At 42.3% G+C, this 288358-nt stretch overlaps 4 protein-coding genes across 9 annotated transcripts in view; 1 reads left to right on the plus strand and 3 right to left on the minus strand.

Moving 5' to 3' along the window:
* Positions 1–4286: 4286 nt before the first annotated feature.
* On the minus strand, positions 4287–239247 carry Eif4e3 (eukaryotic translation initiation factor 4E family member 3). Of its 5 annotated transcripts, none has more exons than XM_074044243.1 (8): positions 239072–239247; positions 226818–226890; positions 218133–218227; positions 216815–216875; positions 214038–214104; positions 209980–210135; positions 33319–33448; positions 4287–4415 (listed from the first exon to the last, which is right to left on the minus strand). In XM_074044243.1, exons 1-7 carry the CDS (start codon positions 239245–239247, stop codon positions 33351–33353), a joined length of 726 nt encoding a protein of 241 aa, XP_073900344.1. In that variant the 3' UTR covers positions 4287–4415; positions 33319–33350. The 5 variants fall into 5 exon arrangements, with proteins under 5 accessions (XP_073900344.1, XP_073900342.1, XP_073900343.1 ...); XM_074044241.1 differs by lacking the exon at positions 4287–4415 and adding an exon at positions 116976–117113 and having other exon boundaries at positions 33316–33448; XM_074044242.1 differs by lacking the exons at positions 4287–4415; positions 33319–33448 and adding exons at positions 109000–115634; positions 116976–117113.
* Positions 117120–119339, minus strand: LOC141411563 (uncharacterized). The gene is made up of 2 exons (XM_074044605.1): positions 118996–119339; positions 117120–117915 (listed from the first exon to the last, which is right to left on the minus strand). Exons 1-2 carry the CDS (start codon positions 119337–119339, stop codon positions 117597–117599), a joined length of 663 nt encoding a protein of 220 aa, XP_073900706.1. The 3' UTR covers positions 117120–117596.
* Positions 239248–265163: 25916 nt separating the features above from the next.
* Gpr27 (G protein-coupled receptor 27) lies at positions 265164–267693 on the plus strand. The gene has a single exon (XM_020168318.2). The coding sequence runs from the start codon at positions 265280–265282 to the stop codon at positions 266417–266419; it is 1140 nt and encodes a 379-aa protein (XP_020023907.1). The 5' UTR covers positions 265164–265279; the 3' UTR covers positions 266420–267693.
* A 13115-nt stretch (positions 267694–280808) lies between these two features.
* The window catches only part of Prok2 (prokineticin 2), a 13980-nt gene continuing 6430 nt past the window's right edge, over positions 280809–288358 (minus strand). The window contains exons 3-4 of one of the 2 annotated variants that reach the window (XM_020168316.2): positions 284030–284092; positions 280809–282625 (exon numbers count right to left, since the gene is read on the minus strand). In XM_020168316.2, the coding sequence (XP_020023905.1) occupies positions 282521–282625; positions 284030–284092 (168 nt within the window). In that variant the 3' untranslated portion in view covers positions 280809–282520. The remainder of the gene's footprint in view (positions 282626–284029; positions 284093–288358) is intronic. The other variant, XM_020168317.2, reaches the window with a different exon arrangement.

Below are 288358 nucleotides of genomic sequence, written 5' to 3' on the forward strand. Positions count from 1 at the left end.
CCTTCAATCTAATACTCACTTTGTCTGAGACCAACCCAACTAATTTAACAAGCAGCAATAAATAATCCATTCCGTGTTGGCTTTTAGTCATTAAATACCCTTCCCTTTTAATTAATGAAAACTAGCTCCCAAAAGGGTCCTAAGTAACTCACTTAAATGTTTAAGAAAACACTGCTTTTGATACAATCTAGACAAAATGAATGATGGAAATTCTTCAGTGGTGGATGGGATTGTATTTCAGAGAATTAACTAGCTGCAACGTGGAAGAGAGGCGATGCATTTGCTTCCAGGTACCTCTCATTTGTGATGCACTTGCTTCCAGGTACCGCTGCCATTTTGTACTTTTAAAGGTCCAGGTTTCAATTGTGGAGTAGAAGCCCGAACACTTTCTGTTAATAGGAAGAGTCAAAATATTTTAAAGGATTGCACTTCCAACATTTTCAATGTCCCTGATGCAAGTTACCTAGAAAAGGAGCTATCGGTGACAGTCACAGGTAGGGATGAGGCAGGACCCACATGCAAACTTGGGCTTTCTTTATCTCCCACTGCAGACCTGCAGGAATGTTCAAGAATGGTTTAATAAACACCTCCATTTTACCTTTCAGTTCAAAGTGTTCTTTTTTCATTCAATTAAGTTATTAAAACATGACTATAATTTGACTACATTAATAACACAATGAAGCAAGCCTTCAGGTAAAGTTAACTTGGACAGACAAAGGGTTTCCAAAAAGCAGAGCCAAAAAGCCATGCCAAATTGTGGGAGAGGCATCCATATCTGTGGGAAGAACAGTTGCCCTTGCTTTGATTATTACAGGATTTTAGGGAGGGGAGCAATGGCCCTTCCCTAGCAAAGATATATGGTGCATACTGCAATACCAAATCTACAAATGAGCCAGGTTTGCAATACAGCAGAGCATGTGAGCAGCAGGCACAACAGAGAAAGAGAAAGAAAGGGGGACACGCAAGAGTCTGGCAAAACAGGAAATTTGAGGAAACTATTTCTGAAATGTAAATAAGGTTTTCTGTTACTTTCATTATTGCAGATGCAAAGATGCTGAGCTTGATGGAAGCTGCTGGGGTTTCTGCTAAATCTCTAATTTTTCAGCACGTGAGAGTGAGTTCACAATGCACTGAGCTGATATTTTATGCACAAATTGTTAACATGAAAATATCAGCCAGAATAAATTTTAAATGTTCTCCTTAGCCTTTAGGTTCCCCCCACCCTCCCCGCCAACACTGGAGATTATAGAAAGTGCTGTTCAATTCCCAGCTCCTCCAGTGCACCAGTTTTGGAACTCAGCTCAATGTATTTGTCCTTCCTAGTAGCCATTTCTTCCCTGGAAGATGGGGAAAGATGTGGTTCCTAGTTCACAGAGATATTGTGAGATGCCTAAACTACACACTGATGAAAGGACAGAAAGTGCTAAATACACTAGAGATTTTTATTATGAAAAAAAGTTGCTTGGGCATGGTGGTGCATGCCTATAATCTGCTTGGGAGGATGAGGCAGGAAGATCATGAGTTCAAAGCTAGCCTGGGCTACACAGCAAGACCCTGTCTCCCTTCAAAAACAAAACAAAAAACAGAGAAATCATACTCTCAAAATCAGCCCATGGATTATCACAGTCTTTTATTTTTTCTGTAATAAATCTATATCAACTATTATCAGTGGCTTTATTGTTAAAGAAAGTGTGTTTACAGGTTATTGCTCAAAAAAAAAAATGTCCCTATGAAAAAGACTGGCCTGGTAACTTATCTCAGAGATGTGTCCTCTACCCTCAGAGAAAGCCAAATACACAAGCTCAGGACCTCACACTGGAATAGAAAGATAGTGGGAGAGGCTGACAGGCTCTCGCCTCTGAAGGCCGAGGTCCTTCAATAGCACACTTCTGCCACTTTCTTAAGTATCTCTGCTACTCCTCACCATGGAACTTTAAAAAGAAAAAAGCATCCAGACGTCAGGGTGAGAGTTGTATTACCACCTATGTTATTATATTATATAACGTAATACATGTATAAGGCAGTACAATTTTCAAATGTTTGAATCCAATAAAATAAAAGCCCCAAATGCCAACCTAGTATGTTGTTTATATAATCTGGGTTCAAACAAATCAAACCAGAACTGCACATGCATATCTGTGTATATGCAATTATGGTGTTATAATGCAATTTTATTATCAATGAAGGTGGCCCATTTTTTCACCCCCCCCCAAAAAAATCAAGCCTGTTTCCTTTTCTGCCAGGAACATACATGAAATATCTCCAGTAATCCAAGTCCTGCTGGGGAAGGGGGTGCGATCCTCATCTCCATCTCCATCTCCACCCTCCCAAAAATGAAAGCCACAACTTTATCCAAGTGGAGACCACTGTCCTGCGTGTTAAGCAGCCAGAGAGCACTAACTGAGAATTACAGTGCTTCTGCAGGTTCCTATGCGGTGCACACCCCGATGGAGCAGATTTCAATGTCCTCTGTCTCCCATTTCAGCAATTGAGCTCTCCCATGCACACAAATAGTAGGGGAAATGGCTCAACCACTGAGTAAAAATATGCAGTTTGTCTGACATGCTCAGCCAAGGCAATCAAAAGATACGCCTGTGAAATATGTTTTTATTGGTATTTATTGGTAGGTTTGTTTGCCACAAGTCTTATCCATTCCTTCTCCCTACTTTCTTCTTTTCAGCAAAGCACACCCTGCTTCCCAGCCCCCACCTTGGGCACAGGATGGGGACAATTGTGCTTCGGGCTCCCTCACAGCACATCCCAACCAGTATTGGCTAGGACTCCAGCATCCTGCGCCAATTTCCAGAAAATGAGTTCAGTTCTTTCTTTTCTCTCCATTTTTGTAATCTTGGAGAGCCACAACTGTTCCAGAAACCAGCTCCCCTACCAGTCAGATACTTACACTAAACCCTTACTAAAGGGCCTGCTATTACAACGCTATTTCATTGATACCAGATCACTTCACTTCCAAGCTGCATCACGCTATGGAACACTCCCACACTCAACAACATTGCCCCTCCAGAAAGATGGAGCCCACATTCTTTTCATGGGCGTTATCTGAGCAGAATGCCAACATTTTTTGTTTAATACAATGCAAATCCCCACCCCACCCCCCAAAAAAAAGACAGAGAAAGAGAGTAACCATGAAGGAAGCATGCAAACAAATAATTCTTCCGAGGCACATGTGTCCATATACACAAGTGCTCACACACATGACACAAGCTGTAAAGAATCATTCCAGGTCAGAACTTGAAGCATTTTCAATCTCTCAGGCGGCCATCCCATTTTCAAAAGCCCACACCAAACATCAGAGAAGATGGAATATTCTTTAAAATATTTGAAAAATATAATATCCCAGTTCACAGCAAGGTAGACTAGTCTGCCTTTTTTACTCTGATTTATAAAATAAGTATATGGAGAAAGTAACAGAATATAGCATTTATCTACCCATTTAGCAAATAATATGGAAGACTCTACATCTTTATTCAAATGAAAATACTTTCCCAGCATTTATTTCTTCAGCTGGTAGAAACCCCACCCTGTAAGGAACACAAACGGAAAGCAATCTCTTGCAATGGACCATTTTACTTATTCTGCAATTTCTTACCCAAATTACACAGGTATAATTATTTTGACACTATAATGAAAAGAAAATGGGATTTGGGCACCGTAGGTTTATCTAATAACACTATTTCTTGCCAGACTTCACAGCACTGACAGTCACAAAGAACCTTGTCCATTCCAATAGGAAATATTTGATTTTACTGTAGGAACATTATTTATTTTCACCAAGTTGCTATTATCAGAAAGGATATGATAGCTGAATAATAAAAATGAAATCAAGAAATTCTGGTGTTTCAAGGCTTTATTTTTTCTCTGCTCTCACTTTTGACATTTTCTTCCCCTGGAGAGACAAGATAAAGTGCTGTCATAAATGGGTGACTTTTCTTGTCAAATGACAGATTTGATTCTCCATGGCAACCACAAATCAAGGTGCTAGTAGGAATTAAAGCTTCTCTTAAAAGGCGTCTTTATGTTTATAAAATGAATTTAAATTAAATGGGTATTTGGTACAGTCTTTACCTCAATTTATTTATTGAGCTCTGTATTGCAAGGGGTGCATTTGCATTTTTAAGGAAAGATAACATATTGTCCTGACAGATGTATAAACAAAGCAAGTCACAAGGTCATGCTTCATACACTAGTTTAGAGACCCAAGGAGGGTATACAGATGGACATTTAGCAATTAAGAACTATTTAAATAAGGAACAAGGTATAAAAATTACCTTCAGAGAGAAGCTGAGGGGATCTCTCTAGCTCTCCTCCCTATTTCTATTTCTTGTTAATAAAGATTTGTGTCATTGTCTCAAACAAAAATGCCAAAAGGCAATCTCCTTCCTCATCTTGTGTTCCTCCTGTAATAGATATAGGTTTAAAAAAAATCCCATCAATGCAAATAAATATTCCACTCAAAATAAAATTATTTTACTCCCCCCCATTCAAATGCTGGCTAAAATGAAACCTTCACTTTCCATTATTTTTAAGAAAGGCAAAATACATAAACTCAGAGGAGTGAAATAATCATTACGATGATTTCAATTTTTGTAAGAAACAAAAGCTGTTTACTTTCATTTGTGACAGCATTCTTGGACATGAGAACTTAAGTAGCAAAGTAACACTGTTGGATCCTAAAATAATAAACCAGGTCCAATCTTCTGGATACAAGCAAGCCATTTAGCTAGTCTGGGGAACTGCAGGTTTTAAGGTCACAAATAATATAAAGTTGAAACCCAGCTCATTTTTGGAAGTCTCCAGCACAGCGGAGGGCAATGCGAGCCTGTCTGAAACACATACTGTCAACAAAACAGTCAATCCAACACGCATGTTTAACCTAAAATAAAGACAGGGAAAAATAAAAGTTTTACACTGTGCCCTGGTAGTTGAAGAATCCATTGTTGTAAATGACACCGGTGTAAGCTGAGCCAAATTAATGATATTCAGAGTTAAATCCAATTCCCCTCATACAATCACCTGATGATGGTGCCTTTGACAGTTGGGAGTGGTTCTGACAGGGTGCGGACATGGGCACACTTGGTACAACAAAGAAACTAAATGCCTTCATCTAGACGTTCATGACGTTAAACCTAAGTACCTGAAGTTATTAATCTGGGGGGGGGGATACTTTTATCTTATAGGGATTAAAGACTATACATTCTTGAATTTAATCAGAACTAACTACACTAAAATGGTGCCTAAAAGTTATAAATCTCTTTGGAACTCTGTGTACAAAGCATATTTTATAGCAGCGTGAGTCACACAGAGCTCTCTATTTCAGTCACAATGGCTTTTGTTTCATATTAGAATAAAGTGGGCTGACGATCTTATTCGCATTCAGTGTAAGAAGTCAGACTAACATCATGTCTAAAGAGACAGGTTGGTGAATTACACAGAACCCAGGGCTCTCAGAGGCTGCACACCACACAGCAGATGCAGGGCAGGTGCTGAACAATATTGGCTACAAGGCTTTGGTATCACCACGTCACAGTAACAGGGACATCAAGGAGAACGTGGCACAGGCTGGCACTTTTATAAGAGACTAAACAGAGATCTTGCCCATCCTCAACATAACGGATGCTCCCTTTAGGCAGAAGGACAAGACCACAGGCATCCTAACAGGGCCATCCCTGACTCCTGGACTACCTGTACCTGAACTTGACAGTATTTGCCTTCAACAATTCACCAGGACAGAAAGTAAACCGAGGCGGAGGCCCCACAGAATTATACGTCAACACTTGCCACATAAAATCAGGGAACACTTTGCTAATGCACTACTGGATAAAGCAACTTGCTCATGAATCAGACTCATGGGGGCAAAAAATAGGAATGTTATTTGCTTGGCAACAAAACGATTTACCATTTTGTTTGAAAGAGGGGGAAAGGCGAAGAATGTGTAAACCTATTTCAGTCAAGCAGTTGGAATCTGGTTACTCTGTTTAGATGTTCATGTCACAGAATCAGCTCAAGAATTTCTCAAGAAAAATAAAATCTGGTTCACTTCAAACAACACCTTCCACCTGCCTTCCAGAGTACTCTGGGCTTTCCTGAGGTACACATGGTCTCACAGAATCACACATCTTTGAGACAGACAGGCCAATCACACTGGAAAGTGCTTCTTCTAGTAAGTTACAGGCACTGCTTAACTTTCTAAAACAGAATACGTGAGAACCCGTTTGTGTAAGGTTGAAATTTCACCAGGTGTCTTCACACCAAATCTGCCATGGGATTTTCAAATCAGTTAAGATGTAAATACGGGAAATCATTTCAGCTTACTTAGAAATCTGGCCTTAGAATTCCATTTAGTTCCCAGGTATTCCAATAATCCAATGAAGGAAAATTCAAATCAATGACCACCATGTTTTGTTTGTGATGTAGCTTTCTCTGGTCCAAATTAGGGACCCCATCAAGTGCCAGCTTGAGTAAACAGCTCAGCCTGGCCCCTCAAGATGCTCAGCGAAGTCTCCTCTCTAACACCAATGCTCTGCCCACCTCCTATTTTCCAAATTAATCCAAATAAATCAACTAACCATGTGTTTTCATCTAAAAGGTTCTTGCCTCCAAATTCAGCCTGGTTTGACCCCAAGCTGCCTCTTCTTGCTCAGTTACTCACCACTCTCAGCCCCTACAACTCAACAGAGAGACAACATCCACCACCAGGCTGCCTTTAAAAATACACAGCACACACCAAACACTTGACAGCGAAGAAGGGGGTGGGGGGGGCTTAGTCAGGACATTTTGGGACCCTGCTCAGGAGCCCTGAGGATGAGAACACATCCACCAGTAGGAGTCACATGTGATGGATTTTCCCAATGCATGACAGGGAAGGTGACACCGAGCTACTCTGAGCTCATAAGAAATGGGCCTAATAACTCTGGAGGAGCTGTCCTTTCAATTAGTGTCTATAAAACGCTTTGTGATCCCTGGATGAAAGGCACTGCTGCATGAAAGCTTGGTAGCAGTCACAAGGTGACTGTCATTATCGTGTTTCATTCCTCTGAACACAACTCAGATCCAGGCAGCCTCTTTTTGAGGCTTGGTCTGGCCACCCCTGTTACACATGGGAAATGCCTAGAGCCAAAAACAGTTCCCATGGTGGCACATACTAGGTAAAAATGAAAGTGCTCTTGGCAATGGCAGGCAAGAGGGTGCCAACTGGCCAAGGGGACCCAGCCCAAGTGGTTCTTAGAAGTGGCATCAGGCATACACACCTCTGCAAAGCCAACCTGTCCATTTCAGCAATCTGTGAATGGAGCACATTGTTTAAGTACACAAGATCATTGCCACAGGTCTACAAGCTGGGAGCAGGTGAGCCATCTCCCCAGGGAATGCCCCAACACACCCCGGTATGGGACTCACTCATGGCTGACTGCCAAAGTCAGCAACCTCCAAAGAGGGGGCTCTTGGGATCCCTGCTGAAACACCCCTGGCAAGTGGGGATGTTCTCCGGGGAAGGGTGAAAGTAAAGCAGAGGCCAGGTTACTATGTTTTATGCCTGGCGTCTTTGGGGGATTGACTGGAGCCAGGATGTCTTTGGCTTCTGGGATCTGAGAAATCAACAATGCTATGCCCTCTGCACCTGGATCTTCTTACGTGGCCTTTCTCCATATGCAGCCCAGGAATCACTCTGTTTCTGAATGAAGGCGCAGCCTGTCTGACTTCAGTTTAGCACACTCACTTTCATGGCGAGTGCATGACCCCTCAACTGTTGGTTATAATGATGGCGTGTGCAGAGGGGTGACTCTGTGCCAAGAAGGGGTCTCCTAAGCAGGGACTGCAAAGGCTACACTTTCTGAAGCCCGATCTGGTCCTTACAAAACATCCTAGGACTCTTTCACATCTACACTTTGGCTTCATCATCTGTACGATGGGATAAGAGCCTCACAGGGGGCTATGTCATGGGGGTTCAGTAAGTCATTCCAGGGACTTGGAAGAGGGCTGGGCTAGATTTACCCTCCTCCTAACAATGCCACAAAGTGGATGCTAACACTCCATCTCCCCTTGGCAGATGAGAACATGGCGCGTGGTGCTGAAGGAATTTTCTAAGATAGGGCAGCTGGTAAGCAGTGCCATTATGTAGTTCTGCTCTCTGAAAAGCAAGTTATACTCCCTCGATGCCTGTCTCAAGAACTTTTCTCACATTATTTCAGATGGCCTTAAATTCTTACATGTAGCTGGGCATTGGTGGCTCATGTCTATAATCCTAGCTACTCAGGAGGCAGAGATCAGGAAGATCATGGTTCAAGGCCACCCAGGCAAATAGTTTTCAAGACCCTATCTCAAAAATACCCAACACATAAAAGGGCTGGCAGAGTAGCTCAAGTGGTAGAGTGCCTGCCTAGCAAGGATGAGGCCCTGACTTCAAACCCTAGCACAACCATAAAAAGAAAAATTCTTACATGTAGTCAGGTCTGTGAGTACAGGGGCTACAGCTTGACCACTACAGGACTCAGAGTGAATGAACTCATTCACCTAAGCATAACGCTCAGCAGTAAAACCAGACAACTCTGGACAAGTATGCACAGTCACCTGTTGAAAACAAATGCCACTGCATTCTAAGCCTGTCTCAGACCTTTCAAGAGTTGTGACTGTACATCCTTCTGCTCCTGATACCCTCCCCTCCACTACAGTGCTCCCCTCAACCTCTCCTACTTTTCTGGCCTGTTATTTTTGTCCTGGGGTTGGGAAAAGCTGAACCAGGGAGAGCTGCTAACCTTCCTCTAAAATCAACTTTCCCCAGCTATTTGTCAACTTCTGTCATTCAAAGGGATACAACACAAATGTATATCTTTAATGAAATTCACAGTCAAGAAAAGTTGTCATCATGTAGTTATATCTGTTATGACATACATTTCATTTTGTTCAATACATAACAGAGAAGCTATTTAATCAAACAGAAGATTCTTGCTAAAATGACAGTCCAAGCAATGTCCAAACAAGCGTTTATTATGCAATGAGAATCTGATCGAGATTGGATTGTTTTCAGCAGAATTTTTTTTCCTTCCTCTTCCATTGAGAAAATAGCTTGGGGAATGGAGGCAAAGACAGGAGACAAAGAAGGTGTGGGGTGATACTGAGTTAGCCCTGAGTGTGGGTGCAAGTTGCCCCACCCTGAATTCTCCTGGGAGAAGGTAAAAAGATACAATTATATGGAAGGCCACAAAGGCCACGGCTGAGGCAAGGAGTTGTGTCTACCTTTCCCCTCCTAACAATGCTACACAAGAGACAGGTACAAACTCTAATATATATATACAATGCAAGGAATGATGACATCTGTGTTTTTCAAGTGACACTTATCCTTGGACGCATTTTGTTTGTCTTCCCAATTTAATGAACACTTAGCTTCAAGGATAAAACCTATGTTACTGTGAATGTTACCAGAAATTAGTGAGTTGGAGAGCAAGAAAATCCAAGGCCAAAAATACAAAAGAAAAAATGTTAAGAAGACTACTGGGTACTTGGTTTTTGGACACCACCGATGATGTGAGTTTGAGGAAAAGAAGGAAAAAAAAGATACAGTAATGTTTAGAGGATAATGACTCTCTTCCTTTGTTCTATCCTCTACATGGTCCCCCCCTGAACAAAGTAGGACATCAACAAAGAACTGATGGGAGGGTGGGTGGGTGGATGTGTGGATGGATGGGTGGGTGGATGCATAGATGGACTGAGAGAAAGTGAGTGGATGGATGGACAGCCAGGATCACCTCTCCCCCAAAAAAGAAATGACTGGTAAAAAATATTTGGCTACATTATCTGGAGAGATGATGGCCCATGATTATAGGGACTCCTCCTCCTTACTCTTGCTCATGGTAGGTTCTAAACCAGGTTATGGCAGCTATCCCAATAAAAGAAGAAAATATGTTTATAAGACATTCAGGGGTGGCCTATGGCTACAAAACTTTCCTTTTCCTGTGCCAGGTTAATTGGTCATCATGGCAACAATGACATGGCACGCCAATTGGTCCAAGACTTCATTACTATGCTAATGTTCTAAGTCAGTGCAGGTAGTGGAGGCCAGTGACTCTCCTACTGACAGTGTTGAAACAGAGATGGCTGGACCTCTCCCCCAGCATTCGATTCAGTAGGTCTCGTATAGACCTAGGAATTTTACCAAGTTTCCAGGCAATTCTGACAGGGACCACTCCTTGAGAGCCACTGCTCTTGACCATCTCTAAGGTTCTTTGGACTCTGGTATGTTCCAAGTCTTCAAGAGTGACCCAAACTGTTCTGAATTGAATGGACTTTGAAAAGCAGATCCAACACTACTGGAGTGACCGAAAAGGAATGCAACATTGCTGGATTTAAGATTAGGATACCTGACCAATTCCAACATGAGATGGGGCTTTTGATCCTAAGAGGGGCAATTTTTATATATTTTTCCTATTTATTTTTGGAGAGTTAAAAATATCTGTCTAAACACTTGGAATTGAATTTCTAAAGCTCAATCCCAATAATATAATGTAAGTAGGAACCCAGGGGCCTGTAACAAATTGCTGTGGTATCATCTAAGTCATTGTCTGGCTTCAAACAGTGTCTGTAAACCAGCCACCAAGGACATGTGCCCAGAATTCCCACTGATACAATGAGGGAGCACAGTCCCACACTTCTCTTCGGTCATGAATATCCTCCTCCAGACACTGAATTGTTTTGTTTTGTATTCTGTTGAGATAGGGTCTCAAAATGTAGCCCAGGGAGGCCTGGAACTCCAGAGTGCTGGGATTACAGCCCATCATGTCAGGACAACACTGCCTACTTTACAAACACTCTTGCCATGTTCTCACATGACACAGTGATCTCAAACGCTCCTCCATAGTTCCAACCTTCATAATGACAGGTCTTTAGAGCACAACCGGGAATAGTCCCCTCCTTACAATAGCCTCCCATGTGTACAAAAACTTCTTACAACAACTGCCACAAGCACACACCCTGGACCTCACCTCTGTATGTTACAGTTACCATTCCTTTAACATTTCTGAAAAGATCCCTGTCATCATTTCCATGGATCACCTCTGGAATCTTTCCCGAATTCCCACCCTTTCCTTGTCCTCCATCTGGGACCTGGACAAGTCACTGGCCCTTCATCTTTCACCATACTCTCATTAATCGGTCCTGAATCATGCGAGGCTGTAATGACAGCACTTCTCTGCTGACACAAGCATAAATGAGAAGGGGACATACCACACAGGTTCACAGTACTGAAGAGAAAGGGCAGAACGACCAGGGCCAAGCTGGCAAGGGGGTACTGAAGCAGGGTGCTGAAAGGCATCCCAGGAACCCCTCTCCAGAATGACAAGGAGCCTCCAAGGATGGTGGTGGCCTGTGGAGCCTTTAACAACTCTGAGCAATTCCACTTTGCTCCGCTGGCACTGGGTGTTGGCTTTCAATGGCAATATCCAAATCAGAGAGGAAATGACAGTGCATTCCAAGCAAAACGGCACACATTTAGACAGACTAAGAAAACAACAATAAAAGTGCAAATTTATTCTGCATGTGTGACCACGATTATCATTACATCAAGTCCCATATACGCCCAGCCAGAACAAATATTAACCCATTTTATAAATTACTTTATACCGCATTTGTGGATACAGCTCCACCCAAACCCAAAACAACACCGTTTCCATAGTAACCAACAGATTTCAAAGAAGGAAAAAGGAGAAGACTTCAGAACAGAGAGCAATCAAATAAAATAGCCAGCATCAACAAAATATGTCAGCATTATTTAAAACACAGGGTTATTCTATAGTTTAATCTCTTTCCCAGAAAACCACCCCCTTCTAAGTCACCTTCTCGTAAAGCGGGTTCTCCCTCAAAGAAACAATTGCAAAACTGTTTCCATCTTAATTGAGGAGAGAAGCAAATTTGAGTCATTCCTGAGGTTCAAATGGGAGTATGAGGAAGAAAATCACATCCACTAACTGATTGAGCACACACTGAAATTTAGATTAATAGCTGAACTTTGATTATCATAGTAGAATATATATTCTCTTGCTGAATTTAATGGGGGGGGGGGGGAAGAAGCAAAAGCCAAAATTGAAAGCTAGAGAGATACCAACCATGAAAGCTGCAGACCAACTGAAAGCCAGATTTTTCACTGGAACCTTCTCAAGGATCAGTTCCATCATATGAATTTTACACACAGGTGACATGTAGTAGGTTGTCCACATCCCTGCAAGTTCTAGGTCTTGTAATGGAGATAAAATTCAAAACAACACCCACAGGCAGCACTGTGTTTGCAGGGTAGAACTGGCCTTGTGTGGAGTCAACAGAGTTCTATAAACTAACAGGCCTGGCAATCAATCAATCTCGCCCCACCACCCCACTGTCTCCTCCTGACTTCAAAATATTACAGATTTTTGAACCGAAATATTCAAAGATGTGAAGAAGAAAATTTTGAGCCCCTACTTCCTACTACCCTTCGAAAGAAGTTCTAAAGTAATTTAGTAACTTGCTGTCTCCCTTATTCTAGCTGTGTGACCTTGGGTAAGTTATTCAGCCTCTCTTTCACCTTCCTGAGCCTTGGGTTTCCTCACCTGGAAAACAGGATTATTAAAAGCATTTATATTACAGAGTCGTAATAAATATAAAATGAGCTAACACACGTATAAGCTTAGAGTATCAAACATACAGCAAAGATAGGAGGTATTCCTAGTATTATTACTATTTACAAGTAATTCTTCTTTCTTAATGATTAGTCACATCTCGATAGATGTACTTTGAAAACACTTTCCAATATTGCAGAGAAAAAGCCTGCTGAAAAAAGTAGCTTAGGAAAAATATGACTGGGTTAAACAGCAACGACTCAGTAGAGCAGCTAGGCTTGAATGGCAATTAGCTCCCGCAGCAGGCAGACCTGGGAGTGAAAAGCACTTATAACCACATGACCATGATTTTGTCTCTTATCAGCATTCTCCCTTTACAATGAGAACAGTTAAGACTGACCACCCATAGAAGGGTGCAAAGATTAAGTGAGAGAATCCATGTACAGTATTTCATATACACACAAAGTCTGTTACATTCAAACATTAAATATATGCTAGGCACTATTACTGCCATCGTTACCATTATTGTAATGTTTGTTTGCTCAGACACAACACTGATTAAACAACTGTTCACTGAAAGCTACTGTGCACAAGGCAGTGTGTGGTTAAAAAACTAAATGTCTGTGCTTTCATGGCAGTCACAGCCCAAAGAGGAACACTTACAATGAATGAACACACACAAAAATATATAGATATAGTTACAAATCTTGACATTATGAAGAAAAAGATCAGGAACAAATGACTTAGGTTTACCAATGACACAATGTTATACTACATTTTAAAGATCTTTCTTCCTTATATATAATACAAAAATGTTATACCCCACCTATAATAATTACCTACACCAAAGTATTTTTTGAGTATAGACCTATGACCTTTTCCATATAGGATTCAAAACCATTTCGGGGCCTTACTTTTAGCCAAAGAAATTTGCTATGATTTTTTCTTTCTTTTTTTTTTTTTTCTTTTCCCAACCCAAATGGAAAAGTGGCTTTTTATTTACCCAATACATACAAGTCGAAAAACTCAGCAGGCAGAAATGAAAAAAGGTTAAAATGAGACAGCTCATCCTTAAAGCAACACTTGCAAGGACCCAACATGTTCTGTCCCCATGCTACCGTGTGAATCATTAATAACATAAGAACCATAAGCAAAGAAGATGCAGCCCTGTGGGGCTCCCAGTGAAAGAATGAAAGAGCCACACTTTGATGACTCAAAATGGTTCCATCTGACCAGGCCACTGCAAACACCAGGTGACTCCCAAATTTAAAGATTTATCTGTATTTGTTCCACAACCCAATTAGTAAGTAGGGTTTACATTTACCTCTCCCTGTAGTTTGCATAATGGTAGAAGACGAACAAAAGTAATTACATTTACATTTTATTATGAAGTCAGTGAGTCACCAAAAGTACAAGCTAGAATGTACATTTTATTGTTTTTCATTATGTAGTGGGTGCTTCATTGCACTGAGGATCATATTTTTTGTCGGGGGAGGAGTTATAGGTATGGAATACTTATTTTGTGGAGGACATACCTTTTTGTCAGAGTTTTGTATTTACCACATCAGGATCACTCTACTGTGGTTATTTCAAATTCTCCATTTAAGTGTGGTGCATAACTCTTTACAGGGAATAAAGACTTGAACATTCGAGATAGAAGATACAGAACTGTTCATTCCCAATGAATACCTAATACAAGTCACTCAAACATAGTTGACAAAGGAAATGGAAAACCTACTTGGTCCAAGAAGATTCAATAGAACTTTGAAAAGCACATGAAATTATATGCCTCCCCATTTTTCTCTCTAGTTCATTTTAAATTATATTCTCCATGTAATATTTTGGGTATTGTTTCTACTTGCTTTAATACAAGCTATTTCAATCTAGTGAAGTAAAAGAAGCAAGACTTCTTCCTATTTTACCCCAAATTCATGACTCTGAAACCAACCCAGAACTCCAACAGGAAGCCCAAGTTCAATGAACAAGCATGTAAGTTCACTGTTTCACTCATAATGAGGTACTTTGCTAATTTTAAAATTTTTATCCCATAAGATAAATATGGCAGAAAAATGTGTAGATGGAAATGCTAGGGTTTTTTTCCTGCAAAGAGAGAGGAGCAGTCTATATAATCCCCTTAATCCAATGAGGTGTGGCTCTGCCCGACACCCTCAATTATTCTTCATGGCCACAAAAGAAGGTAAATATTGGGGGCTGAGTAAAAAATTGAGACTCTATCTGAAAGAGAAACCAAAGTAAAAAAGAGCTGGGGCATGAGAGAGCTTGCCTGAGTTCAAACCCTACTACTGAGTTGAGAAAAAGACAAAGATAGGTTTTTTTTTTTAATTCAGTTTCTCTGATGGGGAAATCGAGGCTTACAATGGCAAAATTACTTATGAAAGAGTTAGACATCTAATAAAGAGGCAACATTTGGACACAGAGTCTGTGCTTATTTCCACTACAGTACACTAGACAAATGCTGGTCTCCCGTGAAGGCAACAGAGTAACTTCACATGCAAAGCTCCCTTAATCTCACCAGATTTTTCTGAGGCATGAGCTGTCACATAATAGAGGGAAATAAAGAAAGAAAGCTAGGTTAAATCACTTAGCCAAGAACACACAAGTTAGTTAAGTGGCAGAAGAAGGCTTTGAAGTCAAAGTCTGAATCTCAGGCCCTCAAATACAATAGCCAGTACCATGTTGCTAGTACACTGCCCTGAAGTACACAACTCTTTTGGGGCTAGAGGACAAAAGAGATGTGGAAAGAATGAACCAACTAAGGATAAAAAAAAAGATTTTCCAGTGAAATTTATTCACATACAGCTCCCTTTATATCATACAGCCTTCCTCCAGACACTGTCAAGTATTGTCCCAAAAATGTGACTAGAACGCTTAAAAGTAACAAAGTGATACGAGTATCACCCATGTTCTGCAATGGCCTGGTGGTCAACACAAGTGACATATAACTGCCCACCACTTCCCCACCACCACACAAAAGAAAAAACCAAAAGAACCGACCTACCTTTTCCAACAGAAAAAAAAAAAAAAGTCAACAAAATGATGGTTGAAACCAGTAGGCCTGAAATAGAAAGTTAGAAACTGTACTGAGGCATTTTGGGTTGTCACAATAACTAGGCACAACTAGGAATGTTGACTACCCGAGGGATAGGACACACACAAAAAGCACTGTTATGTCTCAAACAGTGTTGTTGCTCTCGTGGAGAAAAACAGTCATCAATTAGCAAGCTCTACATGACTGGGAAATGTCATCTCAAAGACACAGACCAGGCCCTGGCACAGAGCAGGCACCTAATAAATACCCAGGCAATGACTGGATGATTCCACAGGCAGCATGGCAATATCAAATAGGTTTTGTCAGGGAAAGAAAGGAGGGTACAAAGTTACAAGCACTAGATGATTGCAACTGCATATTTAAATTTACACCCAGAAAGAAATACACTAATATGTTCATTTTGTTGTTCTGTAACAGTGAATTAGTGATTCTTCCCTTTATTACTTTAGTACCATTTATGATAAAAATCCTTCATCATACTTAATTAGGCAAAAAAGGGCTAGAACAGAAGATTGCTGTATTACAGCATCTCCTAAATCAAAGTCATCAAGAAAACAGAATGAGAAGGTTTTTGAAGAATGATAAATTATGACAGTCAACTGGGTATTTCTAAACAGGTTTCTCTTGCCTCTTCATTCAGAGTACTCCAAAGGAAAGTGAGCAGCTTACAGTTCTGGACCTTCTCTCTCCCTCATGGAATCTCCCATCTCTTCTTTTAAGCACAACGCCATCAACTCAGGCAAGCTCAAGTGTGAAGTCATTACATTCTTCATTCCATACCTCCCATCTACAGTCATCCCCCTGACATCCTCCAGCCTCCACTGCAACTCCTACGACACTCAATGTCCGTTCCCAGCATCCTCACCCTCTGCTGCAAGCTGCCTACCCTGGCCAAGTGCACCCACTTTCTTATCACCTATAAGAAACACCCAGGAGTTTTACGGTGCTGGCTATGACAATCAAACTCCATGGGTAAAATTCTCAGTGGAAGAAGGAGCTAGAAGTTTTTTAATGGAATGATTGAACATTTCTACCAAAACACATCTTTAATGGCAATGTGGGAAATGGGAAAAGGAGAAGACAGGACATGCTAACACATAAATCGCGTCATTGCAAACATGAAAAATCTTACATTGTGGAACTGGGATGTAGCTCAGTGGTAGAGTACTTGCCTACCATGCACGAAGCTCTGGGTTCAGTCCCCAGCACTGCATAAATAAACAAACAAATGTCTTAAATGGTACAGCAGCATAAATTTAGCCATACAAAATGTCATTTTCTATCCAAGTCCTTAAAGAAAAAAGTACTTTTTCATGGAGAAATACTAGAATAAATTATTCTCTCACTTAGGGAAGATTTTACTATTTCAATGTAGTCCTAATAACATGTACACCCAAGCTTGAGATGCACAGGTCTACATAACAAGACAGAAGTTTTAAAAGTGTATTATGTAATAGCCTTTATGTCAGATACCACTATGGTGTAAACTATTTGACTCTTCAAGTAGATATGTCAAGAACAAAGTATGTAAGATGTAAATGCCTGAAAGTGGTTTGCTCACAATCAGATGATAATCCATGAGAGAATATTTATTGTGCTGCATTTATAGCAGATACAATGAGTTAATTTGAAAAACACTGATTGAACCCCTTTTTAAAAAAGAATCCTGATTTTAGAAACAGGAAACTGATTGGCTCAGTAACAATACCACCCAATAGAAATATACAGTAAACCACATACATAATTTAAAATTTTCTACCATCCATATTAAAAAGCTTTTTAAAAAGCAATTTATTTATTTTTCTATATTTTCCCTCCTTTTTATTTATTTTTTTTCCTTTTTCTTTTATTATTCATATGTGCATACAAGGCTTGGTTCATTTCTCCCCCCTGCCCCTACCCCCTCCCTTACCACCCAGTCCTCTTCCCCCCTCCAATACCCAGCAGAAACTATTTTGCCCTTATCTCTAATTTTGTTGTAGAGAGAGTATAAGCCATAATAGGAAGGAACAAGGGTTTTTGCTGGTTGAGATAAGGATAGCTATACAGGAAGTTGACTCACATTAATTTCCTGTGCGTGTGTGTTACCTTCTAGGTTAATTCTTTTTGATCTAACCTTTTCTCTAGTACCTGCTCCCCTTTTCCTATTGGCCTCAGTTGCTTTTAAGGTATCTGCTTTAGTTTCTCTGCGTTGAGGGCAACAAATGCTAGCTAATTTTTTAGGTGTCTTACCTATCCTCACCCCTCCCTTGTGTGCTCTCGCTTTTATCATGTGCTCATAGTCCAATCCCCTTGTTGTGTTTACCCTTGATCTAATGTCCACATATGAGGGAGAACATATGATTTTTGGTCTTTTGGGCCAGGCTAACCTCACTCAGAATGATGTTCTCCAATTCCATCCATTTACCAGCAAATGATAACATTTCGTTCTTCTTCATGGCTGCATAGAATTCCATTTTGTATAGATACCACATTTTCTTAATCCATTCATCAGTGGTGGGGCATCTTGGCTGTTTCCATAACTTGGCTATTGTGAATAGTGCCACAATAAACATGGGTGTGCAGGTGCCTCTGGAGTAACAGTCTTTTGGGTATATCCCCAAGAGTGGTATTACTGGATCAAATGGTAGATCGATGTCTAGCTTAAAAAGCAATTTAAAACAAATTTTAACAATATATTTCACTTAATTCAATATATCCAAAATCTTGACAGTTTAACATGTGATTAATTTCTTGGCAGTCCAGCGTGTAGCTTACCACTCAACACATGTCATGTAACTAGCCTTACCCACACTCATGCTTGGTGGCCACAGGGAGCTAGCACTAGGTATTAGAAGTGCAGTTTTAAAGAATCGTATTGCCATGTCCTGTAGAAAAGAAATTTCCTAAAGAAACTCCTCTGATTCTGTTGTACAGAACTATCAACACTGCCACAGTTGGCTGTATTCATTTCTATATGCACAGTTTTTAGCAGATAGATTATAATGTACCTGGCTTTCACCTCCAAAACTATAATTGCCTCCTTAAATTCTAGACAGAATTAACACTCATTTGTGAATCAGGCTTTTCTATGCATCTGCTTTTAAATTAAGGTTCCTGTCCTTTGGTCTTATTCATAGTTCCATAATAAGTGATTAGATCTATAACACTTCCTGGGAACCCTAAGCCCTAAGAAACTGTTTCATTAAGAAATTGCTCTGTCTGAAGGAGATTTATTGCCACTTACCTCATTTTCCCTCTTGTGCTTGGTAAGAGACACCTTTGGTTTTCAAAGCCAAATGTCTAGAGATGAGTATTTTGGTCTATAGCCTTGAGTTAGTGTTGTGGATACAGCTTCCTTTTGCTGGGTTCTACCATCTTCCTTAGACAGCAATGGTGCAATGTGAGGGTATGATACAGCACCCTCGAGAGGAGCCAAGAGGAACAGCACAAAATACACCCCTCCTAACCACCTAGCAAGTATAAAGTCCCAAGGAACTGGAAGAGTCCCAATTTAGGCAGATCCTCAAATTCTGAAACTTAAATCCCCTCTCATTTTCATAGAATTGCTTCGTTTCCAAGTACGAATCTAATGAATGCCCAGAAAATGTAAAACTCTCTTAACCAAATGCAACTCAACACAGTAACATGAAAAATCTGGGAATTGTGTATAGGTTGTGATGACTTGACTCATTATTCTCATTTCCTTAATAAAACATAAAGTAACTATCCATTCATACATACATATGTAAAAATGTAACATTTTGATTCAAACAACTGCACAGGTAACAGCAACTAAAGCAATTCTGAACCATACAACATAAAGTCAAGGAAACATTTGTAACCCTCTAGCACTATCTCTCTTGTGATAGTTACTGTTGCAAGGCAGGACTGAGTATGCTACATCCAACTAAGGGAACCATAAAACCTCTAAAATAGATAAGGGCAATGCACACAACTCAGAAGCTACTTATTCAAATGATACTGGAAAAGAATATTACAAGGTAATTTCTAATATTGAGAACTTGGATCCATACATAAAGCATGAACTGAAATAGATCTTCAGAATGAAATTTCCTAAAATGATTAAAGTAAAATGTGAAACATCACAGTTTATACAAGACAAGAAACATTTGGCTGCAAATGGTTTTATAATTTTGCTAATTAAAAATTATCCCATTTTCACTTTGGATTCATCATAGAACAGAAACACGAATAACCTTACCATGCCAGAAACACAAGCAAATGATTAAAGTTCTACTCTCAAAAATCTTTAAAAGTTGGCAAAACATTTCATTAGGCTACAAATCAAAATCTGTCTGTCCTTGACATCTCTTTAGTGTCTTCCAGATTCCATGTCTACTTTTTTAATCACTCACAGAATCACTCAGAAATTAAAATATGCTAAAATACTACCCATCTTGGACCGCTAAAATAGTCCTCTGATATACTATATATAACCTTCGGGTCCCTACAAGAGCCATGGACCCATACTACCATGGTCTGATTTATGTATTCTATATATTTCACAATGAGAAAAATATATTCCCAGAATCATGCCTTCATCAGTAAATCTGCTACATGTGAGGAATATAAATAAATACTAAAAGGGGGCCACCGTGAACTCTCTCTTGTGAAGTTTGCCAAGTGGAAATGGGTACAACCATGATTAAAAATAAAAAATCATTTGCAAGCTTCTAAGGTGTTACCAACAAAATATGCTTTTTAAAAAAGAGAGAGAATGTGAGTGGTAAGGAGGTTGACTGATGAACAAGTAATTCTCTGCAAAGCTAATGAAGGCAATGTTTACAGCACAAACTTAGTTATTTACTCTTCCCTTCCCTGATCCCCCCCATGCGCCATGGGCGTCAGTATGCATTTATGGCACTGAAAACCAGAGAACCTTCCAACTGCAAGTTACAGTAGTCACTGTGTCAGTGGAAACAATGAGTCACAGACGTTCAACCTGGGATGAGCTGTGGCAGCACCTTACATGTGTCACCAACGTGTCATGTGACATGGCTGTTGCCATAGTGAGGCTCCATGCTCAGGAAATGTGTTAAGACTGGTAGAAGGCACCCAGCCATCCGTCAAGATATCCATACCCGCGGATGTATTTTCAAATCTTTTTACTGCAGATAACATTGTGATTGGCTTCCTCTCTGGGAATCTTATTGGAAGGAGGGGGAAGGAAAGTCACTTGGGGGAAAGCTGAAAGAAAATGAGGTGTACCATCACAGTGTCGGGGGAGGTGGGCCTCAGCACATGGAGAAGAGCAGTATCTTCAAAAATAATTAATTTCAGCTGTTTCAATGAAATAAAAGTAGACTTCCAAAAGGTGGGGAGGTAATTTTTATGGCACTTGTACAAGTTCCATGAATTAAAAGAAAGGAAAAAGCAAAAAAGACTGCAATTTCTTGGGCAGAAATTATATGGGTTAAGGATATATGGAGGCTGGGGGTGTGGTTCAAATGGTAGAGTGCTTGCCTAGCAAGTGAAAGGCCCTAGATTCAATCTCTACTACCAACAAAAAAATGTAGTGGTCATGTTTACCAAAAATCCTCCCCTTAAGCTTTTCTAGCCCAAGTCTTCAATTTTACTCTAGCACTGCTTTTGTCATCTAAAAAGAGGGAGAAAAACAGTAGCAGGCTCACAGCCATGAGGATGAAATGACCGGATGCCACTGAAGTGTTGAGCAGAGTGTCTGGCACACACTAAATGGCCACAGCAGGTACTGGACCCATGGTCACTTCTACACAGTCACCTGGCTTGAAACAAAAGGAAATCTATTCCAGCAAACTGAGTTTCAAGGGAGGATTTATGATTCTTTAGAAGCAGTCTCTCTATGTGCCAGCTTCCCAGATTTGAAATTTAGGAAGTGGGTTAAGGAAAGTCAAAACATTTCACTTCTAAATGATAAAGACAGTTTTGTCAGAAAAAGGCACCTTCAAGTGAATTACATAGATATGTGGATGCATACACACAATATGCCTCCAAGGTGACTGTGCTGTGGGAAACAGCCATGATGGTCACAGGACATTGAAAACCAAAGCAAGAGAGGAACAGCTGCCAAAGCAAGGATCGTTAGCCTGGAGAAGACTCAAGAAAGGCCTGGTAGGGTGTCCTCCAAGCTTTGAGAGGCTGTCATGGAGAAGAGATGGTCTTTGTAGAATCTCTAGGTACCAAAGCAAATTATTAATTAGGAAGTCCATGTGTAGCAGCTGGAGTCCAATGTAAGAAGGAACTTGGAAGAAAGTCTGAGGGTTGGTCAAAGATAAAAATGGGCTTCCTCAAAAATTCAAGTTCATTATCACCAGGGTATTCAAATCCAGTCTGAGTTATTTAAACACACTGAGTACCAAACAAAATTAAGGAACACAATACAGAGGTTTAGGGGGAGAAATAAGCTTTCTCTTCCTGAATACAAAATGTCTAGGAATCTCTGAATGTGTACCGTGCATATCATGACAATACACAGACACATAAATACACAAAAATGCCCATCCTGGGCACCCAGTGAGAGCGGCAAACTCTCTGTAATGATCACAAACCACATTTATTTAGGGCAAGCTTTAGGACTAATACCTAGTTGTTATTTACTGAAAACTTATGCATGTCAACTCTTTTCTTCATGCTTCATGTACATCTACTCTTTTAATTCACCAATAGGTTAGGTGCCATTATTACTGACATTTCGAAACCAAGGCAACTAAAGTACAGAGAGATACGGCTTGCCCAAGAGTATACTGTTAACGACTGACAGACCAGGATCACAGACTTAGCCGCTTACAGCTAAGTAAATTAGCTTATTAAAGGTTCTAGTCTTAGTCCTGGATCCTGGAAGACATTTGTTTTTCATATAACAACAACAAAAAAAAAAGATAAGCAATTTGCAAAGCTTCCAACAAACAGCTACCTTTGTGTTTTCTCTTTCCCACTTCCTACCTTTTTTATTACAATGGACGTTTATGTGAAAACACAATATTTGCTCCAGAGAGGCTCATCTTATCTGGATGTTTGTTCCCTGGCTGCAATAACAATACCTTGGTTCATAAACTCTGGCTTGCTGACAATCAGAAAATCTTTCCCCTGCATGTCCAAGTCAGTTTTATCATGATACCAGAAAAAGAAATGTTCCTGGGGCCAGGCACAGTGGCTCTTGACTGTAATCCCAGCTACTTAGGAAGGGAAGGTAGGAAGATCATGGTCCAAGGCTACCTCCAGCAGAAAAATAAATTATAGTAAAAAAGGGCTTGGGGATGGCTCAAGTGGTAAAGTACACAGAGAAAAAGAAACGGGGTATAGGGAAGGAGGGAGGAAGAAAAAGAGAGAGAGAGAAAAAAAATAAAAAGAGAGGTAGGAAGGAAGGAGAGAAAGAAAGAAAAGAGAAGAAGAAAGAAAAGAGAGGAAGGAAAAAAGGAAGATGCTTCTTGATTATTCATCTATACTTTCCTTAAAAACCTTCCTTCTCACTTCTTTTTCTTGATCAGGCTTGCAAGCATTCCTTAACAATCAGGACGTCTGGAGCATGCAGCCCACATGGCACTATCTTCACACACCTATTCTCACTGAATGCGGCTCTCTGCTCAGGCCTCTGCATTATGAAAATACCCACATCACAAACTTACTTCCATTTTCTCCTGCCTGCACTTCCCCACCTATTTACAACATAAAAGATTAAAATGTCCAGCAGGGACAGAGGTAGCACTCTGACTTCAGGCGTCCTCTATTCAGAATGTTCACACTCATTTCTGATCATTCTCGTCCTCCAGAAATTTCTTTGGAGAAAATCAATGGGCACGCAGAATATGTCTCTTGTCTCTGTGCTTTCCTTGTGGTAAGTTAAGGGATATGTAGTAGAAAAATTTTGACTTCTATTGATTCAACACCACTTCTAAAACGTCAGCTGTGCCCAAGTACCAATTGGACAATAATTGTATTTTTCTTTTTATCTCTGAAATTTTTATTAAATGCTGCACTTAAGCAACATTAATATGTGAGAAATCAAGACATGATGTACCAATTCTATTTTTGCTATATTTTTAATATATAACCAATGTACTAAAATATAAAGCCTTCATTGTTAAAAATATTCATTTGCATCTCCTAGGAAATACATCTTAAATTCCACTGGTAACATATACAATGCATTTAGAGAGCACTGGTTTTGAAGAGAATATAGACCTATGTCACCAGTGCAAAGTCCACTTTTTTCCTGTGACTTGTTTCTCTTCATGTCATCTTTCACGCCAACCTCACTTCTAGTTTCCTATTTCTCTTGTATACATAAAAGGGAGGCTCACTACATTTCACTCTAAATCAACAAGTAATTATACAGGACAGCCTATCTCCAGATGAGAAAAAAAAAAGCTGGTGATATTATTATTTCATCAGAAACTGAGGAGCAAGTGATCAAGCTGAAATGTCAGGGAGATAGCACAAATAGTCAAATCCTCACCACTGCTTCATATACTGTTTTCTCCTAGACCAGGGCTTTGGCAAGCTGAGCACCCAGGGGTCAAGTCCAACTTGCCACTAGTGAACTAAGAATAGCTTTGACTCTTAAAAGGGATGGGGAAATGCAAATACTACTACTCCTTAGTGACACGTGAAAATTATGTGAAATTCAAATTTCAATGTCTGTAAATAAATTTTACTGGAACACAGCCACACCCATCCATTTACATATGTTCCTTGGCTGCTATGCACCAGGGTGACAGAGGGGAACAACTGTAACAGACCAGGTGGCTTACAAGCCTAAAATATTTTCTATCTGGCTGTTTCAAGAAAAGGTTTGCCCATCCCTCATGTAGACAGACAACTCAGATAAGCCACCCAATAACATAGATAATACATAAACTCTTTTTTAGTGAGAAAAGTTATTTAAAAACAACTGGAGTAGAAAAAAAATCAAAAGAAATCCCTGACCCCAGCAGCAAAAGCAGATTAAAAAGCCCCTCCTTTGGAAATGGGGGCAGTGACTGGGGGCACAGACGCCCACCTATCAGTATCATTCAGGCTTTATTTTCCACTGGGCTGAGTTTTGGTTCCCCTAATTTCTCATGCAATTCTGCAGACTATTTATTAACCATCCTAAGAGTAAACTAGCCTGAAAGCTTTTTAAAGCAACAATATTATTAATTAAAAAGCTGCCACCACACATGCACAATAACTTTCTTATACTTTAATATGCATATCCATAGACTGATTATAACAGCACAGAGAGATTGACAGGAAATGACTGAGTGAAATGGCTCTACAGGAGGCACTGCATTGATCAGTAAATAATACACGTTTCTTGAAACTGTCTAACTGCATATTTACACTTGTCAACTCTCATACACTGTGATGACAGAATTCTTTTTCAAACATCTATGTAAAAACTCTAATACTGATTTTAAAAATGTTTTTATTACAAAAAGCACACTTCTGAGGCTACACAAGGTTTAAACTTTATTCACCAAATAGTGCCACCTGGAGCATTTATTGCTACATCCTGGATGTTCCTGGTTACAAGAGGGTGTTTGCAAGTGAATCAGAGAGGTTAAAATACAGTTAGAAGTAACATCTAGTATTTGTAAGATTTCAAACACTATATTATGGACTTCTTATGAAAAGTCCATAGCATGAGATGGATACTATCATTGGCAGATAAAGAAACTGAGTCTAGAAGGAAAGGTGAGGTGGCCAGAGTTACAGTATTGGTGAGACCTGAAGCTATCCACTTTAACTCAGGGACCAAGTTCTTCCTAAGCAGACTGTGGACATGTACATCTGTACTTAACACCCTTCCCGACAGTCCACAGATTGCATGTTGAAAAATATTATCCCAAGGACTTGCAGGAAAAGAAGAAAATCTGATGGGCACTGGGTTCTGTCCTCTTCAGGTGCCCTGGAAACCTGCCCACAGAAGTATTAAAGAGAAATCCCTAACATATATATTATAGCCCCTGGTGTGTTAGATATTCTGTACTATGTTGGCTACGCTTGCTTACAGGTTAGTCAGGGGTTGTATGGATGTCAGGTTAAGCCATTGTGTCTGTATTGCCTAGAAAATTACCACAAGCCTGGGCTGACCAAGTGAGCCACTGTGCCCCAGGACCCCAATCAGTGCAAATTACACTAATAGCTATTGGAAGCAGGGGTGGGGTAGAAGTCAGGTTATAGGGACCTGGCTGTGGCCTATGATTTGCTTATCACTAGAATAGATATTGAGCTAGGTAAGTCCTTACTCCACCACACACATATCTTCTTAGAGGACAAAAGTAGTCAAAGTACTAAACAATAGAAAAATTAGTGTAATGAACTCCTTTAGAGCAATCAACCAGACTCTGGAACCATCATGATTCTACACCCAATTTTTCTTTTCTTCTTGTACATAAAACAAACCAAAAATAACATGTCATTTTGCCCCTATATAATTTAATATGCAATTTTCAAAAATACGGGGAGAAAAGTTCTCTAATTTAAATACCTGAATAACATTCTGTCGAAAACAATAAGAACAATAATAATACCACAGAGTATACTTGACAGCTTAGCTTCCTGGATTTCTGGTCTGAAAGTCTATTGAAAAGGGGCAGAAGTCCTTGTAATTCATGGACAAGGGGCCTAAATGACCCAAACCGACCCTTTGGTCAGGACTGGGCCTTCAAGCTGCCTTACACTCACCCTGACCACAAAGTCACTGGACTTTGTGTCAATGTCTTCACTTCCTGCACCTGCTATCTTGCACACCTGGCTTGCTATTCCTATAAAGCTCTGTTCCTACATGGCTCTATTGTTGGTCGAGGGGGAAAAATCAGTGGCTAGATGTAAGACTCTGGGAGCATCTTTACCTTAGAGGAGGATGGAAGGAAGCACGCCAGGCTCATACCAATGGCAGGATCCTGGGAGGTTTATACAGCGAAGGAAAGACCAGAAAGTAGGGAATATTACGGGTGCAGAATCTCACATCTATAATCTTAGCTATTTGGGAGGTGGAGGTAGGAAGACTGTAGTTCAAGGCCAGCCAGGATAAAAGCACAAGACCCTATATGAAAAACAAACTAAAGAAGGGCTGTGGCTCAAGTGGTAGAGTGCCTGCCTAGTAAGCATGAGCCATGAGTTCAAATCCCAGTTTCCCAAAAAGGAAGAACTTATGAACCCATTCTCCTTTTTACCACTGCTGTATAAAATTCCTGTCCATAGATTAAGCTTCAATTTTAAATAAGTTAGATTCTAGTTATTTTATAAAGGCAAGTATAAACTATAAAATCTTCCCCATTGGGATCAAATTAAAGGACCTGAAGATGGAGAAGCAGAAGGTCCTTGTGGTTTTGAGGCCAGCCCTATGCAGGATAAAACCATTTCTGATGCTTTGTGCTCCTGAACAGGGGACTGAACCCTCGGTTCTCTCTCTTCAACAGTAATTCTAGAACACTGAGGTGTTGTTAGGATGAACTGAGATAACCAATATGAGGCTTAAATCAGTGCAAGGAAAAATCAGTGCCTTATACATGGCTGTGATGATAATTTCTTACAAACATTACTAAAATCTCATTGAATACAGGAGGGATAAAAAAGATTTCATCTCAAGCCTGTTTCAATCAACTAGATGGAGCTACACAGCATAATGTGCACAGAAATGCTAAGTGTCATCGTGAGAACAGGACATGGCCATGTCCTGTTAATTTCATCACTGTTGACCAAGGTCAACTGTATCACCTATGAACAAGTACCAAGAATTAATGACTCACATCTTCACCTGCAATCGCTTTCCAGAACTCTGGTTACCAAGACCAACACAAGTAATAACACGCAGCATACTGAAATGAAATAAAATGTGTGTTAACTAAATGATAGCTTCAATGTGCTAATTGCTCATTTTTCTTTAAGAAGGAATTAACATGATGGTGTTTCTCAACAGGCAGCTCAGCAGCCTTTGTAGAAACTAAGAGGAAATTTCCTTCTCAGCCTCTCTGTATGAACTCAAAGCAAGTTAAGAGAAAGCAGAATATTTTGCAAAACAACATGCAATGTAGTCTAAGTTCCTAGAATTTTGCATCATGGAAGATATCATGTCAAATACAGTAGTTGAATGTCTTTCTCTCTGGTACAAGTTGCTTCAGGGTATTGATTAAAAAGCAAGATTAATATGCAAAAGGAAATTGTATGAAACTAGCCCTGCACGGGTCAGCACCTGGCACATGTGGGTGCTGGGTGCCCCTCCCTTGGAGAAAGACACTGCTCTGGCAGAGTGAGAGTCTGGGTTTGGTTCTCACACCACCACTTCCTTGCTACGTTACAGCCTGAGTTGATGCTCAGGTAAAAGGAGGGTGAGAACAGTCTCTTGTCTTTTCCAAAGTTATAGAAATTGAAAAACAAAATAAAATGAAAACATTGTAATGTTTCACACATATAACACCAAAACCAGAAAAGAGTAAAGTAGAAGACTATGACATATGTGTTGTCAAAACTCTTGCTGAGCATGGTGGTGCATACATGTAATCTCAGCACTTGGGAGGCAGAGACAGTTTGAGGCCTGGTTAAGACTCTGTCTCAAAAAAACCCCAAGGGCTAGGGATGTAACTCAAAGTGGTAGAGTACTAGCCTAGCATGTGCCAGGGCTGACTGGAATTGATCCCCATACACTCCGCCCCCCAAAATATAATACAATAACCATATAAACCCTTCATTGTCAAAATTTTTCATTTAAGACCCTTTCATTAATATAACTAACATGGATACTGCCAGATACTGGGGTAAGTACTGGGTATACGAAGATTAACTGGAAAGATTACTCAAAGTCAAGAACTTTCTTTTACATTGTGCTGCCCCTACTTACATAAATGGTGACTCTACAAACTTGCCTACAATAATTTACATGGACTGATTCTAAGACCACATCCCCACTCAGTGGACTGCAAGCCAAGACTGGGATCAACTGATAATATTGGCTGGGGTACCAAAATGGGCAGGGCAATGGGAAATGATAAAATCATAAGTACTTGCCACACTTTGGTGGCTTGTTGTTTCGTGTAAGTGACATATGAACAAAAGTCCACCCAATGCATTAGAAGTTTACTCTACAGTCAATCGGTACATCCAGAAACTGTGAGTATAATCCCAGAAGGGGCTCAGAGAGGAATGGAAAATACCTGCAATATAAATGCAGATTACCTTTATTACAAAGTTGGATCATATTCTCATTCCTAGACTAATTTCCTATATCATAAAACCAGTATTCAATTTTATAAATAGCATACACCAAGAATCATAAATTCAGTTAATGCAGAAATTTAACAGATTTTTTAAAAAATGAAAGTCAGAAAAGGCTGTTTGAGAGCAAGTATCAGAAAAGACAGAAAGGGTTCTTTCTTTGAAGATATGTTTTTCCCTCTGACTCCACCTCCTTGGGGACATAACTACAGCAGAAATAAATTTCACAGCTAATATATATGAAGTAACATGTTTAACACTACCCAATGAATTTATTTCTACCTAAGCCATATAAATTTATCTCACATAAACGGTCACCTCCAACAGAATTCATTAAAACAATGTTATAGCTTCTGAATTAAATGCAATCTTCTAATTGGAATTTAATCTTACACTAGTAGTGGGTGGATTTTCTTTGTTTAATTGACAAATGGAATAACTCCTTCATTTGTCTTACAGTTCTGTCTGGAAAATGTAACAGTACACTTTGACACGGGGATTGGCTGGCCATTGCTGTTGAGGGACCAGGGGTTGGGGGGAAGGGCAAGAGGTTCCTTCATCATCTTCACATCTCTTCCATCTGCTTACAGGCAGGAAAGGATAGACACTCTCTCACCATCTTGAAGGACTACTTTACTAACATATTCCATTACCTCCACATAAATGTCATGTTAATTTCTGATCTTCATCAAGCCAGACAATGGTGTCCACCATTGGCCCCTAGCCAATTAGCTATGTGGAAAATATTCAGCCAATTACATTAGTTGTATTAGGTTAGGGACTGAAAAGAAAGGCAAAATAAACGCCTTGAAAATACTTGGGAGAGAAAATGTAAGTTGACACTGTCTCTGCATGCTGGAGTCCAAGTTATACAATCTGATAGGCAGCTGCCAGCACTCATAACTGCTTATTAAATCTAGCCTTTCTTTATGGCGTGAGTGAAGATCTGTATTTTTACCAATATTAGGTTCATTGTGTTATGAAAGAGACCAAAATACTTAAGATCATTCGCTCCAGCTTATAAAACATATTATGTAGTTTATTAAATTGTTAAAATTACTTTTCAAAGTCAAAATTTCAGGGCCTGGAAGTTAAGCACAACAAAGTAGCTTGGCCCAATGACAGGCTGCAGCTCAAGGTGGCCTAGAATGGAAGACTGTCAGCCAGCATTCCTTTCTCAGAGTACCTGCCAGGTGTAAACTACCTCCCAGACTCTCCATGGCTGTGACCCTGCCCCCAAAACATTGACAATTAAAAAAAAAAAAGTCTACATTCTCAGTTTCATATTAAAAAGCAAGGAACTCCCAGCCAAAAAGTAGCCCCTTACCAAGTCTGAAGTGAGAAGAGGGTATTTTCCCCATGTTTGTAGTAAGTGAAAAGCTAGGATTGTGACTACAAGAATAAGCAACAGAGACTGTGGGCAAATAAGAGAAAACAACATGGGCAAGTCAGACACAACAATGTCATGTGATGTTAACACGCTCACACCAGATCCACCAGCAGGAGACAATTTATTGGTGAGGACAATACAACACCAAAGCAGAGGCTGACAAACAAGCCAGTGTCTTTGCCATCCCCAGTCAATCTTCTCAGGAACACTATGCAAATACAGACTGCTATTACCACATTTATTAATAACACTGGGGCTAACTGCCTATTAAATATGCAGAAGACCTAGACACTCTTCACTCTTGTAGCCTCGTGATGTGCATCAGTTAGGTACCACTATCAACTAAAGCTTTGCAGCAGGGAAACGAGGCAACTCTGACGCCTGCCTGGTGAACACTGGCACAGAAACCTGATGTGCTCAGCTCTCCTTCTTGCCCTCATGTTAATTCACTCTGCAGACATGGCTATCACCAACATAAGCCAAGCTACAGTACCCATTACCCATTTACTAACGTTAAAATTTCTGCATAATGATGTACTTGTGCAAACCTTTTATCTCGCAGTTTCATTCTCCTGCATCCGAGGGAGGTGACGTGCTGCTCTGGCTGCCGCCACTGCGACTCTAACCTGCTCTACCATGAGGACACTCTCCACAAAATGCTTCACTCAGCATCAGTTTATTTCAAGTCCAAAGACCCCAAACTATCAGTGATTACAACTGCTACTTCTCATGTTTACTCAATAAATTAGGAAGTTCTAAAAGGCACCCAGCTGTGAGTAAGTTTAGGACAATGAAAAGACTATCAGATGCACAGGACATGGAAGGCTAGGTTACTGGCATCCCACAGGTTAGTCCTCTGGAAACATTTTTAAAGGAATGCCTGGAGGAAAAGTCAGGGAAGATGAAAATTCAGAATACCTGCCCCAGCTCATAAAATTTGGGCTATCTCTACTTCCTACTAAAAATATAGCGAAGGGAAGTTTACTAAGCATCTCCTTCTTTATGAAAAAAACTGGCATTCACAAAACTGGGCTAATGTTTTTTCAAGAGATATTTTCAATATGGTTCTTCAGACTGATTTTTCAGATAGTGGGCCTTACCCACCTGAAATCAATGAGTAAAATGACTCTACGAGTCAATAAATCCATTCATGTGGTTTTGTTCAATTTCATACATCAATTTTATGACAGTGAGATTGAGTCAGACTCTCAATAGTGGAGACAGAGATGACAGGTAACCCAGAGCCTGAGTTTGGTGCTATTTCAATACCTTCAGGATTCCAATCACTTCTATGAATTCTCATGTATATTTGAGACTGATAAAGACTCAACTCTCCCTGGATCCCTAAAGGTGAAAATTTCCTTAACATGTGCCATCTGCTCAATAGTCTTCAGACCATTCACGAAAGTCTACAGGGGCGTAGTATTAGAAACCCTTAGAAGAACTTCACAGGTGTGGGAAATGCAGGACTTGCCCAAGACCACCCAGCAAAGTGATCCAAGATGTCTTAAACCTCTAACATTCCCTTAGTCACTTCTTTCCATATGGGCATCCTTGCCTCAGGTGTTGCTCTTTGTCATTTGCTCTCTTTCTTGCCAATGAAAGAAAGAGTATGTGAGGAAGATAAAAGACTCCTGGTTTTTTTTTCTCCATGGCTAACTCCAGCAGAATGGAAAGTGCAACTAGTCAGAAAACAAACCAGCCTAAGTGGCATTTAATTTGAAAGCCAACAGGTTCTTTGAGGGACCATCTGGTGTCTAATATTGGAGTTAATTATTTCCCTAATGCTCTTCTGTAAATCTATGAGGAAGGATTTGTCAACATGACCTCCAGCTACAAAATCTTGAAAACTCTGGTCCAAATACCTGAATGCTTAAGTGTCTTCAAGAGATACTTACCATCATAAGAGGCTTGCAATGGACTCCATGTTTTAATCTCTATAAAAGGGACAAACTGGATTGAGAACCAAATAATAGGGTCCATTCCTGATTAAGCCCAGGGATTTGGTCATCTCAGTTGGATGCTATGATCTTTGGCAGTCCCATATGTAAACCAAGGGGATTTAAAGAGACAACTTTTAGAGTCTATTAGTACTGATACAATAGGATTCTCTAACATTTGTTTTAAAGATAGGAAATTGAAGAAGACTGATTTTTGGCATGTCAGGTAACTTAAATTCTCTCAAATTCCAATATGTGTTCTTTTTGCTTCAGCAAGCTTCCTTCCATTAAACAAAATGTGTTTTGAATACAACTCCACAAATACAAATAAGATGAGTTTGTGCCAATGGCTCTTACCACTTTTTACCATTCAATATAAAACCGAAAATTAAATGGTCCCCCATAAAATTGACCTCATTCTACGAAAAAGCTGCTACTGAATGATGTCAGAATTTCCACCACTAATGTCTGGTCCCAGTCAATTATTATCTCTGATAAGGGCAAGACATAAATGTTCATTACTACAGTGAAGGCCTCGATTTCTGGAGAACTTGATAGATGTTATTGAATGTGGAAAACACACATACCAGAAAGATATCATGTCCCTTCTAACTTGCTCCTAAAAAATTCAATGAATAGCCTTGATTAGGTAACTGTGACAGAAAAAATGTCCAGAAGTCTTTCATAAAATCTATGAGGTCCAAAGTTTCCAACGCTTTGACTTTCTCAAAAGCCCCATCATGTGAAAGTCTTCGGATAGGACCCTCTCAATGAACAGGTCACACTTGAGTTTCCCTCAAATTGAAGATGAGGCAATTCCGGTCCTACTTGAAGGTGGCTCATGTTCTCATCAAGCAGTGACAGGATCAAAAAAGTAATTATTCATTCAATTATGTATGCAGTCCATAATTTACATAGTCCACCCTTTAGAGTCTGACCAAACCAACCAAATAAAGCAATTTCTCCCGTGTCCTGTTCTAAATCCACAGATCATTGTAGGATTAAGTGGAAAGGTTACACAATGAAAACAGTGGCAGAGTATGTCCTTTCAAAATAACAATCTCTCCTTCTCAGTGGGCAACTGTCCTGATGGACTTTTTGTCTTGTGACTTTTCAGATGAATAATCACCAACTTTCACTCACCCCTTCTGCTAGCCGACATCACATCCATCCACTCATGGCTGACAGCAAGTCAGAGAAGGGATCAAAGCCCTCACCATTGCCAAAACGTCTCGTTCGGAAACTGGAATTGTCAGCAGAAGCTCCTGGGACACTACAACACAAAAATATTTTTTACACATAACTAAGATGTGACTTCGAAAACCACCACTTCCTCAAACTTGAAAACAGCAAGACAGACATAGACTCTAGAGGTGGGGAAACACCGTTCAACAAGGGCTTGCCGATACATCAGGTGTGTAAGGCTGCCAAGTAGGCACCGGAAATTGTGTTTATGAAAGATACACTTACCAATGACTTCTACACACACACTGAGAGGTCACTATTGACTTGGACTTTGTATTAAATTTTTTTTAAAAGTTTAGCATTTCAAATGTATCATGTCCTATTACGAAGGGCTCAGGCAAGAATAACCTATGTTAGCTCAAATCTTACACAGATAAACGTACCATTTTTTATTAAGTAACAATCTTTTCCAAAGGATGAAAACACATACAAAAATGTTCAAAGTTAATGATTTTAAATCATTTAAAAATAATAATAATAATAATAATAATGAATACAATTAGTAAGGGAGGCAGCCATCATGATTTTCTACCTGCTTCCATCGAGAAAGAACACACTGTGGAATAGTCAGGACTCACAGGTAAAGAAGCCAGAATTTTGGACTCGATTTTGTCAACATTCAATTGTGTGACCCAGAAAAGCCACTTAAATCACAGGGTTTACCCTCTCCAACTGTAAGAGAGTAATGCCATCTATCTCTATGCTCCTCAGCCTTTTTTGGTAAAGTACACTTATTCTATATAACCTCAACTATTAGCTTTTTTTTATTTATATGTGCTTACATTGTTTGGTCTATTTCTCCCCTATGTTCCCCGCCTCCTCCCCCACCCCTCCCTATCCCCGCCATTCTTAATTAAAAAGAGGCTTATACTATGAATTACTCTTATGCCAAACTGCCACTCACCAACACCAAAGATGGGCTGTGGGCAGAGTTCTATAAGTGCTTAAAAGGATTCTCACCCTGGCACTAATACCCAATGCTAGTAAGCTGGCCCTCAGTGGCTGGCAGCATCCCCTGGATACTTACAGAAGGGCGACCATGGATCATACTGAGTCCAAATGACAAGCTCCATTCTCCAGTCCTCAAATAGCCCTGAGGCACAAGAAGCATTTCCAAGTCTCAGAGAGACTCCCCAAAGCTGTGGAGTCCATGTCACACAGCAAAAGGAAGTGAGCTGGGATGGTATACCATCCTTGGGATAAAATTCAAACTTCTTTCCATAGCCTAGAAGGCACTATATAATCTGACCACTCTACTTTCTTGATGTGACCTCCCACCACCAATCCAATCCCTCATTATAACCAATGCAGAACCAGTGGGTTTCCTATTTTAAGCAAGCCAAGTGTTTTTCTGTCCCAGAGTGGGTATCCTTGCTACTCCAGCTCCCCTAATGCCAGAGCCTATCCCTTACACTACAGGATCCTCCTCACCATTGGATATTAGGGGTATAAACCACTTGGTGAGCCCTATCCTGCCCACCTACTTAACTCAGTCTTCACCTACTCTTAACTGTATCATCCTATTTGCTTCCTCCAGAGCTCTTGGCATAATTTGTGAACTCTCCTGTCTTTTATTTGCCTGACTTCCCCACTAGCTCCATGAGATAAAAGTATTTGTGTTGTTTTTAACTGTACTCCAAAACTTCAGGGAAAGACCTGGTTCATCGCAGGCCCTCAATACAAATTTTTTTGAGTCAACAAATGAATGAAAAATTAAAATAACTAAATCATCAGCACCTGCTAAAAATACAATTGCCATTTATTGAAAACTATGTGCAAGATAACGTGTGAAGGATTTCATAAGTTATTTCATTTCATCCTACTCACCCAAGTTCCTAGTAGGTACTATTATAATAAAGATCAACTTGCAGATATAAGAACGTTGAGGCAGAGTTTTAGTAGCTTGACTCTATAAATAAAGCTTGCTCTCATCACAAATCCCTACTTTTTTCCAGCCACTACACTAATACAAACATTCTAAGTGCCCATCTTGTGCTAGACACCCTTCTGACTCAGCTTTGCTCAAGTGAGTTTTGGCTGTGAGGCCTCTGAGAAGTCATTAACTTTGTGAATGCAAGCCTCCTTTCTCATACAGGGAAAGCTGGGACACTGCACAGTGATCTGATCAGGCAGGTAACAGGTGGGAAGCAGGCGAGGTGTAAGGTGTAATTTGGTAGGGCATGAGATGAGCTGGTAGATCCCCACTTTGTCAAAGACTTGCCACTGAATTTCAATGGCCAGGTGTGGCCACATGGTAACATCACCCCCCACCCACAACCACACACACACACACACACACCCCTCAGATTCTGGAGTTTTCTAATTCAACAAACAAGGACAATAAGCCAGGTTTCTATTTACTAAAATTCCAGAATTTGTCAAAGATAGCAGCTAATTTTTTTTAACGTTTACATTCAAAAAACTAAAAAACTTGGAACCCCTAAAACAAATGGTTGCTGAGGGCACTCCTTGTCTCCAGTTCTGGGATTCTAGAACAATTCAGAAGCACTTAGAAGAGATGAAAGTGAATACAAGAAAAAAACAAAACAAAAACAAAAAATAACACAGCAGGTATCTGGGCAGAGAAGGGCTTTCTATAGGTTTGGAAGGAACTGGAAGATTGGGTAGAGAAAGCATTCCACAAAACCTAAGTAGCAAGCAAACCACAGCAGAACAGCCAGTGAGGAGAGAGCAGTTTCATTTTCCTAAGGAATTGGAGCAGGGGCAGGTTTCCAGCTGAGACCTAAACTGGTCAAGCAATGCCGAGAGTGTGCTCAGCAGTATTGTCTTGCTTGATTTCAATACAGTAAAGTGACCACACAATGTCCAAAAACAAAGGACCAATCCCCAGTGTGGTTTGTAGAACATTTTTGTTTTGTTTTCATGTGTGTTTTGTTAAGAACCCAGCACACAAGGACTGGATTCCATCTTCACACAGCTCTCTGACTAAAATACTTAACTGCTCTGAGCTCCAGAAATAAAAAATATAGCAACCCAAGTAAAGAAAGACAGATATCCAAATAAATTATCCAGAACACAGCCCAGAGGCAAAAGTTGTCTACCTAGAACTGCATACCCAGACAAACTATCTTTCAAATACCTATGTGAAATAGGAGTTCTTCAGACAAAAGGAAGTTTATCACCTTTCTGTAAGGAGGACATTTGAAAGGATTTATTTCAGGCCAAAAGAAAATGATTTCAGAAGAAAGTTCTCTTATTTTAAAAAGAAGGGGAGGGTCAAAATAACGTGTGAGTAAATAACAAGTAAATACATTAACAAAACAACGTGTAAGACTCAAAATTTAAAATACATATGAACTCTGACAGCACTAGATTTGCTTCCTGGTCAAGATCACTTTATTTCACACTGTAGCTTCATCAATTACCCCGGTCAGATCTGAAATGCAGATTGCTGTCCCCCACAGCCCAGAGAATCTCAACAGGCTCCAGAAAAGTGCATTTCTACTGGACACCCCAAGGCTTCTGCATTGCTCTCTGAACACTTTCGGACAAGGAACTCAGTGAGCCACGGAGGCTCTGTCTTGAAAAGTTCTGGCTGTAAACCCCAGACAGTCTTTGTTCTTGGGCACTTTCCAACAGCCCCAGGAGCGGCCTGGCCCAGGGGGTCAGCAGTAACCCTGCTTGGAACCTGCTAATCAAGAGTGGCAATAAATTAAAAGCCCATTAAAATTTTTTAGAGAAAAGCCTAGAAGTGCTGAAACATTAATTGTGCCATATTCAATCTGTTTTCCCAGAGACTTGAAAAGCCAGATTACCATCCTGGGGGTCATTAGAAAGAATGAAGCTTTCTCCCTTTTCAATTTACATATTTAAAAATGCATGCATTCTGGCAGTGGTCACTAAGTCCTTTCCAGGGCTTTCCAAGTCCTGTGGCTACTCCAAATGCCACCGTCTAGCCACAGAAAAAGACCAAGAATACAACAGGAGCCTGCCTTGTTTTTTTAAACCAAAGAACCAAAAGCCCAAGGCCTGTGGTTGCAAAACAGCTAAGGGAGTTGGGGGTGGGGGTGGGAGGAACAGGTAGAGGCAGAAACAAAACAACAGTGATGTTTTCTTGTTTTGTTCTCCCCTGTTTATTTTTCCCTGAAGCAATCCCTGCTCGGTACAAAAGTCTGCAGGGAGCTGGAAAGAGCAGCTGTGGTTCCCTGAGGCCAGGACCTAGCAATCAAGTTGTTTACCAAACACTGCCAGGCACTGGGAAACAACAACAGCACAGGCAGAGTTTGCATCTAGTTTTCAAAAACAGCCTCCCAAAGCCTGCCACTGCTCTGAAACTTCCCTGCATGGCTGAACTGCATTGTGTCCTGACCCCCACAGCCTACAGAAAACCCATGATTCCATTCATTTCTACTAAAGAAAGCCTAGCCTAAGAAGAGGGCAATGGGGGAGGAGGGGAGAAGACTGCAGAATTTCAAGCAGCAGATTGATAGGCAAGAACATTTCCAGAGATGCTACCAGAAGAAACATCATTGCTTAGGGTACAGCAACTCAAAGGCATCCAGCTTTGGTCTTCCATGTGATGGAGCACCAGCCTCTAGGAAGGTTTACACAATACACATGGCTGGATCCCTCCCCCAATTTTCTCATTCAGTAGGTCCAAGATGGGGACTGGGGATTCTAACAGGTTTCCAGGTAATGCTAGCGCTGCTGGTCCAGGTATACCACTGTGAGAATCCCTGCTCTGAAGCTATATGCTTTTAAGCCTTACCATGCTGAAGATCTCAGAATTTGTGTTCCACCTTGACCTCTGCCATGAATCACCTCCATGAAAATGTGCAAAGGCATTCCCAGAACAAGCATGGAATGGTTTTCTATTTGCTTCTCCAGATATTCTGCCCACCATTCCCCAGCCAGTCCTGGGTCCTGGGAGGCTGCCTGCCCTTTGGCTACTAGTTGGGTCCAACCAATGACAAGATTCACCTCAGGAGACCAAGATACGAGTATTCATTCCCCTGGCTCTACATCTCTTCTAGCATTGCAGATTGACAAGTCACTCTTTGACAACTCCTGCCTGGCAGCCCTCTCTGTACAAAATACGCTCCTGATTTCACTTGCCAGGACCTACCCTCCAGCTTTAGGGATCCTTAAGGAACCCTAATACAAAAGTCCAATTCAATATGTTGCCCATTAAATTCCCCATGGCTCGAGAATCTAAAACACGCATAATAGAAATATGTTACAGCTATGTATATACAGACATGCAAATGTATATGTTCATATGAATACACAGACATATGCATATATTTATCGCTTAATAGATCTTTTTAATACCGCTAAATCAGACTGCTCAGAAAACCAGGAGCCCTGTGGCCAAGGCCATCTCCTGGTGTTCACAAACTTCAGGTCCCATGTACCAAAGGAGGAGGCAGCCCACTGCCTCTAATCGGTTACACAACCTGATAAGAACGAGCATGTCTGTGAGTTTCAATCTTGCTCTAATTTACTCACTTAATTTCCTTTGTTGCGAGTGGCACCAAAATAGAAAGGGAACAGCAGTGGGTGGAGCAGGCTCCATCACCAACTCCTGTGAATAACTTTCTGACAATGCTGATCCCAGTGCAAAATGCACCTCCTCTGTAAGAAAAGGTATGTGTTGTCAGCTTACAAATAAAATGCCAAACAGCCTTGATTAGTAAAGCTCCGAGAAGAAGAACAAATAATGCCACTCTGTTTAAGATAATAATAACTCAAGTGTGCCCCCTAAATGAGCATCTGTCTGAAGAATCCAACTTTCACAGTCCTAGTGAAAACACTCACCAAATTTACCCACGTGAGTCCCTGCTTAGGACTGGCCTCTATTCAGTTAAGGTGTCTAGAACTAAACACTATTACTAAACCTTCTCTACAAAGATTTTTTTACTCACCAGAGAACTTACTGGTATGCACACTCAAAAAACAAGTTTCTAAGTAAACCTACTAGATTAATTAGAATACATGAGGAATATGGTTTCTGCCTAATTACTCTTCTAGTTCACTGAGGCTCAACCAGAAACCTATTTGGATTGTTTATTGCTCACTTTTTCACAAAAAATATTCAGAATATTCCCTTGAAAACGTGAAGGTTGGTGGGTTCTTCCCATGGCCTCCATCTGCCCCAAGCCTCAACCACGCCTGAACCCTGCTACAGAAAACTGTAAATTCAGTCCTTTGTTACCACGTCCTTTCATCAAGGATGAGTAGATGACCACAGCCCCTTCCGAACATCCCAGGTCTTACTTCTGGGTGGAGGAAGCTGCATTCATCCTTCACCTTGGCTCCAAAATTCACTGCTCCCCTCTGCCCTTAAGCACCAGAATCGCAATGAATCCAGAGCCTCGCCTTTTTCCTCACACATGCCCCTTTTCAGAAGTCATGCTGTTCCACACCCCTGACTTCAGGCAAATAAAGAGGAAAGAGCTTCAATTCCTCTACTGGAGTCAACTTACTACTCAGCTCATAATCTCCCTCGCCTGGCATCTACCAGCAAGGAAGATACCAGTGCGCTTCTGCACTGTGATTCTTAGATCCTTCAAAGATCTTATTCCTATGACCCCAAGGGAGGGAAACCCTGCTCCCAGCTCAGTCCCATGATGCTTACCTGTAAATGTCAAGGGCACTCTACTACACATTTCTTGGGGGGATTTTAGTATCTGGACCGTAATTTCTACCTAGATCTCTCTAGGGTGGCCATTTCAATGAGGACCGGAAGATGGTCCTTCTAACAGTCTGGCCAAGGCTCACAACAGGTCTGACAGGGACAAGGATCTCCAAAATCTATTCGTACGATTTCTTGAATGAGTGGATACATAACTTGCTGATCTAAGATTCTTATGCCCTTAAGAAGAGGTAGGTGTAGTAGTTAAGAGTATAAGCTGCAGAACTGATTGCCTGGGTCCTCCTGTAGCTCTGCCACTCACTTGCTGTGACCTTGACCAAGTTCCTCTGTACTTGAAAACTGGAATATAGTTTTCCCAAACACAATAAAGGCTTATTTAGATGTTATGGTTTGAATCCGAAATGTCTTCCACAGGCTCATGCACTGGGAGCTTGGTTTTGAGCTGATGGGAGTTTTTGGAAGTGATTGGATCCTGAGGGTTCTGACCTAATCAATGAATTAATCCCTTAATGGATTCCTAATATAAAGGCATTGTTGGGAGGTGGTAAAAGCAGGAGGTAAGCCTAGAGGAACTGGTTCACTGGAAGCATGTCCTAGAAAGATGCATCTTCTTTCTGTTGCTGTTTTTCTTGCTCTCTGCTTCCTGTCCACCATGAGCTCTTGCTTCCTGCAATGACAGCAGCCTTGTCTCAGGCCAACAGGAATGCAACCAGCTGACCCTTGTCAGCAACCATGAGCCAAAATAAATATTTTACCCTTTCATCTGTTTTTCTCAGGTACAGTGACAAAAAAATACCACAAACACATTAGCACAACTCTTGTTACTCCCTCTACTTCAGAGACCTACAAAAGGTAGGCCTTACCATCCCACAGAACTCCACCTCTAAGACCATGAGTCCTGAAGCTCTCTCCTGACAAGCAGCCACCCACAGAGCCACTTTCTTATAGGTCACTTTCCCTGAACTTGCTTCTGGACTATACTGAGACATGCTACTACCACCTGGAGTGATATCATCTAAGATCCCTCTATGGAATCTGGTCCCTGAAATCCCCTGCATCACTGAGAATATCCTTGCCTTTCCTCCAGACTTTCTGTTTGAGCCATTCAGTTCCCTCATAAGAGTGACGTGAGGCAGGGGCTGGGTATGACTCATATTTTACATCCTAGACACCAAAATAGTGCTGGGACACAGAGGTCATATGCAATGCTAATCTGGGGCACTGTCAGAAGCCAGGAAGAGTCCTCATAGATTGGCACCCAATCTATGACAAGTGGCTATTTAAGACTCATGAGAGGAGGCAGATATGGTGGCACACACCTGTGATTCCAGCACTAGACAGGCTGAGATGGGAGGATCTCAAGTTTGAGAACAACCTGTGCTACACAGTGATATCCTGCCTCAAAAGAAAAAGCAAAAGGATCACAAAGGGACTAAGGGAGTATGTCTCAGTAATAGAGCACTTGCTTAGTATGTGAGAGGCCCTGGGTTCGATTCCCAGCAACATACACACACACACACAAAAGGAATCACGGGACTCCAGACTCAAGTTCACAAATGCCATCCACTCCTGGTTCAATTCAATGGCACAAGACACAAACCCGCTTTCCCACTGCTGAACTAGGTTTAGCTGAGCGAGAGTAGGGCTTATGCAAGTCAGGCCGCTTGCTGGCACGGAGAGTGGCGTCCCTGAGGCCCAAAGGAGCCCCAGCAGCTCCCTTGAAGGACAGGCAAGTGAACAGAGAACCAGCTGCCATCTGGGTTCTTTATAAGGTTTTGTGGTAAACATGTTTACTTTCTTCTGATTGGCCAAGCTTATCAAGACCAAGTATTTTGTTTTGAGCCATGCTCTATAAACATGTTTATTTGAGGGGAGAGCTTTTTTGATAGCTCACACACTTAGTTTTCACACTTTTAAATTCAAAACATATTTTCCACAGCCTGTGGTAAACAACTCAAGGTGGTAAACAATTCTATTATTTCATCTTCACACAAGGGAGGTGGTCCTGTCTTTATTCAAAGGCCCGAACTGGTTTGCACATAACCAAGGCTCTATTGAATGGGAACAAAAATCACGTTCATATGATGTTTCTAGAAGGAAAAAAATTACACTGGTGTGTCCTTCAGAAGGTGGGGGTACCAAACATAAGCTTCTCAGTTTCCAGAGTGGGAACATTCTACATGAAGTCAGTCACAATATCAGAGGTAGTCCTGTTAACTCATAAGATCTATACTTTCAGTGAAAAAGTTACATAACCAGCATACGTAATAGCTGATATGGGAGGAAAAATAAAACAATGTTTCAGAGAATGAAGAGACCAACTAGGATACAGTATTAATTATAATTCTTTTGAGGTCTATTTTGTATGATGCTCTCTACCTGGGTGGCAATTAGGAAAAAGTCAGGAGGGTCTTCAAATGTAAAACTGAAAATCCCTCCACTACTGGAAAGGGAGAGAAATCAGAAAAGTTAAGAGAAGGCAGAAAAAAGGAAATGTCTTTAAGAAAACCAATGATCTTGAAGTAGGATTTTAAAGTGCTGATTCCAAAGACTCATCAGAAGAATCATTCTGTGAAGTCAAGTGTGAAGTTCTGCTGCAGTTGGGGCCAAATCTCTCTTCTAGAATGTTGTCTGTATTCTAATATTCCAGCCAGAAACAAAAGATATATTACCACATGGCTTTAAGGTTAATTATAAATTACTTGACTGAACAAAAACAGAGGACAAATACTTTGTTAAATAATTTCCCTGATCCCAAATCATCTTCAAGATAAGGTAAACAAACAAACAAAACTGGGGTTGTTCTACCATTATATGGTCCTCAATTTTTATTATTTGAGCATGTATGCTCCTGCAGGCCAGGATGACAGTTGAAGGCACAGCCACCACTCCAGATGGGTAATGTATAGAGCACACAGACACGAGAGTACAGGCAGACAAAACAGACTTGTTTTTAAAGTTTTAACGTGCTTCAGGGACGTGCTTCTGGGGATCAGAAGGAGCCAAGGGCATCTGTAAGCAGCCATCATTGCACTCAGATTGTCTCACCTATCAAGGAAGAGGACCAAAATAAATCGTTTCCCAGGTAGTTTTAGCAGAAGTGCAGTCAGACCCAGGGATGCTGATACATGTGACAAATTAGTTTGAAGATCCATTTTATCCCAGTTTTGCCAACAACTGTTGGAGACCTGTTAAAATCAGTGAACTTCTCAAAGCCTGGATTTCCTTCCCTATAAACTGGCAACACTGCACCCCATCTTTTTGAACAGCATTTTATGGCTCAAATGGAAAACACCACTTCGGGGGTTAGCCAAGAATTCCAGACTACAAGTATCAATATATCTTGGAGTGGTATGGAATAGCCTCCAACATAATCCAAGCTCCCACCAACTTAAAAGGGGCAGAAATGAAATTTCAAATTGGTGTCATGTTGGTCAGTGACAAGTCATCAAACATGCTTCAGCTTTTAATTATCTGAGCAGACAGGTAACTCAACAGGAAAGGGCTTCCCAGCCAGCTACTCTTTGACCACTTGCCTCAAAGCAGGAAACTCAGTCTTTAAAACCAAAAAGGTGCTTGACTAATGAAATGATCGAAGAACTTCCAGATGATTCTTACAAACTTAAAAATAAATAAATAAAGGAAGCCAAACAGTAAGAAAACGACTAGGCCAGAATTGTCCAAGGTCAGGTGGCTATGTGTGCCTTTGAGAAATTCATTCTTAGTGGGGGGATGGTGTAGTTTGGAGATGTCTCAGGGGGCCAGAAGAGCTCATGCATGGGACAGTATCACCAGGGAAAAGTGTCACAAACTCAAAGTGGTGAAATGATTGTGACTGCTGGAAATAGAGAAGGAATATACTAGCTTTCACCAGGATGTCCAACAGAGAAAGTAGAATTTGGGGTACTTTCTGGAGAACATCCAATTCTAAGTCTGCCTAACATATACAAACACCCTGTTGCATACACACTGGGTACTCTGCATGCAACACTGTCATCCAACCTCTCATTACACCTTACAACAATGGCACAAGTAAACCCCACTGTCTTACAGACAGGCAAACTGAGGCTGGACAAGTGAGCGAGAGGCAAAGCCACATCTGTCTGACACCCAAGTCTCTTCCCTTAATACTGAATACTACTGGGTGCCATTCTTCCGACAGGTCAGCAGGAAGTGTAAGGACATTCGGAAAGGCTCCCAAGACAAAAGTGAACTGGAAAATCCTGGGAACTAGGGAAGCAGGGAGCCAAGTTACTCCTGCGGTGTTGTTTGGAGGTGCCAGGGGACACACCCACAGAGAGTGGGGACAGGAGAGGGATTGAGGAGGCCTCTTCTCTGTTCTCCCATCAGGCTGTACAAGACAGATGCTTTTTAACTCTCTCAGATGCCTTCAGATTCTCTTATTTCCGTGTGATTCGGAACTGTGAGCACTGATCCCTCTCATCTACTCCTTTCCCTCCAGGAAGCCACCTGTCTAAAGGACGAGACAATCAGACTCGGGACGCAGCTCAGTGCCAGGGCACATGTCCAGCAGCCCTGGGTTGCATCCCCACCACCACCACACAGGAAAAAAAAAAACGATGAAGGATGAAATTATATCTTCCATCTGGAGGTCTTTCAAATGAGGTGAGATCAAACCCTGAGGAGTCAATCTCCTAGTCACTGTGGCACACATTGGGTGCAGAGCGGGGGACCCAGGCACAGTTACTTCTCAGCACAAGAAGTTAAATAACAATGCTTAATGTATATGACTTTTCAGGACTACAATGAGAGTCAGGTCATGGGGAGCACATGACTGAGTGCCAGGTGAATTCTACAGACAAAAATTGCTACAAGTTCAGAAGGAGGGAAGAACCACTTCCACCAAAATGTCCACTGAGCTCGACCTCCAGGGTCAGCTTCCACACAGAGAAGGGGATTAACTCTGATGTGCCACTCAGGGCCAGGACAGCCCAGTTCCTTGGAGGTTAGCGTGGCTCCTACATCACAGAGGGAAGACTAGGTGGAATCAGGCAGGTAGTAGATGGTATTATTATCACCTATTGCCATGAATGCAAAGGCACCACATCTTCAACCCTCCCTACACAGGCTGCCCCTTCTCACCGTCCCACGTCAGTCAAAGCCCAGGGCTCCTGTGCCACCAGACTGGAAACCCTGTGCTCTCCTCCAATACCACACAGCCACCATGTTCACCTTTGACTTAGTCTCTAGCTGGTTCTCATACGCAGGTTCCTTCTTCATTTCTGATTTATAGTCAGGACACCTCGATTCAACTCCTAAGCCTGCCTTAGAGTCGCTTTACGATTCTGGACAAATTATTGATGCATGTCTATTGATGCATCGGGAAAATGGGGCGAGTGCGAGCCCCTCCCCCACAGCACTGCTGACAGTAAATCCCTCAGGCAAGAACACTGTGTACCAGGCCTGGCCATAGTTCTTGGGCTCCACACCCAAGAACTGCTCTTCTGTCCTTCCTGGACCACACAATGAACTGAACACCAGTGTCCCGGACTCTCCCCTCCTCTCTCAGATCTGAGAGACACCAGATTTGGGTCAGTGGCCCACAGAGCGTAATTATGCATCAATTTTCTTTGGGGCCATCAATGTAAAATCAGAACAGTTTCCCAAACAGAGATGGACACTTTTCTGGAAGGTAATTTAGCACTGTTGCAGTGGACAGAAAACCATGCATTCCTGTTCACCCCTTTGGAAAGAATCCTAATGAAACAGTGATCACTAAGGAAAATTTAGCTGTGAGGTTGCAAAGAAATACACCACAGAATTATCTATTGTATAAAACCTGAGACAAATAAATGTCCACTAAAAACTAACTGCATTATATTCATACTGCTAATGAAATACTATGCAGCCATTAAAAATTACAAAAATCAATGAGGACAAAGAAGGACACATGACCTCAAGTCTTACTTTCTCGCCAAATGTTTGCTGAATGAGATGTTGCTAAGTAACAAAAACATGTTACAAAAATTGATTCTTTTTAAAGCTATGGTTTGAGTATTTACTGTGTGCCAGCTCCAACAATTGAGCTCTTCACATACACTGGACTATTGTAAAACCCAGTGGAGAGGGTTCATCCCAAAGACAGAAAATGGTAACAGAGAAATAACTTGTTCAAAGTCACATAGTTGCTATGTGGGATTTTAGGATTTTAAGCCTAAATCTTATTCCGAAGCCCTTCCTCTCTTCTAACATTAGTATACTTATAGTCATATTAAGTATATTCTCCTATGGGAAGAAAAAAAAAGACTAAAAAGGCAGACAGAAAAACACTAGCAATAACTCTTTCTAGAGGGTAAGACTATAGATAGTTCTTATTTTTGCTTTGCTTTCATTTTTAAACTCTTCACATTTATAATAAATCACTTCTGTAAAAAATGGGGAAGGGGAGACAAGGTTTTTTTTCCTAAGGCCAAGTAGCAGCCATCCTCTCTCCCTTCCCTGTGACACATGCAGACTTGGGCAGGCTTTGGGGAAAGGCAGTGCTGCCTTGTGGTTAGGGGTCCAGAGTAGAGGCAGATGGCCTAGGTAGCCACTCTAGGGTAGGAAACCCTAGAGCGCCTGCTCAGGGCCACTGTGAGGATGGAACGGGCAGAATGGACAGGGCTTCTTTCCTCAGGGCTCGCTGCTGAGCGTGCTGAAGCACTAGTGATTATTATTACTAATGACGCCTTCGCCACACCGAACACACCCGTACAGCCTCTCTTTGGAGATGGGACCAAAATGTGATCCTAAGATAATGTGTCCCAATCTATTACCCAGTACTCACGATGGAGCCTACATTCCAGCTCTCCTTTCCCCCAGCTCCCAGGGTTGCCACGGCAACAACCTGGGCAGGTACAGAATAGGATGCCTGGCTATGAATCCCAGCTCCTGAGTTGGCTCTCAGCTGTCATGGATGCCACTGACCTGCCTTGCCTCAGTTTCCCCACTCACATGAAGGAGAGAACAGTAGCTCCTACCCTGCAGGACTGTGATGAGGACAGAGATAATGCATGCAGATGGATGGCGCCACGTGCAACCCACATGACTTCCCAATCAACGTCACCATGATTGTTACTGCACCGCCCGCTATCCTGGCTTTGCTCTCCATATGGATTTTGTCAGTCTTTATAGGCTTTCTCACCATCATTTTCCATATTTAGGCATTTTTCCAAATGACACATATCCTTGTGTACATTCTGATTTGTTCTTGCCATAGGCTGTTAGGGCTGCCTAACCAAGTATCAAAGATCATGTGACTGAAACAACAGAAATGTTATTTTCTCGCAGTTCTGGAGGCTAGAAGTCCAAGACCAGGGTTGGCTTGGTCTGAGGATTACTTTCTTGGCTCATAGAAATCAGCCTTTCCCCAATATTGTCACACGGTCTTCTCTGTGTGTGTGCGCGCCTGTCTGTGTCCTAGTCCCCTCTTCTCACCAATCATAATGGATTAAAGACCACCCTAATGAGCTCATTTTGTCTTAATTACCACTTTAAAGACTTTATCTCTAAATACTGTCATGCAGCGATAGTCAGGGTGGTGCATCAACATCATTTTAGGGGAGGGGACCATGATACAACTCATAAAAGGAAGAGCGGATGCCAATGTGGCACCAGCAGACCTGAGCTCTGGCCATGTGAGCCTGTGGAAGGTGGAAGCAAATAGATGCAATGAGATGGAAGGGCTTCCCCCTAGACCTCCGGGTGTAGCCTACCTGATCAGTGTTCGGATGGCAAGCCCATTCCCTAGCCCCAAACCTACAGAGGGGACCAATGCTTTCCAAATGAAATGTAGCCAAATCAGGTCAGCAGACACATATTTATGTTTGTAAAAAGACAGGATGAAAAGTGTTCATTCCTGGCATGGACTCCCCAATCTGAGCTCATGAAATAAACATAAATCAAACTGGAAGGTCATTTTTTTAAAAAAATCACTACATACCTCATTAAAACAATTTCTAAAATAAAATTCTTTGAACCACAGCACACAATTTAAATGTCTGAGATACATGTGCTAAATTTAAAGAAACAACTATTATTAAACACCCCATTATGTAAGGTGGTGAAATAGACTTGCACTCTGTACATCCGTTGCACTATTTCAGCTGAGGCTCAGCGTTTGGCAGTTCTTTCCTTTGGTGATAATAAAAGGCTTTTCTTTCCATTAAATATCTAAATTAAGTCAAATAGTGGATGTGAAATAAGCCCATGGGTCCTTTTGTATGATGCAATGACGTCTTGAAATGCTTATCTACTGAGCACTCTAACTTAAAGGCAGGCGGTTTATGTCCCCTGCAGAGCCCCGGGACCCTGCTGGCTCGGCCAGACTGTGAAAATAAGCTTCAAATGACCAAAGGCAACTGCAACTTTCAAAGTAGGAACCAGACCAGACACAACAAACCACAGTGTAGTCAGCTTCACTTGTCATAATTCATGTGTGTGGAATTCGACTGTAAAAGCATTCAGAGTTCTCTGCTTCCTCCACTGGGGCATTCCATGTGGAATGTCAGATTTTGAAAAGGTGCTGATAAGCCACTCCTGATTACAAGTCTACAAGTTGTAGCATTCATCAAAAAAATATTTATTCCAACCCCAACATGGGGTCTGTGCCACCCAACCCTAAACAATGCAGCCAAATGCCAATGTGTACACAAACACTGATTGTAAAACTCACGTACTCCACTGGTAGCCCCGTGTTAATACCGGGCTCCTTTCTTGGGTTTCTCTTACCTTACATTTCTCCATTATTCTCCATTTTGCTAGCCTATAACGAGCACTTACAGCAATCTTTTTTTTGAAAAACAAATGCATCATGGTTCAATGACTCGAAAATGTGTCTCTTACAGATTTTTAAGAGAGAAACTTAAATGGATAAATATATACATGTATGGATTTCAAAGCCATGCATGTATATATAGATGCAAACACATAAAAATGTAATATTCCAATTAGTACATCTTTTTTGGAAACCAAATTAAGTTTAACAAAATTGGCCAAAGCTTCAGGTAGAAGCAGTGGGGACGCCACCAACGAACAATAATGACAGTAATATCTGCCATTTCTGGAACATTTCCTTTGTGCCAACGCAGTGTTCAGTCCTTAACATACCGTTTCTCATTTGGCTCCTTACCACAATGACTGATGTAGGCACATGCCTTTTACAAATGAGGAGGCTGTGGCTCAGGGATGTGAAGCCACCTGCTCTGGGTCACATAGCAATCAACCAGGAATTGAACCTGGTTCAAATTGTGCTATATTGCCTCCCAGTGGTGCCTCTGAGACAAGATATGGGGCCTTGCAAAGGCCCCATGTCTTGGGCCCATATCTGGCCCTAAAATGTCTTACTAGGGATAGACAGCACAGTTTCAGCCCCGATGTCAGGAGAGGATCCAAGAGCAAAAACACCCTGCAAGCAAGATGAAAACCAAGGAGCTACAACCCACCCCTTCTAGAGGCACAGACAGGAAGAAACTCCCACCTAAAAATCAATTGCTCATCTTCCCCAGCTAGTACCTGACGGCAGTGTTCCCAAAATTGTCATGGAATGTTCCTGAAAAGCCTAATTGACCCTGTAACGACACAGTCAAATAGCACATATTTAAGACAGAAAAGCAACAGTAGTCCTCTCATTTCTGGAAGGCACTCAACTGTCCCTGTGTGTTAAAAGATGGATAAAAGGATAAAAAAGCAAAAATGCTGAATTATCCATTTTCAAATGCTTCTTCAAACAGTAGCTGTTCACTGCCCAGTAGAGCAGAAAGAAAACCTATAAGGAGTCACCTAACTCAGGCGCCAGTTTCCAGCTTTCTATGACTGAGAGCTGCTTGTAGGTGCATGGAGCCTGCTCAGGCTTGTCAAAGCTCAGAAGCTAATGCCCTGCACCAGGGAATCATCACCTTCCAGAGAGAAACTGGGCAACTCCTTAGGAGGGACCACTGGTATTAACAGCACACTGGAAGGCCCCTGAATAAACAGTAGGTCAGATTTATGGAACCTAAAACCAATCTGCTTAGGCAATAGTTAACCAGGCAAGGCACTCTCAACTCCTCAGAGCCCCAGTCCACACCTGCAGACCTGGATATCATATCTACCTGCCTCCACAGCCTCTGGGGTGTCCACACATCTCAGTCTCAACCCATTCAGAACCCAATCTCTCCCCTCAGACTCCATCCACATTTTTACCAATCTCGGTCTGTGGCCACTCTATCCTTTTAGCCAGGCTCAGATCAATAATCTTTGAGTCAATATTGACTCCTATCTTGCTCTCAAATCCTACATCTATTTCATTAGGAAATCCCACGGAATATGCCTACAAAACAGATCTAAAATGCCATCACTACTTCCTGCTATACTCCCCAATCCTGGTCACGCCACCATCATCCCTCCCCCAGCAGTACACAAGCACCCTCCCTGCTTCTTCCCTCAACTACCCAAGGTCTGTTCCCAACAAAGCAGCATAAGGGATGCTATTAAAATTTAAGTCAGCTAACTGCCTCCAGTGGCACTAGGATACTTCAGTGCAAGTCCTTTGACAAAGCGGTCATCAGCACTCAAGGCCCATCTCCACCACACTGCCCATGTGTCACTTCTGGCAGCCACAGTCACCTCTGACTACCCCCTCAGTCATGCAGGGAATGTCTCCCACAAAAAGGTCTTTGTATTCACTGTTCCCTGTGTCTGGAACTTTCCACAGGGCTAACTCTTTTACCTTGTTCAAGTCTGCTCAAAAGCATCTTACTGAGAGACCTGGGGACCACAGTACCTACTGCACAACTCTCTCATTTCCCAACACAGGCACCCCCATTTCCCTGATTTTTCTTCTCTTGTGCACTCCATCTAAAATACTAAGTAATTTCCTACTTACGTCTGTCACCATCCTGTCTCTTCCCTTCCCCCCTAGGTGAGCAACCATGGCACCAGGACGTTGTCTTCACTGATTTATCCTTCACGACTAGAACAGCATCAGGCACAAAATGAGCACTTGGTAAACATCTGGTGAATGAACAAGTGAATGGACCCTTCATTCCAGTTCAGAGAAGAGAACTGGGAGAGAATCAAGGAAGAAAAGTAGGTGTGTCTCCTCTTAGCAAGCACCCGGCATATACGCCACAGCTGTGAGACCTGCACATAGAATGGACCCAAGTGAACAACTCCACTCTCCTGGCCACTGGGCCCATCACAACCTCAGAATTCATCTCACCTGATGACTCCAGGAAGGGACTAAAACAGCTCTCCAAAACTCAGATGTTGCAATGTGATAGTATTAAGACATGGGTCACTTAAGAGGGGATTAGGCCAAGAGGGTCCATCCTCCTTAATGAGATTAGGGCCTCATAAAAGGGTTTACAGGAGATAATTCTCCTTTTTGCCTGTCCACCTTCTGCCATGTGAGGACCCTGAGTTCCTCCCATCAGGAGGAGGCTTCATTCAATGTGCCACCTTAAAAGCAGACCAGACCCTTAACAACCAACCTTCTGGAACCTTGATCTTGCACTCCCCAGCCTTCAGAACTATGAGAAATACATTCTTGTGGTTTATAAATTACACAGTCTGGGGTATTTTGTCCTAGCAGCACAAACGGGCTAACACACTCACCTCCCAACATTCCTTTCCACTCACTAACAAGATAACCAGCCCAAAGATGAGAAAAACCACAGTTCAAATGTGTAAAACTGCTGTTGAATTGAAATTAATTAGACTCGCAGCAGGCAACTTCAAAAGAAATATACAAAAATTACTATTTTTTTCTAGAAGTCAAACTTCTCATTCAACAGTATAAAGATAGCAATGCTATCTGCTTTCAAGTTTTAATTCAAAAACTTTAGTTCATATATTTCAGGACAGCGCCATTCTCCTCAATACAAGCTGGCATTTCTAGACCCTATTATAATCGTATCAGGCTGGTGATCCTGCCTTTTGGGGTGAATATACAGCCATGGCTACAGTGTTCATGACGTCTTTCCCACACCTGCATCCAACCAAAGCTCTCCGCAGAATGTCCTGTGGAAGGTTTCTATTCTTTGTGAAATCTTCAGCTCACATTTCCATTGCCATTTTATTTCTACTTGTTGTTTTACATTCAGATATGATTAAATTTAAAAGAAACATTCAACTAAATGGTATACGCATTTCCCTTTGATCAAAATTTACACAGCTAAAAAAAATTAAAAAAAAAAAAAACCTGAGTATTTATACAGCTGAGTTCCCTGCAAGTCACTGGAAGCGTGCTTGCAGGGTAACAGTCATTTTCAAGCTTTTATTAGTTACTATAATGATCGGAGACAGAGGTCATCAAAATGACTTTGCCAGAGCCAATCTAACGTTACTGCAAAGTCCCACTGTGAAATGAAAGAGGTCTAGATAGAGAGGAGGAAAGAAAGAGAAAGGAGAGTTTTGTGCTATGCAGCTACAGAAGAGAAAAAAAGTAACACAAGAACAGAACTCTGGGAAGAGAGCAGCACTTACCGTAAGTAATTTGGAGCTCACCTCTCCCAGCTCAACACAAGGAAAAATATTTCTGTTCCTAACAGAGTGAGTCTCAGGGACGGACTGCTAAGGAAAATTATAAAAATAAAACAAAACAGCCAGGCACCAGTGGTTCGCACCTGCTACTTGGGAGGCAAAAAGCAAAACCCTATCTCAAAAAAAAACAGAGCAAAAGGGGCTGGAGGCATGGCTGAGTGGTAGAGCACCTGCCTGGCAAATGGGAAGCCGAGTTTGTGTGTTATTTTGCACACTTGTTTATCAAAGTACATGAGAAAGAGTGTGGAGAAGAAAGACAGAATGATGTACAAATTAAGTCAAGTGGAAACAACTGGTGAGTCTGGCTACAAAGGATATGAAATTCTTTGTATCATTCTTGCAAATTTTATATAACTTTGAAATTTTACCAAAAGAAAAATGACAGCTTGGGGGTGCTGCTCAGTGGTAGAGCTCTTGTTTAGCATGTATGAGGCCCTGAATTCCATCCCAAGAAATAAAGAAAGAAAAGAAGGAGAAAGGAAGGAAAGAAGGAAAATGAGCTCAAACTTTGTCTCCTTATCTCACTTTTTAAACATATTACCTTAGTTATTTTCTAAAATATAAAATTAATCAAAATGAGACATATTCTTCTGTTCACTCATTCATGTAGTCACTCAACAAATACATATGAAGCACCTACCCAGCACTAAGTGTTTCATGCTTGTCAGAGTTGACTGTGTGCATTTTCTGTTTCACTCTCCTGTGAATTTTAAACATTATTGTTTGTAGAAGAAACATGGCTTCCCAATTTGGAACTCATCCAGAGAAAACCACCCATTCTTTAATACAGAATTTTAAGGAGTTAGAAAGGAGAAGCAAAATATAATGTCACATTTGCAAAAAGTATCAAGTTACATAAAAGATGATCTACCAAAAGAAAAGAAAGAAAGAAAAAACAACACAGCCATGGCTATGCAAAACACAGACAACTATCACAACACATCTGCAAGTCCAAGTTCATATAGATGTATTTCATCGAAGAGAAGGCAATAACCAAAGGCTTTCAAATGATGGAAATGCTGTCTAGTCATGTGTGACATGAGTTAAATAAGTAACAATGCAAGAATGTATTTGTCTATCATTGCCCTGGGGTTTCTTGGGTTTAGCAGCCAAACTGGCAACAGGGATTATATTATCAAGTAGCATTTTACACCACTTTAGTAACTGTCAGGGAAATGTCTATTATAATAATTGTCGGTAGAACGGTGCTTATTTTACTACCACCAGGACAACTTGGCCTATCAAATCAAGAATGGCCAGCATTCCATGCACACTGTGCTATGATATCACTTCGCCTTCCTTCACCATAGGTTCATATCCTATCAGGTGCCTGGTTCACAATCCAGCAGCTCCACTAGCTACAAGGTTACAGACAAGCCACAAACCCTCTCGCAGCCTCGGTTTCCTCAACTGTAAGGAGGGAAAACAAATTCATGGGTTATTGCAAAGGTAAAAGCAATTAGGTGAAGTGACTCAATCTACCACCTCCTGTCCTGAAGAACTGTTTTCAGCTTACCTAAGTCGCCCTGTGGGGAGGTCCCTGAAACCTACACCGGTCAGTCCACTCCAAAGCCGAGTCTGGGTGGAAGGGAAGGATGGCACAGAGAGAGATGAACCCTACCCAATAAAAACTCTCAGCTTATCTCCTTCGCAAACAACTGCCTGGGGAAACCACAGAGAATCTTGCTGGATATTTCACAGTGTTACTTTGAATTATACTGGAGCACATACATCTCTCAAAGAAGTCTAAGAAACTTAATTAATAGAAACAGCCAGCTGGGTGAGATGATCTAACCAGATCACCAGCAGCAATGAGCTCCCCTTGTTAGGCAAACAGAATTCTTCTACAGATGGGAAAATTCAAGCTCCAGGTCAATGAGAAACCTTCCTTCCCACTCATGTTATTTGCTCAGGAATGTGAGAAATCCTACAGATGATAAGAATATATAGGAGACACCATCCCTGCCCTCTGGCTAGGTATAATCTACTTCCATAGAGGAGTGTAAATACACAAATGATTTGTAGGCCCTTCTCACCCTTTTCTGAATAGCTTTCACCTATTTAAAGGGACTATACTTCTAAGGCTGGTCCACAAAATGTCACCAGAGTGATCCTCCTTGGGTCTTTTCCCAAGCCTGGAGACTTGGAAAGCACATATAGAAAGAAGATGGCAGAACTGTAACATGCAAGGCAAGGGAGGCTGAGCCAATGCTTGCAAGGCAGGCTTTGCAAATTAGGAGAGAAACACCTACTGGATTTGCATCATTTAATGTTTGTGGGTTTATCTGGTACAGCAGCTAACATTACCTTAGCTCCATTCCTCTGTGAAGTTAGAGTCAATTCTACAAACACTTAAATTAGCTTCTACTAAATGCTAGTTTCTATGTATAACATCAGAGAACACAATGACAAAAAAGGTGGCCATGTGATATGGGATAAAAAATGAGTATGGAGGTATAGAAGCTGCCTAGAAGCCTGGAGAAACCATGAGAGGCAAAGCTGTTCATGAAGAGACTTCATGTACACCATCACAGAAGAGTCCTGAAGACTGGTAGTCATGGTCAAGGCCTTATTCCATGCCCTAGAGATCAACTGCCTCTTACCTCATTAAATCTATCTTGAATGCCAAAGAACACAGCCTCCTAACTTTCTAATAACCACATCAGAATTCTCCTGGGAAATCTCTGCTCATTCATTCATCCATCCTTCCCAAGGTATCCACAATTGTTTTCCCATAGTTTCTCTAGTTCCAGGCAACAGATCTTGATATTGTTTGTACCTACACTGAAGCAACTTTGGCTCTAAGAAAAAAAATCAGAATCAGGCTGGGTATAGGGGTTCACACCTATCATCCCACCTAGGTAAGAAACAGAGGTAGGGGGATTGTGGTTTGACACTGGCTCCAAACAAAAATGTCTAAGACCCTACCTGAAAAATAAACTAATGTAAAAAAGGCTACGTGTATAGCTCAAGTGGCAGAGTACCTACCTAGCAAGCATCAAGCCCTGAGTTCAAAACCCAGCACTGTATAAACAAAACAAATTGAAAACCTCAAGAACACAGCCTTTGGGATGACTCAATGATAGAAGCCAAAGCCAAATGAGATGGTGGAATAAATGCTTTGAACTACAAGATGTCCAGCTCTAAAAAGAGCTGACCAGCTCTACTGGGGCGTAAGGAATGACTTGTTCTCTCCAGACTCTGTAATGCCTTCCCATAAATGTTACGGCCAGGCCCCACTGAAGGCAGTGCCTTCCACAAAGGCACTGTGTTGAGTGAGACAAACACATGCCAAAACGTTCTCAGGACACAGTTTTCTAACCAAGAGGTAAGTAGGTGATAAGACAATCTTTCAATTTAGCTCTAAAAATTCAATAAACTTCTACAGAAAAAAGCAAAAAGCACAAGGAAAAAGCAGACAGACAGCAAAGAAGAAAAGGCACCAGTACACACACACACACCGCCAACTAATTCCACCCATCTCCCTAATCACCCTGGGACATTTCTCATCTTATTACGAGTGTCTGAAACACACAACATGTTCTCTCCCAACCTATAAATGAACCACTCATAGACTTCTGTTTGCCTCATCAATTTCTACACCTTTTTGAAAAATAGATCATTTTACATTCCTTTCCAGTGATGGAAAAGAGCTCACATTTTTTAAAAACATATATCCATTTCTTAGCATATGTGCACAAAGACTTCCCAGCATGAAACTGGCTGACCCCTTTAAGTGTTCTCACTCCAACAGTGAGGAAAAGCCCATCTTGGGTAACGCCACAGGAATCCTTACAGAGCTCGATCAGATGAGAACCACTCGGCGGCTATTAGACATAGTCTCCGTCACTGAAGTTAGACTGGAGGACATCTTTACAAGGAAAGAAGGGGACCTTCCCCCCACATTTCCCAGAATGGCAACAAAATGCTATTCCCGTTGCCCTAAAAATGTCAGCATGAGACTGCCCTGGACAAAATGGCTTCAGATCTAAAAGGCTCTAGTAAAGGATGAGTGAGTCAGGCTCACTCACCCCAAATGCTAAGAACAGAGTGTAGCAGAACCTGTCGGTCTTCTGTCTCCACTCAGTCTCTAGGAGCCAAAACAGGGTGACAGTGACAAGTCACTTGAAATTTCTATGACATTTTTTTTTTCTGTAAAGCAACTCAGGTAAAGTCACAAGGCATAATCAACAATGACAATTGCCATCTGAGAACAAAAGGATGACCTGACTCCCTGCCACCCACGCCAAGCAACATGAATGCAAATGAGAGATGGAAGAGAAACACGCCAGGTGAGAGGCCAGGACCATTTCTCCCCAACTTTCACCTGCTATCCACTGGGCATTCGCTCACCATGCACCTACTGTGTGCCAACACCACAGGCATGATGTGGGAGGAACGACAGCCTGGGGAACAACCAAAAGTACTAAGCCTATTGAAATAGAGAGAGATGACTGCTAGCCCAGGGTTGGCGGGGGGGGGGGGGGGGGGGGACATGACAGCAGCAGATGAAGGCTCCTGAGGGGATGGACAGAGCATCAGGAAAGGCTCCTCGAGTGTGTAATAGTTAAACTATAATCTAAAATGAAAAAAGAAGATGGTGGAAGGCAGGGGCCCTGTTTTAGACAAAGACTGAGAGTCAAATGTGGTCCAAAGACGTGTTTTGCTTGGGCCACACTAGATAGACCTTGTTTTTATTCCATTTCCAACACGTAATAATCAAGATTAAACACTTTTTTTTTAATTTTAGTTTTCTGATTTCTTTGGAAGAGACGAGAGATCTGGCCACATCAAACTAACATTTCTCTCATAACAACAGGGCGAGGCTGTCTTCTTACCCCTGCTGGCTTCAGAGTTTGTATCCCCTACTCCCCCCTCCCACTTCTAGACAGGGAGAACTGACTGTGCAAAGGCCCTGAGGACATTTTAACACATCACCAATGGCCTCAAAAAGCTTCAGCCTTGGCTCCAAGACCCAAAAGTTTTTATGAAGTCCTCTGACTTGGTGCATTTTCAAATCTCTGCTTAAAAGCCTCAGAACATCTGAGCAGCAAGAAATGGTGCCAGAGTTACTACTACAAAGGGCAGATAACAAAACCAAAATAAAAAACAGCCACCCACAAACATCCCAAACACCACACACCAGCAATTGCAAGCAAACCCTCAGACCTGGCAAGAGCTCCTGGAGAGACACTGGCACCAGCGTCCCTGAGCGCCAGCAGGCAGCGGCCCAACCACAGAGGCAAGGGTCCCTGGGCTCGTCTGTCCATGTTGGCACATCCAATCTAGAGAAACTTATTGTTTTGTAATATTCACATTTCTCAGGGTAAACTCTGCTTAAAAACAGAAACAGACAGACCCAAAGACAGGAAATACGACCAGCCTCCTTTGTCCGTGGTTCTTTTTGCTATAAGAATCTAGGAGGTTGGGTTCCTAGTAAATCTGTAGATTGAGAAAGGCTCGAGTTTCCATCTGGAATGAGCTATGTGGCCTGAAGCAAGGGAATTAACTTTCCTGATTCAGCCTCCTCTTCCCTAAAATAGAAAGCACCACTACCTTCCAGATTGGTTTTGACATCTGCATACAATTGGCAAAAAATGATTCAAATGGAGCAGGTCAGAGAGAGCTTTGACTGCAAGCAGAACCCAGAATCTCTCTGGGCCCATGCCAGCCTCTGTCAATCATATGCTGATGTCATATTGAAAGAAAGAAATATGACGCATGTCTTGGGTCCATCTACTGACCACCAGGGTCTGGCATTTGTGCAGAGGGAGGATATGAAGGTTCTGAGCCAGGATGTGCTCACTATAGCCAAGAGACAAAAGCATGTCTCTCTCCCCTGGATTTCCCTTTCAAGTCGCTGTGGAGTTGCATCCTGCTCCAGGATACTCTGAGAAGCAGCCGTGCTTACACCTTTAATTTTCCTGACTTTAACTGTATGAACTGAGCAAGAAGAGAGAGTTCAGAATGTGACACTACTTGGAATATAATCACTGTAGATGTTATTACTTGAGATGAGGTCATACTGAAGTAGGGTAGACCCCTCATCTAATATAGCTGAGGTCCTTATGAAAAGAGGAGATTTGGACACAGACATGCCCGTGGAGGAACGCAACACAAGACATGGGCAGAGATCGGAGTGATGCTCCTAGAAGCCAAGGAACACCACAGATTGTCAGAGAGTCATCAGAAGGGCAGAGCACAGTCTCCTCACAGCCTCAGAAGGAACCTATTCTACAAGCACCTTGATCATGGATTTCCAGCCTTCAGAAAACTGAGACAATAAACTTCTGTTTCTCTCAGCTGGAAAGGGAGAGGACAATAGTTTCGGTAGTTGACTGCTTTTCCTCTACCAGATAAACCCTCCACCAGCCACATGCCTTACTTGTCCCTATAGTTGCCAGCGAGAAAAGAGGTGTGACAAGGACAATGATGGCCATCCTTCATCCTTTGCCATCCCTCTAGGGCACAAGACCAGACCAGCTGCCAGTGAGGGGAGGCAGAGGACAACCACTCAGCAGAAACCTACTAAGGCAATGCATGACATGGGGGGTGGGGAAGAGAGACCAAGAAATACTAAAATCATAGTATTGCAACTAAGGTGATGAGAGAGATGATGTCCCCAAGTGGATCCCATTTTCTACCAGACCTAATTTTTGTTTAAATATATGAAAATGTGGATGGCAGTACACACCTATAATTCCAGCTAGCTGGGAGGTTGACATAGTAACATCACGAGTTCAAAGCCAGCCTAGATGAGACTCCAGCTCAAAACTAAAGGTAAAACATTAAATAATAATTTTTGAAGAAGAAAAAAGACTAGAGGAAGTGTAATGGACAATGTATTCTAGGCATTGGGTCTTATTCTTTTCTATATAAGGGACCTATTCAATAACCTTTGTTCTCAAAATAAATGTTTTTGTTTTTTGTCCAACAGCACTGGGGTTTGAACTCAGGGCCTCACACTTGCTAGGCAGGTGCTCTACCACTTGAGCCACTCCCCCAAACCTTTTTGCTTTGGTTATTTTTCAAATAGGGTCTTGCTTTTATATCCAAGCCGGCCTGGACTGTTATCATACTATTTACACTCTCCACATAGCTGAGATGGCAGAAATGCACCACCACACCCAGCAAATCAGTTGAGATGGGATAGCACCAATTTTCTGCCCAGGCTGGCCTTAAGCCTCCATCCTCATTGTCTCTGCCTCCTGAGTAGCTAGGGGTAGAGGCGTAAGCCACCCTCATGGCGGGGCTGGAGCTACAGTTCAGAGCTGCTACCTTGCATTGACAGACTGCGCTGAACCTTGGATTGCTAGCCTAAGAAAAGATTAAAATTCAAACTGAAGTACTACCGAATGCCTATCACTTTCACACCATCATAAAGAGGGAAAGGCGTATGTCAGACTACAAAAGTCAGGGACTATCTGACTTCTTTACATATTTTTTTGTATGCACAGCAGAAATACTAAGAGTGAGTATTTCAGGATGGCAATATCAGGAAGAGTTTCTATTTTCTCCTTCAGTTTATTACATTTTCCACATCCAGTACAATGGCTATATTTTCTTTTTTAATGCAGAAAAATTTCTTGAGTCTGTGCCAAAAGTTCCCAAACTTTCTCGACACAACACTTATGGTGTTACAGCAACTTTTCTTATGGTGCCCTTCTCTACCTAGTCAAAGAAGTACCTACCAATTCCACTTATTAAGTCACTACCTTCCAGCAAATTCATATTTAGTCCTAACAATTTAACAGCTATTTAGGGAAAAAACAAATTGAAAGAAAAAATATTTTCTTTTATTCTTTTCTTAATGCTTTTATTAGTATATATTGTTGTACAGGGGGTTTCATTGTGACATTTCCACTGTACCCCAGGTTGGTTCATCCTTCCATTATTCTCCCTCTTCCCTCTGCCCCTTCTTAAAATGACTTCACAGGTTTCAATGTTCCATATTCATACATGTGTAGAAAATAGACTGACCACATTCACCATCCTTTACCCTCTTCATTCCCTCTCCCCCTCCCCCTCCCCCCTCATACCCTCCCCTTACCATGACCTGTTTCAAATTCCTGTCCTTTACCGTTTCAGTGTCTGTTCGTTGTGCAGTGTGCTTTTGCCTTGGTATTTTACCTGTGAGTATATTGTACTGTAATCGGTCTAACCCCCTCTACTACTCTTCCTTAGCCTTTCCCCCTACTCCATATTGTCAGCAGCTTTCCATGAGTTTCGCTGTGTCTTGTTCCTACACAGATGAGATGTTTTTCATTATTATTCACTCTCTATCATTCTCTTCTTCTTAAACGATAACACAATACCTACTACTGGGACATACGTGCCTGCTGCAGATTGTGCAAGTTCTGAAACCTTGAAATCAGATTGGGTGCTACCCTTGTTTGCTTTATGTCACAACAATTGCCAAGACCCAGCTTTGCAAACCTATGACACCTGCAACAGGAACACAACGGCCCTAATGAATAATCACCAGCACGGTGCCCATCACCTGCTGCTAGTCAACCCCATGGGTCTGCAGCCCCAGAGCCCTGTGGGCAATGGCCTCTCTGCACATTTACAGGGGTGTCATTCATGTACACGTATCTTCAGGATTTTACTGATGCTTCCCACCCCAGCAGGGTGAAAAATTCACACACAGGCAAGGAAAACACTCATTCTTTGACATATTACCTACGCTGTCGATCTGGTATTAGACATGAGATTAATTGAGAAACCAACTGGGTTCCCAAAACCTGAATACAATAGCAATAGTTACAATTATCTAAGAGACAAGCACTCAACCAACCTTAACATAAATAACCCTGAACTTCTTACAAATTAAGACTTTCTTAAGACAAATCGTACACACATATTATAACCTTGAGTCATCCAAGAGGCCCAATGTGTTGTTTTGAGTAATACATTAAGGAAATCACTTATTTTTTTCTCTTCATGAGTATTTTAGAAGAGTACTAGATGTGATGGCACATACCTGTAATCCCAGCACTCAGGAGGTTGAGAGAATTGTGAGTTCAAGGACTACACAGGGAGACCCTGTCTCAAAAATGAAAAGATAAGTATTGCCAGGTGCCGATGGCTCACGCCTGTAATCCTAGCTACCCGGGAGGCAGAGATCAGGAGGACCAAGGTTTGAAGCCAGCCAGGGCCAATAGTTCACGAGACCTTATCTCAAAAACACCCAACATAAAACAGGGCTGGCGGAATGGTTCAAGTTGTAGATCACCTGTCTAGAAAGTGTGAGGTCCTGAGTTCAAACCCCAGTACTACACACACTCCAAATAAAAATGAATATTTTATTTTGGGGTGACATTCACAGTCACTTTAGGTGAGTCTAAATTCACTATTTGTCAACTTCCCTCTCCTTCCCCGAGGTACTGGAGATTGAACCCATGGCCCTGAACAATCTAGGCAAACGCTCTGCCATTGGAGCTACGCCCCCAGTGCTTTTGTTTGTATTTTATTTTTGAGTCAGGAGTCTCACTAACTTTGCCTAGGCTAGCCTAAAACTCAAGATCTTCCTACCTCCACCTCCTGAGTAGCTGGGATTACAGGCATGAGCCACCAGGCCCAATTGCCAGCTCTTCTAATTGTCTTATTTCCCCATATCCTTGTGAACTTTCTAGCTGTAGTGATGTCCTAGAAAGAACATAGGCATTTGTAGAAAAGTCATTGGGCAACTGGTTCAAGAGCGAGATACAGGTCCAAGGCATAGATGCAGTGATGGAAAGCCCTAACATCCCTCAGCTGTGACTGAACAGTGACTTCAAACTGGACTAGATCACTTGTCAACCCTAACTCCTTCCCACACCCCTATTTTATGATTTGGCTGAGTCTGGGGGAAAATGGGGAAGCAAAGATGACTCACAGAGCTGCCTGGGACTACTTAATTCATCACAGATAGAGAGGAATGGAGCCGGCAGCAAGCAGTAAGAAAAAAAAACGCAGGGACATGGAAAAAAAGAAGGGGGGGGGGAAGCCAAACAACAGGAAGCAACTCTCAACTCAGAGTCACTGGTCAGAGACACCATTTTTTCTAAAAGGTGCAGCAGACACCGGTCCTGCTATCCAGCCAGAAACTCACGCTCAGAGGAACGAATGAATGTATCACATATCTTCCAAAAACTCAACTTGTATTAAGGCCCCACAGGAAGGAAGCGGGCTAACTTTGCTGGTTTCTACAGGAGTTAATTTTAACTTGCTAGCAAATGCAAATATGTTTTTTTTTTTTAAAAAAGCAGACCAATTAAGACACAAGTGTTTAAAGACACAAGGAGTAATTACAAATGTATTATTCATACCTAATTTACAAGATGAATTTCTTTCTGTAAAATATTAAACTGTTTACATGCAGGCTAGGAAGACAATTTTCAAACTGTTCATGTCCCACGACAAAGCAACGTGCATTAGCGAAGCAATGGCTCCTGAAAGACGTACAGTGTGGACTCCGCTGCGATCAGAAAATGTTTGACCTCAAGATATCTACTTGACCCCAGAGAAATGCAGACTCGCCTGCTATAAAATCCCTAAACAATGGGGCAGACAAGGTCACAGGGTCAACGTGAGTATTAACAGGTCACCGTGCGGCCCACTTGGGAGCAATTACTTCCAGTCATGGCTAAGTGGACATTTGATTGAACACCACTAACACAGCTCACATCCCACGGATAACAATCCTCACAGCGACTAAGAATTAAAGCCCCCATGATTCAGTCTTTATTACTCAAATGAACCTAACTCTTCCATAAAAAACTCTTGGTATATGCCTGATGCAAGGTCTAAATTGAAATGCCACCTCATTAAACAATAATATCTAATTTTATCTAAATGAATTTTCATGAAAGTGCGCCACACAGCTCAGGAATTTTTAAAATGAATTATCACTAGTGATACATAATTTCACCAAAACTGGGGCGGGAAAAAAAATTAGCTTTAGGAATAAAAGGAAATATCAGTGTTGAATGAGATTCCTATTCCTCCTCAGCTACAGAGAGCAACGGAGCCCATGGGACACAAAAGCAACCTCTTTAAGAAACAGGAAGGAAGGGACGGAGGGAGGGAGGGAAGGAGGGAAGGGAGGGATAAGGGAAGGAAAGAAGGAAAGGCAGTCAGGCACTGTTTCTATCAACTGGCCAATCACTGAGGGAAATTAAAAAAAAAAAAAGACACAGATTTCAGGCCCTCCTAAATCCAGTGGATTTGTGCCCAGGAAGGGACACTGTTGTATCCTTCTGAAGGCCCTAGGACACACCAGGGATAAAGGCCTGTGTAAGTTGTGGGATGGCAGAGGAATGAGGAAGACCTACCATCTTCCTTCTTCTTTGGTCTTTCCTCATTTCATAACTGCCCTGAGGCCCTTGTGTGTATTTTTATCATCACCTTCTATGTAAGGCAAGTGACTCATTTTCTAATCACAATAACCAATGTAAAGTTTCTTTCTGGTGTAAAATGATTCACATTTTTAAAAAATCAAGTAAATCACAGAAATTATTAATTAAAACACTAAGAGTACTGGTGGTTCTGACTGATGGCCAACACAATGACCAAACTTAACAGTGACACTGACACAGGATGATCTGAAGACTCCAGGGCCTGTGCCTTCCTTCTGGGTCACTCACAGATGCCAGGAATCCACACATGAAGTAAGAATGCAGAGTTCAGGCCCAAAGCGGCCCCTCAGCTGATATGTGGACCTTCTCTGAGGGAAATTCTGACCACTATGTTAACAGACACAGCAATCCCTGCAGCTAGTAGCAGCCCAAACACAAACTTCTAGAAACCTGGAAGGAATAAACAGGGGAGGGGGGAATTAATACAGTAAGGGGATTCCACCCAAAGCAGAAATGGGGCTGTAAGAAGAAAATGAATCATTTCGAGGTCTTACATCACAATCGCCATTCAGTGGGCGAGTACTGCATCACCTGGAAGCCTCAGACACCTGGAGGAGAACCTGTGTGAACTAGAGCAAAGGTGCCTCTGGGAGGAGTCAGCCCTGCATGGCCTGGTGGTCAGAGTTCCCTATGCAGTTATTCAGAAACTCCCCTTCTTCTAGGATGTCCCAGGCAAGGTCTGGGGCCAGACAAAAGCAATCTAAGGCAGGACTTCAGCCCCTACTCACCCCTCAGACAGGCATACTGTGCAGAGAGCAGTGGTAACTTCACACCAGGGCAGTCCATCAAGCCACAACAGGTCATTTATGACTGTCACACAACTCCAGGGCAAGAGCAGCAATGATTATTAAATTTGACATAGCTAATGGTTCTCAAGCATCAAAAGCAAGAGCAACGAGTCTGAGGGAAAAAAAAAAAAAGACACAGCCCTGCCTTCCAGCCACTCCCTCTCACCCAGTAAGCTGGAAGAAGCACTGTGACAAAAACCTGCTCCCCAACTGTGCAACTCATTAAGTCCTTAATCAAGATTTTAATGTCCACGTCCGAGCTCTCTCCAAACCACAGAGTATGTAAAAAGTTAGAAAGAGAGCACGAGAGCTCAAGGTTGATGTAGAACTGGGTTCAAGTCCAACTCCATCAACTTGTCACCCATGACCAATCAAAGTGGGAGAGGGTAGCAGGATCTGGGTCATTGTGCACCTCTTCGAGGTTAAGGAAAAACAGAACAATGCCATATGGTATAACTAGCTATGAGTTTTGTTTTGTTTTGTTTTGTTCATGGAGAAAACAATCTGTGCTGTGGGGGAGGGGAATACACAGAAAAGAAAAAAAATGCTCGTGTTAAGGTTAGGTCATTCTTTGCCAAAGGATCCAAAATGCCATGCCAAGGAGAAACCTGTTGTTTAAGACTCAACAATTATCCTGACTTTGAAACAGTGATTCCTGTAATGCCTACACTTTGATTTCAAATAAAATAGTTTCCTTCTAAATTATAGCTTGCTCTATTTATTTTCTAGCTTGCTCACTGTCCTCTGTTTTAATTCACAGATGATCATTTTGCAATGATGACACAAATGTTGGTTATTTGGAGAAAAGGACTTTGATGTCTTCAGGATATGGCCAAGTCAGGAAAAAAGCAAAGGGACTTTGTAGATATAGATGGTTCATTGTTGTTGCTGTTTCATATGCACAAAAAATTCAGACCCCCAACAATGCAGTCACTATGGGGATTTCTTTTTTTGTTCCCTTTATGGAACTCTGGGCACTTGTTCTATGTTAAATAAAAACAACTCCAGTAAACTGCTGACAAACAGGTAATGCAAGTAAACTCTCAGCTCAGTGAAAGGGAAGAAACTGACGTTAAAGATGTGCCCCAAGTCATCTGGTAAACACGCTTCCCTGAAAAGAATGTGAAATGCATACAAAACAGACACTTAACTAATTTTAAACACCAATTATGTACTGCCTAAACAGAAATATCAAGAGGCTTGATTGACTTCTACAGAGCTGTGATTGCCATCAAGCCAACACAGAGAAACAATAAATCATGTTTGAACTTCTAGTGTCCTCAGAGATTATTCACAATTCCAAAGTATGTGGGCCCCTGGCATTCCACTCCAATCCTGCCAGGGGACACAAAGGTCACAGATGAATTTGAAGTTAGTGATTCAGCCTCACATCCCCTAATTTCTGTGTGTGGGGAGGGGAGGACAATCTGAAGAAACATTTCAACTGGACAATCAAAATTAATAAGAGGGCTGGGTTACCTAAGAAAAAGAGGAATATGGTAATTATTTTAAGAGCATTTACCCAAGAGGAATGGGAATAGATAATTTCCCAGAATGTGACCAGAAGGTGGGTTCAGTGTGGAAGTCAAAGGGGTGTTGGTGCTACCTGGGTTTTTTTTTTTGTTTTTTTTTTTTTGTGAAAGTCCTCCAGATCTTAAACATCTTCAACAAATAGTGATTGTGAAATGTTTGACTACCTTAACACTAAGCCAAGAAACATTTCTGGTTTTGGAAGAGAACGCCATATAAGGCAAACCTTTGCCCCAAGTGGTACACTATGTCTGTGAGACCCAATTTGGATTTCAACGCAGGAGGCTTTTCCGTGATGGATAAAAAGAAAACGAAAAGGCAAGCTACACAACAACAGATTCTAAAGTCAGCCACAGTGGAAAATCACATTCCTCCCTGTCCACCTCATGACTTAGGTTGTATGATGACCTAACTTTCCAAAAAGTCTCCTGTTTGCAAATCAAAGGAAGGCCCTCCCCTTGAATTTATTTGGGCTTGCTGTATGTGTCCATACCTAATGTGCACATTAGCTAAAACAACACTCTGCTAGCATTTATATTTAAGAGGGCTGGAGGTATGGCTCAAGTGCAATGCCCTGAGTTCAAACCCCAGTACTACCAAAAAAACAAAAAAACAAAAAACAAAAAAAAAATCAAAGTGTAGGTTGAGCATCCTTAATCCAAAAATCTAAAATCCAAAACACTGTGAGCATGATGTCAACACTCAAAATGTTTCAGATTTCAGATTTTAAGATTAAGGATCCTTAACCAGTAAAGTCTATGCAAATATTCAAAAAACAAAACAAAAAAAACCCTTCAAAATCTGGAACATTTCTGGTCCTAAGCACTGCAGATAAAAGATATTCAACCTATGCTAAACGGGATGTGTCTTACCAAACTTTCTTCGTCTCTGTTTTGGCAAATTGCTCCAAATTCTGTAACACAGTAAGAAATTTGTATTTGGCCTTGTGCTGTGTCTGGCACACAGCCCCTAGCATCCCCAGAATCTCCAAAGTTATAAGTGTCTTTATGTGCTGATGGGTGAGGGGCTCCCACAGCCTGAGGATGGCCATATGCTAGTTAGAGGAACCAATAAAAAAGCGGGAACCTTTGGCTCCACCCCCTGACCTTTGTCCTCTGGAGAGGAGAGAGAGATTGAAAGTTGGGTTGATCATTAATGGTCAATGATATGATCAATTATGGTTACTTAATGAAACTTACATAAACACCAAAAAGGACAGGGTTTAGGGCTTCCAGGTAGCTGAACGGGTGGGGGAGCCTCCAGAAGGGGGAGGCATCCAGAGAGAGCAATGAAGCTCCGTGCCCTTACCCCATTCCTCGTCCAGTGCATCTCTTCCATTTGTCTGCTCATCTGGATCTTCTGTAACATCCTTTATAATAAACCACTCCATGTTAAGTGTTTCCCTGAGTTCTGTGAGTTACTCTAGCAAATGACTGAACCCAAGGCAGGAGGTGAAGAGGGGTGTCATGGGAACCTCTATTTATTGATCAATTGGTCAAAAGCTCAGGTGTCAACCTGGGCTTTGAACTGGTCTTTTAAATGGGAACCATCTTGTGGGACTGCACCCCCAAATTACAGGATACCCAACTGGGGCTGGGAGAACTAACTGGTACAGGAAAGACCCCTGACACACCCTGGACATCAGGTAGATCGGTGTTTTCCTTTTATACACTCCCTAGCTAAAGGGAAACTGGCAGAACAAAGGCACTGTTTGAAAAGCAATTCCTCACAGTCAGTCCAGTACTTCACGTGGTATGCACTGCATAGACACTATCTCATTTAAGTATCTCACTTAAGTATGATAACCATGCAAGGTAACCATGCTTTGTATCTACTAACCTAAGATTAAGCAATTTAGCTAAAATGTGCTCTATACTAGCAGAATTCAGATTTGAACCCAGGGCCACATGACTCCCATGCAGTATGCAACAGTGGGTCAACCCTCAACAAAGTCCCATTATCCAGGAAGAGGGTTCAATGACATACTAATTTTTCTGTTCTCCCCCCAAATCGACCCACTATGGATACGGAAAGACTTTTTACTTGGAATCAAGTAAAAGCACCACTGAAACAGCTCAGCTGAAACATGCTCCTCACTTCCTTATGTTCAAATCTGAGCACGGGTGTGAATAAGACTTTTGCTCCTGCTTGCCACAGTCTCCACTCCCAAGGAGGTACACACATAAATAAACATAATTTCTTCTGGGCCCAGGGCTCACAGCAATGCTCAGGCAAAGTAGGAGGTATCAGTTCAAATCGAGGCTTAGGATTCAATTCCTGGCGATGATGAGATGGGATTTACAAAAGGGTCACCTTCCAAGGTCACCTGCGAGGGCCTGCCACTTCCACCAGCCCAGGCTCTTAGCAAGAAGCCCTCAGCGTCTGCTGGGCTCTAGTTAAGGCTGTCAACCACTACTGTGTTCAGGGAAAGAGCTAAAGGCCACCATAGCAAAAGACATCAGAGCAATACGAAGGATGAGGAAAAGAAAGAAGAAAGGAATATGGAAAGAGAGCACTCCACCTTGGTAGGTCAGAGAGAAGGATAAAAAATAGATGTTCTCTGAGGATCTTTTTTCTACTGCTTCCCTACCTAATAGCAGGGTTATCTCCAGTGCAATCGTGTAGGAGGGAATGATTTATCAGTTCTGAGTAGGTAAAAGTCATCTTCAAGCCAAAAGGCTTTGGGATGGGCCAACAAGTTGGAACCCACACAGGAAGGTCTGGCTGGGACCCTATGTGTGTGGCAGAAAGACCCATCAATTTCAGTGTCCTTTAGCCCTGGTATTTTATATGGCTCCACCTGACTATGTAGGTAAATGAAAGATACGTGAAATTTACAGCCCAAGTACAAGCTTTGTGTATTCTAGTATTTCAGAAAACGCTAAAGAAATTGTCATTTACGTGACTTCCTCATGCTCAAGTCCACCTTCCCTTTTATTTGTTTATTTTCTATGAAGTCTCAAGTTCTCCAGAACATCACAGAATTTATAGGTAGCCACCTTCTTTTCCACTCTTTTACAGGTTCTGCCTTCTCCTGGCACAATAAAGAAACTACTGATGCAGCTACTCCTATATGGGAAGTGGCTATCACGCCAATCTGCACTTCTTTTTTATTTTTAATCCAAAATGCTTGGCAAGACAGATCCTAGCTGGTTGTTTTTTGTTTTGTTTTGTTTTGTTTTTAATTCACTTGGTGTCAGTATAGGTTTCCATAAGGTAGGGTATTATAAAAATAACTTGCTTACTAAAACTCTGGGTATTGCTAAAAATCTTCCAACTTGTGCCCCACTGTGCAAAGAGCAGGTGAGGGGAAGGTGGGATACTTTTTTCTACATTTGGCAGGAAAAGCAAAGGGAAGCTGCCTGTCCAAGCTCCAAGCTGCCCCACCCTTGTCTTTCAAACAGAACAGAAAGTGCCTTAAGCAACAACTGCATTTGCAGGGCCACTCCAACCCACTGCACACAGCTACAGTAACTCCAAGACTTGTTTTCAGCATAAATTTTCAGGGGCAGGGGCAGGATCTACCAAGGTATACATGCCCCATCCTTGAAAGAAACGAAATGACTCACTTTTAAACAATTCAAAGCACAGGACCCTGGTGATATAGCTTGCTCCAGTAACTAGAAATAAGGGCTTTAATATCTGCTGGAAGTTAGGATTATCCTTCCAGTTCTAACAAATACTTTGCAGCAATCAGTGAGCTCTCAGTAGCTACAAAAATGTTAACTTTCATAAAATGAAATAAAATTACAGCATAACTTCAATATCTCACATGTGTTAATCAGGCAAGATGCCTTTTAAAGGTACATATATTGTAGGAGTGATTTTTAACACCCGTCTTTAATTCTGCAGAATGATTTTTTGGATGTCTTTAAAAGGATCAATAGCTTAGACTGGGAAAAAATGCAAAGCCAATTCCAAACAAATTTAAGTTTCCTTCTATTCTTCTGAAATAAATAAGAAAAATGAAGTCATAGGCTACTAGGAAGGGATTTGCCAGAGATTCTAGAAATTTAAAAAGAAATAACAGGACCCCAAATTTCTTTTTGTTCTTTGGAACCCACCTTCCTAAAGTGGAATTTAAGGTGATTGTATCTTATAATAAATACAGAAAAGGCCTTACTTCTTGGTGCCATGGGAACGTCAACTGCTCATTGGGTGCAGCGATTCACATCTGTAATCCCAGATACTTGGAAGGCAGAGATAAGGAGGATCAAGTTTTAATGTCAGCCCAGGCAAAAAGTTTGAGAGACTCTGTCTTAACAGAAAAAGTTGGGTATGATAGTGCATGCCTGTCATCGAAGCTACTCGGAAAGCCTAACAAGGATCACAACCCAAGCAGGCCCAAACACAAAATCAAGACCCTATATGGAAACTAACTCAAGTGGTGAAGCACCTGCTTGTCAGGCACAAGGCCCTGAGTTCAAAGCCCAGTACTGCAAGGAAAAAAAATAAAATAAGTTCAACTGTTCAAAAAGAAAGGAACATGATTTTTACCTCCAGGATTAAAATGTTTATTCCTGTAGTAGCTGACAGCCTAACAGCTTTCTCTTAATAGCAGTAATTCTCAAAATTTAGCATGGATATGTTGATTTGGTTTGCCAACTCAAAAGTGCAGGTCCTCAGGAGGGCAGGGAGGAGAGGATCGGTGCACACTGAGTTATAGTCAGACAGGAACAAGAAGTTCTGGTAGCATGACTGCAGGTAACAATAATGTCCTGTACATTTTAAAAAGTTAAAAGAAAGGACGTGGGAAGTTTTTACTACACGGAAACAATAAATGGAAGCCAGGTGAGGTAGGAGGATAGTGGTCTGAATTTTGCTGCCTGGGCAAAATTACAAGACTTTACCTGAAAAACAAACTAAAGCAAAAACAGGCATGGCTCAAGTGGTAAAGCATTTGCTTAACAATCGCAAAGTCCTGAGTTCAATTCCCAGTAATGCTAGAAAAAAAAGAAAAACAACAAATACTTGAGAAGATAGGTATGTTTAGCCTGATTTAAACATGATACAATGTATACACGCACAAAAACATCACATAGTATCCCATTAATATTTTATGTAACAATTAAAGATAAATTCAACTTATATTTGAAAACAATGCAGGTCCTCAGTTCTTTCTCTAGAATCAGGCAGGGCAGGTGAAGAAAGGTGGTAAGTGCTCTTTTAAACTCTAGTCAAGAGATTCTGATGGAGGGAGAAGACTCCAACTGTCACTTTTCTCAGACGGGGCTTTATTTGCCCCATTCTCACTCTCTTTCCCTCCCTCCCTATCCCTCTCTTACCCTACATTAAAATTATGAAGATTTCCTGGATGTTGCCAGCTTTAAGCAGAGCTGCCTGGGCTCAGGACGTCTGTGGCCTGAGCTGGGCCAATCAGATCCTTTATATTCTTCCCCATGAACAGGGAACAGAGAATGAGTTCTAACGAAATCACAATGGACTCAAGCCTAACTCGTGCAAAGACATCTACAATACCTGCAAGTGGGAAGGGGAAGGTGTATTTATTAATAGTGCAAACTGAGCAAGAGCCCTGGAGCGAAAGCAGCAGGATAGAAGCCGGTGTCTTCTCAGTGGGTCCCAGTTCCCACATGCCCCCCACACTCAGCATCTCATGTCACCCACTGGTGATCTCCAAGACTTTCAAACAAAATTTTAACTCTAAGCAATTTTCACCTGCCATTCTGACTTCAGAAACTAACCTCCAGGTAAGAAGTAATTTCCCTTCATGAGGACAAAACGGGTTCACTCATAATCCCAGGTTAGCAGGTTGTGGCCTAATAAACAGAGCAAGTCTGCAGACAGTGGAAAGTGGGTGCACAGCAGGAACAGAAATGAGACAAGAAGACTACGAAATCCCAGGGAATTCCACTCTCTGTGCCGCTCCCTTCTGAGACACAGCCGTACCCCAGGGTTCCTCAGATCTCCTAACATCCTTCTCACCACCACCATGCCCCCTGCCCTCTCCTCCTTCACTGCTCTCTCAGCTCCCTGCCACACCAACAGGAGACACATGAAGAAGGATGCCGAGAGGACGCCTTCTTTTTGGAAGGATCCCAGTTCCCCAGTTCCCCATTTCCCCGTAGATCCCATACACGACTAAGTCATTCCAACAAATTCCCTTCTGTTCCTTATAACCAAAGAACCCATCCAAGAAGGATTTTTAAAATAGTTGAGGCCCAAGAAGCTAAGTTTGTGGACACTCAATAATTCACATGTGACCCAGGACCTGCAGGAGAAGACCAACTGCCTATCCTCCCCTCCTTCACCCCAGAGATACGCAGTCCCTCACGTCCACTCCCTGCTAGCCCAGGACAAGACCCACGGTGTCTTTGGATAGATTCTGGATAGCACTGGACACAGTCTAAGAAAGAGAATCAAATGGACTCCTTTCTCAAATCACACTATGAGTCATAAAGAGCTTATATTAATCACTTAATGTAATTATCTGCTTTCTTATTCCCTTTATGGGTGAGGGGAGTTGTTGCTCTGTTCTGGAAGAACACAGATAATATAGCTTGCAGAGGATGGGCCTCACGGGTAAAGGCCAGAACTGCATAGGTGTTTGAGAAATGAATGAAATCCTAGCAGAGGCATCCTACAGCCATCTGCCATTCTGTGGAGAAGGAGAGGGCCACTAAATGCATTCTCAATGAGCCACCATGCAAACTGTTTATGCAGATGCTCCATCCATGGCACTAACAGACCGGGGTGGGAAGAGATGGGTGTGATGTCTCTCTCTCCCTCACAGCCGCACACATAGGGATCAAAACCTGTCATGGTCATGCAGATATAGGAAAGAGACTTACCTCCCCTGTTGCCCCTGCCTCCTGCCCAGCTGAGCCATGGAGGGAAGCCCTGCTGTGCATCCACGGATGTGAGACAGGCAAGGGGGATGTGAGACAGGCAAGTGTTAGAGGATGAAGGATGTGAGGCAGGCGGAGCACTGCAAGTGAGCCACAGAGAGATCTCTACACAGAAGGTGCCTTGGGGCCTTTACGTCCCTGAAGGTCCTAAACAAGTTCTGAAACAAAGAGGCTCTAAAAAGCAGTCTAAAGAGGGTTTAAAATATGCCCAGGCAACCCGCCTCCAAAAGACAGATGATCCCTGGAGAGCACAGCAGCCAGCAAGGCGGCCTGGCTTCCAGTGGGATGACTGGTCAAGAGGTGGCCGAGGCAGCGCCTTCCCAGAAGGAGTGAGTCATGGGGAAAGTCTGAGAGGGAGGCGAGGTGCTGGCTTTGCGTTTCCCCAGGTCTGGTGGCTTAGCATTGGCTTAGCAATACAGAAAGGGCAGTGTTAGAGGATGAAGGAAGTGGCCATTGGGAAAAGACTGGCACCCTCCCGCAGGGTAACTGACCACCAGGGACAGAAGCTATGTCAGGAAGCACCAAGTGGCCAGCACAGCTCGGAAGCTCTGGTTGCCTTGCCCAGTGCAGGCAGGTGAGACAAGAAGATGTGGTTCCAGGTTCTGGAACCAAAAAGGAGGTCAATGCCCAGTCCTGAAAGCCCTATATGGGTGACCTGCTTCAGTGTTCAGAATTGTCAATGGCCTCATCTGTGAAATGGGGACAAGAAAAATAACCCCCTCCTGAGGTTGTTAAAATGTATTTAAAGTCCTAGTAGTAAAAATATAGAGGGGGTGGCAAAGTACATTTCCAAATTCCTCTGACCACAGACCTCTTACAGCCCATGAGCTAAGAAAGACTTGTATGTTCTCTTAAGGTTGTGGGGGGGATGGAAAATAACACTCCTTCTTAATGACACAAGAAAATTACGTGAAAGACACAATCTCACTGTGCACAAATAAAGTTTTATTGGAACACAGGCGTGCCCACTGAGTCACAGATTATCTGTGGCTATTCTTAGACTACAAGGCATACATGGCCGAGCCTAAAATATTGACTCTGTGGCCCACTACAGAAGTATTTGCTGCACCCTGCACCTGACAGCATTACTAGGTGTGCTCATTTTACAAGTGAAGAAGTTTGGAGCATACTGACGTCTTGTTATCGAGATGTAACTTGCATAACATAAAAATCAACCTCTAAACAATACAGATGAGTGGAGTTCACTATACTGAAGACTTATAAAACCATCACCACAGTCCAGGTGCAGACCAGTTTTACCACCCCCAAAAGAAAGCCAGTATCCATTAGCAATCACTCTGACCCCTACCCCCCCCAGCTCTCCACAACCACTAACTGATTTTCTGTCCCAATGGATTTGCCAATTCTGGATATTTTGTGTAAAGGGAATTACATAATGTGTGGTCTTTTAGTAACTGGCTTCTTCAAGTTAGCATTATGTTTTCAAGGTTCATTATATTGTAGAATGAATCAGTATTTTCATTCCTTCTTGTGGCTGAATAATACTTCGTTGTATGCAAAAGTCGTATTTTGTGTACTCAGCAGTTGATGGGTATTTGGGCTGTCTCCATTTTGACTGTTAGGAATAATTCTCCTATGAACATTTATGTACAAGATTTTATGTGATGTGATTTCATTTCTCTTGAGTACATACAAAAAGAGTGGAATTGCTGGGTCCATGGTAGTTCTTCTTTTTTTTTTAAATCTTTCAAGAAACTGCCAAACTGCCTTGCAAATCAACAGGAACATTTTATTTTCCACTAGTAATGGATAAGAGCTCCAATTTCTTAAGCTGGGTGTGGTGGTGCATGTCTATAATCCCAGTGCTTGGGAGGCTGAGGATCATGAGTGTGAGACCAGTCTGCACTGTACAGAAAAACTCACCCGGCTCAAAAAAAGAGAGTTACAGTTTTCCCTACAGTATCCTGGTGGGTACAAAGTGGCTTCGCTCTGGCTTTGATTTACACCTGTGGAGGAAAGTCTTTTGGATAGCCGTCCCATCTATTAATTGGGCTGATTTTTTTTTAATTAAGTTGCAAAAGTTCTTTGTTTATGTTGGATACTACACCCACACCAGATATGTAATTTTTGCATATTATTTTATCCCCTTCTGTGTTTTCACTTTTTCAGAGTGTCATTTGAAGCACAAATCCTTTTAATTATGATACCGTCCAATTTATCAGCTTTTTCAAAACTAAGGTACTTGTGGTTTTGATGCCATAGCTGAAGAACCACTGCCTCATCCAGGGTCATTAATGCCTCTGATTTCTTCTAAGAGTTTTACATGTTTACTGTTCACATTTTCCTCCCTTTGGCAGCATTGCGATTTGAACTCAGTGCCTCACAAATGCTAGGTAGGACTTTACCAATTGAGCCACACCTCCTGCCATTATTTGGCTTTTTGTTTTTGTTTTTTTCCTTCGATAGGGTCTTGGGTGTTTTTGCCTGGGGCCAGCCTCAGACTACCATCTGCCTGCTTCTCCCCCACCCACAAAGCTGTACCAACATGTCTAGCTTGTTCGCTAACTTTCTGCCTGGTCTGGCCTTGAACTGCAATCCTCCTGATCTCTACCTCCTAAGTAGCTGGGATTACATGCTTGAGCCACTGCTCCCAGTCCAACATTTAGGCTTTTGACATATGTTATGAGGCAAGGATCACACACATACATCCTGTTTCCTCAGAATCATGTGCTGAAAAGACTAAGTCCATCTCCATTGAACTGGCCTGGCACTCCCAGTGAAAATTAACTGATTGTAAAGGTACAGTTTTGTTTCTGGACTTCCCACTCTATTCCATTGATCTGTATCTCTAGCCTAATGGTAGTATCACACCTTCTTTAGAGTAACTTTTTAAATCAAGATGTGTGGGTCCTCCAACTTTACCATCCCCAAATGTGTTTGGCTTCTCTGGGTTCCCTGCATTTCCATATGACTTTTAGGATCAACTTGTCAATTTCTGAAAGAAAAAGAGACACATGAGGTTTTGAGAGAACCAATTTGGTGTGCATGTAGAATATCTTCCTCGTTACTTGGACTTTCTGTAACATCTTTCCATGCTTTCTCGTTTTCAATATATACATGTTGTATTTCTTTCATTAAAATGGATTCCCAAGTATTTCCAATGCTGCTATAAACGAAACTGCTTGAGACCTTTGTGGATGGTATATTAAAGTAGAACTGTGGAAAGACAATGGATGGACATACAAGAAACAAGGATCAAAACCTGATAGAAACCACAGGTAAAACTAAAGTTGGATTTGAAGGAGACAGAATTTATAATAGAGATTCATGGCAGACTTTACGCTTCCTGGGGCAGGGGCAGTGCCTGTCCTGCTCATCCTGTATCCCTAGCACACAGCAACAGACACGAACCACCTGTTGAGAAAATAGTTTATCTATATTTTCTACTTAAAGCAATCACTATGCCCTTAAATGTTCTTTTCTCCAAGCTGTAGATTGGTTCTCATGGTGTAGGTTGCAGCTATTTGTCACTGTAACAAGACAAAGTGTCCTCATGCAAGAAAAGACGTTGATGAGAACCCCCTCCAAATGGCAAGCTCCCTTTTAGTTTTTCCAGTTAAAAAGTTTAAGAAACTATCATCAGACAAGGAAGAGCGTGCTGGCAAACAGCAGGGAATGCACCTGAGCACTCTGCAAACAGCACTGGTCCTCTTGACAATGATGGTAACAAAAGAATAAAGACACCCACAGGTGCAACAAGGAAGGCTGGAACAGGTACCAGAAGGCAAAAGAAGGAGGTATCATGACCACAGCTTTCCTGTGGCAAGGAGAATGGAGAACCAACTACAATAATAAATGTTTATAAAAGTGTCTCGTGTGCCTATCTTCACGAGACAACACCAAGGCCAAGTGCAAAGGGTCCTAGTCCCCGTGCAGTGTTCAACTTACAATTTTTTTACTTTGCAATGGTGCGAAGGCAATACACACTGAGTAGACAGCACACATGGAATTTTGAGCTGTGATCTTTTCCCAGGCTAGTGGGATGGTCCAGACAGCAATATGTCGAGCAGACACAGTGAGCCACAGCTCCCAGTCAGCCATGTGATCCCAAGGACAAACCAGCCAGATTGCAGTCTAGGGAACTGCTGAGCTAGGATGCTCGGTAGGTTAGGTGGACTAAATGCATTTTCCACTTAGAGTATTTTCAACTTAGGATGGCTTGCCGGGAGGTGACCCCACTGTAAATCTAGGAGCATCTGGACAGTTACAGTAACCAATACAGAGCAGAGAAAGCATCCCCAAATTGCCACCCAAGTCACCCGCCTCCAACTGGACATACTATGCTGTGCACAGATATAAGCACATGGTAAGTACACTCATCATAAGTGTAGCAAAGATTCACTACCCTGTACACTGAAATAACACATGTTACCTTGTTTCTAATTTGATTCCAATCACAGATCAAAGTTTGGAAGGAAGCAACTCTTCCTTATACTTTATTACGCCAAGAAGTTAAAGGGGTATGAAATCCATTCTCAAAAAAGGTTGCAATTATCTTGCCATTAAAACTTCATTGTTTGCTGTAGTCAGTGGGGCAGTGCTGGCTTTGAGCACTGAATATGTCTCAAATCTGACACGTACCTTTGTACAAGTCCCTTTAACAGCAACCTGTACTCCCTCCATTTACAGAGTCTTTGCAGTTCTGATTCTGCTGATTTGCTCTTCTAAGCTTTCAATTAGTAGGTAATCAACTTTCATGACATGCATATTTACACCTTTATCAAAACCACAGGTCAGTGCCGTTCCCAGCCTAGGTTAGCTGAGAAGAATATGTGGGCATAGTTGAAAGTGTCCTTAATCAGAAAACCATTTCTTCTGAAAGGAAAAAAGCAAGGTAAGAGAGTCGGGTGGAGAGATTTGCTTTGATACAGTGCATCTTGAGCCCTTTCTCCCAGGCTGGTCCATATTCTAAATCATTTCCTTGCTTTCACATAGTAAATTTTCTGCTCCATGTCTAGATATGCTGGAGATCAGGTTACAGTGTGAAGGACAAAAGATAAAAACAATCTGCATACTTCCATCTGGCTCTTCAGAACAAAGTCTAGAGATTTGAAATGTGAGCAGAGAAGCATGCTACTCCCGCTGCACAACAGACACAGCAAAATGTCACAGAAACAAATCTTTCAAGAGAATCCGAGAAGCTGGAATGCATCATTCACCAAAATTTGCTCTGAGAGCGTTAAAAAAAAAAAAAGTTAAGACCAGGACACTGAACTCAATATGGTTGTCTCTTTTATAAATGGATAAAAAGTTGAAAACAGACCAATCTAGTACGTCAATTCTAGAGAAATCCTGTCCTTACTATTGTGAAACAACTCACATTTTAAAAAGGAGAGAGAGAGAGAGAGAGAAGAAACCACTACCTCCTAGATATTTATTAACACAGTCTTGTCTAATTTTGGGGACTAAAAAAATCAACACTCAAGGTTTAACTGTGGTCAAACTATTCCTGTGCCACCTGGCACTGTGCCACCCAAGACAGATTTTTCACTATGAAAGAAACCAGCAGGTCCAATACAAACAAGAGGCTTTCAAATATATAAAATGTAAGAAAAAGCAGGGTCTGTGCAGAAAACATTAAACTGGTTTATATATCAAAATCATGAGGTTTAAGCAGAAATGCAGCATTAGAATAATTTACAAAATGGCTCGACAATGAACATTTTCTTCCATGAAAAAACAACACCCTTAATGTTTTTCATATGGCACATAAATTTTACAATACCTGCAGGAATATTTTCATTGGTTAAGCCAACACCATTGGTCCTTTTAGCTCTTAAGCGTATTACGAGTCTTGCTTTTTTATGGCATTGTTGTTGTTGTTTGCACCCAATGTAATAAGCTTTTGAGAACAAGAAACAAACCACAATAAAAAGAAGAAAGGACTACCCTAGCAGACTTTCACAGAGGGGTGGAGGGCAGGGGTTAGAGCGATTTCAATCTCATTTTTATGGCTGCTATCTTGATGCAATTAGTGTAAAATAATTGTCTGCCCAGGCCGGAGTAGAGGCTAAGTTGAGGCACTGGAACACTTTCCCGAAAACCATCTCCCTGCCTGCCTCTCCCTGCAGCCGGCTGCAGCAGATGTTGGCTGTTCAGGCGCGCAGACGACACAGTTCATGACTTTTGTAAGACGGCTGTGTGCCACATCTGCAGCTGATGAAATGGAGAGCAGAAGTGTGGCAGACACACAGAGGAGAGTGTGAGCGAGGCAGGCAGGCGCGGACTGGGCCAAAGGAACTGTCTTGAAGGCTGGCCTAAAAATAGACACAAGCTCAACACTCCTCCTCCTTCCAGCAGCCAGCTCATAAAACCGGGCCTGCCTGTCCTATTATGGAGCTGGCCTATGGCAGGCACTTCCTGAGTCCGGCTCAGCTGCGGGGACCGCAGGGCAGGAGGCAGCAGTGGAGGGAGGCAGGCTGTGCTGCATCCCCCAAGTGCAGCTTCGCGCTCCCAGCCTCGGTTCAACTGGGCGGTGGTCCAAGTTCAGCTGGGCCCCCGGAGAAAGGCAATGCTTGTGTTTAGCCCGCACAATACTGACATAACATTAACAGATTTACATATGCAAAACTGTGAAGCAACAGGCATTCCCCCTCCATTGACCCACAGCTTGTAGTGTCTGCCGAGTTGTTCCCCGCTTCGGCTCTGTAACCAAGTGGGCGGCATGCGAATACCATCTGGGTACCACTTATTGAAAACTGGCAGTCGCTCTGTAATAGGCAAGCTGGCAATAAGAGGGAAGGGAATAAATTGCATCATTTAGTTAACATCCACTTGCTTTGCGGCTGTTAAAAACCCATGACTGAATAATAATTTGGTTATTTCTTTTGCCAGAAACTGCTGTCAGCCAAATTGTACTATGCATGCTGAAGTCGACTTGCAAAATTGCCACTTGAAAAGGGATGGAGGAGGACCGAGTATAATGGGCACCGATCTCTGGTCGGGGCCACTGGCAATTCCTGCAGATTCCCAGTGTTTGGTCACCCCAAATGTGGTTGACACCAAGCCCTGGTGCGTGAGCTACTACCCAGGCATGCTGGGCCATGAGGCCAAGGTGGGATGTGTAGTAAAGCCCTAAAGTAGCTCAGATTCAAGAGAGGGGAGGGGGTGACAAATGGCAGCAATGTGGGCAAACAAGGTGTGTCCTGGAGTTAACATCCTCCAGTTTCTGCCTCAAAACAAAGTGGGTATGTAGGTCTATAGGAAACCTGTATGCTGTCGACCAGTGTACCCCTAATTCTGTGTCTGTAGCAGGATGTTCCATTCCTTTCTGGCTTACTCAACTGCTTTCAAATACAACTAACAAAGAAAGTGACAAAAACCCAGAGGCTACCACATAAAGGTAGATGTGATCTTCAGTAGAATCACCAATGTTTGAAGTGGTTCTCTTTTGCATAAATTTATAAAGATGTGAAATTCTCTTATTTACTGTATACTACTGTGTGTGTCTATACATGCAGGCATGTATATTCCTTTCTACTTCTGAATCTTTTGGAAAAACCAGGGCTGAAATATGTAGACATGACCAATGTTAGAACAGTTTTAAAAAATAAAGGTATAAACCTATATAAATCCCTTTATAAAATCACTTTTATAGAATATAAATATTATTTTACAGAAGATATCAATCTTTTTACATTTTATTATCTGCTTTAATAATTTACATCATTTCAAATGCTATGGTACATCAATTCTTCCTATTTCAGTCTTGATTTTCCTAAAAGACCTATCAAAGGAAAGTAATCACAAAAAAAGAGAAAATTGTGGATCAAATTTTTTAAAAACAGGTTGATGAGAGCATTTGAAGTCTTTTTTTTTTTTTTTTTTCAGTACTGGGGCTTGAACTCAGGGCCTACACCATGAGCTATTCCACCAGCCCTTTTTGTGTTAGGTATTTTCAAGATAGGGTCTTGTGAACTATTTGCTCGGGCTGGCTTCTCTTAACCTCTGCTAATCAATCTTTCAAAACCCTCAAAGAGATTAAAGATCACCTCAGACTGATGCTGGTGGCTCACACTTGTAATTCTAGCTACTCAGGAGGCAGAGATCAGGAAGATCACTGTTCAAAGCCAGACTGAGCAAACAGCAAGACCCTATCTCGAAAAGCCCTTCACAAAAATAGGGGCAGTGGAGTGGCTAAAGGTGAAGGCCCTGAGTTCAAGCCCCAGCACTGCAAAAAAAAAAAAAAAAAATCACCCAATTTTATAAATGGGGTGGTCTTTGTGAAAATAACACTACTGGCCATTCATATATTAAAGTAAACAGAATATGATGGCTAAGAGGAGGGAAGGTAAAGAAGTTGATAAATTGTTACATATGTTACAAGCCACCACTGGGATAAGTTACTACATGTTTACGGGAAACTTGGGTAATGGTTATTTTCAAGGGAAGGACAGTCATCAAGAAGATAATAGGGTTTTTTTTTTCCCCCAAGATTCAGTTTATGATTGTAATCTTGCCTTGCTCAAACCAGCTTACAAAGCAAAGAAAAGACAAAGTTAATTCTGTATCTAAAGATATCAAAAGATAGTTGGGACTGTAAAGCAATAAACTGAATTTGTTCCTTAAAAGATTGAGAAAGAAAACGATACCTCTTAGTCACTGAGCTCATAATCAGTTCGTGAAAAGGAAGCAAAATAGCTATCTAACTCACACACAAATAGCATCAGCATGTTCCCGCCTGGGGAGGGGGGAAATAAGGAACCTCAGATGCAACACACAACTGGTTTTCACCAAAGTTCTGCCACTTTCTAGCCAAGTGTCCTTGGGCAAGTCACAAATTATCTGGGTCTAATTTTCTTTCCTCTGGGAAACAGTGATGTGTAACAAGACAGGGTGAGGATTCCTTTGAATCTCAGCTAACTGAGGGTTTTATCCAACTCTTTGCTGCACATTGGTCATTACAAAACATGAATGGAACCTATGAAAATAAACAAATCAGAGTTATACAGGATTCCAAAATTACGCTCATTTTATTTTGCAAATTACACTTAAGGTAAATATTGCTGGGGTGTTTTGTTTGTTTTTAAAAATACACATATTGAAGGACTAAACGCCTTATGCAAATATTTATCGTCAGAACATTGTATGTTCTTCAGCATTTGTTTAAAATCCAAAAAAGTACCCAGTAACTGCAAGTTTTCTATTCAATATGCAATCCTTAATAAATGGCTATAATACAAAATTAACCTACAGAGCCCATTTTGGCAATAGGTAGGAACCAAGAGTTGCAAGTCTAAAGAGCCTACAACCCAAAGATGGTTGGTCTATTCTAAGATTTTGGAAAATACTGCATTCCTAGAAAACATATTTTTAAGCTATTGCCTCAGCCCTTTTCTTTGCTGCATATTTAAAGCACTGGCACTCTCCTCATCGGTTTTCACTGTTTTATTCATCCTAAATTCTTCTACCAGTGAACCATGGCATGGTTTCCCCCTACATCACTTTAAACAGTGCATATGTCCTGGCAAAGGTCCAAAATTCTAGCCAGCATCAGCATTTTCCAGTTAACCCTAATCAACCCTATTGTCTTTCCAAAGTGGAGAGAATGCACTTGACCCCTGCTAGGTGGAGGAGTGTATGAGGGTTTTCCCCAGGAGGGGTTATGGATTTGTGCTAAACCACCCTGCACCTTGCATAACACCTCTCAGACACTCCACATTCACAAGCCAGCTGGCCAGGGTGAGTGGTCTTTCTTGGCCAGGAAAGAAAGTGAAGGTAACTGGTCCACGAGATGCAGGAATTTCCCACTTTGGCCTCATTAGCAACAGGGCCAGGCAGCCAAGACTGAAAAACCTACGTTAGCCAAATACGCCTAGCTAATCTTGTAAAGAATAAAGATCTGCTCATTAACTGGGCTTAAAAGGTGTGACCTACAAACCTGAAGGGCTATTTCCAGGTTCTTAGTGGCACCACTGTTGTGAACATGTTTCAAAGTCCATGTGTCTCCTCATGAAGTCCCTTTAAGAAAAACACACACACACACTCCAGTTCTAGGACCTAGGGTAAAGAAAGCATAATGAAAGGGAACACTGCAGTCCTCATCCCCACCTGCAGCTGATCAGACACCTCGATGCACCAAGATCACAGTCAATGCCTCAGTGAATGGCACTCCCTACTCTCCTCTAAAAGGTTCCTGGATACCAAAGCCAGGGAGCTGCTGGACTCCTGCAGCCTGCTCTCCAGGGACAGTGAGACAAACAATGACAGTCATTTCTCTTGTGCTGACTACCCAGAGTGGCCACTGAACCAAATACTGGCTGTTCCTTCAGCAGTTGTGGGATGATAAAGTCTACAGATCCATTTTCATTATGAGCTCAGGAAAACAGAAAGAAAGAAAGAAGGGAGAGAGAGGAAGAAAGGGGAGAGAGGGGGCGAGGGCAAGGAGGAAGAAGAGAGAGGGGAGAGGGGGCAAAAGAGGAAGAGAGGGAGGGAAAGAGGGAGAGAGGGAGAAAGGAAATTGCTTGTTATGAAGACAAAACAATTGTGAAACCTAGAAATGAATACTCAGGGCTGAATTCCAACACAGGTGTCAGTGCTGTCAGTTTTAAGAAATAAAACTCTTATCAAACACAAAAAGGTTTAAGGGGAATTCAATATATCTGGGCTTTACATAAACTAAAAATTACAGGATTCTGAAACAACTAGGATAGGTGACATTCTTCTTCCAGCTAGTCTGAGTGTTTGCCTCCCCCCCACAACTCCCACCCCACCACCTGACCCTGCCAGGAGGCTGGCTCCACCCTCAAATGTGACCACAAGCAGTCCCCAACTATCAGATCAAGGAGCAAATGGCAGGGTCAGGGAGCACACTTGTGGAAATGCAAAGAAACAGCTCTCTTATTTGAGGAAAGGTGAGCTTGGCAGGTAGACAAACACTCAGGCCTTCTCCAGGTGTAGGGTGGGGTGAGGTGGGGCCCTTGAAGGTGGCGCCCAGATGTCTCAGGGGCTCTGTGTTCCTGTGTACCCAGTTCAGCGACTTTATTTAGAGGTCTGGGAAAAGCCACACTGAAGGGGCAATAGGTAGGGGGTTTTTCTGCAGTGACATCAAAAGGCAAAGTGCTGTTCTTGGGCCTTAGGGGAAGCAAGGATGAATGTGGACGAAAGACCAAGAAGTTGTTGGGGAGAATGAACTCTTTCTGACACAATTACCCAACAGCCTCTTCAACCAAACACCTGGTTGGCTGTTTATCAGTAGCAACTCTTTAAGCATATTCCAGTAGGAGGGTGGGAGGAGGGAGAAAGAAAGGGAGAGAGAGAAAATATGGCTGCTGCAGGACTAGTCAATCCTTCTGTGGTCATCACCACCTCCCACACATAAGAGGTCTTTGGCAGCCTGGGATTGAGCTCTGAGCTCTGACTGTGAACAGCTATGCTGGATGGAAGAAAAGGGCTCTGGCTTCTTCCTCAAGTCAGAAAGGGCTCCTTAAACCAAACTGAATTCCCAGGGCCCATGGGAGGGGCTAGGACAAACAGTCAATTTCACAAGCGGGCAAAGGGCACCAGGAAAGGAGGGAACAGGGAGAAAGGATGAGGCAATTTGCAGTCCCCTTCCTCTAGGCCTCTCCACACACTTTACCCTTGTGTGGAAGAGAGCCACATGAATTCCAGCATGGGGACGTGGAGGCACACCCATATTTAAACACACATTTGAAAATGTGATTTGCAGATTATTTTAAACTGCTGATCATCGCTCTTAGTGTGGATGTGTTAAAAAACAGCTGGCCCTATGAAAAGTCAAATAACAGCAAATGCAAGGTTCCACTTATACTTTAAATACAGAGGCATGCCAGGTGCAGGTGGCTCATGCCTATAATCCTAGCTATTCAGGAGGCAGAGATCAGGAGGATGGTGGGTCAAAACAAGCCCCAGGAAAATAGCTCCTGAGACCTATCTTGAAAATACCCAACATGAAACAGGGCTGGCAGAGTGGCTCAAGTAGTAGAGCACCTGCCTAGCAAGCATGAGGCCCTGAGTTCAATACCCAGTACTGCCAAAAAAAATAAAAAGAGGCACATGCCTGTCACCTCAGCTACATGGGGAGGCATAAATAGCCCCGGCATAAACTTATAAGCCTACTGAAAAATAGCTAAAAAAAAAAAAGGACTGGAGGTGTGGCTCCTAGTAAAGCCTCTGCCTAGCAAGTGTGAGGCCCTGAGTTCAAACCCCAGCACCACCTAAATAAATAAATAAACAAGCAAACAAAAGGCACATATATGCACAGATAGTTTACCAATAGCATCACAAGTAACAGGCTACGATACTGGACCTATAAACTCCCCAATTTTCTCCTTTGTTTATTCCTTCCTCTCTAGTTCCCATGCCCTGGAACAAGACTTGGTCTTTACTTACCTGGAAGAAATGAAACAAAGTCACAATATAGGCAGAGTAAGTGACTAATAATAATCACTTAATTTAATTAGTTAACATTTGCCATGCAAAAAGTGCTAAGTGTTATTATTATATTATACTCACTCATTTAACCATATTAAGGACCTGATAAGGTACACATTGCCATTTTACAGGTGTGGGAGTTAAAATGGAGTAAGTAAACTCTCCAAGATCACACAGTTTGTAAGATGCAGAGACAGAATTCAAACCCAGGCGAAATAAACCATTATCTATACAGTCCGCCTTCTGGCTCTTCAGGTTTCACATAGGTGAACTGAACCAACCTGAGATAGTAAATACGCCCCAAAACATTCTATCTCTACTGAACATGTACGGACTTTTTTCCTTGTCATTAGTCCCGAAACAATGCAGTACAAAAACCATTTGCATAGCACTCACACTGTACACGTATTTTAAATGATCTAGAGATGATTTCAAGGATGGGGGAAGATGTTCACAGGGTCTGCGTAAATACTAAACTATTTTATGGAAGAAACTGGAAATCAGTGGATTTCAGAACCCAACAGGGGTAGTGGAGCCAATCCCCCAAGGATACCAGGAGACCAGCATACTGCCTCAAAGACGCATTAACCAAAGAAGTTAATTTTTGACTTTTGAGTCACTAAGGGTCCACAGTTGGTTATATATTGAATTGTCAAGGTTAATTTTAACTCATGAGATTTATGTACCAAGTTTATATATGATGCAGCACAGCTCTTGAGAATACACTGAGCTTGTACCACTCAGAAAGCCTGGCAAGTTACACTCCTTCTTCTATCCACTGTCTCTTCCATGGCAACAACACACTCACTGGTATTTTCCTTCACCTTCTAAGTTCTGTACTAAGTGAACACGTTTTAGATTTCAAAACCAGTACATTTCAAAAATATGTATCTCAAATATTTTATTTCACAAGTTAGCCATAATAATGGGAGTGAAATTATTTTTCAATTTTGATCCTAACGTGTAATCTTCAGACGAACTGAAACTCATTGAAAGTCCCCAAAGAGGGAAGAAACGGTAAATTAAAAAAGAATACTCCAATGCTGGAAGTAGCTCAAAAAAAAGCTCCCTGGTAAACTTCTAGTTTTTATGCCTCTTTATATTTAGAACATGCCTCTCTAAAATTTGAAGCTAAACATATATCCAAAGATTTTTTTTCCCAAAGACAACTTTTATCTTTAAAACTGTAACGACCAAAGTAAACCAAGTTCATTGTATAAAACTATTGCAAACACAACAGCAGAAATAAACCAAACCCAGAGTGCACCCCGCCCCGCCTGCCTCCACCCCAAACCTGCTTACTTCTTCAGGAGCAGCAACATCCCTGGGGCTAGTGATGTACAAAGTGGGGGTGTGGAGCCTTGGCTCTCTCTAGGCTGCCCCAGCGAAGTGACTGTAAGTCACGTAGCAAAGCAGCTTTACAGCACAGACCCTTGAACAAGACAGCCTGAGTTTGAATTCTGCCTATTCCACTTCCCAGCTGTGTGACCTGGAACTAATAAATTACTGATATGTTGTGCCTCCGTGTCCACATCTGCCAAGTGGAGATGACAGTGCTACTTACCTCACTGCACCACGAGGTAAGAGTTAAATAAATTACCAAGCTCACACTTACAAAACTATAGTTCAGGTTAGATGACTATCAAATGTATTTTTTACACAAATTAACATCCAGTAGGAAAGAAAGAAAACCATGCAAGTATGTGCCTAAAAGTGCTTGGGTAAGTTATTTGTGGAAAAATCCACCAAGAAGACAAGAAAATAGATTCTGTCATTGTGAACCCATAAATGACAAAGCCTGAGTTTGTAGCAAGCCATTTGCATTTATGGTTCAGATCTTAATGGCCAGACTCCAGCACCATCTCTTACACTCAGGTATCGGGTAAAGAAGTAACCTTTTCTAGCTATCTGCATTTTCCCTATTTTTCCTCTATCATATAACTGAGGTTTAAGGGGAAAAAGGCAGCAGGTGTGCTATACAGTTGCAGCTCTGCAACTCCCCCCTGAACTCCTGGCCAGACCTAGTGAAGTCCCCACGATGGTGAGGGGCCTCCCAGATTTCAGAGAGTTCAGTTTTTCTCAAGGAAAAAAATATGTAACTGGAGACACAAAAATCTCAGGCCTATTCAAAAATATTACCAACAAATGTTGAGAAAACTGTTTTCTCTAATATTAACGCACTTCAGAATGAGATTCTGAAAATAATGCCTGAAATGGATAGCTTGAGTGTTGCATTTGGCGTGTGTGTTCTAGCTTCAATTCTCAAAGGAGTAAACATAAATTTCTCCAAAGGAAACAAGTCCTAAAGCATAAAACTATCAAGGCTCCATCCACAAAAACACTGTATAAAATGTCAAGACATTTATAAGAGTAAAGTGTGCTATAAAACAAAATGACATAAATTACAGGATATTTCTATTTGCTGATTCCATACACAACATATAATTCTCTTCCTCCCCCTCACCCAATACTCCTGGGATTACTCAAATACAAGGGAAGGGCACAGAGAATCATTTTGCTCCTTGGTGAGTGGCATGTCCCTCGTCAAACGATGCATATCAAAACCAAAGTGCTACATGTAGCAGTGACCGGGACAGACGATGACAATGGCGAGAGTCACAGCTTGCAAGCATGTCTCCAGGTCCCTGAAAGTACACACCATGTTGGGTGTATAAATTCCTGGGATACCAGATAGACATCCTACCTTTAGTGATTTAATGGAATTTGACGGTTCCCTTCAAAAACTAATTGTAATTGTTTCAGAGGCAAATATACAAAAATCAAAAAGGAAATCATTACTGACTACCTGGTGCTCACTAGTCATTGTGTTGCAATGAAACTGCCCAGGAATTAAACTTTCAATATATATATATTTTTTTTTTGGTGGTACTAGGGTTATGCAAGTAGTTAAGACTCTACCACTGAGTCACACTCCCAGCCCTTTTCTTGACTTTAGTTATTTTTCAGTTGAGGTCTCATATTTTTGCCTAAAAGGTGGCCTGGTACAGTTAGTCCTCCTGTCTATACCTATGGCTCCCGTGTAATAATACTACAAGCATATACCACCGTGCCCTGGTTACTGGCTTAGATGTAGTCTCAGTATCTTTTTGCCTGGGCTGGCCTCCAAACATGATCCTCCTGATCTCTGCCTCCTGAGTGGCTGCAATTATAGGCATGTATCACCACACCTAGCCTAAACCTTTTAATCTTTTGATCTCTATCTATGACTGTGCTTCTCGAACAAGTCACACAGAAAGAATTCAAAGGATGAAGTATAAAATTAAAGCAAATCCCCTGTGCTTTTTCCACATTATTTAACTTCATCAAATGCATCAATCACCTCTAAACCATTCTCTACATAAACTTTTTAAATATTTAGCATTTTGTACCTTTATTCCAGCATTCTGCAACAAATATTCTACTATACAGGCAATTCATCTCTTCCAGATCCCTATCTAGTACCCATGGACATACAGAAATAATCTTCTAGGCTGAGGGCATGCCTCAAGTGGCAGAGCACCTGCCTAGCAAGAGCAAGGACCTGAGTTCAAAACTCAGTACTGCCAAAAAAAAATCAGAGATAACGTTCTGCCCTCAACAAAATTAAGTCTGCTCAAAAGAGTACTGTATAAAAAACTAATTACTAATTACTATTCTGCATGACAGAGCAATGCAACAAGGAAAGAAAAAGAAATATGAAAAGAGATGATATTCCTACCAATGAGATGTCAATCTTCTTGATTAAAAAAAAAAACAGTAAAAACATAAGCGCTGTTGAGAGCTCAACAAGAGATCAAATATGAAATTTACAAAAATACAGTGCTTTTTACATACCTAAAATAATCAGAAGGAAAATATAAATGGGATAGTCTTTTCTGCAGATAGATACATAGCTCCAAAATTTTCATGTGGAACAAAATGGAATATATGAAGAAAAGGATAGTTAATAATTAATGTTTTTCTGGATAGGGAGATGTAACAGTAAAGATCAATTCTTCTGATGCAATTAGGTATTTTAAATTTCAGTTTCAATGAAAATGGAAATTATCTTTTAACAAAAAATTCTAAAAGTAGTTCAGAAAAAATGTTAAAACAATGAAAGCAAACAAACTTATTTAAGTGTACTAAGGATCATGAAGGATATGATATTAAACATGTTATAAGCCACAATAAATAAAACAGTGTAGAACTGGAAAAGGACAAGGTAATCAAATCAATGAAAATATTAAAATAGTATTGAATTTTTTATACTATCACCAAATATTTCAATGCTTCTGATATGCCAGGAACTTTTTATTTGCATTTATCAAATAATTTATCATCCTAATTTAGGTTCTTTTGAAGTTGATTATTTTAACATTAACAATAATACAAGCAGAATAATCTTCCCAGTTCTTACTCCAATATTTTAGTCAGCCTCTTGGCTATAACTATCTCTTTTACCAGGTTTTTGGAAGAATATTAAGAAAAATGTTAGTCATATTAGTTTTATTATTTTCATAAAAATTGGCTGTAGTATTCTTGAAAGTTGTATTTTATGGTTAACAAATATGAATTTTTCACACCTTCGTAAGTCAATATCTCTGCCCCATAATACTAATAGAGAAAACAGTCTCTGCACAGGTGCTAAAGTATCTACTAGTTTCAGCAAATTTCCCTAAACTTCAGGAGTCAATTTTACTATTTTGCACTGAAATCTATAAATACCTAAGCTCAATGCTTGTCCTGATCATATTTTTAACTCCATCCTGAGCACTTTCATTGGACAAATCTTTTTATAAGACAAAATTCATTAAGTAAATTAACTTTCTTTATAGGTTCTAGAAATGCTGGCTAAACTCAGATGCTGCAAACTGAAGGCCTTCTTAACTTACTTTCACTTCTGTACAGAGCTCACATTGGGGGATTTAAAATAAGAGTGCCATAAGAGTCTTCTCCTGGGCGTCAAAGTCCCAAGTCCAGTCACTCAGTTTCAGAAATAGAACTTTTTCATTTTTTGAGCTTTCATTAACTTTTTCAGTTTTTCCCTGTCTTTGGGGAGGAAAATTATAATATTGTCCTGTTTGCTCTCTCTCTCTCTCTCTCTCTCTCTCTCTCAACCAATCACTGTAACTTCCTGACCATTTCAAAGGAAGTTGTATATGTTTGCACACACTCTATTCTTTGAGTTATTAAAATTCCCATCGGATTTTGAGTAAAATGCACCCAAACTTTAAAGTACTCATTTTTAAAAGTTTAATACATCACAGAATGCTTACACTGATTTATTAAACAGGTTCTCATACTCTCAAACATTTCTATAATCTAACGAATAAGAAAGTATTTATGGGCGTTCAACATTAGTCTCCAACAGTTTGTAGTTTCACTGTCTGTGAACATACAAAAATATTTGCAAAGTTGGTAGTTAGTTACTGTAGTTTTGATGAAGTTATGAAATATGTGGTCACTATAAGCCCTTCCAACAGCATTTCCTCTATGAGTTTCTTAATCTAGTAAAAATGGGCTTTCCACAATACGTTCTCAAGAGAAATTCAAATTTATTTCAACACCACAGAAGCAAGTAAGTTTATCTTCCTGTTAAACTTCTACACAGAATTTACAATCATCCTAACAACCTTACACATTTTAGCTTTGGCAGAATGAAATTTCAAGCGCTTAGACCATTCTAGGCCAATTAAAGCCCACTTTACCAAACTCAAGGAGGCCTTACTGAGGGGTCCAGGAACTGCTGGAGACCCCCTCCATAGTGGCTTCCCTCAAATAAACCTGTGCTAACATTGAGCTGCCTTCTGCCTATTCTCCCATGCCTTTTTTTTTTTTTTTGGTCTAATAGTACCTAGTGATATCAATGTGGACCTGGCATCATTCAGTGTTTATTTAAAAAAAGAAAGAAAAAAAAAAAACTTCTGTAATCAGTGCAACAAATTAAAAGCCATCAATTCTTTTCTGCATGTATTTCAGAAACCTTGAAATCCAACATGAGTGAAATTAATTTGGAAAAGGTCACTTGACCTAAATAAAAAGTCATGCCCCAAGAGTAAAATATAACCTTTCTTTCTGCACTGCACGTGGGCACCGTCTTCTTAAAACATTACTTTTAAGAAAGAGAAATGATACTTCTTTAGCAAATGGGTCTCTAGTGAATTTCACTACCACCCCACAGTGAAGAGTAAAACTCAAAAACATTTTATGGAAGTTAATGTCATAATAATGCTCCTAGAAAAACAGGGAGAAATTATGTAATATTTCACTAAACAACCTCTAGGTGTCTTAAAGGTCATCACTGCCAAGAGTTTTTTGAAAGTATCTTTTTAAAACTTGCATCAACACTAAAAATAGATATTAGTTAAGTTTACACTGTTCAAAAATGAGAAAACCCTAAAACCAACTGTAGCAAGTACACTCACAGTGCTTCTCACAGCATGGAGGCCTAGCCTCTGCTTCCATGGTTCTTAGCCGTTCACACCAAACACATGTCCGTGATAGTGTGCCCAGAAAGGGTCAGAGACAAAGGGAAGATCACTGGCCGTCTATCAGGGTCCTTACTCTACAAAGTGAGACCATGCAGAAGAGAACTAGCACATAAAATAAGAATCTGTTTCTAATCTTACTTCCGTATAAAATGAAAAATCTGAAACAAATGCTAAACCAGTCTGGGTGCTTGGGCAACAGGTCTAAAACCAGGATTGTTCCAGACAAACTGCCATGGATAGTCACTCCTTTATGTCATCACCTCAGTTGCTCCACCCAGGACCCTCATTTTCATAGAACATTCAGGCTCAGAACTGCACAGTAATTTGTTCAAGAAACGAAGCTTGTGCTGGCGAATTCTGACCCCAGAACCCATACAATACTGCTTCTCTGTTACACAGAATGGAAAGTGTGGAAAAGAGTCCAATTCGACATTAAAATTTACTGTGTACTACAGCAGTTTTATAGCAGTAAGGGAAGAGCATGATTCAAAAAGTTAATTCTGCAGCCATAAGTTACTTATACTAACAATTAAGTCAAGCCCTTGCCTCACAGCACACACTGAAACAAAATTAAGATAATTGAGTGTTAAATACTTTTAGAGAAAGAAAGAGAAGGAAGAAGATAAGAAAAAGAAAAAACATAAAACAAATATTAAAAAATTAATAGGTTGGGTAGGAAAATCTTAGAGAATGTTACATGGTCTAAATGAAAAGGGAAGCAAACATGGGGGTATTTACCACAAAATCCACTTTATATGCACTTAAAGAGAACAGAAAATCTAGAAAAATGCTGAATTCTATAATGGAAAAAGATCTAGTAAATCTGTAATAATAACACACACTACTTTTAAATTCTGTGTACAATACAGATAAATGACAAAAGTACCACCATTGGCCACAAACCGAAGTGTATGATAACTACAAACACACTACTTATGAAAGAAAAGCATGTGCCAGTTTTCCATACCATCCTTCACCCAGAAAACTGTCAGAAATAAAAGAGGGGAAGAGTTCGTTTACTCAGCGTTGACCACATGACAATGAAGTAGAAACTGGAAGACAAACTGGTGAGTAGGTCAAGACAAGGTCCATGTCTACCATCTTTTGACCTATCAAGTCCACTGGAATTTACCCTCAAGGAGTAAATATATGTGTTGAAGGGTCATCTCAGCATTATACATGTTAGCAGAAGACTGCAAACAAAGTAAACAGCCAAAAGAAAAAAATGGTTAAGTGAACTGCGGTATACTGTAAGCTGAGTAGAACTGTAGCATTTTTTATGCTTACATGGAATATTTAATGATATAAATGTTCACAATATAAAATGAATATAAGTAGGAAACAGAACAATCTCATTTACGTGTGTTGGTTCAGAAGAATAGACTCCAAAAAAGCAGATTTCAATACATAAAAATGGTAGTAACTGTTTTCCTATGAATGAAGGATCCATAAGAAATGTTTGCAGATTCTAAAATGTGGGCACATCACAAAGGTATCTTCCTGAACTAAGAGATTACTAGCTTACTATGTGGAAGAGAAGAAAAATACTGGAATTAGTGAGATGTCTGTTTGAAGGAAATAGTTAGATTTGTGTGTCTCCAGATTCTCTTCCACATTTCCATTTGGTCAACTTGTAACTTTCCCTGAAAAAAATAATGGCTCATTAAAAAAAAAAACTATTTAAGTCCATTGTCTCCCCAAACTATTACACATGACATAAAATATTAACCACGCTGAGAAAGGATCCTTAAAAACTCACTGCCTTATACACGTTAACTTGAACTAAGACCTGTGAGGAACAAAAAGAATCCTTTGGCATGGTGTCCTCTGCAATGGGAGGCAGCAAGGCTGATGGGCCACATTCAACCCTCCATCCCATCCTCAGAGAAGAGCAACAAGGAAAGGAAGCTGGAAACTTTTAGCGCTGCTCCTGCATCTCACTGTCTGCAATTCAAGTTCTCTATTCATAGACAGGAATAACAGATGGCAAAGACACTTTCCATTTTATATCCAATGCTGGGCGCCAAAGGTTTTTTGCTGGTCCTAGTCCCTCACCCAAGAGGACTGTACCTATACCCACCACGTGGCCCTGGAAACGTTGGTTTCTCTCAGGCCACAAGGGCTTGGCCTCCCCATAGAAGATTCCTCAACATAGTAAAATGTCTATACTCCCAAAAGTAATCTACATGTTTAATGCAATTCCCATCAAAATTCCAATGACACTCATTAAAGAGATTGAAAAATCTACCGTGAAATTTATATGGAAACACAAGAGGCCACGAATAACCAAGGCAATACTCAGTCAAAAGAACAATGCAGGAGGTATCACAATACCTGACTTCAAACTATATTACAAAGCAATAACGATAAAAACAGCATGGTACTGGCACAAAAACAGACATGAAGACCAGTGGAACAGAATAGAGGATCCAGATATGAAGCCACACAACTATAACCAACTTGTCTTTGACAAAGGAGCTAAAAATATACGATGGAGAAATAGCAGCCTCTTCAACAAAAACTGCTGGGAAAACTGGTTAGCAGTCTGCAAAAAACTGAAACTAGATCCATGTACATCACCCTATACCAATATTAAATCAAAATGGATCAAAAAGATCTTAATATCAGACCCCAAACTCTAAAGATGATGATACAGGAAAGAGTACGAAATACTCTGGAATTAGGTATAGGTAAGAACTTTCTCAATGGAACCCCAGCAGCACAGCAACTAAGAGATAGCACAGATAAATGGCACCTCATAAAACTAAAAAGCTTCTGCTCATCAAAAGAAATTGTCTCTAAACTGAAGAGAACACCCACAGAGTGGGAGAAAATATTTGCCAGCTACACATCAGACAAAGGACTGATAACCAGAATATATAGGGAACTTAAAAAACTAAATTCTCCCAAAACTAATGAACCAATAAAGAAATGGGCAAGTGAACTAAACAGAACTTTCTCAAAAGAAGAAATTCAAATGGCCAAAAAACACATGAAAAAATGCTCACCATCTCTAGCAATAAAGGAAATGCAAATTAAAATCACACTAAGATTCCACCTCACCCCGGTTAGAATAGCCATCATTAGCAACACCACGAACAACAGGTGTTGGCGAGGATGCGGGGAAAAAGGAACCCTCTTACACTGTTGGTGGGAATGTAAGCTAGTACAACCACTCTGGAAAAAAATTTGGAGGCTACTTAAAAAGCTAAACATTGATCTACCATTTGATCCAGCAATACCACTCTTGGGGATATACCCAAAAGACTGTGACACAGGTTACCCCAGAGGCACCTGCACACCCATGTTTATTGCGGCACTATTCACAAAAGCCAAGTTATGGAAACAGCCAAGATGCCCCACCACTGACGAATGGATTAAGGAAATGTGGTATCTATACACAATGGAATTTTATGCAGCCATGAAGAAGAATGAAATGTTATCATTCGCTGGTAAATGGATGGAATTGGAGAACATCATTCTGAGTGAGGTTAGCCTGGCCCAAAAGACCAAAAATCGTATGTTCTCCCTCATATGTGGACATTAGATCAAGGGCAAACACAACAAGGGGAGTGGACTTTGAGCACATGATAAAAGCGAGAGCACACAAGGCAGGGGTGAGGATAGGTAAAACACCTAAAAAATTAGCTAGCATTTGTTGCCCTCAATGCAGAGAAACTAAAGCAGATACCTTAAAAGCAACTGAGGCCAATAGGAGAAGGGGACCAGGAACTAGAGAAAAGGTTAGATCAAAAAGAATTAACCTAGAAGGTAACACACACGCACAGGAAATCAATGTGAGTCAACTCCCTGTATAGCTATCCTTATCTCAACCAGTAAAAACCCTTGTTCCTTCCTATTATTGCTTATACTCTCTCTACAACAAAATTAGAAATAAGGGCAAAATAGTTTCTGCTGGGTATCAAGGGGGGTGAGGGGGGAGAAATGACCCAAACATTGTATGCACATGCAAATAAATAAATAAATAAATAAATAAGAAGATTCCTTTTTCCCATAATTGGCCTTTGCTGCCTAATATCCTTCTCCCCATGTGTGGGCATTGCCAACTGGATCCCCAAACCTCATTTACATCTGCATCCTGAAGAGAACTTCCATCTGATTTGGATATACCTCTCTTCCCAGAGGGCACAGGAACTTCAGGCAGGCTGGCCTTGACCCCACCCCTGATGGGAACCTGACTGGCTAAGATGATGAATTCATACACCCAGGCTAAGCTTATCAGAAAAGACTTCTAGCTAGTCATAAATGAGCAATCCCCTAAAGAAGGCAAAGAAGTTTCCTGTGAAGTTGTTCAAGAAAGCAGCTATATCAAACAGTCTCTCTCCCTCTGGATACTGTGGCTATCAGGAATCACCACACCCATTCTGCATCCAAGGCAATATGAGGGAGTCACCAAGACTAAATCACTTAATTCAGCTGTGCTTAAAGGCACTGTACCTCTGAACTTCCAGGGAAATGAGCTAAGGAATTCTCTTAAGCTGTCCCAGCCAGTTTGAGTCAGGACTTCTGTAACATGAATGAAACATCTTGTAACAGGTGGGATGGACAAGGGCTATTTTAAGCAGGCAAATACCACTTCTTATTCTTGATTTTCTTTTCACTTGTTCTCAGTTCCTGGGGCCTGGGTGGGGCTGACTTCCCCCCATGGTCTCAGCTCCATGGTAAGCAATGAAGCAAGGACGGCCAATACAACACTGGCTCTAACTGATGGGAAGACTGTGACCTTAACACACTGAGCCAATAGGGCCCTTTGGCAGCTGCTGCCAGATCTATGGGGAAGGAAAGAAAACCCCCAATTCTGCTAGAGATGTTTGTGTGGTACAACATAAAAGTGTATCTCCTGGTAGACCTTCTCACCCGAACAACAAAGTTAGCTAAGAATGGAAATCCTAAGAAGGCAAGAGATGGAAGGAGACAGCCATCTCTGGCAAAATTGGTTTAGCACCTAGATCCATACATACCTGAAGCTAATAATCATAAAAACATTTCAGTTATGTAAGTCATGAAATAATCTTCAGTTTCCTAAAGCTTAAGATGAATTTCCACGGCAAGGGCTCCCATGACATCTTGTCATTGTGGCAGTCATAATCACCATGTACTGTGACAGTAAGCTCCTACAATACAGACTACGGTTTTCATCCATGTATCTTCCATGCCTAGAAAAGAACCTGGCACACAGAACCAGTACAGTCATTAAAATCCTCCCAGGCTCAGGCACCTAATTTCAAAAACAAGATGGTGAATCACAAAGACAGATAATAACAAGAGTAGTGAGGATGTGGAGGAATTGGAACCCTTGTGCATTGCTGGTGGGAATGTAAAATAGTTCAGCTGCTTTGGAAGACAGTTTGGCAGTTCCTCAAAAGGTTAAACATAGAAGGTACCATATGGCCCAGCATTTCCACTTCTAGGTATACACCCAAGAGAACTGAAAACATATGTCAACACAAAAACTTGTACATGAATGTTCACAGTAGCCTTAATTATTAAAACCAAAAGTGGAAACAAGCCAAATGTCTATCAAGTGATGACTGGGGAAACAAACTGGTCTAGCTACACCGTAGAATATTATTTGGCCATCAAAAAGCAATGGGGTACTAATTCATGCTACAATATAGATGAATCTTACAAACGCTATGCTGTGTGAAAGAAGCCAGATGCAAAAGGCAACACACTGTGTGACTTCACTCATATGTAACATCCACACCAGACAATCCTACAGAGGCAAGAAATATAGTAAATGGTTGCCCTAGGGATAAGGGGATTGGGAAGAGAGAGGGGTGACCCACAAATGGAATTTCTTTTGTGAGAGATAAACATATTCTAATCTTGACTGTAGAGATAATTACACACCTGTGTGAGTTTACTAAGAACTACTGCAGAATTGCACCCTTCAAATTAGTGCATTCACACATGAGAACTGGGTCTCAATAGTAAATTGTATTTCAATAAATCATATCTCAATCAGCTAACAAAAAAAGTAAGCCAGTTCAACCAGGTGGCAGCCAAGGTTCCTTGCCGCCATCATCTGCTGTGACTCTGTATGATGTTTTAGGAAAAATTTAGCCACATGACCCTGGAACCAAGTCTTAGCCTCTCTGGAACTGTTTGCAGTTACGAAGACAGATGACTGATCCACATGAAAAGGCACAACAGCCGCACTGTGAACACCACAGCTGCTGCTGTGTGGACAGGTACTGCCTAGTCGCTTACATAAAGCCCCCCTCATCCACTGGTTCCATAACCTGTGATCAACTGTGTGCCAAAAATACTACAAGAAACACACAAACAAACTACAAAGAAACATATCATTTTATTACAGTATATTTTCATGACTGTTGGACTCTTAGTTATTTAACCTCTTACTGTAGTTAATTTATAAATTAAACTTTATTATAGGTACATAGGAAAAAACAGTATATATGTGGTTTGGTACATCCATGGGTTCAGCGTCTTAGAAGGTTATGTCCCATGGCTAAGGAGGAAAATAACACACGTCATCCCAGACAGATTCACTGCCTGTCAAACTCCATTCCAGCTACTCAGGAGGCAGAGTTCAGGAGGATCCCAGTTCCAGGCTAGCCCAAGCAAAAAGTTCACAAGACCTCATCTCAACCAATGGCTGGATGCAGTGTTGTGTACCTAGCATCCCAGCTAACCTGAGAAGCATAAATAGGAGGCCTGCATTCCAGTTAAGGCATGGGCGTAAAGCAAGACCCTATCTCAAAAGTAATCAATGCAAAAATGGCTGGTGAGTGGCTCAAGTGGTAGACTGCTTGCCTAGCAAGCATGAGGCCCTGAGTTCAAACCCCAGTACTCCCAAAAAAAATAAAATCAACAACATGAACAAAGGGGAAAAAAAACTCCATTCCATACCCATCATCCCCACTGAGCACCCGTCTGTCCACTGTGTAGTATTTTCACTCACTATCCCACTAACTTAGGAAATCAGAATGCATTTCCACTCCAGTTTCTTTTTTCGGAAAGGATAAGGAAGAAAGAAAATGCAAATAAGTTATGGCAAGTAGCAAGTAAACGTTTTTCATCTTCTACTTGCAAAGCCAAGACCTGATACCCGACTGCTACAAACTACTTCCGTGTGTCTCCATCCTAGGCGAAGAGGAAAAAGGGCCAAGTGTTCAGGCCTGATGATAGAAGTTTGGGTTTAACGCTAAGACGCTCCCCACAAGTCTCAGTCTTGGGCTTCTGCATCCTAAGCTGTCAAGACATGGAAGGATTTGGAAGAGTTCAACTAGAGTCCTCTCAATGGCTGTTCCTGCCTGGCTAGGGAGGGGTAGTGGTGACCACTGTGGGCACAGGCAGAACAACCACAGTGGCCCCTGTGATTTACCCAGGCTCACTATGTTCTAAGCCCTCTGCCTGTGCTAACTGCATTACAGTCATTAGCCTTGCTAATCCTCACCACCGGCCTGACGTGATCAGTACTACCATAGCACTTTGTGGGTAAGAAAAACGAAGACAGAAGTGTTTAAGAACTCGTGCATGGTCATGCAGCCCCTAAGTGGTCAGGCTGGGGATCTGAACCACATCCCTGGCTCAGAACCCACTGCACTGTGCCGCTGCACTGGACTCTTGACTGTGCACAAGGACATTGCTGACTCCAAGCACTAGAATCACCAGGGCCACCCCATCTCCCTGTTATGGAAGGCTTAGGATGTGCCAGATTGGGCATCTTGTGAATTGTCCCCCATGGCATTGCTAACAGGCTCGCATTACTGTTGCCAAACCATTTTACAGAAGAGAAACCCAAGGCTAAAGGAACCTACCCAAGGTTATGCCGATACGACGTGACCACAGCAGGACTTGGTCCCTGCTGTCTGGCTCACAGACCAGACATATCAGTAATGCAGTAATTTGGTTTTTCTACTGATGAAATTGGATCTTCCAAATAGGAAGCTAAGCAATGACTTATGGGCCCCCAGTCATGTGATCAGGACTTCCTGGAGCCTTTCCTTTGTCTTTATTTGAAACACTCTCCCGTCACCCTCCCCACCTCCCTCACCCCCCCACCCCCACCCCACTTCAGCGTTAATGGGAAGAGAAGAAGTGCTTTTTCAGGAAAATACAGAATGTGACCCTGGTAACATGGGGAGATGAATGAAGGAGCCCAGGCTGGCCATACAAAGCAAGATGGGACCAAACTGCAGTAGGGGTGTGTGAGAGTGTGGCCAGAACATGGCTGGAAAGGAACACATTAAAGGACAAAAGCAAAGTCCTGGCTACATGGAGCACTGCATGAGTGATGCAAAGGTTCTGGCTGTCTTATAGGGTCAGGCAAGTGATCTGAGATGGTCTATTACCAAAAGCAGAAAACAAATGAGCCAGAAGTGCAGACAGGCCATGTTGCACAAATTTTACTCAACTCAATGCTTGTCTAAGGGCTCACTGCACAGAAAGACCAGCACCTGGCCAAGAACAAACTGAGAGACCTCACCTGCCACATGGGCAAGGCAGCACTGGTCTCTCCCTAAAGCTTTACGACAAAGATTCATGGTAAGCCTCAAGCACAACACTCTACTTACACTTAGCCATTGGCCTAGGCAAATACTGGAACCTTTAGGAAATCTGGTATTCTAGCTAGAGGTTTGCAATCTTCAATTATTTTTTGTATTAAAGAATGCAGAACTATATTAAAAAAAAAAAAAAACCTAGAGAACACGGTGTGAATTCATCTTCTAGACACCTTTCCCTTCACCCAAGCCAGTGTGAAATGCCAGTGAGCCAAAGGAATGCTGGGCCTCCTGACAGGTACAACTGTGCTTCCATCCCTGCTCCCAGAGTGAGGGCTGGCCTCCCGCACCCTTCCAAGGAGCTGGGCAGGTTGGTGCCAGACTGCTGTATGACTTCACCTCTGTAATCCTCCCGACACGTGTGAACACCCCAGTATGCCGGATTATCAGTAAGGTGATAACACTTGTACAGCATACCTGTTTGGCACCATTTGAATGAGGCTCCCTTGGGCCACCTAAGCTTTCACTTCCTGTTATCTGCACCTGCACCGATCTCAGAAGCAAATAAAAACACCCAGCAAGACCATATTTTAGGAGTTTAAAAGCCAAGAGACAACCAAAGCAAGTTAACCCAAAGTCTAAAAACACAACAAGGTAATGAGCCTGAAGTTCCAATTCTCACACCACAGATACGAGCTAGGATGCTCCTTCCATGATTTTAGCTAGTTTCACAAAGTTCCTTGTCCTTTGTGCATCTTGGCTACTTCGTGGAACTTTTAACCAGGACGAATAATAACAATACAAAGAGCTCACACGTGTAAAGCTCTGATCGTGCATCAGGAACTATGTGTCACGACCCACATGGATTACCTAGTTCAATACACAGAACAAAGTTCTATTATTATGGCTTTTTAAACAAACTCATTTATGGAAGATGGAGCTAAGTCAGAAAGGTTAGCAGGCTTTAAGTCATCCAACAAGTCACAAATGCTTCTTTACCCCAAAGCTGCTGGACTCACACCCATCCCCTTCACCATCACCCGACAGTGTGATTGACACATGGAGCATACTAGACCAGGGCCACAGACTCAGTGTCCTGAGCTTAACAGAACATTTTATCATGAGCGTGAAATAGCTGTTGCAGCGTTTGAGGGGCTTAATCACTTATAGGTCAGGATTTATCTTTCAATGAAAAGGCAAACAGTCTTCCTGGGACGTTATTTTCATGTCAGTTTTGGAGAAAGGAAACTAAGAAGAGGAAAAGAAAGAAAATTATCCACCAAAAAGTGAGGGGCTGCAGACACCACAGTCTCCTGTCACTGTCCCTGATGAGTGTTAGGGGTTAGAAAATGATAGTTTCATGCACTTGAGACTTCAAGTCACTGTTACTCCACAGAGGGCTTTCCACAGAGATGCCAGGCACACAGCAGGCACTGAGACCATTCCCTATCAGTACCTTCTTAATAGGAACTTATTTTAAGGACATTGTGTTTTGGTTTTTACTAATTCATTGTGTAAAATTCATTGTGTTAAAAAAAAAAAGTCTTTGCTAAATACATATATTTGATGGGGCGGGGGGAGCTAAACACTCTTAATAAGAAATTCAAATCAAGAATGACTCAAGACAACACCTGCCTTCTGGCCTAATGGAAAAATCAATCTGTCAGGTCTTAATTAAGTGCTCAGGCTAGAAAGAAAAAGCACCCGCTTCTACTTGGTACAGTACCTGGTATATTTTAGATAGTCAGAATGTAACTGAAAGCTGTATTTGTTGCAGAAATTGGAACTATGCATAAGGTGACTCATTTGATTCTGGGCGGCCATATATTTAGTAAATAAAAGGTGGAGGAGATGAATTGCATAAGCTTGTTGAAGAAGAGCCCTGGGAATAATGATATGGGTTTTGGATGTCTAAATGGTATTTGTATTAAAACATCTAACTGAGGATGTCCAAAAGCAAGTTAGGTGAACAGGAAGCAATGCTTCCTGGCCCAATTATTAATTTGGGGTTAAGAGGTGAACAAATGAGGAATTAGTAAGTTAATGAATGAATAAATATATGTGTGTATATTCCATGAGGACAAATACTCAAAGACAAACATTCAAGTCTTCTTTCTATTTTATATGACACCTAGGAAATGTTCAGACACGACCACGATGAAAACAGTTAAAATTTCAGCTAAGCCCCTCCACACACACTCAGCACAAATGTGGGCTACATGCTTGCCTAAGATGGGTCACGGTCACTTTATAGAGTGACAATATGAGGCAGATATGAGGTCCCTCTTTCCAACTTGCTAAGCAGCACAGCCGGCTTGTTCTGCCGTGCCAGAGGTGGGGAATAGAGACACTGAAGCCTGCAAATGGATTACAAATTAATAACAGGTTTGCAAATGGTGAGCCATCCTGAGCAGCTCTCGTCCCCCTAGGAACTAAACACCAGACACCTTGGCAGGAAGAAATAACGCAGGCCGCCAATGTGCACACATTCAAATCCCAAACCTGACTCTAGGACCCTAGTGAGCTAACAATGGACCCACCATAGTATCTTTCCAGTCCCTATAGCGTGGCTGTTAAAAGGCACTCCAAGGGGCTTTCTGGAAAGAGGTAGACAGGAAGGCACTGACGGTCACAACCAGTTACTGTCAGAAAGAGCATGCTGACAAGGGGGCCACTCGCCGAGAATAGCCATGCTTCCTTTTCTCATTATTACCACCCCCAGGGGTAAGGAAGTCAGCCCCATTCTCTATGGAGAAAGCCTATCCCCCCATGGATTCTGAAGGTGCATCCACCTGAAGGTGGTGACACCCTGGTGTTAATCTCCCTGGCCATCTTCAGCTTCTTCCAAATGCCAGGACATGAGCCATGTACCCCTCAGCCCAGCCCGATGTTCCTCATCACACACACACACACACACACACACACACACACACACACACACACGCACACACACCCCTGCCCCCTGGGCTCTCAGAAATCCCCTCAGAAAACATCCTGCCACCCCCACTCAGTTCCCTCAAAACAGTCACATGGCTGTCACCACATCATGTCAAGAAGAGCTACATGCTGCACAGAAGCACAAAGAAGAAGAAAGACCTTGGAGAGAAACGGTAGAGAAAACTGGAACGAATAATTAAGAAAGCTTGGGAGCTTCGCTTTTTTCACTTTCTCAACTCTTGTCATCAAATGTTCCAAATAAAACAGAGGACGTGTGACCTGCCAATACCTTCTTTTCATGACACAAACTCAGGCAATTGGAAGAATTCTTATTAAGTGTTAGGATGAACCAACACCTCTGTTGGGGGTTTTGTGTAACTGCTCATGTGCACCTCCTGTTGGCCACTGTCACAGTCACTAGGAAAAACTGAAAGATGCAGCCACTTGCTCAGAATGCCAAGGTTACTAAGTGACAGACCATCAGTGCATGACACAGGAGAGAACAAACACTACCTGCTTTCAGTGAAACATTCCACGATGATCTAAAATTTGGTAATGCAAAAAAATCCATTCTTAGCTTCTAACTCAGTTGGACTTGAACCACATTAGGGAAGCTCTTTTATCTTTATCAGTGAGGGTGTCACTACTGCCCAACGTAGCACCACGATATCTCCATAAAATGACTCTGGTATTTCGTATGGCTTAGGTCAACCTCTCTGAGACACAGCCAATTCCTAGAAGCAAGGAAACAAACAGTACCATTCCAGAAAGAACCTGCTCGCTTAATAATTAACATGGGGATAACAGGAAGAAAGGCAGGGAAGCTCTCTTCTGAGGCTACCTTCTGATTTGAGGCCCAGTGGGCCACTTCCAGAGTGAAGCCAAGGACAGGTGACAATGAATATCAATAAAGGGGACAGGAGACAGAAGGTACAATGTGGTGAGATCCTAGGAGAGGGCTGTAGAAAAGGACAAAAGGAAGTGGGGGTGGGTGGGGGGGATGAGCATGAGGAGGACTCACCTCCCTCATAGGACCTTGCAAAAGGCTGCAAGAAGACCAAGACCCTCCAGGAGAGGGAAAGGGAGGGGAGGGAAGAGGAGGAGAGGGAAGATCCCTGAGTAAGACTGGCATGGGAAACCTTAGCCTCCTCTGCCTGCTGCAACCCAGGCCTCGTGTAATACAGGGAAGGAAACCTTGATACAGAAGAGCAAAGCCTGAAGACAGCATACAAATCCCAGGAAGGACTGGTTTCATGGGCATGTAACCAGTGCAGTCACGTGAGGCTCTGTCCTCAGATAAGCCCCACATTCAAAAACCTCTGCCCTTGGTTTAATGCTCTGCTGCTATCATCTTGAAATTCTCAATCATTTTAATAAGGGATCCTATATTTTAACTTTGTACTGGTCTGGCAAATATACAGTTGGTCTTCTTCTACTTTTTTGTTCGTTAAATTTCAAAAAGCCTCCTAAGATTTAGATTTGTCTACACTTTTATAGACAATTTGTTTCACAAACTCTTTACACTCTGGCACCTGGCTTGGTTGTCCAAGATTCTCCAATATTGATACTTACTATTGAGCAAGTATTGATTTCATGTCACCCCAAACACGTGCTCAGTATGACTGTCACAGCCCAAGGAAAAGCAAAACACAAACGTCACTTGGGGGGTGAGGAGAACAAAGGTAAAATAAGTATAGCATCCATTTTTAACCTCAAGGGACTGTAATAAGAGTTTCAGCTACTCACCAAAAATCACTTGTAAAAGATCCTCAAACTTATACTATTTTATCCACAATCAGATATACAAGCCCCCCTTTATACAGGTGTACATGTGACACACACATAATACATACATACAGAGAACATCTGTAGCTCTACAGGCTTGCTCCATCCTTAGTCCCAAATACACTTCAAACATCAGCGACCAGGCTGAGAATGTAGCTTAGTGGTACAGCACTTGCCTAGCATGCTCCAGGCCTTAGGTTCAATCCCCAGCATTACAAAAAAAAAAAAAAATGCTCTTGATAAGTGTGCGAAATAAAAGTATGCACCAAAAAGTATTAGAACATGATCTGTATATGTTATTTTCAAAAAGTGTATTCACATATACATAGTCTACAGTCATATATACCAGCAAACACTCAAATTTTTATGCCAACATAGACATCTATAGCCACATGTGGCTATAAATATAAATAAAGGCTAAGGTTACTGTCGTGATACCAATGGCTAGGTGACACAGGGAAAGTCATGTCCTCCCTGAACCAGCATCTCCTGTAGACAATGTGTGGTTTGGCTCAGACCATCAGTGAGGTCCTTTGGAGTTCTGACAGGTCCCCATTCTGGGCATCAGGGCAGCCTAGGAAGTTCCTCCATTAATGCTCCCTGTCTCAAAAGCAAATTGGTCCCCGCTTGCCTCCTGATTACCAATAGGAAGCTTTAATGCTCGCTTGATAGAGGTAAAGAGAAAGAAATTATTTTTTTAAGATATGGAATATCTAAAATACATTAATTCTGAATTATTCACTGTAATACTCTCCCTAACCCAAGGGCTAAGGATACTTTTTCATGGAACAAAAATGCAAGCTCAAGTTCAAGGGGAATGGTCCACCCTTTCTCAGTCTATGCTCAGCTCCTTCACACGGGTGCACAGTCAGGCTCTCTGGGATTTTCCCATTCTGAAAAGGAAGCTGTTCCATGAGCCAGGCTCTGTGACCACCCATGATCTGAATTACGCACAGGTGTTCAAAAATACAGAGGGATCCAGCATAATTAAGAGTATTAAGCAATCATCTCAGTGCAAGGAGGCAGCTGAAGAAAAGAAGAACAGAGTTTGGGCAACACTTTGGGAAATAAATTCCACAGCCTTTCACCAAGTTGAAATCTTGGCTTTGGACACACATAAAAATGAGCCTGGCCTGATCTTAGCTCCCAGTGGACATCTGCCAGATCACAAAATTTGACCCAATTGGCCTGCCTTACCACAGAGAAGGCCACTGCTGGAATAGCAGATGGTATGCCTGGTCAGAGGCAATCTGGACACATGCATGGGACAGTGGCAGGAAAATGTCAGAAAGAGGCTGGTCCACGCTCTTCAAGAGAATCTTTTTTTTTTTACAATGCCTTTAAAAAAAAAATCAGAGCAGACTTCCATCTGATTTCTTCTCTTATAGACTTCACTCATTCTTTCTCACATCCTATAAAACATCTTTAATTGTTCTTTTTTTTTTCTCGTCACTTGGTGCTGCAGATCAGTAACTCTATCCATGGAGAAATGTCTGCAAGAGAGAATTACATGAGAAATCCTGTGTAATAAAGAAAGTAGGGTCACTGTTTTCCCACAAGGTTTTAAGAACCTAGAAAAAGATGCTGAGTTACAAGTATTACTTCTCTTTAAATAAACCATTACCAAGCATAACCTTATTTGATATGAGAAACTCTGTTTCTGTTTAAATTAAAACTGTTGTTTAATGGGTAACACCACTCTAATAGTCCCTGTTTAACACACACCAGTCATTTCAAAAAGAACACTGTCTAAACATTCCTCTTTGTTATATTTTTCTCCATCCTTCAGAGAAACAGTATCTACCTTTGGACTATTTTGTTTAACATCTGCAGTCCTTTATGCTGTTTACCAAGTATCTTATATTCCTAATAAAACGCCAGTACAAATAACCAAGTTGTCTAGGGGGAAAAAATATAAAGTTTTTCCAACCAGCCCTGTCTGGTCAAGGTAAACATTTCTAGATGGCCTGGGTTGGCCAGACTGACACAAATGCCTTTTCTCTTTCCTCTGAAATTACAAAAGATTATCATTTTACTCAGCAATGAGCCTGACTAAATTGAAACTCTGTACATCAGAATTAAATATGTTCCATCCACTCAAGATGAACACAGTGTGTTATTTATCACTAATACTTAATGACAAAAAAAAAAAAAACTGATAACTCTCTCCGATTATACCACCGACGCATCCAGGCTCGCATCAGTGGTTCGTTTGGCCATTAGTATAATCACAGGAGCGTCGACTCCGGCTTATGCAGCAAGTGTGGTAACAGAGCTGAAAGTAGACACACACGATTTTAAAAACATGTTCCGATTTCCAAGTATATCTTTATTTATATGGCTTTCTTACCACAAAGATGTCAGTCCTTGAAATTATGCACAAATCCCTTTCTACACTGAAGAACAAGGTGCTATATCATAACAAGGATACACAAGTATAAGGCGCCTGTTAATTAAACATCGCTTTGTAACTTGCTGCCCTGCATATGCAACTGCTAAATTCTAAGCCAAGTCTTTAAATAAGGATGAGAAAATGGCTAGGCTCCTTCAAATGAATGCTTTGCCTATTTTTATCCCTTAATGTAAGGGATCAGCCACTTGGTAGCTTATCTTCTAATCAAATTTCCTGATAAATGGTTAAGATTATTTAACCCCCCCCCCAATAATACGCAAATGATTGAAGTATGAAGTTTGAATCAGGATTGATGGGTTCATAGTCTTCCTAAATGTTCCATGTATAGTACTAGAAAATGTGGCTGGGTTTTAGGTTCAGATGTACAGAAATTGTCTTGAATTAATATTCAGCATCTCAAAAGGTTCTCCTGGAAGAATGGGTGAACTTCAGCTACCTATAGCCACATGGATGAATTTTGCTACTGCTATTGAATTAAAATAGGCAAGTTACAAAAGAGTGTATTCAGTAGAAAACTATCAATATAAACCTTGAACATGAAAAACAAGACCTTATATTTTGAGGAAGATATGCATACATATTAAAGTGTGAAGAACAGCTCAGGGTGAAAAACAGCCAGCCGAGAAGGAAGGGTGGTCACATCCCTTCTAGGGGGAAGGCTGGGGTCACAGGAGGAAGGAACCGGCCACATGTTCTTGCCTCAGCTGGACCACAAGTACACAGGTGCTCAGGGAATGATACTTTGTTCCTTTTTAGTGTCTTACACCGTTCATCGTAAAAATGGAAAAATACAAGCATGCATGTTTGGAAAAATCCAATTTTTTCCCTCCAAAGTTCTTCTCAACTCTGATGGATTAAAATGTCTGAGGCCTAAACATCACCCATTTTACTCACTGACTGGGGTGCCGGTTAAGACTGACACCCTGTATCAACTCCATTTCCGCTGTTTTCAAAATTGCCTAATATTACCTCATACTTAAAGAATTCTTTAAGCTCAGTCCTGTGCTATGGGAAAATCCTCTCTAACACAGAGATACTCTATATTTAGTCAAAGTGACTGCCCTGCTTCCTAAGCAAAACAAAACAAAAACAGATAGTCAAGTGAGATTTCTCTTTGGAGATCTTTTAGATTTGCAGTCTATAAGAATATGCCGGCAAGAAGAACAGATGACATATAGACCTGTGTGTGACTTCAGGACAAAGAGGTAGGAGAGAAAGGTGAAGCTCTGCCAGGTAGGGAGGACTCCCGCCCCCATCCCAGAATATTTAAGCTTTGTGCTGTGGTTGCTATAAGGACAGTGTGACATAAACAGAAGTCCCCTCCCCACCCCACCCCCAGTCGGTGGCTAGGAAGACAACTTGCTTCTACAAGTATAAGAATTTGTTGTAAGCTTACCAAAGTTATGGCTGCACGTTTACTGTCAACATGCACCACACTGCAACAAAAGCCATTATTTAGGAAATAGATGAACACATTTAAGCGGTTGAACCCTTCTTAAACCCAGAGAGGCAGGCAAAACAGCAAGTCTGCAACAACACGCCTGCCGGAGCCCACAAAAGACAACCCAGACTGAACAACTTTCTATTGTAATAGATGATGTTCTCTCAATGTATTTGTCATCACACGTGGACATGGACAGTTTCTAAAAGTGCTCTGTCCCCTGCTCCTCAAGGCTCAGCTACCTTCTTTCCAAATAATTACATGTAGCAAATGCTCTTTTCTTGCAAAAATTTCTGTAATACATCGCTTTTGGGTCTGTCATTGATTCTCTAATGAAATATCAGTTAATTACTTAACCTTTCTTAATGAAATGATTAACGTTCTCTCAACAAACAAGGTGATATGATTTAACATCAAACTAGGATTTCATCAACCAGTGACAATAAGTAGTATTACTGCACAATTCCTATCACTGCACCCTGTATTTTTTTTTCCAGTTCATTCCATTTCTCATCTTTTACAGAAACACTTCACTCAGTAGCCGTGATGTTCTAGTTTTAAAACTTGGACCACTGGGGATATTTTTTTTTAAAGTGCTCCAGGTTCTGAACAGAAAAGAAAGAACTTTGTATGACAGGACTACTCCAAATGGCACCTGAACCCATAGCTAAAACAACTGTTCTAAACATAAAGAAAAATAACAATTGACAACTTTTTTGGCAGCCATTAAAATAAAGCCACACCCAAAGTCAAATGGAAATTTAAAAAAAAATTAGATGAGGGCATTTTGGATAAATACTTTATTACTAGGTAACTTCAAAAGGCACATTACAAATATACAGATAAAAAAAAGTCTGGACAACTTTTATTTAAATGACGCTTTTGATCTTAGTGGTTAGAGCTTCAGCTGAAGCCTGAATATTTAAAGAACGCTCTTTAGCATCTTATCTTCCTTTATCTCATAATCTTGGAGGATGCGTTCTTCCTAGGATCCTGTTTCTTTATTTGGGTGGCATCGTCGACTACACTATTTCCATCAATATTGCTACATGCCTCATCACATACACCAACAGAGAATTTCCCAAGATGCTTATGGAAACTGAACACTTGTGCCAGCAGGGTTAATCTAATGAGTAAACAACTCAGATTTTCAAATTAAGATGAAATTCTAAGAGAGAGAGGAAAAAAACCCAAAAACCTCCAGAAAGCCATTTGACACTAATTGGTACCTACAGTGTGACAACACCCACTGGGAAACATGGACACACAAGTCAGACATAACTTGAGAGGAAATATCTGATACTTGGGTGAAAACCAGGGATGTTCCAGGTTATTCTTGCCACTTTGTTGAACTGTGAGGCCCTTGTAGAGCCTCTTTTTTCTAAGTATCTAATGTTTCTTTTGGTGCTTGACTCTGAAAAGGGATCCTGTATGCATCTCTTAAGGTTTCATAATGGCCAAGAAACTCAATTAAACCCCTACAACTGATTATAGGCTTTTGTCCAACTCTGACCATCCACTTTGCTGGGCATAAGGATCGTGGGAGTACTTTCCTAAACCTCTGGCCCCACAGAAGAGGTGGCACATCTGTCAAACAGCAGTGTAGTTCCACTCTGTGTTTGGAACTACAGCTGTGTTGGGATTTCGGCACTCACTCTTGGTTAAAAACTACTGGGTTTCATTCTTAATAGAAATTCAAATATATTCAAAATAACATAGGATAGGCCTCAAAGTAAAACAAACAAATAATCAGTAATGTCCAACAGAAGAAAGAGATTTCAGTTCCAGAATCTCTACGGCATAAATTGCTTGGTGCATAGGATTACAAGGAAAAGTCTGTTACAGATGTATATCCCTGTCAGCAAAAAATTCTGATTCAAGAATCTGTATTTTTAATAACCAATGTGCACGTGCACACACACACACATGTGAATACAGGTAAGCAAAGACATAATTAGGACCACCTGCAACCTGTTTCCACCTCAGACATGCACAGCTACCTCCATGCTTGTGCTCACCTGGTCCCAGGAGGAGACATCACCAGCACCTCTAGCCAGGCATCACTAACTCAGAGGACAGTCACTAGGGCTGGAGAAACTCCAGCAAAATTCACATCCACTTCCCCTCTAAAGATTATAGTCACTGTCCTAAGAGCACCAAGAATACCTTAAGAAAATGATCACAAGCCCTGTGTCGCTGGATCACTAAGCCTAAAGAACACACCTTAAAATATTACACTTATTCACAGGCAGAAAAAGTCCTATTGTGATTGAAATGTACAGCTGAGAGAGGGAGAAAGACATGTTGGGAATTCAGAATTTGAATTTGATGCTAGAAATATTATTCAGTGTCCTAGTAAATAAAGCAGATCACAAAATTAGCTAAAATCAGAGAATGTGGCAAGATGTCAACACCTACCTGACATACTAGTAATAAAGAAATGTAATGCAAATATAAAATGCAGGAGAAAAGCTTTGTCCCACACTAAGACAATCTAGTCTATTCAATATAAACAGGAACCCAAAAGTGGCTAGTCCTGATCCACTGACTGTTCCTGTGTAGACTGTGTCATCACACAGGAGCCCTCCCATAACTTCAAGCTGTGGAAATCCAACAAAATGACATGAGGTTTTCTTTCAAGGGTCTCTCCATCTCAGCTGTATGAATTAGTAGCAATTTGAGAAAATAAACTCATTACAGAATGATCTTGAATATAAAGAACAAAATAGTAAACCCCAGAATACTGGAACACAATTTTGTAAGTATTCATATTTCTTTAAAAAAAACCTTTTATTAAAAATGTAGTTTGAAAAGAAAGTGCAATTAGCTTTGCACAAGCTCTGCTAAGATACTCCCAAACACACCAGACATATGTAAATATTTCGTGGTATCAGTTCCATTTCAGTAGACCTGTCAAGATATTTACAGGGCTTGACAGTACTTCTGTCTTTAATTAAATTTTTGCCCAGATACTTTAATGTAATTTAAATAGATTATTAGTTGTCAGGATCTAATATAAATTTTGTTTACGATTTAGTTACTTTAAGTACCTGGATTGAAGAAACTAATTTAACCTCACAAGCGAGCAGCATTGAGCATCAAGATCAAACCACCAAAAAGCTCCCACTGCCCTCTTCATTTTCCAGTAATCTTAAATTATCACAACTGAACTATAAATTTCATGGCAGTAAATCAAACAAGCCTCCCACACCCTTTTTAAGACAAAACAGCCCAGGGAGGGTCCTAAGGACAAGCCCATTTACACCTGTTCAAGAACTAGGTTCTCCTTCTCCCAGTGGCTGCCTAGGTAGGAAACATTTTTCTCACTCTCAGATCCATAAAATAACGACCAAACAAACACCTGTTGTACACAAGAGGCAGGGAACACATTAAAAACTGGCATCAGGGGACTGCAAAAAGGAAAATAAGCCACTGTGGTCAATAGATTTCAGGACTGGGCCAAACAACTGGGAGAGGAAAAGGATACAGATTTCAGTAAAATCGGAACTGCCTTCTAAACAAGGCTTGAAAAATGCCTTCACCCAACCTGACTGTAATTAATATGAGTAATTTATTAAAGAAACAAGAAGGCTGTCTAACTGTCTTTCCCAAAGCCACCCACTTTACCCTCTGTACTTCCTCTTTACAGAACTCCAGCATATAGCCCTCAGAGCAAGAGCATTTAATCTATGGGATGAAAAAAACCAAAGCACGTCTTGAAATCAAACGTTCCTTATGACGTTTATTTTTAGGCTGGAGACACAGCCAAATCTGCTTAATTTCCATTAACCACATGGTCACATGTACAGTGAGATAAACTATAAATGTTGGGGGGATGAATTGGAGAAGAAAAAAAAAAACAACTGTCATGCATAAGATACCCCAAATTCAGCTGCATTTGCTCCCATTTCAGGAACTTGTCTCATTTCAGAGGCTGCAGCCACTCCAGCTTTTGGCATCTCTAACTTTAATTCATCCAAATACCAGACAAGAGAAATAATTTTCAAAATCATGGCTCCTTGGATAGCACACGTATAGCTAAGTGACCTGCAGACTTGGGTAACAAGTCACAGAAAGACCATTCAGAAAATACCAGGGCCCAACTGCAAACTTAGAGCTTGCTGGCTTGTCTCACAAACTCAGTGTTTGATCACCTGGTGTGATTTACTACATGAGGGGAAAAAATCCCCTGCAAATAATAAAAGTATACACAAAGTCTTGTATATCAAGTTCACCTGTCTATTCACCAGATGCCTTTCTTGGGGTTATTGTCTTTAGAAAACAAACCCCTACCTGCTTGGGGCTTTGATATATATTCTAGATTCAAAAACACACTTTAAAAAGAAGGGAGGGTGGCAATATTGCTGGCTTAGCAAAAATGGCATTTACTCTGACTTAAATTTATAAAGAGAATATGACATCTAATAGGATAAGAAAGGAAAGGAAAAAGCCTTTAACAAAATTGTTTTTAAAAAAAAAACAAAAATACCACCTGTACAAATCAAGCTATGCTCTGACAATCCTTTTTCAGTCATAGAGAAATAGCTCATAGCCAGTGCCTTGAAGTTGCAATTAAATTGGAGTAATTTAAGATTATCGGAGAGCAAAGGGCCGAGGGAGCTCTTTGGAGGGCTTCCCTCCCCACTTAATGCTCTTCAGTCAGGGGTTAAATGAGTTTCTTTAATGTAAGTACCTTAAAGTAACTGAGTCATAAACACAATTTATACTATTTTCTGACAGCCTGCAATCTATTTAAATTTTATTAACGTGTGCCTAAAATTGTTTTTAAAAGACAAAACTCTTGCTGTATCTTGTAAAAATTTTTGGTTCACCCAAGGAAATGGGGTCCATCCTATAACACCTACCCTTGGTTAAATACACATACTTTTTCATGATGTGCAATCTTATAAGACACTACTTCAAAACTGAGTCTTGAGGCTTAGGTAAAACATGAAAACCAAAAAATATGCACAAAAGACTGGCTGCAAAGAGGAAGTTAGGTTCAAAAGTTAGGTTCACATCTGTTACGTTCTCCCTTCTCTTTCTTAATTTTGGCACTGGATGTGTTGTGGTATAAATATATTTGTTTGGGAAATATCCCAATTCTCCTCCTGTTAATTTAAACAACTGCTGAAAATACAATACCTTCCAACAGCGCCTAAGAATGCAAATTTATAAAGTCATGGGTATCGTGTTAAGAAAAGCAAGGAAAAACTTAGTCACAAAAAACCTCACCACTAGGCTCAGTATTAACTCAGTTAACTTTTGCTATTGTTGGTACAAATGATTTAACTAGAAAATATTTATAGCTTTTTAAAAACATTACATATTGCAGAGAATTGCCTAATAGCGTCCATGTGTATGTTTAACTCACATTGCTTAATTATACAATAAAGGTATATCCAATAAAAGCTCATGACTTTGAAACATGTTGTGTGCCACGGTTATGAAACTCTAGCTTATGAAAAAAAAAGTGCTTACTATGTGATCGACACTTGTTAATTAAAAATACAAGCCTTAAATGACAATTATTTTTATTCTTCTATATGTGTTTGCTTGTCCTATTTCCTACTTTGTTCTACTTAATTAAAAATGACATTTAATTTGGGGATAGTTTATAGCTGAGGGGAAAAAAAAGTGTTACACAGTTTATACTCCAGGATTTAAATATAAACACAAAATCTTACAGACATCTCCAAGAATATAAACTCCTTAATTTGAGCCAGTTAATTTGAATAGTTGATGTTTCTTTCATTATACTTTGATAAACCTGTAAAAACAAAATGCTACAGTAATTACGTTGCTACTTTCCTTAAAAATGTAAAGCAGTGAAATATTCCTAGACAACATGCAAGGGCAAGTTACAAAGAACTTGAATAAAAGTAGCAACGTGGTCATGTTAACCTCAATCTAAGAAAGGAGGTTACATATAATCTGGAGAAGGCTCTTTGCTTTTTTAAATTCCAAGAATGGGCTGACACAAAACTTCATCGCTGGGGTCTTTTTTTTGTTCTGTTTTATTTTTTCCTCCAAGCTTCACATCAGATTTAAACCCTCTCATGCAAAGCCCTGGCTTCCCTGACAAGGCAGATCTTCCAAGCTCCATGTAAGAAAATGTTATCTAACTCTAGTGTAGGAGTCTAAGGTTCATAAAAAAGAATTCCACTGTACAGTTTTGGGTAGCAAGACAGTTTCGAGACGACTTAATATTCTTTGGATACCTTTTGGAGTACACTCCTAAAGGATGCCATTTTTAAAACTAATAACTTGTAACTCAGCATCCATAAGGAATTCAAAATGCAGCCCAAAAGGGGGCTGGATATTTCCGTCCACATGTGACTGCGACTGCACAACAAAGCTCTGCTTTTGTAGTGGTCCATTTCTGCATAAGTGAACATATAGCTAGCCTTGCTACTTGATCGGAGAGTCCAGGCTTCTCCATGTAGCAGCTCCTGACAACAACCCAGCAGCAGTTCTGTTTGATCTCTTCTGCTTCCTTAATTTGGGTTGTCAAGGTTCAGCAGTTGGAGGCTGTTTACTTTTCCAAAAAAAAAAAAAAGAAAGAAAGAAAGAAAAAAAAAGTGATTTTTTTTTTCTTTCTCTCTCATACAATGACTAATCCAAAGTCTGGGGTGGGGGGGGGGGCAATGCAGCCAGTGGCAAGATTTTAAACCTTTTTTCCCTGTGCAGGGAGATTTTCGCTGACACCTTGTGAATGTGTCTAGTTGAGTTCCTTTTTATATTTTTAATTATGAGACATTTCAAATACAAAGACGGGGGAAAAAATTCCAATTTTGTGAGCCCAGCTTTTTTTTTTCCTTGACTCAAAGGAACAACTATTTCTACTTTAAGAATCAAAACTCCAGAAAAATTCTATCAAAAATTTGATACAGTTCTCTCAGAAACAGAAATGAGCTACCCATGGATAGAAAACACCTGAAGTCTTACAATTTCTCTTCAAATTCTAGTTAAGTCATCTCCCCCTCCATTGATTCTCACTGAGGAAAAGCATGAGTGGAAGGTAAAAATTCTGCATCTTCAATACATTTTCAGAAGTAGAAAAATCCTTTAAATATCCTTGAGGTTTTCTCAATTCAGTTAATTTGCAAGAACTATATCCTCAAGTCTCCCACAAAAGATGAGGTGGAGCCGGTTTCAATGTCCATACTCCTTTCAATGGCTGTCCAGAATGCTTCTCCAGCATTCTCGTTTAAAACCCAGTTAACAAAATAAGAAATGGTAACTTAGAAATGACCTGTGTTGTGAGTGGACACGAGAACCGCCCTAGCCCCTCAGAAGAGGACTAGATAAGCTCAAATGCAACCAAATGAAATGTTTATATTAATTTCATTATTCTACTTAAGCCTCTCAGATGAGTTGGGGGTAGGGAGCAATGAAAGAGGAAGAAATAAGTTTCATTTTGAGTCTTCTGGTCGAGCAACAAGAAAATGAATTAGGACGTATGAGCCCAGACTAAATCAATACACTTTGTAATCAGCCAGCTAGGGTATTTGGACACAATGACTTGGAAATAATTAATAGTTGTAAGGAGGGAGTGGGGTGAGAAGGACAGTGAGGGATGTCACCATATTTTATCGAAACACTTTACACTCAACGCTAAACTTTGATCTCCAGATTTTCGGATTTAGAAAAGAAACGGGGAAAGAGGAGAAAGAAAAAGTCCTGTATTTCCAAGCACCTACAGGCTTGAGGATGGGCACATTCCTTGCTCCGGGAGTCTCATCGCAGCGCTCCCGCCGCCAAGACTGGCTCCTTGGGCATGGAAAATCCCGGGTTCAGCCCCGGGCTGTCGGGTGTTCCTTTCCCCGGCTCCCCCGCCCATATCCTTGCCCCGGCAGCTACGGCCGCCTCGACTTACCCACGAGTCCGGGGAGGGAGAGGGAGCGCCGCCTTCACGCCCGCGGAGTAGGCGCCGGCAGCACCATGGTCCCCGGCGCCGCTGCCGCTGCCCCTTGCCCACTCGCTCTCCGCGCGCTGTCTTCCAAACTTTCGGGTTCTGCGGTCGACAAGAAACCGGGGCGACCCTGAGCAAATCTTCCCCGTGCAGGCTGGGGGCAATCGAAGGGGCTGGGATAGATGAGCAGGCTGAGGGGTCAAAGACAAGAGAGGGCAGCGGGCTCGGAGGACCCCGAGAGCGCGAGGAGGAAAGCAAGGATGCAGCTTAGGGAATCCCTGCAAGGAACCCGAGACCGGGAAATCGGCCCGAGCCAAAGTCTCAGCACCTTCCCTGGGATCTTACAAAGTTGCAACAACAAAAAAGGAGGGGGAGGGACGCGGTGGGGTGGGGAAGGGGGTGGGATAGGGACACGATCACAGGCGCAAGGTTTGGAGTTACAACTGTTTATTTAGTCCTTATTCTCACAGGGGGCGGGAGGTGCACGGGAATGGGGGGGCTGCAGGCAACGATTTCGAAGCAAACACTTGAGAGGGGGTAGGAGACTTTGTTTCTGGGCGCGGAGCTCCTCGGCGCCCGTGTGTGTCACCGCCAGTCTCCGGGGACCGAGGCGGAGCTCACAACAGGTGGGGAGGGGGGCTCGCCGAAGGCTAAAAAGGAGAAGGAATCAAAGTTTCCCAGCGCGGCAGTGTCTGGAGAGGAGGGAGGGCGGGGGGCGGGGGCGAGGGGAGGCGGAGGCAGCAAATGACCGCGACCCCGCGGCAGCTGGCAAACTCCTCGGCTCCCGGCGCCGCCGCCGCCACCGCTTCGGTCCCCACCCGAAGCGCACGCCGTCTCGGCTCGTCGGCTCCGGGGAGACGTCTCTGCGGGACAGGAATGGAGCACCGAGAGCTCAGGAGGAAGGCTGCGCGCAGGCGAGAAACGGAGAGCCATCAGTTGTCGGGACAGGGCCGGAGGGACGCGGCGACACGCGCGCGTCGCAGGACAGATCAGAGCTTTGGAAATCCCCTGTTCCCTAATCTTTAAAGGGGGATAAAACCAGAAAGTGCGTGCGGTGAGGGGAGGAGGATCCCGGCGCGGCGATTCCTCCAGTGCACCCTGTTCCCATGCCCACCCGCGATCTGCTGGCCACGGCTGTCGCGGGCGCGTCTCAGGAAAGCTCGGGCCGCGGGGGCCGAACGCGCGTGGGGGTGCGTGTCTGGCAGAGGGTGCGCGGGTGTGTTTCTGAGTTTTCCAAGCTCCGAGGGGGAGTGAGACAGCGTCCCCACCCCTGGGTTCAGGGCAAGACGCGCGTGGCTCAGGGGATATCCCCAAGCTGCGGGCCCAGGGCGCAGGCGTCCCTACTCAGTCCTCCGCGGCCCGCGGGGCAGCCCAGGGGCATACTCCCGAGAAGAAAGGGAAAAAGTTTGTTCCAAGTCCAAACTTTGAGCTTAGGGGGGCGCCCGACGCACGCCCCCTCCCTCAAAGGCCCCGACACCGGGCCTCGCACCCGCCCGCGCCCGGGCTGCCACTGGACGCCGACGCTGGGCACTGAAAGTTGCGACAGGCGGCCTGGGCTTTTTGATTTCTCTACCGGGAGCGACCGTAGAGAGCGCAGCGAGAGGCGTGAAGGGGCCGAGGGGGAGGCGATCTCGCCTCCTCACAGCCACCAACCCCCCCACACTTGACTTATGCAAATAGACCCAAGGGTGCGGGCGCCGCCGGAGCTCCCTCCACCCTCGCGCCTGCTCGCAGCCCCTGCCCACCCCAGAGCCTGGGCCCGGACCCGGGGGAGAGAGGAAGAGAAGGGAAGGCTGGGGGAGATGCACGTGGAGCCTGGAGGTGAAAAGTAGTTGGGTTTTTTTTCTTTCTTTCTTTCTTTCTTTCTTTTCTTTTTCTTTTTTTTTTTTTTTGTGCTGGTTGTTGTTGTTGTTTAAAGTGGCGGAAACAAGGCAGGAGGCGGCTTGGGAAAAAGTGGAGCAGAAATGGAAAAATACAAACTCACCCGCTGCAAATGGTCTCTCGGTGCAAACTAAGGTGTTTTCGGGCCTTTCCCCGCGCGCGCCCACTCCCGCCCGCGCGCGCACCCCGCGCACACACACTCACTCGCGCACACACACTCGCGCACACACGCGCGCACACACGCACTCCCGGGCGAGGGCCGGGCCGCCGCGAGTACAGCATGCAACTGCCACACAATAAATAACAATAGATTCCTCCGCTCGGGACTAGCTTCCCGGAGCCCCGCCAGCGCCAGTGGCGGCGGCAGAGGCGCAGACCACGCCGGGCCAGGGCGCCCCGCAGCCCGCCCCCGGCCTCCTGCCAGGGTCCCCTCTCCGCCTCACGCATTCCTCAACGCCCCCCAGCGCCCCCAGATTGAGAGCCGCACCCGATTGCCCGGCCCCCGGGGCGCTGGCGCCCACACCCCCCCCCCGCCCGACATCCCGGAACAAATAAATAAATAAGGCGCGCGAGAGAGGCCAACACGTCGCGGAGGGAGATGTTGTTATTTTTTGCTGTTGTGCGTCCCTGACGTCACATCCACCTGCTGGGTAAACAACAAGGCTCGCAGCAAAGAAAAAAAAAATCGCAATGGCCAAGGGGGGTGGGGGCGCGTGGGTTGGGGGGAGGGGGCTGACGGATCGAGAGAGGGGCGTCCAGGCTGGATAGGGAAGAGGAGAGAGAGGCAGAGTCCCGAAGACCAGAGAGAGGAAGGGAACGCCAGGAACAGTTCCTGGCAAAAAAAGGAATCTGGCAGGAAAGACCTGGAAAATAAGGGGCATAGGGGCGGGAGGGGGTATTCCTCAGAAGATGGGGAAAGGGGGGCCCTTCAGACACCGGAAAAATCGAGACGGAGAGTGCTAACAAGTAGGGACGAAGATGGGAATACGATGGCTATTTGCTTGGTTTCTGAGCTAAAAATACAGAAGGAAGGGGAGAGGATAGGCGAGGATGTGAGTTTCCTCCTGTTAAAAGTGAAAGTGTTCTGCCATCAGTGACAGTTAAAGCGAAGGGAGGTAGGGATGGGGTTTTCAACCCCCTCTCCTGCTCTCCCGTCCTCCCTCGGTCTCTCCCCTTTCTTTCTGCACTTTGTCCAATGAAAGAAGGCGAGTTCGGGAGGTGAAAGTTCAGCAGAAGGACAAACCCGGGTTTGCAAGGAAGCAGAAACCCTGCCAGTGAGGGGGTTTTTCCCCTGCACTGTGGAGTCAGGAGAGAGTGTAATGCGGGATCAGCTTTTGCCCCCTTCCTTGTCAGAGTCACTGCAGGAATGTGTGGCTAGATCCACTTTGGGGGAAAGTGACTGCACGGAACTCTGTTCTTGCCATGGTTCCTCTTAGGAAAACACCCAGGGGCTAGCATGTCAATCAGTTGTTTAACACAAATTACCTGCTCTCCCACACATCAGTCACGTGCAAAAAAGAGCTTTGTCCAATTCTTTGAAAAGGTGAGACCTTTTCTTTTTGCTGTTTTGAAGTTTGATTTAATTTAGAAATTTGAATGAGTAAATGAGGAGCCCGAATGAAATGTTTTGAAATATAGATATACATATGTAAAACAAAAGACACTACTATTTCTGTGACTTTTATCAATACAGAAAAGGAAATGGATTTTGTGTTTTCAAAATGTGACATAGAAAGGTATAGGACCTCCATAGCTTGTTTTGTTAACAGAAATAATTTTTTTCCAGATCCATCACCCCCATGCCAGCATTTCCAACTATTGGCTGGCTGGTGTACTAACACAATTCTTTATGAAAATACATTAATCCACCCCTATGGATTGCTACTAAGTACTCCCCTGGGGAGGGGGGAGGCCTACTGTCCCCTTGGTCTTGAGACTGGCACAGCTGTAGATAATATTCCGAAAAGGTTATATAAATTCTTTTGAATATTGTCTTTTTACAAATATTGTTAAACATCCACTTACAGAAGAATTTAAATCTCGATTGCTTCCATAGAGTAAGATTACCACTTTAAATTTGTATCTGTTTGGAAAGTTAAACAATAACAATAGCAAAGTCATTCAGTGTGCATCAGAATACAGCCAGAAAAAGGGAGGTGATTTCAGCCTGGCAAAATTCATGTTGAATGCATGCTGTAGGAAGCTCCGTTATCCAGACAAGATATCCACCCAGGCTTTTCCATTAGAAACTACATTCAGAAAATGCATGTTAGTGAATATAGAAGTTCTTAGCTTCCTAGAGGCTAGGGCTCACGTTGTCTTTGTGAAGATATTACACACTAGTCTTCTAGTTCTAGACTGTACAGTAGGCACTTAAAGATGCACAAATAAATAAAATTCCTGCCCTCGGGCACTCACAGTCTACATGTAGCTGTCAGTAATAATGTCTGTTTACTGAATGCTTACTAGGACCTCGGCACTGATCTGAAACCTTTATGTTGGGTCAGTTCATAGTCTCGACAACCCTTTGACACCCTGGAAATTCCATATTCTGAATTCAGGTGAAAATCTACAAAGTAGCCAGTCTATTTGGGGAGAAAATCCTGGTTTTTAATTTCAATAATATTTCTACCAAAAATAATTAGTTTGTGATATCTGCCTGGTTGTAGAATTAGAACCCAGAGAAACAGCAGTTTATTTAAATGTGACAAGTCTATACACAGTCTGTAAAGAACAATTCATACTCTGATCTTGTTTTTCAGACCGTGTGTGTGTGTGTGTGTGTGTGTGTGTTTTAAAAATTACTGTTACTGTCATGCTAAAAGTATCTTTAGATTGCTGCTGATCTTAAGTGTGCATTTTAACTGCCTTAAATCCTATGTTCACTTGCAAGTGGAGGTTAACGTCAGGTTGGCAACAAGTTTTGCAGACAAAAGGAAATCCTGGTTGTAAATCCCATGATATATGGTGCTTAGTTTTGTATATGATCCTGTCTAATGTACTGCCTTATTAGAGAGTGCTGTGTCCATTTGGTTTACATTAGAGGGAAACTTAACTACAGCTTAAACATATTGTTCATTTTCAACACTGTCACGTTACATTCGTATGGAGCAGATTTTAATTTCTTTATCAGTAATCAAATGGAAGTTTCTTTTTGTTAAATTAAAGCAAGGATTTTTTTTTTTTAAATAAAGGGCATGGGGGTAGGACGCCACCTTTTGGTGATAAAACAAATAGAAACTCCATTTTCAAACAGATGTTCCTGAAATAATTTCATTTTTAATTACACCAAGGCAAAGGTGCTTGTCCCCGTTTCCTCATATATTAAGTGACAGAAAATAAAACCAATGACAATGCACAATTAGCAAATTGTAGGGAGCGGCAGTCAGTATTTCCCTAAAGGTATCAGAATAGGTTTGCGATCTGTCACCTACCATTTACATCAAGCAGTGCGGATGAACACAGCGCATCTTGGGGAAAGGAAGTAGACGGACGCTACCACTGCACCATGTGTCTGAATGCTCTTGTAAGTTTAGAGTTGAACATAAACTAAAAATCACAAAATTCCATGTTTCTTAAACTACAGTGTCTGCATTCCTGACATCCCTGGATTATGAATATATTGTGTTCATTAGAGTGCAGTTATTATGATAATTGTGCTAAATACTTTCATTTGCGTCAACCTACTTTTTATTTGTTTTTCGTTACTACTTTCAATAGGAAATCTGTGTATCACCCTCCATAAATCAAAAATGAGCCCAGCGAAAACAAAGTCATGGATTTCTCTTTCTGAGAGGAGCAAAAGAAAATTTTAAATGACTTAAAAATGAGAAAGAGTGAGAGAGACAGTGAGGAAATTTCCAGTTGATTACCGATGAAGAAATTAAAACCTGGGCTGGAGGAGTGGCTCAAGCAGTAGATTGCCTGCCTCCACGTGCAAAGCCCTGAGTTCAAACCCCAGTAGGGCAAAAGAAAACAAGTTAAAATCTGCTTCTCACCATTGTAATGTGACAGTATTGAAAAAGAACAGTGTTGAAAACATGAGCATCACTGGAAAATTTTGTTTCTCTCCCTCTCTGTCTCCCTCCCCCTCTCCCTCCTCCCTTTACCTCTTCTTCTCCCACTGCCTTTCCTTCTTTCCTTCTCCTTCTCCCTCAACAATCTGAAGGATTGACCAGTGATTGAGAAGGAATACAGTTCTTCATATGTGAGTCAATGTAACCTAATACCATCCCAGTGCCAAGACTCCTGCACTTGGAGAAGCATGGGCACAACTAAGCCTAGTTAACTACAGATAGGGAGGGTGAGGCCCGGAGAGGTAAGCCATTCTCCAAGGCCAAATAATTGGTCAGTGGTTGAATAGGGGTTGTAATCCAGGTGGACTTACTTGGTGTATTTCCACCTCACAAAACTGACCAGTCCTTAGGTAACAGGCAACTCCCTGGAAACAGCCATCCTACTTATCCCTTTACAGATAGTGGGGAAACTACAGCCACAGTGAGTCAAGATCAAGTTCAATCCCCTTCTCAGCCTGTCCTCTCTCACACATGTGGCAGACATCCAAGTGGGGGCTAACAAGGAAGGGCAGAGAGGAGGGGGGAGGGAGATTAGTAGGGAGTAGACCATTCTCTAAATGAGAGTTAAAACTCCTCATTTTCCTTCCAAGATGAAAATGGCTAATGAAAATCATGTGTTTCAGTGAAGGTGACAGGAGGAGCCCTCTCTCTGTATTCTGATGTCCCTGTCCTGTCTGTCCACACTGGAACTCAGCAGGGGACCTCTTGCTTTACATTATACTCTACTAAGAGACACTGAGACACAGCCACCTTGAATAAATGTGGCTGGAAGTTAGTTAGCCAGGGACAGGGCCCATCCAGCTTCCCAGTCGTTTTCCCTGACAAACTTTCAGAGTGAGCTCAGCTTTAACTCTGCACACAGTAGAGCTTTTTCTGATGTTCTAGCCATACAGTAGGGCCTTAGCAACCAAGATTGCACTTCCTGCTTTATTTCCAAGGACACAGCTCTAGACACATAAATAAACATGGCCTGCAAAAATTTCTGGGTTTTTTTCAAAATCCATCCTTGTGAAAGGAGGTTGTCCCTAACTGTACGGTATAGCACTCTACCCTAGAGGAGAGTGGAATCTCTGTGAACTGCAGTGTACAATAAAGTATTTGACCAAGTACCGTCACTCCAAAAAAATCCCAGCCCCCTGTACTCTGAGCACTCACTGTGCGACACGTGGACACCTTAGACCCTTGTAAAGGGAGTATAGGGGGCTGAACCCCAACTACAGGTGCTAGAAGGATCTATAGCCTTGCTTTGCAAAATGAGATCAGCTCACCTACAGCATGGGCTCCACCTGAAGGTGTAGTAAAAATACACGGTGGCTGTAATCTCAAGAGGCTAAGGCAGGAGTTTGGGGAGTTCAAGGCCAGCCTAGGCTACATAGTGAGACCCTGTCCCAAACAAAACAAAACAAAACAGATAAAAGCAGAATGTCAGGAGCCACCAGGACCTACTGAATCAAGCCGCATTTTAACAAGAGCACCCAGCTGAGTCTCACACACACTCAAATGTGAGAAACTCAGTACAGTACACACAGCCCCTTCTGTAACAGCCATATCTCAGTCATCTTTACAGCCCCAAACTACTTGAGGGATAGTCCTGTAAGCTGTCTACCATACCGGATTCTCCAAACTGACTTCTTTTGTAAACTTTGTTGGTTCTTTGTTTTTCAGCTGCTTGCAAAGTTAAGCCACTAAATCACCTATGTAAACCATGATTAATTTCTTTGACATTAATAACAGGGTGACTTCTCTCTCCTGTTACCCCAAAGAGACTGCTAATTGTGCTCCAATTGTTTACCTTTGTATTGTTTTATGAGAGCTCAGAGAAAGATGGGAAGATATTCCCCACCAGGACAGAGACAAATGCCAGGCAGGTTTTGGAAAGGCTGAACACATGCTATGACTACACCTTGTTAGTCGAAGAGCTTTGCTTTCTTTGTTTTGTTTTCTTTTTTATGGAAGGGATGACGCCTCCATAATTATAGGTGTTGCTGTTTAAAACTCAGAATGTTTTCCAAACCACTGAGGGGCCACACCTCCAGCAGCCCAGGAGCCATCCTGGTTGGGTTCTCTTTCCAGTTCTCTAAACAGTTTATAAAGACACATCCAAGTACTACTAGGTGTACATTAAATACATCTAAGTATGTTTGCTTCCTGAATAAACATGAAAGAACCAAAACTCATCGTTAATTTGTATCTGTGAAGTTCTCAAAAAGAGGCAGTTAGTTCACCCTCCCAATAAGACAACAGGTTACTTTTGTACCTCCCCCCAAAATAATTAAAACCATTGTTTTAATACTATCCTAAGGCAGTATAATTAAGTCTCTGAGTGAGTAATTGTGTATCTGAATTCAAAATAAGATTTCACATGTAAAGCAAAGTTCTGATGGTAATCTCAGAGAAGTGTCTTCACTTATATTTAGGAAGCACCAGCGCCAGCTCAGCACTACAATAGGCATTGTTAGGAAGGGCTGGAGACAAAACGTGTTTGTAGTAGAAGGGAACAGGCAAACCTACCCACCTTCAGGATCAGGGAGGCCCTATGTTCCAAATTGTAGAAGAGTTTAAGAGGAACGAAGGAGAGTGAGATGCCAACATTTTTATTATGAGAATATTGTAAGGCTGGGATTTTTTTAAAAAGTAATTTCTACAAACTAGCTATCAAGAGAATCTTTCTTATTTGCCCCTCCTTAGGTATTCTTGAACCAATGTTAAAACAAAAAACTGTATAAAAACTGAAAATCTGATTTTGCCAAGGCTGTTGTGACTCCTGAGGTGTTGAAATGGAAGTTGAAGATGGTCATTGGACAGTTTTCTTAAAGTGTATATAGTTACAAGATAGATAGAAACAGAAGTAAATCTGGATGTGTATATATGCATGAGTTAATATATAAACACACTTCCTAGCTGTCCACTGACAAACGTTAGATGCAATGACACCCCAACAGCAACAAGCACAACTAGCACCCAGATATTGACTTCTAAGTACCTTTCTCCAATGAAAGAAATCAGGGCTTCCTAGAAAACTAGTTAGTTCCAGGGTTGGAATATACTGTAGTAGCAAAAAGTGCTAAGGGACATGTGGGGGAAGGGGAGGTGGGCGCTGATTGAAAAAGCACAGGAGCCAACCTGAAAGAACACTCCAATCTAAAGTGGAGGCTGCTTGAGCAAGAAAGCAAATCACACATATATGGAAAAGTGACACCTCTTCCTTCAGAAGATCGGAAGAGGGGGGAGGCAGCAATCTGTGTTTCAGCAAGTTTTAGCAGGTGACACTGATGCCCACAGAACTCAATCAGGTAGCTGATGTGACTAAAGTGGATGTGTGTAATACATTTGGGAGGAAGGGGGCTGTAGTAAACTTCAGCACACAAGCTCTAGCTACAAGGTGCTGTCACCTTGAAAGCAAGCCCAGGGCAGAAAGAACTCTCAAATTTTCAAGAAAGGCAAGGAATCCAGAGTTCCATCCAAATTTTCCTTAGTTACAAAATTCTGTATGGGCCAATCAAAAGATGTAAGGAGTCTCTCAAGACCACAGGCTGCCCATTTGTGGCTTCTATTTTGGGGAAAACTGAAACACCATGTTACCTTAAGAGGACAGGATTTGTTTCTTGAGTGAGCACAGTGAAAATGATCAAAAAAGAAGAAGGGAAACATGGAGAATAGTCTTAAATTCCTCCCCCCACCCCCCCTCCCCGCCCCAAATGTCCTGGTTAGGAATGCTGGTCTACATTTTGTTTTCGTTTGTTTGGTTTTGTTTTTTTGAGATAGGGCCTTGAACATGAGATCATCTTGCCTCAGGATTCCTACTGCTGGGATTAGAGGTGCTATTATTTAGGGTTCTTTGCTTCTTCCCAGAAGAATGAGCTCAATAGTTTTACTAGGATACTTTATCAAAGATTCCAGTACCAGTGAGACCCCTCTGTAGCCCAGTTATTATTATCACTCTCCCTCTGAGCTGTAATGAAGAAAGCCATGAAAGAGAGTGGCATTGATCTTGTTTTGAGGGTTCTGTATTGTTTCTTTTGTTTTGTGGTACAGATGTTTGAACTCAGGGCTTTCCACTTGCTAGGCAAGTGCTCTACCACTAAAACCAGGCCCTAGTCTTTTTTTGCTTTTGTTTTTGCTTTTTTTTTAATTTGTTTTTCAGATAAGATCTTGCTTTTGCCTAGCCAGGCTCAAGCTGCAATCCTCCTACCACCGCCTCTCCAGTAGCAGGAATTATAGCCATACATCACCACACCCAGCTGGTCTTTGTCTTATTTTTTCTGCATCCATCCTCACCTACTCTTTTTGCTTAAATCAGTTCAGAGCCATAGATGTTAGAGTTCCTGCTTTCTACAACTTGCAGTCTAGCTTGCTGAGAGTATATAGTAAGTATAAACAACGTCAATGATGAACACATTTAAAGAAGCATCAAGAGTAGAGGAATGAGTGACCAGATGGGAAAGGAGGCATCTGGAAAGACAACAGATTGGAGAGTCCCTGTAGATGGGTCCCCCCAGGTAAGTAAGATTACCGCACAGGGGGCTGGCATGATAGAGTGTGAGACTCCCAGGACCGTGGTTCACAAACTCCCACGCATCAGAATTGTCTGGAGATCTTTCAAAGGTCTACTGTCAGTCACAGACATGGGGCCTTAATTGACCCAGAGTGTGAGCTGAGTGAGCATCAGAACTTCTAACAGCTTTCCAGATAATTGTCCCGTGCCACAGAGTTGGGGTACCCCTGACCTGGGTGAGTCAGGGTACAGCAGTGAACAGTCATCATGAGGGATCCAGAAGTCCCAACTCATCCCAAACACTCTGTCCTTCCATGGTGGCCAGTGTCCTTTCCTTGAAAGAACAGATAAATTAAACCAATGCCTCAATTCTCCCAAAGGGGTTACAGTAGCAATCTCCATTGTAATTCTTAGACCCTGTACAGGAGAATCACCTGGATGAAGGGGGCGTTTCAAACCTGCAAAGTCAGTGTGTTGAGGAGGGGTTCTGGAAATAGACATTTTTAGAAGCTTACCAGCTGGTAATGATATACATCAAAATTTGGAATCTTTCCATGGAGATTTCCAATTGCTACCTATCCTGGGACTGTCACCATTTTAGAAAGGAAGCTTTAAAAAGAGCAAGACATAAAATAAAAGAACAAATCAGGATATCACAGCATTGTAAAAGTTTCCTGTAAATCACAAAGTTTAATTTCCTCAAATGCCACAGACGGAAACAGAATCACCAAAAGGCTAGCTGAAATGACCCAGAGCCAGATATGGTAAGGTCTGAGTTGCTGGCAGTCTTGTGGCCCTAGACCTACCTGTGCAAAACCCCAGCACCCCTACTTACCCAGCATATCACCTTGAGCCTGTTTTGAACCTTTCCAAGCCTTGGTAACTACACACCTCTTACAGGGCTGTGGAGGGGTGGGATGGGAGGGTGCGTGTGCAGACCTTAACCCAGGACTAGACTCAGAACACACACTACAAATCGGTGTGTTCAGCCACAGCCAAGCTACATTCAAAACCCAGGAATCCTGACTCCCCACGAAGGGCTTCTCCAAGTTTCCCTGAAGGAATTCTAGGCCTTGGAACTTGGGTGTAGAGGAATGTTTTTATGTCACGATTGTCTGAGTGTCTTCCAATCATTCTAGTCAAGCTACCTGTTCACCTACTTCAGAAATCAACTTCACTTCCTTTTTTTTTTTTTGGTGGTGGTGGAGGGGGTGGTTTCAAGTTTTATTGTTAATTGATTAATAATAATTTTATATGTATTTATGAGGTACAGTGTTTCAACACAGGTAGACATTGAAGAATAAAAAATGAGATAATGTCTACTCTTCAACAAAATTGGAGAAAAGGGCAGAACAGGTTCTGCCTGGAAGCAAGGGAGGTGGGGGAGAGAGGGCAGGGGACAGGGGGGAGAAATGGCCCAAACAATGTATGCATATATGAATAAATGAATAAAGAAAAAAATGAGATAATTAGCCTATTACCACCTCAAATATTTTCATCTCTGTGATGTTTTAGCTATTTTGAGGTAAGTACTATTATTAATTGAACAATGGAAAACCAGAACTTCTCCCTCTTGTCCCACTCTTATTTCATATCTGTTGTACAACATCTCCCCTTTCCCCACCCCATCCATCTTCCCACCCCAACCTGGGGTAGCCATCACTCTACTCTCCCCTTCAACGAGGCTATTTTTTTTTAGATTCCAAAACATACAGGTTTCTCAAAAATTAAAAATAGAACTAACTGCCGTATGATCAGCAACCCCACTACTACTTATTATATAGCCAAAGAAACTGAAATCAGTAAGTTAAAAGGACATCTGCCCTCCCATGTTCACTGCAGCACTATTCACAATGGCCAAGGAAGGGATCAATGCATGAATGGACTTTAAAAAAATGTGATACATACATACACAATGGAATATCATTAGGCCTTAAAAAAAGCACTTGTGACAACAGGGATGAACCTAAAAAGACATCATGTTAAGGGAAAGAAGTTAAGCACAGAGGGGCAAATACCATTCACCAATTTTCAACACAAGAATAAGATGGAGATACTTGTTTTCAAGTCATATCTGGAAAATAGCAACAGAAGAACAGACCTCCCAGGCAGGGACATTTTCATGACACTGAGAGGGTTCCTCCAGATCTGGTCTCAACTGTGGTACCATTGTCTTGGACAGCCTGATAAGTCTTTTGGGAGGCCGCCCCATGCTTTTTTTAAGGCCTAATGATATTCCACTGTGTATGCACTGTCAAGTGTAAAGCATTGGAGGTATGGCACCTGTCCCCCCAGGTGGGACAACCAAAAGTGACTCCAGGCCTTGCCAAATATCCCCTTAAGGATTAAAATTGCCCTCAGGCAAGAACCACTTCTTTAGATGCCTCACCCACCCACCCCCTCCCCCGGGGCAAGCAGGCAGGCAGGCAGGCAGGCAACTTTTGGCTATCAACATTCCTGTCTTTGCTGCAGGTATTTTATCTGATAACCATCCCCCACCAGGAAGAGCAGCAATCAACCTTATTTCTATCTGTAATTGAGGGACCAAACCATTTCCTTTGCACACAGAAGACATTAAGATAAGGCTGTTTGTAACCTGCATGGAACCTTTAGGTGGGTTCCGGGGTCTGTGCCTATCCACCCACTTCCAGTCTGTCAGAGCTGCTGCCAGAAGAGCTTGTTCAGTCCTGATGAAGCAGACTTTATGAGAGTCCACCACTCCATAAACAATGTCAGATGTGTCGTCAGCTTCAAACAAAACACGATACAGGAAGTGGCAACCAATAGAATCATAGCTGTAGAATCTTACCTCTCGTGATGATGCATGGGATTTAAATTAGGCAAGAATGTCATCGGGATGTTCTAATTAAAATTCCCCTTCTTCTGGGAAGCCTGAGGCATTTGCAGCTCAGGGGCAGGAGGCCCTGGAACTGACTGGACAGATTACAAAGCCTCTCACTGCCTCTGCCTTCTCTAACCCGCTGATTCTCTTTAGTGCTTCTGAATAGTATATATCATGTAGCTTTTTGCTGATTTTGGGGTTTTTTGTTGTTGTTGTTTTGGCGGCACTGGGGTTTGAACTTAGGACCCCATACTTGTTAGGCAGGTGCTCTTACCACTTGAGCCACTCCGCCAACCCTTTTGTGTGATGGGTTTTTCAAGATAGGGCCTCTGGAACTATTTGCCTGGGGCTGGCTTTGAACTGTGATCCTCCTGATCTCTGCCTCCTCAGTAGCTAGGATAACTCAGCACTTGTTGCTGTTTTAATGACCGACTATGGAAATGTCAGAATGAATGCAGGATTGATAGAACAATTTGGAAAAGAAGTGTTTGCTTTCAAAACTTTGACTCACCTTGCCATTTTTTTTAGGATTACAGCTAGCATGATTACAAGGATTCAGCTGGACACTGGAGCTTCTCTTAAGCTGAAGTGCAGCTGCTAGGCTCCTCCCCAAAGCAAGACTGATGTTGATTTCATTCGATCACGCATGTGACAAGTACACACTGCACGGAGCTGGTTCCCAGGCCCTGTTCTCAACACTAGGGAACTGGAGTAAATACAATATACAAATCCTTGTCCCCATAGCACCTCCATTCTAGAGGATTTATTGAATTATGTGTAATTTTTCAATGCAGCATTTTCTTGTGGTTTTTTTTTTTTTTTTAAGAAGAAACTAGAACTGATAGCTTTCTATACAAACTGACCAGGTCAGCAAAAAGGATGGACTTTGCTAATTATCACTTAAACTGTAAGAAAATACCAAGTAAGACTCCATAGATTCTGAGGTAGTAGATAAGACTGGAGAAATAAATAGATAATGGGGCAATGGTAGCTCAGAACTTACAAAGAAGTCTGAAGCTTCCTTCATTTATCAACAGTGGAAAAAAAACAGGCCACCCATGTCTGTGCCCTCAGTTTACCTATAGGACATAGGTCCTAAAAAGATTCAGAAAATGAAATGATGCCAAAAAAACATTGGTGGGGGGGGGGAGTGAGAGAGAGAGAATGAGATCTTAGGGGTGCATTAGTTTGACTGTGGCATTCTTTGAAGAGTAGTTCTGGGCCCAAAGAGAAATGGAGGAAAGAAGATTATGGTGCTGGCATCCCTACAGCACTCCAATTGGCACAGAAAAACCAGCTTTTCCTGTAGGCCACAGAAAATAGCCTCTTCTGGAAGCTTGTCATAGGCCACAGAACAGCATAAGGTCAAAGAGGCCAATCAAATGTTCTTTGGTGGCTCCAGCGGGTGCCAAGGCAGCATGTATCTTATGCTCAAGGGGTTCGAATTCTGTATTTTCTGGGTCAGAATTTAGAATTCAGAATTCTGGGGAGGAGACAATAATGGTTTGTATAATTTATATTCACATCCCCAAGGAAGCCTCGGCATCAGGGCTCCAAATGCATGGAGCAGGGCTGGCCTGCTGTTTGCCTGGTGGATCTCTGCACTAGCTGAAAGGTCCCATGTCTCCAAATGCTTGCAAGGGTATTACCCAGTTGTTTGTTTGTTTCTGTCTTCCCTGTAAACAGTTTGGTCTCCTTCTGGGGGAAAGAAAGAATGTGAGCAGAGCAAATGTACACACATTCTCAACGGTGCTCTGCTCAGATATCTAATCAAGCCAAGTTTTTCTAGGACAAGGAGACTTTTAAACAGGAAGACCCTAGCTTTTCTTGCCGTTTCATGTCATGCTGAGTACTGGATGATATGTTTTTTTAAAAAAAGAAAAAATTAGGAGCTCTTTGGTTATGGAACAATGCTAAATTGGCTTTTCTGGTTTATAATAAAAAAAGACATGGTTTAGAATTCTATCTTGTCTAGCATCCTTACAAATTCTTCTTAAATTCACTCATTTAGGATAATGCTATTATATGCCACATTTCAGCATTAATGACACAATCCTTCTATAGTTTTGGGGCTGTGCTGGGGGCATCAGACAGCCTCTACCTGGCATCTTCTTCTCCCGGTTCTTTGCATGGCTACATATTCATCACCCTTCAGGTCTCAGCTTAAATGTCACATCATTGGAGAAACATTTCCTGATATACTTTCTTCCTCCTTCAAATTTATTACCTAAAATTCTCACTTGTTTCCCGATTTATTCATGTGCTGTCTGTCTCCCTCCTAAGAAATACATTTCATGAGACCTTTCTGTTGTGTTCACTACAGATTCCTCAGAGGCAGATGGTAAGCCCTTAATTATTTGGGCAAATGATGAATGAATGATTGAGTGACAAAATCATTCTGCCATTGTGAGACCCTAGTTTCTTTTGACCTGTCCTTCCATGTGAAATACTGATAATGACACTCAACTTGGAATGAGAAATTCAAATGGAAATGCAAGTTCACTTTATAGGGACCCTAATTACAACAGTGTGGGTGTGCTACACAGGAGCTCAGGAAGGCCACCAAAAGACATGAGAGAAGTCCCAAGGAAGAGTTCACATGAGGAGGAACTCTGGAGCCCTGCACCTGGACTTCACCAGCACCCGGTTTTATATGACAGGTCAAATGACAAAACTCAAAGAATGCACAGGAGAGGCTTGGGCCTTTGGTCTCCTAGTTCAACATAAGCTTTTACATGTGTTAGTTCAGACTTAAAGGATTACCTGGACCCCCAGAATCATCAAGACCTTTTAGTTTTGTGAGTAAATGGATGGGAGATGGTTCAAAGTTATTTAAAATTGGAAACATATGTCATAGGGATAAAGCCAAAGCAACATCATATTCAGGGTTGAGACACAGGCATAATTATAAAGTAATGCAAACATACACACACCTGAATTTCTGCTTCCAAATGAATGTGGTACATTTGAAAGTCATCACCTTGAGGGTTTCTGCACTTATACCAACAATAATTCCATTCATCAAACCACATTTGAACCTCCCTTTTTGGAATTTCTATGAGAAAATTAAAACACTGGTTAAAACATTGCCTCTTATTGTAAATTTTATCCATATGGCACTGTTTGATTTTTGAAAATGACCAAAGAGAAATTCAGAGCATGTCTTCAGGGGGCAACCAAGTGGATAATTCCCGGTGTTTTTCTGAAATAATGAAGCCTGGTTTTCTTGTCTGGCTCAGAAAGTAGCTTTCAAGGCAATAATCACTCAGGAATAAAATTCAAAAGAAGGTGTCTCACTGGTAGCATCACTGAAACAAGCATATAATTTCCCAAGGTAGGAAATCTTGAAGGACAGCATTCTTTGGAATCTATAGCACGTACTATGTTTATTTAAACATTCTATATGATCACTCACAGAACAACCTTATATGGAAAACACAGACTACAAATGTGCACAACTCCCACTGCTAAACCACTGTGCTACCTGAAGGAGCTATATGTTTCCACCCTGGTGTCTAACAAGAGAAATTAAAATATACTTCCTGTTGCTTTTCAATCAAACCCAAGCAAGATCAAGAGGTAGAGGGCTGAAAATACCACTCTTGTTTTATAAAAGTCACAGGACTGCATAATTATAACTTTGTTTTCTTCATACTTTTAAAATAATGAATGCTCAAAGCAGAAAAATTGGAAGACTGTAAGTATAACTAAAGAGCAGCCATCATCCCATGATCAGGAAATAAGCAAAGTAAACATCTGGGCACATGTCACCCCCACCATTCTCTGGTACAGGTGTGTGTGTGCACACTCCAGACAGACAGCCTGTTCTGTGGCTTGCTAGCTGTGGGATCTTGAACGGGAACTCTGTTCTGTCATCTGTAAAAGGGGAATGATGTTTTCTTGAGCTTTGTTGGAATCATTACATGACCAGAAAACATGAAGCTTAGAGCCCAGTGTCTGACATACAATAAGTATTCAAATTCATTATGTAAGTCCTCTTATCATACAGTATCAGGGCAGCTGCTATCACCAAAAATTATATCGTAAACATTTTCCCTGACATTATTTTAAATTCTGTTACGAGAGCATAATTAAAACTTGGAGCTAAACTGGGCCTGGGCTGCTTATCCTATAATCCTAGCTGCTTGGGTAGCTGAAATCAGGAGAATCATGGCTCCAGGCCAGCCTGGAGAAAAAGTTCATAAGACCCCCAACTCAACCCAAAATTGGGTGTAGTGGCACTCAGCCTGTTATCCCAAGCTACACAGGAGACAGAGATCAGGAGAATCAAAGTTCTAGGCCAGCTGGGGCAAAGAAGTTTCCGGGACTATAATCCCAGCTACAGAAAAAAATGTTAAATAGGAGGTCAGCCTGGGCAAAATGTGAAACCTCATCTCCAAAATAACCAGAGTAAAAAGGCTGGAGTCATGGCTTAAGCACTAGAGTGCCGGCCTAGCAAGCTTAAAGCCCTGAGTTCAATACCTGCCCTTCCCCCAAACTCCAAAAAAAAAACAAAGAAAGAAACAAAATTCCAAAGCAGTCTTGGAGCTATTAATGTATTACTCAGAACTAGCCACAAGTTGGTAAACAGAAAAAGTTGTAACCCAAGATTATGGCAGTGACATCAAAACTATTGGAGAATTTCTTAAAAAGAAAAAAAAAATAAAGTCCTGGAAATCCACGACCAAACCATCAGAAGTAGCATCCTTGACCATGAGTTCAGGCACAAATATGTTAACTTTTTTTTTTAATCTATCAATTTTGTCCCCAAGGGGACATCTGACAATGTCTGCAAACATCTGTCATGGCTGGGAGGAGGTGAGGGGTGTTGCTGATGTCTGGTGGTTAGAGGCTGAGGGTCCTACAGTGCACAGGACAGCCATTGCCACAAAGAATTATCTGGCCATTTAAAATATCAGCAGTGTGAGAGTGAGAAACCTTGTCTAATCCTAACCAGCTTTGTGACCACACAGATCACTTTCCTCTATGGTGACGGAGATCATCAAGCCAGCTCATACTTATTGAGCACCAATGCCAGGTACTGTGCTAAAAGCTTCAGGTGGATTACCTTGGCTTCACCTTACTGACAGGCCTATGATATAGGTCCAATTACCATCCACACTTTATTGGTAAAGAAACAGGCCAATGAGGATTAAGAACTTCACCCCATGTCCCTAGGACATGGCATTCGTGTGTGAGATGGAATCTCTACCACTGTGAATCATAACGTATCTCCATAAATACCTGGGGACATAGACGAGCTCAGAGAAGGCAAAAAAATGGTAGTGTTGAGAATGTAGGCTCAAGAATGGATGAAGTGACACAAGCTCAAAGTAGAGTGAAGCCTCTTGTTCACTATGATTTGGGGTGAAGCTGTTAAGCCTCATAGGTCTGTCTCTTCACCAATAAGGGGTAGTACTCAGGCCATCCTTAGACTGGATGAGCTTTATTTAAGGCCTGCCCAAGAGCCAAGCATCCATGATCCTATTTTTCCTCCATGAACAGCCTCAAAGTTTGGGCAATAGCCTCTTGCAGAGCTGTGCACATCAAAGAGAATCGAGGACTGAGGAGCCTACTAAAGGGTTTTATTCCATCCACGGTTTTCCCTGGTTGCAAAGAAACTGCTGAAAACTCTCAGGTCCTCGCCTACATAAGACAGAAAACATCAAAGTTCGTGAAAATCTCAGCACACCTCCACCCAGAGTTAAAGCCAAGAACAAACAACTTTGGGGGTTGGACTGATTTCATAAAATCATCTGAGTGACTGAAGTGGAAAGCAGCAATGACTATGAACTTTAAGGAGGCCAAAAAAATAATCAACTACATTTTTAAAAAAATTATGCAATGTTTAGCCAAATGAGATCACTGGGGAGTGGAGAGGAAAAGAAAGAAAAGGAAACACGAAAACTTTACTAAACAAAGACACACACCAACAAACATTTAAACCACTATGACCAAGATGGGGAACCCATGCTCTTTTTTAGTTACAAAGATCTGAGGGATGGGGGTGAGAAATAAAAGTCCAAGGGGAAAAAAATCATTAATAAGATACTCTAAACTATTTTCCCACAAGTAATTTCTTGAAAAAAAGCAAGCTATACTCTATGTTAAAAAAAAAAAAAAAAAGCCAATCTCCTGCATTCCTGTCCAAATAAAACCTCTTAGCAAGCAGTCAACCAAAAAACTGAAATTCCATTGTCATAGCATTACATCTGTGGGGTACCACTTCAGAAAATCTTCAAAAAAGTAAAAAAAAAAAAAAAAAGCACTGGGAAATTAATATAAGGCCCTGTAATGAAGGAGGAAGGAAAATTAAAAGTAATTTTGAGGGTGAATAAAACTCACCCCCAAAAGAAACTTCAAGAAAACCTGGATGTCTGTCCTCACAGTGTATAATTTCAAGAGCTTCCTGTTTACCACCAACAACAAACATACACACACACAACCTCCCACATCAAGTTTTCCAGGAAGTTAGATATGTAAATAAAACATTTGAACTTATTTACTAAGACGAATGTATTTTCTTCCTAAACCACCTCTAATGTTGATGAGTGAACTGGTACAGCTTTTATTAAAGAAATAGAAAACAGATTTCAAAGGTCATATTTTTATCTTCCTGAAAACTCCAAGACATAGGGAGATAAAACAACATATCATATTCGTTTTTTCCTTATGCAATGTTTTTTTTTTAATCAAATCGTCTGAAAGCAAAATAATACATCTCTGTAACAAAAAGCAAGTAAGTATTGAAAACTCTTTTTAAGTAAGATGGATTTTGTGAATGTCAAGCTTAAGGCAACTCAGCAAGAAATGACAACAGTAGTAAATTATTTGTATTCACAACAACTTAGCTGTGTCTACAAAGGCACCAAAACATTGTGATGAAAAATAAAAGCCAGTAATTGCCCAGATGTTATGTACAGCCACCAACAGCTGGAATTTCCCCAGTATTTCCTCTAAGGGTCTTTGGGAGTTTGCTCAGAAGGCTTTTCCCACCACTTCTCTGACAGTTCACACTCACTAGGCCTTTGTGAATTCCACGGAAGCATCCACACAGTCACATTTGGTAACTTGCTCCAGGTATGCTGTTCCGGACCTTTAACGTGCACAGTTAATGGTGTACTTGGGGAGAACCAAATTCTTGTCTCTGGGAGTTTTCTTAGTTGAGCGATATCTTTTTCTATTTTGTCAAAGCCTGTAACTGTGCGGTGATAACTCTACGGGTTGGAGGAAGAAAAATCACCTGTATATCCACATCCTTTTGTTCTCTTTCAAAAGTTCTTGCCATCTCAGCCTATAGGAATGGCTTCTTTTCTAAGTAAAGGCTGCTTCTTTCTCAAATCCCATTTCTTTAATGGCTGGGGGGGGCAAAAATGGGAGTGCTGCAAATTGACTTCCACCTCTCCCAAGCCTTCTCTGACAAATTTATCTTCATCTGGAGTGCCAACTTTTACTGAGGCCACCATGTTCCCATTCTCTGTGGCCCAGAGAGTGGCAGGACAGCATATTTATGAAAAGCTATGAAGTCACACAGCCCTGGGATCTAACCCGGGTTAGAGACTTGAGTGACCTCTGGTAAGGTTCTTCCCCCTGGCCAGTCTCCACTCTCCCAGGACCACATCTGTGAAGTGGATGAGATGAGAGTCTTCTTGCTTTCTAGAGTTATGTGAGAATCGTGCTGGCTCAAGTCACCTGAGAGCATACACCAAGAAGGGAGTACATGTGCTAGAGGCCTACGAGAAAAAAGCCCATATGTGAAAATGGGGAGCTGAAGGAGGCTAAAAGAGCTTCCAGAACATGAAGCTGGTCTACAGTGGGGAAGAGAGGGAAAGAAAGGAATCTGGGTAGTGGACATCTTAGGTCTTGCTGTAGTTCTAAGATTTTAAGAAACAGCAATGAGTTCTGGAGCCAAGTAACTTGTGTCTCAGGTTAATGGCCCTCTGTTACACTCACTCACTGGTGGGAGAAAGTTGTGGAAAGCTTGGCTGTGGAGGCGGTATGACGGTGAATTCAAATCACAACAGGCAGGGTCATTAGCCAACTGTGCTCCCCTCCGGAAGAAATCTGGGAGAACTTCTTTAAGGCTACGTAAGAATTAAATGCAATAATGCATGTGAAACTCCTATCACCCACACTGGAGTAAGAGCTCTGTAAAATGACGACAATGCAGTGACATTGATGTCACTTTCCACGTTACTGAATTTCTTGGAATCTGACGTGTTTTCATCCACACGTGTTCTGCTATCATGCTCTGAGGCTGCAAAATCCTTATTCATGAACTAATCTGGTGTATCCTTGTGATCCCGTACTCAAGTGACTTTCCCTTTCAAACACGTCAGCCAACAGCTCCTGGACAATAAGCTGTATCACCCGAACAACCAAATCAAGTCTTATGATCATCCCAGCTGGATGAAATCATCCAGTCTGGAGAAATATTCCAGGCCACTGATAGAGGAAGAGAGCACTGAGACAAAGCCTGCAGACTCTCCGTGTAGAGGGCACAGAGGAAAGAGTCCAGGAAAACAAAGTGGCTAAAGACTACAGGGCAGAGTACAAAGGAGAGAGATCTGCAGACTCCCCTTGATTATTCAACTGAGAACTGGTCAGTCATGCTCCAAAAGGAGATATCCAAAGTCTGGGGAAAACATCTACCAAGATTAGAAGGCACAATTGCAAGAGCTCACACCCAAACAGAATAGTGATGATCCCTACAGCCAGAGTGAGAAATTCCATAATTTACAGGGCATCTGGTGAAGAAGTCTGAAGTCCTGCTTTGAGAGTACGAAATAGTCAGTCTTAGAGCAAATGCTGATCTGGTCCCACTCAACAAACCTTAAAAACAAAATACTCACAGGAACAAATTGTTTCCAAGTAACCTTATCCTGAAACAAAACACAAGAACGTTTTCTGTTTTGTTTTTGTTATTTTTCTGAGATAGGGTATCTCTTTGTAGCCAAGGGTGACCTCAAACTTGTGATTCTCTTGCCTCAGTCTCCCAATTGCTGGGATTATAGCTGTATACCACCATATGTAGCTAAATTTTTTTTACCTTGGAAATAATTTTATTTTTATTTATTAATTGTCAAAATCAATTTTTTTCAATTAGCATATATTGTGCAAAATAATGGGTTTCATTATTTTCATACATGTAAATAACGTACTTTGATCACATTCACCCCCCTTTCCCTCTCTTGTTCCCCATTCCCCCTCCCATTAGTCTTCTTCCTCTTCCCAAATAGTCTCCCTTCTACTTTCAGGTTCTTTTTTTTTTTAAATCTAGATTCTGCATATGAGAGAAAACATGCAATACCTATCTTTCTGAGTCTGGCTTATTTCACTTAACATGATGATCTTCAGTTCTCTACAAACTGCAGAATTTCATTTTTCTTAAAATTCCATTGTGTATACAGACCCCATTTTCTTTATCCATTCGTCTGTCGATGGGCACCTAGGTTGATTCCATAACCTGGCTGCTGTGAACAGTGCAGCAATAATCATGGGTGTGCAGGTCTCTCTATTGTATGTTGACTTAGATTCCCTTGGGTATACACCCAGGGGTGGTATAGCTGGATCATATGGCAGGTCAACTTTTAGTTTCTTGAGGAACTTCCATACTGATTTCCCACCAACAGTATATAGGGTTCCTTTCACCCACCTGCATTTGCTGTGGTTGTTTTCTTGATGATAACTTTTCTAACTAGGGTGAGACATACTCTCAATGTAGTTTTGATTTGCATTTCCCTGATGGCTAAAGATGTTAAACATTTTTTTTCATGTGTTTATTGGCCATTTGTACTTTAAGAATGTTGTTAAGAATATAAAAATACCCAGGACTCAAAGGGTAAAATTCACAATGTCTGGCATCCTATCAAAAATTACCATGTGAAGAAACAGGAAAATAAGGACTCACAATGAGTCAAGAAATCAGTCAAAACCAACTCAGAACTGACACAGATGACAGAATTATCAGACAAAAACACTAAAAGTTATTACAGCTGTGTCTCAGAGGATAAAAATAAAATATAGCAAATCAAAACATGTAGGATATCACTATAGCAGGGCTTAGGTGAAATTTTATAGCATGAAATGCTTATTAGAGAGAAAAGCCTCAAATCAATAAGTTACCCTCAACTGAAGAAACAACAATAATAAGAACAAATGAAGCAGTAATTTATAACATTGAAAACAGAAAAGAAACAGAAAAAGGTAGTTCTTTGAGAAGATCAATAAATTGATAAGCCACAAGCCAGACAATAGAACAGAGAGAAGACACAGATCACCAATGTCGCAAATGAGAGACGGGACATCACTACAGATCCCAGAACAGATAGTTAAATGATAATAAGGAATAGGAAGAACAATTCTATGCACATAAATTCAAAACCTTAGAATTAACACATGAGTTTCTTAAAAGCAGCAAGCTATCAAAATTTACTCAAGAAGAAATAAGAGAATTGAATAATCTTACATTTATTTTTTGAAACAGAATTCATAGTCAAAAATCTTCCCTAACAAAACAAAACAAATAAATAGGGGGAGAAAAGAAAAGAAAAAAACATCTCTCAGTCTCACATGATTTCCCTGGCGAATTCTACCAAACATTTAAAGATGAAACAAAACCAATTCGAAACAATCCTTCCCAGAAAAGAGAAGAGGCAAGAATATTTCCCAGCTCATTTTATGAGCCCATAATTAGCCTTATGCCAAAACCAGACAAAGACAATACCAAAAAATTCATAACAGTATCCCCCATGATTATAGCTGCAAAAATTCTCAACAAAATACTATCAAGTCAAATCCAACAATATATAAAAAGAATAACAGATCACAACCAAGTACAGTTTATCCCAGGAACAAGGCCATTGTTTACTTAACAATCAGTGTGATCACAAAGTCAAAGGTCTAGAAGGAAATATCACGGGATCACACCCTTGCTGTAAAACACCTCTGATAAACTTTAATGTCCATTTGTGAGTTTTTTAAAAAGACAGATGACTAGAAATAGAAGGAAACTTCATCAACCTGATAAAGAGAATAATGCTTATTGGTCTAACACTGAATGTTTTCCCCCTGAGCTTGGGAAGGAAATGTCTACTTTGACCACTCCCACTAAACATTTTACTGTTAACCCAACACAGTGAAATAAAGCAAGAAGTAGAAATAAAAGACATTCAGATCAAAATGGAAGAAACAAAACTGTTCCTATACACAGACAACTTGAGCGTCTATGTAGAAAAAGCTCAAGAAAAAAGCTCAGGGAGAAAGAAAGCTCTTAGGACTAATGAGTAAGGTTTATTGATCATAAGATTAAAGCTCAGCATAAAAAAATCTTATTCTTATATTTTTGTAAACTAGTAATAAATAATTGGAACACAGATTTTAAAATCTAATTTTATACTAGCTCCCTCCAAAAGTGGAGGAAGTAATTCTTAGACATAAATCTAATAAAACAAGTACCAAGACACAAAATAAATAAGAGATATGCTATGTTTTGGGATGGGAACATTCAATGTAGTCAAGATGTCAATTCTTCAAAAGTAGATTCGAAAATTTAGCAGGATTTCAATCAAATCCCAGCAGGATTTTTTTTTTTTTTGTAGATAAAGGCAAGATTATTCTAAAATTTACTTGGAAAGGCAAAACCTCAAGCAGCAAAAGTAATTTTGAAAAAGAATAATAAAGTTAGAGGACTCACATTACTTATTTTAAAACTTATTACAAGCTGGGTGCCAGTGGCTCATGCCTATAATCCTAGCTATTCAGGAGGCAGAAATCAGGAGGATCACAGTTCACAAGACCCTATCTCGAAAAAACTCATCACAAAAAAGGAAGAGGGAGGTTCAAAGTGTAGGCCCTGAGTTCAAACCCCAGCACCACAAAAAGAAAAACTTATTACAATGCCACAGTTTATGACAGTGTTGTAATGTCTGAGAGACAGATACAGAAACAGTATTACCGAAAAGAGACCAGAAATAAGCCTGGTCAATTGATTTTTGACAAAGGTAGCAAGGAAATTTAATGGAGAAAGGATAGTCTATCAGTAATTGATGTTGGAACAAATGGACACTGAAACATGTTTAGGAGTACCACCTAAACTCCACACCTTCCAGAAATAAATTAAAAATGGATCCTGAAGATGCAATGAAAGATAACATTATAAAGCTTTCAGAAAAGTAGAAAATGTTGCGATCTTTTGTTATGCAGAGTTCTTAGCGAACAAGAGCTCAGTCCATATAAGAAAAATCAATAAATTGGATTTCACCAAAACCTAAAAGTTTTGATATGCAAAATGCATAAAAAAGACAAACTACCAACTGGGAGAAAATATTTAGAGATCACATATCCAATGATGGGCATGTATCCGAAACACGTAAATAAGTCTGAAAACTCAAGTGAAAGGAAGCAACTCGATTTTGAGATGAACAAAAGGCTTAAAGAGATACTTCGTAAATAAGGTACATGGATGGCCAAAATAAACATCAAGTGATGCTCAACATGACTGGTAGTTAGACATATGCAAATCAAGAGCACAAAGAGACGCCACTCCACATCTATGAGAATCGGGGTGGGGGGGAGTGCTGTTGATACCAAAAGGCAGCAAGCACATGGAACAGCAGGAGCACACACACACTGATGGCAGAATGCAAAATGACACAGCCACTCTGGAAAACAGCTGAACAATTTCTTGTAAGTTTAAAGACATACTTGCCCAAATGACCCAGGAGTCTCAGTCTTCTGCACTTATACTAGATAAAGGAAAACAGAAACTAGTGCAGGCGTGTTTATCCTCTCATGTCATTGACTTTATGTTGAAAAAGTTTAAGTTTTATGTATGTATATTTCTTCCTAAATAGTTTCCCTGTTCCTGGTTTCCGTTTGTTTTTTGAATTTGCACTAGCTCTATCCAGGTCAGTCTCTTGCTTAAAATAGTAACAAATATCCTCCAATGGTTTGCCACCACCTCCAAGGTGAAGGGCAAGCTCTGCTTCTATTCCCCTCCTCTGCTGACCTCCCATACTCCTGTGAGTTAGCCCTGCGCTTCTGACTTCTCTACCTTCACTTAGGCTATCTTCCCTTCTTAGATTTCCTTTTCAATTTGAGCACATCCTTTAGATCTTCTAAGACATCGTTCAAACATCCCCAAGCAGAATTTTTTACTCCCCAACTCCTACAGACCCCTGCCCAAACAAATGGTCAGCTGCTTGAGGACAGATACCGGGTTACCTCTGTTTCCAATGCCAAGTGGTACTCATCACATTTGCTGAAATGAGATTCGAATAATTGGTAGCCACTTGTGAACAGATCAGCTAAGTGTTCACTTTTCAGTTCACTGGTCTACTGTCCTGTAGACACAGCTTTAGTCAAGAGTTTATTTTTTTCCCCAGTTTTGTTGAGACATCTTTATTGGGCTTTAGTCTGTGCAGAGTACTGGTGAGAGGAGGATATGACAGTTTGTGGGAGAAGGACAGAGGCAGACATGGAAAGAAGCTAATAATATTCAGGCAAGATTAATGCCACCAGATCTGGAGTCTCTTTAATATTTATTCTAATACCATTTTTCCTCTTTCACAGAAGATGAGAGTCATTCGGATTTCAATAATTCAGAATATATTCCTGACTTGAATATGGGTTAGTCCTCTAGCCACATTTGTTGTCCTAGAATAATTTCTTGCTTTCTGCTTTGGGCCTTCATTAGGGTTTTTTTGTTATTGTTGTTTTTCTTTTCTCCTATTTCATCAGTTTTCATCCTTAATTTGTCTCTCACTATATTATTCTATGTGTCTTCTTCAAAAAACATTTGGGGATTTCAAGTGTGACATATACTTGAAATGTATATACTTGAATTTGTTATGAGACAAATTTTCAAAAAATAAAGAAAGGAGGAATGTGAGCCCTGAAAGCTTAAATGGCTGAATCAAACCAGCTCCCCACACCCACTGTCAGGGGCTTGGGCAACACATGGCTCCAGTGGTTGACAACATTCAAAAAACATTTGGAGATAAAATTGAAGGTGGAGCTCTTTGTTTATAAAACCAGCAAAAAAAAAAAAAAGTCATTTTAAAGAAAGAGACTTTGATCTTAGTCTTCATTTTAAAAAAAAAAGTATCATATTGAACAGTGACCTAAGCTTTTCTAACACTAAAATATTTGAGGCGGGCACAAACATATATGTATTGTCTCTTTTTTTATAAATTATAGATGTATATACAAACTATTAGTATGGATATGTACAACTATGCTGATGTGAGCATTATAAACTACTCATTTAAAATTAAAAGTTAAAGCATGAGATTAAATATAAATGATTTTAAAAGTTCTAATATTTTTCTCTTTGCACCCCAGCACATTGTACTGTATGTCATGTGGGTATGGATGCAATGTACATGTGGACACCACACATACAGAGAAGGTACCTTGCAGCCCATTTCTGAAAGGCTATGTGGGTTTGTTTCAGGAGAGAGGTAGACAAGTTAGAACAGGTGTGACGAGGGTGCCTGTAGAAGAGAACAGGTGGGTGCTGGCTCACAGTCTCCCAGTGGCCAGATCTGACCCTTTCCATGCACCTCTGTTAACCAGCCCTGACTTCCAGATGAGCTCATCACCATCCTCCATCCTGCCATAGCCACTGGGATTGGTTGAAGGCCAATCCATGTGATCCTGGTTGAGCCAAAGTGTGGAAGGTCCATAACAATAGATTTCAACCAGAAGGAAATTATTCCCTGACTAAAACTACCAGGGTGTAACTTCAGAGCTGCTACAAACATGTCCCATGCTCCATAGCACATCCATCCACAGTAGGAGAAAAACCAAGGCCACAGGCCCTTATCATGGCTTGCTCATAGGAGCTGAAGAATTGCTACTTTTGCTTAAAAGTAAAAAACAATATATCACAAATATCAGTGAGAAAGATCCTGAAGGATTACAAATCATTCATTCATCCTGACAATAATTTTGTGAATGAATTGAAACAGGCACTGTTTCAATTGCCAAAAAGAGTGGTGAACCAACAAAGAAAAAAATCCCTGCACTAATGAATTTATATTGTAGTGGAACAGAGAAAGAGAGAGAGAGAGAGAGAGAGTGAATAAAATAAATAAATAAAATGTGTAGTATGATACAAAGAGGAGAAAAATATAGCTGGGAAGGAGGAGAGCATGCATTTGGCTGGGGTGGCCAAGGAAGGCTTCAATGAAGTAGTCAAGGGAATAAGCCATGAAAGCAGCTGAGGGGAGAATGTTCTAGACAGAATAGTGAGTAAAAAAGCCCTGAAGCAGGCCTGCTGTGTTGGAGGTAGACCCACGAGGGCTGTATGGCCAGAGCAGAGGAAGAAGATAGCAAGTGAGAGAAAAGCAACAGAGCTAGATGATATCACAAGGTCCACTGGAGGCCTTTGGCTTTCCTCTGACTGAGGACATTGTCAGGCTGACAATGTCTACCATTACTCTGTATGAGAAACCTGGACACGGCTGGGACTGTATCTCTCCTCAGCCACTCCCAGTACAGCTCCAGTTATGTGAAAGTTCCTGTGTGAAAAGCCATGCCATGATGGGGGGGAGAAAAGTTTGGACCAGTAATGGGGTACAGGGATGCAGGCTGCAAGTGTCAGGAACTCTGCAGCATCTGCTCTGTCAAAGGCTCGCCCTGCTCCCATCTCTCATCTGAAGCCTTCGGGTGCACACATGACAACAGTGGGGGCTCTAAGTGACCAGCCACACCTAAAGAGTTTGACTCTGTGTGTTCCTTAGGCCAACTGCTATCCCAAACAACTCATTAGTTTAAAAAGAACCCTGCTATGGTTGGCTAGTTGGTCTTCCCCAAGAGCTGTGTGTTGTGATAATTGCTCTCTAGTGTGGAAAGGTGAGAGGTGATGGAGCCCTTAACAAGTAGAGTCTGTTGATATGTGATTAGATTTGGTATGTGACCCCCAGAAGAGATTGAGGTAGTTCTCATGGGACCCTGCTTAGTTCTCACAGAGGGCTATTATAGTAGAGCAAGACTGGCCCCTCTCCACTCTGGCTTCCTGTCTCACCATAGGTTCTCTCCTTCTACATGTACTCCTACCACTGTGATGTCATTCACCATGAGGCCTCACCAAAGCCAAGCCAATATTTGTGCTACCCTTGACCCTCCTGAACTATGAGCTAAATAAACCTCCTTTCTCTATAAAGTCCCCAGCCTTGGGTATTTCACTACAGTAATGGAAAGGAGACCATACAAACTCCAAATATTAACTAGCTCTTTGGAGCTGATACTGCTCAATTTTCAAGATTATTGGATTGTGACATCACAAAGACATGGTATTAAGGGTACACGCCCTGTAGGTATAACGGTATCCAAGGGACATGGCCACTTCATTCAAGCATAAGCCTCCCTGAGACAAAGATCCCTCTTCTTTGTTCAGGGAAAAGCACTTCTCAGGTTTCTCTAGTATTCAAAACAAGCTCCAGGTCCACTGAATATGGTTTATCTTTTCCTATTGAATATGTAATGTGACCCACCCATGTCCTTGAACTCATGGAAGGGTAAGAGCAGACAGGGAGTGTTCTATTTTTTATGTCATGGGAAGAGAATATTGGCTTCATCACAAGTGCTAACTCTGGGAGCATATTCATGTGCATTTTCTCACTTAACCACATGACGCCTGGAGGTGCAGTGTCTAATTCCCATTCAGCAGATGAGGTCACTGCAGCTCTGACTTTTGATATTTGCCACCATGGAACTTGGATCGAGGCCAATATGATCCTAAAGGTGGCAAGATGACACTGACAGATACCAACTGCTGTCCCTCCTCTCACTTCCTAAGCCCTGCCCAGGCCTAGAACAGACTTCCCACTTTAGTTGACCTATACTGCTCAAATTCCAATGATTCTTCCTCTTTCACTTCTTTTAAAAAGAGTTAGTTCTCAGTTAAAATAAAAAAAAAGTCACTTTCTATTCAAAATTTTCTGGAGAAAGCCCTCCCAAATGCATGAGCAAATAACTGTCACTTGCCTAAGGCATGTCATCTGCTTGTACAAACTGATCAAGACAGATGTCACTAAGAAAACATTTGACTTGAAACTCATGTGGTTTTGGCCCAGACACTTTCAAAATTGGGGTTTCATCAGGAAATGCTGGTTACGAGAACTCACAGAAAGAACCCATCAATAAGGACCTCAGGCCTCCTGACGGGAGCTGGGTTTGGTGCCTCTATGGTTTGTCAAACACAGGTCTTTGGTGGTGGCTGTTCCATGTAAATGATTGAGTGAACAACTCAGCATGGAGCGGCTCGGTGGTTTTGGCCATACTCCCTCTTTCCCTCCTCTGTGAGAGTGAAGTAGAGTTCCACAGACATCTTCTGAGGCATCTCAGAGTTTGTCTCTGCCCTACAGTCCACAAAACCAATTTCTACTTGTATGTCTTGCTTTCAAAATGGCTCATAGCCATTACATTCCTCCCAGACTTCTTCGAAATTTTACAACTATTTTATCTAACAAGTGCTCCATTGAGAATTTGATTTAGCATACGACTTCTTGTAGAAAAGATATAACATTTTTTTTTGACTAGTCAGAAGCTGAAATTACGGTGTGCGTCTGTTGGTTCATTTGAGAACATTTCTTTAGTTCCTTTTCCTTTTCCTTGCCTTTCCTTTGTGCTGGGGATTGAACCTAGGGCCCTGCTCGTGCTCAGGATCTGCTCAGTCAATCAAGCCATATCCCCAGCCCTTTCTTTGTATTTTGTTTTGGAGCCATACTCTTAAGTTTGTGTGGGCTGGCCTTGAACTCTTGATTCTCCTACCTCTGCCTCTGAGTAGCTAGTATTACACACATGCATCACCATGCTCACTTATATTTCTTTACTTCTTATACTCTCTCCAAAGCACACTGAAACCAAAGTTGCACTCCCTCTGTTCCTTTTCCAGATGCAGTCCTCTAAGATCACAGTGGCATTTGCAGCCCCAGTCCTTAGCATCGCCCTAGGATCGCTCTTCTCCTTCCTTTCCTTTCCAGTTACACACAGGGAACTCCAGATAAATGATGCACACACATTTCATCATGGGAGGGAATGAGGAAATTTCCAGTCAAATAAATTGGTCAGTAATTCAAGCACCCTTATTTCACATGGACGTCGTATTTGTCCCATAAATGGTACAACCCTCCAATTGGCGAATGACTCTGAAAAGTTACATAGAAATCACTAACTCCCCATTGTGGCTAAGCACCCCTTAATTTAATTTTTCTCCCTTGGTGAAATAGGAATAAACACGAGATGGAAACTTAATGCTCCTTTTAGCGTCATCTTTCTGGAGCACAGAGGGCTGCCCAGGGCCTTCACACATAGCCGCCTCTTTGGTCTCCAACTCGGTTCCTCCGGAGACAATTTTAGGGCCTCCCCCAGAGGCTCAAGCCCAACAGATGTCCCTCTTGCACCCACTTCAAAGTGGTGTGGCGTGAAGGAATACAAGCGAGAAGAAAGAAGAAGAAGAAAAAAGCTTCGGTAACTAACCATGTGTCATGGTATATACAAAGAGGTTCATACATTAAGGGAAAATCAAAATAAAAAACCAGAAAATAGGCAGATAGTTCACGGGTATCAGGGAAAACACTAGCAATTTCCTGCTGAACCAAGCAGAGGTGAGCTTTAGACTGTTAGAGTGAAGGTGACAGGTCAAAGTGGGTGAGGTCCTGACAGGGGAGGTCAAGTCTGACACCCAAAGGCAGTTTCTCATCCTTGGCACTAGGTGACATTTCCAGCTGAATAGTCATTGCTCAGGGCTTCACCATGCACTAGAGAATGCTCAAACAGTGTCCCTGGCCTCTTTCTACTAGACCAATGCAAGAGCATCTGTGACCAACAAAATATCTCCAGATATCGTTAACGTCACCTGGGAACAAAACCACTTCCAGGTGGGAACCACAGACCTGAGGCAGGATTTTGGATTGTTTGTGACACTCAAGCTCCATGAGTTTCTCCAACACACTTCTTAGGATCCCACAGAAATTCAACTCTCAGGAACCTTACACCACAGAAGGCTCAGAGGAGTTATACAGCCCAGTCATCCATTTTATAGATGAGGAAATTGAGGTCCAAGACAGGAGGACAGTCCAACCAAAGGACTCAACATTAACACCAGCCAAAGAAAGGATGCCGTGTGAGGGGAGGGGACCATGAAAACAGAGATATACAGAAAGATGGAACAAAGGACTGAATGAAAGCACAGTTGTGTCAAGATTTGGTTTGACTTAGAGACTCTGGGTTCCAGTGAGAACGGTCGTAATTCTCAGGCCTGCGTGAACTTTAGAATCACTTGAGATTTAAGAAAGAAAAAAACACTCAAGGAAGGGCTCCACCTATGATACCTGAATCAGTCTCTGTTGGGGAGGTCTGGGCCCTGGCATTAAAACAACCAACCTCTCCAGCTACATATACAAACAGACTTGGGCTAAAGAAGGATCCAGAGTGAGACATGCTCCAGACCAGGGTGCTCTGAAGACCTGCCTGTGTGAGTCAGCCTTCAGGGACAATGCTTACTATGCTGACTTATACAAAGAAGGGCCAATTCCTTTCCCTCGATAGGACATCATTGTCACAAAGCAAGTCACTGGCTCGCAAAAAGCCCCATCCTCTCCTCAACATATCCTCTAGAAGGGTGGGGTGACCCTAAGCACCTCCCAGCCATACATGGGTTGAGCTACAGGATTTATTCCCAAGCTGGGCAGATGTGTGTTTGCAACTACTCTATTTGCATGAGAACAACATTCTGCATGGAAAACTGAACATGCAAATTCAATCCTGATTTGGCAACTGCAAGCCTGATGCTGCAGAAATGAATATGCTGGCTGTGTCCTCTGGCTTTTCAGTTCTAAATCCTGAGACAAACCAGAACTGCTGCTTCCTGAAATCCACTGTGTGCTTCCTCAGCCCACTTGGTGACCTGCATTCCCTCTTTCTGAGGAGATCTCTTAGCAGCCTCAAAAGTCACCATGGGCACTGCCACCTGGGTATGGAAAGTAGACATGAAAGGCCACAGAGGATACCCCGGATCCTTGGGCCTCAGAGAACCTCTCTCTGCCACCATGCAATCCCAGCTGGCCTCCTGTGGCTCTCAGAGGTGTTGGAGTGGACATCTGCTGTTTTTGTCTGCCAGGCCTACACTCCTCCTCCTTTGATAGCAACACCCTAGTTTTGGGTTTTTTTTTTTTCCCTAAGGAACAGGGTTTCTAATTCTCATTCCCCAAGGCTAGGTGGCACTCCTTCTGCAATCGCAGGAGTGGAATCGCAGCCTGAGCCTGGCTCAGCAGAGAGAGCCCTGCACCCTTCCAGCCACAGCAACTGACTCTGAGAAGGGCATATGAGCCAATCAGTGCTGAAGAAGCTGGACTCTGGGAGGGATGGCGTGTTGTTGAAAAAGACCGACTCTTACTATGGATGTATTGAGAGGACAGGGCTGAGACTGGGGCAGGGGGCCACTGAGAAAGAAGCCTGGAGAAGGAAGCGTAGGGTGGGGGAGCTGAGAGATGAAAAGAGACTGACCTAGACCCCTCTGCTTTGCTTGACTGTCAAAATCCAGCCCTAATTCAACCCCATCAACCCTGCTCCAGACCCTGACTTCCTGTCACAGTTAATCCCTTCCTGCTTGAGCCAACTCAGAGTCAACTCCTGTTCTCACTTTGATCACATGATAAAGTGAGAGCACACAAGGGAGGTGTGAGGATAGGTAAGACACCTAAAAAACTAGATGGCATTTGTTGCCCTCAACGCAGAGAAACTAATGCAGATACTTTAAAGTGACAGAGGCCAATAGGAGAAGGGGACCAGGAACTAGAGAGAAGGTTAGATCAAGAAGAATTAACCTAGAAGGTAACACACACACACAGGAAATTAATGTGAGTCAACTCCCTGTATAGCTATCCTTATCTCAACTAGCAAAAACCCTTGTTCCTTCCTATTATTGCTTATACTCTCTCTTCAACAAAATTAAACATAGGGCAAAATAGTTTCTACCGGGTATCGAGGGAGTGGGGGGGAGAGAGAGGGGGTGGAAGGGTAAGGGAGGGGGTGGGGGAAGGGGGGAGAAATGACCCAAACATTGTATGCACATATGAGTAAAATAAAAATTAGAAAAAAAATTTAAAAACCTGTTCTCAGCCATTGAAGCAGGCCCCACCCTCATAGGAGATGCAGAACTCCCTCTCATAATCAACATATCACTCTGCCGAACTCACCACACATCTCCAAAAGTGCTTTCCTTTGGATTCCTAGTAGATAACCAAAGCTGCCATCACCAACTCCAATCTCCTTAACTTGGTGTTTTAGGCTGCCACCTGACTTGAGTCACCTTGGCCAAACTTTCCCCAAATTCCTCCCTCTGGCATCTGGTCTGCACACTCCTCAGCACCCCCAACCTTCCCCTCATGGCCTTGTCGACCCTATACCCTCTCTGAGCCCTCACCAACCTTCTAGTCCTGGCTCACACATTCTCCCTTCCTTCCACCCAATCTTCTGCAATGCACTGGCTAAAAGTCATGGCTTGCTCCCCTGGACCCTGAATTTTGTAGACTGGGAAAGCAGGGGACATCCAGCTTTGAAAGTATATGCAGCATGCTTGGGCACATACCTCCTGTGGCAGAAGCAGTCACCCATGACTTTGTGCTGCCCGTACATCCTTAGCCTGTAGCCCAAGTCTCACTGTGCTTCTCTCCCCTTGTACTAAAAAGATACATTGTTGACTGAATGAGCACACCTGCAGCTCCTTTGATATTGTCTCACTGAAAACAAGATCACTGTTTATGTTGCCAACAGGGAAATCATGAGATGAAGGCAGAATCCCAGCTAGAAGGAACCACTTTGCTTATGTATCTGAGAAGCAGTGGGATATCAGTAAAGGGTGGAGATCAGGCCTACAGCCTTCCACCGTGACCTGTCTGGGTTCAGATCCTGGCTTAGCCACTGCTGTGTTCCGGTGGGACCAGTTTTTTCCTGGCCTCCCAGATCTCTGTTTACTTATCATTGACACCAGGTTGAGAGCGCATCTCACTGGTTCTCAGGAGGTTTAAGTACTATGACAATGTTAGTGTCCTAACTCGTCATTCCCTGACATACAGTGTGTGTCCAGGAAGCCATAGCCAAAGGGAAACACCTGAGACCCCACAGCCCACGTAAGGTGTCCGTCCTTACCCCTCACCCTCTCCCAAGCAGCCTAGACTTGGAGCTGTGATAACAGATGTTTATTTGCTTTTCGTCTCTTCCTACAGCCTGACATTGCAGTTTCTCTGGCAGGCAAGCCAACATGCTCCTTTGTTTCTCTCTTAGTATTGATATCTAAACACCTCCCTATCACACTTCATTCCTTTACCCCAGAAGGCTCGCCTCAGCAAGCTGTCCTGGGGTCTCAACTCTCCTTATATTATTTCCCACTTACTAACCCTGGTCGTTTAAAAAATGCATCTACCTTGCCAGGTGTTGGTGGCTCAAGCCTGCCATTCTAACTACTAGGGAGGCTGAGATCGGGAGGATCTCGGTTTGAGGCCAGCCTAGATAAATAGTTTGTTGGACCCTTTCTCCAAATAACCAAAGGAAAATGGACTAGAGGTGTGCCTCAAGTGATGAGTACCTGTTTTGTAAGCATGAAGCACTGAGTTCAAACTCCAATCCCACCACCCCCAAAAATGCATCTACCGTTCCAGGATGTTGGAGAAAACTAAACAGAACAATGTGATAAGCCCTCCCAGGGTGCCTAGTGCCATACTAAAAACCCAAGATGTCTGCCCTTTCTCCTCTTGCCATCAGTCTGTCCACCCACAAATATTATCAAATATCCTCTAAACACAGAAGCCTGGGGGTACATGGTGAGCCACAGAGACAAGTGCTTCCGTCCTCACGCTTTCGAAGTTCACAACACTTCGTTTTATTAAAGGGAAGGAGAGATGGAGAGGAACTTAGCTCTCTTCTTGCCTGGCTGCTTCCTCCTTTATTAAAATTGCAACATTAAAAGAAAGAAAGAAAGAAACAAGAAAAACAACTCTTCCTCCAAAAAGGAGCTCTTAATTACCTGCCCCATTCTCAGGGAGGTGAGAACGTTCACTGCTTTTTAATTATATTGGCCTTATTGTTTCATAAGAAAATAAAAAACAGACTCAACAGGGAGAGATGGCATGGAGCGGAGGAAGCCAAACATAACTTCTGCACCTTATTAAAAACAATTAGGGATTGTTTGGTAAGGCGGCCTCGGCTCCAGATGGCCGGCCTCCATACAGCCCAGCTCAGGCTGCTCCTCATCTTCCCCCAGTCTCTTCCCAAGTTTTGCATCATCGCTTTTCTTAAAATACAAGGATGGGACTGTAAAGGGTGCTGTTCCCACGTTGGTTACTTCTCTTCTGTCAGTGGCAACAGTCATTTCTACACTAACGTTCATCGGGGTTGGGTCCTTGGGGTTCTCCTCTGTCACCACCTTGATCTCAGTACTCAGGCTGCCAAGACCAAGGGCGTCTCACCCTTCATCTTCAGTCCTTGAGGTTTGCTTTGCTGAGTGAGCAAGCTGACCTTAGGGACAAAGCATTGATCCAGTTGCTATTTAACTGCAGGTATGAGAGGACGGGGACACACAAAAGACCACTGTGATGTCACTCTGGCAGCCTCCCCAGACTCCCTTCCTCCCGTCCCACCTCCTCCCTTGTGTTCCAACAGCATCCGTAGCTGAAAGTTCTCCCACACACATCACACATGTCCAGGGCTTCTGCCTGGATTGTCCCCTCCTACCTGCCAGCTCAGCTGACGGCCACACACTATATAACCACAACAGTGGTGTTTCCTCCCTCCTTGCCCCCATCCAGGGCTGTGTCACACCTGGCTGTGTTGACAACACCTTGTGTTGATTTATATTGCAATGATCTATTCAAGGGTCCGCTGTCCTTCAAGGGACCAGAGCTCCTGAAGGGCGTGGGTGGCATTGTGTGTCCCCATCTTCCCCATACTCAACTGCTAAGGCACACAACATAGCAGCACTTCATCCTGGCTATCAGAATGACTGGGAAGTTTCTTACAAATATGCCTCTGAGGCCCAAACCCCCAGAGAGACAGCTTGCGGTGAAACCCCACCATTTGGGTTTTAAACAGCTCACCAAGTGAGGGTGATATTTAGATAGGGCCATGGTCCTTATCACATGTTGTCATGCTGGACCAATTCCCACTGAGAAACAACAGAGCAATCTGGATTGTCTAGAAAAGGTGCTCACAGGTCAGTCCTGATTCTGAAGAAGCTAGTTATATGCATTGTGGGAGTCATTTATTTTCCTGTGTTTCTTAGTTGTTCTCTAAAAATGAAGAGAGGAAAACAAATTGAAATGAGTATGGCACAGCAGGTTACTGAAACCTGAGTACCACCAAGAGAGCAGCTTGGGGATAGTTATGGTACGTCCATACACTGGAGTTTTACACAGCAAGGAAGGGCACGGATCTATGAAGAGCTTGGGACCAAGACCCACGACACATGGCTAGGTGACAAAAGGATGATATGAAGCAGTGCTTGCTGGCAGTTGTGGGTTAAGCTGTGAGGCCCTCACCCTTGCTCAGTACCTTTGAATGGTACCTTCTTTGGTCACAGGGCTGTGGGAACACTCCTGTTCAGTGGAGTTCCCACTGGGCCAGGGTGGGCCTCATCCACTCACTGACTAACATCCTTATATGACAAGAGTAGGCTGTACATGGACATAGATGAGGACACACTTGGAGGAAGAGGCGGAGATTGGAGCGATGTGTTTACCAACCCAAGAGCCCCAAGGACTGCCAGCAACACACTGCCAGGACAGCGGCAGGGAACAGAGGCTCCCTTTGGAACTTCTAGAAGTTCCAGCCCTGCTATCAACTGGAGTTCTGGAGTTCTGGGAGAACATTTCTGTGTGTTAGGCCACCCAGTTTGGGGTAATTCATTTTGGCAGTCCTGGAAAACGAACACAGTAATCCATCATTTCTAGAAATTATCTTTTAATACAGAGATCCTTTCAGAAAGGAGACCCAAAAACCAAGAAAGCAGGGCCTCTGGGAAAGGGAAGGGATTGCAGGAAGCAAGCGAAGGAACAAAAATTCATTTTTCACTGCACACTATTTTGTATTTTTTTAATGGACTGGGGTGTGAACTCAGGGCTTCACACTTGCAAAGCAGGCACTCCACTGCTTGAGCTACACCTCCAATCCATTTTGCTCTGGTTATTTTGGATATGGGGCAGGGAAGCGGGTGCGTCTTATGAACTATTTGTCCAGGCTGGCCTTGAACCTAGATCCTCCTGATTCCATCCTCCCAGGTAGCTACGATTACAAGTGTGAGGCACTGGCACCTTGGCTTGTTTTGTACTTTTTGACTTTTATATATTTGCATGCTATGTACTAAAAAATAAACCATTTTATAATTATTATGATTTTTTTTTTACAGTTGCAGAAATGACCCAAGAGAGATGCTTCACTTCTCAGAGCCTGACTTCACATCCAGAAAGCAGGGATAACGACAGCGAGCACCTCACATGTGTGGCATCCCAGGTTCAGAATCTTACCTTCTGCACAAGACATCTCCCCACGTGAGCTGGTGGGGGGAACGGGGGAATGCTGACTACTGTCTTTATGGGTAGTACGCAATTAAAGTGCTTCAACAGCAGCCACGATCCATGCTGGGAGACATGAACGGAACCTTGGGAGTCTAGAGTGGACTGCTTGCTACTCCTCAGGTGAGCTGCACACTGCCCAGCAGGACCTCCTCAGCCAGTGTGCTCACAGCGACAGTGTGGCCACTGGGCTGGCGTGTGGGGCTGTTCTGTGCACAGTAGCATGTTTAGTAGCACTCCTGACCGCTGCATTATGAGAAGTGTCTCTTTCCCAGCTGTGATTATCAGAGCATGAGTATCCCCCAAAGGGCCACCTGGGCTCTAGCTGCAAATCCGTGGTCTGCAGATCTGGGATTCCTCAGGGTCCCCCCAGATCAGCACACATGCATCACCTAGAAACTTATGAGCAATACAGAACCTGGGGACCACCTCAGCCTGCCAGTCAGAGCCTGCATGTTAGCAAGAACCCCAAGAGGTTCACACGCACCCTGAAACCTGAGCGGTACTGGTCTGTGTCACTGGCCTGCCCCTCTCCTCACCTAGAAATAGGAACACCAGGAAATTTGGTTAAAACCACAGAGTGCTGGGACCCACCGGACTGCTACATGGATTCTCCAGGGTAAGGGACTGCAAATGAGATTTTTAAGATTAGGATGGTTTAATAATCTCTACAGTGTTTTTTTCAAGAGACAAAATTTCAGTTACTTCTGGTTCTTCCTAAAGAAAAAGTGTCTTGGCTCGAGAACTTGTTTTCTGAATATTCAACAAATCCTCAAGGAGTCCTGTCTTAGGGACATGTGGCTATGAGAGGACTGCTCCTTACCAGTAGAGAGCTTCTACCCTTACAGTGGACTGACTGATTGAGGAATAGAATCTAGGTGACACTGTTTGAACTCCTGGATCCAACTGTGCCTGAGCTCCTTGACTTTCAAACCAGTGCCTTCAGGGAAGTGAAGTCACACCCTCCACTCCACTGCTTTAAATCCTGAAGTTGTGACACCCAGCTGCACCATAGCTCTCCTCCAGCATATGCAATAGAAAGTTGGACCTTGCTTTTCCTTCTCTATTTAAAACTTCATTTGTTTACATCAATTGCGACATAATTTCTCTTCTCTCTTTGTTCCTTTTCTTCCATCTCCCATGACTTATAAAGTCGGTGTTCTTTCTTCATGCTCTCTTCCTTAAACCCATGTTTCTCTGTGAGCTTTTGCTTCTGGTATCTCCTACTATCCCTCATGCTTACACGGAATGGTGCATTGAGCCCTTCAGTGGCCGCTTCCTTGTATTTCTCTCTGCATACGACTGGCTGAGTGGATACCAATTCTTTCCACAGTTGTCTGTTTTGCCAGATTAATCACTACCATTGACAGCTCATGGTCTGAACATGGTTTGGTGCTTATTCCTGGGTTCATCTCCTCGGTGCACTGCCTGCCTCCCTCCATCTTTGCATTTATTATGTGGAATGACCATAATTAATGTTCAAACAGGTTCAAGCTTTCTGAACAGGAGACGACCGTATATGACCCATCCAGAGACTTGTCTGACAGAGCAGGAAGGTAGGCAGGCAAAGCTGTCCGTCGCAACTTTGTGATTACAAAGTTGGCAAAAGTTGTAAATAATTTAAGTAAAAGCTAGTGATAGAAGATCAATAAAATCATTGCAGTAAATATCTGTAAGAATGCAAATTTCTATACAATGCAACTGGTTATCAAACTCCTGACCCCAATCTGGCTGCCAAACAAAGGTGTACTGGAGGTTGGGGTTGGTGGGAGCAGGATCAAGAAAGTTGACAGCAAAGAGCCCCAAAGTCTCATACGGGGCAAAAGGGAGGTGGGCGGTGTGTCTGCTTACCATCAGAACTCTACTGGTCTAATCTTCCTAGATGAGCTCTGAACTGGATGCTGACAAATTGGAGAATTTCCTGAAATTGCCATCCCTGGAATTCCCAGCAAGACACAGGACCCAGAAATGTCCCCACTGATATTTCAGCAAGAGTGGACAATCACCATCAAACAGAGCTGTGCAGCAGCTGGACCTGGCAAAGAATCAGGCCTTTCAGCTGACCCCAGAAATCCTTTCCTACACATTGCCTGTTCCCTCCAGCGTGCATGACCCCTGCTGGGCTCTTTAAGTGAGCCGAGTAAAGCTAGGGTGGGTGCAGAAGCCACCTTAGTGGGTAACAGATAACATGCTAAGAAGAGCGGTTGGCACGTGGTCAGCCTCTGTAAGCATTTTCTGTTATTATTAATACCATTGTTATTATTAACATTTTCGGCACTAAAAGTGATCTATAAGCTTTTGCTCCTTCTTCTTACTATGCAAAGTTGGGATTCCAAAGTGAACAGCTGCCTGGTGTTATCATCTTTCTACACACTCACACATGGCAACCTTAGCAACACATCACAATGAATGACGTTATTTAACTCTCCTCACTCTGAGCCATGGACGGCATCAAGCATGAGTCAAACAAGACATCTTACTCTTCAAACTTCTGCAGTGAAGTCATTCATAAATAAAAAACGGCTCCTTGTTTTGTATGAATCAATTCACAAGATAAATATTTAAATAAAATGTGGCTTCAATTGTACTCTCTGAGGATAATTGCTGGCTCACACTCTGTTTCTATATCAATGTGTTTTCTTTTATTTTTTTTTCCCCAAGCTGACTAATGAACAGAGCTGTCAGAAGCCCATTGCTCATTAACCATTTTGCATAAATATAAAAACCATATTCACTGCGGTTAGAGAAATACAGGCATTGCACACAAAAACTCCAAAATACTCCCTTGCTATCAACAAAGAATCCTGGGTGATAAACACAATTAGCTAAGTAACTGATACTCTCTTAACAGAGGAGTCAGCCCTGCCTTGCCCCAGCTATCAATAAATAAAAGCTAATCCAAAGAACAAATCCCTTTGTGCACAGAGCATCTTCTGTTTTGAAGAGTTCACAAAATCCTGCATCTGAGGTTGTAAGAAAATAAAAGCAGATTTATGTAATTTGGGGGGCCTCTACAATCCCTGCGCTGCACAAAATCTCATATTCTTGAATTTATGCTCCATCCAAAGTGAAGAGGATCCAGGATTTTCTACCTTAAGACTCAAGATTCTTTTCAATGTCATTTCATTCATATTCTTCCTATCTCCACGGGCTGTTCTGTTCCAATTTTACAGTTTATTCATTTCATGAAAACGTGTCGAGTTATTACCATGCACCTGGCAGTGCTGGCAGAGATGCAGGCCAGGAAGAAAACTTCCAGGCTCCAACAGTCATTGAAAGAGCCAGAGCTGAGAGGTCACTGGCTCCCACACCGCTGCACCCGCCAGAAGCACTGTAAACTCTCCAACTGCAGTGCTCTAAGACAAATATTTAAATAAACGTGCTTCCAATCATCCTCTTCCATGCTAATTACTGCCTCACCCCCTGTAACGGCAGCAATGTGTTTTCATCAACTTGTCTCGTGCTGATTAATAAACTTCAGACTCAGAGTTATGAAACTATGATGCTTCATGGTAAAAGAGGACACAAAACTGTGTCAAGTCATCTGTTCCCTGCATTTCTCTATCTTCTGGTAACTTCTGTCTCTACTACACTATGATGCTGAGGGTAGGCCAAAGTCACAAGGCCTCCTCAAATGACACCTGTGACGTGGCCATGTGAAGGTTCAGTAGTCAAAGCAAATGTCCCTTGGGAGGTGGGTTCCTTAGCAATTCTGGAAGTCCCTGTCTGGATTCTTCAGAAAAGGACACGGCTAGACTCTGGTACCAGTTTTGCCTAATCCACACACAGTGACCCCAAGAACTTCATCAGCACTCTTTCTAGGGCTTGGTAGCTTCTAGAATAAGAAAACAGCCATGCTGTGTATTCCAGGAAGGAGGTTAGATGAAGACTCACTCAACTTCAATTCTCTCTTCCCTCTGATTCATAGGTGATAGGTCAGATTTTTGGTCAGGAATATTTACTTCCTACTCCCATTATGTCCGTGGATGGAGTGCATGTCTACCTCCTGACTTTGGGTGTGGTCATATGAATTGCTTTGGCCAATAGGATGTTAGCAGATATGACATCACCAACAGTTCAAAGGGATTTGTTGAGATTGGGCATGCCCTCTGTGCTTTTGGCACTGCCCTGAGAAAACAGGTGCTCAGGCTAGCCCACTAGTCCCAAGGGGAGGATGAGATACAGGTAGAACAGAGCCACCCAAATGAACCGCCACAGCTGGTCCAATCCCGAGTCATCTGACCCCCTCATTATCCTACATGTGTAGAACTAAAGAGATTCTTTTGCAAAAAAAGGTCAACTGGCAGTCTGCCAGTTGTCATGTGCCAATAGCTAATGACATAACTTATCTTAGACTCTATCTATTCTGCTTTTTTTCTCCCATATAGAAATAAGACATATTCCTTATACTTTTCAAAGCTTTTCAAGTATTTTGAAGCACAAAAGAATATATTTGTTTACTGGCTATGAAGAAACCTGGGAGCCCAAATTCTTGGTTTCCCCCAGGACTTTGGGTCATCATTTCTTTCCTGGCTTCCTTCACTCTCATCTGTATCCCACATCACCCCTTTTTGGCCTCTGGCTTGGATTCCTCCACCTGCCTCTCCTCATCCTTCCTCCCATTCGTTTCACAAATCTGGTGGTGGTGTTATGCTTTGGATCTTAACTGTTGCCCAAAGCTTATGTATTGAAGGCCTGGTTCCCAATGCAGCAGTGTTTGGGTGTTTGAAACTGGGCCGTTGGGGAGTGATGGGATCATGAGGGCTCTGACCTTGTCAATGGATTAGTCCATTGATGGATTCATAGCTTAATGGGCTCCTGAGATGTGGTGGGAACTTTAGAAAGTGGTGTGTAGTTGGAGGAAGTAGGTCACAGTGGGCCCTTAAAGGGTCTATTTTCTCTTCAGTCCCTCCCTCTCTCTTTGCTCCCTGGCCTCCCTGAGGTGAGCAGCTTTGCTCAATCACATGCTCCCACCATGATGTTCTATCTCACCAGAGGTCCACAAACAATTAAACCAAGTGACTATGAACCACAATAAACCTTTCCTCCTGTAAGTTGTTTATCTTAGGAATTTTGTCACATGTCACAGAGTGGATTAGCACAGCCAGAAAGGCAGATGGAAAAGTAGGATGTGGCAGGGTCTTGAAGAACACCTGAGAGACTGTTTTGAGAAGCATGACATGAACAGCCATGGCGAACACTGCCATGTGGCTCAGTAAACAAAGGCCACCTCATCCAACTCCACAGTCACAGTTTGCCCTCATCTACCAGTGAGTATTAAGTACACCTGTGTAGAACCACGTCTCGTCCGAGCACTTGCTACTAGACCCCTCCACCTGAATTCCCTGCTGGGGATGTCTCCTCAAACTCCCAGGCTTGATCCACTCCCAGATACCTGGGCTTCCCTTTCTGTGGGCCTGTGTGGCTATCACATGTACAATAGATCTGGTATTAATCTTGTTCATGTTTCGAGAGCCTTATTACTATGGCCCCTGGTAGACTTCCAGCAGCCCAAGGCTTACTGTGGGAACTGAAGCCAACCTGGCCACATGGGCTACAAGTACAAGACAATGAACTCCTCCCCCACCTCTGAAAGGTACAGTCCTCAACCAATGTCTACAGAGGTTGGATGGACACATCCACCAGTTCCCTCAGCCCTCTGGGGTCAGAGGAAAGAGGAGGGGGAGGGTTACTCCTGAGCCCCAGTGGTCTCTCTAATCAGTCACACCACATCAAACTTGATACAACGCTGGCTTCCCTAGCCTGACTCACCTTTCCATAACCTTCCCAGTGTTTTCTGGAATCACCTTCTTAATAAGCTACTTGCACAAGAATCCTTACATCAGGACCTGCTGTGTGGGAACCTAAACTGAGACAAAATGATGAGTTAGCCCAAGCTAGAAACTACCTATGATTATTTCTCTCTGCCCACCAGTCTAATTGATCACATACAAAAAATTGTACTTGATTTGTGCATTCAAAACTATCATCAAAACCCACATCTGCTAGACACTGGGGATGCGGTCATGAACGAGACAGGCAAGGGCTCAAGCCTCAAGATGGAAGGAGATGCAGAAAGGTAGACACAGACATCATTACCAGCAGAGATGAGTTTTACGTTGGGGGAATAAAATAGGGTGATGAGACAGAGAAAATGGGGAAAGCCATTTTATTAAGATGGCCAGGATCACCTCTCTGAGGAGGTGACCTGAAGAATGAGCCCAGCATCTAAAGATCTGGGGGGTGGAGAAAGAATATTCCAGGCAGACAGAATAGCACGGCAAGAGAAAGAGCACGTATGGCCATAGACAGGAAAGGCACTCAGAGTCTGTGAAGCATGGAGGACAATAAGGAGACTGGGGTGTAGTAAAGGTGGGAGATGGGTGGGGGACAGAGCCATGAGAAACCACTGAAGTGTTTAAATTAAGCTGTGATGCCACTCCGACTGTGGATGAAGGTGTCAGGAGTAGAAGCACAGAGGTTCTGGTAATCTGACGCATTAAACCCTCCACATTGTTCTGACGCCCGTCATGTCTTGTTCATACCATTTTGAGAGCATCAGCTTTCCCTTTGATGGTGCAAGCTGCAGGCAAAACACAAGAGAGGACCTGTGCCCTCAATAGAGCAGTTACACTAATGCCAGGTGCACAGAAGAGGTAACAAGAACTGTGTTGATAGGTGAGAGTGACATGACACAGAGTGGACAGAGAAAGCCTTCAACCTAGTGGAACCAGGGAAAACTCTCAGAGAGAGGTGTCGAAGCTGAGGCCTGAGGTGGGAGTAGGGATTGGGCAGATACCCAAACTCATGTGCACAGGTGGAAGAGAAACAACGTGGCGTGTTTGGGCAATGGAAGTGGATCTGACCAAGGCATAGAGGGTGAGAAGGGAGGTGTGAGCAATTACTGCTCAGTGAATAAATGAGTGAATGAACAAATAAACAAACAGGGAGATACACCAGATAAAAGGAAGAAGCCCTATTCTCACTTTTCTAGTCCTTTAATACTGCCATTCAAGAGCTTAAACTGTGGCCGGTGCAGTGGTTCATGCCTGTACTCCCAGCTACTTAGGAGGGGGAGATCAAGAGAATCTCCAAATCCGGCTGGCTCTGGGCAAAGTTAGCAGAGACTCTATGTGAAAAATAACTAAAGCTAAAAGGGCTGGCTCAAGTGGTAGAGTGCCTTCCTGGCAAGGATGAGGCCCTGAGTCCAAATCCCAGTACTATCAGGAAAAAAAAATTAAATTTAAATGTTGTAGCAAATGACAACCAAACAAGTGGGCTCAAGTTAGCATAGGAAACAGTTATGGCAGCTACTTGAGGCCACGACCATACTAACTAAGCACTTCAGATGAAGAGAAATCCACAAAGAAGGGTGACATATGTCATATGTATGACTTCAAAGGCTGTGATTTGACATCTAAATGACTATTTTGTTTTGTTTTTGAGACAGGGACTCACTGTGTATCTCAGGCTGGCCTTGAACTCTCCATCTTCCTGCTTCTGCCTTCTGACTGCTAGGATTACAGTGTTATATGCTACTATGCCCAGCCTGATGCCTAAATGACTAGTATCTCAGGCGAAGTATAAATAAAGTGAATTTTCTCTTATTTTTATTTATTTATTTTTTGGACAGTACTGGAGATTGAACTCAGGACCCTGGGCTTAGTAGGCAGGCACTCTACCACTTGAGCCATGCCACCAGCCCTTTTGGCATTGGTTATTTTTGAAACACAGTCTCACTTCATGCCCAGGTAGGCCTGGACTGTGATCTTATATTTGTGTTTCCCCATGTAGCTGGGATGATGGGTATCTCCATGCCCAGCCATTGGTTGAGATGGGGTTCCTAAAACTTTGCCTGGGCTGCCTTCAAATTGAGATCCTCTCAATCTCCACCTCCCAAGTAGTTAGGATTACAGGCTTGAGCCACTGAACCCAGATATAAGGTAGATTTTCAATATGGATTAAGCATGGGAGCCCACTTTCTGAACAGATTCTCTTTCTGTCTCTTTCACATGTATATATACACATAAATGCAAATATAAATTCATACTCACAAAAATAAAAGATATGGCCAGTGCAGGTGACTCATGAATGTAATTTGAGCTACTCAGGAGGCAGAGATCAGGAGGATGGAGGTTTGAAACCAGCCAGGGCAAATAGTTCATGAGATCCTATCTCAAAAAAAACCCATCACAAAATAGGACTGGTGGAGTGGCTCAAGTGGTAGAGGGCCTGCCTAGCAAGCAAGAGACCCTGAGTTCAAACCCAGTACTGCCAAAAAAAAAAAAAATTATATATATATATATATATACACATATATATATGAACTCCTGTCCCCATTTGTGACTACCATGATACATTCAGTTCCACTGAGATGCTCATTTTGAAAGGTTCTGCACCCAGCAGAACTGAGCTATGTGGGCACCCACACAAGGCTCACTGCACACTCACCTAAACACACACTGTACCTCAGTTTCCCATGCATGTTACACACCACATCTGGGCCTTTTCCACTTCATACTCACATCTGACCAGCAACCTTTCCAAGGTCACTTCCACAAGTGAACGTGGTCTTTTCCAGGCAACAGTGCTACATTTAGTCTACTGTCTTGTATTTCTCAACCATTGAACCTATCTAAAACAGAGCTACTGTTTTTACTAGGTTCCTATTTTTTGTTTGATTGATTTTTTTTTTTTGAGACAGGGTGTTGTTATGTATCTCAAGCTATTTTGGACCTTGTAGCCCAGGCTGGCCTTGAACTTGTAATCATTCTGCCTCTGCCTTCTGAGTGCTGGGATTACAGGTGTGTGCCATCAAACCCAGGTCGTATTCATTTTTAAATCATGAGCAGCTGACAAAGTTTTCAAAGGCTCTGGTGCTGACCCACTTCCCCACAAGTTTTCTGGTTTTCACTGCAAGGTTTTGAATATATTATGATGTTTTTGAGAAACACCCACAGCTGTATTCCTACCTCACTGTGACGCACTACAGAGCATCAGTCCTAGAAGCAATCTCAGGCATCTCCATCCTATCCTTCACCCATCTGCTTCACAGAATGTTAGATCTGCCTTTAAAATGATCTTCAAAAAGAAGAAGAAAGCTGTATTTCCAAGCTACTGTGGGGCACACGCCATATAATCTGTGTGTGTGTGGCTAATGGTTATTTTGACTTAATGTTACTGGTAACATGCCTATAAACCCGAGGACAACTGTTGTTATGTGTTTATGAGCAATACTAGGGGGAGTGAAGTACATAAATCTTGTTGCTTTGAGGAAAATGTGTTTGGTTTGCAGATAAGACAGACAGCATGACTACTTAGGAGGGCTCTTCCTTCAACTCCCAGGGGCCACAATTACAGTGCCACCCCCAGGGTGGGGTTGAGCTGGGGATTCCTGCTTCGGGGATGATGATGCTTTATTTCTTCTAGATCCCAGTGCTGCTGTCAGAGTGCACCCTGGGGGCCTGCTTGGAAAACCAGTGTAGAATATGGACTCACTTAGACATAGACACTTCCTTAAAAGCTTTCGGTTCGATGTGAATGTAAGTCATTTTGATTACTCAATTTCTATATTTATTAGGAATGATAAACCAAAGTACTTGAAAATAATTTCAGTGGCGATGAACTGTGGCACACGATCGATGGGGGACACGGCAGTCAATTACCCTTTCACTTTATTTTGGTCCTCAGTAATCAGTCAGGATCAATACTCTCCATCTCGATTGATAGCAGAGCACAAATCACAAATAATGTTTGTAAGTAGACTGTCACCGTGTGGGTGGCAGCTCCGACTTGGGCAATGGGGACCTGGTCTGTGAGGCCCCCTTTAGCTGGAGTGGACATTTAAATCACAACGGGGTCTCACAGTCTCTGCTGTCCTCTTCAGATTTTAGCCACCAGAAATCATCTCAAGCTGGAAACGTGGTGAAATCAGTTGAGCGAAAGGAAGGAACTAGAAGGCAAATAATGAAAAACTCAACAAAGATGAAGAAATGGGGAAGAACTCTAAGAAGGATGATACCCACAGATTCTAATAAGCTTTAAAAGGGGCAAACACTGGAGGAGTTACTTAACTCATTCTCATGCCTTCTTTGGGGTAGCAGGAAGACCCCTGAACTGTAAGTGAGATTCCCCCAGGCCCAAGATAAAACACATCAACTCCCTCCAACCCCAGCAAGGTGAGGTGAGATGAGCAGGTTAAAGTGTTGGATGGGAAACTGGGTTCCCTAGGGTGCTCTGCTCTTAGAGCAAGTGGGTGGGGCTGAGGAAGGAAGGGAGAAAGGAAAGGGCTGAGGGAGGCCACCGCGCTCCTCATTGCACATAAACAGGAGCTGCTCTGTTTGTTTATTTGGTTTGGTATATTCGGCTTCTTGTAAGATTTTGTTCAATGGGCAGCCTAAGTTTTGTGTAGGAACCTGGGTATACATCCCAGCCTTTAATTTCTAGCTACCTAAATTCTCAAGTGCCTCAGTTTCCACAAATGAGATACTGACAGAAATGACCCTAATGGGGTGGTTGTGAAAACTAAATACATGAATATTTGCAGTGCACTTGGACCAGTGCCTGGCATGGGACAAGCCTTATAAAAGGTTTCTTAGGTGAATAAAGTGTATGTAACCTTTTTAAAAGTTTTAAAACTCCGAGTCTTAAATAGGGTTCTCCAAACTTTTTTGACACCGTATCCTTACTAGAAAAGAAATTTTGGGGTCAGGTGTGGTGGTACATTCGTATAATCCCAGCTCCTAGAGAGGTGGAGACACAAGGATTGTGTTTGAAGCCAACCAATACAAAAGTTGGTGAGACCCTATCCCCAAAACAAGGTGGCATGATGGTGCATGCGTGTGATCCCACCTACTGAGGAGGTGGAGGTAGGAGGATCGTGTTGTTTCAAGGCCAATCAGGGCAGGGTTAACTCAAGACCTTATCTAAAAAAGTAGACGAAAAATGAAAAAGGACTGAGGGTATGGCTCAAGTGGTAGAGCACTGGCCTAGCAGGCTCAAGGGTCTGAGTTCAAGCCCCAGTACTGCAAAAAAAGTAAAGAAGGAAATTCTGAATATGCAATTGCCATGTATGCACATCTGTGTACATCTGTGTACTGCTGCTCTGCACGTTCTGTTTTTAAGGCACACAAACAATACTGTGACGGACACAAGGGGAAGACATGCACTGAGAGTGGTGTTGGACTATGGCTTGGTTCTTCTCTGGGACCTGGGCCCAGGGTTCTTAGCCCTGCAGCTTAGCTTGGACCCCCAGAGAAAGTAGCTGGGTAAGCCTGAGTTGAGCATAAGTAAAAGACAGCAACTCCATGGTAAGCAGAGCCTTTCCCACTTCTGTTCAATTCAAGATGTGATTCTCAGAGCATCCCCAAGCATGAAGTAAACACCTAATGTATGTCCTAGGGGCAGAAGAAAATAGATGACATCTTTGGCGCTAAACAACAGCTAAGCACTGACACGAACCAGAAACACTAAAAGCCTGGCCACAAGCCTTACAACACTCAAGGATCCATGACAGAGGGTCTATTCTAGAGCGTCTGTGTCACAAGGCAACAAAAACATTTGCACGATGACGGCAACGGTCTTTTAGGTTAAGACTTTAAGTTTCAAAGCAATCTGAGAAAATCCAGGGCCTCATGGACTTGGTCCAAGGGCCTATTAGTAAAGACCAGTAGTAATTCCATGGCCAAGGGCTAGACCATGGGATCTTCACATCTGGACTTTCTTGTCATGGGTAGGCTCATTAATCCACCCTGCAGTCAGCTTGCAGGGATGAACCCTGTGAGGTTAGAAAAGTCCTGTTAGAAGGCTGTCACATGCCACATAGAAGGAAAGAGAGACTCTGCCATCCTGTACACATTAAATATTTCATTTATATCATGACAAATCCCTAAGTCACTCTCCTCCACAGATGCTCTTAAGAGCTAGTGTGTCCCTCAGGAAATGGCAGAGCCGAGCATAAGGATGCTCTATTGGAGTAGAGATGTTCTGGACCACCTGCTCTGCACACACTCCCTCATCCACAGCCATGCTTGGCTACAGCCTCACTGGGCACACCAGTGACATGTGGATCCTGTGAAAATAATGGCTCTGATCCAGTTCATCTTGAGTGGCCTGACAAGTGTATTTCTAACTAGCTTGTGGGTTAGGTAGCTGCCACTCCAGGAACCAGTTTGAAGTGACAAGGTTGTGCCTAATTCCACTCCCTGACCAGAGATGACAGAACTTTAGAGGAAACACCTGACAGCAGGGACAGTTGCACTCCCTACCGGAAGTTAGAATTGGGTCGCAGGATGAGCTACTTTTCCTGCATACACGTTGTCATAATGGTACACCCATCCTTCCAGCACCATCTCTCAGATGTGAAGAGGTCAAAAGACTCAGGTGCCATTGGATGGCCATTTTCTGCTCTGAACTGACAAAAAGGGAAAGTAAGGAAGCAAAACACAGAGAAAGCATGTAAGGTGAGATATTGCCTGGGTCTTGCACTGTCATTCATTCATTTTTGAGTCTTATTATGTAGCCCAGGCTGACCTCGAACTCATGATCCTTCTGCCAGTCTTCCAAGTACTGAGGTTATAGGCATGACTCCCACACCTGGCATCCTACAGCTTTTAATCTTGGTCCACACCCAGATTTCCATCACTTGGGGTCCATAAGACACCACTTCACCATGATAATAATTTCCTCTTTTTTACTTAAACTTGTAAGTCACTTTCTGTTCCTTGCGACCATAGAGTCCTAACTCTACAGAATGTGAACAGTTACTGGGAAAAGCACTGGTCCTTTCCATGTCACACAGTAAGAAGATACCATCAAAGCTGCTCCTTAGATAACTGATAAACCGAATGAATGAACAGAATGCCCCAGGCGTGGTGTTCCCTACAACTTCTCTGTGCCCAGATTTAGAGAGACCCCTTTACTTCCTGTCTGTCAATCATAGAAATTCAATTGTGAACGCAACACACCGACTGCCGATTTTTCTATTTATACCATCTATTCCCTTTCCACTCTTATTTCATTCTTTGTATCTGGCAAGGGAAAAAGGAACTCAGGGAAGGTGCATTTCCCCTTTAAATACCATGAAAGTTATGAATATATCTTTCCCAAACTGCCAAAATAATTGTTTCATTTACAGAACTGAAATTCTCTAGGGAGCGTCCCAGTGATGTTCTAAATTGCTAACATCAGATATGCAGAAAACAAATATGGAATGATCCATATGCTCCCAATCCTGAATTTAGCATCTCAGCTCAACAAAAACTTACATTTCAATCACTTTCAGTCAGTTTTGTGTTGTGAGTATGTGCAGGGTTAAGGCTGGATGGAAGCCACAGGCCCAGAACCTCCTGCAGAGAAGGGCTCTGTCTGGACAGCCTGAGCCTCCCGGCACAAGCTGCCATTTAGAAAGCTCACTTTAAATTAACACTTACAGGCTGCAGATCCCCAGGCCAAGGGGAAACCTGAGAAGGCTCACTCTGTGATTGCGGAAGGGGAAGTTGCCAAATTCTTCCCTCTTCTTTTTTACAACCACCCAAAAAGTCCCCTTGCTTGGGGAGTTATGGCATGGCCAAGAGTTTACCACTTGCCTGGGTCCATTATGAAAACAATATGGGAACAGGAAGAGTAGATCAGGAGCATGGGATGATGATGAGGCTGAGAGCCGACATTTGCACAGCACATGTTATGTTCTAGGTGCTCTCAGCACCTTACATGTGTCAACTCGTTTAATCTTCAAAGCAATCCTATGATGTGCGTGTCATTATCATTCCCATTTTACAGATGGGAAACTAAAGCTTGGGAAGACAGACAAGCATACTAAGTTGATGCAGAGAAACTGATCTTCTTCTTCCTGACATGTCCCCTTTTCTAACTGTGGCTCCATTTTCCTTTGGAAAACCACCCTTTCCCTCTACACACTGTTTTGGTGAGAGAAAGACTTATTCTCTAGCACTAAAAGGTCCTATCTCATACAGTTGGTTTGGGGCTATGAGTTACATGAGGGCACTGGTCTTTTTGCCCCTATACTCTAGTCACGGGGATGATTTGGGTGCCTGATAAATATTTGAAGGACAAACAAATGGACATAACATACCAGGTGTAATCTATTTTCTATAAGGAGTATGTGCTCAGGAGATGTCCTGATTGGCTGAGTGTGGATCATGTGTTTACCTTAAGCCAATCAGGAGCTGTCCTGGGAATGTGAATGGAATGACACAGGGATAGAAGCATCACTGTGCCCTAGAGGGGCTGCTATCTCTATCCTTGACCCTGGTTCCTGTACATCCCAGGACCAGATTTTCAGTTTTTCCTTTTTGCTTTATTCCACACATAAATTCTCTTTTTTGCTTAACTGAGCCAAAATTGGCTTTTTGTGCTTGGAAGCACTTTGCCCTTCATTCTAACTATAGTATGTGTACCATTCATGATATGGTCACACCCAGAAAATTTAACTACATGGGCACAGAGCAGCACTAAAGCCCAAGCCCAAAATCAGGCAGAGCCCCTGGCATGGAGCATTCATTTATTCAACATACATCATTCACTCAATGCTTCCATGATCCTGGAACTGCTAGGTCCTTTCCCTAGATTTTTCTTTTCAACCATCACGATAGAATGATGTACACATTATTGTGCCCACTTTACAGATGAGGAAACTAAGGCTCAAGGAGATTAAGTGAATTATTCAAGAATGCAGACATAGAGAGTGGCATAGTCAGGACTGAAAATCCTGTCTTCCTAAGGTCAAAGCAAGTGCTTTTCTACTGTACAGTCTTGGAGGGACTGGGTGGAGTGTGGCTCAATGGCAGGATGGAGAAATCCAGTCATGAGGTCTTGGGCAAAAGGACAAAGAAAAGCTGAATGGAGGCTGAATTCAGTGTGGGCTTAACTACTTTGAAGCACACAAGGAGAGCTGACCAAGGAACCCATTGTGCACGGCACAATTCAATGACTTTGTCAATGAAACAGAGTATTGCGTTGTGTAAGGGGCATCTGTCTGAGTCAGAAAAGGCTCTAGAAGTGGTTGAATCTTCCGAATCTTCATCGCTTCCATGTTCTAAGCATCCCAAATTTCCAAACACATAATCTATCATGCACATGGTTTAATATACACACGCCACCTCTTCTGTCCCAAGAACAACTCTCTCATGTTATGCCCCCAATCAGAATCCATCTGCAACCAACTCAAAGCCTGAATTCATGAAGCCCTGTAGAAAGTACATAAGTCAAAGAGCAGTGTGTAATATCACACAGCCAAAGAGAATCCTTCTTTTTCCCCTGGCACAATGACTAGTAGACAATTTTACCCCTATAACACCCACTTCACCTTCTTTTGCCTTTCCTTTGAATAATCTCCTCCTGGTGCTTGGTCCTGGTGACTGACCAGGGCTGATTTACTTCCTTCAGTGCAGGAGGGGCATATGACCCGAGTCTGGCAAATGAATGTCTTCTATCCCTCTAGCTACAACATTTGGTTCATATTCAGCCCCCAAATGATCTCATGTGATTAAGTCCAGGAATTTTGATGGAGCAATGATAAAAAGAAGCTCTCCTTTTCCTGGGAGAGTGTACCATTTGAGTACTTGAGTATGGCCATAGCCGAGGCTATGTAAGCCTTGAACTTTGTACAAGAGACTCTTACAGAGTCAGAAGTTCCCTTCTATCCTTAAGCAAGTTGAGTTAGGTCTCTAAAGCTCCCAATCGAGAGGACCATGGTAATACCATTAACTCTACCATGTGTTTTGGAATTACATTTACCTACTTACCTACCTGAAATTGTTCTTAGATTTTCCTGAATCTTAATCAATTCCCCTAAGATTTTACAATTTGTTAATTTCTCTCTCTCTCTCTCTCTTTTAACTTCATGCCCTAATGGTTCATTTGCCTGGAAGTTAAATGTTTTAACATAAGAAAGGGGGAACCCAATTTATTCCCAGATGTGAATTTATTAGATAATTCAGTTCTCTGTAATAAGCCCAAATAATGTACTAAGATACTTAGAAAAAATAGTTGTTATGTGCTTTGTACATTATGTATTTTTTACTAAAAATCAACTCATTTCCAGGCTGCTGGGGTATGGCAGTGAACAAAGCTAGAAAAATAATTCCTGGCTCATGGATTTTAGCCTAGTACTGGAGAAACAGCCAACAAACAAACACATAAATAAGCAAAGCAGAGCAGAGTAAGAGAGAATGGTATAGAAGGTAATGCTAGTTTAGACAGATGAGCAGAGCTCTCTGATGAGGTATCATTTGGGCAGATATCAACACTAGGTGGGGAAGAGTAACCCAGGCAAAGAGAAAAGCTAACTGAAAGGCCATGAGGCAGGCATACACTTGACATGTTCCTCAAACACCTAGGAGGTTCAAGTGCCTGGAACACAGTAAGTGAGGGGAATAGTGTAAGGAGATAGCAAGGTAGCCAGAGGCCAGATCATCTGGGGCTTTCTGGGCCCAGAAGGACTGTGGTTTTGATACTGTTGGGACAGGAAAGCAGCAGTAGGCATGGGGCCGAAGAGCATTATGGGCAAGTTTGTATGTCTGAATGATCTAATACCCTGTGAAAAGCTGACTAAGGAGAGGCAAGAGTAAAAGAGAGAGAACTGCCAGGAGGCTACTGTGATCCAGGCAAGAGAGGACCTGCTCTCAAGAGCATGAGGTGAAGGTGAGGAGACGAAGTTGAATTTGGGGTGTATTTTGAAGATAGAACCACTTAGGATTAAAGATAGATGCTGGATGTGGGAAAAACAGAGCAGACTGAAGGATGATGACTCCAAGTTTTTATCAGGAGCCTAAACATGAATGAAGATGCCATTTACTGAAATGAGGAGAGCAGTAGGAGGAACAGGTTTGGGGGTGGAAGTCAGGAGTTTGGTTTTAGACAAGTACTGTTTGATCATGGTAAAGCTTATAAAATGAATTTTGCCACATTAATGCACACCATTCAGGGGCATTAAAGACATTCAAGATGTTGTGACCTGCAGATATCACAGGTCACCTCTCCATTTCCAGAACTTTTCAAACAGAAACTCTGCCTTAAACACAAACTCCCCATTCTCTCTCCTCCAATCACTGATAACCTGTATTCTACCTTCTGTCTCTCCTGGACGTGTACGCTTAAGAAGCCTACGAGCATGTAAGTGCAGACACTGAAAGGTAGTTGGATCTGCTGACTCTGGGCACAGGGAGAGCCAGACTGGAGATACAAGTGTGGAAGCCATCCCACACAGGGCGGAACACACACACTGACCATTGATTGAACGGAACATTTGACTCAGCTCCTCTTGTTCCCATGTACCCCAGAAAACGTACATCGTGCCAGGCCCAGCACCTGGCACATTACAGTACCTCAATAAATATTTATCCAATTGAGCAACCAAACTCTTTGCCCTCTGGTTTGTGGTAACATCCATTCATCAAACACAAGAATTTTAAAAAGTACAAACCTTTTACCTAAATAGTTCTGTTTCTTGAAAATAAGAAGGGCACATCTTTTACAGTTTTCAGAAAGAATGCTTGATTTGTATGACCTCTTTGGATAGCGAATCTGCCAAAATCCAGCACTACTTGATGTCATGCTATGTTACATTAACAGAACAGGAGTGGCACAACCAGACGTGGCATGTCACTGCAAGGATCAATCAGTCTGAGAAACGGGAGAAGAGGTTCCATCGAGACCCAGGCTTTCAGAGCGTGCTTTGGAATTGCTAACCTCTACTCAAATTTCTCTGGCAGCGTGAGAAGAAAAATGTGGTTGTGCAAAGAGGTAGAATTATGGCTACCAAGAGCAGATTCAGACAGCAATTTATCCTCACCTACAAATGTTTTCCACCCAGTGTAGTCTTCAAGTGCCAGCTCTTGGTAATATCACTTATACAGGTTTTAGGACCTGCTGTCACAGTAGGCAGCAATCCTTTGGTGTATGCATCCACAATTAGGGTGTGGAAGATGTGAGGATTTAGCTCTTGGTAACATTAGAATTGGCCTCTCCAGCCACACAGCCACAAAAATTTGGGGACGTGGACTTGGTAAGAGAAGACTTCAAAAATTTTGGCTGTGTGACATTTTCTTGATGTCTATCTCCCATCACCTCTGTAATTAACCATAGATTGTGAATCCACTAGTATCCTGGCTGTAGCTTTGAGGTTGAATTGAAATGGCCTCTTCAGCATGAGCAGAGGCTGGGATGTTTATAATTGAGATGGGCATGTCTTCATACACCCCGGTTTCCACATTTCATGGGAAGTACAACCTATCCACGCTACTAGGAATGTTTTCTCTCTCATTTTACCATCTCAATCCTTGCTGGCTGTATTGGTAAACACTATGTGGCATTAATAATACGTCAAGGAAGCAAACAGTTTCTGAAAGGCACATACGAATTTCCAATTACTTGAGCTGGAAATTGAACTTTGAAAGCTAGGACATATTTGCCTACTTTCAAAAAAAAATAAGCTATTCAGCTCAAAAGGCTGGTGATCCAAGTCAAATTGTGCAGGAAAAAGATTAATTTACCTTCTCCCTGAATTTCATCATTGGGTTAGAAAATTCCTTATGAAGTCAGAGGAGAGATGGACCATTGTGTCTTCATATTCTTTTTTTTTTTTAAGTAGTGAAAAAAAAACATAGTCAAATTGTATTCCACAAAATACTTTCTTAACCTGATGCTATGTTGAATTACCACCCACCTCTAGATATGAATTTCTTGGAGTAGGTGGGCCTCTACCTGTCTCCAATGATGATAGAAAAATCATTTTTATTGCTATTATATTGTGAAAAGACTTAAAAGACAAAAATAAATGCTAAAATTCCTGCTTCTGAGTGTTGGCAAAATACATGAGATCTTATTTCTAATGACAGTCAATGAACAAAACTGCTATGTCCCCAGTGACACACCAATGGCATTTTCTAACAAATTCCACTGCAACACTGAATGCCAGAATCTTTTCCAGCAGAGAATAATTCCACTTGCTTTGAGGTTTTTGAATGGATCATATATTTGATGTAAAACCATATTTCAGTAATATGTTGAATTTTTTAAAACTATTCTTAAGTTCTCATGGCCCTATTAAATACCTCTGATAGCCCCAATTAGTGGCAAATTTAACCTTGATGCTTCCTGCTACCATGGCAATTCTCAGCCATACAAGTTATTGTTTACTTAGCCAAATCACACGGCATTGTAATGTTTGTTTAGAAAATAATCAATGCAATTAGAAGGTTTTAAACATATTTATGATCACGAATTTCCCTTCCTCCATCTTATTATTGGGAGTACATGGAACCATAACGTGTTATAGGAAGTCCAAACAGAAATGACTTAGAATATCTATACTGCATGTCACTATCCATGAGTTGGTCAAACTTTAGCAACTGCTTCTTAAGCTTCAGGCAGTTAGATCAAAAGGAAGCACATAGTTTCTTCCAGAAGATATGAGATAGTTGCAACAAGTAGTCCTGTTTATCAAAACAATAGCATGTACAGATGGAAATTACAGTCGATAACACTGAAAATATTGCAGGTCAGACTTAAAAACTTGGTAAGAAGTATCAATTTCATCTGGAAGGCAATGTGGAACCACTGACCAAGCAGCATGGCTGGTTGTTGAGTTTGGGGAACTCTAATCCCTTATTGCGTGGGATAGACCAGAGGGATGAGAGCCTGGTGCGGGTATGGTAGTGGTAAGAGCAGCAAAAATAAAAGAACCATGAGTAGCCTCGTGAGGATGGGGATGGGAGGGGTGCTGGGTCACAGGAGACTGGTTCCAATCCACTGACATCCGGCATCAATGAGAGAGGAATGTGTGGGTTCTAATTTGGGGATGGTGAGTTTGAGGAGCCTGTGGGATATCCACCTGGAAGCCTAGGACTCTGAGGAGAAAAGATACCCATGAAAGTTGTGGAATGGCTGAGATGGAGATACTGTTTAGGCTGAGAGGAATCACAGAAGTAAAGGGTAGAAAAGAAGTAAAAGGAGGCCAGAACCTAGCAGGGAGAAAATGGAGAGTGGTCCATGAAATGATGGGGATAAAGGAGGAAGCCCAGAGCTTCCTCCATATGCCAGGAAGGGGTATGTTTCAAAAGCTGTAAATAGGGCAAATTAGTTCAAGAAGATCCCAGAAAAAAAATCCGTAGGATGTGCTAACAAGGGGCCAGTTCATGTCTGTGGGGTCAGACTAACAGGATGTAAGGAGAGAGGAAGGTATTCAGAGGCATCGTCAGTCAGTCATGACTCTTAGGAGAGAGAGGCAGGTGCAAGAGAGGTGAAGACAGGAAGGAAGCATCAGGGTATCCTGGGACAGGAGCAAAATAACAGTGATGAGTCTAAGTGGAGAGGCTGAGTTTACTGTATCCAAATGCACGGCTGAAACACAGGGTCAAGGGTATCAGGGTTGAGTAGGGATGCCATCAAAGCCAGAATGGAAATGACAGAAACTACTAGAAACGAGAGGAAATCTGGTATGGGGGTGGTTGAGGTAAGGTACACATATGTAATTTTAGGGTTGTTTTTTATTTTTTTTAACTGTATATCAATACCGTATTAGCATATGGTTTAGAGTGACTAGTGAAAAGGTCATAGTGATATGTATTACAGGAATTTTTTTAAACACTGAATTTGGAAACATTTCACATAAAATTTTTTTTTTCTGATTTGTCTTGATAAATGGCAATCACCAGGGCACTCTCCCTCTTGGCAACAATCAGTAAGGGCTGCCTGGAGGTGGCCACCTCCTTTAGATGGCAGATGCTCTTCTATGCCCCGATCCAAACCATCCCATTCATCCCCTCCTTGGTCACTTTAAACACATGCATTTGCAACCCCAGCTTAGGGGCTGGGTTGGTGTTCTTGTTACTGAGAAAGAAAAAGTAGAAAGCAATGAATGTGGAAGGGATTATCATTACGAGCATTTTCAGAGCCAGATCTCAAAGACCCTTTTTGTGTATAATCTGCAGACTTTGCACGTAATTCTCCATCACTTTCTTCTAAAATATAAACATGCATGTACGATATAAATACAGATCCACATTTCCTTATTCATAATTCTGAAATTCACAGGCTCTATGCCACAAAGTCTTATTAAATCTTAACTCAGTACCTAGCACGTGCAAGGCTCTGGGTTTGATCCTTAACACCACACACCCACACAAATATATTAACCTTGGCAAGACCCAAATTGCTATGGTGCTCTTTCTAGAGTTTAAGGATGGAACTTTGTGATTATTCACATACTTCACTGTAGAAATATTAATTCATCAGGTATAGAGTTCACAAAATGCAGTGTACACAATATGGTATCTTTATAAAGTCCCTCAAATTCTAAAATCTGGCAGCAAAGGTTTGGATAAGAAATTAATACCCTCAGGTATCAACTTTCACATACTTAGGAATTCAGACCTAACTGTCTCCATTTGAGAACTAAAAAGTACCCCATTGGGAAATAAGGGGGGAAGGGGTAAGACATTATTTCAAAATGGCACGTATGATGACAACAGGCAACAGAGGACAGCGGGGTGATTCAGTATTCTCAAATAAGCAAGTTGTTGGAGAACAAAGCAAGTGTGTGATTTCACAACAGATTTTTGCCAACAGAAAGCAGAAGATACAAGTTGATTAAGAAGCAAGTCCTTCCTCTAGGCAAACCTCCCCTCCATGGTCCTCACATGCTGGGAAGTAGATACCTTTATACCATGGTGACATGAGAGGAGATGAGGATCTGCCATTACTGTCGCACCCACTCGCTGGAAACGGATTAGTGATCACTGTGTGTCTGTTCTGCACACCCTTGGGCCTGTGGCTTGCCCGAGAAACTCACTAAGCCTGCCTTCTCCGAAATTGAAGCTTATCTCACCGGAGAGCTGACCCAATGGTTTTCACGTCAGCTGGAAGTAAGTCTCTGTAGGCTTTTGAGACCACATAGCCATGCGTGGGCTTTCTAGGCCACCACACCCCTGACACATTACTGATTGTATTTTGACCAGTATTTGCAGTTACATAATGTCCCCTCTATTTTTTCTACTAGGAAGGTGGAGAGGAAAATCACTACAATAAGAGCCTGATGTTACCATATAAAGCCAGATGACCTCCTCTCAGCCAAGTGCAGTCATCTGCAGGATGCAGAGCATTTCAGAAAGCTGGGCATCTCGTGGGTGTGCCAGCAGTATCCCGCACCTCTCCCCTGAGTGCGTGGCATTGAACAGGGCTTGGATACCTGCTTGCTAAGCAGAGAAAAGCACGTATCTGGTCCTAAGCCAAGCCAAAGAGAATACCCGCTTGGTATCACAATGGCCAAAGATCTCCAAGAAACTGATTTTTTTTTTTAAAGCTTTTCTATGAAGCCAAAGAACACGCTGGTGAGGTTGCTGTATTCAGCTGTGCCTAAAGCTATGGAGCCCTGACAAAGGAATTAGAAAAAGGTTTTCTTCCCTTCCCTCTTCATCTCTCAGGAATTGTCACCAAGCTAGGGCCACACAGGCAGAGGCAGCACTGACTGAGCCCTTCACAGAGTATGGGCGGGTGGGAAAAGATGTCCTGCCACATCCATATCCCAGAATTCTTTTTATTCCTCGATGCCCATCTGTAAAAGGCAATGTTCCCTTTGTGACAACAACAGAATATGCTGGCACCAATGTTCAGACTCCGCAGCCAGGCCCTGCGGGGCTGGTGACTTTACTAAGAATATTTTACCTCTCCCCCCACCTAGAACGATGGGAAAGCAAGGAAGAATGGGAAAATGGTTAAACAGGTTTTCACTTTGACCTTGGTTATCATATTTCCCAAGGTAGAACCCAGGGTAGAAAACACCTGTCTATTTTTGGACTTGTATTCTGATTTCTCTTCTTCTTATTTAAAAAAAAAAAATCTTTTCTTCTTGGTTATATTTGAGTGAATTCTCTTAGAAAAGGGGAAAGGGCCTGTCATGTTGAATTCCTGGCTAGCTTCTCACTGATTCAAGTTCAACAGGAATATGACGTGCTCTTCACATGTTCTAGTTCATGTGCCTCCGTGGGAACAAGTCCGGCCTGCTTACCAGGTTGAAGGTATTGTTCCCCAGAGAGCTGTCCCTTCCTATAATTCATGTCACAGTGCCACCTGTTGGAAGTTTATGACACCATTTATGGAAGAAAAACTGTGGGCTGCCTCTCCCATGTCTGAAAGAAATACATGGGCTTAAAAATCATCTTTAATTAATCCCACCAGATGAACGTGTCCAAATGGTGACGTGTAAATACGAAAGCTGTTTCAGCATGGTCTGCTGAAGACCAAACACTACACCGAGCCTTGGAGCAGCCACACAAGACCTTAAAGACAACTGAATTGTTTTAAAAGGCATTTTTGTCCCCGTTCAGAGACTTTTCAGAAGCAGCGCTCTTTATGAATGCTGTGACATATTTGGAGAGAATATCAGAGGGAAAGTCTGATCAAGTCAGTGATTTGTGGGCCGGAATTTTCAGCGCTGGGTTCAGCTCTCTCTCCTCTTCTCCAAAGAACCTCCCTGAACTCGCTGGTCCTTTACCCGCATGACACAAGGAAAGCCAGCCCCGTCATCTGCACATGTATTTCAGTCCCAGCTTAATTCTAGGAGAGGAGTCCTTGGAGGAGCCTCCTTCCGGAAGCCTGCCTGCCAATTCTTGGAGGCTTTAAGGCTTATTTCCTCTCTCTCCTCCAGGTTTCTTTCCACCCACAAAGTCAACGTGCAGCGCAAAGGGGCCTGAATTTAATTCCTTCACCCAAACTTGCCAGTTCTGTGGCTGCACCGCCAGTCACTCTTAGGAACGCGCAGGGGAAGAGATAACTTCAATTCCAGCTCAGCCTGGGGGACTCGGAGTAAATGAGTTCATGAGACAGATCTGGAAGTCTGGGATGTTAGCAAGGGTTCTACGAAAGTGCATGCCCCATACTCGTAGTGACAAAGCAGCGTAAGAGCTAGCAGAGTGATGGACTTCCAACTCCCACATTGAAGAAGTGGTTGTTGCTCACCCCATCCCTTTCCAGATGGCCCCATTTACTGGCTCATCACGCCTGCAAGATCAGAATGAAAAGTCCGGGTTACTGGGAGGCAAGGAGGACATCCTGCAGTCTTCGGTCGACGGACAGCCCCTCTTCTCTCCGAAAAGAAGATACAGAACACACGGTGATCCATTATGAAGGCAGAAAAATTAATATGCATTTAACCAGATGCAAAAGAAGAACTTTGGAACAAAGGCAGTTTTAAAAAAGGCATTTGAATGTCAAATATTTCTCGGGTTCTTCCTGCCCTGTCACAATGGAAACACTTTCCTTTTTAACTGCTCCACTTTCAATAATTGTAGGGATCACAGTTTCAAATTAAACATCCCTAATACATCACGGTGGCTTTTGTTTGCTTGCTTCTGTTTCTTTGCTTCTCTCATCTAGTCCTCTCTCCTGCCCCACCCCTCACTCTGTTTTGCTTAGAAACTTATCTTTGCTGACCTTTCCCCTCTCCCGTTTTGTTTTGTGTGTGCATGTGGCGGAGTGATCGTGATGCCGTCCCTACCCTCAGAATGTTCTTCTCTCTTCTACTGTCACCCCACATCAGCAAGGGCATGCCTGGCACCCACATTCCCCCATCTTTGGTTGAGTGTCTGTGACTGTTTTCCCCACACCCCTTGCTGTTAGTCAGAGTATCAGAGACCCCAACAGCTCAGCTCAGCAGCTGAACTGGCTGTACCCATTAGGGACTCTTAAAGTACAGAGAGACTTTTCAGAATGACTCTTTAGAGATGCAAAAGTGACATCATGGTTGCCTCACCCCCACCCCACCTCCCAACATGGATGTGATTTTCACTGCTGTTCCAATTTAAAATATCTCAATTTGCCACCCAAAAGAAAGGATTTTTCTAATATCCATCCTGCAAACTCCATCTGGGATCCCCCAAACAAGCTGTGTTCTGCCTGTCTCAAAGGGAGAAATTATAAAAATGTTGCAACAGGAGTGGGAAAGAGTTCAGGCCTTCTCATCCTGAACCAAGAGACTTTGAATGCCTGGAAACATGTGTGCCAGGAAACTAAACAGGGAAATTGAGTTAAATACCCACCTAGGGCTGATTTTTCTTTCCCCCATCCAGCCTGTTGCTTGCGCAAGTCACCCTGGGGAAAGCCAAGTTACAGTCCTCAAAAACCCAGAAGTGAGGAGCATCTACTATGAAGACAATTATCCTAGATATTCACGCATCGCAGGAATTACTATCCTTCCAAGCTTTCGGCCTAGTGTCTTGTGTGAACAGAGAACCAGATGGGAGTTTTGGGGGCTAAAATGGATACACCAATTATTTATAGATTCGGACTAAAAATCATGTGAACCGCCTTCTGTGGAGATCCATCTTCTGAGAACAGACTTGAAATAGACATAGTTGTGGAAAGTCTCAGAATCATTTAGAATAATTCTCAACATGATATTGCAAGTATGGAATGGTGAAGTTAAGCCTAAAGAATTTCAGAAGCTCCCTCAAAAAGAAGGGTAGAGTTTAAGAACTCTCTTTTGGAAATCTCTAAAATTGAGACCCTGGGGTTCAATTTTATATCCTTTTGGATTTTTTAGTAGCATTGACCCTAGACATTTTTTCTCCTGCTGGAAAGACCTTTAAAATTCAGCATGACTGTTTGCATAGTGAGGTCTCACCAGGTTTGGAGTAAGAAGGAAATTGTTGCTGGTGCCTTAGATATGACAGACACTCAGCACTTCTGAAAAACATGAAAGGACAAAAACGTTCTGTCTGATATTAGGACTCAATATCTGGCTTTGTGTTGTTAGAGGAAGTTGGCTTAAATTTTCCATTTTATTTATTTTTTTAAACTTTGATATATATATTTAGGTTGTTTGTTACTTTGGGGGGATGAGGTGAGGAGCACAACATTTTTTTTGGCAGGATCCTTTATGCAAGCTACAATATTGAATACTTTATCCATATGGCCTCATTTCAAAGCATTTTACTAAGGAATAACCTGTTTGAGAGTGGTTAACCAACTTGTCCCAGGTCAGCTAGACAACCCACACCATAGCCTAAGCCCCAGTGCCTCTCAAACACTGCCTGTCTGTCTTGCTGTGACTCAGAACTGAGAAACGTCACCTTCTTCTGTCATTATCCATAAATCAAAAATCAAGATGGAGGAAATATCTGGAGAATTGCTCAGGCCATTAAAATTTTTTAGGGATGTTTACATTTTCATAGCCAAAAAAACCACTTAGGAGAATCAGAGAAAGTTTTTGCTTTTAATTAAAAAAAATTCTCCTTCAATACACAGAACCTCCTAGAAAACATAGACAAGGGTCAGATGGCAAGCTCCAACTTCCTCTCTATACAGACTTGCTAAGTACAGACCCATTGGGTCCACAAATTGCTGAAAAAAGCTTAGAAGAAAAGGAAAATTAAGAAATGAATATGGATGTGATAACGTCAACACCTGAGTTAGGATGCCGATTCTAAAGTGAGCTGTTTGTACTGATTCTGTTTATTGGTATCCATTTGAATATATGCACCATCACTAAACTTTTGGGAAATTAGTGACTTCAGCCGGCATTTGTACTCTACTTAGAAATCAGAAAGTGAATGGTGTTGCCACACTATCAGACTTGCCTGCAACCAAAACAAACTTGTTTGTCTATTTTCCTGGTTGATTGTAATGCTCAGAGGGGAAAAAAAAAGTCAATGGGACTATGTCTCAGATGGAAAGAAAACACTGGTACTCCAGAGGACACTCCCATCTCAGACACACTGGGCCACATATGAACATCTTGAGGACCGATACAGTTCTAAGCCTTTTGCCTCACACACTGAATAATGTCAATCAGAAGGAATATACTTTCTAAAAATTACAACAAACCAATCCCAGCTACTCAAGAGGTGGAGATCTGGAGGATTTTGGTTTGAGGCCAGCCTGGGCAAAAAGTTACCAAGACCCTTTGTCAACCAATCAGGTGAGTGTGGTGATGTGCACCTGTCATCCCAGGTACACAGGAGACGTAAATAAGGAGAATCATGGTCCAGGTTGGTGGGGCAAAAATGCAAGACCCTGTTCAAAAGAGAATCAAAGCAAAAGGGCTTGAGGTGTGACTCAAGAGGCAGAACACCTGCCTAGCAAGTATGAGGCCCTGAGTTCAAACCCGAGTGCTGCCAAAAAGAGAAAAGATAATTACATGAGCTATGTATTCTCTCGCTATGAGGTTCATTTTCTAGTCAACCACGTAAAATTAAAGAATGTGGACAAAAGTCTTTCCTCTGTGTTTTAAATCCCCTTGTTCCACCAGTCACTTTCCCACTGTCATGGCACGTGGTGTGGTGGGAACGTGAGTGTGTGTGCTCTCTGTCTGTGCTCAGTCCTTCCACCCACCACCTGCTCAACAGAATAAAGGTGCTCATTAGCATGCTGAATAATGGATGGGGTCCACTGTGTTTTCTTGTTTAGGAAAACAAATTACCCTGAAAACTTTTATCATGTCCTACGGAAAATGGAAGCACATCCACCCTCGTTATGTTTCCCCCTCCTGTGTAGGCTTGGCAGGACACCTCGGGCTGCAGAGAACAGTCAGGGGTTGCCAAGCAGGGCTGCTTGATTCTGTGCCCATTCCTCTAGGGGACGTAAACATCCTGCCCTGGAATCCTTCACCAACCTGTAGCTAGAAAATTCCCGTGTGCAATGGTGTGGTGGGAGAACTGGAAACCATGAGTCACAGCCTCAACCAGGCTTGCTGGGTCCCAAGGAGGTCAGACGTTCAAAGCCACCCACCCCGCTCCACTGTGAGGCCAGCACTGACTTCATGGAGGATTAAGTGCAGAGGAAGGGCAGAGAAGTCTGAAATGTACTGAGTACCCATCAACCCCATCCCTGACACTGTCAGGCACTTCATCATGCATTCTGCAGTCACCCTGAGTAAGGATGCTCAGAGATGCAGGTCACGGACTCCAACATGAGACACACCTGGGTCCCCCCACTATCTTGGGCAGTTTGCTTAATCCTTAGTATTTTCATTGGCTGACTGGGAATAGACCAGTTAAAATACTGAAGTCCTACAAGCCAGGCTAGGTAATGCATGCCTGAAATTTAGCATTCAGGAGGAGAAGGCAGGAGGACTGTGAGTTTAAGACTAGCCCAGGTACTAAGAGTGAGACCCTGTCTCAAAAAATTAAACCAAAATGAAACAAAAACCAAAACCTGAAATCCTCTCATGAGTAGAAGCAGATGCACTGAATCGTGGCTGAATGTGCCTCTCCTCGAATCACTCCATAATGCAGGAACATGAAGGAGACTGTCACAGAAGAGCCACAAGACCTGTCCAGAGCAAGAGCTAGCTTGCTCTCCTTTACCCAAACTCAGGGTATACCAGGTGCCTGCAAGCTTCACAGGGTTCAAGTGCACAGAAGTGGATGCTAGGTCCCAAATAAAAGAGAACTGTATTTATGCCCATTATACAGATAGGGAAAACTAGGTTAAAGAATTTTAAACAACAGGGATGAGGCCATATTAAGGAACCAGGATGTAAATCCAAATGCCTTCAGCTCATGAGGTCTCATCCATTAATCTGGATGTATCAATGGAAGGATCATTAAGAGCGTTGTTTGATGACAACACAAAAGACCTTCCCTCTTAGAGCGAGCCACTGCACCACGTTTCAGATAACTGAGCTCAGTTCAAATGCCACCCTTGAGATTTGTTAAAAGGCAAGCATGGATCCAGTGATGGAGGGGAATGCTTTAATTATGTCATCAGAGTTATTACATGGAAATTACTTTGCTCCACTCTGAGTAGAACAGATTGGTCTCAGCTGCAGGACTGAGTATGACAGGAGTACAGCTCATCTGCTTGAGCCTAAGTTGACAGGGTGCTATTCTGAGGCTTAGGTACCCTCTATAAGCAGTGTGAGGTCTGAGGGCTGGGGAAGGAAAGGTGTGAAAAGATTCAACACTATATCTAATTTCATATTGTCAATGGTATTTCTTTAAAACTCTTATCAAGGTAGAATACTGCCAGAGTATATTAAAACCAATAAGGGCTCAACCATTAGACATATGATTCTTATGTAGCAGTCACAGCACAGACCCCACACCCTGCTCTGTAAAATTGCCTTCTGATTCCAGATCCTACTTCTCTATCAGCCAGGAGCACTTGAGTATGAAATAGTCGCCTGGGGTAGGAGATGGCTTCAATGGGAGTAGAATATAAGACAGTTACGGTTGGTTAAGGGAAATAGGAAGAGATAGAGACCTTACTGGGGGAGGCCAGAGTGAATTATCCCAAAAGTGACCTGGGACTTTGCTATTCCATGTGTGGCTCATACTTCAGCAACATCAGCATCACTTGAAGCCTGTAAGAGATCAACATCTGAGGCCCATTCGGTCATAAGGACCAGACTCTGCTTTTAATCAGAAGTCCAGGCAGTTTGTATGTGCACTGCTGTTGGAGAAGCGATGCTGTAGGAGCCTGGACTCTGTTCACACCTGGCAGGAAGGAGCTGGTGTGTGCAGGGGTGCAGAAAATGAAGTTGAAAGAGAGGGGAAGGTACCCAGGCGTTTGCCTAAGAGGTTACCTGTCTGAATCAGCTAGCGGGGGGAAACCTGCTCTTGGAAGATGAGCAGATTGTGCGTGCAGTTGCACACAGCAGGACAGCCATCTGTGGATGGAACGTCAAGTTGGAAAAAGAGGAAGACAGAAAGTAAAACAACATTGTGCAGACACACAGCCTGGTATGGGGGTCCAGTGCAGCCAGGTGTGCAGGTAGGAAAACCAGGCTGCCAGATCAAAGGAAGTGGATTGCAAGAGAGACCATCTTGCCCACCAAGCCCAGGCCTCTGAATGGGGAGAGGGCGCCATGAGGAGAGACCAGATGTTAGCAACTGAGGGATCTCAGAGGCTGGCAGAGCATGGCTTAAATAGCTCCATGGGAGCCAAACCTCATCACCTACGAGACCCACTGCTCAACATGATGCCCTGTCTAGAAACAGATGTGAAAGAAGTCCTTCGGGGCTCCCAGCTGAAGTGGTAGGAACCATCTGTCCCTGGGGTGAATGGGTAAACTGAGTCTAAGACCCATACTGAAGCCCCCAAAGTAAGGTCTCCTTGATGGATGCCAGGGAATGCAGGCTTTGGAAAGGGTGAGTGAGCTCTTGGTGTTAGGCAGTCCAGAACAGCGACAGGTTTATCCCTGCAGTGCTGACCCTGGCCAATGGGTTATTTTTGTCCAGACCAAGGGTGGCTCCAGCTTTGAAACCTCCCATGCCCCACACCTGCACTGCCTTCCGGCACTCCAACACTGTCACCCCACCAACCACCCAGCAGGGTCGGATACAGGTGTCTCTTCAACTTGTGAATTTCCCACAAGTACAAGCTGGTCTCCTCTTAATTACCCTCACGGAGATTCTCACAAATACTTTTAAATATAATAATTATTATTGTTATTTTCCTTTGTTCTTCTAGATGGCACATTTCCTTCAAGCAGCTCAGCAAAGTATTCTGAAATTATCCAATTAATCTTGACAAAATTCCCGCGAAGAAGGTGGGTGGTAATTTCTCTAAGTTTCTGAAGGTGAGGGAAGAAAACGAGTGAAATAAAGCGACCATGGTAACATAGGGATGGCCCCAAATGGAAACTGGGAGCCCTATTCTCCCAGATGGTTCTCAATGACCAAGTGCATCACCATCCAACGTGTGTCGGCACCTAGGCATGCCCCCTTAAGTACAAGCACTCAACACATGACTTTGTGCAAGTCATTTAGCCTCCCTGGGCCTCAGTTTTCCCACATGCCTAAAGCTGAAGATACCAAACAGATGTGGTATAGAAAGGGCTGCTTGGCTACTCAGGACAGATCTCGGCAGTAGTGTGATCTTCTCTCACAAGCCCTCCCCTGCTGAATTGCACCACCTCTGGAATCAAGTCTCCAGTGGTCTCTTTTGCAGTTTTACGCACTATAAAATAAACGACAGGGAGAAAAGCAATCCAAGAACAGGCTTGGGTGACAGGCAACTTGGTTCAGGTCTTGACTCTACACTTTTTAAACCTGTGGCTTTGGGCAGGTCATTTAAACACCCTGAAGCTCTGTCTTCTCACCTGTAAAAGTGGAGATACTTATGATTCAAAGAGATAGTGCATAAAAACGACCCTGTGCTCAGTAAGTAAACAAAGAGTGGTTAAAGGAGGAGCCTGGGGTCAGGATACCTGTATGTGAATCCAGGCTCACTGTTTCCTAGCTAAATCTCCTTGGATAAGTCATTTCACCGTGCTGGATAAAGAGAGTTCCTACACGGATTAAGCAATTCATGATGTAATTTACAACAGAATCTGGCACAGCACCCCTGCCTGATAAGTGTTATTATTAACTGCATTTTAATCAGTGCTTAATTTCTTGCTTCTATTTTGTCCTGTGGAACTATGAACACCAGTCGGCAACACCCAAGTTCCTAGAGCTGGTGGTGTGGCTCCAGTGATGGAGCACCTGCCAAGCAAGCATGAGTCCCTGAGTTCAAGTCCCAGTACTGCCAAAAATAAATAAATAAAAGTCGATTACTACACAATGCATAGGCAATGGCTCAGTTCATTGTGTGGGAGGGAGCCCCTCCTCTCTCCCCACCCCCGAAACAGGAAGATGTGCCCCCCTAGCTGGAGTGGGCTCCCTTTGGAGGCAGAGAGGCCTGTGGTCTTCCACTCATGCATGAGCAGTGAAGCAGGACTGGCTCCTCCCCTTTTCCCTCCTCCAGTTCACCTGCAAAACTGGGAGCCAGCTACCTGCCCTGGTGTGTTAGAAGAAGCAGGGGAGCGAACACACTCAAATGCACTTGTGAACTCGTCCATGCAGAAAGCACTAGTTCAGAATCATACCTGTCTACTTTTAAAGCACCTGGATTTTCATTTAACAAGGGAGCACGACACTTTTTCTATGTGTGCTTTTATTTTTCATTCCTCTGAATCACTGGGTGGGGGATGGAAGAGCTCTTGTCTCAGAAGGAGAAAAATGAAGGCATTCCCATTTCTGGCAGGGCAGCACAAGGGGTCTGGGCTTCAGCACCAGCTGCTGTAAAACCAAAGCACACAAATGCATCTGCCCACCCAGTGACTCAAAGCAGCTCTGCCTTTCTCCTGTGGACACGTCAAAGCTTGGAGACTCTGCAGATGTCTTGGTGGTGATCTCCCTTTAGCAAACACGTGAGGAGTCTTCTAAGTGGAGAGAGACCACCTCCATGACAGAAGAGTTGGGAGCAGAAGGAGAGGGAAGAGGGCTTGCAAGCTGAGCCCAGTGGTGCTTCAGGTCCTGATGTGCCACGCTGTCCCTGGGGTCTAATCCTTGGCTCCCTCCTGCATTCACAGGTGGCCTTGTGCTTACTAGGCAGGTTTTTTACTGCTTGAGCCACACCTCCAGCCCTTTCTGCTTTAGTTTCTTTTTTCAGATACAGTCTCGTGTTTTTCCCAGGCCAACCTGGATCTTAATCCTCCTACCTGTACCTTCCACACAGCTGGGATTACAAGCAAGTATCACCACACCCAACTTATTGGTTAAGACAGCATCTAACTTTTTGCTTGGGCTGGCTTCAAACTACAGTCCTTCTGATCTCTGTCTCCTGAGTAGTTGAGATTACAGGCATGAGCCACCATGCTCAGCCTCTTACAACTTTAATCCTCCTCCCAAAGCAAATTTCCCTAAAGACATAATCAGGAAAGTTTTTTGCCTTGAGATCTTGAAAGCACTAACAAAGAAAGTATATCTTTGCTTTCAGGAATGTTCACTTGTGGATTAAAATCTGCTTCTCTGAATCAAGAACTGGCTCATCCCTCCAAAACCAGAATTGATTACAAAGCTACAATGCTGTTAACAAAGCTGCAGAAGGAGGGTTAGGAGTTCGGCCTGGGCAAAACAGACCCAAAAGCAGAGCCTTCAGGTTTTTGCCAGAGGTAAGGGTGGTTCCTGGGGGTGCCCTTCCCAGCATGCTCTCCCTGGGTGTAGGAGGGTGCTCTGCAAGGCAGAGGGCCTCCATCTGGGGGTGACAACCCCAGCTACAGCCCAGAGCTTCATCCACTGGGTCACAGCACACTTGGGCCTTTCCTGGGGGATGCCTGCTTGTCTATGGGGTGTCCTTTCTTGTTTAAGCAACAAAGATCCTTTGAACACCTGTGGTGAGCCAGGCACGGTGGACTCCTAGTGAGTGTCCTGGTTTCTACCCTTATCAAGTCTAGTGGGAGAGACAAACGGACAGAGAAACTGTCTGTTCCATGTTGTAGTTGGAGAGGTGCAGGACCCTAAGAAAGACCACAAGGGCACTCCTGAGGAAGGGGAAACATCACATAGTTCTTGTGACCTAATGAGGAGTGTCTTCATTACACCCCAGGCATAAAGACATGTGTCTGACTTATAGGCATGGCATTCCCCTCCTCTGGCCACAGTGACTGGCTCAGGAATAGGTAGGACCAGCCACTTAGAGACACTGGTACCCAACCTTGGAACATACTGGGACTGTTGAGAGAAACTGGGAGGACACTAGTCCAGAGCTGGAGAAAAATGTGAAGTCAACACAAAGAGGTCAGATCTCCTGGATCAAACTGTACCTGAAGACACATCTTCACAACTTTCAGTTAAGTCACACATAGTCTGGTTTTCCTATGAGTCTTAGTTGTTTTTTTCAGTCATTTGCAATGAAGCAGTCCTTACAATAGTGCTCACAGTGACCCTCCCTTCTTGACCCCTAATGTCAGAAGCTACTAAATTGCTTAGATGTTCTGTTAAATTCTTATATTAAAAAAATCATGCTAGTGAAAATTTCAAGCATGGAATAAACTGAGCTCTGAAAACGAAAGCAGAATAAGGAATAGAAGCATGGTAAAATTATACTTGTGTGGAGAGAAGGGAAATGGCTGAGGAGTGAGAGGTGAGCACCCGCTGCTGCTCCCAGACTCATCTAGCTTTCTGACCTTACACAAAGAATCTTTCCTCTCTAGGCCTTGGTATGCACCCCACTTCCTCCACTACAAAAGAAGGGGTGCTGACTAGAGTCCATGACCCCTTTCCAGGTTACTTCTGCATAGTCCAAAGGCAGACAACACAGAGTGAGGAAGCCCCAGTACAGACAATGGTGAGTGAAGGTTTAGTTTCCTTTCTGGGAGGTCCACACCTGGTTAGAGCTGCAGGTGCTGCTGGGAGAGGCTGTCACTGGACCCATGCTAAGGGCAGTGCAATTACTTAAGGGAGAAGCTCCAGAGGATCGGTGTACACTGGGCCTTGGAAATCTCACATGGCAGCCCTGGGAGAAAGTGGCAGAGAGGGAACCAAGGGACTCCAGCCTGGTTTGTGTCCTACTATGCTTAAGAGACAACACTCTAGTCTGCTCAGAGAGGATGCTCCACTTAGCCATCATGGAACTGCTCTAAGGCAAACCCTCAGCAGAAGCCCAGCAGCTCAGTGGTGTTGGTTCTTCCTTGATGATGCCAGCAGTGGATCTCAGGATAGCCACACCTTGCAAGCCCGTTCAGTTCTCTGGTGCTCATACTCACAGGCTGCATGGGGCTGATGACTTGCAAATAACCCTCTGGACTGCATGCTTTATTTACCTCTCCTGCTAAAAGTTAATCTGAGCATTTCTATAGCTTCTAAAAGTCCACACTTTTCACCTATCATGAACTTCTTACAATGGACAAAGTACCTAGAAGAAACCAGGACATGAAATCTACCACCGTCACACACTTTTAACAGGATCTGCTTTAAAACCTTGTATTGTTACAGGTAAAGGCATTCTGCTTTTGTCCAATCTTTGAACTAGCTAGGTGTGTTTGTTGACTACATATGAGATTTTAAATTTGTGTTGAAAATGAAATACACAAAGGCTACATGAAATGCTAACATGTCATGCTTGTTCGAATGAGGATAGGTTATAATGGGAAATCAGGGATGCCTTCTCCCCACCCTGGCTCACATCAGGGAACACTCCCGCCAATTCAGAGTCCTGGGGAGACCCTGACACACTTCAACCTTTGTTCTTTCACTTTGATCGATGTTCTGGGGCTTCTCTTTCTGTCTGGGGGTACATATGGGCAAAGAGACTCAATAGACTATTTAGCAGATCAAAAAAAAAAAAAGGAAAGATCAAGGTAACTCCCATTTTTATACTCTGAATTTGACACACAACTCAAAATCTAGCAAAACTTCTCATGTAAACTATTAAGGTAGCTACCATTCAGCTTCATCAACACAAGACACAGAAACCATTCTTGAGCATAAGACATCACACTGACAGGACGAATTAACTGGATATAAAGTCACCAATCTCCAGTGAAGTTTCTTCAAACCAATTATTGTGGCCACTGGTGGGAAGATAAGTAATATTCGTTGATCAAAATGAGTGTGATTACTTCCTGACCCACAGAATGGTGTCTAAGCCCTAAAAATCAGGAGACCTTGGATTCTATGTCCCTGCAAGCTCCACTCCACCTGCAGAGCTCAGGAAGCCCTACAGGTAGGAGAGAGTCCTCAATGGGAAGAAGATGGCGGCCTTTCTGGGAAAGAATTTCTTAAGCACAGGAGAAGGAGATAGGTATTGCTAATAAATGTCTGAAGTATCACCTGAGATGAGGCAAATGCCTCTTTGCAGTCTCACCCTATTTTCTCTGTCTCTCCATTTTTATTTTTAGCATTTCTTCCTTCCTAAATCTCCTTTACCTCACCCCCCTTGGCCGCCGGTAGCTTGGTTTTTGTTCATGTCTTTCTATATCCACAAACATTTTCATTAAGAAAAATTTTTGTTTTTGTTTTAGGAGACAGGGTCTTAAACTTAGATCTTCCTGCCTTATTCTCCCAAGTGCTGGGATTACAGGTATGTACCACCATGCCTGCCTAGGAATATTTTTCTTTTTTGACAGTACTGGAGTTTGAACTCAAGGCCTCTCACTTGCTAGGCAGATGTTCTACCATTTGAGCCACTCCATCAGCCCTTTTTTGTGTTGGGTATTTTTGAGATAGGGTCTCTCGAGCTATTTGCTGGGGGCTGGCTTCAAACTGTCAGCCTCCTGATCTCTGCCTCCTGGGTAGGTAGTGTGTGACTAGGAATATATTTTTAAAAGGTTTTTTGGGGTCCAGGGGTAGAAGCTAGCTACTATTATTGTTTGTATTTGCTAAAATGAACATATATAACTTCTGCCCTAAAGAAAAGTGTTTTTTATGAAAATAAAGATTTCTGGATTCCACTTTAGAATATGATTTTAAAACAACTTTAAAGCCAAGCCTCTTAAACCCAGGCTGACCCTGGCCAGACCACTATGGAGCCATGAAGAATTCATACCAAGACCTACCCGCGAGCAGCACTGAGTGGGTGGTTAGGGGCCTGTCCAAGCATTTTCTCATTTCATGGACACCATCAGTCATGACAGCACTCTTTATTCCTGTTACCCAGATGGCAAGCTGAGACTCAGAAGTCAGGCAGTGCACTCAAGGTCACAAAACTAGCCAATGAGGGAATGAAGGGCAGGAGGCTAGTCTCCTGATCAAATTGCGAAAATGCAATGCCTCTTCCACCCTCGGGAGTGGGGAGTGGGTTTCTGACAGCCTGTGTTCACCCACCAGCTGAGCCTCTGTGAAGCCGGGTGGGAAAAGGCACACAACTGTTTATGAAACACTGGCAAATGGCCCACGTGCTATGAGGAGTAAGTCAAGAGCCACTGGGGAGGCTACAGGAAAACCCAAGTGCCCCCTCCCTACACTGCAAGAAAAGAGGGCTGCTCAGTGCAGAACTGGCTTCCTGCAGGAGGGGCCTTGACTGACCCTCAGAGCCTCCCTAAGGAGTGCAGAGAGACAAGGGTCTCGCTGGCCATGGTGTGCACGAGTCAGAGAACGAGGTGAAGGTACACAGCGGGAAGCAGCACTCACACTGTATATTGCTCATGGCTGGAATCTAAAATACAGCTTGAAATTATTAAGCGTCCTGGAATGCTGCAAACATTTTGAAAACTGCCTGTCAGGATCAGAAAGATGTGTGGAAGAATGATCTTCAAACCAAGTGTCAGAAATGAGTGCTGGCCCTGTGACTCCACTGCACCCTGCAGGATTATCATCTGTCCCTTGCATATCACTGTGCCCTGCCATCTGAATGCACAGAAGTCAATCCTACAGACGTGGAAAAGAGGCACCCACAGCATAGAGATTCGAGTGTCCTACCTATGTATTAAAGGAAACACCTACAAGGACTTCCTCTTTGAATTGTGATATAAAAGTGTGAAACCCCCAGTTTTTGAAGTCTTTTGGGGGAGGGTATAAAGCACCCCCCAGAACAGTCAGGGGACCATATTTTGTACCAACAGCAATCCTTCTAAATATAGCACAGAGCAATGAGAAGAAGGATGCAAACGATGTCCTTGGATGCTCCACAGAACAGGCGGATGGCAAAGCTGCTAAGAGGGTTTGCGCTGAAATCCTGCGCTCCCCAATTTAGCAGAAGGCTCTTTCAGCTCACTCATGAGAGTGGGCTGTGCAGCAGCCCTGCAGTCATCACTTTTTTTTTTTTGGCGGTACTAGAGTTTGAACTCAGTGCCTTGTGCTTGCTAGGCAGGTGCTCTACCACTTGAGCCAGCCCAGCAGTCACATTTTGAAGCATGCTACTTCACCTTGTCCTTGGCCTGCCTTCCCAGGTAATATAAATTCCCCAGACTCAGGGAAATTCTTTTTTTAACCCCATGGAAGTAAATTTACTTATCCGAACTCAGGCTATCTCTAACATTTGCCAGATCTCAAAGGTCCATTTCTTTGCTTTTTTTTTAAACTCATCTTCACAGCAGAAACATAAAAGGGGACCTCTATAAACATTTCAGATTCATAATATACTACTTCCTCTTGGTTCCTCTAAGCGGAAACTTTGCTCTTGAGAAAAGGTGGGCATCTCTCAAAGTCATTTTCTCTGTCAGAAGGGCTCGCTGTGCACTTGGTCGCAGCTGAAATGTGTTTTAATAAGGCCTTTCTCCTTTACAAGCCCGGCTTGCTTTCAGCTGCAGCCCACAGCCGGAGCAGGGAGGAAGATGGCTCTCAGATATCCTTTTGTTACCCTAATCAGAGCCAGAAGGTTGTATTGACTCTCAGGCCTTTGGGGAGTTGTAGCTCTTTTGTATCCATCTCATCCAAGAAATCAAGTTTGATTAATTTGTCATCAAGGAAAATGTGTGATCCGCTCAGAGCCAGCCTTTGAAGTGAAAGGAGGCACTTGGGCGGTGGAGCCAGGTCAGCAGGCACAACAGTGGTGGTGCTCAATTCAACATGCTCTCTGCCGAGCTGCCTGCTCTCACTTAACACACTTGTGTTTTTCTTTCTTTCTTTTTCTTTTTTTTTTAAACCCATTTCTCCACAAGTGTTTTGAGTTGTCTCATAGGGTCTCGGGCCCCCTTTTGTTTGCTTTAATTGTCCAAATAGAGTTATCAGGGTAGAGAGCAAGGAAGACCCAGCAAACACGGAGCCACTCCACCAAGCGTAGGGGTACGAGGAGGTTACCTCCTGCCAATCTTAAAGGACAAGTGTGAGTGGAAGAGCCAAGAGGGCTGAACCCCGTGTCAGCGCATGCTTCTGGAATGAATAATCGGAAGGGGTCTTGTGCTGGGTCATGGGACAGATGCTCATTTACGATGCTCTGGTCTTGTTAACGTGCACTTAGTGGAGTTCCCAAACTGCTGAAAACGCATAAGGTAGTGGTCCCAAGATATTATTTAATCCTAGACTTAGCGTCATATTTCTTGTTCAGCTGCTATATGTGCTTTATAAGGAGTTACAGGCTTTTAAAAATTACAGAGTAAGCAATCTTTGTACATTCCACAGGGTAAGAAGCCCCACAGTTAACATGCTGGTGCACAGGCGTTTTATGATTGGTGCCCTTCAGGTATATACATAAAGACAGTGAATTACCAAGCAAAAGTCAGGGGCTTGCTTGGCTTTTAAAAATGCTTGAAAAGTGCCAACAAATTATAAACAGCCTTTATGGTTACTGAACTCAGTGTCTAAACTATTATTAGAGAATTTTAAGAATAACAATGAGATTAGTGAAAACACTCAGGTTCAGAAATCAAAGGTATTTTGATTAAAAAAAACAAACCCTGCTTATGACAACATTCAAACAGTGGTTCATTCTGATGAGTTGAGTTTGTACTATGTGCCAGGTGTGGTGCACGAAGATGTTTAAGACATACTTCTTACCCCTCTTAGGGTCTAGTAATTCAGTTTGCCCAATCTCCTTAAATTGTAACCTCTGTGAGGCAGAGACTAGGTCTTGTCTTGTTTATTTTTATCTCCAGGGCCTCATACACCATAATTGTTCAATAAATACTTGTTGAATAAATGGGTCAATATTGCATATGACCTGCACCTCACCTATACTAATATCTATCAACTTTCCTTCAAGGCACCCACAATTAGAATAACATAAGAGGGGACATCTGGAAATGTCCCACAATTATACTGCAATGATATGTTTGTCTGCAACCCACTGGACAATATAAAACTTGGGCTTCAACAAGAATTTGCTCAGCCTGGAAAACAAGTCCATCCTCCGAACTTCTTTCTTACATTCCTGAGTAATGATGACAATAACGTCCTTGCAAATAATTAATTAGTAAGTTCATTCAGGTTTAAATTGGTTCATGCAAACTGACCTAGAAGCCAGGTACACAGAACTCAGTAAGGGGGACAATTTGTTTCTCCCAATGTGTCATGATGAGGCAGAAAGATCAGTAAACAGGCAGTAAGGAGACCAGTAGATTTGGCCAGAGAATTGTAACCAAAGATTTATGGGGCCTCAAAGGGTCAGATGAGCAAATTTCCCTCAATCAGTTTACTGATGGAGGAGTGGACACAGCCAACCTGTAGACGTGCTATGTGCAAAGTACTGACCTGGATACTTCCTACATTTTTTGCTTCTCCTTTCTAACGATGAGGAAACCATGACTCAAAGAAGGTGAGTAACTTGCTCGAGGCATGAGCTAAAAGAATTTCAACCCTATCATTAAGCTCCTGTAATACACCAGTTTGCTTTCTTTCTGATTGTTCATAAACAAGACAAAGTTGGGCATAGTTCAGAGAGGATCCCAGTCTTAGTTCAGAGAAGATCCCAGTCTTTCTGTAGCCTTAAATGGCAAAACCACCAAAACTTTTACCAGGACACCCAATACTCTGGTCAAGAAACCAGATTTGATCTCCTCCTTTCCAGTCTCTTATAGAAGCATGTGCAAACACAAACAGTTAAAGGTCACCAGTCAAGAAGTAGAAGAGAGATTTTTGCATGATCCATCTGTGCTGGGATAATCCAGAGTTGGCCGTGAATATGTTTAAGGGCCTACACACTACACCAGTAATTCTTTTTCACCTGCCATCCACACCAGTCAAATGTGTTATTCTTGTACATTCTTCAGAGAAGAGTGTTAGGCATGTGTGCCTGCAGATTGGGCACTCAATAAGTGAGAGAGAAAAGCAAACTTCAAATATAAATTTTTTAATTCCCAGTTAAAACCTTGAGAAAATAAGCAAGTAGATGCTGCGTTCTAGCTGGAACCTAATTTCGAGACAGATCTGCTCACGTGCAGGTTAGAAAATGTGTACTTTTCCCACATATGGCATGGGACAAAGGAACCATCAATGATTTTAACAGCCAGAAACTTGGGGATCTGATTGCAAATTTGCCACAAACTGCTGGTGTGATCTTAAACAAATTCTTTATAATTTCTGGGTCACTGCTTCATCTATAAAATAAAGATGCTGACCAGGCCAGTAACTCTCCCATCTTTTTCTTAAAGCGCTAGATTTTTTTCTCGAAAAACAAACCCTTGTAAGGAATCGCAACATTCTTGTCTATCAGAAAATTCAATTTCCATCAAGGCAGCCTAACGGAACAGGATGGTGCCACAGTATCTTAGCTGGATCTGGGTTCTGCAAATAACTAATTACATAACCTTGGCAAGTTAGTTCATCTCTTTGAGCCTCACCTTCCACATATAGAAATCTGGAGCAATAATAGCCTCTCCTAGGCTTTGGGGGAGAAGTAATCAATCTATATATAGAAGTATCATCTATATATAGTTAGATGACACGGAACTCAACCCATGTTACTATTATTATTGTTGCTTTTATCACTGTAGACATGCCACACACTACAGCAAAAGCATGTTGAACTCCACCCAGTGTCTGATTTAGGAGAGTCTCAAGTGCTCATAGTGACCATTTTTGTAGTAGTCACTTAAAGAATGTATAAGTAACTTTTGAGCCCAACGTTCATAAGTAGATGGGCTTCTATAAGTAAAACGATATAACTGACGCTTCTCACTTGTGTTAAGACCAGAGAGAAGGGCAGAGATGGATAGTGGTTATTTTGGTATGAAAGGAGGGGACAATGAAGCATGCTCCTGGGATAGCTGGCACTGCTGTTTTGGGGGAGGGGGATCAGTACTGGTGTTCAAACTCAGGGCCTCACACTTACTAGGCAGCCTCTCTTAGCACTTGGACCACTCCACCAGCCCACAATTCTGTTTCTTGATCTGCTGTCCATCTTAAACCAATTCACCAAGTTGCATATTTGTTTTACATGGTTTTTTGCAGTGTTATTTCATAATAAAAAGGACTTTAAAAATGATTTTTCACATAAACCAGTGTGCACATAAATGATGCTTACTGGCTTCCACCATGTTAAAATTTGGCCATTCAGTGCACATATGTGGGTATATTGTCTATTGTACTTTTTAACATAGTTTTTAAAAACATATCTTAAAATAAAGACTTGTTTTTGCAGTAACTGAAAGTATTTCTGTAGACCCAATCAATCTTCTAGGGAACACTCTTTAAGATGACGGACCTCAGTTAAGTTTTTATTTGATTCTGTAATGTTCAGTTTTTGTTTTTTTTTTTTAAACCACATTCATGGAGGGAGATAAGAAAAAGTAACAGAGGAGATGAATCTGATCAAAGTACATGAGATGTACTTTGTACATGTATGGAAATATCACAATGGACCCCTATGTACAGTTCACATAAGCTAATTAAAACATAAAAAAGATACATTCAGAAAAAAAGTGTCTTGTCCTTTGCCACTTGCCTTAACTTCATGAAACACCACTTACTTTTGCCTGAGCAAGGGAGGGAGTACTGCCAAGTGTTTCACCTTCATTTCCATCATTCTCTCCAGGAAGAGAGAATCACAGGGCCGAAGTGTTTCCTAAGACCTGAAACACCCTTCTAGTCTGTACTTTACAGAATACGCTATGTGAAGAAAAAAAACAAAAACAACCCAAATGATTTAAGTGTCCTGGGTTGAAGAGGAAATTGGGGAGTAGGAGTTACCCACACCGTTACTGCTGGGAGGAGCACACACGCAGCCATGCCATCTGTACAAACGGTGCAGAGTTCAGCACACTTATGATTAGGAAGGCTTGTGATTTACGCCAGTTAGTTAAATATGCTTATGATTTAAACTTATTTTCTCTGGCAAGAAATAGGCTAGTCAGCACCATATCCTAGCCAGACGATGGGACACAGAAATATATATATCAAATCAAATATATGATATATATTTGAACTTGCTGAGCCTTGTAAATGCTACTGTTTTCTTTTCCTCCTATAACAAAAGACCTGTCACCTGAAGGATTCCAGACATTTTAAAATACATTCATTAATAGAAAGCAGTTATAAAGTTTTTTTTTTTTTCAAACAACAATTATTGCACTGAAAGAATTACTGGGAAAGAAAAGGCATGTATGGTTTTGGCCTAGGTGAGAAGGCACAGCCTGTGGTAATAAACAACCAAGAACATGCTACCCAAAGTGCATCAGTACCACTAGGTGCTAACATACTCAGAGAATGCAGGGTGGCAGCAAGTAGACTCAAATATGAGAAAGAGGTATTAGGAAATGTCAGTCTTCAGTGTGTTGTGCCCTGCTCCTCACAGATTTCACTGAATTTGCTGTGTTAAAATTAATTGGGCCCTACACACATAGTCCTGAATTGCTTCTACAGTGAGAGACAGGAAAATCTGCAGATAAATGAATGAAATAAGGTTTGCTGGTATTTGTGTTTGCTTGAAAGGAAGAATAAAGTCACTGGCTGGCTAAATAGGTGACAAGTGAATCACATGAGCAAGTTGCAGCAATGAAGAGAAACAAGGTAACTGACTGATTCTAAAGTGAAACCATTCTGAGTCAAGGGTAAAGAAAGTGAATTTTAAAAAGATGTTTTCTGAGAGACCAAGTCTAGCCTAGAACAACTGTGCTCCATGGGGGAGAGTAAAATAAAATCGAGAGCACCCCCTCACTGTTCCACAGAGAAACGTCCTGCTGGGGGCCTCACGCATTAGAGTTGTTGAGTAGAAAGTTTCCAAAGTGCGCTGGAATAAATAGGGTTAGGATAATCACTACACACATACTTGGGATCTAATTAAGATTACGCAGTACAGTTGATTCAATTGCATGAGACTCTATATCTATACAACAAGAACCCAAATACAGAGTGAGAAATTAGTGGCAACAGACTAGAAAAGATCTCAAAGTAAAGTCCTTCAAATTAATAACATTTAAGTGTCCTCCATAAAAGTCTAACTTGAAAAAGAAAGCAGCACAAATTCATAGCAATAGCGTCCCAAGTTAGAAAATGATAAAAACTTCTGCATGAATATACATTTGCATTCAACACATAAGTAAGTTTTCAAGTAAGAAGAGTCTTACCTTATTGCTGTGAGAGGGTGGAATAAAAATTACTGACTTATAGAAGCAACTTTCACATGTATCTGAACATCAAACACAACACACAATATAAAATAAAAAATAACTAGAACAGAAAAGTTTTCAGTCTGACCTTAAAAATACTGAGCAAATCACTGGATGAAACCAGATCAAAAGAAAGGGCATTACACCAGCTTGTAGCCAGATGTGAAAGGGTCCCGGGCTGCACAGGGCACAGATGGTATAATAGGGGGCGGGTGGGGGGTAAAGCAGATCCAAAACACAAGGCAAATAAACCTGGTTCAACTTACACAGGTAAGGCTGTTCCAAAGACTGAGTAACTTTTAAGATGACTGATAAGATTTTAAACTTAAGACAAGTGTGGCTAGCTGTCTCAAACTGAAGTTTTAGTTTGAAATTCTTTTATATGTAATAATTCAAATGAAATTCAATGCTCAACAAGGATCCGTGCAAAGTTATGCTGACTTGTTATGAACACCAAGAAGATGACATTAACGCTTTTAAAAAACGCACACAATGGCAAAAGCCATGTGGCTTGATTAAAGGCTGAGAAATCTGTGAATTTTGTGTATGCTAACAAAATCAATAGCTCCATTTGGAAAACAGAAACTTGGTTTATTAAAATGTTCAAGATTCTTAAGTATGCCCCACTCAATATATGATGTGAAAAGCTGAAACTAAAATTTTCACCTTCTTATGCTTTTATTAAGATTGCTTCTTGTATGTAAAAAGACAATAGGTACCATTAATTTTCTATAAAAGCCTCAAAACATTTATACTTAATTCATGCTCATTTCTATATAATGCAAAGTTGCCAGTTTAATTAAATCTCTCCAAAATAAAAGTTTATGAAAATTCTCTGACTTCGATATTAGGAGCTGAAATTGGAAATTTTGCATTTCATTAAACGAGTTCTTTTTTTTTTTTTCAGGTGGCAAGAAAACATTTAACACAGATTCTTTTAGCCTCATGATTTCTGAAGGACACAAGAGCATAGAATATCCAAAGGCTTATTTACTGGATATTCCAACAAGGCACATTCGACACACACATATACAATGGAATTCTGTATTTCGGCAGTAATGATGAACAAAAAAAAATTATTGACTTCACAATGACTTTTGCTTATCATTCTTATGGTTAGGAAAAACTGATTTGATTTTTTGACACTTCTATGTATTAAAGAATCCCTTCAGTTTAGTAACAGCTATGCTAAGCTACATTTAGAAAGTGACAATTAATTTTAGTGGAAATTCATTCCCAGGCTACTTTGATAGTCATCTGAACAGTTTTGCGTTATTTTACATGCAATTTTATAGCTCTATAACATTCATTTAATCTTGTTCAATGATGCTGAACTCCAGATGCCATAAGACATTATAGGAAAGTAGTTACTGCACATATGGGGTAACTACTTTTCTGAACATTAATTTCTTTTCTCTTAACAGGCTGAAATGGTATTTATGAAAGAGAAAAGCAACTGCTCAGTATTAAAGTTTTTATATTATGGACTTCCAGACATGGGCTACTTAGGATTGCTGTGGTCCTAGCCATAAAGTGCTTAAGCCTTAGTAATAATATTTTTCTCCAGCTTTTCTAAGAAAAGTTGGGGTTACACTTTGGAATCAGGGTATCTGAAAGAGCTTAGGGGTAGGAGGGCTTTCCTTATCTGTTATATGCAGAGGTTGGATAAAATTGGAGGTTCTCAAAGTGAAGTCTGAGGTCCACTAGCATTAGAGTCAGATGTCGAGGCCTCTTCATCCTCCCAGACCTCCGGGGTGGAGGTGGGGAAATGAGTGTGATGAGTAAGAACTGCAGAGATTCCTGTGCATACTAAGGGGTGAGAAGCACTGGTAGATGATCTCAAAGGTCTCTTCCATTCTCAAATTCTAAATTTCTGAGTTTTCTTTCAAAACTCGAGCCATGTCAGCCCCATGAAAGATGGTGACTTTTGGTTTCAATGAGATAATTAAGAAGATTTCTTGAATTTTGATGTGTATATAAAAATAGTAGAAAATAAATGCAGAAGCATCCAATCAGAGGGTAAGGAATCTAGTTGTGATTTTTTTCTTCTTGAGAACAACAGACTAACTTCTACACAGGTTCCAAAGGACTTTTCTCTGTACTCAGTTCTTGGCTTTTTCCTCGCCACCCTCTGACTCTTCCTGGCTATTGAGACAACTGTGCAAGGCTTTTCACAGTCCTGAGCCACTAAGCTCTAATTTCAATTGATCTCAATATATTAAGAAATAAATAATATACAGGCAGTCCTCTACTTGAATGTGTAATGAGTGAAATCATACAGAAACATATAATATAGCAAAGTTGCAGGGTCAGTTTACATTTTTAAAGGGAAATTCTCTATCCAGAAATCTAAAAAAGAAAAACCCAAATCCCGATATTTTTGTCTTCAGCCACACTATTGACTAAGTATTTCCCATATGTTTTCTATATAACTTTATTCTTCCTTTTCATAACTGCTTTTAGGGCCAATGAGCCTAGGATTTGAGATTTTTTAAAGCATGCCTGGAGAGTTCTATCTTTGACACATTTTTATTAGGTGTATGAGAACTCAATGTCTATCACTAAGTATGATTTTTACACTTTCTAATCAAATTTTTGTAAATGCCTATGGATCAAAATATAGCAGGATCCTAAAATAATCCCACAAACGTAGCTGGGTCCCTGGTGCTGCTGGTCTAAACTGTTGGCTGAAAGGCAGCACACCATGTGGTCGTTGCAAATGTTGTCAGTTTTGTGTCAGTGGAAAAGTAGGGATCCTCCAGGATAGCAGAAGACCTCTCTGGTCCTAAGATGGCTCTTCCCAGACTCCAAACACAAAGCCAATTGGTCACTGAGAGTGAGAGGGAGAAAACAAGCAGCCGATTATAAAAAGGATGTCTGATTATAGGACCACATCGGTGGCCAGTGTGGGACAGATGTTTAGTGCTGAGGAAGGTGGCTTATTGAGGAGGTTAGGTTGACAGACAAAATGGCCTTCCATATATGGAAGCCTGTGCCAAGATACAGCTCTCAGACTTCAATGTCCAGCTCTGTCCCTTGCTCGATTTATGTCCTTCAGTGAGGGACACGTTCAGTCCAGGTTCAGCTGGAAGATTATATATTGTGTCTACTGGACTCAAATGTATCTAAAGTTCCTTTCAACTGCCGTCTTATGACTGCATACGGTATAGACATGAGGTAAAGTCAAGCAGAGGCTGAAAAGGGTAGAAAGAACTTCACATTCCAGTTCACTGAGTTGTGTTTTCCTTTTCCTATTGTCCCTTCATTAAGTGTACCACGAATTTAATAGCAATGTTACTTAAATGTGCGTATTTGCTGTAAACTGTAATGTCATTTCAGAAATACAGGAAAGGTGGGGCAAAGGAATACTGAGTAGGCCAGCACCTCAGAAAGTGCTTACAGAAAGTCAATGGAAATACTGCATGGATAAGTCTTTAAAGGGCATCACTCAGTATTATTTAATAGGCACAACTTTCCCAGTGGAAGCAAGTGCCTATGATATGACAATCTAGGAAGTAGTGGGGGAGGGGAGGAGAGAGAACACAAATACTGGTGTCAATCAGCTGTCCAGGCTCTGCCTCACAGACTTAGGGGAAATTACGAGAGAAAAGAGTGAGCCCCTGAGGTTCCGTGTGGCTCACACTTAGCCAAGACGGTGACCTGCTCTAACACAAAAGTCACATGCCCCCAAATATTTCCTTCTATCTCAACAGCACATCAGCGCCTTCAATCTACAGAGGTAATAAGAGGTTTTTAAACCGATTAAATCAGCTTAGTTCATACAAAGTCTATTATGACTAAATATTCAATTAAAACAATTCCCAAAGCAAAATCTGACAAAATCCACTCTTAAAGTAATTTAGATGATAGGTTCTTAACATCAGGCAAATTAAATCCTTCTCATGGTTGGCATTTTCCAAAAGGTCAGAAATAGTTGCAGAAGTTCATTGGGACAAAAATCTAGGTGTGCTTGTCACGTTCCATTCTCATAAACAACAGAAACCCGAAAGCATAACATGAGCCTAACGTTCCTATTACTTTATTTTATTTTTACTTCAAAGGCTACATACATGCAAAAGTTGAACATGTCATCACAAATGCTTTAAATAAAGTTCAAAAATAAAAATTCCTTAAAATTCGTTTACTTATGGAAATATATATGACAATTATCATGAGGTCAATTATATCCTTTTTTCTAATCTTCAGAAAAATACTTATATCATAAAAAGTAATTTCAATTAATGTCCAAAATAATTTTTTAAATCCTTGAGGAATAATTTTAAAACAAGTTAAGTGTTTAGAGAAATACACATCGTTTAGAGAAACAGGCTTTTGCTAGAGGGATCCAATATCCTTATATGAGAAATTGCTGAAGAAACTCAAGTTTAGACAAAAGCATTTTAAAAATGATCATTGATTACTATGGCTGATGTAGTTAGTAATACAAGAGGAGGGCACAACTTTTATAACAGACACTACTGAAAGTCATTTAAAATATTTGAATGGGGAACTTTATTTACGAACAGATGTGAGAGGCTTAAGAGCAGACCCACCTCTCTGTGCTGGTGAACATCGCAAAAGGGATCCAAAATCCTGGGTGCCAGGAAGTTCTGGATGCACTGCCCTTTTAGAGAGATGGGTAAGCGCACACTAGTTCCCATGACTCCAACAACAAATCAACGGGAAGGGCTTATTCAAACGGACTTGCCCTTTCTCAGGAAAAAAGCACCCAGAGACTGGGCAAAAAACCAAAAAAGCCAAGAGAGGGAACTCAGTGCATTCAGAGTGAGGCTCAATACTTCCGAGATTTCCTTCTACTGAAACCAGTACGTCTTTGGTAGTATAGTACCGACAGTTCCTGTAATGGACATGTACAGGATGCACTTAAAGTTCAGCTTTGTGAGTGTTCTGCAGCCTGGAAATGAGACTCAACTTCCTGCTCCTACATGAAACTGGAGGAGAAGGCTACCCAGGTTGGAGGGCCATTGATTATCAGAAATGACACATCACATGGGTATGAAAGGGGACCACTTAACAAAGTGTGTTAGAATTGATTTGGAATGTCCTCAGTGGGTAAACACACTCACACTTTGGAAGAAGCTCAATTGGAACAATTAAAAAAGATCACCTCCTGTTTAAATCAGAAATATCATGTTTCCTACTGGGAGAAACTGCCTGCCACTACCCCATGCCTTCCATTGAAAAGGCCAAACTAACAGTCTGGTTAGAAATATTTGCACAGAGAGTCCCCAGATCTAGAGTTTAATTTCTATCCCGATACTGAACTGAGACTAAAATTTTCAGGTTCAGCAAACCAACTGTTATATTCCCTTTTTGTTAAAAAAAAAAAAGTCTTAAAAAGGAAAAATAAAAAGATGTATGCTAGCAGTGCAAAATTAGGTTAAGTATGGTTTTCCTTTTCTCTGGGACAGAAAAACAAAACAAAACAAAAAAACCAGTGCCCAGCTCTCAGTATGAAGAAATGTGTCACAACAAATACTCAGAAGACAGGTTTCACCACGCTAGTGTTCCTCTTCACACAGTGTGGTTTCAAAGCAGTATTGTCATGATTCTGCATATTCTCATTAACTAGGTACAGCAGAGCTACTCAAAGAGAAACTGAGTTCTTGTGCCTCAATAAAAAGGGAGTGTAGGAAACAATAATTAGCCTGTATAAGGAATTTTAAAGGGCAAAAAAGAAAAAAAAAAAGAGTTGGAGTGAAAAGAACAAAGAATTTCGAAAGCTACAAAAAATTAAAAAAAAAATAAGCGAATGATATGATGATGGTAGAAACCCCCCCACCCCCCCACACCTGCCACTTTGATCCTAAGCGCCCAGCCCGCAGGGACAGAACCCACTCTAAATTGAGCAGCATCGGGCTTCCGCATGTCTTCTCTTCACTCTCCCTGCTGTTAAGACCGGTTCCAAAACCAATCAGCAAAGGACAAAGAATTCTTTACAGAGTGCAATTACTGTTTTCCACGTCCACCTTCAAAAGCATGATGCTCTTCATGGGCTAAAGGACAGAAAAAAACAAAAAAGAAAAAAAGGAAAGAAAACTTTAAGCAAAGGATGGGCCAACCCTCCTCTAGGCATCTCATTCAGCTTCCCCAAATGTTGGCAATGGCAAGAACTCAAATACCATTTTTTTCTTTCTTTCTTTTTTTTTTTTTTTTGCCAATAACTGTTAGCTAAGGTGTGCATTTCCTGAGAAATGTAATAATGAAAATCAAAACAAGGAATAAACAAGCAATGAGCATGCTGCCTGTTTCTTCCTGCTGTGCCTGGGGGGAGATGACTCATCCCCACAAGCTGATGAAGACTCTGCTGTCTTCTGGGCAAATGCTTCAGGCAAAATGTGCTTCCACACAATGCATGGAAAGGGGGACCTATCTTATCCACCACAGAGCCATCCACAAGCCTGGCTTCCATAATAAAATAACAAAAAACAAAGAACCACACCAGGGTGACAGGAATTATATTATTACTTCCCCCCTCACCTCTCCACACCTTCCATGGGAAATGAAGTTTCACAAAATTTATGGGTCTCTTATTTTTCCAACCATGTCCCCCACCACTACCACTGGATTTTCAACTATTGTTTGGCTTGCAGAATAATTCATTGCAATTAGGAGCTTTAGAATAAAAACATTATGCTACCAAAAATATTTCCAAAGACTTAAGCATTTTGTAAGTGAAATACAGGAAATGGGAGACCTACGAAATACCATCCATGGCAAAAGGCCAAGTATGAAATCCTGGATTTGGTAGACCATCATTATGAAGCAAGGTCTAGTAACAGCTTCAGGTATCCACATAAGAGATCAGTCAGGATCCCCTGTGCTTGGTCCCCACCCTGCCTCCAGCAGTCAGTGGTGTCCCAGGAAGGCACAGATGGGTGGGCCCATTTAGAAAACCTTTGCAGCTCCTCCCAATTCTCTGTTTTTAATATGGACTAAATGCTTCAAACTCTATTGCTTGGGTAGGGGAACTGTGGGGCAGAACTATTTGTTCTTCAAGATCTTTTTGGACGGTCACTCCAATGTACTCTTCATTTGGATAACACATTGGGGAAAATGCGCCTTATACCCCAAGGGTTACCTCGGGCAGGCCAGATTCCTAAGAGTGGCCTGAAATATGACCTAATTTAACTGAACGTTTCTCACAGCTATAAGTTTATAAATATTTCACTTTTTGCTTGTTTTGTTTTGGCAGTAGTGAGGTTTGAACTCCAGGCTTTGCACTTGCTAGGCAGGTACTCTATCACTGGAGCCACATCCCTGCCTTCCTCTCCAGCCCTTGGTTTTTTCTTTTTAAGAAAGATGTTTTAGGGCAGACACCAAAGAGAACATGGTTTTGTGTGTAATGAAATATACTATGCTTCAGGATCAAGACTAGGAGCCAGAGAACAATAGTGATACTGGTTTACAAATGATAAGTCCAGAAACAAAGACTTTGATTATTTCCAGGTATGAGGGGCAGCCTGTGGGGCACAGCTGAAATACTGCAGTGTCAGTAGGTTAAGGGGACAGTGCAACAAAGATTCAGAACCAGCCGCTGTCAGACTTAGGACAACTGTGATAAGAGGGGAATACAGAACTACTAGTGAAGCCAGGAGTCAGAAAACTGTTCTGGAAGTAGCACTTTTTTATAGCTGAGGCTGGCCTCAAACACAATCCTCCTACTCAGCCTCCTGAGTGCCAGGTTTACAGGCAGGTACTTCTTCCAGTATTAAAGCAGCTATAAAAAACATGGGCACCCATAGGCATTTCTAGGTGCCAATAAAACTACTCATGGGAAATGAAACTTGATATCCACATAATTTTCATATGTCACAAAATAGAGTAATTTTTTCTAACCATTTAAAAATGTAAAAACAGTTCTCTGCTGCACCCATACAAAAACAGGTGAGGTGGGAAGGGGAAAGAAGGGTCCTAGTTTGCCAACCCCTACCTCTGAACAATCCTCACATCAGAAAAGACAAGAACCTAACAGAACAGGGTGTTGCAGGAGAGGTCTCTGTACATTGTGAATTTCTCACTCAGATAATCAATCTACATCAAAATCACATTTAACTTATCGATGACCTGTACCTCATCCATCCACTGGAAGCCAGGACAGAACATGCTGGGGGTTCTTCTGTGGGAAACTGGTGCTCGCCTAGGTTCTACGAGCTATGAATACTTACACAAGGAGTCTACTAACAAGACAGGGAAGACGTAGGAACTGGGCCACTTCTAGCTTAGCTCGCTCTGGGACTCTTCATCATACAGTGAATTGGATTTCTGCACAGACCTCATTTTTCCAAATCACTTCTGCACACGTGGTATGTAACCCCACTAAGTAAAGGACTGCCTGCTTTATAAAAAATAAAGAGAATGGCTTGCATTTTTTGTCCAGTTCCAATTTTTATTTGAATGATCTTTTGAGTTCTTACATGTTTAGTGCAGCCATTAAAATTTGAGTTTCTGCTGTGAGGCCTGCAGCCAGTTCTGCATAACTCACAAACTTGACAATCGTGGCTACCTTTAGGGTGTCTGTTCAGCTTAATTTAGCTGGCCAAGGTACAACTATCTTTCCCCTTGTTTGGTGTTTTTCTCCCTCCTCCCTCTCCCCTGGCTATCGCAGGTAAGAGGTGAATCATCTCATCTTTACCTGGTTATGGCCACAGCTCTGGAAACTAACCTAACAACTCTGTAGCCTAATTACCTAAGAAAACACTTAAATTGTGTGGAGCTGCTGCTAACCAAAAGCTCTACCTGGCAGTTTGTTCATAGAATTTTGAAGTAGAAGGAACCTTGGAGATCATCAAAGACCAACCTCCTTGACATTCACTTGAGAAAGTCAAAGGACGAAAAGTTGTTACTTGCTCAAGGTGACGCTGTTGAAGTGGGACAAAGACCCAGAGTGCCTGACGTAATGATTTCCAAATGGCTTTTCTCTGCCCTTGAGTCAAATTTGGGGCTGGCTCAAACTTGGTAAGGAACGTCTTAGCCCTGTTCATACATGGTAATGAATCACACACTTCCTTCTGTAGTTTCTGCCAGTTATTCTTGTGGAACAAAAACCAGGAGAAACTCTTGGAGACTTTTCAGTTAATATCTGGAGTCAAATAAAATGAATGTATCCCTAAAGAATAAAAATGGTTCGACAAATTTACAATTTCCACATGGCACAGCCAATAAGCAATGTTTGCAGTGCCATCTTTGTGTCTTTTTTAAATTTAAACTTACATCAAGAGTTCAGAGGATCTGTACCTCCTAAGCATACGTAGTGCCAGACCACTCTCCCTTGCCCAAAGCCTGGCTTGTTAGCTGATGACTGCGTCCTCTCAGGGAGGCCAAAGTTTTCAGATCTGCTATCATTCTAGGACAATCACAAAATAAATTTTGATTTTTTAAAAATCCTTTGGGGCAAGGAGTTGGGAAAAGTGAGACAATACGAAGTGTATTTCAACAATTCTAAGATGTTCCTAACGCCACCATCCTCATGATATTTGAAGACTCAGAAATCAATAATGTATCATAGTTTCTTTCAGAACCTTTTATTTTTCTCTCTTAGCAATACTAAAATAATGAGGTATCTTATTATCAAGAGCATCTTAGATCCAATGAAATGCAGTAGTTTAGAAAAGTGACTTAGTGACTCTAGGAACTGTTATGGACATAGGAAATGTATAACTTATGTATAGGGCTGACAGTCTTTCTCTCTAATCATTGTTAAAAGTGTAGCCCACAGTTTGATCGACCAAACATTGATTTAACGGTGCCAAGATGTTTTCATTATGAAAAGATGACTTTTTCAAAAGAGCACACAAAAGCAATGAACATGAATCATGACGGAAACAATGAGTCCACACACCTATTCATACTGTTCACATTTCACCACTGTGCGTGAATTCTCTTTCGATTCTCTGTCACAGTCACCCATAATGAGGAAGCATTAGCATTTCAGTAGAACATTCAATCATGCCTGTGCTCAGAATGAGTTCCCTCCACAAATACAGATGTTAGACATTGTAAATTCCTGTTTATGAAGGGATGATTGAATATCTACCTGCCAGCTTGTAGACTGACATTTTTGTTATTGTTGTTTTCAATAGAATGTAATTTTTTCTGAGCAAGACAAATTTTAGCTCAGGTTTAAATTTCTGAAAGAACAAATACAATGCATATTTCCTTTTCTGATCCACGCAGTTAGGCAAAATTAAAATCTCATTTTAATTTCTGAGACTAAACTTGACTTTTTTAAAAAAACCTTACATGTGTTTGAATTGTTTTCTGAATTATAGAGTTTCCAGTGATTGTGCCTTTACCTCATTTATAACACAATTTCTATCTTTAAAAGCATGATAGAAGAAGCTAGAGAGTAAGAACTGGAAATGAAGCACTTACGTTTATAAAACACTGCTTTAAAAGGTATGTGGGGCAGAAGTTTATAGATCTTTTCCAACACGGTCGCTTCACCAACTAAAGAGGCATTTACATTCCAAACTTGAATGACATCTTCTCGGTCCCGAACACTGACACTAACTCCTATTACTTCATCATCTGAGGAGAAGATGGGGGGAAGGGGAGGAGAAAGAAATGAGTGGTAATTTCAAGTCCATCTAATTATTTTTAAACAATTAATCTGTACGTTATGGAGAAGATGGGAAAGACAGTGGTGAGAGCGCGTGTAATGAATGATTGTTTCTATGGGGAATATGGAGAAAAGCAAGTTGGTGTACCAAAGCTGTAGGAGTCACATCGTGTTTATGCAGGGACACAGACAAAATGTTCCAGCCAAATGCACTTTCCAGATAAGTAATCTTACCCTTTTTAACATGTTACCAAAGCTCTCTATTTCTTACCGTTTTGATGGAGACTTTTTCTAAAATGGGTTGCGTAATTCTCTGCCCTCTGAAAGCCGAGTGAACTCAGATGAACCATTCCTCGATGCTTTGCTGCCTTCTTTAAGAGCAGCAAGAATTTTTCTGACTCCCTGCCAAGCTTTTGGAGGCTTTGGGGACACATAGCGGTATTTGCCCCCAACACTCACCAGACCCAGACTGTGTGGTCCTATTTGCTCATCTGCTCTTTGTGGTTTTCTTGTCTGCTGTTTTCCTATTAATTCTTCCTGCCCTCTGTTCCCTTCTAGCAATCACCCTTCTGGTTGTATTAAACTGTAGGCTTAGAAAAACCAACAGCCAACTGTTAGCACATGTACAGAATAAAAACAAGTATCTTCTGAGCGAGGCTCTGCTATTACAGTCCTCCCATCAATGGACATTAAAGCATCTATCTACCCTGACCAATGTGGGCTTTTGCTTTTTAAACAAAATTGCAGACTTGGGGGCTGCCTTGTAGACATTTAAGAATGGTAGCTGGATGGTAAATAAGCCTGGTGTACTCTTACATGTTCCCTTGCAGACACTTTGCTTATGATAATTGGCAAGCAGATGACAAGAGTACAGACTTCCAACTCCAGGTTTACATGCTCATGACACATTAACAAAATAGGGTCAGCCCTCTGTACTTGCATGCTCAGAATCAATATGTAATACACAAAAGAGAAGCATTACCAAAATTAGGAACTTTTGCTTTAGCTGCTATGCTTTGCCTACTTTGCCAGTCTCTGAAAATCTAAATATACATGGCCATTGGTTTTTCCAACTGTCTTCTGGAGGTTTAAACATTTTGGTATTTGAGTATAATTTAAACAATGCCACACTCCACTTATTCAAATCATCTTCAGTAAAATAATTCCTTTTTCTTCTCCATTCCCCCCTTCTTTGCCTCCCTTCTTCCCTCCCTTTCTTCTTTCCTTCTCAAATGAATTTGATCCTTTCTAGATGTGTATGACTCAACAACAAATGACTCCATTTATGTAAGTGTTCAAAAACATTTAGTGGTGTTAGAAGTTGGTTTAGCGGTCCCTTTGAAGGAAAATGAAGGGAGATTTGGGGGGTCAGTAAGGTCCTGTGCCTTGATTTATATGCTAGTTATAGGGAAATGCTTACTTTTTAAATAGTTATTAAGTTCTACACAGACAATATGTGGACTTTTAGATACATACATCACATTCAAACAAAAAGTTCCCAAAACAAAACAGAAACAAACAAACCCAAAAACTGCATCTGATCATGGCCAAGCTCAGAAAATCTTTCCATCAAGAAAAGATGCCTTATAAAACAGGTCTTGTCTGGGAGGGTTGGAATCACTGAAAGGGGGAAAGGATACAAGGAAAGGGTGAAGGAGGGTGAATATGGTAGAAATATTACGTACTCATGCATATGTAAATAGAAAAATGAGACCTGCTGAAACTATCCCAGGAATGGGAGGCTGGGTAGGGGGGGATAAAGGAGAATGATGGAGAGTGTGACTTCAACTATGATATATTGTAAAAACTTTTGTAAATGTCACATTGTACACCCAATACAACAACAATTAAAAAAATTTAAAAATGAAAAGCTGCCTTAGGTATAGGTCACTTAATTTTTAATTTATACTTTAAAAATATACTTGTGAAAACTCAATGATCAATTCTATGTAAAAAAAAATAAAACCACGTAAAGAGGGAGGCTTTGCAGTTTCCCACTCTCAGGAACGGCCTTGGTCATTGTCTCAGCCTTTTGGAAAACATGACTGGTCAACCAACCAGTGAGGTAACTGAAGGATGCTATTTCAGCTTGGCTTGGCTTCTGGTGACTAGGCACAGCTAAGAGTGTAGTCCTTTCAAAAAACAGTGTGGTAAGAAGGCCACAACTATTGTGCAAAGGCAGGGCCATTAGATAACAAGTAATATCCATAAGTAGACTCAACCAGCAAAACTTGGATTATTTTAAGGTACTGGCAGCATAAGTCAGCTGGGCCAGGAGGAGTCACTGTTTCAAAGTGATAGGTGCAAGGCCTGGAAAGATTAGTTGACTTGCTTCAAGTGGCAGAGCTAGTTAATGCAAAAGCCCATGGTTAAATGTTAAAGGCACTCTCATTTCTAAGTCAGCCACAGAACAATTGGTCTTCTTTACTCAACACTGTGTATTTATTAATAATTACACTATTTTCTCTGGTTCTGGAAACAGAAATTATTCATACAGAAAACTCCTCTCCCAGGATTTACATCTTTATAGCTATACATAGGATGCATTTGTGGCTGTATATTATAAAGATGCTAATTATTCCCTGCTAGAAGAAAAAGCATCTACACTTTTAAGACAATTTTACCTTAACCCAGGCTTTGTGAATAAAATGTGGTATACAAAGGAAGCAAAACAAAAGTGAAATTACTGAGATGAACTTGAAACTTTTCATAGGATTGGTACAGCTGAAGGATGGGGGGAACTTAGAAACAGCCGCATCTAAGAAGTCTGAGGGCCAGCTAGAAGACCATCATACCAGTTAGGAAAAAATAATAACAACAAAATGGCAAATAAAAAAAAAAGACCTCAACTAAAAATGGAATAGAAAAAAATGTTAGTCTAAATGTGCCCTCAGAAGCATGCAGAAGGAGCTACTCAAGAAGAAACCAAAACTTGAACCGAACAGTTACGTTCTCCTCTGAGTGGTTTCACACAAACATAAAAGCAAAACAAAAAGCGTTCGTAGCAGCTCTCAGAAATCCACCAAGTATCTGAAAATGGTCTCCAAAGGAAAGTCCTGAAGATCCTGTTTCATCCTCAGCTATGTGACCACACAGAAGGGCATTTCTGCCTGCCTGTGAGCTCTGAGCCATGCCATGAGGTGAAGAGAAGGAAGGGGAAGGAATTGAAGGGACAGAAGGAATGACTCCACTAGACATGAGAGAGAAAGGCACAGCAGGTATTTTTCCTTCCAGAAGAGAGGCAACAGATAAAGGAAACCTACTACAAATTATGTTAAGAGACCAACTGATGCTACATTTCTCTTTCCTTTCTGCCTATTTACATTGGACAGATGGTGTGGACACTACTAAGTTACGCTGTAAGGGAGAAAGTATGTAGGCATATATATATATACACCTGTGTATATAAATATATGGTCATCCCCTGATGTGTGCAGGGGATTAGTTCTAGCTCCCCTCTCCATATCAAAATCCACGGATGCACAGTCCTTATATAAAACAGTGCAGTATTTACGTATAACCTCTCTTCTACTCTAAATCACCTCTAGATCACTTATAATACTTGCTACAATGAAAATGTTCTCCAAACAGTTGTTACACTGTTGGGAATATGGACAAGGAGAAAATGTGCATGGTAAGACAAAACAAATTTTTTACAGTATCTTTGGTCTGTGATCGGTTGAAACCACACACACATATGCACATGCATCTAACACCAAATCGCATGGAAAAAAATTAAAATAACTTCATAGTTACAAAATGTACATCTTCCAAACATGCAGAAAACTGAACACATAATAACAAACTTCTACAAAGAATAGAGTGAGAAGCACCGGGAGGCATGGACACCCAGAACTGTGGGCTTCTTTACCTGCTGCTGCGCAGTCTGTGAACTGCTCCCCGATGGTGGCTAATAGCAACTCTTTCCAAACTGTGGGCTGATGGGAGACAAGAACCAAAATCAAAACCCAAACAAACACATGTATATTTTTACATAATCATCTTCAGGAACTGAAGAAGTTGTCCAACTTCACATTTGAAGCCTGTAGACATCTACCATAGGTGTAAGCACTTGTAATGCTGGCATTATAGTACTGGTTCACAAACAACTTTACCCAGATAGACACAAGTGGTCCAGAGTCTAATGTAGGCTAATCACTAGTGAAAGTCCTGACGAAGGTCAAAAAGATGGGGGAACATACATTCAAGTGGCTTAATTTTCTGGTTTCCTTACCTCTTACTGATTCAGAATGCATGGACTGATTATGTGTAAGTGGTGTAGTAATATCCTTTTCTTTGTGTTTCCTGCAGCTGGTAAGATACTTAAAAGGTTACCCAAATAAAGAATGCTTAAGGAAATTTCTTGTTTGTCGAATACTAGAGCTTTGTAAGATTCCGTTCACTGCAGACAGGCTGTTTATGCAAAGTGGTAGATTTATGTATGGCCATGTGCAATTTCCCTGGAAGGGTTAGTCCATACTCAGGTCCACCTCCTGTCAGTAAGAAGCCCGGAAGCCCCTTCTTCAGGACATTTGCCAACGTCATCCAATAAACAGCCAGAACTGGTTCCTATGTTACTAGAGGCCTAACAGTTCTCCCAGTTCTTCCCCTTGAAAAGTTCTTGATCCTATTTAATCTCCTTGCAACAGTTCACAGGCTCTGTCTGAAGTCTCCCAGAACTGGGTCTGAATTCTAAGAGTCTGTTTACTGTTTGTGACCTGTGCAGGCTATCAGCCTTTCTGAGCATCAGGCTCCTGAAGTGACCAAGGGAATATCAGGACTGACTTCACAGGGTTGTTGTGAGTATGAAATCAGTCGGTGAATGCATTCAAAGGGTTCAGCACAGAGATTGCAACAAAAGGACTCCATGTAAGATCATCCCATAAATAGCTGCATGTGTGCCATATTCCAGGCATTCAGTACACATTAACTGTAACAACAGTGTTTGTTATTGCATTCTAAGGAGCTTACAGCAGCTGTGTTGATCTTTTAGCCAAGGCAATGGCAGCTAACTGGGGAGCTGGAAGGTGAACCCTCGTCCTCTTTGCTAGGCTCTCCCTTCTTATCTTCTAGTCCCCCACCTAGGAATCATCACTGTCATTTTCTATCTGTCCAACTTTGTCTTGTCCTCAGTTAGTGAGGAAGCAGATGGTGGGAGAGGCTCTCAGGAGAAGGGAGACTTCAAACCTCTACTCTGAATGAGGCAGGGTTGCCCACCAGCTGAACTGCCTGGGACAAGGGCATTTGCCCAGACGTGAAGACCTATTTGTGACTAAATGTGGTCAACTGAGCTAGCAAGGCAGGAGCAGACAAAACTGCCTCCAGTCACTTTCCAATGAATGCTAGCTTCTATTAGAATAAGAAGTCTAGTAAAAGTAAATAAAGCATATAAACACTTAGGGCCTGATACCTGGCACTATAAAAACAAACAAATAAAATAAAGCACATGGAAAAAAAAAAAAAAACCAAAGGCATTCTTGGTGAAATTTAAGAAGGAAACCATAACTGCAATCTCAGTTACTAGGGATGCAGAGGCAAGGAGGAGCACCAGTTTGAGGATAGCCCAGGCAAGGTTAGTGAGATCCTATCTCAAAAATAAAATACAGGACTGGGGGTGAGGGTCAAGTGGTGGAGTGATTGCCTAGTATGTACGGAGCCTGAGTTTATTCCCCAGTAATGAAAAAAAAGGCGGGTGAGGGGAAGGGGAAGAGGAAGAGATGACAACCTAACATTCTGTCATTCTCCTATTCTCTGTGCTTTCTCTCTTTCTTAGATGGGTAGAGGAGTTTTCACATAGAAACTTGCCTGGTTTGCTATTTGCTCCTCTGATACATATTTTTTTAATCATGTATGAAAGTAACAATCAGATCTTAGAGCTATACACCTTGAGAAGCAGTTTGTAGCTCTGACAAATCAAGCTGGTCATATCTTTAGGTATGTGCTTGCTTGCAGGGAAATGACTCTAGTCCACCTGTATGGGTTCCTGCAGACATTTTATTTCATTCTCTGAGCATATTTGCATAAAAACCATAAAAAAGGTGAGACTGAGTAACATTTGCCCTTTTGTCCATTTTCAAAGAAGATTTGCAGTTTCTCAGGACTTAAGATAGCCAATATTAACATTCATGTTCATTTCCAGTCACTGTGATGAATTAGATGTGGGCTTCTGAGGCTTGGCCAGCCTCTTGTGAAACCCCAAAGACTGGTGAGCCACTAAGCCTCCCCATTCTCCATGTCATGGCCCTTCCTAAAAGTGCTTCTGCCTACCAGTAGGGAGGGAGGGGTCTTTGGTGGGAAGGACCCTGCTTCCTTCTATGGAAAACCAACTTTCAGCTGTGTTAGCTACAGCTGGTGAGGAAAAGACAATCATAAAGACCCTTAGCTTTTCTGTAAGGTGTGTAAGATTTAGCCCTACAGGATTTAGTCTATAGGGCTAAATCCTATAGATACCGTATCTATAGAGATGCACAATAATACATTTTCAAGGGGACAATGAAGGCAGGAAATCACCAAGGTCATAAATGAATTTCTCACTCCAGGCCTGTTGGGAGACTTTTAGGGAAGCTATCTGAAAAGCACAAAATGCTCACTGTGGGCAATCCACAACCCCAGGCTCAGCAGTTCTGGGAAATGGTCAGAGAAACTTACTGTGCTGTCCTTGGGAACTTTCATCTTCCACACACCACCCTTTGCATTACTCTCCTCTTCCCTGAATCAAAGACCAACGTTTAAAGTTATACTCATGACTAAGTAGTTCTTCGTACATTTAGATTAAGTGTTTCTACATACATTCAGTTTAACAATAGATGACCTTAAAAATAAAAACAGTCAGGAATTTTTCAATTAACTCTCCCCTGACCCTTTGATTGGAAACAGAAGCAGAAGACAGGAAAAAGGAATGGGCTGGAGATGGGGCAGGAAGAAAGTGGAATTCAACTGTAATAAGGGTAGGGGTGTGGGGACACCTGAGGTCCTTATTCTTAAGGAGGTGGTGCCCAGAGGCTCCCAGGATTCCCTGGGGATAAACAATCAATGCAACGACTTCCCAGGTATGAAGACCTTTCCATATGTTTCAAAGCATGTTCCTGACACTGCCTCATTCGATTCTCATTTCACTGGGGCCACAGGACTAACAGGTGACTCTGGGGTGGACATCTACTATGATTCCCTGCTTGACAGTTGCTTCCTGTCTACTAAGAGCACCCTGATTTCCCTTTCAGGAGCCACCTGACCCCTAGTCTTAAGTCAGACCCACTTAGACAGGAGTGGTTTCAGATCTAGCATTAAAGATGGGCTTATGGCCCAGCTTTGCATATGAGAATACTGCCTCTTTCTAGTCTTATTGATTGCCAGGGATGGAAAGGTGATCCACAGTGCACCAGTAACAGACAGCCCAAAAATTTTACTGGGACTGGAAGAGGCTGATGATACCGGTAAGCTTGCAGGGTATAAGAATGGCACTTATGAAGACCATTTTCCCGCAAATGGGAAAGCCAACCTGAAAATTCAGCCACTACAGAGGAAAGCAAAGGAAATCTGAGGGACAGCACAGAATCCCGATCACATATGGGAACCTCTCAGTTTCAGGTTCCAAGAAAATTCAGGGTGTTTTTTTGTTTGTTTGTTTCCCTCAATTTAGATTCCTGTCACTTGCTATTACTTGAGCTGAAATACACTTTCATTTTATTAGTGAGTAAATAACTCCAAAAGGATAAAGGTTGTGATATAAAAGTTTATTGATAATTGAGATTGCTGCCCAGGGAAACTAACTTAATGTGTAACATCTTCATCACTACACCAAGCTACTAAGAAAGGAGGGCGCCCTTCTTTAGACTCTGGCCATGTTCGGTAAGGCAGGCTTCCTGTGGGTCCACATGAGAGACAAGCCCCTGGTGAAAAGATCTCTCGTGAGGTTCACAGCCATTTCCCTCTCACCTTGACCTCAAATTACATACCAGACACTTACCAAAGTGGTCGCCTCTCTCCTCTCATTAAATGATAACTACATCTCAAAGGCAGGCTGGTCACAGGAGGGATATTATTGTACACACTCCAGAAGATCTTTAAGAGAGAAACATGTTGTTTAATGCACCCAGTATTGATCGACTATGCCAGTAGATTATAAAATTAATGCATTAAAGAAAAACATTGATTCTCCCTAAGTCCTACATTTAAAAATACTTGCTTGCTGATGCTGGGCTAAGTTTCTCAGGAAGTGATCATTATAAAGTGAGCATTCCTATGCAGCATGTGTACACATAAACCCAGAAAACAATATACAACACCAGGATTAAAGTAATAAAACTGTATTGTGTTAGGGGCTTTTGCAGATTTTAGCTGCTCTTGTCACAAAAAAGTAACTGTGAATAATAGGTATTTTAATCTATTTCACTATGGTAACTACTTTATTATCTATATATATCCTATAGTATCATGTTGTAAACCTAAAATACATACATTTTTAAAACAAGAAATCCTCCATAGACACAGAAAAAGTATGCATTTTTCTTAGTATGACAATGTTTAATAAAGTATATCTAGTTAACCTTAAATTGTATGAAGATTAGATCCTTTGTATTTTTGAAGATTTGATTAGAAAAATCAGAAAGGAACAAGTTTTACATTATATATTTTGATATACTTTTGTAACATAGAAAGATCCTCAATAGTTATAACTTCATTGTCAATGGTATTTTGTTATAAAAATAAATTGATTGACTTCATCCTAAACCAAACACCCCACCCTACCTCAGTGCACCCATGGAAAAGATCATGAACGAATGGAAGCGATCTTGCTAGTGGTTTTTCTGACAGGTAGGTGGCACCTAATATACTGAGCCTTTAGTATAAGAGAGATGTTCTGAACCATGCTTCCTTATAACACTGCAGGGAAAGAGTCCATTGATGCTTTGGGGCTGAGGGCATAAAGAAAGCAAAGAGGAACAATCTTAGGCTCTATTCTCCTTCTCTTATTTTCCTAGAGGAGTGAAGAATAGCTCAGCTGCTAAAGCAAGATGCAGGATATGTGAGTTTCATGTCTGCATCCTGGCAAATTTCACTATTAAAACCCTAATCCCCATTGGGTTGGTACTAGGTGTAGGAGCCTTTGGAGGTGATTAGGTCTCCAGGGTGGTGCTCCCACGGTGGGATGAACATCCTTACGAGAGGGAGAGAGCTAGCTCTCTCCTTCATGGGAAGATTCCAGCAGCAGCTGTCAGTGTGTAAACCAGGAAGAGGGCCTCACCAGAGCCTGATGAGACTGGCACCCTCATCTTGGACAACCAGCCTCCAGAACTGTGAGAAACAGTTTGTTGATTAAGCCACCCAATCTATGGTATTCTATGACAGTCGCCTGAACTGGCTGAGAAGCAGAGTTACTGTAAACAGAAACAAATTCTGTCAAAGTAACAGAGCAATAATGAAATAGTAACAGTAACAGCAAGCACAAGTGATATTCACAGAGCTGTTCTGTGTCCCAGGCCTTGGGCCATGAAATTTTATATGTTTATGTAATTTATTCTAGTGGCAACATAAGGAATATTATCATCCTTATTTTGTAGATAAGGGAACTGAGGCACAGAGACTAGTTTGCCCAAGCACTTCCATTTAGTGTGACCATTAGGATTGGGAAACAGACTGAGGCTGTGAAGGACATGCTCCCCAGTCTGTCTGTAATGGGTCACAGAATGCTACACTATTAATTCTATGCACATAATTATACACAAATGAAAATCACCATTCTGCATGATGAGGTGGGACTCCTAGGAGATCTGATAAAACAGTATAAGCAACAAAGCTATTAGAAAAATGAATGGATCAAGAGAGGAGTGGAATTGCATCTTTATCCTATGACAATCCCAATGGGTTGTTCAAGTCTGTTTTGTGTAAAAATAAAATAAAGCTAAATTAATTACAAAAGCAGAAACAATGAACTATAAGAAAACTGAAGGCAATAAAAAGTACATGGTGGTAGATTTCTTGAAGGAGAATCTACTTTACACCTTTGTGCTACAATGGTGCTAATGCAGAGAATAGCTGAAAGTGGCTTTGTAAGAACAGCACATCCTCAAACAGCTACTTGTCCTTAGGGAGGTACCTAACATACAACTGCTTGGCAAATCATGTCGCTCCAATATTTCAGTTTTTATCTGCGGTGTTAGTATGAATAACTAGAGCTGTAGTTGAACCCAGGCACCATAATTTTAAAACCCCTATTTATTTTTACCACTACCTATTTTCTTTGATGATCCTACTACCTGTTTTCAGTGTATCTTTCATAATCTTGGAAGTAAAGGATAGGTCATGGAGTCACAGAAAGAGGGACACCTGTTGACAGTATTTCCCTATCAGTCAGATGTTCTTAACTCCATTGAGTCTGGTAACCATCTTGAGTGCAGCCTGAGACCTGTGCTATGAGGTGGCAGTGACCTTCTGCAGAATTTATGGACAAAACAACTCTTAAATGTAAACCTTTGTCTAAGGGAAAACCAAGAGACCTTTGGTGTTTGTTGAAAAGCATCCCATACCAAAGCTTCTGTCCTCATCCCTGCCAAGGTTCTTGAGCCCTGACTTTTACCTAGCATTTGCAGTACCTTGAGAAAGATACAAGAAAATACTTCTCTAGTTCCAAAGCCCAGAAAAAACTCTGATCTTGCAAAGGGTTAGTTATAGCCTTGGAAACTTGAAAAAAACACAGACAATTGATTTTGTTTATCTTAGCAAATCTGACAGGAAGAGATTATAGCCCAACAAGAGACGATGAGAAACTTAACTCTGACCTAATCTATTTATTAAAGCACAAATTTGCATATTTGTGAACAAAGAAAAAATGTGAGCAAAACATTCAGTGATACCCACGTGAAGGACACTAAAAGCTACGAGACGCTGACTCCGTTCCCTTGTTGCAAACCTCACCTAATACTAGAGAATGTGTTAGGTGTGTATGATGGTGGAGGAGCTGAAAGGAAAAAACTTGCATTCTCAGCTACTGGAATACTCTTCTCTTCCCCTATAGCAGTAAAAGGGCTGCCATAGTCAAGCTTGAGATTCATGATTACACTCTCTGTAACACTTTTTAAAACTGAAACGCCTAAATTTTACTAAAGATGCAGCCTTGCAAATAGATTTCAAAAGTCATTAGGCTTATAATCAACTCTATTTGGGCTACAATAGAAGACTACACTAAAAGTGAAACCAGGAATGGTGTTCATGAGTGGCAGTTAAGTGCTTTCCTCAAAAGCCAAGTAACTACCCAAGGACTAGGAGAGGTATCAAAGTTAGGCATTGTTTATTCAGGCAACATATGTGGATGTCAGCTGTGAGCAGAGCACTGGGCCAAGTCCTCAGGGGAACTGAGCTGAAGTGAGGCACGGCCAGTGACCACGAGGACTATTCACTGGTGGGTAAGTTCTCAGCATCATTCTGGCTCCTCTCCATAAGACACAGAGACATAACCTTCTTATTCAATGGAGTCTAACATATGGACTTAAGGCCTCGGTTCTCAGGACAACCTTCACAGAACACACAGTTCTTGGATCCCATGTTGTCCCCTGTGTATAGGGAGTAGGACACAGTTACCTCATCGAATAACTTCATGACTAAATGCACTGAAAACATTTGGGCGGCCTGGGTAAGGAAGCAAAGTCTGGTCAGACTTAGTAAATATGGTGACCACTTGACACACCTCCAATCTTACTCATTCCAAATGGAGCAATTATGTCCCACCTGATAGACTTCTGCCAAACAGATATTCATTACCAGGAAAATTGGCTAATTTCCTCCTCAATTTGTGACTAGAACCTTTTGAAGGAAAAGGTATCATATACTTGAAAATTCTTGAAAAGAAAAGAGGCCATGTGCTGACAGAAGACAAAGTGGCATGTTTGTTTTGTAAAACAAAACCCAAACAAAACCACCCAGCAAATGCACCTCAAAAAAAAAAAAAAAATCCAGGTTTCCTGCCAAAGACTGTAGCATGTGTGTAGAGGAAAGTGTTTTTGAAATACTAACGGGATACTTTGCTCATTAGGTATTTCTAGTTGCCAGGGGCTTTCCACCAACAGAATCAATGGTATTTGTGGGGAGCAGATAGAGATCAGAACAGGCTGAAGAGCATAATGGATGTTTTTAACTCATAGCAGACACAAAGGCTGAAAGCAAAGTGCTTCTGATTTGCAAGAGCTCCATACTCCAGAGAGATGGGCTTTGCTTTGAATTCCAAAACATCTTGGCCTACTCTGAGTTGGGGAGTTAATAACTGGAGAGGACAGTGGGATCTAAACCTTGAGAGGGTGGAGGAGAGCTTCCCCCCACCAAGATGTGTGGGGAAACCCAGAGCAGAGTAGTATGTACCTGCTTCCTGGGTCTAATCCACCAAGCTGTGACACCCATAGAAGGCTGTGGTCCTGAGGTATGAGCAAAACGTGGCAGGTCAGAGAACAGCTAGGAGAAGTGGGTTATCTTTGCTGCAGGGGCCTGCCACAGCCTGCAAAACTCCTCTTGTTTTGTTGGGGTGGAGCAAAGGCAACTAATGTTTCCTAAATCTCCACCCTGGGGCATGAAATTGCTAGAAAAGTCTATGGACAGGGGAGGGGAGCCTGGGCCTGGATATGGAGTACACTGTACAGTGCACTGACAGATCTTTGAAGGAGACTGGCTTCAGATCTGTTTTGCTCTCTCTTTTTCAGTGTTGGTGTCTTTCTGTCTCTTTTTCCTCAACTCCCTTTCCTTCACCCAAGTGGTTCACTCCAGGTCCTTCTATTATAGCATGCTAGCAACTACAGGCCTCCCTGCTGTGTCCAGCACTTTGAACCAATCTCTCCATCATCCCCCATTATCAACACTGACCTAGAAAACCTCTCTTTTGGAAGAAATGATCCTCATTCCTCAAGGGTTTAGAAAACAATCTGCTGCCCTAACTTAATGACCTACAATAGCACACTCAACAATCAGGTGGCCTGACCTTCAAGTAGGAGAAGAGAGCTTGATGTTATCAGCACTACACAGCATGATTGCATTCTGTTAATTTTAATAGAATATATACATATATGTACTATATATTATATATATAGTCTATGAAGACTTTTCTGTTATGAGAGATGATGCTGAAGTTCCATTTATAGAAGAAATACAAAGTTTCTGTTCCATGTAAATCTAAGTAAAAAGTCAATTTATGGGAACTAAAGGATAGAACATAATACAAGCCACAAATTACTAAGGTCTGGGAAGGAATGTGGTATAGGAATGCATTTTTAGGGGTGGAATTTTTAGTCTAGTGGGAACAAAGGAGCCCTCCTTTGCACATCAAAGCTGGTGACTGGCTCTTCATTCTCCCACAGGTAAAAAGTGGCCAATGTTCAGAAGCCATGTTCTATTCTACAGTGCCCAATGAGCGTGCAAAGACACAAGGGAAATGGGCAAAATTCTTACATGTCCAAAAGAGTAAAAGGAATCAATAATGTCTGGAAAGCACACCTAAATAAAAAATGGAATTTTCCAAGAAAGATGAGAACGTAGCAGACAAATTTAACTCCAAGCAGAGAGAATTATTGTTGGGTGCAATGACAAGTGTCCTCAGCAGGGGTCACTGGGTCCTCTGGGGGCCTTGCCTCATCCACTTCTCAGATGGGGAATAAAAAAGAGAGAAATGAACTAGAAGCAGAGGAAGTTCCAGCCCCAGAGACACAGCAAGACTGACTGTTTCCACGCAGATTTGGGTCACTTCCTCTCAGCTTCAGTCTCCCCAGCTAGTAAACAGGGATAACAATTCTCTACTCCCCAACCCCACCAAGTTGGATTTGTAGAAGAACCTCAGAATATAAAAAGATATATTATGCCTGATATAAAGTAATCATTAATAACACGATTCTTATACTTTATCCAAGCACATATGGGAGGAAATATAAACATGACCAGGGAGACAATTTTTTAGGGGTAGTACAATGAGAGTTAAAGAGTCAGCATTCCATCACAAGATAAAGACAGTAGGACAAAAGTGTACCCTTAGGGAATGAACTTGTTCAAAGTACACTGTATGTGTATGTCAATGGAATTGTCACAATGAAACCCCCTTCTACTATTAATGTATGCTAATAAAAATTTAATTTTTTAAAAGGATGTCCCTGAATGACTTTCAAGTCAGCATACTGGCTAGTTCTTAAACACTAAGGACTAGCCTGAGATGTTAAAGGCTCTAACAGGCTGAACTTCCAAAAGTTATGGATAAGTTAAATATGTTTTCATAAGGAGAGGTGTCAGGCACTGGTGGAGTGGCTCAAGTGGTAAGAGTGCCTGCCCAGTAAGCATGAAGCCTGGAGTTCAAAAAAGGAGAGATGTTATCAGTGGTGTAATGCAGAGTATCACTGCCTGAAGTAAATAGTGTAGAAGCAGTGATATATATTTTTCCTACATAAAGCATGACTGAGGAAAGAATGAAAGAAACCATGCCCAAACAAAAGGAGACCAATGATGGTATACGAACCTACCTTTATTACTAGGAACTTACTACGTGTTTTTAGTTCATTGTACCATTTCATTCTCACCATCGCATGGTAAAATGTCTATCATGGCTGTTCCCATTTTGTAGATGACTAAGCTGATTTACAGAGAGGTTAAGTAACCTTTCCAAGCTACTAGGAACCAGCTATGGGATACAAACCTAGGCAGTGAGGCTATCCTATAGCCAAACCCACATCCTAGTCAGTCAATTATGGAAGCAAAGGGGCAGAATCCATAACACATTAGGTAGATCTAGCAACAGGTAAGGGTTTACTAAGTGCCAAACCCTACCAAGAACTATACACGATCTCATTTAACCCTCACTCAACCTAGGGAGTAGGTACTGTTTATTATCTCAATTTTATGAATAGGAAGCTGAAGTGAACAGAGACAGCAGATAGAGGGAGGAACATCCTGACCACATTAGAACAGTGTTTCTGCAGCTGGAGGAGAGCCTGACAGGAAGGAGTATGAAAAAACTCTCTAGTGTGAAGGGCATTTTTTCTCTTGATTTATGTGATGGGTACATGTAAGCATACCTTTGTCAAAATTTACACTTGTGAAGCCTGTATTTACTGCACACATTCCAATAAAGTATAGTTTATTAAAAAGTATTTTCTAGTATGTACAAGCCCAGGACCTTTAAGTTGGTCTGTAAAGGTCCTAACCTGATACTGAAACCAAACTCCAGCCAAATGGTCTGTGTTGCCAGGTAGGGTCAGGAAAACGAAGCCAATCCCTCATCTGACTTTATGTCTGCCCTGGAATCCCTTGCTCTGTTCTGAAGATCCAAGGTCATACCAGGGTGGAGAAACTCTAGTGAGTGCCTTCAGAGAACAACAGGATCTAAGAGATTCCTTGTGAGGACAGCCCTGAAAATCAAGAGCTCTGAGGTTTCTAAAATGGCTACAGGAAGATGTAACAAAGCTCACAAATTCAGCAAAGAGACGAAGTAAAGGGAGTCATTCCCTGACTGCGAGGGCATTGATTTCCCTGGACAGCAGCCCACGTGCTGTCTGGTGACACTGCCCATACTTGGCACTGTTATTTTGCTTTCCACATGCTTGTGTCACTTTGCCAAGTAGATGAGAAATGGCCTATTGGTGGGACCTCCTCTTTACACCAGGTCACTGCCTGCCTTCAGTGGCCATGCATGATACCTTAAACTAGGTTCCTAGGGCTGCATAACTATAAATATGCAATTTTCACACCAGTCTCTGAACAAAAGATCTTTGTGCTACTTCTCTGCATAGAAGAGGCTGCCTAAGGAACATAATGTAGACACCAATGTGTTGGAATTTCTAAGATGCTACAAGATTTAGGGGTGCAACAGAAAAACTATAATCCATGCCTGCTAGAAAATGTGGTCAGTGCAACTCTGAAGCAGACACCAAGCCTTATTTAACTGCAGCAGCAAGGACACTAGGAGAGAGGTTTAGTAGGATTTGCTTGTGAAGAAACTAGGAATGCAACCAACTAGATAAATCAGTTTTTTAAAAATGTTTGCCCTCAGAGTTGGATAAAGGAAGAACTAATAGAACTAAGAACTTACACTTGTTAGAACCTGGTATGAATCAGGTACTCAGGTGCTATCCACATATGGTGTAAACATGACTGAATTTAATCCTCACAGCTCCCCATGGAGGAAGGTGCAATTATTATATCAACTGTATAGAAATTCAAAGGGTCGATTCATCCTAATTAGAGTAGTGGAGGTGGAAAGGGTAGCACTTTCAGGTTCAATACTGCCTTGTTCTCCCTATACCATCAGTGATCAGTGATCTGCAGGATGGGTGTCCCTGCCTCACAGAGCGGGTGGTAGAGATGGAGTTTCAACAGGGACACAGATGTCTTCAAAATCTTCCCTCTTAGTACACCACAGTCTGTCTCTCCTCCCTCCCCATAGTTCTAGGAATGACCTAGGTGATAACATCTTAGCAAAGGTCAAGAGAAAAGCAGGTCACCTGAGCATATGCCCGGGCAGCTTCTGGGCTGGACTAGATCAAGCACAACTGAACCAAACTGGACCCAATTACCAACCCCAGGGCAGAGTCCAGGGCAGGGATGCAGCACAGTGGCAGTTCTCAACTGGGATGATGAAGAATTCAACTCACACCACATGCATGAACCCAGCACGGCCCTTTCCATGTCTTACCTGCACTGTCTGCACTGTGTAGATTTTCTTCAGGTTTGAGGCGCACTCAGCTGCCGTGGCACCGGGGAGTGATCTAAGCACACATCAGCAAGAGAGCAAGGATGCAAACAAAACCAGTCAGTGCTTACGAAATATTCCACAACACAGCTCTGCAGATCTCCCTAAAAATCAAGTTTAAATTCACAGAACAGTACATTTTGGGGATGCTAGTTAGATTCAAAATATAAAATTTCATCTTTGAGAAGTCATGTGTTTGCTTCTAATAATCAGCACATTTATTCTATGGAAAGTTAGTAGAGAAAAAGGTAAGGTACGTAAGAAAGATACTGGAAACTTTAAAACCATGTCTTGGTGTAAAGATCAGTTGGAGATGAATCAACATGGGTCGTAACACATGTACACGAAAGCAATGCTAGGAATATTTCTGTATAGCTATCCTCAACTCAACTAGCAAAAACACTTTGTCTTCCTTATTAGGCTTGTCTCTTTTCTTCAACAAAATTAGTGATAAAGGCAGAACAGGACCTGCCTGGAACTGAAGGGAGAAGGGGGAGGGGGGCAGGGGGAAGAAATGACCCAAATAATGTATGCACAGGTGAATAAATGAATAATAAAAAAAGATATGACAAACAACTTACTGTCCTAAAAAAATAAATAAAACCATGCCTTGGAAATGATACAAACAATGTATGCACATGTGAATTAAATGAATAATATTAATTTTAAAAAACCCCATGCCTTAAAGAACCAAAATAACCTAGAAAGCATTCTGCCTATGACTTGAGTGAGACAGTGCCTTTTGGAGTAAGGTAAATTTCAGACAGAAATAGAGGGGATGAAACAATTCAGGTTGTAATACATATATACATGGAAATGTTGCAGTGAAACTCCCTGTGTAGCCACCTTAAACAAACAAAAATGTCTGTTTTCAAAAACAGAGGTCAGGAAAGCAAAACAGGTCTTGTCTGGGGGGCTGGTACCAGTGGGAGGGGGGAGGATATAAGGAAAGGGTGTAGGAGGGTGAATATGGTGAAAATATTATGTACTCATGTATGAAAATGGAAAAATGAGACCTGTTGAAACTATTCCAGGAACTGGGGGTGGAGGGCGGATAAAAGAATGATGGAGGGGGTGAATTCAACTATGATATATTGTAAGAACTTTTATAAATGTCACAATGTAACCCTCGGTGTGACAACAATATGATAATAAAAAATAAAAAAGAAAGTGCCTTTTGTAGTAATGACAATAAAAACACAATGCTGTACCCTGGTGATAGATTTGAAATCCTGTCACTACCTTGGTGGGGACACCCATGCACTCCTGAGAAATAAAATGACCACCTTCCCACTGTAAGAAAGCATTACTAAAAGTCATCTTTGGTTTCACTTTCATGTGTTTCTCAAATTCTTGCCTCTGGAGAATAGTTCCTGTTACTTTCTCTGGCTGATTCAGTTAACTCTGCGGAACTACATAGTCAGAATGTGTTCATCTTAGTGTGCTATTTGGTCCACTAGATGGCAGCACAGTACAGGTTTATCTTCAGAAACCCCATGCCATTGAATTGGCTCTACCAAGCACCGTTTCCTAGGAGTGGGGGGGAGGGGGGCGGTGAGATGATCTGGTGCCATCCACCCTTAGATGGATCTTTATCTTTATCTTTTTCTTTCTATTTGTTTTCTTGGCAGTACTGGGGTTGGAACTCAGGGCCTCACAGTTACTAGGCAGATGCATTACCTCTTGAGCCACTCCAGCAGCTCACACACTTTAGTTTCTTAATGGGGCTTTAAGGTGGACTCTTGGTGTATATTCTTTCACCAGAGCCAGCATTTTTGCTGAACCCCATCTCTAATACAAGATTGTGTCCCTATCATTTTCTCAAAGGAAACAGCATCAAAATAACCTCCACACTGAAGGGGATGGGAAGGTTGTCTCAAAAATTCTCAACACAGGTCCATCTCAATAACCTGACATTTTACAATACTGATGTATTGAGGCTTGAAAAGAAGCATGTCAGGTTCCACAGAAACTCAGTTTCCTAATTTCTTCTTTGAGGAGGTTGGACTCCCTGATCTCAAAGGTTCCTTCCAACAGCTGGGCAGCTTTATAAATATCCAAGTTACAAAGTAACCGAGTGATGTTGTCAGGTCTGTACTGGCTTGGCTGGCCAATGGAGGCATTGGTGTTCTGTGCACCAAATCTCACCCTGTCACTGAAAAACACCCGAGCACTTAAGCTTCATGCCTGAACTTGAGTTTAACAGTCAAAATTGGGCTATAGCCACAAAATCCATTTCAAAACAGCAAACAAGCCAAGGTTTTTAAGGGATGCGCCCTGTAAACAGGACAGTCTGTACTGGACTTGAGATTCAAAGCTGAACCAGAAGCCAATCATCTACTGTTACTGCTTCTTAAAGTGGCAGGACAGACTGTCCACAGCAAGGCTGCCGCCTTGTGGCCAGCAGTCACACCTCCTTTCTCCATGACAGACAAAACTGTAGCAAACAGAAGGCAAAGGTTTGTGATAGATCTCACTGAAACATTCTTACTGATACCATATTTATAATTCATTCCCATGTCTTTAAAAAAAACTATTTCATTTGTATTACAAATCATCACCTCCTCACAAAACCCCAATCAAAACCCTTTGCTTGCAAACCAGGGGTGCTTATCTGAGGGTGACGAAGCCTCCACAGCGAGATTTGGAGATATCGGGATACATTTTTGGTGATTACCACTGAGGGAATGTACTAGCATCTAGTGGGCAGAAGCTAGGGATGCCAGTGAAATCCATCCCACAGCGCACAGGGACCTCTGCAACACAGAATCATCCAAAACGTCCATAGTGCCAAGGCTGTGAAACCCTACTGTAGACATGGAACAGTCTCAGAGGATTCAGTATTCAATTAAGCAACAAAGATTCATTGCACACCTCTTTTGCCTTCTGTGGCTACAGTAACGATCATTCTATACAAAGTTCTTGTCCCCTTGGCATTTATGTTCTAGAACTCTCACCCTGCTCTCAGAATTCTGTAGGGTCTCAAAGGCAAAGAAACAATGTTTAGACCTTTTTTAATTTGCCTGGGAGAGAGGAGGTGGGAAGAAAGCTGAGAGGACATACATGCTGACTATGACGGTTTCTAGAAGACAGTAGGGCCATAGCTGTGGGATAGCACAGAACCAAGGAATCGGGACCTACCTGTGTTTCCATTCTCCTTCCCACAGCAGACTGCTAGACCTCAGAACACAGCGATGGGAAATAAACGCTACCTGGATGGATCAGTTCAGGAATCTGAAATGTCCCACCAGGAGATTCTACTTTACAATGGCTTCCTTTTATTAAGCATGCATTAGCTCTAATATTTAAGCAATCCTGCCACAGTGGCACCATTACCCCCACTTCACAAATTAGGAAACTGAGACTCAGAAAGCTTGTCTTTAAGTAGCCCATCTGGTTTCTTCATCATCTAGTGATAAAGAAGTCTCGCTTCCCCTTTGGACTAGGTTTGCCTCCCAATACAAACTGAGCCATTATGCTCAGTGCAAATACAGCAGGACTTGTGGCAGATCTCTCTCCTCTCTTTTAAATTATCTACTGGGCCCGCCTGATCCTGCCTGTCGTTCTCTCTACCACACATGGGTCCAGCCACATTGTTGGGAGGGGCAGAGACAAAGATGCAGGAACGGACTAGATGTCACCAGAATCCCTGCCAATAATGATACCCCCAAAGTGATACAAGTAGCACAACTCAAGAAGAGCACATCTCCAGATCATGTCTTGGGGAGGCTGGACATGGAAGGATGGTAATGCACCAAACAAGGCTATGGATGGGTGGTGGCCAAAAGCTAGGAAAGCACAGAGATTGTCTCTGCAATAAACAGATCTCAGTTCAAGTCCTCTGCCACCTGCCAGCTGTGTGACAAGTCTGGCCTTTGACTTCATCTTTCTGACCCTCACTTTCATCTGCAGAAACAAGATCATTACCCTGTTGCTTTGCTGCTTGGACCACATGAGGTAATGTTAATGACACATTTACACGGTGCATCTAAATGCATCTAATAAGCAGTTGCTGCTAGCAGCATCATCATCACTGGCACGTCAGCACTAGGGTGACGGTAGAAAGCGCTAAGAGAACGCAGGGATAGAAAGTAAAGTGGACACATGACGTAGGATACTGATAGCCTCCTTCATCAAACTTCAGAAATGAAGCCCATGGGGAACCAGTCTCTTTGAGCCTAAGGCCACAACTACAGTGAAGGCTCTTTCCACTTGGACTTGACTAATTCAGAAACTGTGACAGTTAAGGCAGAAGAGGGAAGGGACCCAAGTTCTGTCGAACAGATAATTAACATAAAGACATCAAGGAATCATTTATGCTACTTAAGACCAATTTCCCAACTCCAGCTTTATATTACTCCTGTGTTTCCAACTTAACAGGATAACAGGACATGAATCTTAAGAGTCTCTATATAAAATTGGTGAAAATTCCTTTTCATCTGGAGAATCAGGAGAAGGTAGAAAACTCAGTGAGGTTAAAGCAACTGTTCTACTTAAATGGTTTCCAGTCACCTAAACACCACTCGCATATGGAAATTTAATATGGTATTTACAAATCATGTTTATCTATTCATTAAAGCAGGGCTCTGAGAAGCTTCACAAGACCAAAAAAAAAAAAAAATCCTTTTAGCTTAGTTTAGGTCTGAAATGCTTGAAAGCATTTCATCCACTTTCTTAATTAGGAAATACTAAGCCTCAATTAAATGAAAAAACAGGTCTCATTTTACATGTGTATATTATTATTGCGTTTCACTCCTACTCTGCAGATAAGGAAACTTAAGTATAGGTGTGACAGTAATTTGTTCAAAGATGCATAGTTGGCCAGTGGTGGAGCTGGAACTTAAACTGCAAGCTGCTTGACAAACTTGTCCTTTGTGATGAGCCTAAACTGAACACCTCCTACAGCACCAACACTCTATGTGGTACTATGACGACACTCTGCACTAATATTGGCATAACTCTTGCACCTTGCAATCTGCAATTCAGATGTTCTAAAAGTGCATTCTACAGTAAGCCCCATCTTTAAAGATGCGGTTGCCACAGACTCAGCCCATTAAGAAAATTCTCAGAGACAGAGGCCTTGGTAAATGCCTAAGGAAATGATCTTATTCATTGGCAGGCCATGGTACCACTCACCAGCCATCTGGATACATGGTGGCACTTCTGACAAAGCAAAGATGCTCGAAAGTTTTTCTCACACCCTGCTTGCACTCCTGTCACTTAACGTGGGATCAGCCAATTGGAGCATCACCAGGGAGCTCATCAGAGAGGCAGAGTCTCCAGGACCCAGACCCACTAAATCCCTAGGGATTCCTGTATACACTAAGATTTGAGGTACACTGGCCTGAGTCATCAGAATCAAGTCACCACCTGAAATGCAAATGACTTGGAAAGTAAAATCTAATGAGTGACAGCATCAAAAGAAAACTGTAAAAGCCACTGTTCTTGAAGAAGCATTTGTTATCATCCAAAAACATTATCAAAGTGACACTGCTGTTGTGAAGGTCAATCCTGTAAAGGGGTTCAAAGGTGGATTTTTTGGCACAGCTCTCTTCTCTGTAAATTTTGAAGCTTTAATTATCTTCCATGAAACTGGCCCTCGGTTTCCCAATTTGTGAAATTAAGTAGTAGGCCCTGATGATCTCTAAGTCCTATGCAGCTACCATATTTTAGGATATGATATATGAGAGAATTAGGTCCCATGTATTGCTCACATTTATAGGGAAGCAGTGTTCAGGGGCATACCAGTGCTTGTGGAGGTCACGCAGTCCTCAATTCAAATCCTGCTCCTGCTCCCTACTGTTGTATGACCTGAGGCAGTGTACTTCTATGGACCTCAATTTTCTCATCTGTAAAATGTTTCTGGCACCTCCTACATGAACATGAGGATTCTATGCAGAATTCTGTATAGCACTTAGTCCAGTGCTTAACAAATAGGAGTCAAGTGTACTTCATGTTAACAGGGTAAAGTGGAAAAAGACAATTCAAAACTTCATATAGTAAGTACAGAATTTCTAACTATGAGTACATACACCCAGTACATGCACACAATAAATAATGCTTTGTGAAAACATGAATGATCACAATATTCTACTCAATACAGGCAATGATTTCACCCTAGCCAAGAGAACCAATCTGAAGCAGAAAGGCTTGAAAGCCAGGGATCTGTCTCCTGCAAGCCAGTCTTCCTGTGCAATTTACACCAACATCGGGCTCAGCTGTCAGAGGGAAAAATCAGCCCAGGCCCAGTTACATGATTAAGTATGCCCCTCGTACATCATTCACTTCATTAAAGATGATTTCATTTTAATCACTTTTAGATAGAGCTGTGGCTTGCGGCGACACCAGCTTCCTGTTTGAGGAACAGTCACATACAAAAATGGTCTGAGCCTGTTATTGACAGTTAATAATGCATCTGCTGAAATTATCCACATAATCTAAATGTTTTAGCTCTGCAAGTTTATTTGATTGTATTTCTTTCTGCTTACACTTATTGTCACTCATAGCCTCCTACACTTCCTTGACAGAAGCAAGGTGCTCTTTTCACCTTGATTTGCAATTAATCCATCAGTACACAGAGACTGGCGGGAGAGAGATTCAACAGTGTGTTAAAGTTTACAAACACCATGTCCTCATGCCAGATCGCTGAAGTATTGCCCACAGCCTCAGGTTTGGGAGTAAGTAAATGGCATCAGTAATATTAAAAGCAGAAAAACATATTTTTTGAGCAGCTAGTACTGGATAAGGATTAGCAAATTTCCTGAGTGAGGATGTTGAAGGGCTGGGCCATTCTGCAAGAAGCAGCTGCAAGCCCACTGTTGGGGAGGCTGCAAGTCCCCTAAGGAAGGGCCTTTTCCTGCCAGATATATCTAGAGCCTTTTCCCCAAACCAAAATCCTTGGCCATTTATAGGTTGTATGAAAACACAGGGCAAGAATGGGGAAGGAAAAGAGAAACTAGGAAGAGGAGTGATGCCCACCACACTCTCCCTACCAACTATGGCTCTTCCTCATGACTTCCTCCCATCCTCATCCCCATAGACCACACTCTGAGCAAAGACGATTTGGGGGGTCTCCTTTGGCAAGTCTGGCTTTACCTCTCCATGCCAGACTTGTTATTTTGGATATAATGGTGGAATGCACTGGGAAGCACCACACCTGCAACCCCAGGTAGAACCCCATACCTCTCTGAATACTTCGCTGAAGCTGTTAACACCTACAGCATGTGAAGTGACCCTGAGGTAGGGGTGAGGCCCCCAGGGTACTCATCTTTGTATTCTCATAACCCATAACAATGATCGCAACTAACAGGCTCAACTCATATGTCCATACACACAGCAATGACTCTCAAGTTTGAATACATAAGGCATTTGATCTGAATCCACCTCCCACTTCCATTGATCTGACTGAGTATGTCTGGGGCAGGGGTGGGAGCCCGTATGTTAAAAAGCACAGCCTGTTGATTCTGATGGAAGCGGACAAGGGACTACACTTTCTGACAAACTTGATGGAGCCGAACCTGGAGGGCAAGTGGTTGGTGGCAGATTTATGTGATGTTCGCTTTTGTGATCAAAACAGACGTCCAAAAATACTCACTAAACACCTGCTGTGTGCCCTGCACTGTCATGTGCACTCCCTGAGGTCACAGACACAAAGTTGTGGTCTCACAGTCAAGAGTGAGGGACAGAGGAAGAAGCGACTGTCCATAATACAAATATTGGCCTATAAAAAATGCTGTGGCAACATGAAGAGAGAAGCCAAGGCTGCAAAGACCACTACAGAGGACTAGCATGCTAGCAGGGCCATGAGGGATGCACGGCAGTTTTTCAGGTGGTCAAAGGGAAAAAGAGCACTGCAAGCAGGAGGTGCCACAGGAGATAATTTTCCCCAGCTGCCAAGAAAAGGGACAGAAGTCTGTTGCTACTGAAAAGAAAGGACAGATGGAATGGTGTTTTAGAGCTGGGGGGGTGGTAAGAATAATGCTAAAAAGGAGGTGGTATTCATATTTAAAACAGCAATTTATGAATTTGTACCACAATCTGTATGCCCATGGCTTTTCTCTGGGGAATTCTTTCTGCAAACTAACATGACTCATTTTTATAAACAACCCATCAACACCACCATTGCCACTCAGAGTTGCTCTGGTAGAAGGAGGGATGAGATCTGAACCCCTGTCCCCAGCCTGGATCATACAACCCCCAGTGTGGGGCACCTTTAGGTGTTGGGAGACACAAAGAAAAATCTGCTGCTGGCAGAGAAGGCTGAGAAAGTTTGGAACAGCAATATCAGGTGTGTGTTTAGAAGGTTAACCATGTTGGCCCAAGTAGCAGATGCTTGGGGGAGGGCAGAGTTTGGGGAGCAGGTAGGTAGGTAAGCAGGCTGGTGTGTACCTGGAGCTAGAGACACCTAAGGCCTGCTGCAGAGAGAGGGTCATGGAGAGGAGGTGATAGCCTAGACTTTGAGGAAGTCTCCCAAAGGTCATCAACAGTATGAAGTACAGAACTGGATGGAACCAATGCCTGGTGAGATGAAAAGGAAAAGGGGAGAGAAAAATCAGCTCATTTATGGAATAATCAGGACAGCATTTAAAGTATCAGTGGACCTTCCCAGCTCTCAGCCATGTGTGTCCAGAGTTTAGAGGAGAGGTGAGGGCTAGAGATGGAGATTTGCAAGTGATCATCAAAATAAAATGAGCCACCACAGGGGAAAGAAAACTTGCTGTGGTTAGATGTCAACAACACCTTGCATATTGAGAGTGGGGATGTTTGTCAAGTTCTGATATAGTAGCTGAAGAGTGAGCAATATGGACCAGAACCTTCCTTCATCAAGCTTGCATTCTAGTGAAAAGATCAGCAAACTGTGGCACTACCATGGACAAAATAAAACTTGCCTGGGACATGGGGTATGCATGTCAGGATATGTGCACCATTCTACATCAGTGGAAGATGATGCATGAGCAGAGAACTGAAGGACAGGAGAGAGCAGAGAACTGAAGGACAGGAGAGAGCCGACCATATAGTGCCTGTGAGAAGGGCAGTTGGTGCATAAATGGCAAAGGCCCATGCTGGGGATGCCAGAGAAAGAACAAGGGGACCAATGAGCTGAAGGGCATGGGTAGAAGGGACAGCAATGGGGAGAAAGGAGTACTGAGCAGGAGTAGGAAGAGCACACTCTCTGGCTACTCTAAATATTTTGTTTTCTGCTCTGGCAGTACGAGGTTACAGAGCATTCTGGGATTTTTAAGGCTGAGCAAATGGAAGGACAGAATTGCTGCTGACTGCTCCTATCTGAGCTCAGACAACAGAAGGGGGCAGGTGTGTGTATGGCAGCTGTTCAGTTTAAATATGTATTACAGTAGACATCCACTTAGAGACAGGGGAAAAGGAGCAGGATCTATACCAAGGTAGAGCTTTGGGAGTCACCCAGCTTCAGCTGCAGTTGCAAGCCCTGAGCCTGGATGAGAGCCTGTATATGTGGAGCAGGGAACAGGCCTGAAGACTGCACGTGTCCAATGACGTCACCATGTGATGAAGATGAAATGGTCAAAAGACACACAGCCTGGAGTGGCCTACGAGAATCAAGACAGGCAGGGTTTTAAATATCCAAAAAAGGGGAAGAATTCTTCTCATCCTATACCCCAATCCAAAATGCTTCATTCTATATCCCCCCACACACACACCAAAAGTGTACATTCTCAGGCATAAAGTCACTTGGGTTTATTGAAGTCGACTATTGGAAATACAGATAACTCTACTGAGAGATTCTCCAGTTTACCCCATGTGGAAATGGATCTAGGATGCTGGTTTCCTACTATTGAATCAGACAAGCTGCTCCAGAGACTATTGTATGAGTATGGGTGTGTGGGGGAGGAGGAGGTGGATAGGGGCTGGTAATTTGGGAGCCAGGCAATACAATGCTAGCAGTTAAAACTTACTAAGCACTTAGGCTATGTCAGGCACCTGGTAGGTGTTTTGCATCGAAGGCCCTCATTTAATCCTTAGAAAAGCACTATGAGATACATCCTATGACTAGACTCAGTTTACAAACAATCAAGGTGTGGCTTTGGGAGACTGGGTGACTTATGTTATCATCCTACAGTCAGCTAGAAGGGAGAACAGGCCAGGAGGCAGGTGTCAAGGGGTAGTTCTAAGTAGCAGGAAGCCTTTGGATGCTGCAGAACTCAAAACTATGTATCAGTACAGACCTGGGCTATGCTGCAGTGAAGGTTGACTGCAGTCCTCTCTGGAGAACCCTACCAATGGAGAATGTTTCTTCTCTGGAGAAAAAAGCTACAAATTATCTTCTATAACATGTCCTGTTCACAACCCTGAGAGGGAGGGGGACAGCCAATATAAGAATAATAGATTGCCAGCGAAGTAAAAAAAAAAAAAAGTTCAATAAAAATTATGTGATGATTGATCAAGCAAAATGAATTCATATGTACAATGTTTAACTAATTATAATTTCTAAGTGAATATAGTAATTTCTGTTAAAGATTTGGACACTGTGGCAATAACATATTTCACTTGATTATTGACTTCCAGAGAAAAAAAAGTGCCAATCCATAGAAAGAAAGTTCATGCCTTTACTACTATATTATACAGCGCTGGATACCAAACTCAGGGTTCTGTGAACGCTAGGCAGGCACTCTACTACTGAGCCACACCACCATCTCACATATTCTTATCCGAAAAGATACTAGAGATTCTTTAAAGTATGTTTTCTTATATAATATTGACATTTTAGATCACTGCTAAAATATGTACTCCTATGTAGACTAAATTGTGTCTTGTTTAAACAGAAACTCTTGATACTGATTCCACCAGCCAGGGGTATCCACAATGTACACCACGAGTAACAACAGCACAGTTAGGGCACATCTTTAAAAACAAAGACTCATTATTTCATTCTGCTAAAGCTTGCCCAAACTGCTCCTGTTATGATAGTAAAATGTTCTCAGAATCCCATAACGAAAGTGAAAATGTTTTGAAAACAAAACTCAATCTCCCCCACCCCCAACTTCTTTGAGTCCCGGGAAAAGAAACTGGCTCTAAGTGTCAATTCTTAGAGATGGGTGTTAATTCCAACGAGAAGATGCCTTCACTTAAAAGATGAGTATCACATGCATTTCATACAAGTCTTTTAAAAGTAGATGAGCGTCTGCTAAGAAAATTTCTCTGCGAACTGTCGCATACATCTCCACTAGTCTCCTAACCATAGTAGACACCGTTTTATCAAAATCTCCATAAGCTTTTGGGGCCCACCAGTGTGTCATCACTGGGCTCAAAGACATACTAAGAAGGGACTGAGCATTCATGCACCTATGCAGCCCTGAAACATCTCCTGTATTCCTACTACCTGCCAGGCACAGATCTAGGTACAGATTTAGCAAGTGTCCAAAACCAGCCCCTGCTCTGTGATTCTAAGCTGTGGGCAGATGTTGGTAGACATCAGGGAGACAGACTGGAAATGAGCAAGTTCATGTTAGCACACGGTGGTGGTGAGCAGTAGGAAGAACAAGGCAGGGAGTGGAATACAGACGGATGGGGGAACGGTTTCTTTTAGACTTGGTGGTCAGCAGGTAAGCCCTCCTTTACTGACAAGGAGCTCTGCTTCTTCCCACGGAATCCCCAGCGCCTGGCCTCCGCAGTAGGTGCTCAAAAACACCTGCCCCGAGGTGAGGAGGAATTTGAGGAGGCGACCGTACGGTCCCATCGCCACCCCGCACACCTCCCACGGCGCTGCTCAACTTTTCCCACTGCAGTAACGGCGACGGTCGTGTGCTGAGCAACCCAGGAGCCCCGTGGGGCACGCGGGACGGCCATCCCGCCACACGGAGATCCCACTACCCCCGACGCCCGGCAGGGGCATTCCCGTGGGAAGGGGAGAAAAGGGGAAGTGTGCGGAAACTTCCGAGCCTGCGCTCTCCTCTCCCCGCCCCACAGCCGCCTCGCGCCGCGGCCCAAACCCTCGCCCCCGACCCGGCCCGGCGCGAGTCCGGAGCGCGCGCGGCCTGGCGAGTACGCGCGGCGGGCGGGCCGGGGAGTGCGCACTGCGCGCGGGGCTGGGGCTCCGGCTCCCGTCGCGCCTCCGGCCCCGGGGCGGCGCGGGGACAAAGCGGCGGCGCAGGCCCGGCGGGCGCTCGGCGGTGGCGGTGGCGGCAGGGCCGGGGCGGACGCGCGGGCCCCGCGCCCCTCACCTGTCGAGCCAGAAGGTCCAGGGCGAGTGCAGCGGGACCCCGCCCGGCTCCGGCCGCAGCGCCGAGAGCTGCTGCAGGCCGAGCGGCGGCTCGGGGGTAGCGGAGGCGGCGGCGTCGCGGGGCCCCGGCGGCTCCCGGGCCCCGGCAGGGGGCGCGGCGGCCGGGGGCAGCGCCATTTTCTCCGCCCCGCCTGCCGGGCCGGCGGACGCGCGGACCGCGGGGCGAGCGGCGGCTGAGTCACCCCGGCCCCGCCCCGCCCCTCCCCGCCCCGCCCCGCCCCGCCGCCTCCCGGGCTGCAGCCGCGCGCCGCCCGCGCAACAAAGGCAGCAGAGGCACCGACCCTGCGCCCAGGGCACCCACGCACCGGCCGGGGGGGGGGGAGGGTGGAGGGTAGTAGCGGGCCCTGGGGTGAGAGGCGCAGAAGAACGGTCAGGGGGCTGGCCAGGCAGGAGGTCGGCAGGCTTGGGCAGAATGGAGGGACGGATGGACCAGTGGCTAGAGCCTCAGACTCATAGGGGCCAAGGAAAGGAGGGATAGACAGACAAACCAGTAGTCGTAAGGATGGGTGAGAAGGCTGGCAGATGGTTGGAGAAGGGAAGGAGGGATGGAGGGATGGAGGGATGGAGGGATGGAAGGGCAGATGGAGCACTGTTGGATGTGACAGCTAGATGGAGAGGGGAACCAGTAGCCAAATGGATAAAGAGACTCCGATGCCCAAGAGGGCAGAAAAGGGCCAGACAGACAGAGGGTGGGACAGGCGAACCTGACTCAAGGGCATAAGACAGTAGCAGGTTGCATTCCTCAGGGTGAGATCATGTTGCCTAACTCAGCAGATTTGAAGGGACCTGAGCCCCTCTCTCAAGCCACCATGTGGCCACCTGAGAAGCTCCAGCCTGGCCACCGAGTGGCTAACTTTCAGAAAGGCTTCTCAGAGTCAGACAAAGCTCTCCAGATCTACCCCAGGGCACTGGACAGGAAGGAGGAGAAATGCAGGCAGTTTTGCACAGTCTCCACCCATGAATGTCCTGGAAGTCTCTGGCCAGGAGGCTCCTGAGCCACCGCCCAGCCCAGTACAGCCCCCCTTTAGGTCTCTATTACTCTCTTTTTCAAAATCGAAGCAGAGCTGTGAGGCATGTGAACACATACATCTCAGTCATCTGGATCATGGACACCCTCTTTAAGCTTGAATCTCTGCATAGTCCCTCTCTGGCCTTTAACAGCTCAGAATGTGTGGGGTTTGTCTGCTCACAGATGAGCATTCACTGGAATGGGCGATAAACGAGCTGAAACCAAGATGGATTCAGGGGCTTCACAGCATCATGACTGGCTGTCATGAACCTGGGTAGGTGCCCTCCCCCAAAGGTAACCAAGGACAGATAAAATGACAACAGCAAAAGCAAGACTGGCACTTTACGATCCCCACTTCAAACATAACTTCCACATAGGATAAGATGCTGGAAACAGTGTGTATATTATAAAGTCCTTCCAACACTATGACATGAGGTCAATTTAGTTAGATGAATTTGTTGTTTAAGCTCTCCTTTGATCTTTTTTCTTTTTCAGTGAAGTACACATATGACATTGTTCAGGCTTATCTGAGCATTTTATGAACTCGTCTAACCCTTACAACAATCCAGTCTGGAAGGTGCTATTCACCCTCACAGATGAGGAGCAGAGAAGTTAACCCCATGGTCACATGGCAGAACTGGGGTTTGAACACAGGTGTTCAGACTCCAGAGCCTAGGTTTTCAACTGTCAAGCTCTCCAGCCTCTCTAAGTGGAAAATTAGCAAGACCAGATAGGCAAACTAAGATATGAATAGGCGGCCGGTCTCCCTCCCTCCCTTCCTCCCTCCCTTCCTCCCTCCCTCCCTTCTTCCTCCCTCCCAATACTAATCAGTCTTCTGACCCAGAGGGAATTGCTGTTAACAGCTTCCTTCCAGAAAAATGCAAGTCTGTACATAGAAGCATATATCTAGATGTGTAAATCCTTTATAACAGAAACAGCATCATTTAATATCAATGCTGCACATTCTTATTTTACTTAACTCTGTTCCTTTGAAGATTTCCCATATCAACATACAGCTTTATGTCAGCTTAAGGACTGCAGAATAGCTCAGTGCTCAGAAGTAATGTAATTTAATTCACTATCCCTCACCATTTATGTGGTTTCTAGCCATTTTCTTTAAATAAATAATGCTTCCACATGCATTTTTATATTTATCTTTCCTCATCTGTACAAGCTTATCTCAGAATAAGTTTGGAGAAGGACAGTTGATAGCTACATTTACAAAATCTGATTCAGACTGCCAAATTGTTTTACAAAGTAGTCACATGAATTTAGATGTAACTGACTTGTAAAACGATGGTTGATTGTGAAAGTTTGTATTTCCTAAATGACATTTATCTGTATAAAGGTCTAAGGCATTTGTAGACAGCAAGTTCTGCTTTCTAATGGTTAGAATTACTCAAACTGCCAAAGTTTGAGTCTTCCTTATATCCACCCTTTAACAGTACATCCAACAAGAAAGGGCTATGTTAAATATCTGTAATGTCTATAAAAAGAAGTATGAATCACATGATACACTCCTTTCAGAATGTAGAACTAAGAACAGTCCTGCAGTCTTTTTTATTGAACATGTAACTCCTTCACTTTTTGCTTTGCCTTCCAGGATGCTCAAAATTATATTTATTGCTCAATCACAGCATCGATTTTCACCACTGAAGAAACACACTATGTTTATACTTAGCCATATTTCTATTATTTTAATGACCTAATTGCATATATGCATCTTATACAGTGAAGCTCTCTTACCTATTTGAGCAGTTGGTGGCATACAAATAAATAAAATTTAAGTGACCTTAGGGTTAATAAAAGAAGTCACACTGTGGAGAAGCAAGAAGGGACTATGGGACAACTTTAATTCCCTTCCTGTTTGGACTGTGTAAGAAACTTCATCATTCTCCTTGCTCTTCGGAATCATTCTTAGAAGAAAAGCAAAGCAAGAAAATGTCCCTCATCTTCCCCACTTTGCAACCAGAGGGAAGGAATTAGAATTTCTGAGTAGAAAGGGAACTTGGAGATCATCTAAGCAAACAGATGACTTTACAAATGAGGAAACTGAGGCCCAGAGAGGTGAGGTGACTTACCTGAGGCCACAGCTCTAGGACCTGATAGAGGCGGGATTAGAACGTGGGTGGCTTGAGGTCCAGGCCAAGGCGCTCTCCCACTGCATGACACACAATGCAGACGACTTGGGGTGCCAGGAGAGAGGAGGACAAGGTGACCCCACAGCCCCTAGCAATGAAAACAACAAAAAGGACTTGAGGCACTCATAAATAATTAAGCAATTAGCTGCAGCAGTTACTCCCCTCCCCTCCAGCATCCAGTCACCAAGGCAACTTGGGCAGGGTGCCTGCTGGTTGCCTAGTAACAGTGTGGTCTGTTCCCCTGACATGCTCCCTAGGCATCAAAGGATTTGAGAGCCAGGAAGAACCTTAGATAGGGACTGCTACTCCAACACCTTCATTTTCCAAATGTGGAAATGGAGGCCCAGAGAAGCTGGGTGATCTGCCCAAGGTCACACAGCTACTCAGAGGCACAGCCACGCTCCATTTCCAGTCGCTTCCCATTGTACTAGGGCTGCCTCTGGCAGGCTGCACTTAGAGGAGAGGAGATTTCTCCACAGTTCCTGGAAGATGAGAAAGTCAGAGCCAGTGAGCAAGCAAGAAAGAGACAGAGACCTTGAGCGCTCATGTGCAATTAGCAGGAGCTGGTAATTCCATCAGCCCAACTTTCATCATCACCATGGCAACATGGGTGAGGCGGGTGCTGGTTGCCTAGTAACACATGGTTCTCTCTCTTCCACTCACATCCGGTTCCCCGGGAGTCACACCAACAGTAGAATGTTGGAGTTGAAAGAGAAGGCAGGGGTCCTGACTCAGTCTCCTCTTTAAAATGATGAGGAGCCTAGAGTTCAGGGACACTGTGCGAGTCACACAACCACAGAGTTAGCTAGTGACACTGATTCCCTTATCACAGCATTATGCACAGGGAAGCTTCCACCCCATAAAGTCAAAATATGGGTAGGAAATGCGTGATGGTTCCCTCAAGAGGAGATACTTCTACCTCTTGTCTAAATGGTGGCAAAGCTACACACAAAACTTGACACATGAGGCACTATGACCAGTAATTAAATTCTGGGTCTCCAAAGTCCAAAAACTTTAGTCACAAACCAGTTTTCCCTAAATCTAGCAAACCTCTTGATGCTCTTGGTGCCTGAGTCTCCAACTGGGAGGAATGGGCATTCTGACAGTCCTTATCTCTCCAGTCATTGTGTTGACTAATAAGGAAATATACACACCAGAGTCTGGTATATGGTCAAGATGTAGTACGTGTTGGCATATACTGGAATAAGTAAATATTTGCTGCATGTCTGCTATGCAAATGCCACCATTCCGGACTCTTGAGATTCATTCATGAGTAATACAGTAGTATAGACAAAGAAATTCCTCCCTCAGGGAGCTGACGCTGCAGTGTGTGTGCAGGTAAACGTATATCGATATCCATATGTATTTAAATGCTTAAGTGTTTGTTGAACGAGTGCAGGAGCTTGTTGGCAATATGCTGTTTATGTTGCTGGGCTCCTTCTCTAAGCCTGAGACGTTTCCTGTTTACAGGGTGTGATGCTATAAATATGCAGGCCTGTCTTCTATGTGGGAACTCCGTTTTCCATTCTGTTAAATGCTCAGAAGAAAAAGGAAGGTTGCGGCCACTAGATGGCAGACGCCAGACCCCCTAGATTCAGGGTGCAGGAAAGCACTGAAGCTTCCAAGAAAGCCAAGCCAACAGCTGCTCAGCCCTAGGGTGATGACTTGGAGCAGTGGGAGAGACTGGAGACTCTTCTGGTATGCTGAAGGCTGTCTGGGGAGGCTGCAGTGTGGTTTAAGAGTGATTGCTTTGACTGAGACTGGTCTGAGCTTTAATCAAGATCTTGCCACAGGGAAGCCGTGTAACCCTGGAAAGTTATTAACTTTGCTGGGCCCCAGATTCCTCATCTGAGACATGAAGACAATATGTGAGCTCCCTTTTTGTAAGCTGCATACACACACACACACACACACACACACACACACACACACACAAAACACTTAACCAGCACTAGTTACCTAGATTCTAAAAGACCCCTGAAGGTCTGGGTCACAGCTGAAAATGAAGGGAAAGGCATAAAGGAAATAATACTTGTTATGTATTTACAATGAGGAGAATGAGGTCTATGCTGTCTGTCACTAAGGCTAGAAAATGTGGCACCAAGTTTGGGTGGTCTCACCCTCCATACCCATGCACCTGTCAGCTAGATTCCCCATCTTACTCTGCCTGCACCCCTTGAGATGGTCTTCCTTCTTCATTCCTGAATGCCACCACTCCTGAGTTCCAGCCCAGCATACATGGATGGCCACCAAAACCTTTTAACCAGTCTCCCCCCTTCTGACCTCTGACCCCCACCAGCAGCCCCCAGGCACTAATTCCATCCAGCCAAAGTACCACCTTCTTCTGACTGCACTCAGGACAAGCCCTACAATCTTTATGGTAGCCAATAGGACTTGGCAACTTCTGGATCCTTCCTCTTCTTTGCCACATTGCTGACTTCTCCCCCATCTTCAAAACTTCTCTGGGGCCAGAGAGTACCTGGTCATGCTGTTCCCCTCTTGGGAAAACACACAGGCTCTGCTCTCCCCAGCTAGCCCCATCTCCCACCACAAGCCTTGGCTCTACCCGAGGCCACCCTTCTCCTGTTTCCTTAGGGCACAGATCACAAACTTCACAGGGCTACTGTCCATCTCCCACACTGGAACATGGGACCTCTTGTCTTCACCTCTGTATCCCCAGCTCCTAGCACAGAACCTGTCACATGGGTGGCACACCACCACAATTTTCTAAGGAAATAAAATGGGTATACAACAGATACTGATTAAATTTTCCCTCCCAACATCTACTCTTTCTTCTCTTCTACAACTTTTTCCTTTTTGTAGATGGCATCTTACTCTCTCAAGAAAGTGCTTTTTGCCTATTACATCTTTGCTTAAATCCCCAAATGGCTGCCTTGTCTCTCACATGCTGAAGTCCAAAATCTCCAGCGTGGCATTTGAAATCCTCCACACCTCCACCCACCTTTTCAAATGCAGTTGCAAGTATATTTTCAAATATATTTGGAGATATATGTGTGTACACTTAAATTACATATACTTGGAAACATATAAGTGTATATTAAATATGTTCAGAAACATGGATGGATGGATGGATAGATAGATCGATAGATAGATAGATGCTAGATAGATTCCAAAAAGATCTGCCCCTATTCCCTCACTGCAGTCACAGCATTGGCACAACAAAAGCTCCCAGGGACAGGCCTGAGACCCTCTCCTCTGTCCCTGCATTCCCCACTCTCAGCACAGAGTCTGATATTCGGGGAATCAGCTCTCCTGAACCCTTCATTGGTCCAGGAGAGCTGAACACAGCTGGTCCACACACCCACATCTCCTCATTCTAGATTGAGACCTTTCTTCTCTGCCCATTAACATTCTCTAATCATCCATCATGGGCCAGGGAAAGCTTCATCACAGGAGAAGAGTCTCCCAATATACCTCAGAAAGAGATCCAGAGCCATGGCTGAGCAGGTATCCAAACTACCTGCTCTGAAATCCCTTGCCCTGGCAAAGGCAGTAGTGAAAGGGGACCATGCTTTTTCTTGCTTACAAAAAGCCCCAATGATTTAAAAAATGAGATCTAAGAACTCTGAGCAAGGACCCTTTTTTGTGACTGCCTGATACTCCCCTGACAGGAACAGTTATGAATGACATGACCAGTTCCTACTGTTGGGTGTGTAGATTGTTACCAGTGGTTGATTTATCATGTGTGGCCCTGCAGTAATCACACTGCCAACCACTGGCTTCTTATCCAACAGTGGTTATCATTGCCTCAAGCTAGCCAATCGGAGGCATGGAGGTCAAGAGTGGGCTGGTGAGGCAAGCTAGCGGGCCTCAACTTGACCTGCAATGATTTCAGGGAGGCAATGCGATGCCAACAAAGACCAAAAATGTGTGCCAACATCCATGCTTGACAGCCATATGGCTTGGGACTCTTGGGGCATCTTTTTTTCTCAACTGAAATGAATGCATGAGGAATGCCTGCTGTGCAGGGCTGTCTGGGGGTGGGGTTAGGAACATTCAACAAGGTCATAAAATGTCAAAAAGTGCTGGTTGTTGCTTTCTTGCCACGTCTCTAGAGGGGTAAGCTACCTGTCCTCTGCCATTTAAATTCAGTGCTCTCCTTTGTACTGTTTGGGGACTTGCAGATGACAGTGTAGCATAAGCAACCATCCCAGTTTGCATAAGACTGTCCTGGTTTGAGCCCTGAAAGACCCAAGTGCCAATGCCCTGTGCTGGAAAAACCCTGGATCCTGGGCAAACTGGAATGGCTGGCCAGCTGTCTCACCTGATGTCATATTATGATACAGAAATTCTGATACAGAAAATATAACTTACTCGGCAAATACTAGGTGATGAGTCATGTCAGAAAATGACCACCTGTTTCATATTTCCTTAGACCGAATTTTCCTAAGCTCCTTTAGAGTGGGAGCTCATCTTTGTAGGCCTCAGAGAATATCATTAAGTAATGTTCATGTAGAGGAAACTCAATAAATAGTGGAATAAAATGAATCCTTCTACGACTAAAACATCTTCATTAAAGCAGAGATTGAAATATTCTATCAGTTATTTCTTACTCGTTTTGTATTTATTTTTTATTTTTGAGACAGAGTCTCACTCTGTAGCCCCAGCTGGCCTCAAACATACTCATAGTACAGGCTAGCCTCAAACACACAATCCTCCTTCCTCAGCCTCCTGAGCACTGGGATTACAGGTATATACCACCATACCTGACTTAGAAGTCATTCACTTCTTAAGAGCTGAGTACACTAAAATTTGAGCAGTCATTATCAGTTGACAGGAAATTAGCAAAGGAACATAAAGCAATTTTTGAAATAAGATCACATTATTTTTTTTCCAAAAACAACTGTAGTCACATAAAATTTTCAGAACTAGAACTACCATAAAAAGTACTGCATTAGGGTTGGTGAAGAGGCTTTCACACAGTGTTAATCCCAGCAAAACCTGGGCAGTTACTAAGACCCTCTCCTTTTAGGAACATCAGCAGGACTCACCTACTCCCAACACTGGAGCCATGCCAGTTCCTCACCCCTTTCTTGCTTTTCATGTGTTGAATTGTGTGTATAGGATATTATATGGCACATTATGGTATTGCTTTAAGTTTCTTAATGTTTGTGGTAAGGTAGAATCTTACTCCCAGAGGCTAACATTATGTACTTTTTGACATACTAGGTCAATTACAAAATATCAGCTGTCAGGGAGGACAAACACAGTACCCCTCAGGTGACTTTATACTGAATGTCTCATGCCATAAATAATTACTACCACTGACAATGACTTTGGAGACAGTTAAGAATCACTTTTGTCCTTCCCAAACCTACCAGACCCCTCAAAACCACACTCAGAATTATCCTAAATTTGTCTTGATTCTCTGTCATCCCTAAAATGCCCAAGGGTCATGTTTTCTTTCCTTATTGGACTTAAATATTTTATGTTACATTAAACATAATCTTGTCGATTAAATGCAGTACCGTATTTTTCATATTTTGCAAAAGTATAGTTAATGATCCAAATAATTCCCTATTTTTCATTCTGAGAGAAAATCATTAATAAAACCATATTCCTTGCAAGAATCGAAATTTAGTTGTAAGAGAGCACAAACCACCCATAAAGGCAAGATATAAATTAGCAGTGAAGAAACAAGCCTACCGATTATAATGTCCAGATGGAAATGAATAACTGAATCATTTTTTTGTCAAATCAAATAGCATCTTAATAAGCTGCTGTGTCATCTCTGTTGATTTAATTTCACTGGAAGAGCTCAGAAAACGACCATGACCTGCAAAAGTATCATTTCCTTCACTCATTAGCATCTGGTCTATGAGTCTTCTCCATTTGTTCTGGAGGTGAATTTACCTCCAACATGATAAAAAAAAAAGCCCATGTTAAAACAAAGAATAAAGAGAAATGGCTCGCAAATGGAATAAAATTATTAAAATTAAGAAACTTGACCCATTATTTGGTCAAGTCTTTTTATCAGAGACAAAAACTTTTTTTTTTTAACCAGGCAAGGTGGTAAAGACAAGTTGTCATGGAATAGGATGTATTCACATTACACGAGGAATGACACTCTTCATCTAACTAGCTGTTCATCTCCTCTAAATGGAGAGAAATTGTTGAAGCTCAACAATTAAGAATTACATTCTTTCAAATCTCCATTAAAAACAATCATGTCCTTTCTCTTATATAGGACCACATAGACGTGGAAACTCTCTCATAAAACAGAATTAAAATGACTTGCAAAAGAATTGGTGTGTAAACAAAAAGACATAAAATGTAAATGAACCCCATAATACAAACCCACTGGTGCACAGTGAAGGAAGGGGTGGAGTGAAGATGAGAGGAGACCAATGTCTCTTCTCTTCAGTGGTATTAGCAATTGATCGTGACCAAGTGATCTAAGCCACAACAGTTCTCTGGAACTTTGGGTGACTTGCTAACAGGTGTGATGTCACCACTGACAACAGTACAGACACTTGTTAGCCCATAGGTTCTTTCTTTTGGGAGGGAGGGGGAGACAGGGTCCCACTTTGTAACCCCAACTGACCTTGAACTCCCAATCCTCCTGCCTCTGCCTCCCAAGTGCTGGGAGTATTGTGTACCACCACACCCAGCTAAGAAGAAATTTTGTGTGTGTGTTTTTCAGCTATACTGAGGTCTCAGTGAAGCCGTTGTCCAAGCACTTAAGATAGTAACAGTTCAAATAAAAATGTAAAGCGTTCCAAGGTATACAAATAATTCTTTAAACTCAACAATAAGTAAATGAACAACCTGAAGAAAAATGAGTAAAAGACCCCAACAGAAATCTCACCGGATACACAAATGATAGACGAGAAGATATATGATGTTTGAGAAGATGCTTGATACGCTGTGTCACTGGAACTGCAAATTAAAACACAGAGTCACCCCACACACCTGCTAGAATGGCCAAAGCCCAGAACACTGTCAGCACTCAGTGCCAGGGAGGATGAGGCACAAGAGGAGGTCTCACTCACTCTGTGGGAGTGCAAAACGGCACAGCTACTTTGGATAGTTTCTTGCGAAACAAGACATGTACTCTTATTGGGAAATCAGGAAAATGGTGCTCCTTGGTATTTGCTCAATTGAGTTTAAAAAAACAGCTTATATCTACACAAAAATTCACATGTAAATGTTTATGGCAGCTATATTCATAATTCCCATAATTTGAAAGAAATATCATTTTGCAGGTGAGTAGCACATTCAAACAATGGAATATTATGTGCTGTTAAAAAATGAATGAGCCACTAAAAGACTCAGAGGAAACTTAAGTGCATATTACTGACTGAAAGAGGCCAAACCAAACTGGCTACACACTGTGTGAGTTCAAATATATGGCATTCTGGAACAGGAAAAACCATGGTCACAATTTAAAGGATTGATGATTGTCAAGGGGTGGGGAAAGAAAAGATGAACAGGTGGTTAACAGGATTTTTAGGGCAGTGAAACTATTCTGTATGATACTATAATGGTGAATACACATCACTACACACTTGTCAAAATTCATAGAACAAGGGCCTGGGCATGGTCGTGCACACCTGTAAACCCATTTACTCAATAGGCAGAGATTAGGAGAATCATGGTTCAAGGCCAGCCCAGGCAAAAAGTTAGTGAGACCTCATCTCAATAAACTAGCCAGAAGAAATGGTTCCCTTCTGTAATTCCAGCCATGCAAGAGGCATAGGTAGGAGGATCACCAACCAAGGCCAGCCCAGGCCAAAATTCAAGTCTCCACTTTAAAAATAATTAAAGAAAAAAGGGCTGGAGGTGTGGCTCAATTATAGAGCAGCTACCTAGCCAACACAAGGCCCTGAGTTCAAACCCCAGCACCATTAGAAAAGATTCGTTAATTTTTTAAAAATAGAGGAACTAGCAAATATTGGGGTTCAGCTACAAATTAATAGCAGCCTAGTAGTTATCATTAGCTCAAATGAGTCATTTCCTTGTGCAGGAGAACTATTTGTCATAAACCCACAGATCCGAGAGTGAGGGTTGGGGCTGTCACTTAGCAGTACAGCCATTGCCCAGCATGTGGGAGGCCCTGGGTTTGATCCTCAGCACCAGGAAATCATCACTGCCATTGTCTTTATCATCAACATGAACTCAAGCACAAAAAACAAACAAACAAAAATTAGGTAAAGCATCATCAAATTGTTCCGTAGGAGAAAGAAAAAATAGACTTTACATAAACAGGAACAAAAGCAAGGTTAGAGAAATTTTTTCAGAGAAAATAATACAAATGAAAAGATAGTAGAATAATATCTTTAAAGCTCTGAGATGAGGAAAAAAAATCTGTCAATCTAGAATTCGAGCTGGGCGCTGGTGGCTCACACCTGTAATCCTAGCTACTTAGGAAGCAGAGATCAGGAGGATCATGGTTCAAAGCCAGCTCAGGCAAACCAGTCTGTGAGACCCTATCTGGAAAAAATCATCACCAAAAAAAAGGGCTGGTGGAGTGGCTCAAGTTGTAAGAGCACCTGTCTTACAAGTGTGAGAAAGTGTGCTTTCTAGATTTCTCCATTGAGCACAGCAAAGACCCTTGAATGTTATCTATAAACCATACATAAGATGTCACTGAAATGGGGGTGACATGCCAGTTGATATCCAAGGGATGACAAAGCATTTAAGTTCCCCCAGTTTTCATTTTGTCTCCCTGATTTGGAGATGGAAAAACTGGCAACCCAGATTTCCAATGAACACAGTGAAGTCTCAAGAAAAGTCTGTGTTCCCACCAACAACAGGTGTTGGCGAGGATGCGGGGAAAAAGGAACCCTTTTACACTGTTGGTGGGAATGTAGACTAGTACAACCACTCTGGAAAAGAATTTGGAGGCGACTTAAAAAGCTAGACATCGATCTACCATTTGATCCAGTAATACCACTCTTGGGGATATACCCAAAAGACTGTTACTCCAGAGGCACCTGCACACCCATGTTTCTTGCGGCACTATTCACAATAGCCAAGTTATGGAAACAGCCAAGATGCCCCAGCACTGACGAATGGATTAAGAAAATGTGGTATCTATACACAATGGAATTCTATGCAGCCATGAAGAAGAACGAAATGTTATCATTCGCAGGTAAATGGATGGAATTGGAGAACATCATTCTGAGTGAGGTTAGCCTGGCCCAAAAGACCAAAAATCGTATGTTCTCCCTCATATGTGGACATTAGATCAAGGGTAAACACAACAAGGGGATTGGACTATGAGCACATGATAAAAGCGAGAGCACACAAGGGAGGGGTGAGGATAGGTAAGACACCTAAAAAATTAGCTAGCACTTGTTGCCCTTAACGCAGAGAAACTAAAGCAGATACCTTAAAAGCAACTGAAGCCAACAGGAAAAGAGGAACAGGTACTAGAGAAAAGGTGATATCAAGAAGAATTAACCTAGAAGGTAACACCCACGCACAGGAAATCAATGTGAGTCAATGCCCTGTATAGCTATCCTTATCTCAACCAGCAAAAACCCTTGTTCCTTCCTATTATTGCTTATACTCTCTCTACAACAAAATTAGAAATAAGGGCAAAATAGTTTCTGCTGGATATTGAGGGGGGGGAGAGGGAGGGGGTGGAGTGGGTGGTAAGGGAGGGGGTGGGGGCAGGGGGGGAGAAATGAACCAAGCCTTGTATGCACACATGAATAATAAAAGAAAAAAAAAAAAAGAAAAGTCTGTGTTCTCCAGCCAAAGGATAAGAAGAGGAGAAGCCTAGACAGAAGAAAACCTTAGATTTAACTATGCCACCCAGCACAACAGGGAAAAACATGAATCACCCTTACCCAAGCCAGAAAGGCCAAGTAGGGGTCTCAGGAAGCTTTGTGATCTACTTTCAGTGGGCACAGCAAATTAAACAACCAACATGAATCATGATCCAATAAATGCTACCTAGAAAAGACACTATGAAAATCCAACAATATGGAAGGCTGAAAGGAAGAGGATGGAAAACCATTTATGTACACTTTAATACCCCTCTCAAAAAAGTAAGAGTAGCTACATGAAGGAGACTTCAAAGCAAGGTTTGCTAAAGGATCCACCTGCCAGGAAGACACAACAATCCTAAAAATATATGCACTAAACAACAGAGCCCTTTGGGGACATTTTATACCCAAACCAGAACATGGACTATTAAACAAAAATGACAACAGTGCAGTGTGGGTTTTGTAACATAAATAAAAGCAATACATGTGAAAACACCATCACAAAGGACGAGAGTGAGAAATGAGTGTGTGCTATTGTACAACCTGATAGGTATGTGAAGAGACATGGTATCACTTGAACTCAGGCTGTTATGAAGTCATGCACCATCAACTCTCAATACAAGCAAAGAGTTCTAGTTGATAATCCAATCAAGGAACTAAAAAGAAATCACAAGCAATATTTAATTAATCTAAAAGAAAGCATAAAATAGAAAAGGAACAAATAACTGGCAAGACAAGTAAAAAATAAATGACAAAATGATAGATGTAAATCTTAATGTGTTAGTATTCACATTAAATGTAAACAGTCCACATATCTCCCCTGACTGTGATGGGATGCTAGGCTGTATGATAAAACAGGATCCAACAACAATGCTGCCTACAAGAAATGCACTTTAAATAAAAAGACAGAAACAGATGAAAAGTGAATCTTACTTTCTACATGTAGTACACAGCAAACTTGAAATATTTGCCAAACCACATACCTGTGCACATGTATGCAAATGCACACACATGCACCCTGAAATTCCAGACTTTGGGCATAAGCAAAATTAGAAGTGATGATGATCCTTAGTTTGATTTTCTGAGCAAAATAAAATAATTTTTAAATTTAAAAAATGAGCGGAAAAGACATACTGTCAAAAGCAAGCTAGAGATGCTATATTAATAGTACACTAAGTAAATTTCAGAGCAAAAAACACAAGATACAAAGAAGGCAATTAATAACATAAAAGCATCAATTCACCTAGAGGACATAGTGATTCTAAACATTTTTGCTCCTAATAACACACCTCCAAAATACATGAGGCAAAAACTGGTAGAAATGTAAAGGAGGAAAATACAAATCCAAAATTAAACTCAGAAATTTCAACACTCCTCTTTCAATAATTGATAGAACAAGTAGAGAGAAAATTAGTAGAAATATAAAAGATTTTAATAGTACCAACCAACTTCATCTGATTGACATTTATAGAACATTCTACCCAATAACCAGACAACAATCCTTCATTTCAACTACACATGTGGTCAGGCACCACCAGCTCACGACTGTAATCCTAGCTCTCAGGAGGCAGAGATCAGGAAGAAGGCAGTTCAAAGCCAGCGCAGGCAAAATAATTCACAAGACTCTATCTCGAAAAAAAACCATCACAAAAAAGGGCTGATGGTGTGGCTCAAGATGTAGATGTGGGTCCTGAGTTCAAACCTCAGTACTGCAAAAAAAAAAAAAAAAGAGTTCAAGGTCAGCCTGGGCAACTTAGTAGTTCAGTGATGGAACACTTACACAAAGTGCTGAGTAGAAGTAATGAAGGAAGGAAGGAAGGAAGGAAGGAAGGAGGGAGGAAGAGAGGGAGGGAGGGAGGGAAAACAGGATGAAAATTAAGTAGAAGAAAGAAAATACTGGACTGGAGGTGTGGCTCAAGCAGTAGAGTTCCTGCTTTACAAGCACAAAGTCCTAAGTTGAAACCCCAGTACCACAAAAAAGAAAGAAAATATAAGAATCAAAATATAACCAGAAAAACAGTGCAGTAGAGAAAAATCAATGAAACCAAACTATGATTCTTTGAGATAAAAACAAAATTGATGAAGCTCTAGCTAGATTATTCACGGAAAAACTAAGAAGAAACAAGTTACTGATAAAAGAATTAGACAAGTGACATCAATGTACTTTCTATAGATACATAGAAAACAATAAAGGGATATTATTAACTTTATGAAGATGAATTGGTGTAAGAGATGATGGACAAATTCCTTGAAAGTAAGTTTACTCAAGAAGAATGGCCATAAGTCTATAAGGGAAATGGAATATAGTTTTAGAACCTTCTCCCCAAAAAACCTCTAGGCTCAAATGCTTCCCTTGTGAATTCTACCAAAATTTTAAGGAACCAAGTGCCAATGGCTCACACCTGTAATCCTCGCTGCTCAGGAGGCAGAGATCAGGAGGATCATGGTTCAAAGCCAGCCCGGGCAAATAGTTCACGAGACCCTATCTCGAAAAAATCCATTGCAAAGAAGGGCTGGTGGAGTGGCTCAAGGTGTAGGCACTGAGTGCAAGCCCCAGTACTGCAAAAAAAAAAAAAAAAAAAGGAGGAAATTAGCACAAAATCTTCATGAGCTCTTCTTTCAAAAATTGAGCAGGAGAGAGTACTTCCCCATGAGACCAGTTTCACCATGAAACAAAAACCAGACAGAGCAAACACAAGCAAAGAAAACTGGGGATCAATAACCTGCACAAATATAAATGCAAAAATTCTAAACCAAATTTTTGCAAGTACATCACAAGAATGTACAAAAATGATAATACCTCATCACAAAGTGGGATTTATCTCAGAAACTCAACTTTGGCTTAATATGTGAAGGTCAATCTATATAATTCACAATTTAACAAACTAAAACAGTAAATCCATAAGATCAACATAGTAGATGCCCAGACAGTATTTGTCGAAATCTACCTTTCATTCTCAATTCCAAAAAAAAGAAAAACAGAAGTCTCAGAAAAGCAGGACTAGAAGGAAACTTCCTTGTCCACAGTCATCTACAAAACCCCACAGTTAAAGAATGAATGCCTTTCCTTTAATATGAGGGAAGAGACCAGTTCTATTTAAGATAGTACTGGAGGTTGTGGTCAATGCCGTAAGGCCAGAAAAAGAAATTTAAAAAGCATCCTAACTGGAACAGAAGAAGTAAAACTGATTTCACCCACAGACATTATCAACTATGTTGAAAACTTCATGGAATTTGCCCCCCAAAGCTACTAGAAATGGTATGTTTAGCAAAATTTCAAAATGTAAGGTCAATATACAAAAACCAAATCTATTTGTATATACTAGCAATAAATAATTGGAAAGTGAAAATTTTAAAATACCATTTATAATAGTATACAATATGAAATTCTTACAAATCAATCTCATAAATGATGTACAAGAACTATGCACTGATAAATACAAATCTGCTTAGAGAAATGAAAGAAGACCTATTTAAACATGTGAAAAAAAGTGCCTTGCTTGTGTATAAGATATTATTAGGGTATCAGTTCTTCTCAAATTGATCTTTACATAATCCTAATTAAAATTCCAGCAGGTTATTTTTCAAAACTTGACAATGTGATTCTAAAATACACATTCAAATGCTAATGACTTAGAATCACCAAATAGATTGGAAAAAGAACAAAACTGGAAGAATATTTTCTGATTTTCAGGCTTGTTATAATGCTGTAATAATCAATAGTGTGGCACCAAAAGAGACAAATAGATAAAATGAATAGAAAAAGAGTCCAGAAATAGATCCACCCATTAAAGGACAACTAGTTTTTGATAAAGGTACAAAGGCAATTTAGTAAAGAGCACTGGAACAATTGGATATCCATGAGGAAAAAAACCAAAATCTTCAATCAATACCTCACACCATTACAAGAATTAACTAAATATGGAACATAAAACTGAATGTAAGGAAAACCCCTAAAACTTCTAGGAGAAAATCTTCATGACTCTGGTTTAAGCAAGAATGCTCCAAAAACGTGATTCATCTAAAAATTCAAATGGATAAAGTGGACTTGATAAAAAAATTACATTCTTTTGCTCTTTGAAAGATACTAATAAGAGAACAAATGGCACATATCAGGAGAAAATATACATAAAACATGTACCTGAAAAGAAACCCTATTCCATAGCATATAAAAAACACTCAAAAGTCAATAATAAGAAAACTGACTACCTTATGGGAAAAATACAGGACAAAAGTTGAACAAGTTTATAGGAAGGACATCTAAATGGCAAATAAGCATTTGAAAATCTGTTAATATCATTAATTCTTGTTTTTAACCTAGTAGAGTTCTATTCCCAGTTAAGCTGTCAAACAGGAATGAAGGTAAAAGCAGGTATTTTCAGATATGTAAAATTTTACAATGTTTTCCTCCAAAGCACCTTTCTCAGGGAGCTACTGATGTATGTACAGTGCACAAAAATGAAATGAGGGACACAGTGATGGCAGAAAAACAGAAACGACCCCCAATTGCAAGTGGATTTCCATATTGACCCCATGAGAAGTCTGAGATCGCCATTTCCGAATCTGTTTTGGGAGCTGTGGGGTAATGAACACTCATCAGAGTGCAGGGTGGAGCGGTGAGGTGAAATCCTCCCAAGTGCCCTTCGAAGATGGCAAGCCAACTGACCTGCACATTTTGGTGCTGCACAATGAGTACCAGATAACTGTAAACTGGGAATTCAGCTTCGCCCATCAAATCCAGCCAAGCTCTGTGAAGACGATTCAGATGTGGAGAGCTGTCCTCCTGACCTCTGTGCATGTCATCTAGATAAAAGAACCACACTCCCCCACTGTTGAGGAGCCCCTCTCTCTAGATGAGCATGGGATTCCCAGATCCTCTAACAGAATGGTTCTTCCTCACCCCTACCCACACATGGTCATTAAAATTAAAGCTTTACCCAACTTAAAAAAAAAATGAAGGAATGAAACAAGACAGAGGAAGATGTGGGCTACAGGGAGCTTGGACAGGGCATGCTTTGGAAGGAAGTACCAAGGCAACAGCCATGTAGAGCTGTCCAGCCCTGACTACAGTAAGAGAATGACAGAAGGCTGGCGGCAGGAATTTTCTGAGAACTGTTGCAGTTTAATCAAAATGCCTATAACACTGAGTCTAGACCTTGCAAGGTCATGGAAATCTGAGGAGAAATGAGCCAAAGTGGCCTCCATAAGCCGACCACCAGGCTTCACCTGTGGGGTTTTGTGTGCTTGTGTGTATGTGTGTGTGTGTGTTTCTGTACACTGAGGATGAACTCAGGGCCCCACTTAAGTCATGTGACCAGTCCTAGCCTCCACTTCTTAAAGGCTCGACTCCATGACCCGATACCACCACACTAAGGACCAAGCTCCCAATGTTTGAAGACCTGAGGAGCACAAACTACATCTAAACCATAGCAATGAGCTGGCAGAATCAAAATGTAACAGGTATATCCTTAAAGATATGTCTTGTGGGCCACTGTTTCACAGCACAGAACATTTTTAAATGAGGGGCCTCAAAAAGCTATACTTAGAAAACATGTTTTCTGTAATTCTCTAGAGAGGATAGAAAGTAGCAATGTTCAATGCATAATTTGATTTTTAAGAAAGGATGTAGAGGAGAGGATATAGCAGCAACAGCTTTGGTAAGTAATAGTCACAGCACTGGTAAGGAACAGGTTTGATTCTGCAATCTTCTGCATGTGTGTCCTCCTGGTGCTGCACTAAATCTTCAACAAGCAAAATTTAGGGTCGCATTGATCATGGTGGCTGATACCTGTAATCCCGGCTACTCAGGAGATGGAGATCAGGAGGATTGTGGTTTGAGGCCAGCCCAGGCAAGAAATTAGTGAGAACCCATTCCAAGAAAAAAGCTGGATGTGGCAGTGTGCGCTGTCATCCCAACTAGGCAGGATGCATAAACAGGAGGATGGTGATCCAAGGCAGCTCAGGCAAAAATGCAAGACGCTATTCAAAACATGACTAAAGCAAAAGAGGGCTGGAGGTGTGGCTCAAGTAATAGAGCACCTTCCTAGCAAGCACAAAGCCCTGAGTTCAAAACCCAGTAATGTGCGCGCGCGCGCGCGCGCGCGCACACACACACACACACACACACACACACACAATTTAGGATCATATTAGCTAGCTCAACCACTAGAGGGAGTTTAAACAGCTACAGTGTAATGGGAAATGGAGGAGTCACATAAAAGGTGGCTTTTTTCTCTCATGTAGAGCCCCAATTTGAAAAGTGTACTATAGAAGTAACAACAATTGAATTTTAAATGGCAATACCATGTTAGTGTAGATTCTCTGTTTGATTCCATTTAATACTAGAAGTGTTCATTTTCAGGTGATGAAAATACTGCCAATAACTTAATGGGTTTTCTTAATTTTGCACTAGAACTGCAAAACCTCCATTCAATATTTACATCATACAGATGGGCTGATAGGTTTTCCTTCAATTAGTCAACACCACCCCTGTATGCTTTATTAAGAATTCAGATTTTCAAGGCTGGTGAAGTGGCTCAAATGGTACAGCACCTGCCTAGCAAGCATGAGGGAATTCAGACTTTCAGCCCAAACAGATTGAATTTTTTTACCTTACCCTACCACTTTTTGCTGTGTGACTCTAGATTGTGTAATTACTGCCTGGAGAACCAAGGTTCCACATCTGTAAAATGGGGCACAGCATTTTATAGCAGTGTATCAGCTAATAAAATCAAAACACCTTAGTGCATTACTAGATCCAGGAGACACCTGTGGTATAAAGCTATGGATGGAATAAGAATTCCTTCATCCCTCTCCAACACTCACTTCAACATCAAAGCCCTCTAGCTGTACATGCTGGAGCCCACCTAGGGACAACCCTGGACACAAGGTCATACAGCACGGCAAGACTGACTTCTATAGCCAGCCGCAGAAGCACACAAAATCAGACCTTATATATCTACATCACTTTTAGACCCCTACCCACCTTTCAATAAGGACACTCCCAAAGGCCTCAGAGGTAACCTATCTTGAATATGAACTGATTTTTACAATTCTGTATGTTCTTAGGACATTCACAGAATTACACAAGTATTGCTATAGTCTAATTTTAAGACATTTATATTACCCCAAAAACAAATGCTTTCACACAATCAGTCCCTGACAATCCCTCTCCCCAGTCACCAAAAGATTCCAATGTACTTTGTGTCTCTGTGGATTTGCCTTTCCTGGACATTTCATATAAATGGATATATGCAACATGTGGGGTTTTTTTTATTGGGCTTCTTTCATTGAATATGCTTTCAGGGTTCATCCATGTTAGACCATCAGGTACTGACACATCATTCCTGTTCAGGAATGCATAATATTGTATGGAGAGATGACTTTTGCTTGCCCTTTATCTTTCACTGGCATTGCTTCCTCCTTTTGGTTATTGTGAATATTGCTGCTATGAACATTCACATACAGGTTTTTGTGTGGACATGCATTCATTTCTCTTGGGCATATACTTGGGAATGGAACTGCTGAGTTACAAGACCACTCTACGTTTAACATTTTGAAGAGTTGCCTAACCATTTTCCGAAGCAATACCATTTAACTCTCCCACCAGCACTGTATGAAGGGGCTGGTTTTTCCAAATCATTGCCAACACTTGATACTGTCTTTTTTGTAATAGCCACCTCTTTGTGTGAAGTGTCTTGATCTGCATCTTCCTGTTGACTAACATCACCAAGCATCTTTTCCGTGTGCTCACTGGCCAAAGAACTGCCTGTTCAAATCCTTTGCCCACTTGAAAACTTGGGCTATCATTTTATTACTGAGTGATGATAAGGGTTTTGTATATTCTGAACACAGAGTCCTTCATTAGATATAAGCTGAAAACATTTTCTCCCATTCTGTAGGTTGTCTTTTCATTTTTCTTGATGGTGTTCACTGAAGCACAAAATTTTAATGAACTCCAATTATCCACTGTTTTCTTTTGTCACCTGTCCCTTTGGCGTCATAACTGAAAAACCACTGCTTAAAGTTACTAAAGATTTGCTGTTACATTTTCTACTAAGAGGTTTTACTTTTAGGCTTATTGTTAATTTTGAATTAACTTTTATGCATGGTATGAAGCAAGGGCCCAACGTCACATATTTGCACGTGAACAAAACCATGCTTACCTGAACTATGACAACACACCATGCATATTCATACTGTCAGTTAAGATACGGGCAGCAAGAACAATACTTTGACATATGAGTTGATCATTTTTCTTCCTGTATTTCCCCCCTTTCCTTCTCAAAATTCAAGCAGAGAGCAAGCTCTGGGCTTCCTTGCCTGTGAGAGGTTTATGGTAAGGTGGCTTCCTGGCTTTTCTTTCACCAAACTCTTAAATTCTAGAATTGCAGACTCCTGGAGGAACTGGCTAATTATACTGTTCAAGAAGAATAATTTAGTTTTCACCCTGGTCTAGAAAAGGGAGGGAGCTGCTGGAGATGAATGTTGGAGGAGGAAGAGAGAGAGAAGGTATCGAAGAGGGAACCAGCATCTGGTTTCCCAGACATACTCCTGGAGTACTGACTGGACGTATCTACTACCACATACGTCCTCAGCCCAGATTCCCATACCCTAAGTCTGGCAAACCCCAACGGCTAAATTCAGGAACAATGTGACAACAACTGACCAAACATCAGATGAGCTATCCCTTCCCCTCACATACATATACTACCTTGAATGCACTGCACAATTGTGCATTGGCCACGGTGAACTCCAAGGAGAACATTCCCTATCAGCAAGGCAAAGTGGCAACTCAGAGTCAGAAATTATGTTTCTAAGAAGCAATTGTATTTCTTACACCTTGTTTTTATGGATTCACTTTTACACTTGCTTACAAATACAAGCCACCCTGTGATGCTGAGTTGAGGGGAGGAATATACAAGTCAGGTACAAGGATTGGGAACCCAGGTGCAGGTTCCCTACTAGCCAAGGCATTTGCAGCCAGTAAGAGCAAATATGAATACTGTTGCCACTTATTACCTGCCACCTGTGTGCATGCCTTGTGCTATGTTCTTTCTCAGTGAAGCTCATATAATTCAATCATCCTGACAACAGGCCTTTCAGGGTAAGGAAGCCTCTCCCCAGGGAAGCATAACCAGTAGCTGGTGGGACTTGGATATGTGCCAGGGTGCACCTAATCCAATGCCTGCTTTCATTCTTAGTTAGGACTTTCTCCCACAAAGAGTCAGCCCGAGTGCTGGCCGCCAATAGTCCAGCACCCACTGGGCTTGGACTTGGCCTCAATGTTTGTAAGAGCTGAGATGCATCTGGGACTAACCACCTTCTCTAACTTGGTTAAATGTTCTCATTGGCAGATGACTGGCCAGAAGCCTGAGGCTGGATAGGAGACAGTGGCCAAAATGCATTGTCCTGGAAATGCCATGATCATGGGCTCAATGATCTTAGTTGCATCTTGGCAAGGTGTGCCAACCAGTCTCTCCCAACAATCAGGTTTCCATGAACAGAAACACCACCTACATGTGCATCAAAGGGAACACACTGAGGTTTTTGGGGTTTTTTTTGGGGGGGGGTGGGGGGGAATCCAAATTTACCTATTTATGTGCAAAAGGAAAAATTGGGTTATAAGAAAAATGGAACATTTTTATAGGGAAAAATCTCATGGAGCTGTTTTGCTTTGATATGCAGGCACTTAACTTAGTGCCTATGAAAGTATTTAAGAAGGCGCCTTGCCTGAAGCTTCTTAGAAATGGTAAAAGGAATATAAGTTGACTCTGGCCAATGAAATGTTGATGGCTTTTCCTTAAGTATTAACTGACTGAGTAAATGTTGAGAATGAAAGATGCAGACATATAAATGCTGCAAGAGTCATGATTTATACATTTCCTACCACTACTTCTGTTATTTGATTTTGGGCAAACAGTCAAACCAAATCTCAAATCCCACAATGGGCTTATATGTTATATAGATAACAACAGAAAACACAGAGAAATTTAAATGATAGGGAAGCAAGATCTCTTCTTCAGTGTCTTTTCTGAAGAAATCATCTCTCCCTGTTGGGGTTATATAGCCATTTAACTTCCATTTTCTCATATATGAGCCTGCAGCACCCAGGACCCTGAGAAACCATATGGTCCAAAGTTCCATTTTGTAAATGGGAACATCTGAGATTTCAAGAGCTTAAGTGATTTGTTGGATGACATGTGTTCATTAGGACAAGTAACACCAAGACTTCAACTAAGTGGGTAAGGAATTGACCTGTAAGTGGAAGGGAGGACGTGGATTTTACTTCCCACTCAGCCACTAATGAGTCTCTCTATAACACCTAAGCATTGGATTAGATGGTTTTGGAAAATCATGCTCTCTCAGAAGGAGCTATGATTCTGTGTACATGAGCATCTGCTGGTTGCTTATTGTCTTTACAAATTCAATAGCTTTCTTTTTATCAGAGGCAGAGTTTGTGGTGGTTCAAAAGTAGGCTCTGAGGTAGACTTCCACCCTGTGGTGCTAGCTCTTACTGATGGTGAAAGTCTGCAAAAATGGAGATTATAGTAGAATGAACCACCCATGCCTATGAAAATGACTACATTAAGTAACATATGTGCTTGGCACATAACAACTGCTCAGCAAATGGAGGCTGCCATTAGTGCTACCATAAAGCACTCAAGAGATGGTGTCTTCATGACCTATAAGGCGGCATTTTCCCCCAAGTACTAAGTCCCACACCATGACAGTAGCTCATTCTCTAGGGCTATATGTGTCACTTTAAACAAAGAAATAAAGAACTATTTCTCACCCTCTCTTGCTGACAGTAGTACATAATGATATTTGTTTGTTAAAATGTAGGACTCCTAGAAAGCTCTTGGGGATGGGGGTGGGGCAGGGACTGACTTAGGTGGCAAGAACACTTAACTTCTTCCCTCTTCTCTTTTTCTCTACCTGGAATGTGAAAGCAATTGGATGTTGGCAGCCAATTGTGACCCTGAAAGAAGGGCTGAAAGACTTTCCAAGACTCAGTTCTTGAGCTAATAACCAATGCCACCAACCACTGACCTCCAAACTTATATACAGTTTTTTGCTACCATTATTAAAATACAATTTGTAGCCAATACATCCACAAAATGTGGTTGTATTGTCTGTCAACATATAGTTGCAGGTCTGCTTTGACAATCACTCACCTCTGCCCATTTAGGGGTCCCTAGATATGAACTCACTAGATTTATGCAAAAATGTCCCAACTATCCTCAAAGGCCTTGCTACTTAAAGTGTGGACTAGCAGCCAACATCAATGTCACTCAGGAGCTCATTAGAAATGCAGATCCTCAAGGCCCATTCTGAATGTACTGAATAGAATCCACATTTTAGCAGGAATCCCCAGTGATTTCTGTGCACAAAGTTGGAAGTTCTAGAAGACTTCCAGGCTCTTCTCTATCCTCCCTCTCAAACACTGCTGCCTGAATAATCTTCCAGAAGCACAGCTCTGATCACATCACTCTCTTCAACACCCTTCAAGGGCTCCTTATGGCCTACATTCTGGAGTTTAGGCCCAACTCAGCCTGACAAGGAAGGCCCTCTATGATTTTATATTGTACTGGAAAGGCCCAACAAGGTGGCCATTATCCATGTCATAGGTATGCAGGAAATAATTTTTTGTATAAAAGTAAAAGAAATGGGTGTACCTAAGTAACAACACATTCCTTAATTCTGGCTTCACCCTGATAGGCACTGGGGATACAGTGGTACTAAAAAAAAAAAAAAGGAAAGAAACAGAAAGAGGGAAGGGGGGGAAGGGGGAGAGAGAGGGAGGGATGGAGGAGAGAGAGGGAGAGGGAAACCAAGCTAAGCAGCCAAGCTTGCCTTCAGGGAACTTTGAGACTAGTTAGGAAAGACAGGGTTTTAAGAAGATATACATACAACTAAGGGTTTTAAGAAGATATACATACAACTACATAATGAGAAAGTGCAAGACTAGAAAGGAAACCAGGAGAAGTCAGTGATGGAGAGCAAGGGGGAGGGGGGTTGAAAAGCTGCCCTATGAACAGGGAACCTGTGGTGAAGTTGGTCCAGACCTCGGGGACCAGCAGGTACCCTGCCAGGAGACTTTGATGTGGTTGCTGGTCTGAACCAGGAGCTCCCCCTTTCAGGGCTACCCAGAGTACAGATATTCCCCGGGGAAAGTGCACGGGGTTCACTTAGAAGAAAATGCTGACTTCCTTCTCCCTGATCAGTGTTTCGCGGGGCTCACCGATGAGTTAGAGGGCAAGGATGCTGCGGGAATCGCTGTGGGTCCAGCCCTGGCAATCAATCGGACCAAGTGAAATTGGTCCCCCAGCTCCTCCACGTCCCTGCTTTCCACTGTCTTGACCTCCAAGCCTCTGCTTCCTCAGGTAACCCATGGGGTTTCGAACAGAACCAACTTTGGAGTTATGGAGCTGGGGGGGGGGTGGGCACAGCTCCCAGCACACCGCCACCCACACCACTGAGTACCAGCGGTTTTGTGATTCCGCTCATTATCATTACCGTTAATTACCATTAGCTTTCGAAGAGAGGTTCACCCCAGACATTTCTGCCCCTGCCCCAGCCCCCGCCCTCAAGGCCTCCTCGACCATACCATCCCAGGCGACCTCCCCAGTTCACGGCCACCATGACCCCAGCGCGGGCGCAGGACGCCGCCGCCGGACCCCCGTTACCTGGGGCCAAACGCGACTTGTCGCCACCTTGCGTCCTGGGCCCTGCCTCCCTCCCGGCCCCGCAGCTGTCGCAGCGGCGCCCCCAGCCCAGCCGGGCCCGGGTGGCGCGGGATGCCTCGGCGGGGCTGGCGGCGGCGGCGGCCACGCTGCGCGCTCCGGCGGAGGGGAGGGGGCTCGGCGGCGGCGGCGGCGGCGGGGGGCAGAGCCAAGAGGCGCGGCGGAGGCGGCGGCGGCGGCGGCGGTGGAGGAGGAGGAGGAGGAGAGAGAGCAGGCTGCGGGGGGCTGCGGGCGGCGGCGCGGCCCTGTCCGCAGTGAAGCCCGCGGCGCCCAGGACGCAGGGAGTGGCCGTCGCCTCCTGCGCGCACCATTCCTGAGATGGCGGCGGCGGCGGCGGCGCGGCGGTGGCTCGGGGAGCCGAAGAGGGGCCGGACGGGCGCGGGCTGAGCCCCGCCGACCCGGGAGCTCGCTCGGGACCCGCGCGGTAGCGGCGGCGGAGCGCGGGCCGGGCGGCCTGCGGGAGCGGCGAGGCCAGGGGAGGCCGCGGGGCGGAGCGCACGGCCTGGGGAGACCGCGATGGCGAACGCGAGCGAGCCAGGCGTTGGTGGCGAGGCGGCCGCGCTGGGCCTCAAGCTGGCCACGCTCAGCCTGCTGCTGTGCGTGAGCCTGGCGGGCAACGTGCTGTTCGCGCTGCTCATCGTGCGGGAGCGCAGTCTGCACCGCGCCCCGTACTACCTGCTGCTCGACCTGTGCCTGGCCGACGGGCTGCGCGCGCTCGCCTGCCTCCCGGCCGTCATGCTGGCGGCGCGGCGTGCGGCGGCCGCGGCGGGGACGCCGCCGGGCGCGCTGGGCTGCAAGCTGCTCGCCTTCCTGGCCGCACTCTTCTGCTTCCACGCCGCCTTCCTGCTGCTCGGCGTGGGCGTCACCCGCTACCTGGCCATTGCTCACCACCGCTTCTACGCCGAGCGCCTGGCCGGCTGGCCGTGCGCCGCCATGCTGGTGTGCGCCGCCTGGGCGCTGGCTCTGGCCGCGGCCTTCCCGCCCGTGCTGGACGGCGGCGGCGGCGGCGGCGGCGGCGGCGACGACGAGGACGCGCCGTGCGCCCTGGAGCAGCGGCCCGACGGCGCCCCCGGCGCGCTGGGCTTCCTGCTGCTGCTGGCCGTGGTGGTGGGCGCCACGCACCTCGTCTACCTCCGCCTGCTCTTCTTCATCCACGACCGCCGCAAGATGCGGCCCGCGCGCCTCGTGCCGGCCGTCAGCCACGACTGGACCTTCCACGGGCCCGGCGCCACCGGCCAGGCGGCCGCCAACTGGACGGCGGGCTTCGGCCGCGGGCCCACGCCGCCCGCGCTCGTGGGCATCAGGCCCGCGGGGCCGGGCCGCGGCGCGCGCCGCCTCCTCGTGCTGGAGGAGTTCAAGACCGAGAAGCGGCTGTGCAAGATGTTCTACGCCGTCACGCTGCTCTTCCTGCTCCTCTGGGGGCCCTACGTCGTGGCCAGTTACCTGCGGGTCTTGGTGCGGCCCGGCGCTGTCCCCCAGGCCTACCTGACGGCGTCCGTGTGGCTGACGTTCGCGCAGGCTGGCATCAACCCTGTCGTGTGCTTCCTCTTCAACAGGGAGCTGAGGGACTGCTTCAGGGCCCAGTTCCCCTGCTGCCAGAGTCCCCAGGCCACGCAGGCCACCCTTCCCTGCGACCTGAAAGGCATTGGTTTGTGAGAGACTCCCCTCCCCCACTTCCAATCCAGCCTTTCCCTGTGGCTTGGATGTCACCTCCATTCTCCCCTTTCTGTCCCCTTTTTGATTTTCTAAGCTGCCTTCAAAATGACTCGCAAAGTGGACCACACTTGGATTGTACAAACTCCTGGTTTGGGGGCGGGGGAGAGGGGTTTCGTGTTCCCCCTAAATATTCTTTCTTCCTGACAGTAGGTCCTGCAGTCCTTTTGTATTGGTACCGACTTGTTTTCTTCCATGTGCGATTTTTTTTTTTAAATAAAGGCTAGTTTTTTTCATGCAAAGTTTCCTAAAGACCATGGCCAGTTTTCTACAGAAGCTATTTTTGACAACCTCAAGTGGCATTATATTTGCATTACAGTGAAGTAGACAAAATTAGAGGATTTCACAAGTTCGATTCCTGGAGGGTCTTCTGTTGGAGGCAGGGGGACAGGGCAGAGTTGCGTTTGGTTTCCTCTGAATTGCAGGTCACTGGGCCAGATGTGTGGAGCCAGTGCTTTGGAAGTGTTGAGGACTTTTCCCAGTGTTGCCATTGAACTTAAAAGAGCAGAAATGGGCGCCAGTAGGAAGGCAGTAACTTTTTAAACAGTAACAAATAAGAGTTGGTTCCTAGTTTATACTACTGAAAACTACACATCAGCAACAGCTGCTCTCTGTATTATAGCAATGTTGAATGGAAACATTTCTGTAAAATTGTAACGTTTAAAAGAGTAAGAAGTGTTTTTGGTTAGTAACGGTGTGGAGAAAATACAGTGTTGCATGTATTTGTTTGTATTGATCGTGGTTCAGGATGGGGAGGGGCTCTGGAAAGCAGAGAACTACATCAAAATTGTTTAGGTATTTTTGCCAATAAAAAGTGAAAAAAGACTGTTATGGAAACGGCTTGTGCTTTGAGAAGCCCAGTTTTATTCTGTCTTCTGAAACTAATTTCCACTTTGAAGACTGTTCTGTATCTCATGGTATAAATGGATGGAATATAATGACAGGCCTCCTTCCAAAGGAGATAAAACTTTTCCTAAGTGTTTGCTAGGTTAGGCTGTGCTGTTCTACTGATGGTTGCTTTAAATTAATAATAAGAACTATAATTTTAAACAATATTTCTTTGTTAGATGTAATTTGAAACTGAAAGACTACACCCTGCAAGTACTGTATAATATTTTTCGCTTAATATGCTACATTTTTATTAATGTACCTTCCGTTTTAAGGATTTATATCTGTATTTCTCTTTGCATTACACAAATATACCAGTATTTTCATTCTGTAGTGGTGGTTCTGTTGTTGGTTGAGGCTGGGGCTGGTACTAAAATGCATCTAAGTATTTTAGTGCATGCTGTCTTGTAGGATTTGTAGTTTGCACATTACCATTTCTAAGACCTTTGGAGGCCTTTTTAACTTTAAAGTGCAAGCTAATAAAAATCAGCAAATCTCTTTAAATGAAAGAAACATTAAGCAATATACTATATATCTATATCTATACATATATGTATATATCTTGAGCTAGGGGATATGGCTCAGTGGTGGAGCACTTGTCTAGCATTGAAGAGGACCAAGGCCACAAGAAAAAAAAATGCTCTGATAAATAAAACATGACTATGTGCAAAACAATCATTTTAGTAAAATTAGTAATTAAAATGGGTAAATATATTGAAATTTATTTTCAGTATAAGCCATCAAACGTTCAGAATGTGGTTAATTTGGCTAATTTATCTGTAATACATAAGCAGTGTTATTTTGTGCATGAAAGTCTGTAAAGACAGTGTCCTGTTTGGAAAATATGATGACAATCGCCCTATTTGTCCCCATGTCGTAAGTGTAGGTACAGCTTAGTCACCCAAGGGTCACTCATCAAAAATCTCAGCCAACCCAAAGACAAAGCTGCCCAGGAAGTAAATGTTTCCTTGTCTAAACGTCCATCCACCAAGTAAGCCAAATTCAAAAAACAGGCCACCAAGGCCACATATTATTTAGAATATTTAGCACTTGGCACAGGAGCCCACCCATCACAGAGAACATCTGAGCCACTTCAGCCTCTGGCTGCAGCAGCACTGCTCCAGACAGCCTGTTGAGCGTTCAGGCCCTCGAGCTCATGGGATATTTCCTTATAGGAGAATCCCTAAGCATTGACCTCCATGCTTGCACAGTCCAGAGATTCCTATTGGGATGTACTGAGGTGGGACCCAGGAAGAGGCATTATCTTCAGATGGCTCTAGGTCATTGTTCAGACATGATTTACTTTATGTGTGATGTGTACAAATGCAGTTACATCAGTTTTTGTTTTATTAAAAAATTCTGATTAGATAGGTAAAGGCAGGGTTCCCAGTGAGAATTCAGGTGAGGAAAGCAAGAAGTAGTAGTCAATTATAAGGAAAAGAGAGAGAAGTAAGACAGGCAGAAGAACACGGTGTCAGGGAGAGAGGAGGTGTGCCCCTTCAACCACAGCAGCTTTTCCAATCACTGAATTTACTGCCATGGGCTTTTGTTAATTATATTAATCAAAAATCATCATGCTAGTGAGGATGTACCTCAGTGGTTGTGTTTGCCTAGCATGCATGAGGCCCTGGGTTTGATTGCCAGTAACACACACACACACACACACACAACTTCATCAAGGAGAAGTTTGTGTGTCCTGAAAATTCTCAGTTTTCCAGGAGAGCCACAGTGCATTTGGGGAAGACTTCTCTTAAAATAGCTTGTTTGCTGGGCTGGTGGCCTGGCTCACATGACAGAGTGCATGTCTAGCAAGAGCAAGGCTCTTGAGTTCAAATTCCAGTACTGAAAAAAGGAAAAGAAAAGAAAAAGAAAGAGAAAAAAAAGTAGTGTGTTTATTTATTTGCGAGGCTAATTTAGCACATAAGCCTGCCCCCCCCTTCCCCCAACCAGAGTAAGATAAATGAGTAGTCACTGTGCTTGAAACAACAGAAAACAGACTTGTGTAATGCATTTTCATTGGCACATCCTGGTATGGGATTCTTGGGTTTAAGATGAAAAATTTTTGTCTTTTGATACCATGTATCAAATAGTTTTGTGGAAAGACTAAATTTGTTTAAATTAAACCTGACATTCAGTTTTTAAAACATAAATACTTTTAACAAAATGGGGAGACACAACAAATCACCAGCCATATGATCAATAAGCTCTATACCCACTGTGCAACCTTGCCCAGTCTTGCCAGTTTTGTCTAGTTGGTTTCTATTCTTTTCCCTTTTCTTTCTCATTTGTTCCTAACCTCCCTTCCCTCCTCCTCCTCCTCCTCCTCTTCTCTTCCTCCTCCTCCTTCTTTTTCTTCTCTTTTTTGGATCTTTTTAAATAAAGTTATTTCTGCCAAGTCTTTGGTCTGACCATCAGCCACCTGCAGTATCAAATGCTCTAAGAGGTGGCAGGGTCCTGGATTCTAGGGCTGACTTGGGTTTAATTTTGCAGGTGAAATGAGGGGTTGATGGGACTGGTCCATTTGTCTTTCCACAGCCTGCAGGATCAAGTGGGAGACTCCTTGTGGCCCACAGAAAGCCTTTCATAGTCCGCCTATATCCTTCCTCCTCTTGGATTCCCAAGAGGGGAGTAAACTGGGGAGCTCAGCCCTGTGCCTGGCACCACCCTCTTTCCAGCAGGAGTAACAGTCACAATAGTCCATAGCTATGATGGCATGGCATTAATAACCTGTCCATCAATACCCTGGGTCCTGCCTGGACACTCGATCTGTGCTGGACCCAGATCCAGGACCTCTGGAAACCCTTTTTGGCCACTCCTGACTCCTTTGGGCTTCAGGACACCCTGTTTCCTCCATGAAAGCTGCAATCCAGCACCTGGGCCACAGAGTAGGCTCCTAGTTCCCTCCTTACTCATCCTCCTCCCTTTCTTCTCACGTCCTATGTTCCAGCCACTGTAGGCCAATGACAGTGACCCAAACAAATTGTACTGTCACACCTACATTCCTTTGCACATATCATTCTTTATGTCCAAAGACCTTCCTGTCCCCCACCCTGAATGGTATGTTAAATTTTTAGGCATAAGGAGTAACTACAGATAGAGGTGAATGCCCAGCCTCTACAGAGAGGTGTACATCAGCCCAGTGCGGACCCTGCAAGAGACTCAAGGTCCTCAACCTGGTCATTAGATCTGAGTGTCACAAGTGACTGAGTAGCAATTTCACTATCTCACCAGCATTTTAAGTTGTCTGTGTGGGCTGAGGTGGCTGAGGCTGTAAAACAGAGCTGACCCAAAAGACTGTTACCACTCATCTGGGAGACATTTCACTCTATGTGGGCCAAGGCCACCAACTCTTCCCTGTGAGAGATAAAGGAGGCAATGGGAACCATCTCCACCTACTCACATCCTAGACCTTTATCAGCATGCTTGGCACTGCTTCTTGGCTGCTTCGGGCATAAACAGAAGTAAAAGCAAACTTGATCTGAGTCCCAGGGGTTCTTTCTGCTTGTTCTCCCAACTTGGACATGACTTTTGATGTCTAACCCAGTTCATAAAAAGCTCCTTTACCCTCCTGAGTCATTCCTATTGTGATGTTCTTGAATGAAGATGTGATGCTTGGAACCATAGCAGTTATCTTGAAACCATGAGGAGAGGCACTGAAAATACAAAGATGGTGAACAGAAAAAAAGAAAAAGGCAAGCATCTATTTTAACTTTCTTAATCCCTACACAGAGAACCAACCTCATCCCTCTAAACTACTGGTTTTCAAACAAAAACTATTGTTCCGGCCATTAATATTCAGGAAACCTAAGTAGCTGCAACAATACTTAAAACTCCTCCATCCCCTCCACCCCCTCCCCTTTGATCAGTATGCCTGACATCCTGGAACTGTGCTCACAACTTGTTAAAAATTAGACATTTAATTCATGTGTTCCGGCTATCAGATTGTCCTGGCTACCACTAATTATTCTGGATCTAGAAAAATAATGAAATAGATTTTTACAGTATTGATTACTAGGCCAGTTCTGTTTAATTACACTTTATACTACCTTTTTGATCAGTGTATATTTCAATTTTTTTGGCAGTAATGGGACTTGAACTTGAGAACTTGAGCTTGCTAGGCAGGTGCTGTATGGCTTGAGTCACTCCTCCAGCAAATGGAAAATTAACATTTTATTTTTTATTGATTTAGTTTTTTGGTGGCACTGGGGTCTAAACTTCGGGTCTCGTGCTTGCTAGGCAGGCGTTCTTACACTTGAGCCACTCTGCCAACCTCACTTTCAATTTTTTTATATTGTAAGGAATCTGGAACACTACATGAATGAAGCCATCTAATCAGTAGATGCTGAAAGCTAATAAGAAGCCACTTTCTGAGTTGGGCAGTGCAGAAACCACAGAGATTGGGAGGTTCCATTTTTATTCTAAAGAGTTAACCAGCTAATTGGGGAAATTTGGCAAAGACAACCAGAACCATAGAGCAAGGCAGAACAAGACAGAGGCCAAGATCTAGATAGAGAGTGTGGATATAACAAGGAGTTCCTAACAGATTGTCAAGAAAAAGACCCTGAGCAGCACGTCTCTGGTTACCCAATTGAGGGGAAAGGGAAAAAAAAACCCAAAAGATTGAAACAAAAACTGTCCTAGTTCTATCTTTCCCTTCTTCTGGGCTCTTAGATTTCTTTCTGACTTGTCCTGTGCTCCCCTCACTCTGGAATCCATTTTAAAAATGCATTTCTGTAAGTGAAATAAAACCATGCCATTCTTTCTTCAAAGTTTTCTGTCCCAATTCTATCCAAAAGTTCAAGTGCCATTAATGAATGGGGTCATTTTAGGGGAGGAAGTTTGTTATATAACATCTCACTTTAGGGACAGCCAGCAAAGATGCTGTGGATGAGTACTGTCAGAACTGAACAGAAATGGAACAGGTATCTCTCAGAAGGACCACTGTACCCCCTCACTTGGGATGGGGGAATAGCAGGTTTATCCTACAAGGAAGGGTATTTTGTGCTTTTGCTTAAGCAAAAAGGGGATGGGTGGGGGGTAGGCTTAGAAGGGTCCCAACCAACCCTTTGTCCTGGCAAATAAACAGCTTGAGATTTACATTGGGAAAGCCTGAAATCTTGAAGTCACTTCAAATTACATGGAGAAATCAATTAAGTTGCAGCGTCAAGGTGTAAATGCAATGATCTCATTTCTCAGTAACAGCAAGGAGACAGGTAAACTTACTGCTTGGCTTCTAAGCAGAATAATTTAGTCATTTATAAATTAAGTTTTAAGTGGCCAGCCCACAAGAGGTGGAGAACATGTAAACTGTTGAGAAAATGTGTATTTTCTGGGTACATCTATGTTACCTGAATGTTTCCAGTCGGTGTGGCTTTCTAGGAGGGAAATCTTATTTTTTGCCAGGAAATGATGTCTGAGACATGCACACAGTTTCCTGGTTGGAGAGATCAGTAAGTGACTTCATCTTCTTGAAGATAAAATGTCAAAAGGCTTTGTAAATTAAGTTTCAATGCCAACTTAATATTATTTTATTTTTAAAATTCGAAGGGAATTGTTGAATTTTAAATGTACGAGATGAAGTTTTCCTGTCTTTCTCATTAATATATTCCTTCTCTCTTTTATTCCCCGTATCTCCTCTGATTATTGACACATGTGCATGGCAATGTACTAAGCAGAAAGAAAGAACCCATCACAGGAACTCAGTCTGCAAAGTGACATACAGAGTGTAAAGGTACCGTGTGTGATTCTTTAAGCCTACAGTCACGATCACTTCAATTTGCATATCTATCTTGAGGAATTATGGGATACCCAGAGCTATTTCTAGAACTGGATTTGCATAATTGTTCTAATCCTGTATGAGTGTGGTGACATGTGGTCTGACAAAGGATTTTTTTTAAATGCATAAGTTACTTTATAAGGTTTGTAAAGATGTTAGAATTAAATACCTTTAGGTATATATTTAATAACCTATCTTTGTTGAAGGGAACACAGTTATACAAAGACACCATCACTCTTCTGCTTCATGGAATATTTCCTTTTGCTAGTGCTGGTCACTGCAAATTTGTAATTTAAAGTGTATTCCTTTTTCTTTTTTACTACTCCTTGGCAAGATTAAAAGTCATTTAGGCATCATGGGAAAATTTATAGTTGTTTTGGGCCCCGGAGACTTTCCCAAAATTTCTCAAACCACAATACAGTGTCATGTTTCAGAGTTTGGACATTGGCTGCAAGAAGATGGGTTCACTCACTTTCCTGGTTGGAACATGGATGCTTCCATTATCACAATGTATCAGGAAGTATAACCATTTATAATTTGATGTTTGTTCCTTCCTTTGGTCAGCTGGTTCTTATTACTATATGATGTTAGGACTCAAATAAGGAGGAGAATCCTTTCTGACGTGTGGACACTGGCAGCTCTCATGCTCGCCTCTCCCTCCCCTGCTTTTGGACCTGCACCTGAGCTAGCCAAGTCCAGCAGGGACCAGTTTTGCCTCCTGACCAGGATAAAAGTTAAAATCAATCTCATGGCTGTGCTACTGCCCCTTGAACCAATTTGTGTCTGGTCAGCTCTCACCAGAAAATCCCATGATAAGTGGGGCACTGTGGATCAAGTCTGTAATCCTAGCTACTCTGGATGTGGAGATCAGGAGGATCACAGTTCAAGGTCAGCCCAGGCAAAAAGTTCAAAAGACTCCATCTCAACCAGTGGCTGGGTATAGTGGCATGTGCTTGTGATCCCATCTGTTCTGGGAAGCATAAATAGGAGGATTGCAGGCCAGGCTGGCCCCAGAATAAAGCAAGACCCTATCTCAACAATAACCTATGTGAAAAGTACTGGATACTGGCTCATGTGGTAGGTACAGTGCATGCCTAACAAGCACGAAGCGGTACCATGAAAGAGGAGGAGGAGGACTCATTATGTGAGTAACAAATCTTGACACAACCCCTTGGGGTTTGTCCTGCCATCAGTCTCAACATCCAAACCAATTTTGAGTGGGTAGGGAGTTGATACCCACCTTGGCAGGGCAATCATTACAACAAGAATAGAATTCTAGAATGGACCTACCATATGACCCTGCTATACCACTCTTGGGCATATACCCAAAGGAGTGTAAGCCATCATACAACAGACATCTGCACACCCATGGTTATTGCAGTGCTATTCACAATAGCCAACTCATGGAGTCAGCTTAGGTGCCCATCGACAGATGGATGGTTAAAGAAAACATGGTGTATATTCACAATGAAGTACTATTCAATGGCACAGAAGAATAAAATTATGTCATTTGCAGGAAAATAGATGGAACCAGAGATTATCATGTTAAGTGGAAGAAACCAGGCTTTGAAAGGCAAACATCATGTTTTCTCTTATACACTGAAGCTAGATCTAAAGACAAACAGGCATCGACATAAATGGGGACTGTTGAGGGGTGGAACCAGCAGCAGGTAGGAGGGGAAAATAGAAGGTGTGTGTGTGGGGGGAATATGACTGAAGAAAATTGTACACACATGTGAAAAGCTCATAATGAAACCCATTTTAGAAAATTGCAAGAAAAAAGTTTCTAAAAGGGAAGAGAGATAAGAAAGAGTAAGAGGGCAAATATGGTAAAAATATACTACATGCATATATGTAAATAATACAATGAAACCCCAACACCTCATATTGTACAATTAATACACACTAGCAAAAGAAAGTGTGGAAAAAAGAACAAAAAATTCAAACAGATAACAAAGTGAAGTATAACAAAATAATTATCTTTTGGAAAAAAATCATTGCACAGATTGATTAGAGTAGGAGTGGGAGTGTCTAACAAGGAGGCCCTTAATTAGAGCCTCTTGTCTCCTCCTGGTTTGGGGGATGGTTTCAGGAGGGCATCCAGGAATCCAGCTGTGGGCTAACTCCACCAGCTTCCCCAGGTGCCCTCACTCTCTTAGGTCCAAATGCAGATGTATGGCTGCATCTCTCCACTGGGGAGGAAGTGAAGCATAATTTTTTTTTCAAGTAAGTAGGTAAGTCACTTCTGTTCACATTCCATTGCTAACCATTTAAGTCACACAGCCACTCCTGGGCAGCTGACGAATACAGTTCGGGATGTCTAGACAGGCCCAGCTAAAACTACTGAGAGGGGTGGGGAGACGGGGAGGACAGAGAGAAGTGCAAAGGGTTACAGCAAGAGAGAACCTGAGAACGAATGGATAGAAATGAGAATAAGTGAGTTGTGGAAGATGACTATAATCTAGGAGTTTTTCCTTCTGATAGAAGGTTCCCCTCCTAATGAAATACAAGAAAATAGAGACTATTAATATTTACTGTAGCTGGGTGCTCATGGCTCACGCCAGTAATCCTACCTACTTAGGAGACAGAGATCAGGAGGATCGCAGTTTGAAGACAGTCCAGGCAAATAGTTCTTGAGACCTTATCTCGAAAAAATCCATTACAAAATATTTATTGTACAGAGGACTAATAATTTTGGATAATCTTCAGTTTCTTACAATCAAATCACAGTACCACAGTTGGCAATCATCTCCTAAAAGTCTCGCTCTTTGAGAAACAAAATACTATGTTCTAAAATTTTATACAGGGGCGAATATTCCTGCGTGTGTATGCCCTGAGCCTGAAATATTTTGCTCTTTCATTTCCAACTCCAACTTGGGATTTCAAAAATTCTGTCTCAAGAGAAAATGTTTAGGGACATGGGATGATCAGTGAAGGAGCCTGGGCCACATCTGAGGTAAGACAGCCATCATTAAAAGAAAGTGACTCGATGTTATTGGTAACACAAATAGTGTGCTGTTCTCCCATACGGGAGAGTGCTAATCTTTTGGGTGTGGTTTGTCCCCAGTGGGCCATGTGTTGGAAGTGTGGCTGGCAGTGGTGGAAGGTGGTGTGGGACCTTTAAGAGGTATGACCTAATGGGAAGTAATTAGGTCACTGAGGGTGATGCTTTTGGAAAAAAATCAGTATATTTCTTACTGGACTCTGATTAGTTCTGTGAACAGGGTCATTAGGAAAGAATAAACTTGGCTCCTCTCTGGTCTCTCTCTGGCTTTCTGTCTCACCATATGATCTCTCCCTCTTGTCATCATACCATCTGCCATGATATGACACAGTCAGGAGAACTTCATCAGACCTGGTGCCATGATGTTTGGACATTCAGCCTCCAAAACCATGGGTTAAGTAAGCTTTGTTTTTCATTATAAGCCCAGTCTCAGGTATTTTGTTATAGCAATGGAAAATGAACAATACAGATAGTGATAAATGGACCCTGCCAAGAAGACACTAAGTTGATTTGCTTTAAGACAATGCAGATAGGTGGAAGTGGAGGCGGGAGTGTTAGAGAGGGACCAAGATTGGCATCGAGATCATGGGTGTTAAGATACATGATGATGGATATATTATGCTTCCATACACAATTTCTAAAAACTTAGATATTAAAAAAAATTTTTTTGACTTTTTGAGATGGGGTCTTGCTACATAACCCAGGCTGACCTGGAACTTATTATGTAGCACAGATTGGCTTTGGTCCTCCTTCCTCAGAACTCTGCATGCAGAGATTACAGGCCTGTACCAACATGTCTGGCTAAAAATTTTATGTTTAAACTTTTCCACAATAAAAAGTCTTGTTGGTTTGCTTGTTCATTTTTAAGAATGAGCCAAATACGTTCATGCCAGCCTTAGTCTTGCCTTTAGGAAAAACTCAATTTGGGAAACTTTTCAACAGTTATTCAAACCTAATTTAATAAAACATAATTTCCCCCAGTGTTGCTTGTAAAGCTTTTGAGTATCTGCACCAAAACCACTTTTTTCATAAATTACTCACATTTAAATCAAGATGATGAAAATTTGGATTTAAACAATGTGGAAATTTGCTTAGACGTACTGCCTAAAGTTGTGAAACCATTTATCCATGACTGAATTTATCTGAGCACTTTGCCTTAAGCTTTAATTTAGAGCAACCTGGGAGATATTCTTCCTTGAAATACAGTACACTGTAGAGTTCACCCATAAGTGATATTTCTTTGACTGAATATCTAAACTGTGCCTTTTCACTACTTTTGCATGCAAAATATTTACTGGTTTTGCAGAGGTTTGACTTTTAAAATATTTCATCTTTTGACACTGAAATAAAAAAAAAGTGTCATTAAATAATATCAAGCAGACACAAAATAGCCTAAAGCAGTGGATGTCAAGGGGGGATTTTCTCCCAACATGCAGCCTCCAGGGGACATCTGGTAAGTCTTCACACACGCTGGTCGTCAGGACTAGGGGGAGCTCCTGGCATCTAATGGGTAGTGGCCAGGGGTGCTGCTAAACATCCTGCAATGCACAAGAGGGTCCCCTGTGACAAAGAATTCCATGTCACAGAAAGTTAGTAGTGTCAGAGCAAAGAAATCCTGACTGATGTGAGCGAGGGGCTGGGAATAGTCACCTGCCATCATCTGTGGAGCAGGCCATTGCTTTGCTGCACTAAGGACAACTTTCATATGGGAGAATTCCAGACTTCACAATGAAGTCCCCAGGTGGGTACCAGGCCACATACTCAGTATACATACAATATAGATCAACTGTGCATTTTGACAGCAGGAACTGTGTGTCTATACCACGATTTTCTACTGTCTTACTTTTAATCTTTGGTGACTAAGATACTTGTATTAATGCTTCCCAGTCTGATTTATTTGGCTAGGGTGTGGTGTGGTGTTGGACTGCAGAGCATTCTGATGATTTAGGGACCCCTGTAGAACCCAAAGAACTCCTGAGGTGTAGCGGGGAGGACTTGGGAAGTAGGCTTCAGAAGCTGGGTCACCTGAGAGCTAACCCCAGGGAATGTGAGAGAACCTGCAACCAAGATAGTTTTGGCCACAAGAGAGCCCAGGGCCTGCTGGGTGGGACCCAGGCCACCTACCTAACTCTAGGGCTCATTGCATGGACCCCTTAAATGAGCCATGTGTAACTGTCACTAAATTCTCCAGTGAGGCCCCTCCTTGAGCCTCCACTAGAATGAGAGAAAATGGAGTCACTCATTCTGAGGACCATAACAGCTTCTGAGGGTGGCAAAAAAGACTGACATTTAGTTACTACTTTTACTTATTAAACTAGAAGTCATCTCACCAAACATTATCAGAGTTAGCAGTTGCCTTTCCATAGAAGTGCAGCCCTTTGTTCTTTCCCAGTGACTCTCAACCTTAGGATTTAATCAGGGAGCTTAAAAAAAAAAAAAAAACCCAGAAATCCCAGCACCTAGGCTCACCCCAGACAAATTGAATTAGAATATTTGAAGATGGTGGATGATGGGGAAAAATAAAAACAGTACTTCAAAGAACAGCCTGTGAGCTGGGCAAGGTGGTGGACACCTATAATCCCACATTCAAGAGGCCGAGGCAGGAGGATCAAGAGCTCAAGGCTATATAGTAAGACTGTCTCAAACACAAATAAACAAGGAACTGCATCTTTAATGACATCTTTAACTGTGGGAGATATGGACTCTGAGCACATCCTGATATGTAGATATATATTGGTGGGTGAGGGTAATAAAATTCACTTACAGATTGATAAAGACTGTCACCTTTAGGATCTATTAAACAATTGTTGACAGGTCTGTTGTACAGCCTGGTGACTGCTGTTAATATTGTATACTTCAAAAATCACTAAGAAGATGTTAAGTGTTTTCACACCAGAAAATACATGTCTGACATAATGCACATGCTAATTTGCTCATTTGGACATTCCACAATGCATACATATTTCAAAACATCCTGTTGTACACCATAAATGTATTCAACTTTTATTTGCCTATTAAAAACTTAAAAATATTGGGAAAAAACACATCCTTCCTTAATGCCAAAAGGGATTACTAGGAAATTAATAAATTAGGGGAAATGTCAGAGAATGAATGAAATATTAATTCCAAGTATATTTTTTGAAACATGTGGTAATGTGAAGACAGAAAGATTGAGAAAGAGTACCAATGGACTTTATAGTGATTCTCACTGAATGGCAAAAATGTCCTGCTTTTAAAATTGCAGAACTGGGGTTTGAACTCAGGACCTCACCCTTGCAGGCAGGTACTTTAATACTTGAGCTAATTCACCAATCCTTTTTTGTACTGGACATTTTTTGAGATAGGGTCTCAGGAATGATTTACTTTGGGCTGGCTACAGACCATGATCCTCCTGGTCTCTGCCTCCTGAGTAGCAAGGATTACAGGTGTGAATCACTGGTGCCCGGCTCTCAAATTTAATCTCTTAAAAAAAATGAAGCTAGAAAAAGAATGTGGTGAGATTTCTGATATAGAGCAAGTGAAGAAAAACTGGTTGGTGCATCTGATCTATAACTAGACTGGGTTTTTGTGGCACTAACCAAAGTCACACTGATATGCTGGGAAGGATGACAGTGTTTAGTTAGATGGTGAGAGTCTGCAAGGAAATCATTTGGGCATAGGCTTTTCCATGGTTAAAAAAAAAAGATGCTGATTTCAATAAAAGATTAAACAAAATCAGAAATGACATTTTCCATGAAAGTCAATGGTGGCAAATAATCCAAATGTTCCCTTGAGCACAGTCACTAGCTTCTGGCCCAAGACGGAATTCATTCATAATATTTTCACCAAAATAGACTACTTAGTTTTTCCTGTGAAAATACTACCTTGCCTTACCTTATAGACATTCTAATCTACTAGTGAGAGACATTCCTAGAAACTGGAAGACACAGCCCCACAGCCTTCATCCTGCAAGACTTTGTATGCTTTGTCTACAGCTGTCTTAAAGAAGTTTCCAGAAACATGATTACAAGATTTTTGAAACAGTTATTTGAAAGGTGTTGATTTTGCTAACAAGTTAAAAAATAATCTCCAAATAGTATGGTACACTAAAAATAATAAAATAACCAAGGGGAAAGGTAGCAAGTGACAAACTCTGTCCATCTTTGGGTGGCAGGGAGGAGCTGGCACCCTTGTTAATTTTTCACCCAAACTACACATTTGTTCTCTTGGCTGTGCACATGTAGTTTTATTGCTTTAGGTAGCAATTTTCAAAAAAAAATTAGACTGGCATATTTAAAAGCAAAATTGTGTAAGAGTTGATAGTTTTTAAACTTTGGTGAAAATGGATGACTGTCCCAATTCAGTCTTCATCACCTACCAAAAAGGATGTCTTGAACAGTCTATGAAAACAAATCACTGAAGTGCCTGTTTATCCATAATTCCATTGTTGAAGTGGAACATTTTTCAACAAACTTGCTGTAGAATGTTTAAGGAAACACAAACTAACCTAAGTGAAAAACACTTCTCTAACCAACTATGGTCATTAGCACAGCAAAATTCCATACATTTGTGTGACTTGTTAGCCCAAAGGGTAAAATTTTGCACATACAGGTGCAAAATGTTTTTGTTGTATGTTTTTTCCTTTTTTTGGAGGTGGTAGGTGAGTGAGAGTCAAGTTTAGTCAGTTAAACTTAACATTTCATATGCTGTTTATTTACGATGTTAAATCAGTTTACAATACTTTGTGGGTTTTCCAAGGCCAGACCACATTGTCCACTCTGAACAGTTAGCACCTTGTGCCCTGCCTCACCACCTGTGACGCACACTCATTCACAACTTGCTGGATTGGTGCAATCAGTTTTGCATGGTCATACTTCTCTTTCAAGCTCCAAAATTTCATCGATGTACACGTTGTTTATTCTTTTTCATACTGCCTTAAAATTCATGCAAACACAACTTTCCTGGATGTAAAGTGAAAAGTCACATAGTGTTTGGGTTATTTTACCAACTTCAGAGTCTTCACCCATATCAGATGTGGCCTATAGAGAAATCTACTTATAATAGAGACTGATGACAACTGTGACCAAAATAAGGATATAATATTAACATAAATCAAATGATATACAGTACTGTCATTATTCTGATACAGAATTTTTACGCAGCGATAGTGATACTGGTACAAATGTCTGGATATCAGGAAATCCATTATAACAGACCTTTTGGTTACAAAAAAATGTTTAAATCATAATTTAGTATCAATTTAAAAATTGTAACAAGTATTATGCCAGATTAAAATCAGTACTTCCTCCTCAAGTGACATGTTTTGAAACATCTCTAACTAGGAGACTTAAAAACAAAACTGCATAAAAAGAAAAAAAATGAAGGTAATACATATTGAAAAACATGTCTTTTATTTAAACAAAACCCCAAATCTAGCAATCTGGACTAAATTAATTTGGCTTCCCATTAATTCTGTCCTCATATCAATTGAAGAGCAGTACTAAGTCCAGTGGGCCCAGGAGGTTCAGAAAAGTTCCAGAATGCTCCCAACCTCCACTCCATAAGAGAAATTTGGAGCTGGGCACTAGTGGCTCACGCCTGTAATCCTAGCTACTCAGGAGGCAGAGATCAGGAGGATCACGGTTCAAAGCCAGCCTGGGCAAATAGTTCTCAAGACCCTGTCTCGAAAAAACCCATCACAAAGAAAAGGGCTGGTGGAGTGGCTCAAGGTGGAGGCCCTGAGTTCAAACCCCAGTACCACGAAAAAAAAAAAAAAAAAGAAAAAGGAAGGCGTTTGGAGCATCAAGTTCAACTGTGTCCTCTAGTCACTGCTAAGTTCAGTAGAACTAGACGGGACTCTCATCAGTGATTCTGCCAGCAAAGTAGGATGTGCAACCCCCAATTAAGATGCTAAGAAGTGGGAAGGAAATGGAGAAAAATAAAGTGAGGGCCTTACATTTCTTTGACGAGTAAGAGACAAGAGCCAAAGGGTGTGTGTGTGTGTGTGTGTGTGTGTGTGTGTGTGTGTGCGGTAGGGTGGGGATGGAGAGAGGGGTTGTATGAAAAAAATGTTTCTGTAACAGAATATCAATTCTTATTCTCATCAAAAGTGGGTGAGTTTCTGGCATTTTAAAAAAAGCCACACCAAACTAAAACACAAACATGGGAAATGAGAACCAGTTCCGTAATGCCTTATACTTTATATTTCCATCCCAAATCAAAATACCCTTTCAATAAAAAAAAAAATCACTTAAAAATCAAAGATTTAAAATGTTACATGGAAAGTCAAGGAAGCAGGAGTGTTGCTTTCTGGCATATTATTTGTTTGGCACAATCACAAGACGACATTTCAGACATCGTGTGGCTGTTCACATTGAAAGTTTCTACTCCAGAGTGATTACTTTCGGGATAAACAAATAAACCGGTTAAATGAAGTCCGTAAACAAGCCAAGCCTGGCAGGCATGGACAAGTGTGATGCACTCTCCGGCCGAAAAATGGAACCTGAAAGAAAAAGAAAACAGTCAGAGTAGGACAAGTTTCAAAACCAATCACACCATGCTTCAGATGTCTTGGAGTTATTATAACTGGGAAGAGTCCACAGGAAGTCAAATTAACAGTTCATTCGTTTTTAGGCAATTTGCCCACAACTTTTTAGTTAGCATCTGTTCCCATCCTTACAATGGCCTCGTGAAGATGCTATTAATTATACTATTAATTATACCCATTTCCCAGAGAAGAGGCTGAGACACAAAAATCAGTAAGTCATCCAAAATCACATATGCGACTTGCAGTTCAGTTACAGTGGGGCTAGAGACTGAGTTTTCAGCATTTTCCCCCTTATTTTTATTTGTACAGTGACCTGCTACAGAGCCCAGGGTCATGGTGATGAGCACAGCTATACAATGAGCAAATATAAATCCACAATCAATCAATCAGTAATCTATAAATTCATACATTTATATATAGATGCCAGGAGTCAAAGGGCTAGGGGAATTTTTTTTTTTAAAGGAACAGAGGAAATTTATGGGAGCAAGAGAGCTCCATTTGCAGAAATGCAACAAACCAAACCCTGGCCCAGGATGACCCACTGGAAAGGCCTGCTTCATCCCCAGTCACTCCGTGAATTTCACCTGTGTCACCAGTGAGGCTGGGTTGAGAAGAGTCGACCTGTAGCTAGCATGGTGGCTCTTTGTGCCAATGGTAAGTGGAGTGCACACAAAATATGTATGCTTTCTAGAGCTAGAGCCAAAATCATCTTCCCTGCCCTAGGAACAGGCCCTCCTTAAGAACTGTATGGAGAAAAGCCACATGGAGAAACTTTTAACCCTCTCTGGGCATGGTGAAGCATGCCTACAATCCCAGCACTCAGGAGGCAAAGTCAGGAGGATTGTGAGTTCAAGGCCAGCTTGGGCCATATAGTGAGACCCTATCTCAAAATTCCAAGAAAGAAAACAAACAAACAAAGAAAAATGTGCTTAAGATATTTTACAGAGAGTGAAACAGGAAGGCAAATGGTTGGGATTCGGGCTGATGTGAGAAGCAAGACACAAATCCCAGGAATTCTGCTACAGTTGAAACACGGCAGAGATTGTGTTCCTCCTGCTTCCAAACTTAAAAGCTCTATGAGATATCATTCTAGTGTATTTCAACTCACTTCCACTAAAAGAGGCCACCCCACACCAATTATCCGTTCTTGAGAGAAAATCTGAGACATGTCTTCCAGATGTCCTCAAAACAGATTTCTTTATACATAACAAAAGTGGTCTTCACACAGTGGTAGAACCATTCCAACCTAATTGTGGTGTCAAATTGACAAGATAAACCCAATTCTATGGTATAAGTAAAGACTACTACTTCTGGGTATATTTTCTTGGCGGTAGGTACCATGCTGGCAATTCTTCTTACCTCCTTTTTCCTTTTTCTTCTCTTCCTCTTTCTTCTTTCCTGCCTTCCATTTGCGAAACTGCTCTGGAAGGGTCAGGGAGATGACTGAAATCAATAAACACAAAAGGAAGAAAGGGAAGCAATAGAAGGGCAGGGAGCATATGTGATCAACAGGCAGAGCAGGACATATCTGAGCTACTGCAGTGCTTTTGCCTTTGTGATATGTCATCACATCCAAAGTTCTTACCAGTGTGTCTACATACAGGCACCCTGTCTGTCGGATCAATGCAGACTTGTGCTCAGAATGGTTCTGTCACTGTGTGAGTCAAGGGAATTGAGGGTCAGCTTATTTGCTGCCACCAAGAAACTACCAGAGAAGGTGAATGCAGCTGCATTACCTTAGGTAAGTATAAGTGGATAGTCTGAGAAGTCATCATCAGAGAGCTTTACAACCCGTTCAGATCCTGAGACTTTGAGAGTTTCCTTTTTGACAAACTTGACACTCCTGCATGGGTCAGTGGTTCTCAGTGTAGGTGTAATTCTGCCCACAGGGTACACATGGCAATATCCAAAGACATTTCTGTTTGTCACAACTAGGGGCTATTCACATCTGGTGAGTAGAGGGTACAAAAGTTGCTGAACATCCTAAACATCCAGGAAAGCCCCTCATGACAAGGAATGATCTAGCCCAAAAGGTCCACATATGAGGTTGGGGAAAACTGACAGCAGGTAGAAGCACCCAGGGAGATGAACCCGAAGTAAGTGAACTATAACCAGGATGTCAAAGTGTTCTAAACAGGAATTGCTAACCAGGTTTCAAACAGGTATTTATCGAGTGCTATCTACATATTAGGCCCTGTTTTCAGTGCTGAGGATATCCCAGTGAACTAGATAGGAAAGGCCACGTACCATCAAGGGTTGACCTATTAACGATGAAAGACAAATAGTCAGTGAGACATGTCCTGCTTTGAGGAAGGGCGCTCATGGTGCCCACAGTCCTGTGCCTCATGCAGGACACTGTGACCACTCTGGGCTGCCAACACCTTAGAAGAAGCAGAGAAGAAGAATAACACTACCTGCTTGTCCTGGGTCAGACTTCTTAAGTGTCATGAGTGACCATCACCCCAAACTCAAGGGAACCAGCTTTCTGCTTAGTTTTGGGATTGGCAAAGTACTTCCTCTGGAGGTGAAGTGATGGGCCTGACTGAGGTGACCCAGCTAGAAAGCGGAAGGACGTGTGGTCCCTCAGTGCTGTTCTCTTCTTGATTTTGCTCTCTTCCCAACTGTCACCATATCCTGACTCTAGGCTGTCTGAAGAGGGGGCCATGCCCATTTTACATATGATCACACAGCACTTAGGATGGCACATAAAAAACATTCAAGAAAATATCTGTTAACTATCTGTCACCTCTACCCAATGCCTCCTGACAGACTAGGAAGACCAATAAATGACTGCATTCAGGCCTGAGCCTGCACATGCCTGGCACTGACCAGGCCCAGCCCAATCTGAATCACCAAAGTCAGAGATGGAGTTACTGCAAAGCCACAGAGGCTGGCACCCCTCATTGGCATAGGCCCTTCTTGGGCTTGGGAGGTCCCCTAGCAGTATATTCACAAAATCAAATATTTTTGTGAAACATTCCAGAATATCTTGTATTCATTTTCTTATTAAGGGACCCAAGGCTACATAACAGTCGAGCTAGATCTGCCTCCAGGCAGGACCTTACATAAGGATTATAGTGCACTGCAGGTCCCTGTATACTCCATGCCTGTGGTGTTCTTATTCAAACCCAGGTGCCATATTCAAGATCCAGGTTATTCCTCCCTCCCTCCCTGCAGCCTTCCCTAACAGCACCAGGCTGTGGCGCTTTCCCTCCTCCCCTTCCATCCGTGAGCTCATAACCACAAAGACCACAATTTCTGATCTCATACACTCAGTAGATGCCCATCCGTTTCCTGAGTGGCCCATTCACTTCCAGGTCCACAAACCTCAAGTGGCGAAGCCAGTGAGTGTCTCACAGTCACACCTGCATGAGAAAATGTTTACAGCAGGTGCCTATTTGAGCCGTTCAGTCCAAACTTAAATGGTGTACTTTAGAATTATTCGAACACTCAATCCCGTTTTGAAGAGCCTGGAATTCCAAACAGCAAATTCAACCAGTGTCCGAGGCAGACTATTAAGCACTTTGGAGGAAAGCATGGTTCTTATTTGGTTATAGCACTTTTAAAGAGAAAACAGCAGTTATGAAGGGCAGCACGAGGGATCCTTGTAGTGACAGAACTGGCCTGACTGTTAACGCCTTCATCCTGACACTGGGATACTGCGCTATCATTCTGTAAGATGCTAATATATGGAGAAACTGGGGAGAAAGGGATGTAATGCTAGCACTGAGAAAACCTGTGTTAGATTAAAGCATATTTAGGCCTAGGAATCTCTTTAGTGATTTAAATTTGATGCTACCCCAAGAGGTCATTGTAGACAGTGACTCCTGACATCTATGGCAGCATTTTATTATTTCTTCCAACATCTTTCCCTAACTTTTTGTTATCATGGTTGTATTTTATTTAGCCTTGCTAAAAGTTATAAAATAAAAAATTTTCTTTTAAATTAAAACAATTAACGATTATATTCTAAAGTTATATTTATAATGTTTTGGTTTTAAAAGTGGAGACCATTAATTTTTTTAATCTTCAAAATTTTTTCTTAAGAAGACTCAGGTTCTTGTTTTAAAATTGTTGCTTCAGAAAAGGAAAATGTGCAGGTCAAGTTTTAAAGTAAAGTTTAAAAAAAAAGATGTTAAAAATATTTATAAAAAAGTGGAGTCAAACTGGGGAGTACAGCTTAGTGGTGGAGTGCTTGCCTAGCATGTCCAAGTCCTAGGTTCTATCTCCAGTATGTAAAAAAAAAAATGGAGTAAAATTTAAAAATGACTTTGGAGGAACACAGTTGCACAAAACCCATAATCTGTTAAAAAAAAAAAGTATAGCTAGTAATAGAAAATTCTGTTTTTTGAAACAGCATTTTCAATAGACATAATTCAGTAAGTCATTCATTAATTGTTAAAAATAAATATCTGTTAAAACTATTATTTACTTTAAAATGTATTTAGAACAAAAGGCAGAGGTAGGAGGATTGTGGTCCTAGGTCAGCCTGGAGAAAGTTAGCAAGACCCTATCTCAAAAACATCTGTGATCTCAGCTACTTAGGAGCAAAGGTAGGAAGACTGAGGTTTGAGGTTAACCTGGGTAAAAATGTGAGACTCTATCACAAATAAACTAAAGTAAATATGGGTGGGAGTATGGCTGAAGTGATAGCACACCTGTCTAGCAAGCACAAGGTCCCGAGTTCAAACCCCAGTACCATCAAAAATATGTTTAGAAGGAAATGTTCTTCCTAGGTAAAATTATATACACTGTAACCCCATCTTATTAAATATTTATTAATGCAGGTGATAAAGTAAGCAGAAATCAAAAAATAATTTTAAAAATCAAAAGAAATTTCAAAACCAAAAAGTTTAAAGTCCCACGCACACACATTCTGAAGCTCGGCTGAAGCAGAGGAACTCTCAGTCCACATCATCATCGGTTGAGTTTAAATCATTGTGCAATCTTCTGAGTGCTTCCCTCTCCTTAATTTTGTACAAATATTCTTCCTCAAAAAGCAAATGGTACTCAAAGGCAAGGTAAAAGTGAATGTGCTTAATTGTGGTGAGAAAGTGAAGTTTTGAGATTCATTGAAAAGTGGGATGTCTTTATTGGAAGTTAAGTAGCTTTACAGGAAAAATAACTCAAGCATCCACAGCACAGCATTGAACTCTGTGCGTCCCAAGCATGCAGTTTCCCCTCAATGCAGTCTCCTTGGAGCCACATACACGCAATACAAAGAGTCCACTGAATATTGAGCCCGGGGTGTGAGTCACGAGTGCTAGGCAAGCACTGTTGCAGTGAATTGCACTCCCAGCCCTTGTTTTTTTTGAGTTAGGGTCCCCCGGTGTAACCCAGGCTGGCCCTGGGAACTCACCAGCCTCCTCTGCCTCCCCTTCTGAGTGGGATTGTGGGTGTGCTCCACCGGGCCCAGCTGTTTTGCTTTATGTTTGAATTATCAAATATAAAGTAAAAATTCTATATGATTATAAAATGATAGCTTATCAGTGACTATAAACTCTCCAAATAAACTGATACACATGACATAAAAACAGTGAACTAGCTTTAGAGGCTGCCTGTTCCTATCATGGCTCTATGGTTCATTTATCCAGTGCTGACTTCACTCAAACAGATTTTGCTGGCTACCGACTAAGCCAAAGTGAAAGGGAAGAATTTTCTATATGGAGTTGACATTTTTTTTTACTT

This window comes from Castor canadensis, chromosome 10 (assembly GCF_047511655.1).
Source record: "Castor canadensis chromosome 10, mCasCan1.hap1v2, whole genome shotgun sequence".
Taxonomy (NCBI): domain Eukaryota; kingdom Metazoa; phylum Chordata; class Mammalia; order Rodentia; family Castoridae; genus Castor; species Castor canadensis.

Bases quoted from the DNA above. Each gene is read 5' to 3' on its own strand.
- LOC141411563 (XM_074044605.1), bottom strand. From the start codon at position 119,339: ATGCGTGAGGCGGAGAGGGGACCCTGGCAGGAGGCCGGGGGCGGGCTG. The intron at 117,916-118,995 runs GTGAGTTTGTAT...GCCTGCGCGCAG, and splicing joins CGAGAGACCATTTGCAGCGG to CCTTCCTCCTGAGCTCTCGG.
- Eif4e3 (XM_074044241.1), bottom strand. From the start codon at position 239,247: ATGGCGCTGCCCCCGGCCGCCGCGCCCCCTGCCGGGGCCCGGGAGCCG. The intron at 226,891-239,071 runs GTGAGGGGCGCG...ATGTGTGCTTAG, and splicing joins TGGACCTTCTGGCTCGACAG to ATCACTCCCCGGTGCCACGG. The intron at 214,105-216,814 runs GTAAGTTTCTCT...GTCTCCCATCAG, and splicing joins AAGTTCCCAAGGACAGCACA to CCCACAGTTTGGAAAGAGTT.
- Gpr27 (XM_020168318.2), top strand. From the start codon at position 265,280: ATGGCGAACGCGAGCGAGCCAGGCGTTGGTGGCGAGGCGGCCGCGCTG.